General features: G+C 39.8%; 1 protein-coding gene and 1 long non-coding RNA gene across 2 annotated transcripts; one reads left to right on the forward strand and one right to left on the reverse strand.

Annotated features, from left to right (window-relative positions):
* Positions 1-4,654: 4,654 nt before the first annotated feature.
* Rorb (RAR-related orphan receptor B) lies at positions 4,655-185,412 on the reverse strand. Its single transcript, NM_001270958.1, has 10 exons — positions 184,781-185,412; positions 61,276-61,361; positions 51,054-51,195; positions 44,658-45,059; positions 29,060-29,181; positions 27,341-27,473; positions 24,020-24,127; positions 21,884-21,994; positions 18,990-19,102; positions 4,655-5,171 (listed from the first exon to the last, which is right to left on the reverse strand). The coding sequence occupies exons 1-10, from the start codon at positions 184,785-184,787 to the stop codon at positions 5,016-5,018; spliced, it is 1,380 nt and encodes a 459-aa protein (NP_001257887.1). The 5' UTR covers positions 184,788-185,412; the 3' UTR covers positions 4,655-5,015.
* Positions 161,898-166,038, forward strand: LOC102554959 (uncharacterized). Its single transcript, XR_350953.4, has 2 exons — positions 161,898-162,317; positions 165,715-166,038. It is a non-coding gene; the product is annotated as an uncharacterized LOC102554959 (long non-coding RNA).
* Positions 185,413-242,040: the final 56,628 nt, after the last annotated feature.

Below are 242,040 nucleotides of genomic sequence, written 5' to 3' on the forward strand. Positions count from 1 at the left end.
CCTCGGAGAAATTTCAGCAGCTTAGGAAAAAAGTGCACAGACAGACAGTCCCACCTGCTGTGTAGGAACCAGTGACCTGTGACCTGCGCTTCAAAACAAGGGGGCGAGGCTATCTTGATGACAGAATAAATTGCTCAGAAAGGTACAGCTAAGAGAATGGGAGAGAGTGTCACAGATTTGAAGCCATACATTTCAGGACACATATACAGGCTCGAAAACATGAAAGTTATATATCTGACTTTCAGGAAAAAAATGGACAAGAAATCTAGTTCCCTTTGGGTCTTTCACAGTACAGCTCGGTGGGATACACGCAAGCGTCTTTTGTACGCCATCATTCAATGGACTTGCCTTTATCTTTCGATTGCTACTTTGTTCAAGCCATCTGTCATTATAGCTTTGAGTACTGAGAGGAAAATATGGGAAATAGATTGAGAGGGAGAACGGCACTATCTCGTCTCTTACCCACCGTACCAGCATCTATCAAACCTGGCCTGACTGACTCTAACCCAATAGCCTTACTTCTAGGTGTGGTTTTTGAGACCATCAAGAGGAGGCAAGATGGCTGTCTATGGCCCTCTACTGCCCAGAGATGTGTTTGGTGTGTATTATACTCACATTTTTATCATTTACAACTAAGACAGCTTCCGTAATTCAGAAGCACTGTCAGTGAGTGGTAGGTAGGCCTTGGTAGAATGCTGGTCGCCCTATTGTAGGCCGGGTATTTACTTGCAAACTTAATACAGCTCTGCAGCACTAACTGTATTCATCCTTGACAGTTTTTGGGTTTCGAGTTTTTATCTGTTGATTCAAATAGGCAGGCACCTCTGGTTGTGGTTCCCCTCAAAAAGACAAAAGAGAAGGGTAACTAGCTTATTTCCAAAAGACTCCAAGGCTTCCCACACCAAGCCTTTCTTCTGGCTACACATGCACTAGCAGTTGCAAAGAGAACAGCAAATATAAGTTCATCTGGATGGTACTGTTTCCTTCCTTCCTCTTTACTCTGCAGAATTTTCCCTTCAGATGCATGCTTAGGAGCTCCTCCTAGCTACTGAAGGGTGTTTGTCAGAGTAGAGACATCCTTGCCTGAATCTACTGCCCTTTGTGGTAATTTTATTAGAAACAAAAGTAAATACGGGCAACAAAGAAAAAACAAAAACAAAAACCAAAAAACCCCCAAATCCAAAACCAACCAACCAAACAAAAGCCAGGAAAACCAATTTGCCAGCACTCAAAAAATTTCCTATTTGTGGAATAAACAGGATGTGGACTGACACATCATTATGCATTTCCAGTGTTTATGGGGTGGGAGTGAAGTTGTAGGTTGCTCTTTGAGACCCCTTACGCATAGCATTATGGGGAGCCAGTAGGGATTGGCCATCCATCTGCAAGTCTGCTCAGTTAGATGGCTGGGAAGTAACCTGCATTGATGTCTCCTGATGCTTCCATTAATATTCAATGGGGTACAATGCAGAGCTCCCAGCTACTGCCAGGGGAATCTAATCACTTCAGGCCATAGTGTTCTCTGCTTTTTAATACAGTCTTGAAGAAAGTATTAAGACAAAAAAAAAAGGCAGAGAGTGTGTTTGGAAAGTATATCCTGACACTCAATGTCCAATCTGCGAATAAAAGAGCCCCAGAAAAAGGTGGCATAAAGATAAAACAAGTCACAGACAACGTGGACATTTGTAACTGTCAACCAAGATTTGAAACCACTCATTTTCCCTCAAGATTTGCCTTTCTTTCTACAGAGTACAGAGGCACCATAGTTGTCATGTGCATCAGCCTGTCAGCTCTGACCTCTGACCCTTAGGTCCCTGCATTTCCTTTGATAAGGATTTACACAGGAAGCGTGGATTAGTTGGGAGGTAAGCGGGGCAGTCTGGTTGTCTTGTTCTTTGCTCACTTTAGAGAAGAGAACCAACGTCTTGAGTAGAACTTTTCGGCAGGTCCAAAGAAGAAAAAGAATCTCATTCATTTTTCTGACCTTAAGCCACTGTCTGAAGCCTGTCAGGGAAGGCCTCTCACTGGTGTGTTCAATTTATGTCATTTACGTTTTGTTCTCGGCTTCCTGTTTTGCCCCTCCCCCTTCTCGATGCATTTTTTTTTTTTAAATGAAGCATCCCTGAGCAGATTCAGTGCAACATCTGCATCAAGCAGTGATTGTCATCCTTGAGGTCATCCTACAGAGCACAGTTCCTTCTTCCGGTGTGTACCTCATCCTAGCACATTCTGAACATCGGCCCGATCTCAAGAAAAGAAACAGCTTGCTGAGACTGTGTGTGGTAAAGAGAGTTTTTTTTACTGAAACCTCATGTAGTCAACTGAGATGTTCAAAGGGCAGTGTTCAAAGGCTTTCTTACCATTAACAACATGACTCGGTTCTCTTTAAAGGGAAAACTTGGCAATTGAGCCCAAACTACCACTCTCTCCTCTGGATGGAAAGTAGGATGAGCCAGTTACTGGTTACCACTGTTTGGTTCTGGTTCAGTTCCTAAGTCTGCTTCCTGTCCCTCTGCTTCAAAAGGTTCACGCTGTCCCAGTGAAATGCTAGGGCTAGTGGAAATGACACGATTTCAAAACCAGTATCTCCTGAGGCAAATGTGGGGAACAATCTTTTTCCTATACCACCCCTGGGACACGGGAGGAAAAAAATTCTCAGCTACTTCATCAGTTGAGCCCATGTGAATCCTCCAAGGTGAACTGAAGGCAACAAATGATCCCCTTTACGGCCCAGTGGGATCTTCAGGCTGACAATGGGAAACACTGAGTCAACAGAACAATGAAAACAAAGTTTGACATGAGTTCAAAGCTCAAAGGGGAACATCAAGTAGACACAGTAAGCATTGCCTATCACGAGCCAATCATAAAACATATATCACATTTGGAAGTGGCTTGGTTTAATTGAGTGTTTTCCATTACCCTGTTTTCCTAGCAATCAGTAAAGTAATCTCTCCATTAGAAGGAAATATGACTCTTGGAATTAATTCTTTATACAAAGAGCTAGCAGGAGTGACATTTACACCAAAAAGAACCGAGTCCCTGTAGCAGCATAATAAGCAGTCTACAGCTGTCTTCTCAGAACCAAAGGTAATTTGGTTCGATGTAGTTAAATTAATTGAATATAACAGTGGTTGAAAAAGAGATTCATTATTTTAAAGCCTTTTTTGTTTTCCCCCAATGGCTCGGAATTCATCAATCATGAGGTGAGAAAAGGCCCTGTTTTCTGAAAGGAAAGACTAACACTACTTGTTCTGATCAGCCATCAGAGTTCTGAGACATCCTCAGGATGACTCTCAATCAAGAACATTGGGAGAGCATAAGGGACAAAACAAAACAAAATGCACACACACACAAAAACAAAAAAAAAAACCCACCAAAACAAAACAAAAAACAAAACAAAACAACCCCCCCAACCCAAAACCTTAAGTTTCTACTGATGGAGATCTACAAAGCAAGTGTGTGTGTGTGTGTGTGTGTGTGTGTGTGTGTTTCTGTGTGTATCTGTGTGCATGTTCCCATATGTTCATGCATGTTCATGCATGTTTCTGCATGTGTGTGGTTTGCACTAGTTCACACTAAAGGCCTAGGCTTTCCAGGACCTGGGGGAACAAATTGCCTTTAGCTCCTGTTTTTCTGGTGCTTAATTCCATAGGAGAGTAGGTGAAGACCCCGTATAGGTTACCGTCCCACTGAATACTTTCAGTGGCTAAAAAATAACCAGTTTCAATAGAGGATGTCATTTAAAACTGTGTAGGAAAGAATTTTGACACTGGGATATATCACCCCCATAGACAAAAGATTTCTTTTTTCTAATCTGAACTTTTTTGCTGTATTTTTAAAATACAGTATTTTGAAGTTAAAAAAATGGAGACCCCAAGGCTCTCACCTGTTTTCTACTTTCTATTAACAGTTTCTAACAAATTGTCACTGGTATGAATTTAGTGAATTACTTCTTTACTTTGTATGGTCCATTTCTTTGGGAAAAATGGTTAGAAAATGTCTACACAAATTAGTTCAGGGACCTTGTCTTATACTCTTGGTCAAATATTTATAAAAACATTGATGGTGGTCACAATCTATAGACTGAATTTTTTTGTTGTTTTGAAGAAATTATAAGCACCAAAGTCAAGTTTCATTAAGAATTTGAAATCCAAATTCAAAGTAGGTGAACCCAATATTTTGTATTCTGGTCAGTAAATCAGGAAAAAGGCTTCAATCCCCTCCCCAAGTATGTGCCATCTTGATGGGGTTTTGAAGGCATTGATAGAAACTGAGCTTTTTAAAGAAGAGTTATGTGTTACTCCGATTCCTTTGCAGACTTTCTTCTGAATAGGCCCTATCATGTTGTTGTGTATGGATGAAAACTCTGGCTGGAAACGAACACCCTGATTGTCTAACATAAAGGTAACATTTAACAGAAAACAAATCACATGAGAGAGCCTGACTGAACTGCCACTGCTAGTAGGAATGGTATTTTTAAGCCACAGTGCATGGATACGTAATAGTCATATATAATACTCTTACATATTATATATTCATTACATACATGCACAGTACTTTCCAAGACAGTTACGAATTTCCACATGCATCAACTATCTAAAAACATAGAAATAGGTAAGCCTAGTAAGTGGAATTTTCTTAAATTATAGTTGAACAATCAACGGGAAAAGTAATCGTGTAAAGTACGGCTCTGTTCTTGTATATATCTACAATAAAATTCTATAAACAGTTGTCTCCAAAACATACCCGAATAAAATTAAAAAAGATAACACCCAGTGTCCTATATTTGTATATTTATGATCATTTCAAAAACAAACAAACAACAAACGAACAAACAGAAGAGCCCCACTCAGGTGCATATTTACATTCTTCAAACTGTAGCGGTGAAAAATATTTCTATTAAGTGCAGGACATTCCTAATGTTGCAGTAGTGACATTTTCCTTAAGTCCCCATGAACACATTGCTTTTGTCTTAACGGCGATGCATTCCATGACTCTGAGAGTTCTCGTCCCCTTCATTTGCAGACCGCAGCACAGTCAGGATTAAAGAGCTCCTTGTACAATGGAGGAAACAGTGTATTCACTATGTCTGGATGAGACTGCTTAAATACCTGTAGCTTCTCCCCATGCAAGTTGCAGACTGCCGTGATAGTTGGTATCTTGGCTATTAACTGCAGAACACAGAGACAGAGGGAGACAAAGAGGGAAGCTCGTTAGTGGACTGTCTTGTGAATTAGTGTCTTTTGGGGACCCACATAAAGGTAAATGGCTTTGGAAAAAGGTGTTCAGAGAGAAAGAAGGCTCACTTTCAGCTTCCCTTGAAAAGAAAACAAAAATATATTCCTCATCCTATGGTCTAAAGGAAAAAAAAAAGGAAGAGAAAGCAAGCCAGGGAGGGTTAAGGCTCTGGGTTCATTGTTCTGAAATAAAATATGCACAGGAGGCATTCTTGTTCCGGGGCGGTGAGTGGGTGCTAAGCAGGGAAGTTCTCTGACTGGAATCCTGTTTCCTAAGAGTCAAGGACAGTGTGACACTGTGACTCAAGGCTGTCTGTCTCTGCCTTTTCACTTGTACAATGGACTTGTTAATCCTAGCTCTCTCTCTGAGTTATGTGGACTGAGGAAAGTAATTGATATGAACGTGTTCAGAAATCTGCAGCTACGAAACATAATTGTTAGCTAATAGCATTATTATCCTTCATTTCCTGCAGATTTCCAGGACATGAATATTAGTCTTTTTTTTTTAAGCTTTGGAGGATGATAATAATAGGAAAGTACAAACAAGTTCTATGATCTCGTGACACAAAGGCAAAGAGACTGCTTATGGGATGGGTGGGGTGTGGGAGGCATGGGAGCCATGAGGAGTGGGGGGGGGGGAGAGAGGGAGGAGTAGGCATGAATATGCATGACGTACATACTACATATGCATGAAGGTGTCATGATGAGGTCTATTATTTTGTTCACTAATTAAAAACTCTGAGGAGTAACCCATGATGATCACAATACTTGGAAGACGAACTCACTAAATCTACCTGCACCTCCCTAACTTTTTTTTACTCTGATGCAGAAAATGAGGCTCTGTATACTCAAGAAAGTCAGAGAGGCCACTGGCTTTGAACTTCTTTAGCGACGGATTTCACAACAAGGGATCACTAGGCTTTCATTAGGACTTCTCCATTTTCCTCCTCCTTCATCTTTTTCTGCTAAGGAGGGAACTAGACCCTTGTGCATGCCAGGCAGGTGCTCTACCAGAGCTATATCTACGTCCAACATATATGTATATGTGTATGTGCATATGTATACCTATAGGCTATGGTATTATTCTTCGAGTTAAAAAACAACAATGTTTGACAATAGTTTAAATGATCCCCATTTTGCTGCATGCTCTAAAGGCCTTACGAGATGAACGTTTCTGATGTTAAACCCATTTACAACCATCCTTTAGTATCGAATAAGCTTAAGCAAATGTTCATAGGACAGTATTGCTGGCAGGATTGAGATAAATTCTCCTATAGAGAACACTCTGGCTAAAGGTAAATGTAGTAGTTCACACAGTTGATTAAGATGGACTGTAAAGTGTCGATGGTAAAACCCAGTTAAGCAGACTCATTTGATGACTCGGCTGGTGCCTCCTCATGTTCCCCTCTCACTGGTAAGAATATATCTCGGGCTTTGAAGAGAAACAGCAAATAGATAATTACCTTGTGGTTTTTTTCAAAATCCTCTTAATCCCTAATTATTCTGTAGCCATGACATAAGAAATGTAAAACCTGCATTAGAAGTCAAGCTGCTGACACACTCAAGGGATCTAGATACAGCTTTATGATGTGGGGGCTTCAGAGACATTTGAGGTGACTGGCTCTGTGACCTAGCCTACTCTGCAGCTGAGGAAAGTCTAGGAATGAAAACAGGTAGAGGGTTTTCTGTAGTGTGTGTCAGACTTTGGACGGAGAATTAAGACTTTATCTTCAACATCGCGACCCACATTCCCTTCATTCAAGATACTTTGCAACAATTAGCTGCAAGTTTACTTTATATCGAGGCTCCACTGGACACTGGAGTGCACGGAACTATTATGGCTCATGGCTGTAGTGTATTTACTAAGACGATTGGGGATTAAGTCACCACACTGACTAATGCAGAGAGAAAAGCTGTGGTGAGAGTGATAGGTGGTAGCTGAGAAGGCGTAGCTGCTCACATGTCCTAATGTCTTGTGACAAGCCTTCCCTAAGCATGTGACATCAAATCTGAGGAGGGAAGGGACATTGAGAACTGGGCAGGCACACATGGGCAGGGCAAATTAACATGCCCAGGATCTGTGGCAAAGATACTGTGTCGTGTAGAGTTCTGAAGGCATAGTAGACTTATTGGGGCAGTAGAGGAGCAAGGGTTTGGGGTTGACGATGAGGAGGATTGTGCACAGTCAGAGCCTGGCAGCTCTTACAGTGCATGTCACAACCTTCAGCTTTAAAGAGAAACCAAGATGATCAGACTAGAGGTCTGAGAGACTCACTTTGAGTCTGGGGTAGAAAAGTGTGTTTTGTATATTTTTATACGTAAACAGTTTATAAGTGTCCACTTAACTGGAGCCCCTTGGGAAATTATTGAAGCTTTCTTAACCAGCTGCCTCACGCAGAAGGAAAGGACAACAATTTAGAAACACTTCTTGCACATTACGGTGCTCCCTGAAATAGCTATTGAAAGCGGAGGAGCTCTGAAAGCCTTCTCTAATCATCTGCCGTTGAATTGATGATCTGCGAGGTGCTGCTGGAACTTCCAGATGTAACCGCGAAATGACTGCCAATCTTTAGCTTGATAAGAATCACTGGAGTGCTCCTTCTAAGTGCGGATTACCAGGCACCTCTCCCAGGGACGTCATATTCCATGCTTGAAGTAAACGTCCCCCGTGAACACTCATATCATGAGCCAGTCGAATAGGCTGTGAGAAACAGTGCCTCGGAGGCTCAGACTTTGTGAAAAAAAGAAAAAAAAAAAACTAAAAACTTTACAAATTGACAAGTAAATCCTGCATTCTGTCTGAATCAGTTCTGTTTCCTGAGTGTCAATTCGGTTCTTTAAGGTGGCAAAGACATTTTCATGTGTACAGAGCGAAGGCTGCATATGCTTGGTCTATTATATGATGAAGAATAAGTTAGGAGTTCTTGGTCATATGCAGGCATAGCACAGTGAGAATTATGGACATGGCGCTTGGGAATCAGACTGCCTCTATTTGGATCCTAGTTCTGCGAATCATTCTAACACAGTCTTGGACTTACCTCAGCTTCCATATCGGTCATCCTGTGTGAGGATTTCTATTGCTATGATAAAACACCATGACCAAAAGCAACTTGGGGAGGAAAGGGTTTACTTCAGTTTATAGTTTATTAGTCCACAGCTGAGGGAAGTCAGATTAGTAGCTCAGGACAAAAACCTGGAGGCAGGAACCGAAGCAGAAGCCAAGGAGTGCAGCTTCCTGGTTTGATTCTCATGGCTTGCTCAGCCTGCTTTCATACGCCGGCCAGGACCACCCACTCCTTGTCAGATGGGCCCACCCACATCAGTCATCAATCGAGAAAATGTTCCACAGGCTGGCCCACAGGCCAATATGGTGGGGACATTTTCTCAATTGAGGTCCCCTCTTCCAAAATGACTCTAGTCTGTGTCAAGTTGACATAAAAACTAGCCAGCACAGATGGTGACTATAACATTTCCTGCTTCAGAGGGAGGCTGGGAGGATTTAATGAGTCAATACACATGGTTTTATAGTGTGGCCTGCCGTCTGCTGACGACACACATGATAGCTATTGTATTAGTTACTTTCTAGTCATTGCAACCAAAATACCAAAGAACAACGTCATGTGCAGGATTTGTATTTTGGGTCACAGTTTCAGAAGCATCAGATCATTATGGCCAGGAGGAAGTGGTAGGACAGAGGAAATTTTTACCAAGGCAGGCAGGAAGCAGAGGTGGGGTGTGTGGGCAAATATTAGAATGCGGCTGACTTTGATTTATTTTGACGAGACCCTTAGCTCCTGTGACCCTTAATATTTGCGGGCCCCCTGTGATGGCTTGAATGAGAATGGCTCCCAAAGGCTCAGATATTTGAATATTTGGTTTCTACTTGATATAAAACTGTTTTGGTAAGGATTAGGAGGTGTGGCCTTTGGAGGGGGGGTGTGGGCTTTGTGATTTCAAAAGCCCATGCCACGAACAGATCCTACCTGTCTCTGACTCCAACTTTTGGATATAAATATAAGCTCTTGGCTATTGCTCCAGAGCCATGACTGTCTATCTGTAGCCAAACTCACTCACTGGCATGACGGTCATGGACTCATGCTCCCAAATGAATGCTTTCTTTTATAAATCGCCTAGGTTCTGGTGTCTGATAATAGCAATAGAAAAAGAACCAAGACATCACCAGCACATTCAGGATGGCTATTTCTTGCACAGCTAGATAACCCTGGAAGGGCCCTCAAAGAGAGTCAAATAGACAATGAAAGTCATCTGTGATGCTTCCAGTTCCACATATTGCTTCTTTCAAGGAGTGAAAGGGGTAAAGGCCATGCTCTGCAAAAGCAGAGATCCAGTATAGTCTTTAGCCAAGCCCTGAAATCTGAGCCTGGCTACACTTATGATATTTCATGGGAGAATTAGCCATTTGCATTTATTGGAACAGGAATGTAAAATCATGTTGAATTTTTGTTTTCTTGTGACAATAAAGTTGCTCATAAATAAAGAGACTAGACTCCCATGCTATGGTTCTTCAGGCCTTTGTTACTTCTGCTATGAACAGAGTAGAGTATATGGGAAATTAAAAGCACAAACCCTTGGCGGTTACTCATTTGACTAGAGGCAGGAACTCTATGTTTGGTTTTGGAAAGTAAATGTCGACACCTTGACTTTTTCTGCTAAAAGCTCAGATCTTGGTAGAGCCTGACTCTATCTGGTTTTGCCTCTTCTACAGGATTTAAGGTGACTTTATATTATTTGCCTGTAGAATTGGCTGAATAGCTAACAGACACTGTCAGCAACAACACTGAGAAAGACAGAGAGCTTCATTAAACCGTGTTGTCTCAGAGGAGGCTGGCTGAGACATCGCAGCAGCTGTGGGAATGGAAGGGCTAGTAAGGCTCCATGACTCTGTAGTCAGGCAAGGCCGGGAGGCCATGCGGAGACAGTGCAAGCACTTGGCAGAGCCAAGAAGGGCCCAGTGGAGAAAGCAGCACGCTGTCACTTATTGCTCATTAATATCATGTACTACAGTTGGGGGACCCACATTTCAAAGGGAGCTCAGAGCAGCCTCCGTGTCAGTTAATGGTTCAACAACTTTTTAAACAGCTGGGGATGTTTAAAAGAAGCACTTGGAGATGAAGGGGGTAGTCAATTTGAAACTATCATGAATTTCCTTCACATCCAAATAATCTCTACCACAGAACTAGACAGATCTATAAAAGGGCACCTCATATTCTTTTATTTTTCTTAATGGCGAGTGTTTCTTATAGGCAGGAAGCTTCAGCTTATGTCTACAGGGGTCTAGAAGAAGAAGAAACTGCTATTTGAGCAGAGATAACAACCCTATGATTCTTTTTAGAGAGTGGTTTTATGACAGAATTCACGTTTTTCAAACCGGTACAACGGATGTTAGGGAAATGGGAAAAGCAGAAGGTAAAACAAGCCATCAGAATGTTTTCCATCCCCACAAAGAAAGTCAGCAATCGTTTGATCCAAGTGGAAGATGGGCGAGGCTGAGTACACCCGCCTCATCTGTCCAGGCCCACACACGTGTGTATAACCAAACAGGTTTTGGATTAAAATACTACTGAACTTGAGACTCTTTTCCAGATAATAAACTCTTCCCATCTTCCCCTCTGCCTACTCTTTTTTTTTTTTTTTTGGTTCTTTTTTCTCGGAGCTGGGGACCGAACCCAGGGCCTTGCGCTTCCTAGGTAAGCACTCTACCACTGAGCTAAATCCCCAGCCCCCCCTCTGCCTACTCTTGACATCCATTTTGTGGCACATGTTGTTTCTACATGGCCATTGATGGTGACAGTAGAAGTGGGCATTTGTTTCAGCTGGGCCTGGGATTTGGAATCAGACTGAGAGCCTCAAGGTACTGTCTAAATGTAGCCAAGACTCCAGGAAACGTAAAGAGCTACGTGGTGGTTATATATCCCCATGAGGACCAGGAAGCAGAGAACATTGATATTCAGAGAGAGGGAGAGGTGGAGAGATGAAAGGGGGAGAGAGAGAGAGAGAGAGAGAGAGAGAGAGAGAGAGAGAGAGAGGCAGAGACACAGAGATATATACAGAGAGACAGAGAGACACAGAGAGAAAGAGAGACATAGAGACAGAGGGGCTTAGAAGGATATATATATATATATATATATATATATATATATATATATATATATATGGAGAGAGAGAGAGAGAGAGAGAGAGAGAGAGAGAGAGAGGGAGAGAGAGAAAGAGAGAACCACAGAGAGAAATTAACTAGATACCACAAGATGGATAAATGTAAGGTGAAAAATCTTAAGACTTCCCAATTCCAGTATGTTTCCTTTAAACCTTAGACTTGATCATACTTTTATACTGTCTAATCTCATTTATTTATTTAATTTTTTTAGCTCAGTTAAATTTGACTCATGTTATTAACTAAAGAACCCCATTGAAGACATCATCTTGCAAGTTGAGGTGTGAAGGGTAATATACTAACTCTCTCCTGTTTTAAATATGCTTAACCTGATGGGCAGTGCTTGAAATTTTGTGATATTGGTCTTACAGTGCGTGCTGGGCCATTGTAAGCAGCTAAACAGACGAACACAATCTGGTCTCTTGGAGTTCCTGGAAGAAACTGTCATGCACTGTTTCCCCATGTTCTTCTGGTTCCTGTATTCATAACTAATGCAGGTGGAAATGGCAAACCATCCCAGGAGAGAGTTGTCTTCAGTGAATTTAGATTTGAAATTTAAAATTTGGAGACTCTGTTAAGGCATTTTATATAATCCTGCCTGTTCTTGCATTATTCTACTAGGTATTTACAGGTGTGTAGATGCCTAAGGGGAGCTTTGGGGATGCCCCAGATGAGGTTACAAAGGCATGTTATATTGTGATACTCACTAGGCAATATAAGGAATTTGTAAAACACAATACAAACATTTAAAATTACAGGACAAATTCCTACTCAAATAGAGCAGAGAATAGTGAGATTGAGGACCCAACCCACACCATCTGAGCAGGACAATCTTATATTTTTGATAGGCCTGACTGCTTATTTCAGATGAAATTGACCCCTATCCTCTAGTTACCCAAGAAGGAATTCTCAGAGCACCCTCAGACCACACTAAAATCATACACGTGTGAAGGGATATGCACATGTGGCCCCAACCTTCCATTACTAACCAGAGTAGTGACTATTTCTGACCCCATGGAGGACACAAGACAAAACAGCGTGGATGGCTTTCTAGTTTCCCTGGTTCCTTCCGTGTTTACTGAATGGACACCATGGGCTGAACAGTTGTTTCTTCTAGTTTCATTTCACAGTGGGGCTGCTGATGCCTGGTCCTCATGGGAAATTACATCAGCACTTAGGTGAGAGTAGCCAGGGATGATGCAAGTAACCTTTCAAATGCTAGCATGTAAAATAGGGTTGAATCTTCCATTTTTAAAGCTTCTCCTCAGGAACTTTGGTTCTTATGTTCAAGAGACAGTTTTCTTACTCATGCTAGAAATAGACAAAAGGGATTAAGAAGTTAGTGAGCCTATTGTTTTCCTAAGCTCAGTCTAGTGAAGGATTCTTGGGAAGGTAGAAGCCTACGGGGGAGTGGGGTGCCTCTGAGTTTATTAATCACTTAGGAATGGGTACCCACAAATTAATTGTTTAGGTGCTGATAGTGGCTTAGGTTTAAATTCTAACTCTCTCGCTCACACACTGCTTCATTTTGGGTGAGGTTTTGATTGAGTTTTCTAGTTATGCTTTTGTAAAGTAAGATAATGAGATAATAACTTTAAAACCTCAGTCAGCCTATCTGGGTCTATCAGTACAGTGTTGCACCCAGTAGGTTCTCAGCTACTCTGAATTGTTCATTGTGTTGACAGCTCATGTAATTTCTATCTTCGTTGCTTCTCATTATAATCTGAGCAATACTTTTTCTGTGCTGCATTTCACGTGACGTTACACCTCATTTACACATACATTCCACATTTGATCTATAGTAAAGATTTGTGATGTAAGTTAAGCCACAATGACTTAGGAACACTCTTTCTATGTGAGAATTGTTTTCTGCAGTGGAAGGCTGTGGCTATGATGTCGTGTGAATAGGGGAGGCATCGCTTCCTGCAAAAGTTAGGGCTTCATACTCTAGTGTTTCACCTGGGAGGGGAAAGTCATGCTCATCTCTCTCACTTAGGTAAGAGGTTATGCTCAGACAAAGAGAAGGAAATGACAGGTTGTGTCTTGCCTGGACAGAAGACATGAACTTCACAGTCTAAATCAGCAATGTCCAATAGAAACAGAGCATTCGATAATTCTTGTACTTCTCATTACAACTTAGGATGAGAACAAAGGCATTTCTACTTGGAGAATTGCTTGGAAAAAATAAATGTGTAACAAAGGATATCAGGTGACTTTAATGACCCAGGAGGCACAGAGGAGAGACTGAATTGGTGAAGACCTATGTCAGACGTGCCTCCAGCTGTGGGCCAGACCCAGAGACTTCATGAGGGGAAAAGTGAGAAATGGACTTGAGGACAAGACTGAGTAAGACATCCAGTTCTGAGCTTTGTCCTTGACTGTGAGTATAGTGTCACAGCATGATCTACCTTGGACTGGCCCCCCTTTCTTCTCTGCCTCTGCTCTGTGGTCAGAGCAATAAGAAGGGAAGACATTTAGTGACTTATAGAGAAGGGTGACATGTCAGAGGCCTGAAAGGACAGCCGTCTTCACAGTTCAGATATTTACTACTGATCTCCTTCCTTCTGCTCTGTGTCAGCCATAGTCTTCCCCTGGACCCTGAATCTCATAGATCTTCTCCTAGGGAGCAAGCTCTAATGAGTCGGGTCAGGTCTTGCTACATCAGGACCAGAACCTGGCCTGGAAAGCTGATAGAGAGGCTGACTCTTGGACACACACAGCATCAACACTGTGTGCTGTATGCTTTGGTTTAAAAGATCACTTCAAACAATCTAGTTATGGTACACAGTATAAGTTCGAGTCTGCGAGTTGTGGCAAAAATCAACCTTTTCTCTTCATCTTGACAATGAAAAACATCTAACGTGTCCTTAAAATAACCACAGAGGACTGAGCAGTGGAGGGCAAAGAGGATGTCTGGAAGAACCTTTGTTTTTTTCTTTGGGACATCAAAGGATGTTATACTGAAGGGATCTTAAAGACCAGGCAGTCCAGCCTACTCGTTTCCCAGACAAGAGAAGTGAAGCCAAGAAACAGATGGGCTGCCTCCTCTAGTCATATGGGGCTTAAATATATATATCTCTATTTATTTTTTCATGAGTTTTCATGAAAGTGACCAGTGTTATCTCATTTCCTGTCTTCTCAAATTCAGGATCCTGCCCAATCTAACTATTATTTATAGTTGAATAAGCCCTTTACTTTCCTACCTCTACAATGTCCATTCTCCACTTTCCCACCATCCACTTCCGTCTTGTGAAACGTTTCCACACTTCAGTGATGATCGCAGACATATTGTTTATTATACAGACATTACCCTACTGAAGTAAAATTCCTTCTGCCAACACCAATCCTATCCCAATAAAACAATAGTTTACATACTTCCTTTTATAAACTAGATGGAATACTTATAAATTATCTCACTCTAAGTGTCCAAGACATTGCTTACCCTTTCAGTCCTGTTATACTGGGAGTTTGAAGCCTGTTTGGGGTTCTCATCTAACATATCTTATGGCTGGGATAGTTTATCTAAAATATGGTATGTATTAATATGCTTATGAGGGGAGGAAAATCTACTCACTACCATTTTTTGCCTTTAATATCTTTCTAAATGGAAAAAAACGATTACTAGACACCGAAGATTCCTAATTAGTGGGTACAGACACCTAAATTTTCCAGCCTTTACTAAACTATTGCCACCTAAACTTTAATTTCAAGGTTGAAGGTGGGTTGAAGTCCATTCTTTGAGGAGGAAGCTCAACAACTGTATGGATCCTATGTCTTTATCTTGTTATTGTTTATACCTATTCAGGGTCAACCAGGCAACTGGTAGAAACATTTTTTTTTAAAAAAATTATTATAACAGAGGCTGACTGATTCCATATTTAACCTAAGTCTGTGCCCTAGAACACATCATTTTAGGTTTGTATGCTTGTTCTTAGAAATAGCTTTAGATCTTTTCCATGGGTTTCATAAAGAATAAATGTTGAGAATGGCTCTTGTTATTTAGAGGGGACCAGGACATAATAAGGAAACTTTTTATAAAGATAGGAAGAGTCTACAGTGGGTGGAGTGGTTTTAAACTTAGTGAAAAGTATTCCTTTGGAAGAGTTCTGTTGGTGGGTGCTGGTTTTCCTTGGATCGTCAATGATCTGCAAAGGTGCATATGCTAAATGCTTGTGCACAAGCTGCCAGTGATGCTGTTGGGAGGTAGTGAGATCTTCAGCAAATGGTGCATAAAATAAGGAAATTAGGTGACTGGGGACATGGCATTCTGAAGGACATTGAGAGTGTTCTCTCTTCTTGACTTGTTCTTTGCATCTGGCCCCCATGACATAACACGTTCATTCCACTGTATGCTCCTGGTACGGCATTCTGTCTCTCCAGAGGCCACAAATTTATAGTCAAGTGACCAGGGCCTGAAACCTCTACAACCAGGAGCTCTAACAAATTACTCCTTCGTAGAAGTTGTTAGTGTCAGAGCTTTTATCATAGTGACAGTAAGCTGACTCATACACTGTCCCAAAGACAGATAGTACCCATGTCTCCAAAAGGGACTAGGGGGATTCACTCCTGCCCCCTAGCGCTTGACAATGGATCTGAAACTCAGACAAATGAAGTTTTGTATCTAAATTTACTGGAGACAAATGGGAATCTATTCTCCACTGTGGTTTTGTCTTTCTATATTGGTACAATATCTCATTAATATGATGGCTATTATACAGAACAGTCTAAACAAGAACCTAGCATCAACATATGAACTCTGGTTATGCGTCATGATCTGGCTCCAGGGAATGGTTCCCAAGAAATAATTCTTTTTTTTTTTTTTTTCCGGAGCTGGGGACCGAACCCAGGGCCTTGCGCTTCCTAGGCAAGCGCTCTACCGCTGAGCTAAATCCCCAACCCCCCAAGAAATAATTCTTGACTAGAGTTTTCCCTGGATCCAATCTTCTAAAAATATTTTTTGTTGTTGTTAAAAAGAATAGAATTGTGCATTTTTTATCTTTCTAAACCAAAAAAAGCAAGGTTTAAGCTAATCCATAGAATCAATGTTGTAATTGTTTTCTTATAATCAAATACATTAAATTTGTCAATTTCTGTCTTTTTTTTAAATAAAATCTTAAGTAGTTTAAGTCATGACCTAGAGGACAGGATGTAGAAACAAGAATAAACATACAACCTCAAACATTTAACCTCCCAAGAGGAGTCGTAAGCTTAATCTTATACCACATCTGTTTGGAAACATGAAATTTCCACCATTGTTGTATAGGTGTTAGAAACATGGTTTTGGGGCAAACAGACAACTTCCTAAAGCAGAATAGCAAAATTTTTGTTTAATTCTGTTTTAAGACCATAGATTTGCAAGGTTAACGTGGAGACCAAAATTTTGAGAGATCCAAAAGACAAGCAAGAAAAAATTCTTGAGAGAAGAGAAAAGGGGTAGAGGGGACATGGTCAAAGTACATTATATATTTGTATGAAAATATATGAAACCTAGTATGATGTACCATGAATGATGTACCAAGAGCAAAAGGAAACACCCACTTTACTGATTTACTGGATATACTTATACCTAGGAGTTAATAAGGAATTATAGACTTATATGTAGATATTAATATTAGTAACTTTTCTGTCCAGAGAGGCTAACCATTGGTTCAAGCTTTACTCTTGAGTGGTTGAAAACTGAGGCACAGAGAGCAAGTGTCGTGCCCTTGGGGAAGTTCTATCAAAGGAAACTATCACTGTAAAATGGTGTGGAAATGTTCTTCCTGGTTATGTGTTAATTTTAACAAACTTTATCATAATGAAGCAGCATATTTAACTCATGGAGTTTTTTTTTATAGCAGTTCTCAGTATGTGCAAAGTAAAATCTGATGATGTCTCCAAATAGTCTTTACCTCCCCCATTTTTAAAATAAAGAACTCCAAGAGCAGAGTGGGAAGCCTTAATGATAAAAATATAAAGAGTAGGATTCCTATTATCTTTAACCAAGAATAAGTTGAATTTCCCAGTTTCTTACCTTCTAAAGATTTTGGCTCTTAAGAAACCAGAGATATGTTAAAATAATGTTTTTCCTCTAAAAATTTTAGTACTTGAGAAATCAGTTTAATATGTAAAATAATGTTGAATATCAATCACCGATAATTACATTTCTTCTTTCTATGATCACTTTACTTTGGTAAACAACTTTTCTCTATACTAATCTGCTGTGTAACAGTTTCTTCTCAAATTGAAACATTCCATCCTGAAGGGACATTCCTTAAACAGGGAGGTAAGCAACTCAATAACTTCAGGAAGTCCCTGAAACTAACCAGATTCCCTAGGTCTAGCCCTGCCAAAGTAAGCAATAATAGGAGTCATTTTGAGACTGGAAGAGCTATAAGCTGCAAAGAAAACTCTGATACCAGATCAGCAGCCTGGGAAAAGCAGAAACCTGTAGAGCTGCCTGGAGGAGGTTTAGAACAGAGTTGCTTAGAAAGACCACCCTCCACCCTGTGAGCAGGATGCACAGTGTGTTCCAGCTTCACAGCTTTTGTGATCTATCACCCAAGCTGGAGTGAGCCTTGGTGATGAAGATGTCTTTGAATCCTTTCTTTCTTCTGTAAGTAACCTCTTTCCCATATTCCTGTAAATAATCTCAATAAAACTCTGTGTTCAACAAGTTGGACTCTGGTAGTATGGATGGTCTGGTGTGGGTTTTCGTTCTAAATTGAGTGTTGCATTTCCCCAGGAAAAGTTGTCACACAACATTACCTTAAAATTCATCATTCTTAATTAAGCTAAACCAAGAAAACGAGTGTCATGTTGCAAGCATTCACCTCTGGTATGTTCACATGTTGAAATAACCCCAGGGAAAGACCTATACAAAGAGATCAGAGTGGAAGGGAAATTATGAGGTCATCCGGCTAACCTTTCATTGTGAGTATGACTGTTAAGACACATCTGAGAGGTAACCAGCCTCTAGCAGAACCTGACAATGGCAAGCTACTTCACCTGGCAGTCCACTCCTGTATTCAGAGAGTCAAACCCAGCATTCGATGCTCCTTTCTAATTTTGAGTTCTTAAATTTGGCCCAAACCTAACTTTACAGTGCTGCAGCCTTCTTGCTTGCAGATGAATTTGAAGTTGAAGACATGTCACCCTACTTCAGGTGACTGTTCCTCTGAGGACATTGATATACCCATGGGTCTTTTGCTTTGTTTCTCTGTGCCTTGCTCACTTATCTGTCAGTATGGTCCTTCTTCAGGAAAGTAATCCTTCCAAGTCAGGCATGATGGCACACACCTGTAATCTCGTTATTAAGGTAAGCTGAAGTGAGACGTGTGGAGCATCATGAGTTTAAGGTCAGCCTGTGGGACATGACCAGGCCCTGTCTACCAACCAACCAACCAACCAACCAACCAACCAACCAACCAACCAACTAAACTCAAAACAACTCCTCAAACAAAGCAATTCTTTTCTCAATGTCTCAAAATTTACCAATCTTCCTTTGAAAAAGCATGTGTTTACATTTACACAGCCTATGCTGCTGAGAAATTCCCCTTGTTCATGTAGGGCTCCTTTGGGTCTGTGACCTGAAGACTTACCTTTGCCAGGGTCTCATCATCCAGGTGATTCTTCTGAATCACATGTTGAAGTGCAAAATAAATTTTTTCCTGAAGCTTCTGGACTTTTCTTGGTTCTAACAGCCAGGCTCGGTCTGACAAGGGAAAAAGCCAAAGAATAAGGAGAGGGCGCATAAACTTTGCCTCATTTACCTACATATATGAACAGTGAGTTTTGGAGCCAGCTCAAATCACATATGCAATTATTTATATGAAATATGAATATCTTATAAATATTGAGGTGAAGCAAGATACACATGATGTAATGACACAGGAAAGCCATTTGTTTCAAAGAAACTCCTTTGCCTAGTGTTGGTGACTGTTTCAATGTCTCCTCCTACCTCCAGACAGATGTTTAGATTTTCTTGCAAAGAAGAAATAGTTTTGAAACCATATTGGACTACTGTTAGTAATTACGGTCCCCTTCCTTAGCTTGAGTTATTCTTTCATCAGGTATAAAGAGATGTCATGCTATAATTTGTGGAGCACACACATCAATTTCAGAAACGTCTGAGTCCAATTTTTCTGTATTGAATTAAGTGATAGGCTATCCCCTCTCCTTTCCTTACTCCTGTATACTTCCCTCTTCCTAATGCGTGCTCTCTCTCTCTCTCTCTCTCTCTCTCTCTCTCTCTCTCTCTCTCTCTCTCCATTCCTTTCCTTTTTTCTGATTAGAAAATTCTTACACCATGGTGACAAAATGTGGTCTAGTATCGTTTCCCCAGTTTGGTTAAGAGACCGTGGAGTCTCCAAAGGCTGAACAAATACTCATGGAAAAGCACTTGGCCATGATCCTCCTGAACATAGTTCAGGTCAGGTGAGAAACTTGACTCCGTAATCCTAGACAAGGCAAGGACAAGTCAAGCCAAGAGTTAAGCAAATCCTTACGTAAGTGAGCACAAAGGACTTCAGTGACAATTGTCAATCAGAATAAATTAAGCTTCCTTTCCTTTCCCTATGCTATTTGGAAGTAAAGAGACAGTAGCTCTTAAGTCAAAAGTCTGGGGAAAAGTGGGGTCTGACTTGAGAGGACACAGATCTATCTTCCGTCTCTTCTAAGCATCACACAATGCCAGGATGACACAAACAGGGTACTTGATACTGTGAAGCTTTGAGGTATGGATGGCCTACCAGGGTTGAGAGCCTTCCCACTAGGTGGAGAGTAAGACAAGAGAATGCTCCCAAACTCTTCAGAGAATGAGGGCAGCATCAGGATTTTTTTTAAAGAACCCAAACAGTTCAGTTGAATTTTAACTTAGGGAGAACAGCCTCGCTTTATGAGATGGCCATTTCTATAACTTTTTCAAGCTGAAAATGGCATGACTTCAGCATTCGCTGCTAGGATTTTACTGATTTTCACAAACATGCTCCAAGAGGAAAGGGAGCCTTTGTAAGGCTTTTCCATCTGTCTTCTGCTTCCACTGAACCCTTCTTCCATGAAGCAGAGGTCAGGGGAGAGAATTAAATGCCATGAGCACACAGGAGGGCATTATTTGGTCTGTAACTGCTGTTAAAAAAGGGCTTTGGACACCTTTCCTATCTGTGTCTGTGCTTCTGGGCCTTTCTGTTTTGATGAAAAGGGTCAAATAAAAACCACAAACAAAAAGACTTGATTGGACTATCAGTGATCAGATTGTGCTTAGGACAGCCTTCTCATTAAGAAGGTACAGAGGGGGGTTGGGGATTTAGCTCAGTGGTAGAGCACTTGCCTAGGAAGCACAAGGCCCTGGGTTCGGTCCCCAGCTCCGAAAAAAAAAAAAAGAAGGTACAGAGGTACCTATTTGTGACATTAGCTATGGTGACATGTCAAAGATACAACAGAATTAAAACTATGTCAAAACCATTTCTTCCAACATTACTGAGAAACGTGAGGGTAGTAAAGAGATGGATCTTGGAAAGAAATGGATTACAGAAGGAATTAATCTTAAAAGTGGAAAGGGGTGCATTCTTCATTCAAGAGAGCTGACAATGAGCAGTTATGCTACATCTGTAACAGGCAGCTGCTTGAGTGACTGGTCAAAGAGGAAACACATATTTATGCTCACATTATTTTTGTTATATTGTTATAATAATATATTATTAAGCTATTTATTGTTACACTTCAAGCTGGCCATACACTTTATAAAGTGTGCCCTTTGCTACACTTTTAGTTCATTCATAAATGTCACATTTTAGCTTTGGAAAACAGTTTAGTAATTTGCCGCGTTTTAGAGCTAGAGGTGTGCTAGCCCTGCCCCGCTCCAGGGTCTATTGTCTTATTTTATCAGTGAGGGAATTGCACAGCCTTGGAGTCACACAGATCCATGATGGCATAAAGTCATGTCTGAGATTCTTCCTCCTCATTAGGCTAGCCCCCCTCCACAGCTAGCCTTCCTCTTGGAAGCACAATACTGCTAAGGATAGAGGCAATTCATCTGTCTCAACAGACGATTGAAATGCATCATGGGTAGAAAAGCTTTTTTTTAAAGGTAATTAAAGTTCCTATACTTGGTCTTTCTTTTAGGCATTTTCTGCAAGTTTCACTCTATTAGACTCTACATTAAAAATTATTTTCTTTATTCTTAAACCCAAAATAGAACTCAGTTGCTCAGTTAAGCTATTATTCATTTTTTTATTATTTGTCAAGGAATAATTTTGCTTACCTGGACCTTGTTGATCCCTGCCACATGTGACATTCTTGTGTTAGGAGGAAAATTGGCCATTAATAAATGTGAAGCTACTTGCCTTTGCATTGTCCAAAAATATCAAACAATTGCTAGTGAAAATACAGTCCCTTTAAAGTTATTTCTTGAACGCTTTGGCTTGGGAAGGTGCAATTGATGTTAAAGATAGTGAAGCAGGTTTGAAAAGAAGACAGGGGACCGGCGCCTTCCTACCTGGGGATATCAGAACAGCAGAGGAGAACAGAGCAATCTCTTCCTCGGTCAGCTGCAAGGAACACAGATTCTTCGCAAAGTCAAATGCTTCATTCACTAGGTCATCAGAACCTAAAAGGAAGAAGAAATCTTAAACAGAAGTACTTGAATTTGGAGTGGCGCACAGCTCGAAATGCCTCATTATCAAGTAAGTACTCAGGGGTTTGCATATTAGAAACCTAGACTGGACATTTTACCTACCCTGTCCCATGAAGTGATTTGATATTTAGTGTAGAATGAAGAAAATGGGCCATGTCTTTGTCAGGTAACTGAGGATAATCTTAGCGATGATGGGGTAAAATGCTGGCTAGCATGGATTCTGCGTAACCTCAGCTGGGAACACATAACCTGAGTCCTACAAATCTGAAAATATTTCTACCTAAAAATTGCAAGTAAGCTGGATTTGGGGGTCACATGTGTAGGATGCCAGCACTCAGGAGGATGAGACAGGAGGATTGCAAGTTTGAAGTCAGTCTGGGGACACGGTAAGACTTTATCTCACATTTATAAAGTCTCACCAACATGACTGTCTAGACACGAGCTGAATAAAGACAATAATAGATATGTCGAAGTGGATGAGGGAAAAACCAAGACACTTCAACCCTACACAAAGAGCTATAGACAATTAAGGGATTCTGAGAGTGGGAAAAATAGTCTTCCGAAGGAACTGGTACACCAAACGGTCAGCCCTGAAAACAGACATACAAGTGACATTATACTGATGGAGCAGGTTATATTTAGAAACATTTATATATGCAGTTATACAGATATACTTGTAATAACAATTAATGAAAAACGCTATAAATATGAAAGAGAACAAGGAGGGGCATATGGAAGTGTTTTGATGGAAGAAAGGGAAGAGGAAAAAAATGAAATAATTATAAGCTCGATAAGAAAAGGAAGAAAAAAAAATTTAAGCGATTTGGGAATCCTTTAGACTTTCACTGCTTTCACAGAAAACCTAGAGCATTCTACGTTGGGGCTCAGGGAATGTCGTAGAAGTGGCACCGGGACCTGGCAGCATGAGGTATCCAGGGGTTTCAAACTGAGACTTCTTACACAGTGCTAATGAGCTTCTTTAAATTTGTGCTCCACCCTCCCCATCCCCCCTAAATTAAACCGATTTTTCATTGTCTAATTAAATGGCTCACAGGTCAGCTTCTTAGTCATTGTGAATTTTGGCAAAATAGCATTGTATCTCTGCACTGATCTCTGTAAATGTTTATTTGATGAAGTTGGAAATATCCTGTAGCTGCTTGCCAAGAAGGCTTTTCCTCCTTTCTTGAAAATCTAGCCTGGAGAAGGCCATGGATACATATCAGCTGCAGAAGGGGAATCTTGCCAGCCCATTGGGCTTCTTGTTGGCTGCCATATCAGCTAACAGCACAGGGGGTGAAAGGGCAGTGGCTTCTTTGGTGTCCATGGGCAGCTATGGAACAAGTGGCCCTATCGTTTGTTCAGACCTTTCCTGGCACCAGCCCATCTTTGCTAACGTTCTCATCCGTGGCTCATCCTGACAGTTGGATGTGAGGATACTCAGAACCTCCAAAGACTGATCCTTCTTTTGTGTCTCCCAAGAACGGTCTAGGGGCCACTCCGACCAGGTCAGTACCAACTCTTCTGTGCTCCCAGAAACTCACAAGTTCACAGGCAGATACATAGTGATTTGCTCTTTATCTTGACCAATGATTATGAATTTACTTAAGAAACTGACAGGTCACTTCTATAGACCACCAGTGGTCTACCCAGTGTGCTCTGCAGAGCAGTAAAGCAGCAGCTAGAAACATGGTGGCCATACAAAGAGTGATCTAGACTGAACCTAGTTCATATAGCATCAGACTCTGTTTATTTCCACAAGGCCATAGTTGTTTCAGTTTTAATAGCGTTCATGATTTTCTCCTTCTTTCCTCATTAGGAACTGTCATTACAGGAACTGGAGAGTTAAATGGAAGATTGGACACTCGCCTGGTCAATTGCCAATTAAATAATGAGATTCTAGCTTCTTCCAAAGAATCAAGGCATGTCATTTGCTGTTTCGATCTAAATATATAGAACCTAATGACAGTACAATCGCGTTGTCATCCAAGGGAAACTTACCTAAGGCTTTGAACATTTGCATTCCTCCATATTTTCCTTCAAACAGAACAGTGTTGTTTAATGGGTTGAAGGCACGGCACATTCTCACTAAAACCACTTCCAAGCAACCTATGAGATAAAAGAACTAAGTGTGTAAGTGTATGTCATACATCCAACAATAAAGGTTGTTAGTGCATATTATACAGAGTTAAATGAATTAAGATGCATATATCATATTCAACAGTAAAGTGGTATTTAGTGCATATTATACAAAGATATAAATTTAAAATGTATATATATATGCCATTTATCCAACAATAAAGTGGTCTTTAGTACTTATTATATAGTTAAAAGAGTTAAAATGTATATGTATATAACAATAAACATATATATATATATGTATATATATATATATATAAAACAATAAAGTGGTCTTAGTGCATATGAGACAGGAAACATTTTACGATTTTACTGCTTTGATACAGGATCTCCCTATGTAATCCATGTCAGCTTTAAACTCAACATTCTCCTGCCTCAATCCCTAAGTTCTGGGATGCACCATCAACCTAGGCTATTTCAAGAGATTCCTTCTTTAAAAGTAGTCATTTTAGGGGCCCAGAGAGATGGTGGTGGTGTTGAGAGCATGTGCTGCTGTTGGGTTCCCAGCACCATGTCAGGAAACTCAAACTCCAGGAGATCCTATACTCTCTCCTGAAGGCACCTCTACACATGTGGAAAATTATTACAGAGTAATAATTTTAGAAATCAAGATCTTTTCATACTTCGATAAAGAAATAAAGACAATATATTTCAAAACTGGCTAAAATGGAAGACAGATAATATTTCTTTCCTTTTTGTTTGTTTTTTTTATTTGACTAATTTTAAACTTCACTCCAGCCTTTGACTTTTGTAATTGGTACCTGGTTGAGGAAAGACTTGTGTCAGCCATATTTAGTCTATGAGCCTTGGTGTAAAAGGAAAGATTCGCCTTTGAATTTTTGCCATATGATACAGCAGCAATAGGGGTTTGGAATAATTTCATTCAGTCTTGCATTGTGTAAGACCAAGGGAAGTTCCCAGCACGTAGTAGGTGCTTAATGACACCACTGCCTTCGTTTGTCTTCTCAACACGAATTTATATCCCGAGGCAATACTGTTGCCCAGTTTCTCCATGTTTTTAAGATGTGAGCTTTGTCTCCTTTGAAGACGTGGGACTCCAGGGTACCTAATTCTTGTGTGAAGATTTTACAGCTGATTTAACTACGTCTATGGTACCTTCCTTGCGCCCTGACTTTATAATGTTTGTGCTTTATGTCCTATGCTTTGCTGAATTTTAGTTATTTTTAGCCTATGGGTATAGGGATAGGAGAAGATGTACCAAAATTAACCCAGTGTGGTCATTTTGACATTAATGGAAACGAAAACATTTATTGCATATCTGCACTACGGAAGACACTCATTATCATCGCTGCTGCTTGCAATGATCATTTCAAGTGAATTTCACATAGATTCTGTAAACAGAAATTACAGGAGGCTTTAAGGTACTAAGTACCTTTACACTGAAGACAACATTGATATAGGAGGCAGGATGTGAATGATCATGTAATTCAGTGGCCCCAACTACCATCCACGAATTGGTAATATATGAATCTCAGAAATGCATTGAGCTGGGATCCTTTCTAAAGGGACTGAATTCCGCACTCTGCGATGGTGAGTGCATCTCTGAACTGTTAAAAAGCTCCTTTGCTGTGTTTGACACAACTCCTAGTTTGGAGTTCTAGTCCTATTCTTTATTTAAAAGGTTAGGGCACTGACATCTTAAGGTGTTTGTTCAAGGCCATACTTCAGATGGGTCAGGTGTTATTTTTTGATGAGATTCACAAAAATGTCACCTGTTCCATATGCTTCCAAAACCTTATTGTAGAAGCCATGCTTACTACACTTGACCCTGATTACAATTTTATGAAACTATTAAAGGATAGTATATATAACCTAATGTGACTTCTTAAGGTGTGTCAGAAGATTATAAGAACGCCTGCTGTGTGGTTTTGGAATTCTGGCTTCTGGAATTCTATATTGTCTGGATGTCCAGGCCATCTGGGGAGATATTTTTCTTACAGGGACAGCAGCTGAAGCCCCAACACAGAGACTTTGCTGATGCCAGCTTGTCACCAGCAGATTGACCTCCATGTGAGCAATAAAATCAATTCTCCTGTCCTGATGGGAATTGTCTCAGTGCATAGTAGGGGCAAACCATTCTTTTGAGCTCTATCAACTGTATCCTTGAGAACAAAATAAATAAATGATTATTGAACCGAATCTTAGGGTGGTTTGATAACCAATAACCTTGGAATCAGTGCTTGAGTCAGAATTTTTGTCACTGATTAAAGAATCAAATCAACTAGACTGTTGGGGGGAGGGCGGCAATGGGGGGAGGGTTGGGAGGGGAACACCCATAAGGAAGGGGAGGGGGGAGGGGGATGTTTGCCCGGAAACCAAAGAATTATTATTAAGTATTAAATAAATAAAAAAAAACTGAAAAAAAAGAATCAAATCAACATCATGCTACCATACCAACTCTAGATATGTTCAAATACCAGCTTTATCATGGTTTATGATATTGAACACGTGATCTTTACCATCTTTGTTTCGGTATGAAACGATACCAATCTCATATGAATAAATGAAACATCACATGTAAATGTGGAGATATATATGTACGTGGGGAAAGGATGCTATTTTCATTGTGAATGAGTCCAGGAAGACGAACCCAAACGCTACTGCGTTACAATTTTCTCTTCCGAAGGTTCCAAGAAAGACACAGCGCATTCTTGTTGTTGGTGCCAGGTGGCACCATCTTCAGTATTAACCCAGTGGTTAAGGAGAGCATCAGAGAAGAAGGCAGTTATCCGGACACAGAGGAGTTTCTTCCAGGAGATCCAGGCTGCAGGCTATTCTCATTAAAATGATTGGAAGTGACCACAGAGGCTGAGCTCAGCCAGCTTGGATGTTTTTGTTCTCTTGCAGGAAGCAAGGAGCTGGTTTTAGCGCCAGCTCAGCAATTCAGCCACCTTGACATGCTAATTACTTTCACTGCCTGTCAAGCTGGGCATCTCAGCCCCCGCAATTAATAGCTCTACTTTTCAATAAGCAAAATTGTATTTGACTTCAAAGGGGGAAATGAATGGATATCAGGGCATTTTTATTACCGAGTTTCCTTCGACAGTTAGGTTACTGTGTGGGTGGCAAAACGACCTACCTGTGGAAGCAGGATTTTCTAGGACCTGCTGAGGGCCAAACAATCCCGGTCTGAAACAGGCCCCCACAAGTCACAGGGCTCACCTGACTTCAGAAGTAAGATCTGATCGTTCTGACACAGCTCCATGAAGCCTGTTATCCGCTTTGCGAACTCCACCACATATTGGATGGCGTGGGTGATCTGGATGGCACACTGCTGCCACAGAGCCTCCCTGGACTGAAGCAGAGAGGACACAGCCTTTGAACTGACCACCTTCCAAGGAGATGATGAAACGCGCATGCCCCGCCCACTTGTCACTGCCACCCAAGGTGGGAAGGGTTTTTTTTTTCCTTTCTTTCTCTTTGAATTCCATGAATTCCATTGTTCTCAACCATCAAAGCAAAAAGTTAAACTAGAAAAAATGATGTTTATAGAATGCAAAATAAATAGTTTTCTTTACTATATTCTTCATTTCTTACTGCAGCAAACTCAGTCTTAGTTTGCTAGCAAAACACAAAACCCATGTTTAGGAGCAGTGATTCTATCCTGGTATCCACCATAATACTGTCTTTGTGGGAACCTGGCAGACACTGAAGATAATATTTTTTTTTAAGATTTATTTTATTTATTCCATGTATGTATGTTGCTTTCTTCAGACACACCTGAAGGGGACATTGGATCCCATTATGGATGGTTGTGAGCCACCATGTGGTTGCTGGGATTTGAACTCAGGACCTCTGGAAGAGCAGTCAGTGCTCTTAACCACTGAGCCATCTCTCCAGCCCTGAAGATAATATTTTTGTGTTGTGTTCTTTCCCCAGAACTTAATAAAAAGAATCCTGATATTTTGGTTGCTGATTATTTTATGGGGGAGGGCAGAGTTTCACCGTGTTGCCCTGCCCTCCCAAGTGCCAGAATAATAAGCAGAGGCTACCAAACTTGAGTTATAAATCATTTTGTTTGTTTTGTTTTTGTATAAAAGAAATTCCATAGGAAAGATGAATTCAAATCAAGTCATTCTAATAAGTACTAGAGAACCTCAAATACATTTTAATACTTGAGTTATTTTCTTTGGACTAAGAAACTAAATCTTTATGACTGTGAAGTGTGCTTTTTGTGGATCTTCTTATGTCTGTTTTCATAATTATGTAAAAGTAGCAAGAATTAGATCAACATGTTGTCTGAATCACATGTTTTGATAAACACATTTATTTTACTAGATTTCCACCAACTGGTAGATCTTGTGGTTGCCAACCTCAGTCCTGAAGTCAAGTAACACGAATCCTGAGCCTCCAGAAGCTGCTCCATCCCTTAAACATGTCTAGTGTGCTCAGAGAAACAGGATTATTACTGATGGTACCGGCTGAGCTACTCTTTTATGGTGTTATTTTCCAGAATGTTGCATAAGAATACAAATGTAGGATGCATTGTCCCCTATTTTTGTTTAACCACCTTTGGGCTCCATTTTTGCAATGATCATCTAATATCATCTGCTCCCTGGCTTAATCCACAGCTACCATGAGAAGTCCCAAAACACTCGATAAAGGTACCATCTCCCTGGCCATTCAAATGGGGGCATAACTTTCAATCAGGACAGCTTTTGGCAACTTTTGGCAACAAGCAGACAATTTTGGTTTCCACAACCACATGAAGGTTGGTCTGTGGTAGATTCTCTCTCCCAGGAGAAACCGGATTGCTTATATAACACACATAGTAACTCAACAGCTAAGAACGCTCAGGTGAAAATGTCAGTAGTGCTGAGATGAAGAAACCAGAAACGGGCAATCATCAAGGTGCTCTGCTCCCCATGGTTCTTGGAGTACCTTGCTTTGATATGCCTTTATTTCCTCATAGGTGTGGGTCTGCCATGCCAGCTGATGGAGCTCTTCCATTGTGTACTGGCACGTCTCCAAATGGGACTTAATGATGTTCTGTGCAATTCGATCTGTGAGAAAAAGAACCATCAATTTGAGGTTGTTGTGATTTAAATATTTTTCTAGAAGACGGTCTGTAAGAACGCAGCTGGTGACGAGCTAAGCGTAGTCATAGGAGAGCATCTGAACTCCGCCTCCGATCTTAAAACATCCCAACTCTTTATTGTCTTTCAGTCAAAAGCTTCTTACCTCCCTCTTTGATGATAGCTTTGGTGTCTTGCAAGTTGTGAAGCCTGCAAATAGCTGTTTGCCTTTAAAACACATATTAAATTACCCTATTGTTCAATCTTTTGGCTGACAATCTCTAAACACTTCGACATATCTCAAACACTCAAAGATGTTTTGAAAAATCACTGCAATCATATTTTATCCCGGAAGGAGGGGATTGAGTATACATGTTTGTGCTCATCTTTTTAAAAGAATAGATGGAATAATACAATGAAAAAGAGAGGCTGTGTATGTAGAAGAGAGAAAGCAAACCCCTAATTTGTTTACTTTGTACATTATTAGGAAAATATGGTTACTCTGTACGTTATTTGAAAAACGAACACCCAACGACATCCATTTCTATCTGTGTTTGGTGCTATGTGTGTATTTCTCATGCTTAACAGCCAGAGTCAGGTAGAGAAGAAATATCATTGCCCTGTGAGTGCTAACGAATGACCTTTGTTCATACAGACAGCAAATTCAACCTTATAATTTTTTTCATGTGATGAAACCCGTGTCAAAGAATTATAAACTTTTGTCGATCATATCAACAAAAGGGAAGTGACAGATCGTGTTTTGGGCTGTTTGCCTCCAGTAAGTTGTAGTTTATATTCTGTCTTAAGTCACGGTCATTTTGGCTTTGGTTGGGTGATGGAACGGGACACGAATGCTCCCCTGAAAACCAGCTAGGAATCACCTGTGTCAGACAGAGCTCGCTGGAGGTCCTTCACAGACCCACACATGGTTGGAATACATGTGAAAGTAGAAAGCCAGAAGAGCCCTACTTCTCAAGAATCCTGTAAGGGGGGGTGTACACGGAATAAAGAGGGACCACATCTGCCTCGTAACTACTGTCCTTGCAGAAGTGCTCTTGTGTTTCAGATGCTTTTGGACATACAAGCTTGCTTTGATCCTAAATGGTTTCACTTTAGTTCTCTAGGATAGGTCTCCAAGTAACTTGTCAGTGTCCCGTTTGTCTCTTGCTGTGTTTCTGGTATATACAGTGTGAAGTTAGCTGAGTTTCAGTGACATAGGGGATGAAAAATGTAAGCCATGTTGCTAACAAACTTTCTAAAATGAAATTCTCCTTAGCTAATCAGCACACTGGGAACTCTGAGTAAATGGTAGCTATGGCTATGGCTGGGAGAACATTCTTTGTGATTTCTCACCATGGGAGCAGTTTAAAGAGTTGGATGGAGACAAAAAGAGAGTTATTTGATATTTCAGTCAGTACCGCTGATGGAAGACATTTTAATACATGTTTGAGATTTTCAAACCAGAACTATAAATGAACAGAGATAAAGACACTACAAGACGTTAATTTATGATCAAATTCTGTTGGCTGCAACCTTGACAGTTTTAGCCTTTTAGCATGCTATACTATGAAATCCTTTCCTTATAAAATCTTATATTCAAAGTTTATTGAATACCCTCCTATGTTATAAAGAAGGGTGGGAATTACTCTCTACATTATATTAAAATAGATTGGTAAGTCATGGTTCATTATTTTTCAATTTCATTTGGGAAGTCTAATTATTTATAATATAAAAAATAGATATCTGCTCTCTAGTAGTTATGCGATGAAAACCCAACACGAAAGCTTTATAGTTTTTAGACCTAGAGTGGCTTATTTTCATCTTCAAAGGTATGCTGATTCGGTGGTGACTCACAGGCTTCAGGGTTTATACACAAAACTAGAACTACCACTTAGAATTGCATTGTGAATGACGATCTGCTCCTCCACATTACCTTCTTGGAACTGTGGAGCAAAGTTTAATAATCCCCTGGTCTTCTGCCACTTCCACTTGTAGTTTTAAGGAATATTGGAGAGGAGTACAGGGACAGTCAGTATGTGGAGGGTTAAGAAGATTGGAGGTTAAGTTCATGCTCACGTCAGGACTTGGTTGCTTGTGCACTTGTTGTGAAGGCTTTCCTGCCTCTCTGCAGCCTCCTCCGGTAGGGCTGGTGGTTATACTGTGAGTCTTTCGCCTGGTGTTGAGTCCTGATTCTAGCCAGGCTCATGGTGTGGTTATTGCTGTGAACCTGTTTCAGACCCATCAAGGCTCTAAAATTTTCAAGAACTGGAAAACAATACTACTCTATGTTCACTCAACAAACACTTAAAAAAAAACCCGCTCGTTACTTCAAGGAGAAAGTACTCAGTTCTATCTTGGGAAGATTTGGGAGAAAGAAGGGAATATTCTCTCAGAGGGATGAACAGTGGTTTGGGACATGGCAGAGAGTAAGACACATGTAGGTAGGGGGACAATATTAAGAAGACAGTGCTAGGCATGCGCACTAAGCTGGGTCATTCCATATGTTATCTGTTTCACTTGTACAACCTTAAGTCTTCACCATAAACTACACTTTTCAGTTATTATGTTGTAACTGCAGAGACAAGGGTTAGAAAGAGAGAGGAACTCTGGACTCTGGACAGTTTACAGAGAGTTTGCAAAAGCCATTCTGGAGTCCGTTCCCGTCTTTTCTGTCAATAGGTTCAATGTTCGCAACGCTGAGTATGTGGAGGAGATAGGGAGAAATGAGCTATATGAATGTATGGAGTGGAGCACAAATAGCTGAGTAAAAAGGTCCAGACATTATTTGTCCTGGGATTTTAGATTTCGTTATCAAGGAGCCAGAGGATGCTGTGAAGTAGGAGGGTGGCGAGATTAGAGTTTTGGTCCAGAAAGGTTATCTTCTGTGCCAAAGAGAAGGAGGTATGTTAGGGAGTGTGTACCAGAATCAGGTTGTGAAAACGTAGGTCAGATACAGATGTTTTGGACTAGGTCATGACAGAGAAGGCTAATGGGTTAGGGCGCCAGACAATTCCAAAAGAAAATACACAGGACCAGAAGACAAGGCAATAAAACAAGAAACATTAACAATAGCAGAGGCTTAGTTGTTCTTGACTTACTATACATAGATTTAAAACTGTCCACACATTCTTACATAAATACATCCATCATCTTCCATCAACTGACCACCCAAACAACCTTTTATCCCTTCCTTGATTCCCAAAAGCTTGAGAAAGCTAAGCTTGATCTTTCTGTTTGAGAACCTTAAAGCCTATACACTTAGAATTGAGAGACGTGAACATTGTAAATAGATGGTTTTCCGCATCCCTGTGATGAGAAATAAGTCAAATGTCTATTGACCATCAGGCTTATACATGGCAGTGGAGGCTCCCACAGAAGTGCATGGGAACGCTGTGTGCAGAAACTAACTTGGTCCTTTCAGGGCTCAGGTCAGTAAAGCACAGGGCAAAGCCATTCTCTGTCTTAAAAGAGTATGGCCAGAGGGCTCACTCTGTCCCTTAGAAAGATGCTTGAACATCAGAGCAAGATGGCTTTCTTGGACTGAGAGTCTGCAGTTGTGAAAAGGACTCAAAAAAGAAAGGACAAAGGAGAGACAGTGAGTGCAGTATGCTAAGTTCCTGCTGGGAGCCAAAGGAGCTTCAAGAGTCCCTGCCTGTAAAAAGAGAAAAGGTAATAGCAGATGCAGTCCCCTCTGGGGACCAGCCACATGAGAAAGTCCAGACAAAGGAGGCAGAGGAGAAAGAACAGAGGCGATGGAATCTTACTGGGCAATCACAAACCCTTCATCTGGTAGCCTGACTTGGATTGCGGCTACTTCTCAGCAGGTGGTTTTTATTGCTTTCTCTAACTAGCTTGGGCCGAAGATGGTACGCGTTGAAAGCTCATGTTGGCATGAGCTGTGCTGGAACAATGAGTTCAACAGGAAAATGGCAACCTCTGCCATGTCTAGAGGTGGGGCCCACGGAGCCTGCGCTTTCTGAGATCAGGAGGAGGAAGGCGATTCATCAGTGCTGGGACAGGGACTTCTAAGGACAGCTGCACATCCTCTGTAAGGATCCCGTACGCACGCTCAGTAAAGCAGAGGTTGCCCGGTTCACGGAGAGTCTGAACGCTGCTTTACTTGCTAGTAAAATGATACTGAGGAATGAGAAACACAATATCATATGTTCAGTCCTGTCTTCTACTCTCAGCTATAAGGAGAAACAGTGCTGAGTCTGGCTCAGGCCAAGGAAACTGGGCAGTTACTGGGTAATTACAGGTTAATATTAAGCACATGTTTGCTATTTTGCATTTATTAACTTCGTGGAATACCCCCTCTGCCTTTTGTGTCAATGAACATACTATCAGTGAAAATTACACATAGATTTAGATAGTAGTCTGGATTCTTTTCTTAGTGGAAGCTTATTTGAATCCATGTTTTAAAACTAGTCAATAGAACCTGTAAGTTCATAAATGAATTTAACTATGTGAGACAAAACATTACAATGGGTAATTCACAGGAGATAGTAATCCAAGAAAATTCTCCGTCATTTTTGGTGAAATGATATAAAACAATATCACTAAATTGTCCCACTTCCCCCCCCCATACATTTTAAGGGTAATATTAACTCTACTTATGATGTGGGCAGTAATAAAAGAGAAACTAAGATTTTGAAGGGGAAAATGGAATAAAATTGATGGTAATTCTCTGTAGTGTTTACAATAATTAAGGTGGCCTGGGGCTGACCTCCTTCCTCCATTTCCAAATGGTTTGTGACTAAATAACCCTATAAGTCTCTCTCCCTGTCCCCATCTTTGTCTCTGTCTCTCTGTCTCCTAGTTTCTGTCTTCTGTATGTCTTTGTCTCTCTGCCTTCCTGTGTGTGTCTCTTTCCCTTCCTTTCCAACTTCCACACTTCTTGTCCATTCTGAGTACTTCTCTTTGTAATGTATTCAATGAGTCAAAGGGAAAAAGGAATCCTCTTTAAGGCACTTTCAGCATGGTGTGGTTGGGATGTAGGGAGAGTTTGCACAGCTAGATGGAGTTTTCAAGGTCAGTTAGATTGGATGCCATAAAAAGATGTATGAAAAATATTCCGAAGCAAGATCACAGAAACGTATGGGAAATAACTTTTCTTGCATACCGATTCAACAATACAGCAAAGTTTAGAAACTAGCCACCCATTGCCAGGTTCAATGTGAGGCAGGCCACCTCTGCTTCAGCAGGGAAGGAAACTGACAGGCAAGGTGACAATTTCATGTTTGTAGCTGTGATGTTATAAAACGGGGACCAGCTTGCAGCTCCTAAAATAGCAAATGACCTTCTGCAGCTCTGATTCCAACCACTCAGCAGGGTTTTTTTCCCCCCCTCTCCACCAAAGTGGCTTATTTTAGCTCTCACTAGACATTTCAGCAAATGGTGCCCTCCAAAGGCTACCCTGTCTCAGTCGTGGGCGCCACATCCCATATCCCACAGGTGGTTTCATTAGGATCCGAGGGTCGAGCTTATCTTTAAAAACTGCTACTGTTAGTGTTATTGCCAGGAGCCTCCAGGTCTAACTTCACGGAGTAGAGAAGGCTGCCAGTGGGGGCTCTACATGGTTCTGGAGGGCTAGCATCTGAAATTCCCAACCCCCTCCATTTACCCCCTCAAGAGAAGGGATGGTTTCTTCTCGGTGAACTTTTATAAGAGATTTGAAAAAAAAGTTTGGACATATTTTCCTAAAATACTCTATTTCAGCTTCACTCAAAATGATTAGTGGATTTTTAAATTGCCATTCGCCTTAAGGATCTAGAGAAGGGCTGAGAATTCTGTTTAGTTTACATTCCTAGTGCGAATGTGGACTGCTTAGGGGATTCACTTTGAATTAATGTCAGGCTATCTCCGAGGACTCTCTGACAGCAAGTTTAAGCCCTGTGTTAGGTCTCATTGTACCAAGGTTTGCCAGGCTCCATACTTTGAGGCAGCAATGGTACTATAACACACTATGATATATTAAGTCAGCTGACTGAAAGGCAAAGCACTTAACCAGACGCACATTTTGCTTTCTGCCAGTGAATCACACGTCATACCTTTCTGTAGTTTAATAGGACTTTATACCTTTCTGGAGTTTAATAGTGCAGTGGTTTCTTGTTGAACGATAGCGTCAGAAGAGACCATGTCAGTTAAGACCTTTCTGATTCTTTGGATTTTAGGTGGAGTGCATGATCTTTAGTATGAATAGAATCAAGCCATCAGTAACCCCAGAGCCTAAATGGTCAATGAATTAGTGATCCATTTGCCTTTAATGAAGCAGCAGCTTCCGCATTTATGGTCTGTATTCTTGTCAGTGGGAATTGCTGGCAACAATAACCAACGTGTTGTTCATTGGCTCAGGCCATTGTCCGGCCTTCATTGCTCTCCCAGTGAGTGAGTCAGAAGAGCCTTGGATTTGCTTTTCATGGGAGTTCTATTGTCAGCTCGTATCAGAGAGGAGCGAAATTGATTTTTGTTTTTACTCTATGTAGACCAGTACCAAAAGATGTTTATAGAGTTTTTAGAAAACAATACGTTAACAAAATATGAAGTTATATCATTTTATAGTTTGTAGCTTATAGTCTAGCTATGGAGCACTGAAAGTATGACAGAACACAAACACGAAAGAGTGAAAACAGAATAAATCAGATTAATGTAGGCAGTGATAACATGTGGCAAAGGGTGAGTGAGGAGATAATTAAAATTGTTAATATTTTCTTCATATTCAGCAAGACCATACCGTATATAATAGCATTTTGGCAGAAAGGGAGAAATTTTAGAAGAATCTAAAGAGAACACACATAAGCATCTGTATTTAAGCTGCGTGATTCAAAAAAAAAAACGCACAGCAAAAACAAATTAACTACCTAAAAGGATGCTTTCTCGTTGCTGTCTGGTTGAAAGCTGTTTTGGATCATGCATCCTTTGTTTTATTTCAACAGTGCATGTGTAATTTTTGGGAAATTAGAGTTTTCTTTCTTGAAACCGGTTGGCAACATTGAGAAAGAATCTATTATGAAAACATTCCATCTCAAAATTAACTTTCAAAGCAAAAGACCTCCTCCACAGAACAATGGGGAGAGATGGGCGTGCTTAAGTGTTCCACAGTATCCAGCTTTGAGGCAGCTGTATTCGAGTCCGGGGAAGTCGGGTACAAGCCCCTTGCAACTTCTGGTTTATGCTTTTGAGAAAGTCAATTAATCTCTTACTGTCCTGGTTCCAGCCATAGGAAAGTTTAGCCACAGTGACACTGTCTTTGGCACTGGGAGACAGAGTAACTCGAATCTGAGAGGCTTCCTGGCACATTTTGTTCTGTTTGATTCATGCAAGACGCATCCTACCGAGCTAAAGACATTACAGATCCTAGCTTTAAAGGCACACAGAACTCTGACATGACAGACAGACAATGGAGTACAAAGCCCGACAGAATCCTCCCTCACTCCCCTTTAAGAACTGCACCTCCCCATCCTGCCCAGAGGACGGTTAGAGGATCACAGATGATGGAATCTAATTATAAAAATTGCTTAGGGCCACCACCAGGATTGATGTTTATTATCTGAATTTTGTTGACACATGGATTGATTGTTAATTTCGATGGAAGCAACCCCCCTCCCTTTCTCACTGCAGTTTTGGAAGTTTAGTCAATACATTTCTGACCTTTGGAAAAAAATAATTTAGAGGTAACCTTTAGAGATCACATTTATATTCCCAAATACTTAACATAAATCTTAATAAAGTATCTTGATTGTTTAAATAATTTATTTAATTAGTTAGTTTAAAATAGTGCTTCTTAAGGAGTCCAGAACAAGACTATCCAAAATGTTTGAACAGCCTGTTTACAAAAGAGTCTAACAGTTTCTTATGTTCAGAATAGGTCTTTCTAGGCCTTGTAGCCAGGGTTCAAGATTGAAAAGTAAATTTTTTCCTCCTTAGTATTAAGGACATGTTGTCAAAAGAAAGCTTACACCCCAAATTAAAGAAACAGAATTAACAATTTTCTAATTCTACATGTTCTTTGTATGTTAACCATCACAGAAATAAAACCTCTTCTAGTTGGTAGATAGCCATGTGCTAGGCTAGTGGTCCCAAAGTGTACTGATCTTAATCAATCTGATGATCAACAGACATTTTTGGTTTCTACATCCACTATGGCATTTTTACCCTAGCCAGCTCTTTCAAAAAATGAATACTTGAAAAACAGATCAAAATTTGTGCCATCACAACAAGTGATTGAGCCAAGGTCAAGGCTTGGAATAAGGTGAAAGTGTGGTTTCCTGAAGCTTAATGCTTGGAAACACAGTTCTGGGTGGTATTGCCAGCAAAAGTCACGTCGAATGTCACCTTGTAGTTCCTAGCATATCTTTCTATAAACCAAAGAAGACCTTCTTGAAATCCCTCCCTTTCTTTACTGTGGAACATTTCATATCTACGATGTCTTTTGAAATTGAGTGGATAAAATGGAATTGCCTTTCCAATGGCTTCGATGCTTTCTTTCCCCCTTGCTGGCAGATTTTAGAATCTTCTTATGAAGGTTTGAATCCCGAGTCAAGAATTAATCCTAAAATAATATCTCTAGGGGAATTCCACCAAAGATCAATTTTTCACAATTTCAACTCAAAATTGAAAAGGTATGTTAAAAGATTTCCTTACTGTAGTGAATGTTAGCATGTTAGGAAAGCTGTATTAAGAGTGGTATGAACATATCCTAGTAAGATCACCAGTGTAAGGGGAAGCCCTGGGTCCTGCTAAGACTGAATCCCCAGTGAACGTGATTGTTGGGGGGAGGGCGGCAATGGGGGGAGGATGGGGAGGGGAATACCCATAAAGAAGGGGAGAGGGAGGGGTTAGGGGGATGTTGGCCTGGAAACCTGGAAAGGGAATAACACTTGAAATGTAAATAAGAAATACTCAAGTTAATAAAAAAAAGAGTGGTATGAACATTTAGGTACTGTAAATAGATGTATATGTTCATAAGCACTTGAACTGAACATGCATGTTTGCATTGACTGTAGTATAGAGAAATAGCTTAGCGTCTTCCTACTGTCCAAGTGCTTTGTGTACTTTCTGGATTATGGGGAATCGTGTGACGGCAACCTCAGCATCACCACTCGATGATCTTAGTAGTCTTCAGGGGAGGATTTAGTAAAGGATATCTATAAAGGCAGATTTGACTGACCATTAAAAAGAGCTATAGAGTCCTCTCTCCTAAGTACCATCTAAAATAATTCATAGCCACACACCAGTTAGAATCAATTCTGATCATAGTCAGCTCAAAAGTATGTGGCAAATCAGGTTGATTAGCTCAGTTCACACACTCAGAGAATTCTGTCTTCGAATAGAAGATAGACTGCTTGGACCAAGCAGATGTTGGGAGATAATCTGGGAGTGACAAGAGAACAGGGCGATATTAAAGCATCCTAGGGGCTAGGTATGTCTCTTTCCAGTGACCTGGGTGACTTTCCTCAGTAGTCAAGAGCAGACTCTCTTTGTTCAAGAGAGGCTTGGAAGCGGCCCTCCGGGAGAGGGCCAGTGAGGACAGGTAGGTTTTTCTTATAGCTGTCGCTCAGCTGCACACCAGATGCCTCCACTGTGTAAGCCGTGAAGGCTTTGGGACTGGCCACACCACCTAGTCCCTCCGATGTCTCTCTTAGCTGCTGACTTTCATTTTGTTATTATTTACTCAGTTATATGTTTTCAGGGGAGAGCAGATGAAGAGAAGCAAGTGGCGCTTGGCTGCGTTTTGGTAATGGTCATGCCACCAAGTGGAAGCCCTGGGCTCTGAGGAGGGCCTCACTGGCTACTGCCAGAGCCGTGCTATTCAGCACTGCTGTGGAGCGCACAGTGGCTCAGAAGTCCCTCTTTACCACTTTCCTGTGCTTTTCCTGTTGCAATGGTTGAAACAAGGATTGTCTGTGAGCATTGACCAAACGCTCTGGAAAGTGAAAAAAAAAACGACCTTTTGAGGTCATTTCATCCAGTTCTCTTACTTTTCAGATGAGGAGACTGAGCCACAGGAAGTAGAACACTTGGAAAAAGCCTACGTGGTTGTTCTGTGATTGCAAATCTTAGTACTTTCTCTAAATGCCTGCAGAGTCTGTGGCCAGCCAGTGAGTGTTGGGGAGGGGGTTTTGGGACATTACCAAATGTCTTCCCTCAGGCTAAGAAAGGCTTACTGATAGCTAACTGTGTGTTTTCCTTTCTGCAAACCAATTGGATGCTTTCTCTGATAGATTCAGTTCCTATTTGTGTTAATGACCTACTAGACTGTTACTCTAAACTGAAGGCGACTTATATTTGTGAAGATGCTACTAGAGGACATAGATACTCCAGAAGCTGCCCCTCGTGGTCTATGTACCACACACCCACAGGAAGTTAAATAACAGCAGGTATAAAATACGTAGAAAAGTCTATACCATTAAAAAGAGCTGCTGTGGGTCCACAGTGTCGACTTCATTCTTAAAGTCAACATTTGAAACTTACAGAAAAAATTGCAAAATAAAGCACCCGAGGGAATCCTTTGGATGACTCTGTAGCCTGGGCAGTATAAAGTCCTACATTCCTGAGACTAGATCACTTCTATGCCACTGTCCTTGTGCAGTCTCTAACTATTCATACCATACTGTTATGCAACAGACACATCTAAAATGAGGGTTATTTCTGTGTTTGTTACTTTAAACTCCAGATTCCGTGAATAGAACACAAAAGGAATATGAGAATATATCCATGTTAACACTATGTGGAAACAATGAGACCAGTGAGTTCACATTCCCTTGTCTATATCGGGAAGGAAGACCCAGGCAGGCGATGGTGTGGGAAGCACATGATTCCGCTTAGCATTACAGCTAATTTAAGGATGTATATACATACACATTCAGATATATGCGTGTGTATATATTAATTTCCCCTCTCCTTTAAAAAGTATTATCTGGCTCCTTGAACCGTCTTGTCTGGAACCTTCTAGATACCTTGTCACTCATCTTTCAGCGTAAGTGAGCTTTATTGAGAGTACGATCTTGCAGCATCCCCAGAGTATCAGAGAGCTCTGGTGGGAAGCAAAAGCCAACGGCTCCATTTTCTTTTCTGCTCACTTGCTGAGAATCCTTTGCCTAGCTTCCCTTCTCTCTCACCAACCACGCAAAAATTTATTCCCAGAGACATAGCACATCCATCATGCTAGCTCGAAGTAAATTTCCAGCCAAGCCCTGTCAATACTGAGGCCTAAATATTAATTTGTGCTTGACTTCCAGGTTCTTCTTATTTCATGACTTCTTTTTCTCTTGGGACTTTGAAAAGCCCAGGGATATATTTCTGAAATATTCTTTGTTGTTTCTGTTCTCTTAACTGTGTTTTGCTTTCTTGCCTCAAGATTCTGGGAATAAAAAAGTTTCCTGATAAGAAGAGGTCTGAGTAACTGATACATGCCAGCCCCCAGGCCTTCACATCCAGAATCCCCTAGGACTAAGGCTTTATGACAGTTTTAAAAATTAATTTACTTAGTTTAGCATGATGGGAATCCATCTAAGGGTCTTCTGCATGCTATGTTGGTGTGTCATTGCTGATGGCCAGTCTAGTCTACTCTGACTTTTAATTATTTCTTTTGACACCTGTCAGTTAGATGGCAAGAGTAGAAACCACATCTTGCTGATTTCTAGTGACTGCAATATTGCTAAAAGAAATCCTTCAAAGCATGCATGGAAGTCTATGGTAGCAAAACGGGTGGCTGAAGTCAGAGTAAGCTTTGCTGGTTAACTAACTGTGTCTTAGGGAACGAGCTCCCATTTCTCACCCTTAACCTCGTCTAGAGGCCTCCTCACTGTTGACCTGAAGCAGGAGGTGAGCTTCTTGATGCCTGAAACATGGGAAAGATTTGTACATTTTCCTCTAAACCAGAACTATTAGCATCAGCATCCGCATCCCAGGAAGTGGGTTCTCTTGGCCCCTTGGGGGAAGGACAGATTGGTCTAGTTTTATTCTTGACTTAGGTAACACTTAAATATAATTAACTTGGTGATTGGTACACAGTTTTCCAGAGTGTTAGGCTGCAGTTCACAAATGCATTTTTATTAAACATCTCAAAGCTGCAAGGACTTGTTGAACAGAGGCTAATCCAAAACTTGCTTTAAAAGAAAGATGTACTCCTACCAGTTGATCTCGGCATGGTGGCGGGACTGTATGTCCTTTACCCTTTCAGAAAGCAGAGGCAACAGTCAGAATCAGTAGCCAAATGTGGTGCTCACAGATTTCTTAGTGAGCCGGAGTCTTGGACTCATTATTAAATATGTTGCCAAGCCCAGATTCTCTCTCTTGTCTGTACAGGAATGTTTTTAATGACAGCACACCAGCAAACAAGTGCTTCAGATGCCTAATGATCAAGTCAAGACAAAATGTTCATAGAAAACTCTGTGAAGTTTATTTACGGTCACCTAACACCTAGGCACTGTCACATCTAGTGCTAGAACAATTTCAGGCACCAAGGGTCACACATGCTTTTCTGTAGCAGTGGCAATGAGCTTTTGAGTGATTACCACTGTTTGACAGAAGAGAATACACTGCCATGTCTAAATGAATGGCTTCTGATGACTTAGACCTGGGCTTAAGTTTGTTCTTTGGTTTAACCGAGACTGTGACCTCTAAGCCTCAATTTTTTTTTTCTGTAAAATGAGCATACAGTTATTCACAAGACTGCTATGAAAATTAAAGGGGAGAGTATTATTTAGTACATACGGGAACCTAGTAAAAGGTGATTATACTGCCCGTCATAGCTAGGGATCTTATTATGTAATAATCACAACGCCAATCATACAGTTACAGTGGCTTCTCAGGCAGGGCAAGTAATGGCTACTGAGAAGTTACAGGTATCCACTGAGTTATCCCCTTACACAGTAAACACAATGACTGTTGCTGGTCTGGATTGAGAGCTGAGACTCATAGTTGTCAGGTAACTTGCCCAAGAGAAAAGCCTTGACTGTGAACCAGCGTCCATAAGCACTCTCCGCCCCCTTCTCCCACAGTGATGCTGCTATGGATTTAGTGTTTTAGTGACATGGATGGCACGTTTTAGATAGCTCGTTAGATGAGGTATCCATCACTCTACTGTGGCCTTGCAATCATACACACTTAGATCCACACAGATGGAATGGGTTTGTGTCCACTAGGTGGCATTGCTGTTTTAGCAAAGTCTGAACAGAGCCACTGTTTAGGTTTAAGAGTCTGTTACTTCGGTCCCCAGCTCCGAAAAAAAGAACCAAAAAAAAAAAAAAAAAAAAAAAAAAAAGAGTCTGTTACATTGGAGAGCACTCACAGGACAATTCTAATTTCACCCTTAAAGTCTGATGAAAATTTAGAGCACATGGAGAGAGCTGTAAAGACTACTGATGTCTTGAAATAATTATGAAAAGTCTTCGCCGGGTGTCAGTGCCTCCGCAGGAAGCCATGATAAAACATGAGATTCTCTAGTTCTCTTCTCCCAGCTCACAGGGTGATAGGCTGAGGGCCAGAGAGGGAAAATGGCGGTGCATAGGAACTCAGAGCCAAAGGCTTTGGCTGTATTTTGACTTATCACGATTTCTACTGATGATAAATCATAAATAACCTGTGAGAGCTTTTTTTATGTCTGAGGCCAAAGATTGCTTAGTGATTTCAAGCTTTCATTTTGCTGGGATTTAAATATGGTCCAAACCAATATTATACTCGAGAACTTGGGTATCAGATAGTGTGTTGTTATGTTTTGACATACCTTTTAAAAAGGATTAGAGGCCCCTGTGTGCAAATGTTATCTCTAGGAGTTGTGAATGAATGAGTAGCAGGTGAGCCACACCCTGGAAATAGACTTCCTGAAATGGATCCCGAGTTCTGTCATGAAGTTACTACAGGTTTCTTGAGAAGCAATGAATTACCTTTGGGGTTCTATTTTTGGAGTCAAATAGGATTTTCTTTTTCTTTTAAGACTTTTGTGAAAATGAAATGTTTACAAAGTATCTTTGATACAATAAGGACATGGGTAAGGACAGCAATAGAGTGCCCTAGTCCGAGTCCAGCTCAGGTTTATCATTGTGTGACATTACTTCTTCCTCAAATGCATGTTATAAGCACCCAGAACAGCCAACGTTTCATCTTATGTTCGCCACAAGAAGAATGAAGACACCTGTGGGCTCCTGGCCCTTATTTGATGGTAACTAAGCCCAGGGCTTATAAAAATAACTGTGGCAGAGACTTAGTGGGCTCTTGTCTGGTGGTGTTTTGTTTCTGAGATCCCTTTCAAAGATTAGAGATCTGGGGCCAAAGAACTTGCTTTACTTAGCACTGTAAACTATAGAGGCAGGATTGGAACTCAGGTTGCCTGCCCCTTAGCCCGGAGGTAGTCACTTCCGGTTTGAATCTAGCTTCCCCACGGTGAGGTGGACATGGAACTCTGCTGTCAGGGAGGGAAAAACATTAAGAGACTGTGGCTATTTTTTGGAGGTTCATTAGATCAACCCAGTAAGCATTCCCTAGACTGTTGATGAGTTAAAAAGACAAAACAAAATTACAATGTCAGAAGAGGGCTAGCCTGAGATGGGGCACCCCTGACACCATATCCTAAGAAGTCAAAAGTCCTCATAACAGAAAATGTTCATGACTAACTTGTTTCTCTGTATCAGGAAGACCATAGCCTTTGTTGCTGTGATTTGGAATCCCATATAGAATTTGTGTGTGTACATGCACATACGTGTATGCCCACTTTTGTAAGTACATACATGTATGTGAGATAACCTTGGCTGGTGTTTCTCAGGACCTGTCAACTTTGTTACTTTGGCATAGGCTCTCTCTCTGTTCTGGAGCTCAAGTAGTCTAGGTTGGTCGGCCAACAAGTCCAAGGGTTTGCCTGTGTCTACCTCCTTAGGATTGAGATTATATGTGGGGTACCATGCTTTTAAAAACATGGATTCTGAGGATTAAACCCAGGTCCTTGTGTGTGAGCATGCTCCCAGAGAATGTTCCTCATGTCAGATTCTTCAGTTTAGATTCCTCAAATCCATAGCTATGTTCTGGCCTGGCTGCTGCATCTTTACAAGAAGGAAGCTGGGGTACAGGCACTTACGGTGTTGCCTGGCAATCTTTGAGAACCATTCATTGTATTATTCCACAGTGTGTCCACTTCCCTTTCAATTGGACAGCTAGGACATTTTCTTGCTTCCATCAACAACATTTTCCTTCAGTAAGAAACCACATTTATCCAAGAGCACCCATTCATCCCTTATGGATAGCATCTTTCAATTCTTTCCATCTTCCCTCACTCATAATAACTTTTATGGGGCAAGGGCATAGTGATAATTGTTAGAGTGTATTTTAAACCAATTTTATCTTCGCAGTAGAAACCAGGTATGCGTGCAATTTAATTTAGGGCTGTGGAAATGATTTCCCTAACTAGGACTAAGGCACTGACAATGGAGAAATTTCAGAAATAAAACTTGGAAAAGACTCGGACTTACCGATCTCAGACATTGTTATCCCGGGAGCTAACTGCCCGTTGTTGAAAGAGCTATAGGTAAACAAGTTGGGTACGGATGTGAGGTCATAGATAGGTTCTTGCTTTATCTGTTTGATTCCAGTCATGTCCAGTCCTGACTGATCGGGAGACGGTTGACCGGAATCTATGTTGTAGTAACCCTCGGACTTGGGCAGGTCAATGACGTGCCCGTTGGCGTATGTGCCGCCGGTCTCGGTGTTCAGGTTGCTGAGGCCATTGCTAATGCTGCTGCTGTACACCCTGGCAAGGGCCTCTGCCTCCCCACTCTGCTGCTGCCGCTGCTCCTGCAGCCTCTGCTGATGCTTCTGCACCTCAGCATACAGGCTGTCCCGCTGCTTCTTGGACATCCTCCCAAACTTCACAGCTAGGACGGAGAGAAGAGCAAAAGACAGCAGTGTGGTTACCATTCTCTTTAGCCACTTCCGCCTGAGACATGCACGGCTGTCTCTTCAGTATCCCTGTTGTTGCCAGACAGACGTCCACTCATTTACATTTCACATTAAGGGGAAAGATTATGTTTGAAAGAGTGTGTTGGTTTGTATCCCAGTGATAAAACCTGTGTGCTGTTCAGTTTTCTACCACTGTAACTGATACCTGAGACGATCAACAAGTAGAGAAGTTTATTTTTGGCTCATAGTATTCATGGCTTTTGTGACAGCGGCAGAGCAGGATACTGTGCTGGGAATGTGTGACAGAGGAATTCAACCCCACCCCAAGGAGGTGAAAAAGAAGAAGAGGAAGGGCATAGGTCGCAGTATTTCCTTCAGAGTCATGCTCACCAATGACCTAAGGCCTCTCTGTAGTCCCCACCCTCGAAAGGCTCCACTACCACTCATCAGTGTCAAACTGGAAACCACATCCTTAATATATGTTAATATGCGGACTTCTCGGGGACACTCAATATCTAATTGGTGACAGTAAGCTAGGAAGAAATGTTAAAATGAGTATTACTTGTTACAGGCATGAATTGGAAGATGTATATACCCCTGCCCGCTTCCTTTGTGACTAGCACATGCAAGAGACAACACAACAAGTCTCCCAACACTGGCGCAGGGTTCCTGCTATTAAGATGACCTCCTTATCAATACTGACACGAGCACTGGGATTGCAAGGACCTTGGGAGGAACCTGTTGTTTCAATTTGGGACATGATTTATTGGGTAAGAACAAGGATGCAGGGAGTGTGACAATGCTGTCAGCTGCTGGTGTCTAGATGTTGGTGAAAGAACCTTTAGACTATGGCATTCGCATGCACTCAAGCCGAGTGAGCAAACAGGAGCTACTGTCCTCCTCTTCCCCATTCTTGAAGCTCAACCATAGGTTCATTTTCTCTGTCTCTTGCGGCTAAACCCTCTGGCATTTTGTAGGGAATCGAGGAAGAGGCTTCACAGGGAAGAAACCCCCATGTACTGCTTCCTTTTGTGTGCAGAGTAAACCTCCTGAACTGTTTTGGACAGTGACTTCTTTTGCATGAGCAGTCAACCTCCCTCCTTTAGCATGTGGGCATCTCAAGTGCTGGGCTGCCAGGTTCAAATCACATTACCAGTGGTGGGACTGTGGTCATCTTGGAGACGCTCATCTGAGTTTGAGATTTTCCTTTGGTGGCAGTTTCCCCAAGGTTTGTTGAAGTCAGGACCTCAGAGAGTTTAGGAAGGGGGGCAGATGAATGTAGAAATAGATGGGGATTCAGTCATTGTGGTTCGAGTTCTTCCTAAAAACTGCCACACAGGAAGTGCTTCCAGGCTCTCTAGCTCAGAGGGCTCACAGAGGAGGCCTGCCTGCATTAGGAGGATGCTGGCATTCACACTCCACAGCATACATGTTCCCCCTGGCATTGAGAATGATGCTATCAAATCTTATCTGAGCATGGGCTGTTCAAAATGGAGGCCACAGTTCCTACGGAGATGTGTGACTGTGTAACAGGTTGTGCACAGGATATTTAGATACTCTTATGTATAGTGGCATGTTTTCTCCCTTCTTGCTCAGTCAGTCAGACTGAGGCTATGACTGACTGGACTTTAATACTCCCAGTAGTTCCCTCTCTCTTTGTCCTCCTTAATCTTTCTAAAAGAAAATCCTTCACCCTGGCTTTCCAATGCTGCCTAAGTAGGAAGATGAAATAGTAATTATCTAGTAGTTTTTTTCTTCATGAAGAGAAACAATCTAATTAACTACTAACAAACTCTCCTTTCCCCTCTCAGTTGCTGCTTTTCCTCAGTCTTGATTTGGTTTAGGTTGTCCTGTTTAACTTGTTATGTAGACGCTGCTCTTGTTAGAATTCATTCATGGAGTGTAGTGGTATTTGCACTTGGCCATGGGCAGAATTCTACAGAATGGTTGCGGTAACTTTTCCTTGTACTTTCATATTATGTCATTCTAAATAGTTTATGTATTGTTTTCTAGAGGGAAAGACCTTTTTTTTTTTTTTAAAATCATGAAAATAAAAGAATGTTATCCATTGGCTCAGGAGAACGGCATCCCAAGAAAGCCATGATGCTCCTCTTCTCTATTTGTGACCTTTGCCCTTTTGATTCTGTATTAGCTCAGATGGTCCTTGTGAGCATGGTCTCATGACTCAAGAACTGAGTCTACTGCATGAGATTAAAATGTAGTAATTTATAGACCAGTGTGCATTTACTGGTTTAAATCACAGGAATTAAAAAATCCAGAGTTTTTCATGGGATCAGACTGCCTTTAAGCTATCCTTGCTATTCAACCCTCAATTTAGAGTTGTACGTATTTCGAGGCAGAGGGATTGTATTAATGACCCCAATTCCTTTCACCTGCATCCTTTCATGTCCTTCTTCATGTCTACTCCCAATTTCTCTTCATTCTGTGCAGCCGTGATGCCCAACCCCAGACTCCCAGTCATATGACCTGTCTAGGTCAGTGGGTTATTGACAAATGTTTTACAGGCAGAGACTTGAAAAGGGCCTGTTTGACTGGGTACCTTACCGTGGCAAGGGCACGCCTGTACTAGATCGCTCAACAATAGGCTGTATGAAGCCGATTCAAGCCTCTTCCAGCACCACAGCGAGGCCATCAACTATCAGCAGGGTCATAGACTGACCTGCTGCCACAGCATGCCGACGACATGTGCTGTTAACCATAGGCCTTGTAATTAGAGCTAATGATGTTGGAAAAGCATGTCGCCAAGGGCTCTGCTGTAATCATCTGAAGACACAACAGGAAAAAAACGGTATATCTTCAGTACAAGGCTGACTTGTCAGGTGACTGAGCAATTGGAATATCTAGACTAAAGCAACTTAAAGTGACTACAGTTTGGAATTCTCAGGTTTTGGTTTAAATCAAAGGCTTTATAGACAATGACTACAGAACTACTCTAGGATGAGTTTTCCATCTATTTCTGAAAGGTGCTTCTGTTTTAGGTCCTTTCCTGCAATAAAGCTGGCAATATACCTGGAGGGGGAAATGTACAGTAGACCAAGAAAATGTACCTACTGCACTTCCCAACATAGAAATATTTCCTGGCTACTGTGCAGACACAATGATGTATTCCAAGCTCCACTTTAACGGAGGCCATGTCCCGTTGTATCTCCAGGTATTTCTGTGCGTCTTATCTCTCCATGGGTGAGCACAGCACATCTTTTAACTGTTTGCTTTCTAACCTGATTTGTTCAGCTAATTGCATTCACTTGAGTAGAGACAGTTTCTTAAACTACCACCTCTTAAGGAAACAAGTACAATTCTGTGTACGTTGCAAGAGATTTGCAAGTGCTTGGGCTGACGGCGTCAGCACACAATACACACTTAACCTTTATCTCAATCCCACACAAGCAAAGAGCGCTTCTATGTGAGAGGGGCAGAAATCACTCCACTTTTGTCGAGAGTGTGGGATTTGAAGTCGAACAGAAGTTTTCAGGGTAACTGGAAATTAGAAGTCATCTCTCCGTCCAACATCTGTACGCCCCGCTGCATGAGAACGGAGCAGGTGTTTTTGAGACTCTAGGTGCACAGCCATCATCCGTGACTCAGGGGTCATTTTGGAAATTGTTGTATCTCACTGTCTCTCGGTCTCTGAGTCTTCAGGTTTCCACCTGCTGTTTTCTGATTAAACTGATCTTAGCTTAAATCTTTCAGCATTGGAGATAAGCCAAAACCTTTAGGGATCTAATCTTCATACCGGAAGTCCGAGCCAGTCTACTAATTTCAGCATCTCTCTCATGTCATCCAATCCTCATGCAAACTTTAGATGCACAGGGCAGCTTCTGCTATAGTAGTCACAAGGCAGTGGTGCGACTGACTATTGAGCACATTCAAGGAAGAAGTATGACTAAAGGCCTGATTATGGAATTTTAGTTGAAATGTAACTCAGTTAGTGATATAGGTCACATGATCCGGTCCTGACATTTTTCTGTGAAGCTTGTCTGTGCACAGGGCATCTAGTGTTTTCCCAGGGATGTGTCAGCTACGAGAACATACTTTAGATATTTAAATATTATAAATTAAGTTAATTCTTCACCTTCTATTTTTGCATGGTAAATATTAGACTTTGTATTTTTGAGGGTGTATATAATATCTTCCTATTGATATCAAACATTTCTCTACAAATGGCTCTGCTGAGGATTAATTTGTGAAGAGTTCAACTGACAGAAAAGCATAAGTCAGGTATGGAGGCACACGCCTATACTGCAAGCATTTGGGAGGGTGAGGCAAGAAGACCATCTTTGGTTACACAGTGAGTCTGAAGCCAGCCTGGACCATAGACTGGAATTCTATTTCAATACGCAAACAAGCAAACAAAACCAACAAACAAAATATACATCACAGAGGAGAAGTTTCAAGATAGGTGGTACCTGTTCACCTACACTTTTGCCACTTTACAGCACAAGCACACATATGTATTATTTCAGATACATTCAATTTTTTTTCTTTAATTCTTTGCGTAGGTAGATTAGAACAAATTTGTAATCCCCGAGTTGGATGTCTGCTCATATATGCAGGAGAGGATACAAAGTCTATTGTTTGAATAGTAAAGCAGTTCTGTCTACCAGAAGCCGAGTTGTTTCAGTGGCCAGATGTGGTGAAGACAGAGCCAGACATGAGTGGCAGACAAAAACTGAACGAACCAAAGTGAACATACTACTGTAGCATTGAGGGAGATGTGAGGACATCTTATCCTGTTCTACTTAAAGCACTGGGCCAGGATTTTCTGAGTCAGTGGATGGGAAGGATAATTAAAAAGCAGTGGGAGATATTGCACTGCTCATCCTTAAGTCCTGATTAGACAAACTTTAGGATTCTCCAGTTCCATATGCTACCATACTTATTGGGACAGAGAAACCTCCATCACTCCTGGCCCCAGTGGGATTTGTCTAGGATGCATGGCAATTCACAGTGCACTTTAGGGCTACAAGAAATCTGTGGTCAGTGTTCATATCCCAGCACTAAGGAGGCAGAGGCAGGAGGATCTCTGTGAGTTTGAGGCCAGCCTGGTCTACAGAGAGAGTCCTAGGACAGCTGGGGCTACACTGAGAAATCCTGTCTCGAAAAACAAAACAACAAACAAAAGAATGGGTGTTAATGACTAAAAATAAAGTGAAAAAAGAAGCAAAATTCTTTGCTTATGTGCTTGAATTTTTCATCTTGTTTCTTTCTTTCTTTAAATTTATTTACCAGAAGAGGGCATTGAATTCTATTACAGATGATTGTGACCCACCATGCACTTGCTGGGAACTTAGGACCTCTGGAAGAGCAGTCATTGCTTTTAACTGCTGGGCCATCTCTCCAGCCCCGAATTTTTCATCTTGTATCATAAGTCTAAGCAGTTGGTTGGATATGAAGGAGGGACACATACTCCATTATCTGGGTGGAAACACAGGACCCCTGAATACATTTGCGCTCTTCATAATGGCTCAGAATAGTGCAAATTCCTGGCTATGTGTTTAGAACAGCCAGTGAGCTGCCTCACTTCCCACGGAAGTGTCTTCTGCTCCTAGTGTCTGCATGTATTAGTAACTTATGGACCAGTCAGATGGCTCTGGTGGATGAATGGCTTTCTGTCTTTAGCACTGAAGACCTCCCATTCCAGGAAACCCATCTTTACTAGAACATACGCCCAGGTAGTCACTTACTACCTAATGCCTTACTTGGCCCATACTTATCCTAAATAGTGTAGGCTGTCTGCAAGCGTCTACCACCTTCCTTTTCTTCCTTACTTCTCAGGCAATACTGCATTTGATATGTTTCTGCTTTACTTCTTAATTCACGACCAGCACTCTGGTTCTCTTTTCTTTATATCCCCAATTCCCACAGTTAAAACTCTTTCAGTGGCTTGAACAGCCTCTAGCAAATCATCCATTTGAAAACTCTTAAGGACTAGGAAGGCAGAGACTTACCATCTCTTGACATTCCTAGGGCAAGACACTTCTGCAGGCGGCAGTGTTGGCAACGGTTCCTGTTGGTTCTGTCAATTAAACAGTTTCTCTGCCTTGGGCAGGAGTAAGAGGCATTGTTCTGCTGGCTCCTCCTGAAGAATCCCTAGAGAGGAAAAGAGAAAGCAAGAGCAGGAGATTCAGAGGAAGGGCGGCATTAGCATACACACTGCTGTACTTTCTACACCAAGTATAGCTGACTTTAATCTTTCAAAAGTTTTCTAATGCTTCTTGGAGAGCTTCTAGATGGTTCTGAGCAGAATATATGTGCTTATACATGGGCAGTTGGCGGGATCTTTCCTTCAATTGTCCTCTCGCTCACTCATTCAATATTTACTAAAGGAATTTCTTTGAAGAGAACAGGGAAAGAATGTTGAAGAAGCATGTCACTGCTAAACCAAGTAGGCCAATGGCCATCTGGGCTTGGGTTTGAATTAAGGACTGTGGGTAAGCACAACATCAAGGAGTGTGGACTCAACATCTTCTCCACCCCCACCACATTCTAGAAGCTTTTTCCCCCAAATATTAAAAAATATATATTCAATTATCCAGAGTATGTATGTATGTTATGTATGTATGTATGTATGAATGTATGTATGTATGTATGTATGTATGTATGTATGTATGTATGTATTTATTTATTGAGGCTGAGTCTTATCAGGCAACTCTGGTATCTCTGGCCTCTGGCTACCCTGGAGCTGTCTTTATCTACTAGGTTGGCCTTGAACTCACAGAGATCTGCCTGCCTCTTCCTTCCAAGTGCTAGGATTATGTGTCATCCACATTGGGCAGAAAGTTGATCTTGAAATCCATGATGTATTTTATCAAAAGTAACATTATGAGTCAAAGAAATACTAACCACAACTCCATCAATGCAATGGAGGCAGTAAACAAATGCCTGCTCTTAGGTTATAGGATATAAGAGGTTTCATTTCAAGTAGGTTTGGATTCTTCAGGGTAGAAGAACTAAGACTACTCCCTGAAAGCTGTCACTGGGTTTATTGTTCTGTTTTGTTTTTTAATTCTTTAAGTACCAACCTCCCTTAGTTTCCTTATGAAGAAACCACAGTAAGGAAAATAAGCATTTCCCCCATTCCCTCAGGTAATCAGTTCCCTTATCATTGTTTGCTCTCAAAATGCCTACAGTGTAACAGTGAAAGTGAAAAGGACCATTGGCTAAATGATGTTAGGAGTATTAGGAAGAAACACAGAAAAACAAACAAACAAGCAAAACAGGAAAATAAAAACAGTGAAAGATAGCCCCTGCCCTCAGTGAGTCCTGAAATTGAACCCCTAACTTCTTTCAAACACCCATGTTTCCTCAGAAGAATGGAACAGGGCTGGATTAAATCAAACACATGAGAGAGCAATTTGGATATAAAACTCACGGTTCACTATAAATAAAGGCTATTAGAAAAAAAGAATGTTTCAATAGAGCATTAAAATCAATACCAATATGAAAGTTCTTATTAACTGTCTAAAGAAAGACAGGATTGATATTATTGATTTCATTTGCCTTGGACTTCAGTGGGGCTTAGCTGGGCACTATGGATGGGGCTTTGCTGACCTATAAGGAACCTTAGAATGGCTGTGTGCCTAAGGACCCCATGGAGAGAGATTCACAGTTGGTTTTGTGGTTTCAGCCCAGAGCCATTCGAGTAGGACTACTTTTACCTCTACCTCTTCACGTGTGGTGTTTGTTCACTACACCAGCGATTACACAACAGGGCTCCATGAATTCAGTTTGATTTGACCCTGAAACAGGAACATACCTAAGTCCCCAGGGACTGAAATGCCTGTTTCATACACCAGCAAAGCTGTCCTGAAACAGGACTGCAGTGGCTTGGAGCTGATTAGAGATGCCTTGGAATTTATATCTTAAGGAAGAATTGCTCCCTTCCCCTGCTTTGGATATTGGAGTGCCACTTAGTGACAAAGTTGGCAGGGAGGATGTTCTGAAGTCACAGCCACAAGTCCCCATTTACAGCCAATTTGACATTAATTATGAGTCATTTCTTGCTTATCTGTTGCTCATTATTGCAAATGAGATTTTTGGCATGAAAAATAGATTCTGTTTCATTTTCCTGAATGACTAGGAGCTGAATAAGTTTGTGGGCTGAAGTGATGTAGAATGGTTGCATATGTCGGCTGCGGAACACTATTACCAGACCCCAGAGGTTGGTAGCTGAATATGCTGACACTGACGTCTGATTCTGAATGGGCTTCCTACTCAAGAAAATGGTGGCATATTCACATGTGGGCTTTCCCACGAAGTAGGTAAAAGTACTATAGCCAGTTCGGTGAAAAACCTCAGAATACGCTTCCTAGTGGCCACGAAATTCCTTTGGTGTTGGGTTGAAAAGATGACAGGGTTACTTGTTCCTGCTGTTGTCATATTGGGTTATGTTTATGCAATATTTAAGAGCTTGTGTTTTAAAACTACATCGGAAAGTGAATATCTCTGCACAGTTTGAAGTCCCATATTTTAGAAATGTCTCGTATCATGAAATAATGAACTTGCAGAATTCGTATACAGATGACGTCAGTGGAAGTGATGTAAACTAGGCCGGGGCTCTTAAACCCACAGAACAAGCCTGTGGAAATGCCTTCACTGGAAAGAGTTCTCATTACAAACTTACTACTGCTTATGACAAACATCATTTGTCTGAGAAAAGGACTTACTATGGAGAGTCAATGAAACAGCTGACCTCTTATTTTGCTACATTGTTCCTATTGATGGAATTAAAAAAAAAGCATGATAGCAGATGATACCTAATTCTTCCTTCTAACTGTGAAGGAGGAATAAAGGGCCGTTTTGTAAGCTTTGACTAAGGATGCCACAGACCATCCCACTATGTTGACTCTTCTTTCTTCATTGCTACTTTTCTTTCTTCTTTTTCTTTTACCACCCACATTTTCAGCCCCGAGTACTCCTTTTCTAAGACTTGTGAAGGCATCGTCAATTTTCGAAGAGCAGTGCTGTCTTGGTAGCTATAGTGTTTTATATTTTTTTTACATTTGAAAACTCTCCTAAGATTATGATTGAATCCTAGACGATATGACTGTGCTCCATCTTCTTCAGTTTACTGAATGCAAATAAAGGATTCACCTTGCCTACATATTACCAAGACTTTGCCAGCGTCTTCCGTGCCCCTTGAAGATGGCACTTTAGTTTTGTTCTGGTGATGCCCGTCTCTCTAAAGCGCGTATGTTTTGAGCGCACCTGGCTTCACTCACTCTTTCCGTCCTAGCAAATTACTTTATTTTTTTTATTTTTTTTTATTTTTTATTTTTTTTATTAACTTGAGTATTTCTTATATACATTTCGAGTGTTATTCCCTTTCCCGGTTTCCGGGCAAACATCCCCCTCCCCCCTCCCCTTCCTTATGGGTGTTCCCCTCCCAACCCTCCCCCCATTGCCGCCCTCCCCCCATAGACTAGTTCACTGGGGGTTCAGTCTTAGCAGGACCCAGGGCTTCCCCTTCCACTGGTGCTCTTACTAGGATATTCATTGCTACCTATGGGGTCAGAGTCCAGGGTCAGTCCATGTATAGTCTTTAGGTAGTGGCTTAGTCCCTGGAAGCTCTGGTTGCTTGGCATTGTTGTACTTTTGGGGTCTCGAGCCCCTTCAAGCTCTTCCAGTTCTTTCTCTGATTCCTTCAATAGGGGACCTATTCTCAGTTCAGTGGTTTGCTGCTGGCATTCGCCTCTATATTTGCTGTATTCTGGCTGTGTCTCTCAGGAGCGATCTACATCCGGCTCCTGTCGGTCTGCACTTCTTTGCTTCATCCATCTTGTCTAATTGGGTGGCTGTATATGTATGGGCCACATGTGGGGCAGGCTCTGAATGGGTGTTCCTTCAGTCTCTGTTTTAATCTTTGCCTCTCCCTTCCCTGCCAAGGGTATTCTTATTCCTCATTTAAAGAAGGAGTGAAGCATTCACATTTTGATCATCCGTCTTGAGTTTCGTTTGTTCTAGGGATCTAGGGTAATTCAAGCATTTGGGCTAATAGCCACTTATCAATGAGTGCATACCATGTATGTCTTTCTGTGATTGGGTTAGCTCACTCAGGATGATACTTTCCAGTTCCAACCATTTGCCTACGAATTTCATAAAGTCGTTGTTTTTGATAGCTGAGTAATATTCCATTGTGTAGATGTACCACATTTTCTGTATCCATTCCTCTGTTGAAGGGCATCTGGGTTCTTTCCATTTTCTGGCTATTATAAATAAGGCTGCGATGAACATAGTGGAGCACGTGTCTCTTTTATATGTTGAGGCATCTTTTGGGTATATGCCCAAGAGAGGTATAGCTGGATCCTCAGGCAGTTCAATGTCCAATTTTCTGAGGAACCTCCACACTGATTTCCAGAATGGTTTTACCAGTCTGCAATCCCACCAACAATGGAGGAGTGTTCCTCTTTCTCCACATCCTCGCCAGCATCTGCTGTCACCTGAGTTTTTGATCTTAGCCAATCGCACTGGTGTGAGGTGAAATCTCAGGGTTGTTTTGATTTGCAATTCCCTTATGACTAAAGATGTTGAACATTTCTTTAGGTGTTTCTCAGCCATTCGGCATTCCTCAGCTGTGAATTCTTTGTTTAGCTCTGAACCCCATTTTTTAATAGGGTTATTTGTTTCCCTGCGGTCTAACTTCTTGAGTTCTTTGTATATTTTGGAAATAAGGCCTCTATCTGTTGTAGGATTGGTAAAGATCTTTTCCCAATCTGTTGGTTGCCGTTTTGTCCTAACCACAGTGTCCTTTGCCTTACAGAAGCTTTGCAGTTTTATGAGATCCCATTTGTCGATTCTTGATCTTAGAGCATAAGCCATTGGTGTTTTGTTCAGGAAATTTTTTCCAGTGCCCATGTGTTCCAGATGCTTCCCTAGTTTTTCTTCTATTAGTTTGAGTGTGTCTGGTTTGATGTGGAGGTCCTTGATCCACTTGGACTTAAGCTTTGTACAGGGTGATAAGGATGGATCGATCTGCATTCTTCTACATGTTGCCCTCCAGTTGAACCAGCACCATTAGCTGAAAATGCTATCTTTTTTCCATTGGATGGTTTTGGCTCCTTTGTCAAAAATCAAGTGACCATAGGTGTGTGGGTTCATTTCTGGGTCTTCAATTCTATTCCATTGGTCTATCTGTCTGTCTCTGTACCAATACCATGCAGATTTTATCACTATTGCTCTGTAATACTGCTTGAGTTCAGGGACAGTGATTCCCCCTGAAGTCCTTTTATTGTTGAGGATAGCTTTAGCTATCCTGGGTTTTTTGTTATTCCAGATGAATTTGCAAATTGTTCTGTCTAACTCTTTGAAGAATTGGATTGGTATTTTGATGGGGATTGCATTGAATCTGTAGATTGCTTTTGGTAAAATGGCCATTTTTACCATATTAATCCTGCCAATCCATGAGCATGGGAGATCTTTCCATCTTCTGAGGTCTTCTTCAATTTCTTTCCTCAGTGTCTTGAAGTTCTTATTGTACAGATCTTTTACTTGCTTGGTTAAAGTCACACCGAGGTACTTTATATTATTTGGGTCTATTATGAAGGGTGTCGTTTCCCTAATTTCTTTCTCGGCTTGTTTCTCTTTTGTATAGAGGAAGGCAACTGATTTATTTGAGTTAATTTTATACCCAGCCACTTTGCTGAAGTTGTTTATCAGCTTTAGTAGTTCTCTGGTGGAACTTTTGGGATCACTTAAATATACTATCATGTCATCTGCAAATAGTGATATTTTGACCTCTTCTTTTCCGATCTGTATCCCTTTGATCTCCTTTTGTTGTCTGATTGCTCTGGCTAGAACTTCAAGAACTATATTGAATAAGTAGGGAGAGAGTGGGCAGCCTTGTCTAGTCCCTGATTTTAGTGGGATTGCTTCAAGTTTCTCTCCATTTAGTTTAATGTTAGCAACTGGTTTGCTGTATATGGCTTTTACTATGTTTAGGTATGGGCCTTGAATTCCTATTCTTTCCAGGACTTTTATCATGAAGGGGTGTTGAATTTTGTCAAATGCTTTCTCAGCATCTAATGAAATGATCATGTGGTTCTGTTCTTTCAGTTTGTTTATATAATGGATCACGTTGATGGTTTTCCGTATATTAAACCATCCCTGCATGCCTGGGATGAAGCCTACTTGATCATGGTGGATGATTGTTTTGATGTGTTCTTGAATTTGGTTTGCCAGAATTTTATTGAGTATTTTTGCGTCGATATTCATAAGGGAAATTGGTCTGAAGTTCTCTTTCTTTGTTGTGTCTTTGTGTGGTTTAGGTATAAGAGTAATTGTGGCTTCGTAGAAGGAATTCGGTAGGGCTCCATCTGTTTCAATTTTGTGGAATAGTTTGGATAATATTGGTATGAGGTCTTCTATGAAGGTTTGATAGAATTCTGCACTAAACCCGTCTGGACCTGGGCTCTTTTTGGTTGGGAGACCTTTAATGACTGCTTCTATTTCCTTAGGAGTTATGGGGTTGTTTAACTGGTTTATCTGTTCCTGATTTAACTTCGATACCTGGTATCTGTCTAGGAAATTGTCCATTTCCTGAAGATTTTCAAATTTTGTTGAATATAGGTTTTTATAGTAAGATCTGATGATTTTTTGAATTTCCTCCGAATCTGTAGTTATGTCTCCCTTTTCATTTCTGATTTTGTTAATTTGGACACACTCTCTGTGTCCTCTCGTTAGTCTGGCTAAGGGTTTATCTATCTTGTTGATTTTCTCAAAGAACCAACTTTTGGTTCTGTTGATTCTTTCTATGGTCCTTTTTGTTTCTACTTGGTTGATTTCAGCTCTGAGTTTGATTATTTCCTGCCTTCTACTCCTCCTGGGTGTATTTGCTTCTTTTTGTTCTAGAGCTTTTAGGTGTGCTGTCAAGCTGCTGACATATGCTCTTTCCTGTTTCTTTCTGCAGGCACTCAGCGCTATGAGTTTTCCTCTTAGCACAGCTTTCATTGTGTCCCATAAGTTTGAGTATGTTGTATCTTCATTTTCATTAAATTCTAAAAAGTTTTTAATTTCTTTCTTTATTTCTTCCTTGACCAGGTTATCATTGAGTAGAGCATTGTTCAATTTCCACGTATATGTGGGCATTCTTCCCTTATTGTTATTGAAGACCAGTTTTAGGCCGTGGTGGTCCGATAGCACGCATGGGATTATTTCTATCTTTCTGTACCTGTTGAGGCCCGTTTTTTGACCAATTATATGGTCAATTTTGGAGAAAGTACCATGAGGAGCTGAGAAGAAGGTATATCCTTTTGCTTTAGGATAGAATGTTCTATAAATATCCGTTAAGTCCATTTGGCTCATGACTTCTCTTAGTCTGTCGACATCACTGTTTAATTTCTGTTTCCATGATCTGTCCATTGATGAGAGTGGGGTGTTGAAATCTCCCACTATTATTGTGTGAGGTGCAATGTGTGTTTTGAGCTTTAGTAAGGTTTCTTTTACGTATGTAGGTGCCCTTGTATTTGGGGCATAGATATTTAGGATTGAGAGTTCATCTTGGTTGATTTTTCCTTTGATGAATATGAAGTGTCCTTCCTTATCTTTTTTGATGACTTTTAGTTGGAAATTGATTTTATTTGATATTAGAATGGCTACTCCAGCTTGCTTCTTCTGATCATTTGCTTGGAAAGTTGTTTTCCAGCCTTTCACTCTGAGGTAGTGTCTGTCTTTGTCTCTGAGGTGTGTTTCCTGTAGGCAGCAGAATGCAGGGTCCTCGTTGTGTATCCAGTTTGTTAATCTATGTCTTTTTATTGGGGAGTTGAGGCCATTGATATTGAGAGATATTAAGGAATAGTGATTATTGCTTCCCGTTATATTCATATTTGATGTGAGGTTATGTTTGTGTGCTTTCATTCTCTTTGTTTTGTTGCCAAGACGATTAGTTTCTTGCTTCCTCTAGGGTATAGCTTGCCTCCTTATGTTGGGCTTTACCATTTATTATCCTTTGTAGTGCTGGATTTGTAGAAAGATATTGTGTAAATTTGGTTTTGTCATGGAATATCTTGGTTTCTCCATCAATGTTAATTGAGAGTTTTGCTGGATACAGTAATCTGGGCTGGCATTTGTGTTCTCTTAGGGTCTGTATAACATCAGTCCAGAATCTTCTGGCCTTCATAGTTTCTGGCGAGAAGTCTGGTGTGATTCTGATAGGTCTCCCTTTATATGTTACTTGACCTTTTTCCCTTACTGCTTTTAATATTCTTTCTTTATTTTGTGCGTTTGGTGTTTTGACAATTATGTGACGGGAGGTGTTTCTTTTCTGGTCCAATCTATTTGGAGTTCTGTAGGCTTCCTGTATGTCTATGGGTATCTCTTTTTTTAGGTTAGGGAAGTTTTCTTCTATGATTTTGTTGAAGATATTTACTGGTCCTTTGAGCTGGGAGTCTTCACTCTCTTCTATACCTATTATCCTTAGGTTTGATCTTCTCATTGAGTCCTGGATTTCCTGTATGTTTTGGACCAGTAGCTTTTTCCGCTTTACATTATCTTTGACAGTTGAGTCAATGATTTCTATGGAATCTTCTGCTCCTGAGATTCTCTCTTCCATCTCTTGTATTCTGTTGGTGAAGCTTGTATCTACAGCTCCTTGTCTCTTCTTTTGGTTTTCTATATCCAGGGTTGTTTCCATGTGTTCTTTCTTGATTGCTTCTATTTCCATTTTTAATTCCTTCAACTGTTTGATTGTGTTTTCCTGGAATTCTTTCAGGGATTTTTGCGATTCCTCTCTGAAGGCTTTTACTTGTTTATTAATGTTTTCCTGTGCTTCCCTAAGTGTGTTCAGGTCTTTCCTGAAGTCCTCCAGCATCATGATCAAATATGATTTTGAAACTAGATCTTGCTTTTCTGGTGTGTTTGGATATTCCATGTTTGTTTTGGTGGGAGAATTGGGCTCCGATGATGGCATGTAGTCTTGGTTTCTGTTGCTTGGGTTCCTGCGCTTGCCTCTCGCCATCAGATTATCTCTAGTGTTACTTTGTTCTGCTATTTCTGACAGTGGCTAGACTGTCCTATAAGCCTGTGTGTCAGGAGTGCTGTAGACCTGTTTTCCTCTCTTTCAGTCAGTTATGGGGACAGAGTGTTCTGCTTTCGGGCGTGTAGTTTTTCCTCTCTACAGGTCTTCAGCTGTTCCTGTGGGCCTGTGTCTTGAGTTCACCAGGCAGCTTTCTTGCAGCAGAAAATTTGGTCTTACCTGTGGTCCCGAGGCTCAAGTTCGCTCGTGGGGTGCTGCCCAGGGGCTCTCTAGCAAATTACTTTAAAAGCTTACTCTCAATTTTCAGATTCTGCTTACTCCAGGTTAGGTCTGTGGTAACTGCTATTCCTTTCCGTCCATTCCCTGCCCATCTTACTCACAGGAACACACTTCCTATTGGGTTGGTAGAATCTCTCTGAGGGAACATTGGACAGAATGTGAAAGAATTTTGTGCTCTTGGCCAGTTTTCCTTTTTAAACCAGTGGCTCATGTCAAATTAGATCTTGGTCTTCCTTTAGGAACTCGTGGAAAAATTAAAATTTGATGGAAGATGACGTTTGATCGCTCTAGATGCTGCTTCTAACATATCCAATGCTTTGAGGGTTTTATGATTTTTATTACTATTTTTATACTTTACGTGTATGGGTGTTTTGTCTGCCTGTATGCTCTGCTCACCATGTGTTCAGTGCCCAAAATAGTCAGAAGGGGGCATCAGATACCCTCAGACTGGAGTTACAGATGGCTCTGAACCACTATGTGGGTGCTCAGTGGTGAACCTGGTTCATCTGTGAGAGCAAGGAGGAGTATCCTTAACCTGTAAGACTTTCCATTTGGAAATGTGAGAATAAAGGAGTGCCACATGTATATTACAGTTCTCACCTAGCAAACAACAAACACGTCTATTAGCTTCTAGTCTTTATTTTAATCTTCAGTTTTATCAAGTGCAAGTGGAATGGAGTCAATGTTGCTAAAACAGGGAGCATTGGCATTTATATCTTCGTAAATATGAGAGGTTCACGTCTTTAAGTAGCCATCCATATTTCAAGAGCTGCGGACCAGTTAGACTAAAACAGGTAAAAGGCAAAGGCAGAGAAGCAGTCAGCCCAGTCACGCATCGAGCTAAAACTTCCGGCAGGCACAACCGTCCCTCAGTGCGTCTGCTCTAAAGCTTCCGCACACCATCACAATGTAGAAGTCCTTACCTTGCAGCCTTCACACGTGATGACTCCGTAGTGGATCCCGGAGGATTTATCGCCACAAATTTTGCATGGTATCACTTCAATTTGTGCTGAAAGGGGAAAAACAAAAAGCTATTTTGAATGTCTATAATTGGCTTTAAAAAATTGTTACTATTTTCACACCTACCTGTTCTCACCAAAGAATCTTGTGTTAGATTCTAACAGTTAGAGGATGAAGAATGCTAGCGATGGCCTGGGGGTCATGATTACTATTTGAAAGGCCTTTCTAGGCTTCTTCTAAAGCACTGGATTTTCAACCTTCTGAATGCTCTAACCCTTCAATACATTCCTTATGTTATGGTAATTCCCAACCATAAATTGCTTTCATTGCTACTCCATAACTATAATTTTGCTACTGTTATGATGTGAATATATGAGTTTTCAGATGGCCTTAGGGAAGACTTCCTTGTGAAGGGACCATTAATCCATAAGGGGTCGAGAACAACCATTGTTCTAAGGCCTGGCTATCACTCTGGTTTGCTTTTTCTGCATTCAAATTCTCTCCTTTCTCCCTCTCCCTCTCCCTCTCCCTCTCTCCTCCTTCTCTGTCCGTCTGTCACACACACACACACACACACACACACACACACACACACACACACACACACTCACTCATGAACTCATGTGCCCTACATGCGCATATTTAGAAACTGGATGCTTTCTCTTCCTTTCACTGTTTTCTCCTTTTAAAACCTGTTTTTCCTAAAATAGCATGGCAGAAAAACCGTGGGAACTCGCACCTTTATATTTCTTAGTTTTCCTTTGAAATAGGAAGTCACTAAGTGTTTTTCCATGGCCTTATCTCGATAATAATTAAAATAACTACATAAAGCAAGTCTGGGGTGTTGGTATTTGGTGGATTTACATGTGTGGCTGGATAGACTGGTTATCCTTGTGAAAATGCCATTAATAAATCAACTGAACGTTAACTGAACATGCTCTAAATATCTGGAAAGATACAGACAGAGGATGATGCCGACGCAGGAGAAGATATGGTGGTGACTTTGATAGTCTCATTAATAAGAAACATAATAATTGATAAATCAGAAAAATAAATTATATAGGAAGTTGGTATGCTTTTAGTTTTACTGGAGATGAAGAGGATTCATTTTTTTAAAAAAGTGTGAAAGATAGCTTATTCTAGGGCATATTTGAGTGACCATGGCCCAGATCATAGATTTAGGTTATCCCAAATTCTATGTTGAAATGTGGAAAGAGGTTCGTAAAGTTTTTTAGTTTTAGAGAACAAAGAAAATCATGAATCAGGGCAAGTTTGAAATACGTTGATGAATACATCAGAGAGGTGGTTGCTATAGGTCTCAGATGCTGTCTGTGACATTCTGAGCTTCTGGGTTAATGAAAACTAGTGGTTTACTAAATTAATAGATTCCAAAAGAGCTTTATCCATCAGTCACAGGATGTCGGTTCTGACACAGTAGAGGGAACACAATGGCTAGCCAGGAGGTTAAAGCTAGCATAAGATGAGGTGTTTAGCCCTGGACCTGAACTATTCCAACCTCTTCTATCACTGCAGTTCCAATCGGAAAGACAGTTCATTTTATAGAATGTGTGGGATTTGGTTTGGCTGAAGAGAAAGGCAAGGGTCATTGAATGAAAATAAGTCAGAGGTCTAGTATGACTGTTGCTGGTATTCATACAGAGTAAATGGCTTTATGGGAAATTTGGGTCACACGGACACACCAAAGCATGACAAGACTTGGAAGCCACTAGAGTTAGGCAGGGAAGTTTTTGCAGTTTTTTTGCCACGAGGAATGGATAAAACAAAGCCAATAAACGGTTACGACAAGGCTGGGATGTAGTCCCATGTTGGAGTGCTCGCACAGTGTGAGAAAAGCCCCAAACCGAATCCCTAAAACCACCCCCCCCACCCCCACTACAGAAGGGAGAGCCTTATTGCTTGGCAGGCTAACCAGAAAAAAAGCAGATCAAAGAAAGGTTACTCTTGACTCAGGAGTCAGGCAATGGCAGAAAGAAGGTATCTGCTCCGGGACAAAGGTTGGCACAGAGACACGAACAAATGCTTCAGAGGCAGATGTGAGAGTAGACGCTGAGAGGTAAGGAAGACCGAAGCTGATGGAGAATTGGAAGAGTTCTATCTGCCTCGCCTCAGAAGCAAGACAGAGAGATGAACTGATGAAACAAAGTGATAAGATGGTGAATGTTGTCGACGATGTTGTGGGGTAGAGCGGGATGGGATGAGAGCGCTTCTCTAGCAGGCATGAGAGCTAGGTTTGAGCCTTGGCCTTGGAGCAGAAAAGAAGATATTTGTGGAGTTTGATGCAGTGTGGAACCCGGACACACGTACTTTTGTGGGGCCATCTTATAGGCACCTGAATGTAGAATGTCTTGGCAGGACAGTTTTGTCGTCCTGGGGAGCTATTTGGAACGCAGGAATTCCTGTGTTTGATAGTCCTCTAAAGAGTTGTTAAAATTATTCACACTAAGAAGATCTGCTATTTCCTTTCCCAATTTAAAATAATTATGCAAAATATCCTTCAAAATGCTTCATACATAAAGTTGACACTTGCATACACTTCTATAGTTTCCCTCTCATTGACACACAAAACAAATAAGTGGGAAGTGTAGCCATCTTTTCTTACCACTTTGCACAATGAATACAATAAGTGGCTTCAGGGTAACACAGTAACTTTTTCAAAATTAAATAAGCTACAGACACTTAAATTTTTTTGTAAGACAAAGAATTCAAGGAAAGGAACTTGGGGTACAAATCTATCTGAAGTGCTTTCAGGATTTTGTGGTGGGGAAATGGGATGGTTAAAATTATTCCCATTTGTCCCCCATTAATCTATTAATGCTTAGGGACACAAGATGGCCTCTGAACTTACATTTTGTGGCTTTTAAATACAGTATTCATCAACAAACTTCATAGAACTGTCAGGCTAAGATGGCTATTTCCTGAAGGAAGGACATCCTCATCACCTCATCATAATTGCCACCACTGTCCCTGTTAACTGATTTTTGTCTAATGATTTAGGGGAAAAAGCATATGTCAAAAAAAACTGATATATTATTGTATCTTTATTAAAGATATTTTTAAAAATAATTCAATGAATCGTACTGCAACTTATTTGTACTATGGATTTCAGTTTAGCAATAAGATTTCAAACAGTGGGTGTTTATAGGTACTATACACTGACTAAAATAATCCCAGGTAGCCATTGAATAGATGTTGGCTGATATGATATTAAGTCAGAGGCTCTCTTTGCATAAATTACACCCCAGGGAGTAGCTTACACGTGGGAGAATCTGCTTCAATACATTCTTAATTATAAAATGATCTAACTTTAAAGGAAATGAAAATAGAGGTAATTTGCTCCCTGAGGTGTAGGAAGATGTTTTTGAAAGACACAAAGGTTATCTTATACATCTTCAGAAATACAAATGAGATAAGGAACATTCAATAGGGCATCTGCATAATTATACATATTCATAACCTTGGCTCTACATGGAATCTTGAAGAGCTACAAACACTTTTAACATCAGTTTTAAAGAGAAAGAAGTCACCTATAATGTATATATGGTTTATTATGAGGGAGAAAGCGTCCTCGGTTTAGAAATCTTGTGGCTGCTTCTATTCTGGCTGAATAAGTCACCTGATGTTTATTAGAAGTGAAGATAAATCCGAATCACTTAAAGTAGTAGCTACTTGCCTTTTCCCTCATTAAAAATTAAAAATCCCCTTTCTGAACTACAGCGTTACAGTTTATACTATGTGTTTCCTACAGCACCTCTCCAGGACTGATTTTCAGAGCCCACTGAAGGATACTTGACCACAGCATTGCTCCTTCCTTGCTGTTTCTAAGGGTCTGGCTAAGGGCAACCGAATGGCCTTCCCAAGAACTACAATGGGCAGAGCCAGTACCACGCTCTTTATCATTGCTTCAGGCTGAGCATTTAGAGGTCTGCCTGGCTCTCACCAACTATGGCAGGAAGGTAGTAGGAGGGAATTGGGGAGGGGGCCGGGCTGGTATTTGGCATTTCTGTTTGACTCCTGGAGATCTATTTATTTGTTTATTTTCCAGTGTCACTGTCATTGAGAAACACATTTAGAGGATCTAGGATAGCCTGAGAGATTGATAAAGTTTACTCAGTCTTCATTTTGTTCGTTTTATTAAGTCCCTCTTGCCCTTCCTTGCCCAGAGTCTCCTGTTCAATGTTGCGCAAAAATCTTTGTCTCAGTTTTCTCTGTTTATTGAAATATATACCTCTTTAGTTCTGCCCCATTCAAGCCCCTGCTGGTTACAGCAGGTGTTGAGGTCAGAAAACTAATTCAGGCTAATGAGTTAACCAGAAAATGGCTCAGGAAAATACTTTGACTCTTAAAAAGCATCCCTCAGGAAGGCAGTGAGGTTGAGCCTGCCAGGTACTTGATGCTGGTGGGGGGGTGTGTTTTGCTGCACATAATCTTGAAGCTTTCCATTCTCACTAATCCGACTGAGTCTTCCAACTCAGACTGGCCATTCTGTAGTCTGGACATTCTAAGCTGAAGCAAAGATAAGACTGTACTTCTTTATGTCTTATTGTGTATGTGTATAGGTGTATATGTGTGCATGCAAGCATATGTGTGTATGTGCATGTGTGTGCATGTGTGTGTGTGTGTATGTGTATGCATGGGTGTGTGTGTGTGTGTGTGTGTGTGTGTGTGTGTGTGTGTGATGCCTGTGGGGGTGACCACACCAATGCATTTGTATCTGAAAACCTGAAGTCAGCACTTTGTGTCTTCTTCTGTACTCTATCTTATTGTTTGAACCAGGGTTTCTCAAAGAACCTGGAGCTCACCTATTGAGTAGACTGGCTGGCCAGGGAGCTCCTACATCTGCCAGCTTTTGTTCCTCTTCGCTGGGAATGTGTGCCACAGCAGCGCTCAGCTAATGGAAGTGCGGGGAATCTGAACTGAGGAGCGCATGCTCCTACAGCAATTGCTTTATAACCGAGTCCTCTCCTCAAGCCTTGTTTTTTGTTTTCAGTGTTGTCTAAAGGAGCTCAAAGTGGTGGACCTAAACTTCCTTTTCTCCTTCAGTATACATGAGAGCTGTGACATACTTCTTTTTCTGAAGGAAATTTTAAGAATTAATGATGTGATATGTTTGGTATGAAAAGAAGAAACAACTTGCAAAGTGATGAGAGTAATATATTTTGAATCTCTGGTGATATTGATAATGGTACAGCCTTTAGGAATGAAACGATTACATCTACCATGCAAGTTACCTCAAAGGCACTGAGATCTGGGAAGGCCAGTTGGGAAGGAACAGCCAATAACTAAAGTTTTCTGGCTTTGGGAACACGCTTTTTTTTTTTTTTTTGCAGTATCTTTTGTTTTCTGAATCATCTTCCAGGCTGAGTTCTGGGTGCTGGACACTGTTCCCTCCACAGTACAGGCTGTACCCCTGGGGGCTGGGCTTGTCTGCTAGTTTCTATTTCTTGTAACTTTGCAGTTGGGCTAAAAGTGGACAGAGCAATTAACTCTCTTAATGTCTGTGTGAAACACAATTTACACATGTAAAAATTTCCAATAAAGATGACTATTTTGGTTAAAAATCCTTTTGCAGATGGTCGCAGTAGCCCATGTCTTATGTCATCTACCCAAATTGTATCTCATCTACCATCTGTGACAGATCCAACTTAAAAACCCTTGTACTCATCCCCTTTCTCCCTGGGAGACCTGAAAGTATCCACCTCTTTAGTATGATATTTTTAAAGGCCACAATTAGAGTCAACCTAAAGGACTAGAGTGAAGGATGTTTAAGACCCAGTCCACTCTAACTGAGGCTAATCAGACAGTAGCCTTCAGGATGGGTGGGATACAGACAGGGTCCTGAACCTGTATTCTGTATCATGCTGGAGAGTGATTCTGACAGTCCTGAGCTAGATGAATTAAAATATGACAGTATGGCAATGGCAGAATGATTTTCTTTCAAAGACAATTGTAAGGGGAATCACACAGGACTGGTTGACCTTTGATCTTGGAATCGCCCACAGAGTGGTGCATGTTACACTCACCCTTGAGAACAGAAACAGTAGAAAATGGAACCCACAAATAGCAACCAGCACAGAACAGTAAAAACAACTGCAGAAATTGCCTCTTACCCACAACGCACTTATCATTGCTTCAGTTACCCAAGGACAACCATAGTATAAAAATATTAAGCAGAAAATTCTAGAAATAAACAGCTGAAAGTTTTCAATTACACAGTGCCTGAGTAGAAAGATAAAATCTGGCACTGTCCCTTGCTATCCTGAAAAAACAAATCTCTTTGGCCAGTGTATCCACACTATATATGCTACCTACCAGTTAGTCATACGGCAACTCTCTTGATTATTAGGTCAATTGTCAGAATATCTGTATATTATAAACATTCCATCTTTACTCTTAGTTGTAGTAAATATCTTATGACATCTAACTGATTGATTAAGCTCCACCATAGATGATGTTATTTGAAATGTCCTCAGGAACTTACATGCTGGAATACTTGGTCCTCATCGGAGGTAGGGCCTATCTGGAGGAAGTGGATAGCAGAGCTAGACTTTAGGACTTATAGATTGGTCCTGACTCCAGCTCGAGCTCTCTGTGTCCTGGTCAGTACCACAAAGCAAGCAATGCCCTTCACATATGCTGGGACGGGTTCACCTGCTACAACTTGTCTCCCTGCACTGGTATTCTGTGAAAATATGAACCCAAGTAAATATTTCCTTCCTTGAACTGTTCATGTTATGTATTTGGTCTTAATGATGAGTAAAAGAATTAACATTTGGGACATTTGTAGGAAATTACAATAATTTGTAGGAAAATACAATAAATATAGCGTTTGGTGGTAGCCACTGTTTAAGTGTTCACTGAAAGCTTGGGGTTATTTGCATAAATGTGGAGGATTGTACTAAATACAAGCTCAGTGCTGTACTTTTAAACACTTCTATGTGCTCTAGTAATTACAAGGTCCTAACTTATGAATTAATTCCTAGTTAACACTTCTTGTCTTGCCAATGTCTCCACATTAGTGAGGTCTGTGTGTAGGTCTTGATGTCATTCAAGAGGACTTGATGCCATCACTCAGCGAGACCCATGAATCAGAGGATTCGCTATAATCTGGATCAAGTTTAACTGTGAATGCTCACCCAAGCTCAGGTGATGTGAAATCTGCTTTGTAACAAGCTCCTGGGACAGCATTAAAGCTCAAAAAGCATTGTCTGGTGATGCCAGGTGAACACAGTTGTAGCTACTCTGAGAATGGATGGATCTCTGATTTTCCTGGTGCTAAGGTAAAAAAGTTTGCAAGATTCTGGAAAATCACTCCCTGCTTTTGCTTTTTATACACCTTCTTTTGTGTATAGGGAAGTAGGCAGCCAGAGCTATAGAATCCCCCTCTCCTGTAAGAGACCTCACAATGCTGGTCACCAACCGATGATGTGGGGGAAAAAGAGAATCCAGCACATTCCAAGAACATCTACATTGTTGCATTTAACACAGGTAATGTTCCCTTTGCAGACAGATCTGCCCCTGCTTTTTCTCTATGGCCTAGCACTGCTTGGGGAGTGGCTCCTCCCCTTCTCTGACTTGTTCTCCAGGTTGTGGCATAGACGTCAGTTTTTGGATACTGAGTACCAATCCGTTTTCTTAAAGTCTATTTTTGAGGCTATTTTAAAATACAAGTTTTAATCTCTCCCCTGTTTTTTCATTCTTAAAAGTTTCTTTTGAGTGTAAGGACTGGTGTATGTACATGTGCATGTTTGTATATGTATGTGGCAGTCAGAGTTCGATCTCAAGTATTGTCAGGAACTGACTACATTTGGTCATGAGACAGGGTCTCTTATGTGATTGCCTGGAGCTTTTCCTTTGACCAGAGAGTTGGCCAGTGAGCCCCAGGGATGCTCAGCCACTGTCTCCTGCCCCCAACACTGGACTACAAGTGCACACCACCATGCCTAGCTTTCTACATGGATTCCAAGGCTTGAACCCAGTTCTTCATCCTTGTGCAAGAAGCACTTTACAAATTCACCCATCTTCATTTTCATCTAAGTTCTTGTTTTATTGGATTATCAATATGTCTGTCTGTCTAACTATCTATGGTAACACTATATGGTCCAGATTGTTTCCCTTCTGTGTCTGGGAATATAGACAATGCAACACTATGCCTATTTGTCTTTAAATAGAGTTTTCCTATTATTTTTGGAAATAGTATTCCTATTTCCAAAAATAGAATTGAAAAAAATTTAAAAATGTTGGTGGAAATTGGAAAGTCAAGCAATGTGGTGGGCTTTTTTTTTCACCTACTGTGCTGGCTGGTTTTTGTCAACTTAACAAAAGCTAGAGTTATCCAGGAAGAGGGATCACAACTGAGTAAATATCTCTACGAGAGCACAGGTAGGTAAATCAGTGGAACATTTCCTCAATTACTGATATGGGAGGGCCCAGCTCTTTGTGGACAGTGTCCTCCTTGGGCAAGTGGTCCTGAGCACTCTAAGAAAGGAGGCTGGGTGAGGCACAAAGAACAAAAGGCAGTAGGAGCTCTCCTCCACTCTTCTGCTTCGGTTCTTGGCTTCAGAAGCCACTTAAGTCAAATGAATCCTTTACTACCAAAATTGCATTTGGCTGTGATCTTTAAAGATGTATCCTAGGGGCTGGAGACATGGCCTCGTCAGTAAATCCACTGCTTGGTGTGAACCAGGAACTGGGTTTTCTCCATAAAACCTATGCAACAATGTTGCATGCCACAGGGCACACTCACAGCCTTAGTGCTGGGGAGGCAGATTCTGGAGGGTGGTTAGCCAGATAGCTTCAGCTCATCAGTGAGGCCCAAAAGAAAATAAACACTGAAGGGAGTTTGTTGACTGACAACAGAAGTTTTCTTTTCTGTGGCAGGAAAAAAACACCTGTCTCTTTAGTTCCTCCTATTTTTGGAATTTTTCGTTCTAGTGTCCAGTTAGTTGAACCTTGAAGTAGAAACTCATGTTTATGTGGCATTTCCCTCACAGAAGGGGAAGAGGATACAAGGAATTGCGACTGGGGTCCATAGGTGACTAAAATGACCAGGCAGAATTTATCCCCTGTATAGGAATCAAGAGAAAGGAAAATCCACCGCTTCAGAAAATGAGAAGAAAAATCCCTGCTTTTCTGTGTGGAAAAAACCACAGTGGATTGAGAGAATGGAGACATAAAAGTTACAGAATATTATAAAATGCATGCCAAATAATGGATGTATGCTTACAATGTACAAAGGGCTCCTAAAATGGAAAGCTAGTTGGCCAAAGATCTGAAGCTCTGCTTTCAAGAGGACAAGACAAGTAAGTACATTAAAAGATGCCATGCTTCTCATGCATCGCTGAGCTGCAAACCACCTATCAAGAAGGCTGCACTTGAACAACCAAGAGCTATGCCAGATGCTGGAGAGGAGGCTGAGCAAATGAATGCCCCGTTCTTGTTGGGAAAAGGGACTTTGGAAGGCAGTGGGGCGAGTTGTACAACATCAAAGGGAGCCTTAGCAGCAACTGTGCTTCTTGCTATTTGGTAGCTGAATTCTAATTCATGTCTACACAGAGCATGTGCATGGGGCGTTCTTTACATTTTCCCCACATGGGAAACAATCAAGATTCATTTTAATAGTGAATAGATGGGCGTGTGATACTGGTATAGTGGAATATCATTTGGCATCGTGAAACAGCTCCCAAGCCATGAGGGGGATTGGCACAGGAGACCTCAATGCATAACGCTAAGTGAAAGAAGCCAGCATGCTTCTAGCTACACATCTGGAAAACTCAAAAGTACACATTAAAAATAGATAAATAAATAAAAATCAGTAGCCGACACAAGCTTGGAGCGGAGTGTGCACACACATGAGCATCTACTCATGCTCACGCTATACCCCCATGCAATTAGGCCACTTAAGGTTTGTTTGATGCCACGGATACACAGGAAATTATGTTTTATTCTTCCAAAGGAGCATCCTGACTGCACAGCCACACATGCCTAAAAACCTGAGCAAAGAGCAGACAGATGAGCCTGGAGGAGGAAAATTGAAGACTTCAACTTAGTGAAGCTGAGAAGTCGAGCTGCTTTTGAGCCAGACCTTGGGAAGGGAGGGGAATCTTCAGAAATAAATGTATAGGGGGAGGGGAAAGTTTAGCTGGTAACCAGAGATTGAAAGAGGAAGACCCAATTACAAAAGTAAGTTTCCAGATTAAGTAAATTTATGTTGGGGAACCTTTTAATGGGGTCATAAGTGCAAAGCAAATAGTAGTAAGATGTTTCTAGAATTATTTGTCTGCATTCCTTGACCTGCAGTGGACTAGCACACACACTGAGTTGATTCACATAAAATTGCTACTTTCTGTGAAAAGATGAATTGATACTGGGAATTTCATGGGATTCAACATTGTATTTTATTATTTTCTGTGTCTTAGGATGTAGCTCCTATACTACGTGGTTTTCAGGGATATTTGAGGGCCAGGACATGCTATACACATGCCATACCAGTGCTCAGGATGTAGTTGAAGATTCGTGGGTTAAAAACCAAGCTGGTCTACCTATTAAGATGCTTACGAAAAGTAAAAATGAAAACCAAAGTCAAAGGAGGGGAATACGTCAAAAAATGTAAAGATCTAGGAACATGATTAATATAAAACTGTGAGGCCATAACTATGGGATTTGCATTGTTGATCATTAATTAAATGGCAGGGGGAGACAGGACAAGAGAAGAAGAGGGCGAAGGATCGAAGAATTTAATATCAATAATCTTTACACGAAACTCATATTTTAAGGTTTTATATTTTGTATTATCTACAAGAGCATCATTTCCAACATGAATAATACTACATTAGCAAAGCAATTGCAAACTCTTCCATCGAGAATTATGCCGTCATGTTATCTATGTTGCAGGAAACTTGTCAAGCAGCCACTAACTTCTTAACAATGACTCTAAGTGGAAAGGAATCGCAGAGTTGAAGTGAACCCTGATTCTTGTCATCTCTAATGACAAAAATAGTTCCGAGGCTAGAAGTCAGCATACTTGGATTCGGTCGACTGTTACACAAGTGGCCTTCAACAAAGGGAAAGGGAAACCAGTGGGAAGTTTTCCTATGTGCACACAGCATCAGAAACTATTTCAGGGGTCAAAGGATCACATAAGACGTAACTCCAAAGTTGTGTCTTACGGTTCCACTCTGTGCTAAATGTCACAAAGGCCTGTTGCCCAACACAGTTGGAGTCAATGCGATTCCCTTCAAAGACGAAGGGGCTGTTCTGCTGATACTGCATACTTTCTCTAAGGCGATTACCAGCATAATCCTAAATATGATAGGGCCGAGCTATCTTATTTTTGAGCTCATCAGATCCAGCATGCTCACATAATCCTCAACAGCTTTACTCCATGTTTATGTAAGCTGGCTGGAGCCTGAACAAGATGACCATACCTTCTTTCCCTGCAGTAACATCACTCCATGCTCTTGTCACAAAAATAGTGAGAGCGGACGTTATTTTCAAATTCTGCTTTTTCCGGATTTCCTTCCTTTGAACTCTTCCTCCTTTTTCCTACAAGGGGGGATATTCCTAGCCACGCTGGCCAGTGTACAAATCACATCGGAACAGAGAATGTGCCCCACCCCCACCACTGCTGCTTGTGTTTCTTACTCTATTCATTTGTACTAAGGCATTTGTATGCTACAGTGTAGATTGAATTGCTAGGAAGACGTTTGGCCTTTTATTTTATTTTTTCACTTGCTTAGAGATTTTTAAATTGCTTTTAAAGCAGGATAGGTATTTATGTCTCTGGGGGAGGGGGATATTAGAAAAGAAATTGGCAAAATCTAGAAACTGCCAAGCCTAACACCAAGTGCTGTAGAGAAAGACTGATCTTCTAAAGTTTCACCTTTAATTTAGAATATATCCTGTAGGTCCACAAAAATAAAAAAAGAGGAAAAAGTATAGTTCTTTTCTCAAAATGTAAATATGTTAGTTCATACACTTCATTACACAAGGTGTGTGTGTGTGTGTGTGTGTGTGTGTGTATGCACGCGCACACATAGGCAGATCCCTCTAAAAGATAGTTATTTTTTTAAATACATAATTAGAAAGAAAGCTACATGTTTACCTGTGAGTGGCTGTTAATTGATTCAGAACTAAAGAGGATTAAGTACATAGACGTTAATATGTCCACTGTTATTAATTTCCAAACAACAATAGCAACATTATCCTGAATAAATCTGTTACTAGTACGGATAAATAGTTGTTTAAGACTCCACTGATGTCAGAACTGAAATCCATAGGTCAGGACTTACTTCACCAATCCAGTCCTTAGGAACACAAGTTTTGAATGTGGTAAGTCATTGCATAGAAACACTGTGTATGCTGCTTTAAAATATAAGTACTCAGAGACCCTGAGGACTGTGTAAATATGAAGTTCTGAGTTTGAGATATACTGAGGTTTAGTTTAATTCGTAGGTGTTTAGGAAAACTATAAATGTTTTTTAAAGTTTGAACAAATGTATCTTTTTATTATATTTGAAACTGTTGTTTGTGGTTATTTAATGCTAGTAAAAATGTCACTATGTCATGTTTACCTTGAAATATTTTCAGAACAGACACCCAGACCTGTACATTTGTGAAATAACATATGGTTAGAGAAACATGTCCCTACTTACTAAAGAAATTAGAAGTAAAAAAAAAATCCCCCAACCCATAATTCATTACTTTTAGACAAAGTCACTAAACAAAAATAGATTTCTTATACGTGATACATTTCTACATAGTCTACAAACTAAATTGACTTAAAAACAGACAAAACAAGTAACTACAGTAATAACCGTAACAATGTTAACAGGTATACTTAAAGCTAAAAGAAATTACACAAGGATGTTTATATTGTTGACCTATTGTCAACATGATATGACACATGAAAATACTTCAATTTAAGGTCAGAACAGTATTTGTAGCAATTCACCTCAGCATATGATAATACTGTGTATCAGCATCTCTTCTAGTGTAAAGTTAGGCTTGGGAGATTGGTTTATTAAATACACTCCCAAATCAGAAACAATGTATTGTCCCCACACCGCTATTCCTTTATTTTGCTTTGATCCTTTAACTGCCTGCTTTTTCGTCCAAGAATGGTTTACACTGCTAAATGTCAGCAGACAGAAGAAAAAGCGCAACTCACCAGTGCCGTCAGCTTTAGTTTTGAGCTGGTTCTCACACATTCTGACGGAGCAGTAAAAAGCCTGACTGAAAAATCTCTCCCGTTTCACTTGAGGTCCGAGGACTGCCCCTATGTTATCCCACAACCAGAATCCCAACAGAAGGCATTAATGAGATTAGAAGAAAGAAGAGTTAGAGGCATCAACGGCTCGGCTCCGTTTCATTAAGTAAGGGTGAGAGAGAGGCTTCCTCACACCGGGAAGGCACAGAAGAGAAAACCCCTTTCTTCTTTTCGATATTTACTCAAGAGTACATTCGCTAAATGGTAAAATAGTAGTTTAAAACATCCTTCCACCCTCTCCATGAATCACATTGCTGTTTATTCTTTCTGTACTTTAAGACCCCTTTGTTTTCATCCTGCTGGAACGGGACCCCATAGGCACCTGACAAATATCTCAAGACAAGCTGTGACCCTGAAAGTCTAGCGCCGACTTCATTCAGCAGTGGTTTGTACTATTTTGTCCTTTTTACTGAGGCTTCACATAGAAGGATTACCTTTGCCCTGTCCCCTCAGTATTACATTATGGCTGTCTGCAGGTAATTAATGGGACACAGAGACATTTTACAGTTGAAAATGTGTGCATGTTACAGCATAGCTGCAGCACAGCCTGGTATCAGGACACGGACTTCACACTAATAAACGACTCTATTCTATCAGAGAGCTTCAGAGAGCCTCAGTACTTCGTCTTGCAAAATAAGAGCGATGAAAATACCCAGAAAGTTTGGCTTCTTAGCCCTTGTTTGTGGGCAAGTGGTGAGGCCTGCACGCTATCCATCCGATTTTTGTGGGAATTTTGGCCGGCTTGATATGGTGTAGATCTTGCATAGGTAACTACCACTGTTGTGGGTTCATGAGTGTTCTAGCCATGCACGTCTAAAAGTCGGCATTTCTCAACACTCATCCTCATCCTCTAACTCTTAATGTGCTCTCTGTCTCTTCCTCTAAGATGCTCCCTGGGTCTTGCTGGGGAATGGGGGTTTGATAAAGATTGGGTTTGAGAGCTGAAGGAGCAAATGAAGGAGAGGATACAGGATGAGCTCATGTAAACTAAAGATATAAGAGAAAGTGCTGTGGAAATCCTACTAGTTAGTAAACTAGTTTCAGAATACAACTTTTAAAAGTGCGTTCAAAGGGAGGTACCTTGCATGGATGACAGAACCATTCCCAGAAGACATGGCCTATTAAACAAAAATTGCAGCACAAGGCAGGAGCTATTGGCCAGGGAGGCCACAGAGGTCTCCAAAGCGGCTGCCACTGGTCATGACTACCTACTGTAATTGTAATCCTATTGTTAAAGATATCACAAAGTTTGGATGCAGAACCCAGTCCTACTGAGTAGGAACATTCTTCCTGGTGCTGTACCTTTCATGATGCTGGGAGATGCTATGCAAGCTGCCAAGGGAGAAAAGGTATCAATGGTCTTAGCCAGATCTGAACCCTGCATAGTGTCATGTCTACCAACCTGGAAGACAAGATTCGTGTATTGGTGAAACAGTGGCATTGTTATTGCAGGGAATCTGACTTCTGTTTTCATTTGAGTCTTGCTCTGCAGAGGAAGATTTCATATTGATACTGTAATCCCAGTCAAAATCCCATGGTAGTGGTCAAAGAGCCTGCAGTAGAACTTGCTACTGTTATTTTGCTAAATGGTCATTTCTTTTTCAAACAGCCTTTTAAACATTTAAGTTGGCACCCACAGATCTAGTTACAAACCAGTGTTTCAAAGTCAGAGAAGCTTGTTCTTGTGGTAGGCTTTGGTCAGTGCAAAGATTCCTAACTCCAAAATGCTGGGAAGAAAAGACTAAGGCTGTATATTTCTGAAATGCTAAGAGCACCTACTCACATGTGGGATGAGTGAGAAGGCACCTAACATTGTCTGAAATGTTGCTGCGACTCCGTGATTAGCATTGGATATAATCTTCCTCCCTATCTTTGCTTATCTCAGGGGTAAACATTTAGGCTACTGTTTTCATTTATGAGTCCATGCATTCAACACTGGTTAGTTAATTACTAAGTAATTAATGCTATTTGTGGAAGTCACTGGGAAATGCATAAGATGAAGTTCATAGGGCAGTGTATTCTTAAAGACTATAGATTTAATCCATAAATTCCTTCTACAGTCATTGTTAGGTTTCCATGGAAAACTAAAACTTCTACTCTTGGAAGACATGTAACCAATGCTGATGTGGCTAAGTAAGTAATAGATATGAAAAAAGTCAGTATCAGTCAAGTCGGTATTCTGTATTTTATGGGTTAATTGTGGAGACAGAACAAGTTTTCTAGTCTCCCCTCTCCCCTCCCCTCCCCTCCCCTCCCCTCCCCTCCTCTCCTCTCCTCTCCTCTCCTCTCCTCTCCTCTCCTCTCCTCTCCTCTCCTCTCCTCTCCTCTCCTCTCCCCTCCTGTCCTCTCCTCTCCCCTCCCCTTCCCTCCCCTTCCCTCCTCTCCTCTCCTCTCCCCTCCCCTTCCCTCCCTCCCCCCTCTCTCTCCTCTCTGTCTCTCTCTCCCCCGCCCCCGCCCCTTCTCATGTATGTGTGTCCACTTTCATGGAAAGGTTACAGGTTGACATCAAGTACCTTCCACCTTTCCCAATTTCTCTCCACCTTATCTTTTGAGACAAAGTCTGTCACTGAAACTGGAATTCACTGATTTGGCTACACTAGGAGGCCAGCAACTTCAGGCACACAGTTGTTTCCTCTTATCTCTTGGTGCTGCTGTGGATGTTGGGTATACAGACTCAGGGTTTCATGCTTACAAGACAAGCATGTTATTAAACACGCCATCTCCTCCTCCTTGCCACAGTAGACTATTTATGACTTATCAAATCTTAATTTGTTTGCAATGAAATTTATAGGCACCAGCCAGGAGGACTGAAAGTCAGATGTTAGGAGTAAAATCTTATGCATCTCCATGTCTCCAGAATCTTAAAAGAAACCCAACTCCTACTCTGGCCACCCAAGCAATGGATATGAGAGACCTAGAGCTGAATTGAATGCATCTCATAACACAGGAATTGTCCCCTTGAAGCAAAAAGCAGGCTGGGAGATGCGAGCTGGCATATGATAAAAGAACCTAGCTTGAAGAATGAAGGGGACATGGGTGTTCTCTAGAATCATGGTTTTGCCACATAGTTTTTCTTACTAAAGTCTGTCTGACTCTCTGGTCTCGGTGAGATAAATTCATAAATTTGGTCTTCCCCTTGACTGGGGCTCTCCTCACACGAACAGACTGTCTTCAAATCCTTTTCCGAGAACCTAAGGCAATGCCATTCTTTCTTGAACAGCCCCAAATGCATCACATGCTATCTTCTTCCTGCCTCTCCTCCCTCGTTGCCACCCTCTCTAAGTAAGGATAGGCCTCTTTCAGCCATTCTCTAACTGCACAAATTTATAAGTCAACTCAATTCCCACTCCTTTTGCTTAGTGTCTCCTGACCATCTGTCTCCAGTGGGCTCCTATGTCTCTACCACTCATTCCGCCCTGGAGTGTTTCATTAATCTTGTTTACGTGCTTGTGCTTACTTTTCGCCCTCTGTGTAAGCTCCTTAGTCATGACCCCCCTCTTCCTGTACCATGGAGCATAGTGCCCAGCCTGTGAATGGGTGAGTCTATTAGAGTTCATTCACACATTGAAGAGTTACATACAGGTCTCACTCCTTATCTTTTTAACTTCCCCACCTGTGTTTTCATGGACAGTTAATTGTGGTAAGTTTGCTTTCTTGCTACTGTTAAGTAGAAAGGAGGGGAGGGTTAAGAATGAAGGTAAGCCTTTACTTAAGCTCTTGCCTCTTTTTCTTTCTTATTAGATTGGTTCTAGTATATAAACAAGAGCTTGAAACAAACCTCTTCCAAATCATTGCTTTTCTTGATATTCCAACTTTCCTTTCTTTTGTCTTATATTTAATCATAACTTTTAGATTATCTAATAACTATTGGATTAGTTGTCCCATTGATCTAGGTCTTTTCTCCTCCCTTTTTTTTCTCACCAGTAGTGTTCGCTGGAAAGGACAGGAAGTTGGTTCCCCCACCTCCATTTCCAAGACAGTTCTTCCCACCGAGATGGGCCACCTCTGGTCTAAAAGGAGAATAATCTAGACAATTCCACAAAACATTTCTAAGTGTCAAGGATGGGACAGGAGAACAAATCTTCCTACAGTGAAAGAAAGAGCTTTATTTGACAGAAACAGTTCCAGTTTAGAACATAGTTCACAAAGTAAGGCCCCTAGGCCAGAGGTGGCTGCAGCAGCATCCATGGCAGCAGTGGCCACTGCAGGTTTACTGGGAAGCTATTAGAAATGCAGATTGGTGGGCTCTGAGGAATCGGACGCTCTGGGGGTGGGGCTCAGCCGTCTGTGTTTTCATAAGCTGTCCAGATGGTTGGATGCACGCTTATGTTTCAGAGTTAGTGGCGTACAGCACTGGATTCCAGTCAGAACGAGCTACATTTAATTCACAGCTCTGTCACACACTAGCTGTGGGGACTGGATAAGTTCTTTAATCTTCAGATGTTTTCGTGTCACCATCTGTAAAATGGAGATGTCTGGATATTCTTGTCTCCGGACTGCACGGGCTGAAATTCTGTCTTTTCAGCTGATGGCTCTGATGCTAGTTCTCCTGTGAGGTCATTAGGTAATAAAGGCGTATAGTGATTTTCCTTGCTATTTCTACTATATGAGGACACAGCAAGAAGGCATCATCTGTGAACTGGAGAGTGGGCTCCAGACATTGAATCTGCTGGCACTCTGGATTTACCAGCTTCTAGAACCATAAGAAGTAAATCGCCGTGTTTTATAAGCCGCCCAGTCTGTACTTTATCAAAGCGGCTCAAATTGACTAATTGTAAGAACACCCACCTTTCTGACAGAGGTGCTGGAGGATTGAAGTACATTAACTCTTTAATTTAGAGCCATCCTGATCATATTATAAGCCAGCCAGTAACTTTATGCCATCTACTAAACTGTTATTTCACCGGAGAACAGAAAGTGTTCCATAAGTTTAAAATATCTGCTATTTTCCTCTACACATTTCCTAAAACCTGGCTGCACATTAAAAATGGTTGGGAAACTTGAAAGATCTAACTCCTGAAAGCCTTATGCCAGACTAATTCAGTAAGAATTTGGGGAGGTGACAATAGTATTTTTATTTTATAGGATATACTAAGATGATCTTCATGTCAGGATAGCACACTGTTGTAATCATTGCAATATTGAGAAAGATTTGCAAGACTACATTAGGATTAGAATTACTCATCAGTGGCATGAGATGCTGGGTTGATGAGCATCCCGAGTTCTCCTAGATTCCAAGGTGAAAAGTGCAGAGAAATGGTAAAGGTCTAGGGGAGATGACATCTCCCATGACTGACACGTTGGCTTGGACAAGTCTTTGTCTTTTGAGGAGTGATTCTGTAGATTTTAAATACCCTAAGCTACCATGTAGGCACCCTTGCCCCTAGTTGTAAAACCCAAAAGATTTTTAACCATTATTTTCAATTGATAATCTGTTCTAGCATTTCAGTGTCTGGGTTCACATCAGAACTTAACAATATGATTTCGAGTGAGTTAACTAATCCACTCCTCTGTGTGTTAGTTTCCTCCTCCATGGAGGTGCTTCCAGTTGTAAAGTTAAATTTTACTGTTTGAGAAATAAAAATGCATATAAAATCCTGTATACATCGGAAATACTCATCACCACCATTACTATGTATGTATTTACTGACAGTCTTTCCCTAAGGCACTAGAAAAATTGTTAATTTCCGAGCCTGAATGTAGAAACTGTGCTTCCATTTATTCTTGGAGTAGGGAATCAGAATAATTAAATGCTCATAAAACTTTCTCACTGTCTACACAGAGGTAAAGGGTAATCTATTTACGGTTTTACAAATGGATCATTTGTGCCAGGGCGCACTCAAATTGGATAATCCACTAAGGAATGTTAGCAGTTTAATTTTGGTGGAGCGTAGTGGACTATTGTATTAATCTAAGGCTGTTATTCTGGTTGCAGAATTTTCAGATATTTTAACTTTGAACCAGACCCATATTATAAAACTGAACCTTTTCACATCGCCAAGAACTTTCTCGAATCTTCTTATTTATTATTTTATCTAAGAGAAACTTATATGAGTAGCAGAATAGGTAACAAAGGACCTAGAAAAATTTTAAAATAGGAATAAGTAACAGCCAACCCTTTGCTTATATATTATGGTTTCCAATTCTGTTCTTAGGGGTTTTCTGGGTGTGCAAAGGTGGGCGTCTCGTCTTCACTTGACTCTTGTGCTTTGTCTGTGGTTCCATTTTTTTCCTGTTTGTTTTGTGTTATTCTGGCTTGTTTGCTTTCAGTTTTTATCTTATCTTATTACTATTATTATTATTATTATCATTATTATTATTGGTGCCTGTTTGCATTCTAAAGAGAGAGATAGAAGGAAGGGATGTGGATGCGGGTCAGTGGATCATTGGGATGGATATAGGAGAAGCTGGGGAAAGGGAAACTATAATCACAATATATTCTATGAAAAAATCTATTTCCAATGGAAAGAACCCAATTCTGGAGTAAAAATAATTTTAGAGCAGTCATTAATGATGGAAACAAGTTTTCAGACAAAAATCAAACCAAACCAAAACCAACCAACCAACCAATGAACCAACAATAACAAAAGAAAGAGGGAGTCATATCTAAACTTTAATCAGAAAATTTAAGCCCTGGTTGTTCATTTACTAGCACATTCCTTGACTTTCTTTGAACACCCCTGGCTTTAAACCTTTAGACAACTCATAAGTGGGACACCATAGAATCATATAATATTAGATTGCCCTTATTTTGGGAGTTATATAGGATCTATAAGGCTGATATTTGAGAACAATTACTGTTTAGTTACATAAAAGTTCAACTTTTAAATATTAACTGCAACCTTCCCAGTGCAGGAGCAATCGAGACTTTGTAGGAATGATATCTGGAACCTTGGGAAAGAAGGTTAAATTTTGTTACGAGTTCATTTTTCAGATGTTTGCTTGTTGGCTGCATATCCTATGACTGAGTTAAGTGCCTTGTTTCCAGTTCATCAGCTCGGTGTGCCGGAAGAGCTACAGACTTCCCCAGTTCTTGTTCGACATCAACCTGGGAGTATTCCTTGACTAAGTCGTTCAGCTCTTGGCAGAACAATCAGATTCCCTATTGTACCCCGAAGCTGGTCAATCACAGCTGCACTCTTACACCACCCGCCTACAGCCTTTGTGTCTGTAACACATCCACAAACGCTCTGGAATAAACACAAAATTTCTACGTTGCTCTGTTGATCTCAGCAATGCAGTGAAACAGGTAAGAAATGCTATATGTACGGGGTAAGTTCATCACTCAGTTCTGTCAAGGAAGATCATCACAAATGAAACTACTTCATTTCCAGAATCTATGTCTTAGAGCCTTGTTGTTGGGTGTGTATAGGGTACATATGCCTACACATTTGGTTGTATGTACAGACATTTATGTATAGTGTACATGAACACTCTGGAGTATAAGCACAGATATGATTTTTTTCTTTCTGTTTGTCCTTGAATGTGAGATATTTCACTCCTAATTCTCTGGAAGTTTCTCAGTGTTCCAGGGGACCCAGAATGCCATCGAGGGGGAAAGACTTGTATCTGCAGTCACTGACCCTCAGTATATAGTTTAAGTGGAGACTAGAGCACTAGGCATCATATTATAACCTTTGTGATGAGTTTCAATTCCTCCCTAATGATACACAATCTACATGTACCCCATCTGCAGGTCGGTCTCCTGCATGGAGGAGGCATCATTTTCAAAAATATGCACAGGCATCAGAAACATATGCATCATTCCCAAGACTTGGGAAGCTGACTTGAGGTGAGCACCTTTGGAAGCTTGCATTCACAGAGACAATTGTCTGGTGTTGGGGCAGTAAGAGTGAGCTTGTGCATTATTCAATATGTAGCACGATGGACTTTGTCTAATGCAAGTGAATAACAACCAGCGGTTGCTCTATGGAATTAACTATAATATACATTTTTGTATCAACTTTGCTAGCTCAAAATTCCCTTGCAAAAGCATTCCTAACTCAAAAGTTTCATCTTCCATTGTGTCTGGTCATGAAAACAACAACAACAACAACAACAACAACAACAACAACAACAACAAAACCAAAAGCAAAAACAAAAACAAAACCACCAAACCAATAGCTTCTTTCTTTATGAACATTGGTGTTTTTTATATTAGCATTTTTGACAGTAGCTAGCTACATTAGAGTCACTTATTGCTATTGCTTAAATACTATTCTGTATTCCCCCTTCTGTACTAAGGGTACCAATGACATATCTTCATTTCCTGAAATCTAGGCAATCCTGTCAGAAAGAATTCAGGGGGAGTCATTAGTGCTAAGCTACCTCAGTTTTGTTCTAAACAAGCCAAGGAGTTGAGTTTCTCATCTCATACGTTCTAGGGAACATATTCACCAAGAGACAGCTTAACGACCAGACACAGTGAATTTACTTAAAAACGTAGAGGCATCCAGAAATAACAGCATTTTCTCTGTGGGCGGCCCATGTTTACATTAGCAGAAAGAAATTTGTCCCTGAAGCATTTTATAAAGTAGAACTGTGCACGGTCCTTGTCCCTCATCCATCCTGGGACACCTCACAGGAGCTTGCTAAAATTGTGAATATTTTACTGAATAGGGTGACAAACAAATCAAGAATATAAAAACCACATGTTGTCAAACTAAATGTAGAATGATTTTTTTTCAAACTCAAAGCTGTTCAGTCTGACCTAAAGTAGGAGAAAAATCTAGAGACACAATCAAAGGCAGATATATTAAGCCATTCTACTTTCATTTCCAGAATCCTCAAGGATCTAGAAAACGAAGGAACAATTGTGTCTCCTTAAATGTATTACCATCTCATTCTTTTCTTTCAGCTGCTCAACAGACATTTACAAAGGTGAGTGATTTTAGGGACATTTCAAGAAAGATATGCTTCTGTCTTAAGTGTTCATCGCTTATTTTCTCTATTTTAAGAATCTTGAGTAGTGTCTCTAAGTTCCATAATCTTAAAGCAAGATGGTCCTCACACACCAAAGACAGCCTGCAGGTTGCACAATCTCCTCCCCCTTTAATATAAAAAGCAAATATTGAATTATCTTTTCCCCTAGGGATAATTTAGGGACGGCCATGGTAGATGGGCTGGAGGCACCACAGAAAGTAGTGGTTGGGGTTTAAATTTCTCTATATATGGAAGACCTGCTCTCTGAGTTTTGGTCCTAAAGTCTGTTTAGGATCCTTTTTACCCTGATGAAGTTGGATTACCTGTCACAAATCTGAACTCCAAATGCAAACTGTTACTTGTGTTTACACTTTCAACATGCACATTCCATAGGTTTGGCCTTTTCTGTCCCTCCTTCCCCATCCCCACCCTTCCCTGTTCTGCTGGCTTTTCTTTTTTCTCTTCTCAGCACAGAGGACTGGACCCAGAATGATTAATATTCCTCCTCCTCCTCCTCCTCCTCCTCCTCCTCCTCCTCCTCCTCCTCCTCCTCCTCCTCCTCCTCCTCCTCCTCCTTCTCCTCCTCCTCCTCCTTCTCTTGCTCCTCTTCTTCAAGGTATGGTTTACTCTATGGTCCAGGTTGGTCTGGAACTCACGATGCAGTGCAGTGTGGCCTTGAAGTCATGATTATCTTGCTTCAGGATCTAAAGTGTTGAGATTATGAGCGTGTATATTTCTGGCAGCATTTTCTTCATCTATATTTTTACTTATTATCAGCAATATCTTTGCAGTGCCTCTTGCTGGATGTTATTTCATATCTGACGTCTGAAAAAGGCGCAAAGAAATGTATGTCCACGCTGCTCTCCCCTCCTTAGCTCTGAAGGATAGCAGGGCTTTGCACAATGCTTGAAGCTTTACTTCATTTTGCCACAATGAAAAGAAATGTCTTGCATGTGGACTGAATTTAGCAAGTGGGGTAGTGTCTCTGTGTATGCTGCACTCACTGTTTGTTTCTCATCCACGAAGCTTACTAGGTGTTCAGGCTGCTGTCCTTAGCACTATTAAGTGGGGAAGTTATTTTCAAACTGCTAGAAAAGCATTATTAAAATATAGCTGAATTGGGGGGTCAGCAGAGCCTGGGGTGTTTCCAGTGATGTATGTCATATCAACCACTCAGAAGATTTCTCCTCTTACCCTATTCAGACAATTTTTTTTCTTGTTTGCTGAGATAAAAATCGTTGAGTAGAAACAATTGGTATTTAACATCCCACATTTACTAATGGATAATGATGTTATGATCTGGAAGAATAATGAATTATTGTCTAATGGCTGAAAATTAAGAACTATACCCTAACAACTAAAGACTTGGGCATACATGCTGCAGGGGCATTTCAGTAAATAAAGGTCAGTATATATCTTCTATTCAGTGATGGAAACACTGATGGAAAAGACAATCCAATTTGCCTGTGACCTTGCAACTAATGGGTCCATGAATAGTTAGCACTAGGAATCTGAAAATTATCTTTTGGTTGCTGAAGGCAGTTGGTGGGGTGATGTGTCGACCAAGCACTTGCTTTAGGTAAGTTTGACAAAAGTGCTTATTCTGATTTTTTTTTTTTGGGAGAGTCTAAATGGCTGTGCTGAGAAGTTGATATTCCTTCGGGTATGAAAAGGGCAGGATCATTAGGATATTTTAAGCAGGCAAAATATTCAAACAATATTTACTCAAAAATGAACCCACTTGAGGTCGGAGACAGATTGCGATGCACACTACACGTGCCCTTTCTGACTTATTTGAGATTTCAGGTCATCAGTTTGAAAAATAGCCACTGAACCTTCTTAAGTAATCTTATATTACGAAGAACAACATGTAACACAACAATACTATGGCTGTTATTGCTAAATGAACGCCACCCTGCTTGGCTCCATTCACATACAAGTGGGCAAACTCTCATGTATAATGACTAGGAAAACGTTATTCAACTGTTAAAAAGTTTATTGCAATATATATTGTTATACACATCGCAAAACTTTATAGTTCCTCTCTCAGCCTCTCTACCATTTACCAGTGGATTGCCATCTCTTCATATTCACTAGAAAATAACAACTTTCCAGGATGAAACTCGGATGTTCCCAGTGGTTAGCATATGTGAAGCCCAATGTTCCCCCTTCCAGCACTCACGAGTACCTCCCCAGCCATGTTGTCAAAGGAAGCCAGATGTAGCACCTGGTTATCACTATTCCAAATATTTTTATTCCAAGCAGCATCAAGTACCTACTGGGTTGGTTCTTGTTCTTGGGCAACCATGAAGCACAGTAGAATTGTGTCTTGGATCTTCCAAGAGCCCAGGGAAGCCTTGTGATAGCAAAGAGGCTGACCTGGAAGAAAATGACTGAAGACCAGGCCTTTGGAATCACTGGTTTGCAGTGTGGACCTTGGACATGCACTGGTCGGCATGTCTTTATCAAGATCAACTTCTTTGTGTCTTTCTCCTTTAATCAACTATTCATAGGTACAATAATAAAGAATTCATTCATTCATACACCATTTTTGAAAGTCATTGAATACTTGTAGGTCAAGTCCAAAAATTCAAAATAGTTTTTCTAAAACTTTTTTTTTTCATTGTATGGTTTTCTTCTGAGGAAGGAATTCAAATTCTGAGCAAAACAAGACCTTGGTTAAAGAGTTCTTAAGGTTTCCAGGGAAATGATAGCAATAGATTGTTTCCTAGGATGTGAGACGTTTCTATAATGATAGTGAGGAGAGGGTCTTTGATGGGAAACTGGATGCCTCACCACAAAAAGGCACGGCCTCTTCTTAATATGATGAAGAAATTAAACATTTGTTCACACATTTTAGAACTTAGATGGGCATAAAATATATTTGATATGCTAAAATATATAGCTGCATACTGATTATATCTGAGGAACTGACTAGGGTAATGAAAGGACTACTTACTTGAGAAGCTTCTATTCCATTAAATACTGCCTATATGCAATCAGATATCTTATACAAAAATTAAAATCAAACTTTAAATAAATAAAACATTGTTAAATGTATGTTTTTAGTGTTTATGCCACATTACACTATCTGACGAGATTAAATTCATTCCACTTTTTTCTTAAATGTTTATTTAGTGGTTTCTAAGATTTTTTTCTCCTTCTCTAATAATTGCACATATCCATTTGCTTCTATTTTTCCTAGAAGAAGAGTCTAGGAAAGACTACAGCCCTGTTCGATAGTCTTTGAAACACTGAACATTATGTGAACATTTCCATCACAGTATCCCCACCCAGTCACTGAGCACTGTCAGTTTCCAAAAGCAGCCACTGCTGATGTTGTCACTGAACAGCTGCTTCAGGAAACTGTGAAGTAACTGTGACTCAGTTTACCAGAGAGTGATTTCTACCTGAATCTACAATGAAGTTTAGTTCTCATATGTTTTGCAGCTACATAATGCCAATTGCCAAATCATCAGTCCAACAAAATTAAAACATTATTGAGATGAGCATGTTGTGTGGGAATATGTGTGTGTGTATACACACACACACACACACACACACACATATATGTATATAACAACATATATATGAAGAAAGAGACCAAGGATTTGAAAGAAAACAAGGAAGGGGTACATGGGAGATGGATGGATGGAGGAGAGAAATGATATAATTTAATCTTGAAAAAAGTAAAAGACGTAGACAAATAGAAAAAACATAAGAAGCATGACTTCAATTTTTTCACTTTATATATATATATTTTAAAGACTTATTCATTTATTATATATAAGTACACTGTAGCTGTCCTCAGACACACCAGAAGAGGGCATCAGATCTCTTTACAGATGGTTGTGAGCCACCATGTGGTTGCTGGGAATTGAACTCAGGACCTCTGGAAGAGCAGTCGGGACTCTTAACCACTGAGCCATCTCTCCAGTCCAAGAAGCATGACTTTAAAGAAAGATTCACTCTATGCATCGAGGCCATGTGACTTCCCCTTTCCCCCTTAGCATGTCTGTTGGTGTAGTCCTTGTTTAGCTCATGTTTAGGTACTCATGTTGCTATGACTCTACGAATGTAACTTCTCACACTCATAGGAAACAATCTCATAGCAAACTCTCCGTTCCTCTTGTTTTTCCACTCTTCTACCCCATTTTGAAATTGATCATTTAAAAAAGGCATTGCAATCTGTAAGAGATTGGATTAAAGACTAGCCAGACATGCATTCATGCGTAATCCCTGTTTTTGGTGGAACTGAGGCAAAACTTGAGTTTGAGTTCAATCCGTGGTGTTGAAGCTCAATCTCACAGAATTCTCCAGTAAAGTCAAGTATACAATAAGAAGAGCCAGCCTCTTCTGAGAGTGAACTGGATGTCAGAGACGTGAGGCATACAAAGATCTGAATGAGAAGACAAGATGGGAAGGTTCTGGGGAGGAGGAGGAAGGACGTATTTGGGGCTCTTCTGAGTGCCACAACTGGACCCTTATGAACCACTGATAAACCTGTCATCTGAAGAGATGACCAAATTGCCAAGAGATGGTAGCATACGAAGTTAGACATTTGTTAAAGAACATTTTCAACTTCAGAGTTGTCTAGCTCTAGGGATTGCTGAGGGCTTTTGGTTGTTTAATAATAATACTAATAATTTCTAGTCTTGGAGATTTTCTAGGACAGTGAAAGAAAAGAGATGTTATGGTACACCCATGATGTTGGATAATCCTTGGGCTTGTTTTCACTTCTTTGTGTGTGTCAATTGTACTTGGTCGAAACAGAGTCCATAGTTTTGACCACATGCCCATCAGTGAGGCAGGTAAGCATAGAGAGAGTTCAGCAACCTGGAACTTCTTTTGAGTTGGGATATAGTTCTTTGCCCAGGCTTGAGGCCACAAGACTTCCCACTTCCCCCTTAGCATGTCTGTTGGTATATTCCTTATTCAGCTCATGTTTAGGTAGTTATGTTGGTATGACTCTATGCATGTAACTTCTGACATTCATAGGAAACAATCTCATAGCAAACTGTGTTCCTCTGGTTCCTAAACTCCCAAAAATGCACCCAGTAACCTAGAAGCCTCACCTGTATCAGGCTGTTTGTTGACCTCACACACTTCAGTCAAAGGAGTTAGATGCTCCCCACTTAGCAGTCACCTAACATCTCTTCTTTTGTGGTTACTTTTCATTCAGACAAGTCATGTATCCTGTCTAGACCTCAGTATCTGAGGTCTAGAGGCATGGGATCTCATCCAGCCTGAACCAGTTTTGGGTATAGCTACAAGAAGAAAAATTCTGTCCTCTAAGATAACTTTTCAAAAACTCCTCTATTTACCATCGAATTCCTATTCATGGATGGGCCTTACATAGGAGAGGATGGATGTCAAGAGAGCAAGAGTTTTCGTCACACACTGCCTCAGTGAACTTCCTGTGATGACAAACGTGTTCTGCTTCTGTAATATCCAGTATGGTAGCCACTGGTGACACGACTAGGGACTACTTGGAATTTGGCTAGTGCAAGTGAAGAGTGATGAATTACATTCAGAAATTTCATTCTTATTGTGTATTTAGGAAACCAAATTCATTGAAAGTGACTAGTGACCATCTCATGAAACTCTTTCAAATAGGCTGGGGAAGGAGTAGTTTGATTGGGCATTTTTTGACTCACACTTGCAGTAGGTTTCCATGTTAACACTGAGGCAGAGTGGTTAGTCAACAGCTCTATTTTCTAGAGGTAGACTTTCAGAAGGAAGTGATAGATTGCCTGGACCAGTATGTGTTCTAAACCTGGGATTAAGGTAATCAAAACAGCCCCTAGTCATTTGCTTGATAAACACTCATGCTTTACAAGACCAGCGGTAGAATCAGGAAGTCTGGCAAGGCGGACACAACAGACAACAATCATATTTTGTAATTAATAGTTGCATAACCCATTCTCTTCTTTGGGGCCGCAGAACAGCCAGCTTACTAGTTTATTAGTGGTCCCGAGTCATCTGGCTGTGCTTATGATGACCTTTTCTTCCTTGATAATTCTCTTTCTTAAAAAAGTACTCTCTGGAGTTGACAAATGTCCTTACCTTTGTCCTGGGCCCTTCCTCCCTCCACTGTTCTTGGGCAATTACTATGATTTCCTACACTTCCACAGTACAGGTGCTTTCCATAATGACACAGAGAAAGAGAAAATGGCTGGGTTTCCAGGGATGAGATAGAAAGCCCTCAGTGCCACAGCCCTTACTCCTTAAATAAGACTGAATCAGAAGAAAAACGACCTGTAATTTTTTTTTCTGGTTTAGTTCATCATACTTAAGCAGCTCGAACCCTTATTTTCCTCAGACATGAACCATATTTGGTCATGAAACTGATCAGGAGCCGTGGATTTGGTTTATGATGCCATTCTCATCTGGTAAAACACTGACTTTGTGGATTCAGGGTCTCAGGGCATCCTATTGTTTTAGCATCTATTCTTTAATTCAGGATCCCCCTAGACGGTAAATATGACTCCCCAACCACTCCAGCTCCTGACACTCACTGCCTCCTTGCCCCTTTAATCGTTCCTTAGAGAGGGCTTAGTTAATATTTAGTTGTAAAGCGTATTCTACAGAGAAACCATATTCTGTTTTTCAAGTAGAATCAATATGATGTATGGTGACCCGAGGGTGTCACAGAACTGGGTGAAATGGTGACATTATTGTGTCTTTGGCAAAGGGAAAGTGATATAAAGCCATTGCTTTCGGTATGCCCACCCGGATCTTCCTGAATGGTGCACTTGCTCTACCTCATCGATCTAATGCTCTAATTGGCAGACAGTAACGTCTGATGGGAAAATAATGGTCTCTTAAATACCTGCGAATGAAAAGCAAATTAAGTTAGTGCAGTGTAAAAGGCAACTAATTACATGATGTCAATCCCATTATTTAACCAGAATACAAAGACAGGGCATTTTAGGAGAGAGAACAGTAAGACAGCCTCCTCAGGTGACCTAGACGCAGAAAGCTCCAGGAAAGGCAAATCCAGCTCGGACTGAATCCATTCTTCATCTACGGCCTGTAGTTGTTTGCACTAGCCTATTATAAGGTGGCCACCATTGTGAGCCCAAGTTTTCTTCTTTTCTCTTATGACCACATTTGAGAACAGGAAGATAACCCGACTTAATATAGAATAGACCTAGAGAGTCACAGGGGGTGTTTGTTGCTAGGACAGTCCTGGGGTGAGGGAGACGAAGGGGTCTCCATCTTTGACCATGTCCAAGGATAGCTTTGTGGCTTCAGGAGGTTTTTGACCTTATGGTCTAGGTTTTATCAGCCACTATGGAGGGACATCCTTGGGGACCTGGTATATAGAATAACCACTGGGCAATATCAGGGAAGCTCCATAGGGTCAAGAGGGTAGAATATTTTGAGATGGAGAAAGATGAAGGCCACATTATAGGATGGCTAGCAATTGAGAGATCACTGAGCTAACCCACCTCACTCACCTAATCCTCTTTCCTCACTTCCCTCCATCCTTCTGTCTTTGCCCTTCTCCCTTTTCTTCTATTCTTTCCTATTTCTTTGTCTTTTAACTTCCTTTATTCTTCTTCCACTTTCTTTGTTTCTTCTCTTCTTTCTCCTCCCTTCCTTCATGTTTCTTCCTTCCCTTTTCACTGCCCTGTCTCTCATCTTTTTCATATTATATGGGATACTAAATATATGTACATGCATATGTATATGTATATGTATATGTATATGTATATGTATATGTATATGTATATGTATATGTATATGTGTGTTATTACGAAAACCATTAACAGAATGCAAATATATAAAGAAAACTTCAAGTAATTTTATTTCCTAAAGAATTTAAGAGTTTAGACATACTTTTATGAATTTTGTATGCACATTTCCAATCCCATGACTCCCTGTCTTTCCGTTTATTCATCTGTGATAGTTGTATTCAGCACACTGTATCAACATATACTATATGTAGATTAAGTAGAATGATTTTCATGATATTTTATACCCAGACAAACTCATTTAAACTATTCCTTAAGGAACAGGTAAATAAGCTCCTATTTGGAGCTCCCTAGAGGTTTGATGGAATTAATCACCAGGGGAATGGGAGCATGCTGAGTGTGTGGTGACAGCTCAGATGGCAAACGGTGCACAGTGTTCATAAGTGCACATCTGGCACTGATGGTGCACAAGGCTCCCACATGCAAGAGGTACATGGATAAATCAGGACCCAGGCACACGAGCCTTCCTTATCCCAGCCTGTTATGCCGAGTGTGTTTTTCCCTTTAAAACACATCCTGAAGCCTCAGCTGTTCAGATGTTTGTAGTATGAGGCATTACAAATCTCTCAGATGCATCCTGCCTGCTGTTTCCAGCACTGTGGTTTTTCTAACGGATCCTCTTTGAAGATCTTTATAAAATAAATTAAATAATTTTTATATTTTATTTTTTCTCAGATACAGTCTTCTGAGCATGTGCTAGTTTTCATAAATCCTTAGCTCACTTTTGAGTCCCACAGCATTGATGTGAAATGAAAAGACCCAGGTATTATGAGGTGTGAACAGATGTTGGTATTTATGTAAAAGTGAATCCAGAGGGCTACATGCTTCCTGAGCTCTGGTCTTCTGTTTATGTCTTCAATATACTACTTTATGACTGGATCAGTGTATTTTCCTGAAGGAACAGCATTGTTTGTGCTAGCTTTTCTTTTCTAATTACACTAATTCATTCTTCCTGTAGAGACTTCTCAGATACAAGGTAACCAAGACTGTTGTAATGGTGTGTAAAATGGGCTAAACACATACAAGTAGACAGAAGCATTCACTTTGCATGGTTCTACCGGGATTGCATTTATTCTAAAATTGGCTGCTTGTTTTGACTCTTTGTAGCTAGTTCTGTTTTCTCTCCTTTGATCATGATTATGGCATCTATCACACAGTCAGTAAATATTAATCCAATTAAACAAATATTTGGTGCACAGTTTTGCAACAAGAGAGTTGAATAATGAATGGACAAACAGCCACAGCCAAAGACACCAGAGGTACAAAGCCACTCTGACTCATTAACTCAAGCAAGAGTCTAGAGGAACTAGGAAGATTTTTGGATTTGAAAGTTCTCCTTGGGCCTGTCCCTGATAGCACTCCTTGGTTTCTGATCCCTTTCCATTCCTTGAGTTGGGTTTTGGGCTAGTCTTAGCTCACAGCGGTTCCTCATCTTCCATCGTTTCGACATGTCACTGACCTAGCCAACCTGGTCTGGCTCTTCAGACTCTGTTCAAGCACATGCACATCTATCTTCGAGAGGCACTATGGTCTGTAAGCACTTTAGTCATCTATCTCCAGAAACTGGTCTAGGCAGCCAATGAGCAGTGAAAGAGGAGACTATTCTCTAAGCTACTGGAGAGTTCTTCCTCCCCAGTCTTACAGTAGTATCACAGGGATATTCCAAAGAGGCTGTTGCCAGCATTTCTAAGACTCTCACAGGGAGAAGGTGGTTCTCCAAACATAATGCATGTTCAGACCACGTTTACAGAGAAAGATTTTGGTTCACCAGGTACATATAGGGTCTGAGAGTCAACACTTTGTCTGTGTATTTCTGCTCCAAGTACCACATTATGGTGGCCAGGAACCGAGGCGTAGGCTTGTCTTTCTTGAAAATTTTCAAGACATGTGAATGTTGAGAAGAGAAAACAAAGGACTCCCAGGAAAGTAAATATGGATGACAATGTTCTTTCTGGGTTATCAAAATATGGGTTACTGTAGATAGTAAGTCACTTTCTATTTCTCAAAGACCAAAGCTAAGTAACAGTATACCACCAAAATGAATAATCAATTACCACTGCCTCCTCTGTCCCCGTTTCTCTCTGTGTCTCTCTGTCTCTCTGTCTCACTGTCTCTGTCTGTCTGTCTGTCTCTCTCTCTTTCTCTCTCTCTCTCTCTCTCTCTCTCTGTCACACACACACGTGTAACATTCTAAGCACTGGAAATTATTTTAAAAATTGGTTAAAATGGGAAAATAAACTCAAGAAAATAAAATATTACTGTTTTGCTAAAAGAACATGATAGAATGACTTCCACTGAGATTCTGCTGTACCCATAGACCAGTGTCTTTCTCAGCCAGCATCAGAGAAGCTTCCTCCTGCAGTAGATGGGAACAGACATAGAGACTTGTGACTGGAAAGTGTGCAAGAGAGTAAGACCTTGCTTGGAACACTAGTTATAAATGGGATGTCTTCACTGAACCTCTCCTCTCAGGGCTCAGAGATTTCTGTGAAAGAGCAGGTGAGGTAATTGTTAGAGCCAGAGATGATGGATGATTCCAAGGAAACAGGGTCTTTCAGAAACAACAGGACTGATGCACAATGTACTCACAAAGACTACAGAAGCACACACGGGTTCAAGCCACTGTTGAGGTGCCACTGTTGAGACAGGGGAGTGGACAAGAAAGTATGTGCAATTGATGTCTACTGGCAAAAGAAAAATTAATTTTTGAAGGTGTATTCCTGGTATATTAATCAAACCTAATGGTAGGCCCAATGTCTAGGAGCAGATGGCCAACACAAAATAAACTCAATGATATGTTTGTAGACTTTGTGTCTTACATTTTATACGGGTGGTGATTTTTTTTAATCTCTTTGGTCTTTTGTTTATATATTGCAGTTTCCATGTTTTTTTGTGTGTTTCTTTTTTCGTTTTTGTTTATTTTATAAATAGAGAGAATGGGAGTAGAATCGTGTTGAAGGAAAAGCAGAGACTGGGTGGAGCTGGGGTTAAGGGAAGCATGATCAGGATATAGTGTATAATTTCTTTTTTATTTAAAAATATAAAAATGGCAAAAAAACAAGAACTCAGGCCACTTCCAGCTGTGCTTTCATGAATGAAATGTGTACTTAATATGCCTACTGGAATCCTCTTTATTCAACATGGGCACATTTGGCTTGTAGCTGTCAGGAAATTCATGTAAATTTCACTTTGAATAAAACATGTTTTATATAAAAGTAATGTCATGTTTCATGAAGAGTTGATTATTTTTTCAATAATTCCCCCATTAAAGCAGTAAAATGAATAATTAGTTTAGTCACTGGAGCTTCATGGTTTATGGTCATTCATATCAGCTGTCTATAGCAGCAGAAGAGTCTTTCTTTGTTTTATTCACACTATCTGGCATAAATCTGCAGCTTTTATTTATTTGCAATGAGTCCATAACACCTGTATTCTAAAGTATCTTTTAAAGGTTAGGGATTTCATGTTAGGGAATAATCAGTGATAACCATGACCATGATGCTTTGCATGCTAAAGAGAAGTCAACTCTGTGAGGGACACTAGCCTATTGCATGGAATAGTATGGCTCCTTTTCAAGAGTAGAGCTTTTATTTTTTAGAACATTAATATTTGCTTTTACTCTGGGTCTCTGGTTGTCTAGTCTCTGGCTCTTGGTCACCCAAGAAGTGTCAGGTATGGGTGCCATCTCATGGAATGGGTCTTCTGTCCAATTAGATGCTGGTTGGTTACTCCCACAACCTTTGTGCCACTACTGCTCTCGTGTATTTCGCAAGCAGGACAGCATTGTAGAACTAAGACTTTGTGGTTGGGTTGGTGTTTTGGTTTCTTTTTTAGTAGCCTGCAGTGTACCTTCCCACACCCAGACATTAGAATATGGTGACACAGGCTCTAGGCAGGTGCCAGCTCCACCTTTCTATGTTTAGTGAGTTACGTGGTTATCTTTACCAATGGGGCTTTATTGTTAGTTTGTGGACAGCACCCCATTGTCTTGGCAACAGTCCGGATAGTTTCAGGATTTCCATGGGACCTGTTTAACTAACAACTCAATTGCACGTAAACTGGTCCAGGTACTGAAAGCATTGTTTGGTGACAAGAGATGAATAATTGGGACTCTGTCTCCCCTATTATTTAGAGACTTCAGGATCACCTTAATATATTTTAGGAAGTTTCCACTGCACTAGGTTTCAGTACCAGCTCTCAAATGCCCCTCTAGTCTAGCTGTCTCTCCTTTTATTCCCTCCTTCATCCCATCTACCCCCACTCCCATCTGATCCTTCCATTTCAGTTCCCCCCACTCCTGGACTGGGAACATTTTAAAAAGCATTATGGAGGTGGTGAAAGTTTAGATATTCAGTTTGCGACAGGATCCATTGTCTAAGAATTCAATCAGCTGGGGACTTAAGTGCTTTCTAGCTAATGCTTGATAGAGAGTATCTTCATTCTTTCTCCTTTTCAGTACCATTTAGCTAGATCTGAACTTCTCATTCAAACAATCAAATTACTATGATTATGAAGCTTTATAGGGTGAAAATGGAAATAATCCTCACAGGGTGAGAGCACACATCTGTACAATACCTCCTTGTGTCTCCCGAGGGACAGAACACCCAGCTGGGTGGGCTAGACATCTAGATGTGACATGACAGGCCATCACAAGAAGACTTGAGTTCAAGCAAGTACAAATGCTTTTTACTTTATACACCCTCTTTTATTTAATCCTCATGATGATTCCTTCTTATAGGTGAAGAAAGAGAATGATGAAGGTTAAGGCAATTTTCCAAAACACAATATGGTGGTAGGATCAAATCTTGAGCTTAAGACTGACTGAGGTCAATGTTAGACTACAGAGTTTTAATCATAAATACAGCACACAGACACAGACACAGACACACAGACACACACACATACACACACACACTCATTATAAAATATATACTATATTATATACACATATTAAAATATATAGTTGATTTTAATCTAGTGGAATTGGTCTTTAACAATTGTGTTTGGTTGCCTATAGTTTGTTAGGCACAAATAAAAGTAAAGGGTTTTAGAAATGTGCATTCTAGCCTAGTGGTGGATACTGCTATTTTCTTGCTACTTCTATGCACTGCACTCCTGCTTTGTGATCATTTGCTGCTGCTATTTGCATCACTCTACTATTATTACTACTATTATTGACTGGCAAGATTTCAAATGCCATCTCACTGTTGTCTTTGTATGACAGTTCAGTAAAGCACTAGAGTGTTAAATAGCTTGCAAGGTCATGTAGATATTGTGTAAAGATGGTAAAATTTAAATCTAAATGATCTGATACCAGAGTCCATACTCCTATTTACCACACAAGGCTAATAAATGTAATGAATTGATTAATAAGGAATGGTAAACTGAAACAAAGAATGCTAGGAAGTGTGTAATGGGGCATTCACACTGGTGCCTGTGGTATGAGAATACTTTTCTGGGGGAAGATGGGGTTATTGTGGCTTGGGTGGAGTGCACAGTACACCAGATAAGCAAGTATCTAGAGAAGGAGATGACAGGACATACAAAACACATGTACTTCAGCAACAAGAATTCTGTGGGTTTTCCTTTCCTTTCAAACTTAGTATTCACAGATGTGGGGACGAGGAAGCAGAATGTGAAAGGGAGAACTAAGTCCGCTATACCAGTTATTTCACCAGATTTATTCTTTTCAAGAAATGAGTTGGTTGGCATACATTTTAGAATGAGAAAACCATGGAGGGTTACAGAGTAACTTGACCAAAGTCCCACTACAAGTAGTTAAAATCAGAATTGGAATTCAAAACTTGTTAGACTCTGCTTTTTCTTGTAGATTTAATCCCCCTGCCCAAGCCTCACTACATCTGTGTATATGGGTGTGTGTGTGTGTGTGTGTGTGTGTGTGTGTGTGTGTGTGTATGCGCATGTGTGTCCATGTGTATGTGTGTTCCTGTGTGTGTGGGGGAGGGGGACAGTTACTTGGAGAAGTTTAGTAGTCACATTTCAGTATTGAAAGAGAGGAAATAGCCACAGTAGTCCATTTCTTTTACACCACTAAAATTCTTGGCTTCTTTAGCTGTAGTTCCTGGTTTTCCTATCTGTTTGCAAAATATAAATGTGGACAAGTAGAATCAAGAAGTATTCCTGCCCTGAATACAGAAGGTGAATTGAGAATAATATCTCCCTGGTACTCTCTGTCCAGACGCTGAGTGCTACCGAAAATGATGGCCAGAGTCATTCCTTTGCCAATTCTCCACATAAAGCTTTTGATTCTTTCTGAGTCCCTTGACAAAAAACAAATCTCATCTAACAGAGTCAAATCCACAGGAAAACAAAAAGGAAATAAGAAACGCTAATAGCGTAAGCAGTCCAGAAAAACATAGAACTGCTTTGCTCAGAGGATTAAACGATATCTTGCTTTGAATCACTTTGTACCCATACGACAAGGCAATACATGCGCTTTAGCTGTCTAAACAAGATTCCGTCGATAGCTTAAAAGCTCCAGTCCTTATGTAATGAATATACTATTTCATGAACTAATGGCCCCAAAAGAATGAGAAATGCTTTCTATCTTCCCTTCAGAAGAAAAGGTAACTGGATGATGAATTAGGAGTATCATACCCTTGTTTTAAATCAGAGAATACCCAGCCATAATGAATGATGACCTGTAACAATATTACACCATATATAATGGCGTCTATTAGGACAAGAGGCAGACTCATTTCCATCACTAGATTGAATCTTAGAAGCATTACTTCATGTGTCAATAAAAAAGTAGACATTAATTTCAGTTGACACACATATAATGTATTGACCTGAATTTGCCAAAGTCAGTATTTTTTTTATTGAAATGTAAAGCATCCATATGTTTACTGGATCACAGAGTCAGTTTTACTTCATTCTGTGCATGCCAGATGTCTTTCAGTTACAGAACACAAGAGCTAGGTGAAGGTTGAGCATCAGTTCCTCAATTTTTGGGCGAGGAAACATTCTCATGGGGCAGAGCTCCTAGTTGTCCCATTGGCTCTCTGTCATGGCTCAAACACATGCCTATGTAGACTTCACCTGTTGCCTTTGTTCCATATCTCGCTGGCTTCACCAGCTATTTTGAAAGTTCCCTATTAAGTTTAAAGGGATGTCCCTTTTTAATTTTTAAGAGTGACAAAAAACCTTGCAACCTAAAGGCCAAGCACAGAAGGAAGAAATGATGAAAAATCGAGTGACAAAATACACACTTACACTGAATGATTCTTTAGTGAAGTATGCTCCCCAAAGGAACCCCACTTGTCTGAATAAACTGTCTCATTGCATTAAAGGCCCTCAGGGTTGTGTAAGCACCTCTGGATCCATGTTTATACCACAGCCTCCTACACTGAGTCTGCACTGAAGGCATAACTTGCCAATGAATGACAGCAAGTCTGAGGGTAAAAAGTCTGACAAGTCTGGGGTCGCTGGAGTTTGACATTGTTTATTACTTTTTGGAATCCAAAAGTCCCATGTGAAGAAGCCCAGGCTAGCTCATGCAGGAAAGGTCATGCCAACCGAGGCCCCTGTAGGACAATCTTATAATCACTAGAAATGTGCATAAGATCATCTTGGACCATTCATCTCCAGTCAAGACTTTAAGTGACCTCAGAGGTCAGCTCTACTGACCTGGTTGGCCTACAGAATCACAGCTAATAACACACCTTAATTTCTATAGGCCCCTGAGTTTTGGGGTGATAGGCCAAAAGACAGACTGGCACATGTGTCCTTATTCTATGATGGAGATCCTATACATGACTGAAAAGCCCAAAGATGTAATGAGGAGGATATGATTCTAGGTGTAAGCATTAAAAGCCACTCAAATACTCTCATCTTTAGAGGTGCTAGACGCTTTCATAGAACAGCAACTTTTAATATAGAATCTTATTCCCCTGGGGGATGTCCAGGGAAGAGCTGATGTGAGCAGCATGCCATAGGAATGCATAGTCTTTGCTCAGGACCAACCCAGAGCCTCAAGTCATCAATTCACATTGAATGAAGGCACAAGGCAGATCGCTATCCCCATCTGATTTCCACTGATTCGAATGTTCTATCACTTATCTCTTAAAATTTACATTTTGCTGCTGGGAAAAATTGCAATACAAAATGAAACAATCTGCTTAAGCCAGTTAGATGAGTGTCTATACCAAGGGAATGGACAGACAGGTTAGGTCCTCACTGGAGATCAACTGAGGCTTTTAAAGTGGACAGGAGATAGAGGTTGAAATGTATTATCTATAGGGACACAGTCTAGGGTTTAATTACTTTTAATTCTAATTAAACCCGTTACTTACTTTATTCAGTGTAACTCACTTTAGTGATACTAGCACATATTACTCAAGTCAAGTCCTTCCGACTCATGAACAGCAAATAAACTTTACCAGATTTGTAGAAAATACTCCAGTTTTGTCCGTGTGTCATGGAAAAAGTGTGCCAGAAGAAGGAGTGAAGGCTTAAAAAAATAAAATATCCTGGAACTATATACACACATAGATACTCACATATACACATCCAGACACAATTTCATTTTTCCTAAAGCATTAATCCTAATACGAATAAGTTTCTCTTTAACGTAAGTTACCAGTTCACTCCAGGACCTCATGCCTCTTTGGTGTCTATGGACAATTAGTGTGTTATTGAAATTTTAGGTCATTTATGCTTTATTGTCCTCTGTGAAGAAGAGTATTAAATAGGCTATTTTAAAGCACCTAGTACCTATGGACTTACATACTGTGAGAGTTGAATGATACTATGCAGAAGCTATGAATATGTACAGGGGAGTGAAAGAGGTCTTGTCCACAATATAGAACCCATCTTATAGGAAAAAGTTACCCTATGTCAATCAGCTGCATTCTAACCTGAACACAAGAGGAGTGGCTTCCCAAACTTGGAATAAAATGACCTGCTTTACCATAGACAAAAATTCAGCCTCATCCTTTAAGCTGTACTTTCGAATCTGTTGACATGGCAGATTTCCATTTACAAAGTAGTGCCAGTGTCCCCAGTAAAGAGCCTTCACTTGACACATGGCCACAGTATCTATTTGAGACAATATTTATTCAGCCTGCAGGCCATCCTTCGCAGCTGCGGAGGTTGGATTGCCTCTACTGCTCCCCTGCTGTTTTCTGGTTGGCTAGAGCTTTAGGAGAGAGATAGAAAGTAGAGATGAAGACACAGCTTACCAGAGCCTTACGTTTGCTCACTTTTAGCATGCCTCATGATATTACATCATGCCTAGTTGCTTTCTTTCCAACAGTCCAACTTCCTATCCCTGATACACACTTCTGCTGCCAGGTACTTTTGTTCCCATAGCTGTCGATCTCCTCTGCCGGCAGCCCCGTTCAGATCCTTCTACTTCCCTTTTGTTGAGAGCTCCAACAATTTGTGGATCTGTGACAGCAGATCCTGAAGACAGAGCTGAGAGACAATTGCAGACTCTGTGTCTCCATTACCAATGGCCAGTGACAAGAAGTAGGCTAAACTTATGTCTAGCCAAGTGTATTCTTAATGGCTTTCTACCCTCTCTGCTATTGCGTTGATATGAAGGACAGTGGACCCCTCTCCTATAAATAGAAATCCCCTCTGAGGCAATAAATAGCCTAGTAACAGTCCCTGCTGGCTCATCTCAGACAAGCACACCATACTTCTTGGAAGATACTAAGAAATTAATAGTTAGATGAGTACACTGAACGTGCTAATCACTGTGGAATAACTTTCCTATGTTATCTCATTTAATCATCACAGTATCCCGGCAAATGGCTGTTTTTCTCTAATATCCATTTTGCATTAGGAAATTGAGACATAGAATGCTAATGTAGTTCAAAGTCAGGCAGCTCATGCAGCTTCAGACTTATTGGCTCCAAATCCCTCCACTAGGTCCCCATTTTACCTACATGTGCTGCAGAAGAGTGAAGCCGTTATTTTTTTTATATATTGCTGTCTTCACAGAGTACAGAAAAAAAAAAACTTTTTGTGTGATTTGCCACAGAGATCCCACCAGTAGTGAGGCATTTAAAGTTACGGATATTTGCTCAGCCAAACACTCAAGGTTGCAAAGACTATTTCTGGACATCAAGCCTGGCGCCTAGGAGAACAGCATGTGAGGTCTTCCAAATGTTACCTCACAGAGAATCTCATTTCAGTATCGGTGCTATACAAAGACAGCATTTGCATAATCTTGAACGACACCATCAAAATTCTGAGGCTATTTTCTGGCCAGCTTATCTTCTGGCTTGGCAAATATTAAATTCTGCTTTACAGAAAATGTGATGTTAAGCTCGGAGAAGGCTCCCAACTCACATTGACCATGTTTGTATCTGGCTGTTCAAGTTTCACAAGTGGGAAGGGTCAGCATTAACTCTTTGGCTGCTGTGTTTCAGCCACCTGAATGCCTTCATACCAGCCCACGTTTTGAAGAAAACCTAGTGTTCTTTATGGTCTCCATTGTTCATAATCTGCAACTGGCTGAGCTTCCTCCTGCAACTTTTGAGACTCGATTGAAAATGCTTACTTGGTGAAACAGTTATCCAGTCAATGTGTAATTACTTATAGAATTGGTTACTTAAACAAAACACATTACATATATTTGAAAAGAAGTGGTCCCAAAAGTGAGGCAAAGAGGAAGCCTGCTGTAGGATCCCCATGCTGTGGGAAGGGAGCAGACTCAATGTTTCTGCAGGGACTGATTGGGGATTAAGGAAGAAGCTTGGCCATGAATGGTTGTTGGAGTTGTCTATGAAAATTACAGAAGTTTGGCATTAGCCCATTAGCTTCTTTTATAGGTATCTATGGAACTGAGGGGCACATGAGGGGTGGTATGGGAACCTGGTGCAGTGAAAACTTCTTAAAGTATTTGAAGGTAATTCTAATGAAGTCTCCAACTAAAGGGGGAGACAGAGTTCCAAATGGCAATCTCTTGTCCGCAAATGAAGCTTCCATTATTGGAACTGGGTAACATCCAATTGAATTCTTGACCAAAGGTGTCCCATGGGACTCCCCAAACAACCCAGGCTGCTGCCAAAATAAGTTGCCGTCTACAAACTGACAGCAAGGCCCCATTGCTGAAGGTAACACACACACACACACACACACACACACACACACACAGAGCTCACTGAAGATGGCGAGGTCAAGCTAGTGCCTATGTGGAACCTTCACACCTATGTTCCAAAGTCTTGTGTTTGTTAAGGTACTGTGCAGGCTGCCATGCCCTTTGACCTACGATGCTGGTCTGCCTACAAAATATGCTAAGGCAATTGTGGCCCAAAACTTGTGGGAGTAACCAACTAATGTCTGCTTTGATTTACAGACAGTCCATGAGGTGGGACCCATACCAGTGACCATGATCTAGAGACTAGACAGCTCAGAGAACTAGGATAAAACAAAATACTACTGGTCTTAAAAAGCTAGTAATAAAAAGATTCCTAATGATAGTCTGCTGTTCTCATACACTAGTGCCTTATCCAGTAGTCATCAGAGAGACTTCCTCCTGCCTGCAGATGGGGACAAATGCCGAGACTCAGAGTTAATGATAAATGTATACAAGAAACACAATATACTTTTGACTGGAAAGTGCAATTATGTCTTTCTTTGACACAGTAAGCTTAGAATACTTTGGGGGGAGAGAATATGGATTAAAGAAATAATACATACATCTTCCTTTTTGTATAAAACAAGGTCTAGGTCATCCACGCAATAGGTTACCTTGTAGTTGAAGAGAGCAGATAGCATACATTATGTAATCTACCACTGAGACTTGAGTTGGAAAACAACAACGGTCCAAGCTTTTGAATTTAGTCTTAAACATGGATCAGCTCTCCCTTTTTTCTTCATTCCTCAGTGCTGTTTTGACACCACCCAAATGAGTAAATGGATCATGTCAATCACTCGGGCCCACAACTGATTGCCATTTGCAGATAGGAGCTTTAGGAGGCTACAGATGCATGTGGTTTCTGGGACTCAAGCTGGTAATGTATGTGACTGAATGGAGACCAGCAGAAGACATTAGGTGTGGGAGAGGCAGAGATAAACCCGATCTATTCAGAAATCCCACAGTGGTGCAGAAACAGCTGATCTGTAAAAGAAGAACACAAACTGGAGGCAACCAGATGTATGTGTGAAATGGCCCAATCTTTTAAAGAATTTATTATTATTGTGTGCTTGTAGCTTGTGTGTGTGTGTGTGTGTGTGTGTGTGTGTGTGTGTGTGTGTGTGTGTGTGTAGGTCAGAGGACAACTTTTGTGAGTCAGTTTGCTCCCTCTACCATGGTTTCTGGTGATGGAACTCAGGCTGTTGTAACAAGTACTTTACTGGCTGAACAAAAGGGTCTCTCATTAAACCCACTAACCTGGCTGGTGAGAGTCCTCTGAGGATCTGCCTATTTCTTCCTTTAACCATAGCAAGGACTGTAATTGTATCTGGCTATGGCGAGTCTTATGTCGGTACTGGGAATTGAACTTAGGTCTTCATGATTGCATGGGAAGTACTTCATCCATCGAGTTATATCCACAACCTTTATATGTGGTTGTGTTTGATTGTAATAGTGTAGACCACAAGGTAAGTGATATGGTGAGAGTTATTTCAATAGGCACCCTGGAAGTTTGAAACCTTTGTAATATTTTTAATCTAATGATTTGCTCAGATATTTGAGTGACAATGGCATTCTTATCATTCCTGAGACATGAACCCAGACCACTTTTTCTGATGTGGGTAGAGACTCGCATTGGTCCAGTCACTTTTCTGGCTGGTTTCTTTTGGTACGTATATTGAAATTGATGTAAAAATTGATGTTAGAGATGAATGGGAAATAAATTATCCTAAAATAGCTAGCTATCCTAAAATAGCTTTTGATTTGAAATCAAATCAAAGCTTTTGTTTTATTAATGAAATCACCTAAATAATTTAGTATGGTTGTAAACCTGCCTTGCCTCATGCTTCTCCCAATTCCATGAACATTGTACTGGGAGCTGTTTCTTCTGATGGGATAAAACATCTTGTTAAGGTTCCTAAATCAAGAAGAAATGTAAGTAAACACTGGTTACATTATAGAAAATGTATATTTTTTTCACAAATACCAAGGAATCTGTCAATTTTTTTTGAACTGACTGATACAGATGAGAATATTTTATTTCAATTCAAAAGTATTAACTTTACAAACAAAATAAGCATATCATTTTTTAAAATATAAAATAATATACACAAGGTATATCAGTCATCTTTGAGTTTTTTTAAGCTCTGGAGAAATAGTGCTATAAATTATATGATTGGAAAATCCATAGAAGAATGTCGTTGTATCTTGATACCTACTGGTGTTCATGAGTTCACTGTCAGATGATGGTTATCTTGGGAGGAATCACTTTATGATGAGAGTCTTTTACTGCATGGATATTTGGATTGTGGAAGCAGATGCTTGACGCGTGGGAAGACAGGTTTGAAGGATATAATTGGTCTCATGCTTTATGGTTGATGAGGGTGGGACCTGCACAATAGGACTGAAGTCATAAACTTCCCTTTCTCCATAGTTTTCATGAAGCTATGAAGGAGGCTGACTTATTTCTGGCAAACCTCACTTGTTCACAGAAATTTTCTGTTGGTCTTAGATTTATGGCAGAAGAGCTGAATTCCAAAATAAGCCTGATTCTGTTTGCAAATCATCTCTTCCTCATATCTCTTGAAACTGGCCTTAATTTATTAACCCAGTGATGTGGGGGTGAAGCTCATGTAGACTGTGGGTTTGTCACTTAGCAAAGAGTAGACTTGGCAGGTCCTATTTCTGGTTCCTTTTTATAACCATCCTTTTTATGTCACAGACATGTCCTTGGTGCCTGTAGCTGCATGGAACCCTTTTCTTTCATGCTTCAGATCATTAAGAGTATATGAAAGAACAGCTGGCCATGGTGGCAAATGTCTTTAATCCCAGCACTCAGGTGGCAGAGGCCAGCCTGGTCTACACAGAGAGAGTTTCAGGACAGCCAGGGCTATAAGAGAAATCCTGTCTTGAAAAGCAAAAACAAAACGAAAGAAAGAAAGAAAGGAAGAAAGAAAGAAAGAAAGAAAGAAAGAAAGAAAGAAAGAAAAAAGAAAGAAAGAAAAAAGAAAGAAAGAAAAGATTCTCAAGGCACTGGGAGGTTTCATGGAGGAAGAGAGAGACTGTGAATATATCGTTATATTTGATATCTATATATGTATATATGTATATATGTATATACATTTATATCTATATATCATATAACTTAGGGCTATAGAGATGCCATTTAAATTCTCTGTGGTCCTGAGCTACCAAGTATGAAACAACACAAGAATAAGCCCTAGTGTCAGAGTACTTCCTACCTCCCCACCTGAGCCTCTGGCTCCTTTCATACTGACAGGGAAAAATCTTCCCTTCTTCAGATTCTGTCAGGCATTTGAGATGATTCTACACGAGCCACATTCTTCTATTTGTGGACTTGTGCATAAAATTTCCTTTCTTCCACTCTTGTCTTTATATATGTGTTCCTTCTATAGTCAAAGAAATGAAGGCACTATTTAGATTGAGTGCCACAGAGTCTTCTCCCTAGTAAGGTTATGCCATTACAAAGCATTGGCAAATCCAGTGTTGGGTCCCTCACTAGGCTTCGTTTGGCAAGTTGTCTGGTTTACAGACTGAAGGATTTGTTTAGCTGCTGGAGCTGCTGTCCCTGATAAATCCATGTTGGTGTTCTTTATTCCCATTGCACAAGTAGCATGTTCCTTACCTCACGATTATAGAACAAAGGGGAGAAAAAGTGATGGATGAGAGCTGACAGCTCTCTGGCATTTCTTCAGCCTGCTGTTTAGAATATTTGTTGGGTTGCAATTCTCAGGAAGATGATTCCAGACCTAACTTACATGGAAAGCCCGTCAGAGGAGCTTCACCTTCTAGAATATTCATGCTAGTCTTGGCATGTAACACTGGTATAGCTGATTGCTGTAGAAAAGCATGTAGGTGTGACTTATGTCTACATTGGACGCTTTGTTGTCACAGGGAGTTTATCTTAGCTAACTGATGTCATCCCTGTCCCTCTAGTCCTCTCATGCTAAGGCATACAACATCTGTGCCATTTCCAAATCTCACTCTTTCTAAATAAATGCTTTCTGCAGTAGTTTGGATCTTGAATGTATCCCAAAGGCCCCCAAGTTAGCAGCATTCTCTTCTGTGTGATGCTACCTAGAGGGTGTGAATCCTTTGAGATGTGGGTCATGTGGAAAGACCTTAGAGTATTGCATGTTTCCTGGAGAGGGGTGGTGAAGTTCTCACTTGCCCTCTTCTTTCTTCTTTTTCTTTCTATCCACAAGGGGAGCAGTTTGCTCCACCATATGTTTCCTTTGCTACATATGTCTTTGCTACTGGGATCCCGAGCAGAAGCTCAAAGCAATAAATCTGCCCCACAATGGGCTTCAATCTCTAAATCCATAAAGCCAGTCCTTTTCTCTCCATAAGTTAACTATCTCAGGCATTTTATTTATAGCTTTGGAAAGACTATTGCCACACTTCTTAAGTCTTTTTTGAACACTTTACTACATCAAATGGCCTCTGGTCACTAAGATAATCTCAAAAGAAAACTGCATTGTCAAAAACAGAGCCAAGGATGATGGGAAGGTATTTTGCTGAGCTGCACGGTGTAGCAGTTGGTCCCCAAGAATACGTTAACCTTAATGACTCTCTAAACAATCCCTGCTTTCTTTGAGCCATGGTGTCCAATTCTAATCTGAACTTGTCTTGTTCCCTGTTTCTGCTTGGGGTTCTTGTGGTGACTAGAAGCAAGATTATTTGGACCAAGGACTACTCTTGGCTGACATCTCCTGGCTTAAAACTTCCAGTCTAAAGAAAAGCATACAGTAGAATGAAAGTATAGTGAACAAGGTTCCTGAAGGAAGCAAAGAGATTATTTCTTGTCTTATCACCATCACTTGGTAGATGTCTGGGAGCATTGAACTTACTACCTACTTTCAGTTCTAAGTTTTCTTATCTGCACAATAGGTTGATGTACTAGTTGTGGCTAGTTTTATTACCCAAGCTAGCATCATTTGGGAAGAGGGAAGCTCAGTTGAGAAAATTCTCCCACCAGGCTGGCCTGGGGGGCAAGTCTGGGATGTAGGGCATTGTTTTGGGGGGGAGGGGTTGATAGCCAATGTGGGAGGGTTGAGCTCACTGTGGGTAGCACCATCTCTGGGCAAGTGGCCCTGGTTTCTATAAGAAAACCCATGGGGTAAACCTTGAGAAACAAGTCACTAAGTAGTGGCCCCATGCTTCAGTTTCTGTCTCCAGCTTCCTACCTTAAGTTCCTGTACTGACTTCCGTGAGTGATGAATTGTGGCCTGAGCATTCTAAGATGAAATAAACCTGCCCCTTCTCAAGTTGCTTTTGGTCATGGTGTCTCATCACAGCAATAGGTACCCCAACCAAGACAGTTGCACAGGGATTAACACCTTGTCTAGCTGGGGCAGTTAGTTTCTTGGATTCCTATCATTCTTCTAGTTAATTTTTTTTTCTGAGTTGGAGTCTAGAAGTGGTTATACTATCTTTAAGGGTGATCCTAATATCTCCTTGTACTTTGGGACAAAAATGAAAGACATAATGATTAATTAAATAAATAACTAGGCGGCTAGCTTCTGTCCAGAATTTTTTAGGAGTTGTCATTATTCAGTTGTCACAACAGACTTACATTGTCATGCCTTTATTTTACACCATTGATCAATGAAAATCATCCAAGGTAACTGGTGAGAAACCTGGAGAACTGGGAAAATCTGCTCTGTTAGGTTCCTGTGTATCTTCCCGATTTTGCTTTATGCATTGAGCATGTGTTCCCCTTCTGCCAGCTTTCTCTAAGCAGTGATTTACTTTTGGATTTGAAGTTCATATAGCATTCCCTTTAGTACACAATTTCTTTCTTTTTAAGAGAAAACACATACACTGTGGTTTCCACTGACTACATCTACTATGTGAAGGATCATGTCCTTTAACACTGTTGACTTGAGAAAATTTAGGGTGAGGCAAAGCAAACAGAAAATCGCAGGCACTCAATCCTTAATCCTTTACTATAATGCAAGTCAGGGATAATTTGGAAGACAAAGGGGAGATGATATTTTCATTGTCAAAAGTTACCTATATACAGAATCATTCTGATACTGGTGAAGAAGGTAAATCCAGGTTATAGACACAATGGTTTAGAAATAAACTAGAGAACAGGAAGAAACAAAAAACACTGAAATTTACTTTGGTTCTAGAGAACAGGAAGAAACAACAACAACAACAACAAAAAAAAACCACTGAAATCTACTTTGGTTCACAAGAAGATACACAATCCACTCTTTCTGTAACCAAGGTTTAAACAGAATATGTAAATATTCACACATGCACTCTTTCTCCTGTAGACTCACATATATGAAAAGTTTAGAGGCAGTCAGTATGCAAGGAAAGATCAAGAATTCCATATGTAGGCTGTCCAGACAATGAACCTCACATCTCCTATTGCAAGTCCTATGAACACAGACAAGCTATTAACCCTATAGCGCCTCAATTTCCCCATGATTTCATGGTGGACATGAACTGAGCCCTCACATGAAGCACTTCCTGGTTTCAGGAGGCGCCCACTACGTAAGTGTTCAGCTATTTCTGTCTCATACGGACGATCTTAATAAAAGGCTTGTGGAACCCACACATCAGGAGACAGAAGTAACTTTCAAAATAACATTTCCTTAGGTCACCAATTACTTCCACTCAGAGGTTTAAAAGCCAGACACTGATTCTAGAAAATCAGTTTAAAGCGAAGCTATACAAGTAGATAGGCAGTTTTCTAAAAGGAAACCCAAAGGTTGCCTTGCTGGACTTAAGAAATAAACAACAATGTTTGCATTCTAATCGTCATGACACTGACAAGGACAATTCCACACCCTCCTCCCTAGAGCTTTCCTTTGCCCTCTATGAGATCCTAAATTCTCTTCAAGGTCTTTCCCTCCTAAGCTTGCTGTGGCCTGCCACTGTCACTTCTCTCCTCACTTCTGTGATGTTTCCACTCTTCAAGTCAGGTCACAGAATGGCTGCCATACAACCTCGATTTTCTGCAAGGCTCGCCAAGCTAATCGTGATTAGCTGCTACAGACAGAAGATAGGGCCGGTGAAGAAAGTCCAAACAATGGAGTCTAATGTGAGACCACAAAGGCTTTCATGTTGAGAATGTAACCTCTTGTGAGATAGATTCAGCAGCCTCAAGGTAATTGCATTGTGCTGGAACCAAACCTAACAGGTATTTTATAATTAAAGATCACTCTGGCTTCCTTTACCGTCACCCGCAACTTAATCGCATACTTGAAACGTCCCCCAAATAGAGAGGCTGTTTAATATTTATTGAACATCCACCATCAACTTTACATTTTGTTTCTCTGGAAACATAACTCCTTTGGTTTTGCTTCTAGGGACCTTGAAGAAACCACTGTCTTATTAAGAAAAGGGGCAGAGAATCCCATGTGATAATGTGGGCTGTAACATTGCTAACATTTTACAGGGCTTTCCCATTTACAAAGGTCTTGTGCACTTTTAATTTCATTTGATCCGTACACAATTCTGTGTTCTATTTGTCTTTTTTTCACTCTGTGGAGCAGAATATTCCCAGCACCACTCAATAGGTGGGCCTTTCTTTATTCTCTCCTTCTGTACAAGATTTTGAGGTAAATCTTGTAAGGGAAACTACAGATGTATTTGTTTGTTTGTCATCTGTCTCATGAGCTGCCAGTCAGTTCTTCAACAGCAGATTGTCATGGGCTGCTCCTGAGTGGACGCCCTCACACGCGTAAGGGTTCTTGGGTCATTGAAAGAGGAAATGGATGTCTCTGCAGGTTCAGCATTCCTTTTCTGAAGATGCTCGTGATCAGAAGCATTCTGGATTTCATTTTTGCTTTCCAATCTTCGAATGTTCTCATAGGTATGCTGAGTTGTTCCAAGGATAGGACTCAAATCTATACACAAAATTAATTTATACTTTATACACACCATATACATACCAACTGAAAGCAAGCCTGTGCCATATTTATACCTGTGTTTCCAGACTGATTTCATCATAGGAGGGGATTTCCAGGTGCGGAAATAATCATTTCTCGCATCAAGATGGTGCTCAAAAAACTTTTAGATTTTAGAGCCTTTCAGTTTCTAGAGTTTTAGGTGAGGATGCTGAGGCCGTGTAGATAGAAAGTCTTGTATGCTGTCCGTAAGAGCAGAGCCTAAGAAGTTAGTTGGACATGTCTAGTTTTTCTAAGCTTTGCCATTTATTGCACAGCTTAGAAAACTCCAGGAAAGTTCTTCAGTTTCTCTGAGGAAGAGATTGGCTGAGTGAAACCATGTCAAATAGGTGGAGCGAGTGACATCTAAGTAAACACAGATCCCCAGATGGCTACCCACCGGCCTCCTGTCCCTGAAGCTCTCCTCCGAGTAGACATTGCTTCAGAACAACTCTGGAGCCAACACTGACGGTGAGACCCAGTTTTCTCATTTGCAAAGTGAGAGGAATAATTTCTCTCTCTACAGGTTTCTTTTCAGTAATAGTTTAAAGATTTATTTGTTTTGTTTTGTTTTGTTTTGTTTTGTTTTGTTTTTGCCATTAGTCAAACAAGAGTACATGTGGAATGACCCATAGCTCCAGCTGCATATATAGCAGAGGATGGCATTGTCTGGCATCAATAGAAGGAGAAGCCCTTGGTCCTGTGAAGACTGGATGCTCCAGTGTAGGGGACTGCTAGGGCGTTGAGGGGGGAATGGGTGGTGGGAATGGGAGCATCTTCATAGAAGCAGGGGGAGAGGGAAGGGGGAAGGGACATTTGAAATGTAAATACATAAAATATCCAATTGAAAAATTAAAAAAAGCCCAGGTGTTTCAAGTGTTTCTAAGAGTTTGGGTGTAGCATTAATTCCTAATACTTATTTGCCTCTATATTCCTCCACAGGAAATACATCTTTGCCTTTGAACAATACGAGGCCTAAGTGTCATGTGACTTAGCATCCTGGCTGCATGTGTCATGCATAATTTCCTTCACTTTAATAGTACTGTGTTTATTTTTAAAAGAAAAAGAACTAGAAAATATTATCCTTATAAAAGAGACACATGGTATGTACTCACTGATAAATGGATATTAGCCCAAAAGCTCGTAATATCCAAGAAACAATTCACAGACCATACGAAGCTCAAGAAGAAGGAAGACCAAAATGTGGATGCTTCAGTCCCTCTTAGAAGGGGGAACAAAATAGCCATGGGAGGAAATAAAGGGGCCATCCAGAGACTGCCCCACCTGGGGATCCATCCCATATGCAGCCACCAAACCCAGTCACTATTGCTGATGCCAAAAAGTGCTTGCTGACAGGAGCCTGATATGGATGTCTCCTAAGAGGCTCTGCCAGAGCCCTACTAATACAGATGAGGATGCTTGCAGCTAACTATTGGACTGAGCATAAGGACCCCAATGGAGGAGTTAGAGAAAAGACTGAAGGAGATGAAGGGGTTTGAAACTCCATAGGAAGAACAACAACATCAACCAACCAGACCCCTCAGAGCTCTCAGGGACTAAAGCACCAACCAAAGAGTACACATGGGGGAACCCATGGCTCCAACCACATATGTAGCAGAGGATGGCATTGTCTGGCATTAATAGGAGGAGAAGCCCTTGACCAGCAAAGGCTTATTTCCTCATGCCGGGGTGTTGAGGTGGGAGTGGGTGAGTGGAAGTGAAAGCATCTTCATAGAAGCAGGGGGAGATGGGTGGGGATATGGGAGAGAGGGAAAAGGGGATAACATTTGAAATGTAAATACATAAAATATCCAAGAAAATAATAAGAAAAAAAAGAAAACTGCAATCTAAAAAACAAATAAAGAAAAAGAGCCAAGGATGCTTGATAGGGAGAGATATGGTCAGGTGGGATGGGGTGCCTGTGTAGGGCTAAGGCATCCTTTTCCCCTGAGGTACAAGCCACAGGAAAGATATATATAGAATAGAGTTTATTTAGGGCATAGGAAGAGGAGTTGAGAAAGGAGTAGAGATAAAGACAGACAGAGAGAGAGAGAGAGAGAGAGAGAGAGAGAGAGAGAGAGAGAGAGAGAGAGAAACAGAGAGAAACAGAGAGAGACAGAGAGACAGATAGAGACAGAGAGAGGGGGGGCGGGGAGAAGGAAGGCCAGCCAGGAACACATGGAGAAAGGGGGCAAGGGGAAGGGGAAAGTGGGAGAAGGGGCCCAGAGTAAGAGGGAAAGAGGGTACGAGGGTAAGAGAGTCAGAAAGTAAGAGAGTAAGAGAGAGAGTGAGCGAGGAGGGGGCAAACAGCCCCTTTTATAGTAAGTCAGGCATACCTGGTTATTGCCAGGTAACTGCGGGGCAGAGCCTAGAAGGAACGGTCACAAATAGTCCCTGTTCCTTGTGCACGTCCCTTGTTGCTTACTTTATGTTCTGTGCTTAAGAGTGCAGAGGTCGGTAGCACTTTAGGATTTCTTCTTAGTCATCAATATCCAGATTCTATCATTATTGACTTGGAGTCCATGCTGATATAGCCAGGTCAGGGCTTTCTCATGGTGTTCTTAACTTCTGGGTTCAGGAGGTAAAAGATTTGAGAGGCTGAAGTGTGTTGACCCTGACCTGGGAAGGCTTTGAGGCTTTACAATGACCTCACAACAGTGTGTGTTGTGTGCAGGTGATGGCAAATGCCCAGACCTAGAAATAGGAACGTTTACATCAGGTGCCCGAATTTCCTTTTTGGAGCTCTGAAATGCTCACCTTACACAACTGCCTTTAACAGCACATTTGATAAAGAGCGTGAGAGTAAAGAAAAATATCTATAAGATACAAGAGAGAAAAAAAAGTTTGAGAATGTGTCTGGAAGACACATGAAGAATTAACATGAGCCACAAACATTTCAAACATCACTCATTATTATCTACTGCTGTGTTTACTAAGGATTCTAGATAGCGACGCAGCACAAAGATTATTTGCTGCTGGGGACAGAGGAGGACAGGTGAATTAGAACTCCTTTTGTTCTTTGCTGGGAGACAAAGGGTGGTAGGATGCGCCTGCCTGGCAATCGGGAAGAAACAACAGGGAGGCAGTCAATCAAAGCTGTGGAAATCTAGAATGGACATCGTCTTCATCTTCCTGGCATGGCGGGCATCATAAAGGCTCCTCTGTTTCTTTAAAGTGCAGCTCGGATAGTGGGCTGGCCTCCTGCACATTCTCTGAGGGTGTCTCTAGCTTTACTGAAACACAATCCTGACCACAGACCTTATTTCCCCTAGCTGCTGATACCCTGTCCAGCCAATGAATCCTCCAGAGACTCAGTGTATGCTCCATAGTGGCTTCAGAAACCACTTCAGGAGCACCTGAGGACAGAACTCCCCCACCCCCTCCCTCTCACCACTCGCAAGCGTGGTTGGTCAAGTGTTTCATTAGTGAAGTGCTTTAGGGTGCATCTATGGAGACAATCTGGCAGTTGGCTATTGCTCTAATAAAAACAAAAACAGAACAAAACAAAACAAAACAAAAAAAAAGAAAGAAAGAAAAACCAAAGGGAGTTGGGAACTCTGGTAAATGGTAGCTTTTGGGCCAAGTGTTTTGTCCTTGTGTGTTTTTGAAGCAGTGCAGGTCATTAGCAAGTCTATGCTAATTGAATTTGATTTCACGTCAACACTGTTACAGTCACACAGTGCAGACCAATAACATCCTCACACTGTGCTCTGATCATTAGACCCAGGTTTTCTTAGCAGCCCTAGTTCAGCCTTTGGATTATGATGGTGTTCAGACAGCACACAGAGAATGCAATGGCTCCCTGCATCGTATAGGAAAAAAAAATCCAAGCACAGAAGTCATCCTTGAGGTGGGACAAATAGAATGGGAAAAACCACTTGGACAAGTGACAGTCCCAAGTGACTGGTGGTTAACATCTGATGAGACCAATGGGCTCAGGTTCTCCACAAGATGTACCAGTGGATTAATTGCCCGAAGTGGCCTTGTCATATTGTGCTTTAGAAAAGGAAGAGCTGTAAAGTCTTTTCAGCAAGAGAAATGTGTACGAAGCTTGCGTTGCAGTCACATTCTGACATATTTTATAGATGGGGAAAATGGGGCACTTGACCAAATTACTGAAATAATTTAATAGAAGATCTGAGATCTTTGTGATCTACAATTAAAAGGCTCTGGAGGGTGAAAATTAACCTCTTGAATTCAGCTGGTTTGCTGAATTTTGAACAGTCCTTCAAGAGGCAATTTCCTCGCATTCTCCTTTGTGCCTCACATGAGGGGAAATGGAGAATATATTCCACAAGATGCATTGGGACCCGTTCTAACATACATTGTCATGTCCCACCTGCATGAGGAAACATGAAGTAATTAAGTAAAACCTATGGAGGAAAAGGGAATTTCAGCTGAATTAGCTAATTGGTCCCGGGACTGGCCTACAATGTAGAAGAAAAAAAAATCCCAAGTTTTTTTTTCTTTTCTTTTTTCCTTACTGGGTTTAATTAAGATGAGGGCAAAGGCAGTCTGCTCTGCTGTGTTTGTATCTCATTACCCTCAGGAGCACCCTTTTTCCTCCCGTGACCTGAACTTTAAGGGCGATACCATCACCTCATCAATTGCCAATGCCCCCAGTTCAATAACCGGCTATCACACTGGTACATCTTTCTCCACGAGAGGCAATTGCAGGTCTTGGCTCCTTCCAAAAATAGCCCGTTCTGTGTTCTGCAGTGCCAGGCTCACTCCCAGACTCCCTCAGGCATCTGTGAGCAGGAAAAGAGTTCATTCCTGGGCATTCTGTGGGATATGTGTGCAAAGTCGATTAAAAAATGTATTTCCAGTGACTTTTGAATCATGACATGCTGACCATATTTTCTCTAAGTCTCCCAGTACTTTGCTATTTTCCTTTAAGAGCAGTGACAATTTCTTTTGTAAATAAATGCTGTGTGTGGTTTCCCATCCCACTGAGTTTAGCAGCCTGAATTTTAAAGAAGAAAAAGTGAAGGCTTTTCATCTAGTACCTCAGGGTATAATAGGGGAGCCCCTGGGGAGCTTGCTTTGACTAAACCCTAGCAAAAGTTGCAAAATGATATCTCATTTAGTGGTGTGTTAGAGTGAAGAAGTCCTTCTCCAGGTAAGAAAAGGAAGTTCCCCAGAGGGCTCTGTGCTCCGCAGTATAATGTAACTTGGAGACCAGGTAAGATTTATGAGCGGGGATGGGGGGAAAGTGCGGAGTTGGACACGGACCCAGACTGTCCACCATGGACTCATTGCCTTGGTTCTGTGTAGAACGTGGCTCAGTAATCATGCCTTTCCGTGTGTCATCATGGGACTATATTAATGACGGCAATGTCTCATTTTACCAAATGACAAGAACATGACACTACAGAGGTGGGAGCTACCATATTAGGCACCAAATAGGGTATAAGTTAAAAATACAAGTTGCCTGCATTTTTTTCTATTATGAATTGAAAAGGAGGTTATAACAAAACATGTTTTAATTGTAAGAAATAGTGTGTTTTCTCCAGCAAGAAAAATATTTGACTAAAATATCACAGGTGAATAAAATAAAAACTGTTAATTTAGCATTTAAAAGTGGAATCATTTTTTTGATTAATTACAGAAGGCAGTGAATAGAAAATTTTACACTCTATTAAGCAGAACAAATATCCCCCAATTTCGGCATTTAAGACTATTGTTTTTATCTGGAAAGTAACAAGTAAAAAATTCCTATCCCGTGTATTGACTGCCCACAAAACTATAACTTAGTCATACACCAAGATGATCTTAGAAATTCTAAAGTTTAAGGGATAAATGATTACTTGTGGAATAGGAAAAATATTTGTTTCAAATTTAACGGAAGCAATATAGCTTTAAAAATCTGTTATTTTGCTGACAGCAGTTCAATCAGCTTTAGGAAATGCTCTAACTTTGCTGACGATACCAGCATCAACCACATGATGTCACCAATAACTACGACAGCAAACCAAGAGTCTTGGGGATGAAACTAAGGAATGTATACATTTCTCTTTACTATAGGTCAAACTGATAGACATTTTGTTAAAGACTTATTGCTGTATTTATTAAACTAATAAGAAATTGGTACTGGCTTGCTGCCATTTTTTTAATGAATTGACAATTATAGTGTGACTCTAGACCTTCAGAATCTGAAGTGTATGCAAACTTAATAACAAAAATAAAAAGTAAAAGTAAGAAAACTTAAAAGGGGATCTTTCAGAAGAGCCACCTGCTTGTTGACCCTTACATGTGTCGTGTGATATAATCTGGAGGTAAAATGAATATTCATGTAAAATGAATATTGAAAAGTATTTTCCAAGCCCTGTGATGAATTGGAGACACAGAAACATTTATAACATGCACACACATGCTCATACACATATGTGGACTATAGAAGCTTTGATCTCAGTGAATGCCAAGGCATTAGAAAGAACTCTTCTCTTTTAAAAACATTTTTTGATGTATTATACCGGCATAGATGAGTGTTCTGCGTGCATGCATGTCTGTGTACCCCATGTATGCCTGGTATGTCGAGGCTTCACATGGGTGATGGGGTTCCCACTCAGGTCCTTTGCAATAACAAGTTCTCTTACCACGGAGCCAACTCTCCAGCTGTTAGAGTTATTTTTTTTTTATGCGAAGTTAGAAGAAGATATTCTTGCCCTATAGAGTACGCCAGTCGTATGTACTATTTTGGTTTTCATTTGGTACAATACATGATTAATTTAAATAAACTTTTCACCCTTATTCAGGAAGACAAAGCCAATCTTTTCTTCCTCCATTTCTCTTCACAGACGCATTCTGAACACACAAGGTTAACAATTGTAACCGCGTTGTGATTGAAAGACCAACTTTTTTTTTCTTGAAATGGTTTATCATAATATTATGCTTAATTATGCAAATATGCTGCAGGCTTTTTTATGGGTGCATCAGCCAAATTAAATACATCAAAGATGACAAATGCATATTCATTTATATATTCAGCACATATACCCTGCATGCAATATTCTATTAATTTAACAAATAACGGCACGTAGTGACACAAATAACACAGAGTGAAAGCAGGAAACCCAGCCGGCAAACGTCAATGGAGAAACCCCAGAGAGGTCAAAGCAGGTGACACTGGAGTTCAAGGTCATCTTTGACTGTCTAGTGAATGTAAGGCCAGTCTTGATGAGAGTTTGCCTCAAAACCAAAGTTAAGAACTGAAAACCCAAAAGCAAACCGCAAACCTACTTTACAAGGATTATTTTTGTTGTGTTGATTTTTCGTTGTCATTCCTCCAAAGATTTTAGAGAGATAAGGTATTACTTATTAAGTTTATAAACTTATATACTCATAAACTTACAAGATTTGTAGTTTTATTATTAATAAGATAGCAAATAGCAAACGATATGTGTGCATATAGATAATACACACATATATATCTTGCTTACAGTTGGCATTGTTCTTAGACGTAGTCTGCTGCCTCTCACTATGCATTAAATATAATTTTTTTCTCTGTGTTGAAAAAAAGCACATGGTATGGTGTGGTAAAATTAAAAAATATGTAATCTAGTACTTTAATTAGATTTTAAAAAAACATGGAATAAGAAGATTCACATTTCCAAATATTTGGTGGAGAGAGCATACAGTTGAATCCCCAACCGAGCATGCCTGATGTCTGACTTCTTCATGCAGCCAAAGAAAAGATATTCACATCTAAGTCGAAATTTACAGAGTCATTTTTGCGAAAAGCACGGCACACAGTTTTCTGTTTACATTTTTCCTGAGTATTTTAAAGGATTTACAAACAGATGTTAACATTTCTTAACGTTTCAGATTGTTGTGATGTCACCAGTTTTTTGTTTTTTTTTTTGAGGGACGAGAGGGGTTTGTGAGCCTGTGACAGTAACACATCGAGGTCTTTTGAGGCCAGAACCTTCAGCTGGGCCTTTCATTCGCTGTTTCACTGTAAACCATCACAGTTGTGTATTAATCTTGTCTCTCGGCATCATAGAACCAGCTGGACACACTCACCTGCTTACCTGCTTCTTGTAAGTAATTTATGGAATAGGCTTCGCTTTGTAAACTGTCACTATAATGAGCCTTAGCAAATCCTAGAACTGTTTGTTTTTGTTTTTCTAAACACATTTCTTTATGGATGCTGAACTGGTTACATATCAGTGTTAGCCTGTTGGATTTAGAATTGCCCAGGGGACAGCCCTCTGGGCACACTTATGGGGGGCTTTTTCCAGAAAAGTTCAACTGAGGATAAAAGACCCATCCTGAACGGCACTTACACCATCTCATGAGCTAGAGTCCTGGGCTGAATTTAAAGGGAGCAAGGAAAAAAGCAGCTGCTTCTCCTTTGCTTATTAATCTTTCCATGAGTGACCAAGCTCCCACTTCCACAGCTTTGAGCTATTCCTATCCACACACTTTCCTTGACGTCATAACCAATAGGAGCAAACTGTGAGCCAAAATAAATCACTCCTTCCTGACGTCACCTTTTGCCAGGTTTCTGAGCATAACAATAAAAAATACAGCAATAAAGTATTCCATATTCTTTATACATGTATGCATGCATCCAGACCTTTAAATGATATACTTTTTTTGTAAAATGGGCCCTCAAATATTCACAAAAACTGAGAATTCTCATAGAATAAAGCTTGAAAAAATATTCTGTTATATTAATTTTTGATAAAAACTGGTTTTACATAACATAGTTTCTTTTATTATTGTTAATTAATTTATTTCATTTGTGCATTGTGGCAGAGTAGAGCGATCCAGGCTTTGTTTATGTAATATACTGTTGGTACAATCTTTGGTGTTTTAGCCTTCATGGAGGCTTTTCCTTGTGACTGGCAACATAGTTTCTGAGTGAGTGGATTTTTTATATGTGTCACTGCTGTGGAGGAAAAGATAGCATCCATAACTATGGCTTCCCCACATTATCTTGTTTCTGTTCTGAGAGCCCTAACATTGGGAAGCCTTATTTTTCTACCCTGGCTATTTACCTCATGTTCTGAAGTTCTCTGGTTTTCCTGCCTCAATTACAAATGCTCAAGGACAGAGAAGAAGTGGGAAGGACTGAGTCAGCCTTTTCTTGGGTCCATCTCTACTGATTCGGAATCCATTTGGCTTTTCTCAGGCTAAAGGATCTCCTTGTGTGGAAGGCGATCCTTGCCCAAATGATCTGGGAAAGCAATAGCTTCTGGAGATTCAAAACAACCAACAGATCAAGCTCCTTTAAACAAAATGTCTCAGGCATCTCAGACTTCTGCTTGGACTACCTGGCTAGCAAAGGACGCCTCAGTAGGGCAGGTTGTGGCAATAATTGTGTCTTTACTACTATTATTTGGTTGTTAGTTTTGCATCTTATTCAATCCCCAAGCTAGTTTACCAAGGGGTGCTTTAGGGAAGGGATGTAGAGAACCTTTGCACAAACATAAAACTACGGATAGCAGGAGTTTAGATTGACTAAACCAACACCACTAAAAATAGAAAGCAGTGGACATAAAAGGTCATCAAAACGCAAGAGGAAATTTACATGCACTGTGCTCTTTCAATGACTATATGAAACAGAATCATTCTGTGATTCGAATAGTAAGAGGTTAGGTATCAGAAAGCTGGAAGAGTTGAGTGCTGAGAAAGATTTTAATGAAAGGTGTTAATAAAAGGGCATATTCTATCTAACTGATTTCCCTGCTCTTGGATTTTATCACCCCCCACTTACCCTTTCATCATTAGAGAGGCTCAAAGATGGCGACCGATGGAGGAGGAGGAGGGGAGTGGGTTTGTCATCTATTCTACAGCTGCCAAGTGCATAAATGACTCTTGTCTTTTCACTAAACCTTTGTCCGTCTGTGAGAGCAAGCATCTACATATGATGCTTTTTACGTATCTTTTTTTTAATGTGGAATTTTAGAATTGGAGATCATCAGAGCATCTTGTTTAAAGAACACTTATCTCTAATCAGGACAGTTACATTAGAATTAGGCAGTTCTGAAGTTCATGTGGCAGGCAGGAAAAAGACTGTGACTAAGGCTCGGGTACAGGAAGAAACTAGGACAAACTAGAAAACTCTTACTTGGACAAACATCCTCAGAATGACCCAGGATTCTAAAGGACTCAGGAGCCAGCACGCAAGCAGACAGAGACAGGTAAGAACTCAGGAGCATGAAGCTGATTTTTTTTTAATTTAGAGAATACTTTATTAGTTTTTGTAATCAAACCCACGTATATAAGACCTTACATATTTAATACAGTGTGTTACCCCTGTACAAATGGAAAAAACTTAAGTTCAACATTTCTAGACCAATATGGCTGTTAATTTCTGTACAGTGCCAACTCAACACAGTAAACGGGGATACTTTTTTCGAAAGTTGACAGCACAGGTAAAGTTTCAAAAAATTCAAATTATATATCTGTATATATATATTTATATTTATATAAAAAGACCAATAATAGCAGTGTGTTATGCATCAACAGCAGCAACAGCTTTTCCAGGTTCTGCAGTCATCTGAACAAAACTGTAGAGACATCCAGCACACTCCATTAAAAAAAAAAAGTAAAAAAACAAAACCCGAGAAAACAGCACAGTTCTGTTACTCTTGTGGTACCTGGCACCATTTTTTTTTAAATTAGCTTCTCAATCATCATCTGGAAAGAAAACATTCTGAGCAACATCATTAAAAACAGCTCTGATAAAGCACGGTCACTACTACGTATCATAAAGCAGGTACAAGCTATTTTACATCCACAGAGGTATGATACAGTACTGTCCTACATCTATAATACTAGAGGATACAATTTAAAAGGCATTATTTGAGACTTGATTCTACTTTTCCAGCAGAGGGCCCAAAGGATGGTGTGACACAGCTTTGTAAAGAAACATACTCTAGACAGGATTTCCTTTCACTAGTGGCACTTCTAAGGATTCATTCTCTCCATGAATGTCAGCTAAAACCGTTATTAAAAAAATGAAATATCCCTAGAACAAAACCGTATAACCACCGGATTCACATGAAGATGACCTAGTGGAGACAAGCTGGACCTCACCTTACCAACAAGCTATCAAATCTGTTATGTTTAAACAGTGAGACCTCCAAGGAAGGAGATGCCAAGTAGTGCTTCAAAGCTTCGGACCACAATCAAACACAGCATCCTTTTCAACAGAAGCAGAATGAAGCTGATTTTTTAAAAGGTCATTTTAAAACAGACACCTGTCTATATCTTACTTTTTGAATACATATGAAGTTAATATTCCTCTTAATTCTATATTTAATTGCTCAGAGGCCATATGTCTCACTGTCAAATAGAGGGTCTTTAGAAATGAGTAAACTCATGTCGGTCTGTAAGGTAAGAATACTGATGGAAAAGTCTAATAATGGTATCAGCCAGCAATGTCTGGCAGAGACCAGTGACCAAAGCCATCATTTTATGTGATTTTGTTAAACATACCATTCGATGGGAATACATCTCTGACATCTGTCATCCATGAGATGTAACTGGAAGTTAGACCAAAGAAAGAACAGGGGAAAGCAGCCCATAGATTTGAGGAATTATCACACAGCAAACTTATTTATACATATTTGGAAAGAAATGCATTGTGCATAGGCAATTAGTTACTCTCAGATATTGTGTGATCAATCTGTTCAGCTAAGTGTTCTCTCGGTATTTGCTATTCAAGTCATTAGGTCCCAAGTATTAGATCCAAGTTACACTAGATAGAAACCACTACAGTGAGACATTTAAATAAAGAGATATGTGCTTTCCTTTCTCATGTAGACTAGTGTTAGACATCTCTTGTAACCACCAACACTCAAAGGTGCTTCTCTACCTACATGTTGCTAACCCACAGTGTGTGTATTGAGGAGAAAAGTGTTCTTGATGTTTGCTATGTGTCATGAAGTCCCTCCTCACCTGCTCCACAGGGTCTCTTCATATAGCTCAAGCTGGTCTCGAACCCATAATCCTTCTTCCTTAGCCTCCTGAGCACTAGGGTTATAAATATGAGCTATTGTGTTGAACTCAGAAGGTTTTTCATAGCTTTTTTTGGGGGGGGGATTGAATCAGGGTCTTGAACCTTCAAAGAAAGGACTCTAGCACTGAGCTTCTATCATATTAAAGCAAAGCAAAATAAAACAAACAAACAAACAAACAAACAAACAAACCCAAACACATTTTCTCAATGCTAACCAATGTAAAGCAAGTCTCCTGGATAAGTGATCCTTAATCTGTGGGTCATGATCCCTTTGGGGATTGAATGACCCATTAACAGGCGTTGTGTAAGACTATAAGAAAACATAGATATTTACGTTATGACTCATAACAGATAACAGTAGCAAAATTACCGTTATGAAATAACAATGAAAATTTTCACTGGGGGATAGGTTACCATAACATGAGAAACTATATTAAAGGGTTGCACTTTACATGGTTTTGTTTTTTGTTTTTGTTTTTTGTTTTTTTTGTTTTTTGTTTTTGATTCTAGAACTGAGATCCCGTTAAAGTTCATGATATTGCTCTGTCTCATCCTATTAAATTAAAACAGCAATCCCAGTTCTTTGGGATCCTAGTAGAGGATGTATTTTTAAAAATGAGACCTATAAGAACCATATTTACATATATTCTATATACCTTCTACCAGTGTGTTTTTAATAACTGCTAAAAGAGCCATGATTGGTCAAAGTTAATCAAATGATCCCATATGCAGTCACCAAACCCAGCCACTATTGCTGATGACAAGAAGTGATTGCTGACATGAGCCTGATATGGGTGTCTCCTGAGAGGCTGCGGAAGAGCCCTACCGATGCAGATGACTATGGTTGCAGATAACCATCAGCTTGAGCATGAGGACCCCAACGGAGGAGTTAGAGAAACGACTGAAGGAACTGAAGGGGTTTGCAACCCCATAGGAAGTACAACAATATCAACCAACCAGAACCCACCAGAGCTCCCAGGAACTAAAACACCAACCAAAAAGTACACATGGAGGGACCCATGGCTCTAGCTGCATATGTAGCAGAGGATGGCATTGTCCAGCATCAGTAGGAGGGAAAGGCCTTGGTTTTGTGAAGGCTCGTTTTCCCAATGTAGGGGAATGCCAGGGCGTTGACTTGGGAGTGGGTGGGTGGGAGTGGGAGCATCTTCATAAAAGCAGGGGTAAGGGGGGGAAGGAAGGATAAAATTTGAAATGCAAATACATAAAATATCCAAGGAAAATGAAATGAAAAAAAGAAAAGAAGAAAAAATAAAAGAGGACAACAACTTCAATAACAACAAAAAAACCAAAACACCCTCCCAGAAAACAAACATACAACAAAACCAAAATAAACCACTAGTGGAGATACAGCAGTTTAAACAGTTACAATTCTTTTCAAAAATATTCTCAAATGGTAGAAAATTGTGGACTTCCATGTAACCGTTACAACTTCTGCTCCTCATCAGAAGCAGAACTGGAGGAGACACCACAGAGAAACACTGTCGAAGAAAATGGTTTCCTTGAACAACAATTCTAATAAAGAGACATTCTGACTTTGTACACAAGTTATAAACATTTACTTCTTCATTGACCTTTACTCTCAGCTCACGAACTGAGTGACTACATGGCTCTATACCCATTCCAAAACAGCATAGTTGTCTTTGGAACTGTGTCACAAAGGAAATGGGCATGCTAGGATGCCGTCATCGCAGAGACTCAGAGAGCCTAAGTGTGTGTCCCACAGTGATATGGCTGAAGCAGTAGACACTAATAATTAAGCCCATGTCTTCAGCTTCATCCTGTAGAGATTTTATTTTTTATCTTTGGGTAAAGTTATATATTATAGCTGGATGGTATGCAGTTATAGGGTAAGAGGGATGAGACACAGCTGTAATAACTTTTGCAGAAGCTATTCTCCATTGGCCTACCAGGTTCACTGTTGATTTTAAATTTGGTCCTCTGGGGACTGGCATTTATGAGCTGTAGGGATGGTGTTCCATGACTTCTGGCTCCTTGTAGGCTGCCACTGGAAAGCACCTACACCTACTCCTGTGGCATATCACCCCAGCACCGACAGTGCCCATCCCCTGCGTTGTCTCCCTCAGTTCTCCTCACATCATCCTCTAAGTTTCTAGTTTACAATGGACAGGTCCGAGGTCACATCCTCCTCTACTGCTGGTTCTCAGTGACTCCTGGTTCCCTATTTATGTGTTACTTTGCCCTGCTCACTCCTGGGTACAAAGTTCTCTCCCAAGACCCATCGCTGTAAAAAAAATCATGACTTTAACTACTGGGAAGATTAGAGAAATCCAAACGGAGGGACCTTGTATGAAATAACTGAACCTTCTACTTCAAAATGTCGATGTAGTTAAAAACACCTAAGAAAACATTTTAAATATAAGGAAATGGAATGAAGGAAATATAAGGAGTTGGCAATGAAGTGCAAGGCATGATCTGGAACTGATTCCATTCAAGACTTACTTTTTCTGTGAAGATCATTTAGGACAAAAGTAGGTGAAATTCAAGTAAAGGGTGTATACTGGAGTAATGGATATTAATTTCTTGTATTTTTATGACTGTATTGTGATTCTAAGAAATGATACCCTATTGTTACGAAGTTCTGGTTGAATTATTTAAAGAAATAAATTAATAGCATGTCTTCACCTCACTTTTAATAGAACAAAAAAATTTGAATACACACAGATAAGAGGAGGAGGAAAGGAGGTCTCAGACTGAGAAAGTCATAACAGTGCTAAAATGTTAACAATTGAGAAATCTGGGGAAAGCAGACACTGCAATATCTTTGTACAGTCCTTAACAAACTTTTCTAGTTTTGGTTCCTGGTACTGGGAGCAAAAAAGAAATAACAAGCCTATTTATTATTTAACCCTTTTATTGCTTCAGAGCTACCTGGGCATCAGTGGGTCAGGATTCAAGTCACATAGTTCTGAGAGGGAGGATGTGAGCAACAGATGCTTCCTAGAATCTTCAGAGTCCCAGCCCTGCTCCCAGATGGGATTCTCAAGTGTAAATTTATACATTTCTTGATATTCTTGACATGAAATGAATCACAGTAATCTTGAGTATTATTGCAGTAACTTATTAAAACTCACACACGCACACTGAGAAGATTGCAGGGATCAGAGTACATTGTAGTCTTTTATTTAAATTTCTGCCTCACCAAATTCAATTTTGTGAAGCGAATAGTCATATTTTGGCATATCCATCCAGGTAAGATGTGAAAACAAACCTCTCATAGAAAATTATGGTGAAAAGGTAGACTCAAATATGTGGAAACTTAAAAAAGTGTTGACTAATTCATTGATAACAGATGCAAGATTATTAGTGATATGGAGGTTTGCACGGTGAGCACTATGCAGGCCAGCTGCATCAGCAGTGCAGCATATTATTAATATCCAGCATCCCTGATATAACGTGTCAGAAAAGCACATGGCATGGCTCTTCTGTTATTTTGACTCATAATGCATATTGGCAATCTGTTCATGAGAAAACACAAACTAAAACCAATCCATGTTGTGTGGCATCCTCTATGAAGTCTGATCAATATTCATCAATAAGACTGCAGTCATGAAAGTCAAGGATATCTAATTTCATGGATTATAGAAACATTTCATCAGTTAAGTACAATGTGGGATTCTATATCAGGCCCTGGAAGGGCAAGCAAGCATTAAGGAAGAGCTAATGAAGTAAGGTAGGTAGACGGGGAATACTTTACCAATGCCAACTTACTGGCTTTCTCCCAATCATTCTATTTCTTTACATTGTGAAGGGAAGCTGGACAGTGTCTATCTGTGAAACCTCTGTATTGTTTTCTCATAAGTCTGCCAGTCTTAACTTTTTCATAATAAAAAAATATTGCTCAGGATCAATTCTCTAATGAAGCTGTGATAATTTTAACATAAATGTTTCTGATTTGAAGAAGACTATGTCACATTAAGTAAAAATGCTGTTTTTGAAGTAAAACACAGGGGCTGAAAATTTAAGCACATATTCAGTTATAAGGACAGACGTCAACTGATAATTTCATAGGCATATGCCACTTATAAAAGACTTTTAAAATATCTTTTAAAGGAATGCAATACGGTATTGAACATTTTTTTTTCTGGTACTTCAGTCCTCCTTTTGATTGACATTTAGCACATGAGCTGAAGGTTCAGGTAGGTGAGCTCAGGGCATTCATTTCTCACCTCTGGAGAAGCCTCAGTGCTGACTTTAGTGAGCCGAGGTCTCTGTTGCTACACTTTTCCTCTAATATTTCTTCTGCTTTTTCTATTCATTGGCAATATGTAGAAAAATGTGGTTCTTTTTCTCTGTTGTACAGGAATGGAAGGGTAGTTGAACTTGTTGGAAGGAACACTATCTTTTTGTGACCCAGGAGCTTGGAAGAATACTTGTTTCTGCCCCCTTAAGGTTGAAAGGTGACTCCTGACCTGCCTTAAGCTGGAGCTGAAGGCCTGACCCTGATACAAATGTACTTGCCAAAAACATCTGGCCAACCATATATTTCCACTGTTCTGACAGCCCAATGAGAGACAGAAGTCCACATGGTTGTAGGAAAGAGCCATTTATATGTTTTACTTTTGATATTTACTTGGACAAATAATTCTAACACAATAACAAGTTGTAATAATTTATATTTTATTAACACTGAAAACTATTAGATTTGCCACTATTATTTTCTTATTAGATAAATTCTGTAGACAGTTTTAGATTCTCTCTTTCCCTCTTCCCACATTTCTCTCTTTCATTCTCTCATGTGTGCATGCTTGTGTGTGTGTGTGTGTGTGTGTGTGTGTGTGTGTGTGTGTGTACCTATGCATGTAAATACATGTGCTTGTGTGTATGTGCATGTTCATGTTGGTTCCTGTGATGTGGGTATTAGTATGTGCATGTTGGTTCCTGTGATCATGTGGAGGTCAGACTTGTACAGAAAATTTCTTTCTTAGTCACTCTCTACCTAGGAGTTTGAGATGGGGTCCTTGACCCCAAGTATGCTAGAGTGACTGACTGCCTATAAGCTTCAGGAATCCTGTTGCAACCAAGTCTTTCAGTGCCACATCCCCCCAGCCTCTACTTTAAGATTTAATCTAGAGTTTACAGTATTTTTTGGAATAACCACCAAGGCTAAAATCTTGAAGGAAACTTCTGTATTTCCTTAACTCTATAGGTAAGCAACCTTAACTACAACATACTTCTTTGCTCTGGTGTTTTCCAATCAGTAACTTTGTACAGGGTATATGTGATTGGCACTAGCAATTGTTAGCACACAGAGCCACTGTGATCTCTATGCTCTATGCTCTATGTGGGTAATACACTCATTAAAAGAAAATTACAGTGGATGGTGTCACAGTAAGTTCTCCATCCTTCCGTAAGTTCTAAGAATGTACATTAAATCACTCTCAGGAGCGCTAAAAAAAATAAAAAAAAATAACACCTCAGACTTGAAGATATGACCTGCAATTTGAACTTGTAGACTAGACTCCAAGGAAAATAGCCAGAGGGATGTTTCTATACATAGAGTCTCACTCACAAATGGCATACTTCGAGGAGAACCTTGATGTCCCCACAGGCAACTGAAGAATAGGGACTAGACATGGAGAACTGTAGATCAACACATGCTCCAATTCTCTTTATATCTCCTGAACAACTCAGTTAGTTTAGAGATGTGACTCTCAAGCAGGGTATGTTTTAATTGACTGTTCATTATTCATACATTCAAATAGGATTTTGAAGATGGTTTATAAGGTGGTTGTATGACATTTGGATGAAACTTTTACATTTCTCCTTACATATTTACAATACGTTGACCCAACTCACTCATATTTTTCTATGACTCTTTACACTTTTCAAAGAAGCAGGCTTCGGTTCTTCATAAACAGGGAAGGATAACAGTATTATATGTCCTGGATGGAAGCATTATGAATATTTCAATGTTGCTATCAAGGTGCATTCATCTCATTGGTAGGAAGATGTCATAGAAAGTCAGAATATTACTATTATTATCCCATCTAACCTCAGTGAACTTTAGTACCCAAAGGTCTTATCTTTGTGAGTTTTATAATCCAGTCTGAAATATCTGGATTTGCTTTTAAATTTCATCAAATGTCTAGCTCCGTCAATAATGTGTGAAGTCAAAGGTGAAACTGAAGCTATATTAAAAAAAAAGTAACCCACAGAGATGTAAAAAGTGGCAAAGAAATATACTAGATGAGGACACTGGGAGTGGGTTTCTTGGGCCAGGTCAGGTTGTCACCTAGCAACTACACACTATGCAAGTTCGAATTTTCTGGAAGGGGCAGCCAACTCTGAACTGTCTTTGTTCCAGTAATTTCTTTATCCTGGAGCTTTGGAGAGCCTTTTGGAAGACTCTACCCCCCAGGGTATTTATATCCTGAAAGGTATTTTGGTATAGAAGATAAATGAAAGTATTAGCCAGGAGGACAAAAATAAGGACTGGGGATATTGCTAAGAACACTTTCTTAGCATTTATGAATCCTGGACTTTTATGTTAGATTGTTTTTGTTGTTGTCCTTTTAGAGACAGGGTCTCACCATGCAGCTCTGGGTTGTCCTGGAGTTCACTATGTAGAGCAGGGTGGTCTCAAACTCACAGAGATCTTCCTGCCTATGCCTCCCGAGTGCCACCATGCCCAGCTGGTCTCTGGGTTTGATCCCCAATGCCACAGAGAAAGGGCACAGATATACAAAGAAATATACTTTAAAGAAATCCTTTGCCTCAGCGCTGCTCCAGAAATTCATGGTAGCTATCAGATTGAGCAAGTTATTGCTATCAATTATGACATTTAAAGTGGACAATGGAGCTTCAATTAAAGCCATTCAAGTGTTAATTAAGTGGGTCAGCCATGCTCTCTCTAGAATTTCGATTTTATAATTGTTGCTAACAATGCCCATGTACATGTGTCTGCTTTTAATGAACGCTCTCGGAAGGGGATTTTTATTTTAGTAGACAAGAGCTAAGATCTTTCTGAAGCTAAAATCCCAGGATAGCTGGCAAATAACCAGTCCTGAGGCTTATGTAAAACAATATTATGTAAGTTGAAAAAGCTCCCAAGGAGAAGTGAGGTTCATCGCTTTGCCCTCCACTTCTCAGCATCTCGCTCTTTGTCTCCTCCTACTGTATCTATCTCCTCCAATACTGAGGAGACCCAGAAAATCTGCTAGAGTCACTTACTATCAGACTTTTCTGCACTGGAGTGACTGGTGAGCGGGTAATGCAGTATTTGATGAAATAGTATCTTTGGTTTGTGGAGTTACAAAGTCAGCACGTGTGGGAATTTTTAATTTTTTACCTATTGCAAACCTTGGAAATAAATAAAAACATCGCCCACCCAGATTAACCATGTATAATTAATAGTACATGATTACTTATATGTAACTCTGCATGAGTTCCACAAGCTGTATGGGCTTTTGGATTTGGTTAGTGTCTGCTGATTTCAAGTTGGTCTTAAAGGGCTTGTGAGAGTTAGGACAAAAGGTAGAGAAGGAGGAAGACTGGCAGACGTGGTCAGCAGGGTTCGTAGGGGTACCAGTGTGAAGACCCCAGATCCTCAATGAGCAATAGTACCGTCTTCCAGCTCCCACTCACCCCGCCTACTACGATCTATAGACTCACAAGCTGGAGGTCGCACCCTGAAGAACAGACACAGAAGGAAGGATTGCTCCGGGGCCAACTGTAACTAGTGTACTACTACAGACAAGATGTTTGTGTTATATCAAATCACAATTGTTTAAAAAATATACCGTGTATGTGAATACTCATGAAAGTGTGCCCTCCTGAATAGATAAGTAGATGGAATCATCTGGCCTGGATCATTTATTCTCTAAGGTGGAAACGTGGAGAGCTATAATGACATCATACTCATTTCCTTCTTTAAATATCATCTAAATTTCATGTAGTAATTAGTTGTCACATCTTAACACTTTAAAAAAAACTTTAAATTTTATAGAAAAACACAACATGAACCAATAACTGTGCCTGCCTAATATGAGCTACTGGGGGGGGGGGAAATCAAATATGATGCTTTCTCTTTAATAATGAAGCCAAAATATTTGGATATAGTAGCACACACCAGCAATTCTAGGACTGAGGTGGAGGGAACGGGAAGATCAGGAGGTTAAGTTTAGTGCAGATTACATAAAGAAACCCTCACTTAAGAAATAAGACAGCTATCGAGCAAACAATGAACAACAACCAAACGAACCCCAAAAGGAATAAGGCAGAATCTTCGCCTCTGTGGTTTGGTTTGTACCTTTGTATGCTAAGACCCTGAACAATTTCATTCTGATGGCTTGAGTCGTAAAGCAGGCCACAAATAGCTCCTGGCCATGCCACAAAGCCAAAATGGTGCAGAGTTTACAACTTGTGGTGTGTTTATTGTGCATAGTTTGCAACTACAGTGGTACTTTCTGTCAGAATAAAATCCTGCCTTCGTTCAGATCATAGATACGCAATTGTCGTATATTTGAATACTTTAGATGCATAGAGTGGGGTGTTTTCAACTTGAACAACAAAATCCATGACTCAAACTAGACAAATCATTCAGCTGTGTTAACCCCTTAAAAACACCCAGAAGCAGGAAAGAGTTCCAGGCAAGAGGACCAGTCACATTCAGGCCATCCTCTGGCACTCTCTAATGTACAGGGGCTAGTTCCTTAAGTTTGGTTTCTGTACTGCTTCAAGGCATATGCTGGGGTAACAAGTGAGGCCAACACCTTCTCTATTCAGGCTGTGGAAGGGCAAGAGAACCTTCCTTCTAAGTGTGGACCACATTATTTTGGTCAGGGAAGGCTGTTTGATGGTTAGGCTAAACCTTCTCTTCAGACCAACAGCAGCAGAGCGAGTCTAACAGACTAAAATTCAGTCTAATAGCAGGGGTGGGAATAGATGAACTTTGAGTTGTCTGAGTTACACCAGGAGTGGGTTTAATCTTGAAAAATAATTAAAGAGTGGGGATGTTCTAGCAGATAGAAGAAAATGGGGGATAAGTAAGGGCAGTATCTCCTATGTGGCAGTGTGTTCATAGCAAAAAGGGGGAAAATCAGCAAAACAAGAGTCGATAGATCCAGAATAGGTTCCAGGAGCTGCCCTGTGAGTGCCAGGTCACAAAGTTTGTGGGTTTCTGTTATCGAATCAACAAAGAACCCAGGATAGTGGGAAATGTCTTTCTCGTTCTGTTGAGCTTCCCCCTCAGAGTCTTCCTTTCTCCCCCTTTCCTACCCTGCAACCCACTCCCCAACACACAAAGTACCCACTCTAGTATATAGTTAAATACCTCTGAAGGACCGACTTTATCAGTTAAAAATTTTTTTTTGATATGCGTACACTATTGATCTCCCGGCAGATCAGCCAGTTGTTATGACCTAGCAAAGCAAGGCAGTGTGTGGTGCAATTATCTGAGAAATATAAGACAGCCTGTGCCATCAGATAATGCAGGTAAAGGTGGGCTTTGTTTCCCGAATGATCTGCGGGGTCACCGTGGATGGTGCCCAACCCTCAGATAAAGGGACATGGCTCCACTTTTCTTTGGTTGCTTAACTCCAGCTCATTGTGAGTGAGGATCAAACTCTTTGGTTTCGAGATAAGATCATTTATGCTACATTCTAAAAGCAAAGGTTTCTATTGAAAGGCTCAGTCTGTTCTTTCAGCGTCATCTGAGACTGCGCTTGCCCAGGGGGTCCCTCGACCTACAGCAGAGGTTCTTGTGCTTCTACAATAACGTATCAATAAGTATGTGAAATAATGAATGAAAATCATGTAATGCTCCCATCTTCCTACACACGATCAGGGACATACAGAAATTATTCCAAGCACAGGCTTTTGCACTGGTGGTCGGTTACGCACGTTGAAATTACTGACAGGAACTATTCTAAATGCTCAAAGACTACAATGGCAGAAAGCAACAGGACTACAAGTTTCCAGTGGAAAAAATAAACAAAAAATAAAACCCACTTGCTCTTATTGAAAATGAACCAAAACCTTATGAATACCCAGATAGACATCATTACTTTGCCACGGAACTGGTAAAAATGCCACCAAAATTTGAAAATGGAAATACAGCCCGAATTATGGAGTCAGCTTGTGGAGGTTTGCTCTGAGAAATTCTGGCTGGTCTTACAGATGCTAATACCTTCTTATTTTCCCACGCTGACATCATATGCAAACTGCCACGTCCAGAAGGCATTTGCAGAATACGCAAGTAGCAGAATGAACATCATTCCTTCTTATTTGCAACCGCTGCAGACCCTAATTGGAGCAGCAGTGAATTTAAAGCAGCGGCCACTGCAGGAGTGCGATGCTGTCTAGGACTTGCACTTTTTCCAAAATGAATACTTCTGAAAACTCAGTTAAACAGACCCCCGCTTTAGGACACGCTAAATTCAGAGTGTTTGGAAATACTTAAACAGGTGCAGCGTCCAGTTCTTATCCGATCATACGTGGCTGCATTTGAACTATCATTAATTTAATATAGGCCCATACTACATATTTATATTCATTAAGATATTATTTCTCTCCTACCAACCGTGATTTCTTAAGGTGCTCGTGGCTTTTGGACTCACTGAAATGGGCAAGCTCTCACTTTAAATGCCTCCTGATCACCGGCTGCTTCTCAGGCTAATAAAAGCCGCTAAATCACAGCCAGGACAAAGGTCTCCACTGTGGTGCATGAAAAAGATTTACAGTCATATGCTATGCTGAACAGCCTTGTGGAGGGCAATGCAGTAACCAATGTCTGTGACAGGCTAAAACAAACTGCATGCCAGGTCTGATTTCAGACTTACATAAGAGGCCAGCTAGGCTGCTGCCTCAGTGCCTAGGAGAATAAACTGGATGTGGGGAGAGGGGTCACAGGAGGAGATGAGAGAGGACGAGACCAGGAAATTAGTGCGTGCCTCATTTTAAAGACCGATTTCCCAGGGTTGATTTTTCTCATAAGCCTACTTTCCCCTACAAGTCTTCCTTGGAATCCTGTCCTGGATACAGACATACTTTCAATCACACCAGAAGCAGCATACAAACGTTGGCGGTAACTATCGTATTTGGCCGCACTCACCACCACAGAAAGGAAAGGCCAGGCAAAGTTCTAGGTGGCGAGATCTCCAGTCGGTGGAGACTGAATCTGTAATGCCCTCTCCAAGCAAAGACAGCAGAGAGTGCATTGCTGTGGCCTGGAGATACCAAAACCTAACCGGGCGTCTGAATTTTCAAGCTAGTCTTTCAACTGTCTTCCGTTTGTGCTGAATGCATATCTCTGTATTGACTGATTCTTAAACAAGCGAACAAACACACAAACAACAGAAGGCTGGCGTCGAAGATATAATCAGGTAAATGTTTGCGAAAATAGATGGTGGGATCCCATTCTTTTTTTGTTTGCTTTTAAAAATGTTATTCAGGTTGCATCTGTCAGAAGTCACATTTTTCCCTAGTTCTAACCCCCTTCTAAGCCTTAGCTGTGACTAAGCAGGGCTGCTTGTACCACTCATCACCTATGCAACTCCAGCCACTGTCCAAAGAGAAAGGGAAACAGTCCAGGTTCGGACAGGAGGCACAGACAAATAGTCATGGTGATAGGACCCAACTTGGCTTTGCAGAGAGAAGAAATCCAGTTTGGGATGCAAATGCAGGAAGCTAGCAGGCCTGACTCTGGAGTTGGTTTGGCCCTGGCCTGAGCTGGGTTATCCTCAGCAAATCATATTATTTCTTGGATTCTCACCTGCCTGACATGTGCAGTGAATTACGAGCAAATGCTCCTTAAATGTGAGTGTGGGGAAATTTCTTCTAGAAGGTTTACTAACGTGTAGTTCGCTGGGTTCCATCTCTCATTCTGATTCAGCAGATGTGGGTGGGGTTCAGATATCTGCATTTTTGGACAATTTCCTGGGTTATGATAATACTTCAAATCAGGAGATTACTGACTAGTATGACTGTCTAGAGATCTTGGAATACATGGGTTGCTGGGGAAGGACCCCAGGGACCATGTTCATGCTAGTCTAAGCCTTGGGCTCTGAGCTCTAATCTACATCCCCACCCCTTTCAAGGCTCTTCACCTTCTCTGAGGTACACAGCTTGATATGCTGTACTCAGGTGCTACATATTGCTCATGCTGGCTCAAGGGGAAGAAGGAATGGTCATAATACATAGGAGTTCATTGGATCTGACACCATTCGCTTATTGTATAGAGCAGAGGACAGAAACAAATGTCTGCTTGAGAGCCCCAAAGCATTGTTTTTTCAGCAAGCAAACACAGTGTCACAAATCTTATCTCCTGGGAAATTCATTTGCCAATTTCATGTCAGTGAAACACCCAGCTTTCTTTTGATTCCGTTCATTTAAAATGACACCTGTGACACACGTTTTCTCTGCCTTCCTTGGACTACGTTGTAAGCATTTAGCATGTAAGTGTGTTTGGGGGAGGTCAGTTTATTTGCTAACGATTGTATGTTGCTAATTCTGGTTATCGTTCTGTTATTGTAGCTTTTGGGAAGTAATTTCACTAGCTGTGTCTCAAAATTCTACTCTGCAAAAAGAACATTCTCCAGAATTAACAGTATTTATTTAGAATTCTGCTTTTCTAAATATGTAAGTAAATGAAATTTTTGGTTCCTGAATCAGAACCAAAATATAAACGAGACTGAAGCAAAGTATATGAGTCTCATCTGGAGGCTCTAGACTCAGAACAAAATTGTCCCAGCCCATCTGCTCTTGCAGGACCACCCAAAATCACTCTTTCCCCTTCAACTTCCACTCCCCACATCTCCAACAGTTTCCTGGGGCCTCAAACTCAGCAACATGACTGTTGCAGCCAGTGTCATGTGCCCAGGTAATTTTCCACTGGCTTCCTACACCCTATGTGACTTTCCCTCCTGACCTTTGAACCTTCTGCCTATTAACGCAGTTTTGGATTCTGGCTTTCCAAATCATATTCTGCTTCTTCATGCTATGCTAACCTCACAGTATTTGTTAAACTGTTTCCTACCCAGTGAGCGTGTGTTCATTGTTCGTCCTGAGCATTGCCTATGGAGAATGTCAGTCCTGTGATGGTTGCACTCTTCTCTGTATTGGCTGTCCTGTCCTTGGAGCCTAGTAGTATACATGACTGTGGTATTTTCATTTTGTTTGTTTGCTAAATAAATAAAAGACTATTATAAATATGATATGGGGAAATCATTTTTGCTCCAAACACACGTGTCTCCCTTACACTAGCTGAACATATTCTGCACATTGCAAATATATAAATATGTATACCAGCTTACAGTATTTATATAAATATGTATACTGGCTTACATAAGACCATTTTTGTTAATTAGATAATGTACTTTGAGCATGCTCTCCTCACAGCCCACTGCCCTATTCTTTTTCTCCTTTCCTCCCATGAGTTCCTTTTACCCTAACCATCTTTGAAACTGTCTGACTTATTAATGTTAGCAGTCAGGACTCATGACATAGGAAAATAGAAAACCAGATTTGCAAAGTCTATTCTCTTAAGCACTACGCTATAAATGGTGAGAGCTAACTCTTAACATCTTTCCAAGAACTTCATGCTAAATGAACTCTGCATTTAGGCTTGATCACTTCCACATATAAAACTCTCGCTGTTCCTGGATCAGCCCATTTCTTATAGTGAAAACTGTGGTAAATTCCCCCTTATTCTGTCTCCAAATTTCCCTCATTGTTGACTCTTTTTCTATCTGGACTCTACTTTTGGGAGTCTACAGACCTAATCCCAACAGTGAGAAAGCAGACACAAATGGATCTCTGTAACACGGAGGCCAGCCATTTACAGGGTGCCTACTGGGCCAGCCAAGGCTGCCTACAGTGAGACCCTGTCTTAAAAGAAAAGGAAGCCTACAGAGATGTATAGCTCCTCTTCCATAATGCCCTCCCTCCGACAGCTGGAAGCTATTTAGTATTGCCTCTCGGAATCTTTTCTTTCCAGTGTGCCTTTCCCTGTTCTTTCTGAGGACTTTTTGTAGAAACTCCTCAAGTCTTTGTCCTATCAACTTTTGTCCCCACAATCACAGGTCTGGTGTGATCCCATCATTAAGCAGACAGCACTCCTTAAGACTTTTCTGACAGGCAAACTCATGGTGACAATTGTGTCAGTGAAGGCCTGTGTGTGTATTGTGATGAAACTGAACCATCCTAAGTCTCTAATGGTGTTATATAATTTTACATAAATTAATTTTCCAATAATGTGAAAATAATGGACTTAACTTTCTTCAGAGGGAATGCTTTGTCTCTAGATAGTAGCATTCCAGACAATCTAGTACATGTTTCATACACAATTTAAAATTCAGTGGTTGTTAAAAAAGTAGAGAAACAGGTGAAATTTTTAAGTGAGTTTAGTGAACTCATAGTTCCAAATTGTCATTTCATTTCAATGTGTAATAAATATAAAGTTATTAATGGAATATCTTTACTTTTGTAGCTGGAGTTTCAGCTTTTAATTGCTCAATAGGCAAATGTGGCTGGTGGTGCCATATTGGGCTCCATGTAGCTCTCAGTGCTCATAGAGAGAAAGTCTCCTGCACATACTCATTCTCCGGACTGCCTTTTAGATCTTGTTTATGACTACCAGCAAATGGGGCTGACCTGACAATTGCTTTCTACTGAGTAGCTATAGAAGAGAAATGCTTTGAAGTGACATCCTCTTCTGTCAAATACACTGTCAAGTGGTAATTGAAAGGTGGAAGGATCCAAAGTTGTCATTGGCCAATTAAGAGGAAGTTGCAGAGAGCTAGGAGTCAAAACGACTGACTTCTCTTCCATTGGAAGCTAATAGAAAATTACTTTTCAGACCGAGCTAGGCTGTAAGACCACTTGTGGAACCTCTCAAAGCTTACAGCTGCCCAAGTCCTACTTCTGATCTGTCTGTCAGTAGAGACTTTCTGGAGTCAGACAGGTGGTCCAAGTCTGCATTCCAGGTTATGAACGACTTATTAGAGTCATCTAGGGCTGGAAAAAGCAAGGTATCCTTCGTGAGTGCATCCTGTTCTCTGATGAATAATTGTAAGAGAGTTTCCTTTAATCTCATTTGAAACCCAAAGGCTGGTGGTTCCTTTTTCTTCTTAACTTAAAATGTGCCAGACATAAAAAAAGTTATTTTTAAAATAAACTCATGGAGGGTACATAGCAAACATTTCACAATATTTGGTGAAATATCAACAAATAGTTTTGAATTTGTATCCATAATAGAAGTAGAAACAATTGCTCAGTGTGGTCAGGAGAAAAGGGGAATTAGAAATAATACGTGAACCTAGTAGGAGATGAGACAAGATCTAAGGGTGTGGGTGAGACAGCGAATGGTTCACCTGTCATGGAAGCCAGGTGGACAGCAGAAGATGTTGACCCCATTTGATTTATAGCTCTCGTTTTTACATGGTTAAAATTTAAATAAAGTGTTATAAAGTGAGGTAAAAAGATTAGAATAACTATCGGCAGCATATTTCACTTGAAAGAATTATATATATCCATTGGTGATACAAGATCATTGAACAAATGATGGATTCATTATCTACATTCTGCATCACCATGCAAGTGTATGCAAAGGGATAGGATTATGGGAAAATACTCAGAATATTTTAGCTGAAAAAAAAATAGAAGCCTATATTTGTTCATACTATAATCTCAAATTTGAAAAACAAAGTATCTTTATACATATGTATATATCCAGGGAGGGAAGGAGAGAATTCGTCAATACATTTGCAAGTGTTTATGCATTTTTGTTAATGTTTTTGTTATTCTGCAGTTTTCATGGCCACTGCAAGGGCCACTTGTCCTTTGGATGCTCACAGTCGTTTAGAGGTGACTGTATCATGCCTCAAGGGGACAAGAGGACAGGCTGTGGTTGGAGTTACTCAGTACACTGTACATGCACGGCCGAGACTAAGCAGAAAACCCATTGAAAAAGCCAAGTGCGAAATAAGAAACATGAAAAAGACCTACCCTGGACAAAATGGTGATTTCTATGGGATAAATACCTTCTCACCAGGTGGCTAATTTCCAGGGTAGTCTTTTTCTGTGTGACCTTGGAGGTACATTTTTCTGTAAATTTTTCAACCCAAAGAAACCACTCTTTTGGAATAGCCAGAGTTGTAAATATTCTTTGTTAAAACATAAGCAGAAACTTACCTTGTTAGTTCCGTAAAGTTATGCCTGCCATTTAATGCAACACTGGAATGCCCAGACTAGATAAAACAGCTAGCAGAGTAGTTCAGTACCAACAATGCACTCCCCCAGAGCTCTTTTCTGGCCTCCTTCTCTGTATGCTAATCTGTTGCTTTGGCTGCACAGACAAAAAGAGGGGGCAATCATTCTTAACTAATTTTCTATTTCCTATTCAAACTGGCAACTGTCCTTCTTCCCCTTACAGAGAGAATTGTGTTGAAAACTTATCAGTAAAATGAACACCGAATTTCTTACAAAAGACACAGGAAACCTACAGCCAAGGACCATGGGACTTCTTCCTCTTCTCTGATAATTCTCTGAGCCATCCCTTTGCTGTCAGCTTTTATTCTGATACCCAAGGCTCTAAGCATCGTAGGGCCTTTGCACCTGTTATCCCTTCTGCCTGGGAGACTGCTGCAGACATCCTCCATCTACTCCTTCACCAGCTTCAAGTCTGGGCAAAACAACAAGTCTGGAGTTCTCCTCAAACTTCATTTAAAACTGTAGTTTGTTTGTTCCACTATAGTTCTACTGTTAGAATTTCCCAAGTCAGCTATGGTAAATCTTGATTCCTCTAAGCCCATTTCCTTTAATATCAGTGGTAGATGTTTCATCCTTCTTCAACGATTGGCCTTTAGTTAGTGAAGCTTCGGTCATTATCTCTAAATCACAACGCATGTGATCTGTTCTCCTTTTTGCCTCCAAGGTTGACCAAACTTCTTCCTTATTTAAAACTGGGTTCTCTACACTGCAGATCTCACACCCATCTTTTCCCCTCGTGCCACATTTCACCAGTGGGAAGTTGTCTGTTCTGGATGTCATTCTGTAGTTTTCATTGTCCATCCAACCTGCCCATGTACTTAGACCTCACTTCTAAAGGAAAGAACTCAAGACAATCCAATGCATTTTAATCCTCAGGTGTCTTCACCTTCATCCACAAAATTAGTCAGGGCTTTTTTACAGTCTTAATTACCAGCAATCTCACTTAGAAGAGATTTAGATTCCATGTTAAACCGATCACATCAGGGTCTCTGGGTGTGGGTTTATCCAATGTCACCTCCAACAACATTTCAGGAGGTTCTAACACCTAGCAGAACCAAGAACCACATAGAGCCAGCACCTCAGTGTCTTATCGCTTTCTATCACCACTCTCATGCTTTCTCCTTTCCTTTCTGTTGAGTCCTTCACCAGCTCAGGATGCTGTGGAACACAACCGTCTCATACCACCTTCGATGGCTACACCTATTCTCTTCTACGTGCCTTCCATGCTCGACCCTTGCCTGCCAGCTTACGGCAAGTAGTCCTCCGAAATTTTCCATCAATCCCGGTCTCTTATTGCATTACACATTGAAAAAATCAGTAGCTACAATAATGTTTCCTCTTTCCACAGGTACTTCAGAATGATGGGATCTAAACCAAAGTGGTTCGTTTTCCCCATCACCACCACACTTTGAACTCCAAAAGTCAACTTATATAGCTTGTCTACATCACGCCCAATATTTTGCTGCTGGACACATCTTTAGAGCAGCCCTGTCCTCTGTAATGAGTACACTCTGGATTAATAGATACAACCATTCTATCTGTCCATCTTCTACTGTATGTGTTATATCTCATTTTCTTTATCTAACCCTCTGTTACTGGGCACCTAAGTCAGTTCCATAACTTAGCCTTTGTGAACAATATTTCAGTAACATTAGTGTGATATCTCTGTGATGTGTTCTTAAGTAATTGTGAATGCAATTGTTTTCCTGACTTCTTTTTCAATGTGTTTGCTATGGGTATATAGGAAACCTACAGATTGTTTAATTTTGTATTCTATCATTTTATTGAAAGTACTCCCTGGTTATAAAAGTATTTCAGGGAAGTTTTTCGAGTTTTGTAGGAACTGAAGGGAAAGACGTTGGTTTCTTTCCTTTTTATTTTTATCCCTTTTACTTATCATATTGTTCTAGCTAAGATTTCAAACATTACAGTGAACGAGAATGGAGGGAGTGTATACCCTTGTCTTGTTACCGATAGTAATGGAAATGTGATTTTCTTCTCATTTATTATAATATTGTCCATCAATTTGTTGTTTATAGCCTTTTTCATTTGAAGTTATGTTCCTTTCACTCCTGAACTCTTTGGAGCTTTTACTGTGAATTGATGATAGATGTTGTCGAAAGCATTCTCTGCAGCTGTTGACTGTGACATGTGACTAATGGACATGTGACATAATGGACATGTGACTTCTGACCTTGAGTCCATTAATATTTTATATTACACTTACTGATTTAAACATACTGAACCGGTCAAGAATCTCTGGAATAAAGCTAAGCTGGTCAGGTAGAATCATCTTCTTAATGTTTTGTTTGCAGACGCTTTATTGAAAATTACATCTGCAACTTCAGGGAAATTGATCACTCTTTCTTTCTTTCTTTCTTTCTTTCTTTCTTTCTTTCTTTCTTTCCTCCCTCCCTCCTTCCCTCTCTCCCTCCTTCCTTCCTACCTTCCTTCCTCCCTCCCTCTCTTCTTCCTTCCTTTCTCCCTCCCTCCTTCCTTCCTTCTTTCTTCCTTCCTTCCTTTCTTCCTTCCTTCTCCTCTCTCTCTCTCTCTCTCTCTCTCTCTCTCTCTCTCTCTCTCTCTGTCCCTTTTCCAATTTTGACAGGGTAATATTGGCTTTATAAAGAGAGTTGGTAACATACCTTCTCTGTCTAGTGTTTTTTTTAAAAAGCTAGAAGGCTTGCTGTTAATTCTTTAAATGTGTGGTAGAACTTACCAGTGACTCCATCTGGGCCTGCACTTTAAGTCGGGAGACTTTTTAATTAGTGTTTCAATCTCGTTGCTTGTTATAGATCTGCTTAAGCTTATTTTTCCTTCTAGTTTAATTTTGGTAGGTTTTATGCATCTAGAAGTTAATCCATTTCTTTTAGATTTTCCAAGATGTTGGAATGAAAGTTTTTAAGGTGTGTCACAATAATTTTTCTAAACTTACTTGGCATTTGCTGACATGGCAACACTTTTTTATCTCTAATTCTTTCTCTTGATTACCTTGACTAAACATTCAGTGATCTTAACATTTATTGCTTCAGAAGAGCCAACTCTGCACCATCATCTTCATCATTCAATAGCGTGCCTTTAGGTCTCTGTGTGCCTTTAGGTCTCTGTGTGCCTTTAGGTCTCTATGTTTCTCAGTGTCTTTATCTTTTCTGACTCTTGATTTCCAGACTTTTCCTTTGTGCATGGTAGAATCTGAGACATTTTATTTTGATTTCCCTGTCTTTGTTAGGATTTGCTTTGTGTCCTATATCTGACCTGTTTCAGAGATAGTTACATGGACTGATGAGAGGAATGTGTCAGAAGAATTCTAAACCATCTCTGAGATGCTGTTGTCCCTCAACTCTTGACTCTTGCCCTTTTTTGTTCCCTTGGTGGCTTCCAATTTCTCATTTCTACTTTCAAATTCCCTTTTCAAGTGCTGCTTATTCCATAAGTGCCTTGGCCATCACACAACCAGGAGAATTGGATTTGCATTCCCACAAAACACAATGATAATATTAGCTATTTCCCATAAAAACAATCCTGGGTTACCACAAGAAAGTCAACTTGGTTAGTTATTTGTGCAAAAATAATAGAAATATTTGATAGATTAAAAATTACTCCAACTTGAACTACCAAAATATCCGAAATTCTCCCAATGTTTAGATCTCTTTGATACCAACAGTTTATGAGAGGATCTTTTTGTAAGGTAAGTTTTGAGCTTCTCTCAACCTGACGTTATGCTGATTATCACTCTGGGAATAGAGCATGCCCTATGGTATAGAAAGAATTTTGAGGATGATGGAAACAGAGGGAAGAACCTTGTCATATCCACCTACCTCATAACAACCCACAGAAGTCTTCCCATCCATCCTCACACCTAAGCACTGTGGTATCCACATTATGAATCTGTAATTTAAGATGAAGTAGGGGAGCTTTGGCGAGGTTAAATGTCTCTGTTGATTGCACTCTGACCCTGAGTTCTAAACATCTGCTTCTAAAGTTCATCTTCATTCTTTTGGATGTGACAGGGGACCTGACTGGCATTTATTGTCTGTCATTCTGCAGGTAGTTCGGGCTCAGCTGATCTAGCTGTCTGGTGAGATTTCTGCCAGGATTGGGAAAGCCCAGGGCAGAGTGGGCTTTGACTGGGCTGTGGAGTAGTTGGCTTCTCTGAGCGTCACACAACAACCTTGAGGCAGGAGTTAGGAGGAAGAGAAGAAGTATAAAGTGACAAGCGGGGAGATCTCTGGGCTCTGCAGATTTGCCTGTCAACTTCACAAGAACTGGACCTCTATGCTGAGATGGCTTTTCCTGTTGTGCTCTTGCTTATTTATCTAAATGCACTGTCTGCAAATGAGCAAATGATCCAGGCATCAGTGGGGCACAGCCCTTTCCCAGACCTTTGGTTCTAACCATTTTCAGAGCCAAATTGTAAGTCTAGGACCCCAGGATGCTGGGGAGTCACTGGACACTACAGCACTACCTTTATGAAGGATGCGGGAGTGAAGAAAAGAGGTCTGGTTGGACTGGCAACGACCACTTCAACCTCCTTCATGTGACCAGATAGCAATCAATGTCAATAGCTGAGTCCTCCAATCAGTAGGATAATGATAAAGAATGGAGCGAACAGAGACAAAGGAAAGCCTGACAGTGTTTGGATGAGGCAGGATCTGCGGCTCAGTGGCAAAGACAAAATAAGGAGGAGAAAGGGCACTGCGTATACTGGCAGCAACCTTTGCTGCTCTCTTCTACCAATAAGAGTCCCTGTTACAATCTCCTGAAAGATTCCGTTCAATTTCAGCCCTGGGGGACTGGAGAAAAGACCCATAAGAAGCAGGAGTCTAGCTTCAAGATGTTATTTTTAACACAAGCCCAATCACTTCTGACTTTGTACCCAAAGATGAAGCCGGCTTTCATATTGCATGCATTTAGCTGAGACTGTGTTTCCAGCAATTTCCTCCCCACCCTGATGAAGTGATATTAATTTCCTCTGCATTACGGCAGAGGAAAATATCTCCCATCTCTTTTCTCAAGATCGTTGATAGAGGAGTATATTAGTTTTTGATAGAATTGATTATGGACACATTATTTACCTACTCAGTTTGTTTCCATTTCAGACATCTGTTATTTCAAGACAGTTTCAAGCCCCTTACTTCTTTGTCTTTGAAGGTAAGGTTTTTACTTAGAAGCTACAATTGATTGAACTCCCGAGTTTACCTGGAGTGTTCTTTTGGAAACAGCTTGTGCCTTCCTGGACCTGATGTGGTCCTGATGTCATGGCCTCACACAGGGAAAAGAATGACTCAATAACCCTGCTACTGAGCTACTGAATAACCGATAAAAAGGATTCTCAGAAATGAGCAAACAGCCTGTTTTTCCACAAGATGTGAATAGAGGCATGACGTATGATGAACACGGGGGCAGGGAGGGGCTCCTCTAATGGGAGAGCTATATCATGTGGAGCTCCTACCTGCCCTACAGCTCAGTCTAGAGACATTCTTTTAGAAGTCCATAGGTGGGCTGGTATTGTAAACTCACTGGATTGGCTAAGGTGTTATTTCCACACCATAGATCTTATGGCTATGATTAGCATCAAACCTCAATGGCTGAATGATCAGTATGTTGTACCTGACAGAAGGCTTTTGTGTTGAAGACTCTATGGTCATTAGGAGTGCATGGAAATGGAGTGAACACATGCTCAGCACCCAAACTACACAGGCAGTATGGTAGGCTTTTCATACACACTTCGGTGTTTCATTTTTATGGGCCACCTTCACAAGAAAGAGTTCGTTACACCCACTTTAAGAGTGAGAGTGCGGAAGTCAGGAAGCTTTAGACTGCTGACCCCACACAGGTAGGATGTGTAAATGCCGGACTCAGTCCAGGTCCCCCGACTTCCTCCCACTAGTGTCCAGATGGGCATTGAGAAGTGTGGGAACTGTGTTCTAGGAAACTCTAGGGCCATTGGACAATTGGTCTTGGGATTATAAGCATTATGAATAGTGTCAGTACAGAATTTTTTTTTTGAAAAATATTGGATAAAGCAGGGAAGTGACACCTTTGTTGAATCATAGTAATAATGTTTTTTAAACTAGTTGTAAAATCTGCTCACAGCAGAATCTTGCAGATTGACTCCCATTTTCTCTGTCTTTTACCAGGACTTCAGTGACTTGTGGTAGATTTTTTTAACCTCCCGTTTCTTTCCCTTGTCTTACATACTTCCCACCACTTTGTTGTAAGGCACAGTGGGTAAGGTTTTTCAGTCTGTCTTATTTCTCAGTGGTGATTTTTCAGATTTATATAAGGGCTGAGATTTAATTTAATCTACAAATGCATTTTGAAGATTTCTTCATTTTATTTTACTTTATTTTATGGCTTTGGATATTTTCATGTATGTATGTATGTATGTATGTATGTATGTATGTATGTATGTGTATATGCATGCATGTAAATAAATACAAGGTGTTCATGGAGATCAGAAGGGGGATTCAGATTCTCTGCAACTGGAGTTAGATGGCAATGTGCTGGGTCCTCTGTGTGAGCAACTCCTCTGCTCTTAAGGGAGTTTTAATTTCTAAAAGTTTTTGCTTTCTTCAAAAAAAAAGCATTTTTTCTTCTGTTTATCATTCACAGATGCTGCGCCTTGTATTTCCAGAGCAACAATAGTAATAATGCTGTTTTTATACTTTGCTTTTCTAATCCTGATGCTTGAAATCTTGATGTGTCTGGCTATCCTGTCTAGTGTATCAGTCAGTAATATCTCATTTCTGTCAATATTTTGTTATTTTTCACAGTTTATCTGTGTGAATTGAGGTGGGATCATTTTTATTTTTGTAAGAGAATTACATTTGTACTTAGTAACTGCAGGGGATACCTGTTGTCTCCAATCAGTATGTGGATTGAATTGGGGCTCCTCCATGCACACAGTGTAAATTTGAGTGCCGGGCAACAGGACAACTTTGTAGTTATTTTTTCTCAAGAAGGCCTTTTCTTTCTCTGCCCTTCCTGTTTCATGTAGGCTCCTCAGTATCATCCCTGTTTAAGAAAGGTCCTAAGATCCCTGTCCTGTCTCCTTGGCCCACCTTCCCCAGCCTTTAAAACAGAAGCTCCTCAGGATGACAGCTCAGGATGAAAACAGTAAATGCTTGTTCTCGCATCCTATCTATGACCTGGTCATAGCTTATTAATTTTGAAGATAAATGTTGAAAAACTCCTCACAAACTAAACATGTATCAAAGCCTGAATAACTTACTAACTAGCGCTCTGAAATGCTCTACACTACAACTTGTCTAGGAGAGGAATCAGCCAGATAAAATAGATACTATGTAAGAAGGTGAGGCCAGGTTGGAAGAACGGATCATTGTTTGCAGATGAATATAATTTTCTTAATAATGTCACTGTTGATTTTAATTATGAGGCTAATTTTAGTTTTACAACTGTTTTTTAAAATGTATAATAGCATTGTCTGCCAAACAATGCTATTATTCTTTTTTTTTTTTTTTCTCGGAGCTGGGGACCGAACCCAGGGCCTTGCGCTTGCTAGGCAAGCGCTCTACCACTGAGCTAAATCCCCAACCCCGATATGCTATTATTCTTAATTCTAGATTTCATGTGGTTTTTTTTCTCTTAGAAATATTGGATCTTTACTCAGTAAATACATCTTTACAAAATGTTTCTTCAGGTGCTTCTCCAAACTTGTGGTGATCTCTGACCTGGCACAACCACAAGAGTTTAGCCTAAGTAGTTAATGCTTTTGCCCTTTTAACCAACAATCTCACTGCTGGAAATCTGTCCTGAAGACTTTTTTGCATATCATAAAAATGGGATATTTATGAATTTCTTTGTTGAGGCATTCTTAATTAGATTAAAAGTCTATTAATCTCAAATGATCCTCAATAGTCATTATTGTAGATTTATGCAATAGAATAATACACAGCTATGAAAATAAAAAGATATATGAATCAGTAGTGATTTTTTAAATTTTTTTTATTTATATGAGTCCACTGTTGCTGTCTTCACACACACCAGAAAAGGGTATCGGATCTCATTACCGATGGTTGTGAGTCACTATGTGGTTGCTGGGAATTGAACTCAGGACCTCTGGAAGAACGATCAGTGATCTTAACCACTGAGCCACCTCTCCAGTCCAATAGTAAATTATTTTAAGCAACAACAGACAAATAATAAAATAATATATTATGTTCTAATTTTTCCATATAAAAGAAAAGTTTCCAGTATGTTTTCTTTTCTTAAGGTCTGTCTTTGTTGATTGAACAAACACATTTGTTAGAAACTCACATGAATTACTATGGCTATTATTCCATTAAATAATCATTCAAACCTTTGATATGGACACAGTTATCTTCATTTCTGCTTATGAACAAACTCAGTCACAGAGATGGCGCCATGCCTGAGGTCGCACAGGTAGGAAGTAGAAGGAAACAAACAAAACATTTAAAGTAGAGTTCTTAGCATAGCCACAGAGAGAACACGGGTGTGGGTGTGGACAAGAAGCTTTAATATAGGAGCCTGAGCAATGGCTCAGCCGTTCAGAGCACCAACTACTCTTCTAGAGGACAGGGATTCAATTTCTAGCACCTACATGGCAGCCCCAACAGCCATCCGTGACTCCCTTGACCTCCTCAGGCATATATGTAGGGAAAACACCCTTGCATATAAAATGAAAGGGAAAGTAAACAGTGGAAAAAGCCTCAATCATATATCCTGTTGTAACATGTGAGAATTAAATACATAAACAAAGTTATTTTGTTTGTTCGTTTGTTAATATAGACTTCTGAGATTTCTTGTTTTCGGAAGCAGATACCCGGTTTGCCGTACTTCTGCAAGAAGATGTGGAGTTGATTATAACTTCCCTTTATCGCAGGATCCCTCTTTGACCACACGACTCAAAGAAGCTGGGAATCAAACCAAACTGTGTTCCTTTAAGATAGCGTTTTTTATTTGTAATACGAAAGGGCTGAAGCAAGAAGAAAACGGTTTGCCTTTGGAAAAGTTATTTGGGGTGGAATAGGCTGAGGCAGCGGCAGCGGCAGCAGCACCGAGTTAGCTACAAACCTTAAGGTGTCTTGAGATTGTGTGTTTGAAGTCTCCTTTGCCTCATCCTACTGCACCTCTGACACACTGACCCTTCCAGGACTTCCCTCATGGTACGCGGTCTTGTTGATTTATTCCTAGGCTGAACTAAGAAAGAAAATGCTTGGTGCGAGCCATTCTCAGGGAGTTCTAACGCGAGTTACTCATAGGAAAAAAAAAACCCAACCCAATCCAAAACAACAAACAACAAACCCACACGCATTTCTGTTTCTTTGATTTGTTTTCCCAACTCCAGTCCATCTGCTACAAAACAAACATAAATAAAAACCCCCAAATAAATGCCTGTTATGGTGAATGTTTGGTTCCATTCTGCCCTGGATCCTAATGGATGACTCTCTTATTAGCTAGAGATAAACATGGAAGGCAATGTCTCAGCATTCTCGAGGATTTGTTTTAAATGTAAGTTGGTTTTTCTAGCCTCATAGATCTCGAGCTTCAATTCAGCTTCCGTGTTTATAGTTCGACACAATTGCCAGTGGGAAGGAGTGTTGTTGTGCAGGGTTTTGTTTCTATGTCTGTGTAGCGTGCACTGACAGAGTCGTTGCAGACACCATCTTCTTCGAGGTAGCCTCTTTAATTGTGCTTTTTTCATTTATGGTGGAAGGATCCGGGAGCTTGGAAAAAATGTTCAAGGTCACCCAGCTAGACAAGCTTGGATTCCTACCTAGTTTTATCTGACTCTGAGGACCAAGCTATTAATTATGGGTAAAACACTTCCCCTTTACTATTTAACTCTTTCCTGGAATCCTGTTTATTTGTGTGTGCATGTTTTTCATTGTTGCCTTTTGCCACGAGCCAGTCAGAAGTAGTTTATGAAGCATATCAGACGTAATGCTTATATTCAGTCCCATGGCTATATGTGCACACTAATTTTAATGATTCAGTAACAATATTGGAACCTAATAATTATTATCTGTAACCAATGTACGCCATATTTAACATTAAATCGGCACACTTAGCCACATAGGGAAACTCTTGCAAGTTTCTTCCCTGCTTTTAAAGTTCTAAAGTAGTATTTTATTCACCTTCAATTTTTAGATCAAGTTGGTAAACCGCGAGCAATATAGCAGGAACTCTATGGTAACGCTTCCTTCAGTTCTTTCAGGATTATTGAAGGAGCTTCCTGCAAACAAGGATGCTGTGTATTCATTCATCAGCTAACAATGATCTTTGTTATTTTTATATCTGCACTTCTCAACTTCATCAAATGACATTTAAAACTTCAAATGGCTCAAAGCTAGTCAGCAACCGAAGCCCTTTGAAAATGTTTCATTTTGAACTAATGAATAAAATGCTTACTTCTGAAGCAGAATGACTAAAGTTAAATGTCATTCTTGTTTTAAAGAAAACAAACACCTGCTTGAAGATTCTTTTATAGTTCACTAGAACTGAGGGTTACATGTGAAGAGGAAAAATGAGATTTTGTTTTTCAAGTTTCAGGAAATACAGGATGACTTTTTCCTTTTCTTTTCTTTTTTTAGTTGAGTGGGCAAACATGAAAAGGAGAAACTACAGCACTTAGAAACAAGATGGCCCAGCGGAGAAAAAAATGTCTTTTCCTTCTTTTTAGGTGCTACCTAAATTGATGTCTCATTGACTTTCTAGCTCCATAGGTGAGAGAATCTAGACTTTATTCCTCAAACTGCCGAACAGAAATACTTTTCTGGGGGAGGGGGTTGGTGGCAGAAAGCGTGGGGGGAAAAGGCAATAATGAGAAGAAGACAGCCTGATACTCTGGAAACGGCATCACATTTGGGGGTAGGAGCTCAGTTCTCAAGGATCCGAGAACCGGAAGTCAGTTATGTACATACTTGGAACTCACTTTCTCTGTCTGTTAACTCAGCACCAATTCCATCTATTGCATTTTTACTAAGTGGTTGCTAGGAGTCGGTGTAGTGGTGAGCGGCGTGCAAGGCGGCAAAACTCAAGATTGGTTAGGAGAATGGTTCCTGGTGGATGCTGGGAATGCTCGACACATCTTGGGAATTTCAAACATCCCTCTCTTTTAGTAAGTTGAAAGCCTTTTGAATGGTAAGTGTTAAACTGCGTCCTTGTTGCTATTCACTGGATGACCTTGGGCTCATCCGCTAATGTCTCTGCTTTGTAGTTCCTCTTTTCAAGCTGCAGAAACAACACAATAAGTGATTCTGGCTATACAGTCCTGCCTAGGGAACCTTAGACTTACTGACTTGGTCATATCATCACAGAACAGGCAGACTGAGCAGCTGGCTTGGAATTATAGTCAGTTGAGTGTCTTCCAGAAAACTGAGAGAAAGGGACATTTTAAACTCCTTCTCTCAATTATCCAAATATTTGAACAGCTGGTGTTTTAATGTCTCAAAAAAAAGGGTAAAGAAAGTCAGATGATGTATTTCTGAAGTCTTACATGAATTCACACAGCTAGTCTGTTAAAACCAGAGCACCTGCTTCTGCTGTCTTACAGGAAAATGTCATTTAATAGTCTTTCTCTGAGCTTTCTTTTTTTCTCCTGAATACTTCCTCTTCTTTGTAAACCCCTCCCATTAAATTGTTTATTTATTTTATGTGTATTGAATGAGTGGCCTGCATGTATGTATGTATGTATGTATGTATGTATGTATGTATGTATGTATCTATGTATGAATGTATGTATGTATGTGTACCACATGCATGCCTGGTACCTGTAGAACACAGAAGACTGCCCTAGAACTCTAGATACTGGTGGCATGGTTGTGAGCCATGGGTTCTAGGGCTAATACAAGTCCTCTCTGCAAGAGCATCTTGTGCTCTTAACTGCTGAGTCATTTCTCTAGCCCTGCTTCCCTGCTTTAAAGCTAAAAAATAAAATGCTATTTCAAGTATCTAAACTAGGATAGACCATCATTTGAGAAGGTGTTTTGTTTTGTATTATTATTATTATTATTTTGCTTTTTTTGGTTTTGTTTTGGGGTATGTAACTGATCTGAAGATTTTAATGGCTTGTGTAAGTGGAAAAGTTTATTATATAAGTTAGTTATATATTTGATTTTATTTCTATGCATGAAGTCAGTGACCCATAATTATCTTAAAATCACCTGGGGTTGGGGATTTAGCTCAGTGCTGGAGCGCTTGCCTAGGAAGCGCAAGGCCCTGGGTTCGGGCCCCAGCTCCGAAAAAAAAGAACCAAAAAAAAATCACCTGTCACAGCTTGTTGTAATTTTTCATAAGTAAAAATAAAAGATACTCCTGAAAAGCCCTCTGTAGTGTTGCTGTCAAGAAATTTGTTTTCACACTTAACTTCTTATGGACGAGCAAAGATAAAACACCTCTAATCTTATACCACTAACCTACTCATCCAACAAGCATTTTTGCTCTCTCTCTTTATGATGGGCTCTTCCCATGTTATAAATTTTGACTGCACATGGGGAGCTTCTCAGATAGCCTTGAAACATTCTAAAGCAGCCATGCTTTCTTACTGTTGGTGACACAGGAAGTTCCTCTAAAATCCTTGCAGGTGCCCAAGGCATCTCTCAAACTTGGAAAGTTAACAGATGCAAATGAGTACAAATGTCCTGGGAGTGTGTTTTCCCGGGAGGAGAAGACTGGAAAAGGCTATGTAGATTTTTTTTTTCCTTTTGGGCATTGTAGATGGAGCCCTGTGATCCAAGCGGAGATTGTTTGAATGATCTCATTGGCCAGACCCTCTTTTGTCTTATTCCTTTTGAGTAACCTAGAAGCTGGTGGAAACAGATCTTGCAAAGCCTTTATCCAAAGAGCAATGCACACCCCTCCTCTACAGCGCGAAGATTTGCTCTTTTATCTCCTCTTTCCCTGTATTTTAATAAAGTGAATAGAACCTCTTCTTTTTGTAAGATGATGTGCCCCCACATCTGTGGCGATGTCCCCCCACCCCTCTCCTGCCCTGTGTTGTTCTGGGAAAGGCACAGTTTTCATGTGAGCAAACTGCATGTTTCACCTTGTTCTCCTGGGCTCTGAATTGCCAGTCTTGTGATACACTGTCACAACTTATGCCTGACTGACTGGTTACAGAGCCTGCCGATCTATATGGAGAGGTGAGAATTTGTCACTGTGCATAAGCAGAAAGATCAGTCAGATACAGTGATAGATCTGCTCTTTGCCTGGATTCATCTGCTGCTATATTAGGGTAGCTCTACAGCTGCCAAATCCAATTGTCAGCCTGGCTTTGTGGTTGAGGAAACAGAAAAGGAAGGAACGATGTCCTGACATAGCCACTTTGGGATACAGTATCTGCAGAGTGAAAATATTATTGTAACCAGTGTGTCAAAGTATTTTCTGACTGTGCCAACTGCAGGGCTGCTTCAGTAGCTTCAGTTTCCTTTCTCAAGCTCTGGAGGAGAGTTTCTATATGGCGATTTTTTGCGGGGGAGGTGCAAGTTAGCATCCCGGATATAAGTACTTGGGCAGAATCATACTCTTGTTTTTTTTTGTTTTGTTTTTTATTAAAGGCTTGCTAATTAGAATTAGCCTCTAACATTAAGAATGAGGCAGTCTGATACCAAGGGTAACATAAGGTCAAATGACCCCTGAACAGGCAGCCATCGTCATTATATGAAAATACTACAGATTTTTCAAAGCTCATTAACATTAAGAGCATAAAAGACAAAGTGCCTTTTAGGTTGGAGGGTACACAACAGGCATGGTGGCTTCTTGCTTTTGTTTTTGTTTTTTCTCTTTCTCAGCCATGTTCATGACTAATCATATAGATTGAACAGGGATTAGGAAAGATCAAAGAAACCATATCAGGCAATCATCAACCATATTTCACTAGTGCACTTTAAGAGGCAGCTGCCGCTCAGAATTCTATATCTGAGTGACACACGTTTCTTGGCTCCCCCTGGGAGTGATGAAGGATGTTCTGTGCGTTCCTTATCCCCACATGAACCTGGCAACTCTTACCATGTGAAGGGAAGAAAAAACACAGGAAAGGGACACTTGTGCAAGAGAAGGAACATCCTGAGGGAAGCGACATCTGGATTCAGTCTGCTTCGGAACACCCAGTGTAGACAAGGGTAATTCTGTCATTGAAAATTGCCCCTGAGACTTCGGTGGCTAGCTACTATTTAAGTAAGTTATTTTTCTCTCTACCTGATTAAATAAAAGAGTCAAAGGTACAATGTCCTTTGCTAATAGACTCTTTATTACTCCCCAACAGGTGGTTGTCTTCTTTAAAAAGTCACCAAATTCCATGCCTTCCTGTAAGAGGAGGATGAGTCATTATTCTTAAAGGTCGGGATCTCAGCAGTCATACATACTTTAAAGAGTCAGAGCACCTCCCTGCTTTCTGCATGGTTAAAGCACCGAATGGTCTGTGGCCCACAGGTCTGGGGAGACAAAGGCTCACGGGTAATAAGGGGCACCATTGTCTTTCTGGACTGATGTTCAGCCCTGAAGTCATTTTAAATAAACGTGACAGGTCCATCCATATTAAATTGATTTTTAAAACAGGAAAGGGAGTGAATTTAAAAAAAAAAAAAACAGCAACATAATAAGCATTGTGTTAGCCCTCTGAGACTCGCACTGTGATTAAAAATACACACGTCAAAGGGACTCCACTCTCCAGCTTCCTGTCATTAGCCCTATCCAGGTCAGGGACGGGGCTGTCACTGCCACGATTAGTAATTTTTCAGGACATTTTACAGAACATTTCAGAAATGCAGATCTCATCATGTTCGCAGAGCGGAAGCAACCGAATGAGGGCTCCTGAGGAACGAGATCGAAAAGCCGGCGAAATTTTGCATACACATGAGGAAAGCCACAGGAAAAACATTTTGACAGTGGATGGATCCTATCAGAGGCAAGCATCTATTATTTTTCCCTCACGGGGAAGTGGCATTTGTGAGATAGTTCTAAAAAATGAATTGGAAAGTCTTTCAGAAAATGTTTGTCTGGAGCAGAGGCAGCAAACTCAAGTACCCTGAGAGCCCAGGCAGGAAGCCCCAAGTGGAGTGAAGCAAGGATGAGGGGTGGGGGTGCCCTGGGGGTGGGACGAGGACAACAGCAAATACAATGGGCGTGGCTTTCAGAAGATGGAAGCCAGTTCTCAGCTTCAGTTCTACAGATGTGGACTCACCCACTTTCAAAGTTTTCTTAACAAAAGAAGTGGGGATTTTTTCCCCTCTTTTTAATGTCATGCAAAGTTTCAAAACGAAGGGCAACTTATTCAAAATGAGTTCAAGAAAACCAGACAGACACTTTGCACAAATGATTCTCTCTCTTCCTTCAAGAAGGATAGTGAAGCCTGTATTCTAATTCTTGGCAAATACTAGTCGCTTAAGAAAAGTTTGTAAAATGACTAAGAAACACACACACACACACACGCACGCACGCACGCACGCACGCACACGGCCCATCATACCAGCTGTGATGTTTAACCAAAACAGAACATTATCACATCATTCGTAAAGTAAGCGTCCTCTTAGTGCTACGCTCCCGAATGACTTTCTGAAGGATAATGGTGTGAGAAGGGTGTGCTGATGACGCCCGCATTACCAAGAACAAGATGCATCCACGAGTCTAGGAGGGAACAGCTCTCTACCAGTACCATAAAGGCGCAGTATGAATTCAACTGCATCATTTTTTTCTTCTTTTTTTCGGAGCTGGGGACCGAACCCAGGGCCTGGTGCTTGCTAGGCAAGCGCTCTACCACTGAGCTAAATCCCCAGCCCCGAACTGCATCATTTTTTAAAGGAATAAAGATTCTTTATGGCATTAAGACCTCATAAGAAATAAGGTCTGTGAAGAGTCAATGAAACTGCAAAGAAAATAAAAAAAAAAAAACCAAAACAACAAAACAAAAAAAGAAGCTTGGAGTGGTTCTTAGGGGCTGGGTATCAGACCTGCTCTTTGAAAAAAATAAGAGGTGAGATGAAGAGTCTGTTAGATTTAAATCATCTTCAACTATAATGGACCAGGTAATGTGATTTTTCTTGAAATAGGATTGCATTTACAACTTGGTCGTTTTTCTGCACGTAGAACACCACAGGAAAGAATAGTAGAAGAACTCCTGATGGTTTAAAGGAGACAAGTCTCTGATAGTACTGGGAATTATTTAAGGTCTCCAGTTGGTGGCACTGTTTGGACAGCTTAGGGGTGTGGCCTTGCTGAAGGAAGCATTGTGACTTGGGGCAGGGTTTGAGGTTCCAAAGCCTTGTGCTGTTTCTACCTAGCTCTCCCTGCTTCTTGCTTACAGTTTAAGATGTGAGCTCTCAGTGAGGTGCTTTAGCCAATGCGCTGCCTGCCCTGCTTCTCTGTCATAAATGGATGATGGACCCTTTTCCCACTGGTTGTTATGGTTGAGGTGTTTTTATCACAGCAATAGAAAAGTACCTGACATAGAAGTTGGTACTGGAACATGGACTATTATTTTGAGGAACCCGACTATGCAATTTTATGGAGGAATGTTGAAGACTTTGGGACTTTGAACTAGAAGAAAAGGTTGAAAGGCTATTTTAGAAGAATCTAGAAGAAAGTACAATGGAAACCATGGAGGGCCAGCTGAAGAAGAGGTTTTAAAGAGGAAGAAGAGGTTTTTAAAGAGGAACAATATTTACAACCTGGCTAGAGACTGTTCTTGTGTTATTCTGGTGAAGAATGTGGTTGCTTTCTAACTATGTCTTAAGAATTCGCTCAAGGCTAAACTTTAAAGTAATGGATTAATTTCTGTAATAGAGTATTACTCAGGATTTTGGACCTAGAAACTCATACATACTAAGGTAAAAATTCCAAGGTAGATAAGCTTGGAGCAACCATTTGTATTGCAGACAGTTTCACAAAGTTATGTTTCTTTATATGTATTCACAGTGACAGTGTGTCGACTCAGATGAGAAAAACCCTGAAGGTTTTCATAGGCTTCTGACACCTCACAGCACTAATTCGTGTGAAAAATTCTCACGATACGAATTTACATGGCACTCATTTTGACAATAAATTTCAGGGCTAGAAATTCATCGTTCCTCATCATGTGCCCCATGAGCAAGAAGGCTTAGCAATTGTTAGGAAAGTTCTCATGCAAGGTTTAGCAAGAGTTTACTTGAAATTTGCTGGGTTGGGGGAAGTGTGGAGAGAGAAAAGCTACTGTGATTATCAGTGCTAATTTTCCTTTTAAATTGAAGGTTCAATGTGGAGGGTTTATTTTTCTTTTGTATATTAAAAGGCAATTATGAAGTGAACATATGTGTGCATGCATGGGCCTATGGACTCATGTTTGAATTTAAGGTATCTGAGTCATTTAAATCACTCTTATACAGTAGGAATAAAATTGCATGGGAGCACAAATTTGTCATTTCTGAAGTAGGAATATTATGCACTTGAAAAGGCAGTTCAGCTTCCAGATTGCCCCTTAATAAAGGAGATTGTGAACCACTTTCCCACAACCTGAAGATCCTCTTACATTTTCTATACTGGGCACTTTGGGGTTTCTTAGCAGCAGAAGCTTGACTTGGGGTTTTTAATCTTTTTTTATTCTTTATTTTTTTTATCTTTTGTATTGGATATTTTTAATTGCATTTCAAATGTTATTCCCTTTCCGAGTTTCCCATCCATAAACCCCCTATCCCATCCCCCCCTCTTCTTCCATAAGGGTGTTCCCCCACCCAACCCCCCACCTCTTCCCATCTCCCAGCCCTGACATTCCCTTACAGTTGGGGGAGGGGGGTCCAACCTTGGCAGGACCAAGGGTTTCTCCTCCCATTGGTGCCCAACAAGGCTATCCTCTGGGTTTTTATTTTGATCAGTCCTTGTGATCTAATCAGGCATTTCTAGTGTTCACAGTTTGTGTCTTTTAGATGAAGTGATCTCACTGATGCTGACTGAAAACATTTTGAAGTGAGCCCTACTTACGTATCAATGTGTCTCCCAAAACTCATGATGTCAGTTGACATCTACTCATTCTCTAACAGCAGGAGGACTTTTTCTTAATTATGAAAAAAATGCTGGTTACAACAAATAATTTATTCCCTACCTATTCCTATGAATAGAAAATATAGTATCCCTCGGTTAAAAGGGTTAAACAGAAAGGTCCACCAATGTTACATTGAAAGTAGGTTCATGGATTGGAACTCCGAGACTCTGGAATCGCAGTCTGGTATTAAATATATAGTTCAGTGGTGGTGGTGGGGTCATTACTTTAGCCTCATTGCCACATCTAAAATGTGACATTAACAGAAGTGACCACCTCACAAGAGTGCTGTTATAAGACTAAATGAAATAAATCTAAAACGTGGGGTGAGTAGGTAAGTACACAACAAATGCTAGTGACTCTTTCCGCTTGTGAGAAAGTCCAATAGCAAAGGCACGGAACTCACCAGTCTATGGCGCAGTGCTATAAACAAAGAAAGGATGATTCCATAAAATAATAATTAAAGAAAAAGATATTACATTTAAAAGAGTCAATTTTCAGGTTGCCGCCAAATGTTATTGAAAACCTACTCATACTCAGAGTGAGAGCGTGAAAACAATTGTGGGTACCCATACAGCCTGTATCCATCTTTGTCTAGTGTGCTCACAGTTTACAAATAGAAAGGGTCATGAGACTTTAGCCCTGCACACCAAATCCCGCATCCAAACGTACAGAGCTGCCTGTTCTTCTGCCGCCAGACGGATGGCTATTCGAGGACAGATTAGGAGACACTTGAGACGCGGACGCCCAAGGCTTGCAGTCCTAACCATAATAAACATTTTCTTTTTCAGTAAACCAAATGCGATGGGAGCAGCTGCACCAGCGAAGTACCATTTTCACAGTTACTTCTAGCAATGACCACACTTTAATGTGTTTCCAACACATGGGGCTCTCTCCAGTTATGTGGATCACAGTTTGACTCAAGTTGGGGAGCCTCTAGTTCCTCTCCCATCAGAGCCCTTTGGTCTTTGCTTCAGCAGAAGAATGATCTCTGGTTTTCTGTCACTTAAATTTAGGGGGAAACATGTGACAGGTTCCGAGTTTATTTTTAAAAATGCATGAAAGTTTCTAAATAAATTTTAGTAAACTCTATGCCGATAGTCTGCATAGATCTCTGTGGTAGGGTCTCTAAGACCTCGCTTGGAGACCACGTTTTGACTATGCCATCAGTTACGTTATGGTGATAACAGCCATCTGTCCTTAAATGTGTGAAGTCAATGTGTTAATCTATAATCACGATGCTGGTGAGATGTATAGACATGCTTTGGAAGAATGAAACATTTTTAGTTATTATGAACTTGTTTGCAGTAACACAATGGATCTGAGGGGGCAACTATCCTCCTGAGTGATGTGGGTGACACAATGCACAACATTGGCCCCCTGTGGGTGAGCACGAACTCTCGGTGTCACATCTTAGACAGAATGTGAACTGCTGGAGCTCTGTCCTTTCTTTTGGAAAACCAAAAGGTCGAGGTAAATGACACGAAGCACGTGCTTTTGAATATTATTCTTAGCAATAGAAAAATGCAGTTCTATTTTCATTGTATAGGCTGAGTACTTCCCACGAGTTAGCATGCTGCCATTCTCTCGCCTTTACTTAAACTTTTCTCTTGAGAATTGATGAGGTTTACAAATACCTTATGATACTTATCAAGAACAGTTTCTGCCTCCCCTTCTGGAATGCCAGTTTTATTGGCGTAAGCATTCTTGATCTTTTCGGTCCCTGCTATATTTTGAAAGTTCTACTATACATCCCCCCACTTTCCTTTATTTACTAGGCTATTCCACTGTTTGACTTCCTACTGAGGTTGTAAAAAGACCTTCCCAATGTCACGTTAGAATTTCTTTTATTCGGAATGCAAGCCTTTAGCTGGCAATGAAAAGCCAATAGAACCTTCAACCCTTATAAGTTCTTTGTTTTACTTACAGAAGAACTAATAAGTCACAGGGCACACAAACACACTGTTTTTTCTTCATATGCCATTCAGTTGACAAAATGAAATATTGCTTATATTCTGAAAATCGGGAGGATAGCCTTGTTAGTCTTGATTTAAAGAGTATATGGCCTATCCTAATCTTTTGTATTTGCTTACTAGATTATGAATGTAGGATGCTAAGTAGACTTAGTATTATATAAAATTAATTATAATTTCACGAGTGATTTTGACTAATATCTCTGTCTTTCTATCTCCTTAGATTTATGCTATAGCAAATCCAAGCAGAAAATATCAATTTCTCTTTCTAAAGTTTATTTCATATTAGATCATGAGAATATTAGGCTGTGAAGCACTTTGTCATTGGAATTGAAGACATATTTTCCAAGAAACATTTTAGAATCTTAAAGACAAATTATTGTCTTCCCAGACGTGGCCTTTTCCCACAATATAACGCAATATTCCACAGTATTTTTTATAATTCAATTCAAAAGATGGCATCATATTTAGATTTGATTTTTATGCGAATTATAATGATTGACCTAAGCTTTGATTAATAGACAAGAAAACAAAAGCCAATATTGACTAAGTGTTTATATCATACAAGTAAAGAGGAGGCAGACTACAGAGATAGCTTAAGCAAACTACAGGATAAATATTTAAACATTATCTTCTCCTATAAAGTAGTTGAACCTTTTCACGAATGTAGTTAAAGCAACAGCTCATCTTATAGGAAGAGAATGAAAAGGTCACCAGAAATAAAGTTAATTAGCTTTTCAGCAGAAGTCAAGACCTTCTGATTTCCTTCAGGATCTCTCAAGACTCAATATTGAGAACATGAAAATGACAAGGCTGTAGCATCAATCTTTTATAACAAACTTTGAGTTCATTTCATTATCCATCACATCACATCTCTCTGAAGGAATACCACCTTTACTCAGACCCACTCTTCCTTACCACCTGCTGTCCAAGACAGACTGAAAGCCCCTTGCCTAGGGTCTCACACTGTATTGACATTATTGTTTGGTTTATCTGTGACTTTTATATACGGAAGGACCTTTACTCGTCCTTAGAACTAGCAAAGGTCTTGGAACAACGCAGCTTCTAAAAGTGCATGTCTAAAATTATAAATGAAATAACTGAGAAAATATTTTAGAAAAAGGTAAGGATAATATTAAAAGACCAGTGAAATAAACTAAGTGAAAAAAAAACCCACAAAGACAGAAGAGATAAGAGAAGTTAAATGAAAGAAGAAAATTAGTCCTTAGGTTTTAGAGCTATATAAAATGAGAGAGAAATTCAGAAAGAAAATAAAATATTTCCCAAAACTCCACAGTGAGCAATCAGAGTCAAATCTCAGGAAATACGCTTGCGAAACAGCTAAACTCAAATGGAATCACTCTGAGTCTGGAAGCCAGTGGTGTGTGTTTGGTTGGAAGTGATCAGAGCTAAAAGCTAGAACTCACACATGTTTTACATTTTGCTTCTGTTTTCAGTTTTCTCAGTAAATTTTACTGATGCCTCTTCTTTCCATTCTTTTGTTTATTGTCTTTGTCTACTGGAAGACTGAAGAATGACTTCAGTGTCTAGGCTATTAGACATGTGTAGTAATGTAGACAAGCCTACACGTGCTGTAATATTTGGTGCTCATTTGGGAAGTGTTTGAGAAGTGAACAAGGTAGCCATAATGTTTTGGTGTGCTGTGTAAAGTTTGCCCTTGTATTATTCAAATGCCCTTATATTTTGATTTAATATGGACATGGCATTGTAGTGCTTATACCAAGAATCTCCTGTCTAAAGTTTATGTAAACAATTCTTAGCATTTATTCTCTGCCTTGTCAATATATGCTGATCACCCAATGGCTGGACAGAATACAGAACAGGGCGGGATTTCTGCCAACAAAAGAAAAGAGACAGGGAGAGAGGGAGATTCAGATCAGCCAAGAGGATGGAGGATTTGGGGCCATTAGGAAGGGGTCTGGAGAGAGACCACAGAAAGGCACCTGAAGCCCTAAGAGCCAGATCAATAATAATATGTGAGTATCCTGGGAAGGGGCTGGGACTTAGCCAGATTACCATAGAAAGCTAAGGTGGGTAATTTGAATGCTCAGCTAGTGGGGGTACAGTTTTAAATCAGTGTTGTTTCTCTGTGTGGTTATTGGAGACTAACACAGATGAATAAATACAGCTATAGGATTAATTTATGGCTACATTTATATTAAAGATAATTCATTTAAGAACACCAATACAATCCACTAGGGAGGCAAGAGACAGACAGCACTGTAAGTCATTTATTTTAGTAAAGGACTTTGCCTTTGTTGAGGCAAATGCACGGTTTACTGCTAGTTTGTTCTCACTGCTTTGGTTAGTAATACAAACGTTGTTGCTTGGCCTTTATTTGACCTATACAGATGTAACTTGGAAAATAATATAGTAACATCACAATATTGAATTACTTTAGTTAATACTTCCTGGCAAAAGATAAATTTTATCTTCTGTTTTTCTAATGCTTGTGAAGTTTTGATGGCAGCTACTTTGAAGATAAAAATCTTCATACCAATTATGAGGTTAAGACAATGTGGAAATTTTCAACATATCCATAGAAATCAACAACTTTAAGGCATTGCAATTCTCCAGATATGGACAAATTTGAGATGATTAGAATGTAAGTTAAAATTTTCTAAAATCCATTAATGTTACTAAATGTACTGCTCAGATTGAGAAATTACAAATACTTTCTAAAGAAATCTGCCTATCATTTATCTGTTTGTCTGTCTACTATCTATCATCTATGTATTATCTATCTATCTATCTATCTATCTATCTATCTATCTATCTATCTATCTATCTACTCTCTATCTACTACCTACCTATCTATATACTATCTATCTATCTATCTATCTATCTATCTATCTATCTATCTATCTATCTATCTACCTACTATCTATCTACTACCTACCTATCTATATACTATCTATCTATCTATCTATCTATCTATCTATCTATCTATCTATCATCTATCTATCTAATCTATTCACCCCATCTATATATCAATTATACACCTACAATTTTATAGTAAACTGTCCAAAGACAGTTAGCTGTGCATCTGCGACAGTATGGATTGACAAAAGAGATAGGGGCTCACTTCCTTGATGCATTCAGTAGGTCTGTGTGTTAACTGATTTTCAGTTGCTGCAATAAAATACAATGGCCAACAGAAAATTACAGAAGGAAGAATGTAACTTATAGTTCAGGAGGAGTCCACAGATCTACAATGGTGGGCAAGGCATGACATCAGGAGTAGTAAGCTGAGCAACATCTTTCCACCACACCCAAGAATCAGATAAAGAGCAGGAAGTGGGGCTAAGCTATAAACCTCCAAACTTGCACCCAGCAACATACTTCTTCCAGTGCAACATACTTCTTCCGGTGCAGTTTGAATTTCCGAAAGTTATCATGACCTTCCCAAACAGCTCCAACAACTGGAGACCAAGTCTTCAAATATAGGAGCCTCTTCAGGATGTTTCTAATTCAAATCATGACCGCACACATGGTATTGGGATCTACCTTAGGTAGTAGTGGAAGATGGGTGAACACATAGCTTGTGACAAGCTGAGAGGAGGACCAAACTGCACAAGTCTGGTTCTCTTGGTTCGTCTGTCTCATCAGCTCAGCAGTTTTCCCAGATGATAGGCTGAGCAAATTTTGGAAGATCCCCATAAGAAAGTTCTCGGATATATTTTGAAAGCTGCAGCATCTCTATAGGGATTTGTGCATTGTTGATTGTCCTCTCTCCTCAGGTTAGCAGTGGAAACTTGGATTTTTTGTTGTAAGAAGTTGGAGCTGGGAACTGGAAAGGAGGTACTCACATTTGCTTCATTTTCTGTTTTTTTCTTAGTGAAGTTCAGTGAAGCTTCTATTCTCAAAATGCTTCTTTCCTTCTTTAGTTTATTACAGTTTTGAATGTGTGTCTGTATTTTCTGAGTTGCATTTTAAAATCTGAATTTAATTTTGTACCACAGAGTAAACCATGGCTCTGTGATTTACCCAGTAAAAGGTCATGGGCTAATCCATCTGGATTTTGATGAAGGAAAGGGAACACTTAGGTTAATTATAGAATGAGTTTGCATGATCTATCACCCCTAGATCTGTTGTGGAAAATTCTCAAAAGATTCAATATTCATGTGGTTCTTTTTCTGGAGGGTACCATTGTTGTTACAGCTGGACTTCACAATGCGAATCATCCTGGGCTTATGATTAGACCCTTAGGAGAAACATTATTCTGAATAAATCATTCTCTCAGAAACGGAACAAGAGCTTTGGCTTGGGTTTGATAAGTAATGCACAGGTACCCTTAAGTTGTAGTTCTGGCAAAATTTTCAGGGTTGGAAAGTGCTCTGTGAGTCTTTCTAGCAGCTAGAGAATGTCAGCATCCCGTTGTCTAGTAAACTAAATATAGGTTTGCTCCATGAAGATTATTGGCTCAGATTAACACCTCAACCTGATTAATTATTCGAACCACAAAACTTTACCAATTGTTCTTTGTGTCTTACAGACCTGTAGCTATAGATAGTAAGTAGGCTAGGGTTTGAAATGCTTTAAGGTAAGAGAATATGTTTCAGCTTCCTATCAGGCAAGATACACAATCAACAGACCTGCATGTGGATTCTCAGTATGTAGGAGGCAGCCGGCCAGCGATGTAAATGGCAAATTAGATGCCAGGTAGCTGCTTCAGGCCAGCTTGTAAAGCACAAACATACATGATTGCTGCCTTTCACGTGATATCACAACCCATGAAATATCTGCTAAGTCTGACACGTATTGCTCCATTTAACTCCCGCATCTATCCAACGAAGTAGGTCTCCTTCTCCTATTGGACAAGCAAGAAAATTGAGATTCATTAGGCTAGGGACCCCAGCACAGTGAACCCAGAATGTATTTAGGGACACAGAAGCATTTGACTTCAAAATTCCATATTTTTAGCTTCTCTTTCTTCTCCCTTTTATTTGTTTTAAATGTCATCTTCTAATGCAGTCCTAACACTCACTTACAAAAGTAATTTAGGCTCTTTGCACTAACAACTTTGTATTTGTGTGGTAAAGACTGCTTTGGACAACAGTTTATTAGACTGCAAGCAACACATGAGAATGAATAAGAATGTCTGGGTTCTGGTCTTGGCTCTCCCATTCTCTGCTGGGCTATGCCACCTTTTTTTTGGATGTAATATTGAGGAAAAATGTCTTTCTTTATTGTCTGTGTAATTCTTAAATGGAAGGATTTTTTCTGCTTTCCTAAGTCTCAGTGTCTTCTTTCCAATAGCTGTTAGCAAAAAAAATGGCCTTTCACTCTTCGAGAACAATACATAGCGAAGATTGTTCCTGCTTTTCAGAGATATTTTAATTGACCTGCAGCAAACAAAGGATGCACTGGAGTTCTTGAGAATTGCTGTGAAATGTAAAACACATACACACACAGACACACATACATACACACACACAATACACATATGTGTGTATGTATGTCTGTGTGTATTTATGTATGTATGTATTTATGTATGTGAGTATGTATGTATGTATGTATGTATGTATCCATTCATCTCTAGAAGGTGCAGACATTAGTGTGTTTTTGATTTGCATTTTTCAAACTTTCCTATTTCTAAGATTCTTGGGGTGGGGGGCACATTTAAGACATTAAAAACGAAATTTTATTTTTTCAGAAATGTTTTCTGACCTTCACAGCATCAAAATCAATGAAGCCAAGCCTCAGGGAGCACAGGCTGTTGGTACTGAACCAGTCAGGTCCTGCGTGGCCGAACAGGTAGAGCTAGGCTTTCCCTACCAGAAAAGTCCAAGTCAGCATTTGCTTAGACAGTTTCTTTCAAAGGAGTTACAGAAGCAGTCCACAAGTATCAATATTCTCCGTACAAACTCATATCTTTGTTCTGTTCGCTTGCTCTTGTGCCGTCTCTCCTTTTGATTTTCCTATAAAAGCTAAATTAGATCTCAAGGGTTCTGCACCACCGAGCAAGGATCTCCTCTAGTCCATTGTGATGGAAGTCAATGCACTCAGGAGGGAGATGTACTTGAAGGAGCGGCTAAAGTGTCTCCCTTCATTGAGTTCCCCTGTCTCCTGCACGGGCTACCCACCCTGACTTCTGTCTCTAAATCCCTCCAATAGGCGCATGCGCACACCACACTCCAGACAGCTTTCGGCCAAATCGTCCAGGGCTTAGACATTTATCTTTAATCAGCACAACCTTTCTATGCCTGTCTTAGCTCTGTCAGGAGGGGAGAAATGGATCATTCAAGTGCTCTGGTCTTCCTAGACAAAATGTGTTCTTGGGAAATAACTCTAGGATCCTTTATGAGGCTGTAAAGGATGCTAAACTCAATGAGGTGGGCACGTCAAGACTAAGATGTGGTCCTAACCTCTGTAGTTTTAACAAACACGGCTACATTGTAAGGTCCGATACCTTGAGAACCCATTGTGAATCTAACAAGGCACAAAAGGGGTTTACTTTACATACATTCAAGAATTGGGACTAATACCCTCTTTCAGAATTTAGGAATCCTACAGTGTTAGGGCTGTAGAAGCTTGTTGGAATTTGGACAGTTTTTAAAAAGCGTCTGTCTTAAAGAAGAAAACAACCCAAAACAAACCCCTGTAACAATACAATTGACGTATTTTCTCTAGACCTGAACAGGTGGCTCGGTGGTTGAGAGCATGGACTGGTTGATCTTCCCGAGGACTTGGGTTCAAATCCCACACACAGCTCACAACTCTAACTCCCTTTTCAGGAGATCTGATACTCTTCTTTGGCCTCTGCAGGCACCAGGCAGACGAATGGGAGCAAATACACATGCAGGGAGCAAACATACCATTCATATGAAATTATATATCTCTAAGAGGGGGTGTGATTCTATTGATGAGATCTGAAAGAGAGCTTGGGGATAATTTCACCGCACATTTTCTTTGAAATGAGAAGTTGGGATCCAGGATCCGCAGCTGGCAAAAATGCTGATTGATTTAAATCTTAGAGTTTTTTCCACTGAGTCTCCAGAACACTGTCTGTGTGTTGAACTCTGCCTACGCTTGAGTATGAGCCAATATGGGATAATATATCCCAAGACAACTTGTCGGGGCTAGGTTTACTGAAGAGTTATTTGTTGATATTTGTTCGAATGTAAAATAGATAAAAGGTAGGCTTTTTGGTGATGTTAAATGCTAACTCTCTCAAACTCCACGTGTCTCTTTGCAGGTGCTGAGGAGGTAACCCATAGTAGCACACACAGCTCATGGAGGAAAATAAACCAGAGCATTAGCTGCAGCCCGGGTTGAATCCTTGGAAGGGCGGCTAAAACAAGAAGACCCATGGCGGGGTGGTTAGCTGGAAACACCTTGAGGCCAGGGCTGAGTGATGTGGAGAGCCCAGCTGTGAAGAGATTCAACCCTACCTTCCCATGTACTGCTCGGTATGATCTCAAACAGATTACTGTAGGTTTTCCTCAGTTGTAAATGGATTAAAATGTTACTACTGTAGGTTTTCCTCAGTTGTAAATGGATTAAAATGTTACTTAATTCAGAGGCGTTTTCTCATAATTAACTGAGAACACACATCCCAAACACCACAGCATGTTTCCTACAGTAATTCTTCATCTATAGTTAGCTATGGAGAGGAGAACAAAAAATCAAAATAAAACAAAAATTTTGAAACATTTCCAGAGGAACTTGGACCTTACAATTTATTTTTATTTTATATTACATATTACCCACTTATAAGATTTTGTTTAAGTTCTTTAACTTGGAGACACAGTTTGAATAAAAAATCTGCCCTGCTCCCTCCCTGTTTCTTTTTTTTTTTTTTTAGAAATTGAACATTTTAAAATAAAATAATGCTTCACTGCTTTTAAGGGAAATGGGCTAGTACGTTTTTATATTAAAAATGTCCATTAACTATTTCTTCTTCTGGTGACAAACGTAAGCTTATCAAAGGCCATTCAAACATTTTGACTTTTATTTATATCAAATCTTGTGTTCCAAAATAGGATCAACTTGAGAAGGAAGGTTTGTAGCTCTTCCCAAGGTGCTAACATCTGAACCAGTCAGGATACCCTCAGCCTAGCTGGTTCCATTTGATCATAATTATGCAATAAGGTTTGGCTGAAGGCAACATGTATGTAGGTAATGTAAGTTATACAACTTAGATCTGGGTATTGGTCTCCTTCTTTGTTCAACAGCAGAAACAAAACAAAACAAAACAAAAACAAAGTAATGTTGGCTGGAGCTGTGAGAGAGTGTGCATAAGCTTGGGTAGACCTTGGGCTTAACCCCCAGCTCTACATTACAAAAAAGAGAGAAAAAGGAAAAAAGAAAGGAAGGAAGAAAGAAAGGACAAAAAGAAAAATATCTTGCTTATTTTAGGAATAAATGATGTGAAAATTTGAAGTTGTTAAGAACAATTGTCTGAGCATTTGCAAGTGTACATTTGAGAGTAGACCTAGATGAAAATTTGAGTTTTTCAAATCAGAGGCATGCTTTTCGGTAGGAGCAAGAGAAAAGAGTTAGCTGTTTTAAATTCTTGGAGGATTTTCCAAAGGCTATGTGGGAATTATTTGAAAATAATATCCCTCCACGTGAAAATGGAAAATGCTTCCCAGAAAGATCCAACAACTCTTCCACAATCCATGATGCGCACGCGCGCGCGCACGGAGACACACACACACACACACACACACACACACACACACACACACACCAGGCCTAGCATTCACTAGATTGAATATGGGCAAGCTGCAATTTACCTGGTAATGTTGCATCTACTTTTTTTTCCTGGCAGAATGTTAAAAACTGTGAGTAAGCTTGAGACTAAACCTTCAGTTGTGTGTTCAGACCTGCTATGTGTGAATAAGATGCTCTGTAAGACACGGGTTTGGAGGAGCTAATGGCTGTACAGCTCAGCCTGCAGACACTGTGCAGACGAAGGCCCCAAGTCTTTCTATTTGATTCTTCCCCAAATGCATGAGGTTTAAAGACTTAAGAGTTTGTCTTTTACATAGGCACATAAATTTCCTTTCCAATGAAAAGTTCGCACATTAACCTCCAGCAACAATCTAAGTGTGTCCCAGCATACACAAAAACACCTTCCTGTTTTGCCATTTTGGTACCTTTAAGCTAGACTCTTTGTGCAGCCCTCTACTTCCTCCTGAGACCGCCCTAGGAAAACTCCTACAAGTTGAAAACACTCCCCAATTGGGAAACATCAGTTTGCGATTTGAGTTTTCCCATAAGTGCCTGGAGGTTACGGCAGTTCACATGTCATGTTTAACTGAAAAAAGCAACAAGAAACTCTAATAAGGTACGAAGTCTCTGTCCTCCCTCTGTATTGAATAATATACAATTATTTGCAATTAATTTAGCCCTAACAATGACACTAGAATCGAGTTATTATTTATATATACTTGAAACACACACACACACACACACACACACACACACACACACCCTTGAAGGTCAGAAAATTGATACACCAGTGAAAGATTAGAACCCCACTTCAATGCTTGCGATTATTGTTGGTACCCTAGGAGAGGTCAATATGATATTTTACTGAAAATGAATACACACACACACTATAAATTATATATATATGCTTCCGATGACCTCCTTAACTATAGGGGTTTCTACCTACTTCCTATACTCCTCTAGATGGTAAAGTTCTTATGTATCATTTGCAGTGCCATCTTGTGTTTTACTGAGAGCTATCCATCCAGACCTTTTATTTTAGAAGCTCGGGGATTTATTATCAAGAAAAGCATTTGGTGAAGGGTAAAAATAAAGGCATGAGATGTAGGAGAGAGACTTGCACTTACTTGGTGTGTGACTTGCACCCTGACTTTTCCTTATCTCAGCTTCTTCATCCGTCAGATAGACCAGGAACAGATACCTATTTAAAAATCATCCACTTGCTACAATGATTAACCCAGTAACTAATTGTTACTGGAATTATATCAAAATTACATCAGGAATTCCATCCGAACCCTGAAGGTAAGAAGTGCTGTATAGAATTTGCTTGCAAACAAATGCCCTTCAGTGGATCGCCTACAATGATCTAAAGTACTCTAGACCTGCCAAATATTTGGTATTTGTTTTGTTAATTGCCCGATATTTTGTTTACCTTTTGTCAACCATAATTAATGCTTCGGTTAACTATGATAGATATGTACAGATTTAGTCTTGGTGCTGGTCCAAATGATGCAAAATATAATCAAGGAAAATTAGTGAAACATTATTCTTGAGGTATGATTGAGTGTTTCCTATGGAGGGACCACATAGGTAATGCACGTCAAGCTTATCCCACTGTCAGTGGCCAATGAAGCACTTTTGAATGTCTAAGTTATATTGTTTGTGACTCTTTTATTTATTGATTCAGGAGATAAGAACACCAAATTTAGACATATATCCTATCTTTAGGGCTTTAACAGTTAATTGCTGGGGCAAGCAAATAATTGTCCACCTAAATCTAGCCCACCTTATTTCTGCAAATAATACTTTACTGGGACATAGCCACAGTAAATGTTGAGCTTGGTCTATGGCCACTTTGCAAAGTTCTAACATTGTAAGCTGTGGTGAGAGCCACGGAGGCTGCATGTATCCCTGAGTCTAAAGCATTTACTAATGGAACTTACAGGATATTCAGAATAGTCTAGAAGAATACACTGGCTCCTACTCTTTGAGTCTAGTGGTTCTTCTTGATCATTGATGATTGTTCTGTGGTTGGAGATTATTCATAATAATAAGGGTTTAAATACATGAGTAAAAATAAGCAGTTGCTTATCGTCCAAAGACTGATATGTTTGTGCCTGGTTAAGAAAATCTAGCCCCTTAAAAATGGGCAATCATTCTGAGGGTGAAATAGTTGCCCAGGTATTGCACTGATCAGTTAGGATGCTTGGTTCATACGAACCAGGGAAAATATGGCAGGTGACTTTGTGATAGATGTTCTGGGCCTTAGGGCAGGGCATTCTCTTCCACCATGGTATGACCATAGAAGCAAACTTTATGGACTTCATAATACAAGTTCAAAGAATGCAATTTCCGAGGAATTTTAGGTTTATATTCTGAAGTAAAATTGATGAATTATTCTTTAAATATGCCAGTGAAATTGAGTTTCACAATATTTTGATATTCATATCATAGATTTGAGGATAAAACACATATCTACTTTTCTCTTGGAAGTCATACTTTCAAACCATATATGTTTTGTCAAAACTTCCATGTTCAGCCCTCTTATTTAACCACTAGGCTGTAACTTTATTATAATAAAAACATGCATTAATTTAACATACTTTCACTGTGAATACTGATTTTGGGATATAGTTTCTTCTTATTAAAACATAATTATCATTAGCATTAGATACAACTGATAAAAAGGCAGGGCATGTAATTTTACATTATTAAATACAAAAAAATAATTTTAAAGAAAATCAGTCTTTTAGGTTGCAAAGGACTTTTGCCATCTATTTATTTCTGGTACTTATATTTGACTATTACTACCAAAATAATAGTGGGGCTTATCATCATCCCCACTACTAAAAGTCCAATTTATATAACTATAGAGAAGAAAGTAGAGTAATTGAACTCATACACTTGTATCTTTAAGCCCCTTCTAAAGTTGATGTTTCAACTTATAATATAGTATTCTGTCACCAAAAGCTATTTTGAATGATCGGAGTGACAGTCTTAACAGTTTCTTTTCAATTTTGTGGGAAGCAAAGAAATAAAAGCCATCGGACTTGCAAAAGAATATCTCGTTCATTTGTTAAAACATTCATTATCTCAGCACCAGAATCGATGTTTGCATGACCCTTCTTGTTAATGCAGTAGAAGGCTTCACATTTTGAAATTCCTAGAATGAGCGAAGCTCAGTTTTTCTTAGGGGTGGCAATAGAGTTATTATGTAGGGACGGGGGGTGGTGGTGGTGGAAAAGTTGCAGCCTTTCCAAGAAATACGGTGTGGGAAGATACACTGTTCAAAGACCTTTTCCATACTTCTGCGGCTGGCTGTCTTCATACGACTGGTCATTTGTATGGAAAGGTAATCATTTACTCTATGAGCTTTCCTGTATGCTGTGATAGTCATTGTTATTCTTGGCCTCTACCTATAAGATGTGCAGAACTCCACCTTAACTCTCATAGTCAAATTCATCTAGACATTACCCCTGTTTCCTGGGAGTGGGGCAAAGTCTGCATCCTTCTTCCAACATATTTCCCTGGTCCCAAATTTCCCTGCTCCCTACTTGAAACCACTGTCCTAGAGCTGTTATTACTCATATACGATGACTACCTTGGAGGTAAAGATCATTGCGTTTGGCCTTAAATACTAAATACCACTGAGCTTCCAGCCATCTAAAGGGTGAATTGGGATTCCTCACCATCTCAGAGCACATGAATATTTAAAGTGTTTTCCAAGTGCTATGTGTAGGAATCACTTACTTTTCTCACTTCTTATTCTATGACACCCAAGCCTATCAATGTTGGTTGGTATTTTAACATTCCTAGCATTGCAAAGTTGACCTACGTTGTTGGGATATCATGGGACGTTCAAACAGACAGAAGTGGAGGAAAGCTGATATATGAAGATCCTGGTCTTTGCACCTGCATTTGATGTAATGTGTTTTTCCAATTAATACAAACCTTCAGAGGTATAAAGAGGCATGAGTGTTAGTTCACCCAACAAGAGCTTAATAGGGCTTTGTTTATGGATTGAGAAAGTTCTAGGATGTCCTCTTCTCTTCCTCTTCTTCATCTCCCTCCCCTCCCTATCCTCCTAGTTTCTTTATTTCCAGCGCTTATTTCTTCATTGTAGCATATGTGTTTCAAGAAGACAAGAATAAATGTCTTAGAGCATGGGATGATTCTGTTCTGCGTATACATCAGCATTTAGTATAGTGCCTAGCGTGTAATATTCCACTAAGCTATGGTTATTTGATAAATGTTAGAAAAAGAATGACAGAGTTAATTTCCTGAAGGACCCATTAGGATTTCATTTTTAACCAACTTGCTAGGTACTGCAGGCTAACAGTTAAGCTAAAACACAGTGACCCTGAAAGAATACTATTTACTACTATCAGAGAGTGCTTACGTTCTTACTTTAAAACGATCCACATTGACTATGTGTCTAAAAATGTGAAGGTATAGAAAAGAACAGAAAGAAGAAAACAAAAATAAATAAATAAAATCTTAGTATCCAGATGAGTTTTTCTATTTTGGTTTTAGGCATTTTATGCAAGCGGGATACTATATCTCAAATGGTTGCATTACAACTTTTCTTACTGGTGTTCAGGTTTAGTCTGGTCAAAGAGATTTTTTCTTTTCATTTTAACCCAAGTTCTAAAGCATGTTACTAGTTACACACACACAGTTAATGCTAGTGAGGTACGTGGAATGTTTGACAAACGCGAACACATGCAGAGCAAATGTACAGAAATGAAGGCTTTGTCCTAACGGGAGTGCAGAAAAGTCTTCCCCAAATCACCGCAAGGCCCACGAGAAGGCTGTGACCATCATTAGTGAAGCAACTTGCCCTTTAGTTTGTTTTCCCTTGGGAAGATTCCAAAAAGGTGAGTTGCTGGAACAAAGACGATGCTTTTTAAAATATTAATAACTTTTATACATGTGAGTGTTCGTTACACACAAATACCCAGATAGGTATAAATGTTCCACATTTCCACATCCATAGGTGAATTATCGAAATTCACACTTCCGGGCTTTGAAAAGAAAGTCCAGCTCTGCTCAGTTATCAGGATGCTTCAGAGCAGTGTCTGTGAATGCCCAGCTCTCCAGTTTGTCACTTTGTAAGAGGAACCCAGGAGAAGTCACCGAGCCAGTGGAACAGTGGATGAAAATCACGGGCAGAAAGCACGGGGAAGGGACACAGTGGAACAAAACGAAGGAAAAGGACTAGACTATCAGGAGCGTGGGTGTCCTAGGTCGTGCTAATGTAATTAAACCACCGCCATGGCACACATGGACACCGATTCTCAACCCATCACTGCTGTCACATGACAGGCAGAAAGGAAGCTTCTACTGCTTAACCTCTCTAATACTTGAATCTGCGTGTCTCTCCCAAGTGTTCATTAGCCATTTTTTTTTCTTTAAAGAACCAGATGCTTACTGTTTTAAATTTAGGGCTGGTTTGAGATGTAGTAGTTGGCGACTTAAGTTGTTTTGTAGAGCATTCTATTTACTTTGGAGAGTTTGCCTAGGCTCCCCTCCCCAACACCTATTATTCTGCTTACCTGTCTTACACATCTCACAATATTGCTGAGTGGGCTGTCAAGATAGCATCTACATAAGCTGGTTGGGAGCTACAGAGCAAGAAACAAGCAAGATATTATTATACTATTTTTTTTCCTGCTGTTACATCTATACGGGGATGAGACTGCATCTGTCAGCTTCTCTCAGCTTTACATAGTTAGTTCTTTTTAAAAACGTTTCCAGAATTTTCCTTAATAGCAGCCCCAGTCTGGTGACAGAATTAATGATTTGGAGGAAGAGCGCCATTGTCTTTGAAAGAGTGCTATTTCAGAAGGTATTTTACATAAAGCAAAACAAAGAGGGTCCCCTGAGACGAGGGTACAGTCTCTTCTAACCTGTTACTATTAAACAAAGTAGAAAGCAAACAGGAGATGAGAATGACCCAGCGTGTGCAGGTTTCCTTTGAATAGTATCTCCGGGCAAATTAGGATGACTAGAGGAGTCAGCATCATTATATAATGTGATCAATTACTGTCCCGAAGAATAAATAACAGGGCAGTGCTAACATTTCACACCACCCTTTGTACAGTACAGTTTACACCGAGGAAGCCTGAAAAAAAATCAATAACAGCGGGGCTCACAATCATGCCTTTAAAGGAACGGAAATGGACTTAATTTGAAAGCGTAAAAATTAATCACATAAATGATAGCTTCACGTGAGATGCATTCTGTCTCAGCCAAAATGCAAAACAAATTAAATTGCAATGTTGTTAGGAAGGGGTGGAGTTTTGCATTTCTGTAGAATTAATATCGAATGTAATTGGCTTTCCCTTTTATATTGGTGGGAACGATTAGATATGGCACCTTAGTAATGGCACAGAGAAGAACAGGAAGGGGACACTGGTGCCAATATTAGTGAGCAGACAAGGTGAATGCAGGTCAGGAGGGTTAAGTGGAGGTACACCAGGCTTTTCAGCCCATCGCTTTGTTTGAAATATTTCTGCCTAAGGAGAAACTTCCCTCTTGCTTACAGGCATTAAAGATGGATAATTGATGAGTTTGGGAACGAATAGACACATTTATCTCAGACTGAAAGAGACATTGGAAACTGAGCAGAGGAGAATGATATAACCAGTCACCAAAAGCTTCAGAGATATTTTCCACAAGTTTGTCTCTTTAGAGTCATTATAGATTCTCAATGGGAAAACAAAATATACAATATACTAAAGTCATATATTTTTAATTCATATTTTGAGTTTATGAAATTATATATATTTGAAAACTCCAATGGAATAATTATGGAAAGAAAATACTGTTGTCACTTTGGATTCATTATTATCTTGGCTATTCAGTGTCCAGTCAGAACTTGAAGTGGTATTTTTTTTTAATACTTAGTTTAATCCTTCCTCATATTGGTAAATAACATCATGATTATTCAGGGAGTAAAAACTGTGAGAACTATGTTTTCCCAAGGGTACACTGTAATTGAACGAATAGTTTCATTATGTGATTCTTCATCATGTGATACTCACATTGGCCAGGGTTTTAATGAAAACATCTTAATGGATATAGTAATCGAATGGCAGCAAAGTTTATATTCATATCTAGCAAGTGATTAATTATCATGTGTAATTTATTAGTAAAATGTACTAAACATGTAGAGGTGGCAAAAACAGAATGGCCTATAAGATCAGAGTGAAGATTATTAAAAACAGAACTATTTTTTGAAAAAGAGACCTTCATTTCAAGGAAATTTTAAGTAACTTTTAAAACATTCTTGTGAATATTATCTGATGATTCTTAGAGAATCTTTCTTTCTTCTTCCTTTTCTGCCTTTTTCTTTCTCTCCTTCCTTTGGCTTGAGGGAGTTACCTGGAGGCTGCTGAGAGGCTTATGCATATTAAGTGCTCTGTAATCTGATTTATAATGTGAAAGTGTGCACAACTTTGTTTTTTAGCTATTGTGTCATGAGAAAAAGGTTTGTCTCTGACTTTAAACCAACACTCAAGTGAACTGTGCTAGACAACTGCAAAAATCACTGAAGAGAAAGTGGATACAACATCATTTTGGCAGAAATAACTCAGGATAAATTTATTTATGAAACAACATGTTGTAAAATAACAACATAAATGCTCATTTATTCTGATTTGAGCATCAGCCAGAATTCATCTTCAGTAACATTAGTAAACAAATTGAAACAAAACCACAATGGAGAAGGAGATTCACACAAACTCATTCGTATTTTTAACATTTGCATTTTGAATTGTCCCTGGCGTGGTTAATTCCAAAAGTCCCATTTCTTTGGTCTCTAACACTTTTTTAATAGTGAAAATATATATGCAAGGACTAATGTGGTAAGAATTAATCTCATTTTAAAATATAGTCAGTTTTGAAAGGAAGGGATTCCAATATATTATACTGTTTGGTTTCAATTTAATTTTCGAGTAAACTAATAAATTAACATATTGAGGCCCTAAATCCTCCAGGTAATATATCTAAAATGCTTTGTTTTGTAGAAAGAAAATTATGTCCAGGAATTAAAATTATTTCCATACCTTAAAGATATGACATGTTTTTCCAGCAAATGTTCCTCTGTGCTACCAGACTGTGCGGCATTTGCTCATATTTAACGACTGTGGGAATTTGGACGGAGGCTTCTTCTCTTCTTTAAAAGTGTTTAATTCCTCTGCACGTGCCAGGCACAACGTATGTACAAGTTAACAGAAAACGTTCTGTGTAATAATTTTGTTATTTTATTCAACAACGATAATAATAGCAAGTAATTCATTAGGAAGTCAACATGTCTAAGTGTTTTCAACTTGTGTTATTGTTTGGTTCTGAAATCTAGAAACCAACAGCTGCTGGGTGAAAAAATATGATCCGGGTGTTTGTTTTGTCATAAACTATAGAGTAAAAAATGGAAATTTTCCAATACTGAATTCCATGCTAATGAAGTACTATTAAACTGTACTCTGTAAGTTCATTCCTTAGACATGTTCCTTTTAACATTCTAAACGGAGCTTTTCAAGTAACCAGTTTCACTACACCATTTAGGCAAATAAAAATAACACAGCGACCCGATGTTATGAGCATTGATTACAAAGAACGACACACTCTGATCCTAGTTAATAAGGTTGCCTTTTAAGCAGTCTTTTTAATGAACAGATCAGAATATTAGTTTGGTCCTATTAATTATTTCAAAGTACTAGGCATATTTTCTTACAAGTTAAATACACAAACGAACAAAAGACATTTCTGTTACAAGCAATTGCATTGTTTTCTGGGGACTCACTTTGCATTTATGACCCAGAAGAGAGCACATGTCCACTGTCACTAGACATTAGTGGACTGGAGAGCAATTGCACGAAATATCCAGAAAATCAGTTGTCTTCTGAAATGACTGTTCAAATATATTACAAAATAGAGTGGCTTTCTAATTTTCTACCTTTTAGAGAAGCCCCAAGAAAGCAGTCCGGTTGTTAAACTAGTTTTTGAATTCTTCTAGTATCAAGAAATAATCAGACCAAGGGCCAACCATAGTCACCATGCCACTGGATGGTGTTAAAACAGAAGACATTTACTTAGTCTAATAAATTCTAGCTAGCGAACGGTATCAAACTACATACTGTTTCTCAGGACTGCAGAGAATTCCAAAATTCTAGGCAGAAATTTGGAAACAACACTTTTGGTAATTCAGGGGGTTCTGGCCAACAGTGGGGACAATTTGGCTGCTTGGCAGCTTTGAAATGGTGACATTTACTGTGGCAAATTCTCCCCAGCCTGACCGACCTGCTTTTCAGCTTCATGCAGAAACTCGATCTGACCAGTGTTTCAGAGTGGACTAAACATTGGGATGAGGACTCACAATTACTTAACTAAAGCTCGCAGAGCTAATGTGTAAGATAAGAACTAGCAAACTGTCATTTCAAAATGAGGAGCCCTGACTGTGAAGACTACCTGGGGGGGGGGTTCAGTCACTGCCTACAAAACTCTCTTAGGGAGGTGGATTTTGTCTTGGTATCTGGTAATCTAAGACACTCCCTAGAGTGGTATCACTACTTTCACATAATAGCTTAAACATTAAAGAAAATGAAATTCAATATATTCAGCTATTTCCTTATTTGGAAAAAAGAATTTCATTTATAAAAACAAGTGTATGTGCACTGTATTACAGTATTTTCACTTTTCTTCTTTCTCTGTGGTACTTTTAAAAAACAAGTATCACATTACGCACATATGTGTGTAACAATAATAATAAGAGGAAAAGAGCTTCAGTTTGAGAGGGGGCGGGGAGTGAGTGGTGGGGAGATGGGTGGGGCTAGAAAGAGGAATGGGAGGGATGGGAGAGTTGTGATTCTATTTAATTGAAATATATAAAATTTAAAACAAAGAACAACAGCAAAAATATTATAATCTTGTCCATACTGAAAAACTTCTGCAGTATTTTTTTTTATTACTAAGAAATACTCCAGGGTTTCTGTTTTTACTCATTGCTTGAGGTAGTCAAGACAATGCTGATGCTTGTTCTACAGGAGATTGTGTTATTTTCTCAATAGTTCTTTCCTAATGGCAACTGGGGAATATGCCACACGGCATTTTTATAGGCCTCATTCAGATCAGCAGATCAATCCCAGGCAGGACTTGGTCTCATTTTTCCAACCCATGGCAAGGACCAATCACTTCACCTGCGAGACCTGAGCACCAGGCAGACTCCTCACTCTTTCTAATTTTGTCTCTGTTCTCCCTAGAGCAAGGCCTGGGCCATGCAAACAGCCCACTGTATCGACACGAGCATTCTCAGGATCCAGCCCTGTAGTTTCACTTGAGTAGATGATCAATACATAAATCATGTGTGTGGAAAGCGTACTCATTTCTATTGGTATGGACATGGATATGTAAGATGACGGGTTTGAACTTTTCCCCTTAAAATTAAAGTTGCAGTGACATGACCTTGAGAAAGCAATCTCCTTCTCATAGATGAGAAGTTTATCTTGAGTTTCTAGAAGTAGGATAATCAGCATTTTGACAGTTTTCAGAACAGGAGAGAATCAGGTTTATGAGGTATGAAGCAGAAGGGTAAATTTCCATTTGAAAATGTATTTAAAAATTCGGTTTGGAAAACAATGAGTCTATTTTGCCCCTAATTCTGGGGTCACTGTTTATTATACTTTTCTCAGTACTAAATCACTGTGTCTGTACAGTTATGATATGCTCACAGCATAGTAACAACATGGTCGCAGGTAATGGGGTAACAGCATTCGAAAGAAAGACGATTGATTATACACTTTACAGAATTTAAAATAATTGAATTTAATATAATTGAAATTTTTCCTTTTTTGAAATGTGTAGTGCAAAAGGCTTTGACATTAGGTAAAGTCTGTATAACTGTTTTCTGGAGGCATCCCAGATCATCTGCATGCTCTGTGTAACAGGATAGTTGGCTTGCTTACATGAATGTTCGACAATAAGCAGGCTCATTACCGAAAACATCATTTAATAAACAACCAGGCTAAACTGCTCGTTCTTTGTAAAGTCAATAGTTTCTCTAAATTACAGAAGCACAACCCAAGACCACATAATATGACAAGCAACCACGCAAAAATGACATTTGCCAATACCCATTTTAATAAAGTAACTGACACAGTCAGCATGCTTAACTGACTGGTGTCATAGTCACGATGCAAAGACACACGTGTCTAAGTCAAAGCAAAATGATTTACTCCTTAGTTCAGAGCACAGTTCTGAATAAGTTTTTAGCCTAATTTTGGCAGAAGTTGGTGTCTTCATTTTGGCTTTTGAAAGAACGTGCCTATACCAAAATATCATAATTTAGTTTTAAATAAAATCTATTATGCAATTATTATTACGGAATGATTTTTCACTTTCAATATTTCTGAAACAGCCACTAACCAAGAAGAAAGTATGCCATGTTTATAAAATACTACACTTTCCAAGAGTCATTTTCAAAGGTTTACTCTGCATAGTATACAGCACATGGGTAAATACAGATCGAATAATAGTTTTACCTCCTCAGATAAGCATTAATAAAATTGCAAGGATCATAGCGCCACTTGAAATATTGATGATCATGTAGTAACTATATCTTAAAGGTTACCCAAGCAAGCAGAAATTCTATGTAGTTTGCAGTACACTATAATTTTTGTGATGCTATGAACACAGTATTTCCTTTTATAGGAATGCACACATCATGCCATTTCTTAACCACATGTCGTTATATTTAGCTAGATTCACGATAAATACCGTTATAACACCTGTGGTTTCCCTCATTAAGAACTGAATGGAAGAGGTCAGGGGTTGAAAGGGCAGCATATGTGCCATGAAAGAACTAGTTAACATAGTCTATTATATTGGTGCACTGGTAAATCTCATTTCTATTCATCAGATGATTAGTTCAATCAATATTTATTCCTCTGTGCTCCCTTTGTCTTATGCTACAAAGGAGACATCCTTCAAATGCATGGCAGAAGCCTTGTTATCTATGAGTTTGTTGCTTAATTTGGGAGGGAATATTTTATTTATTTGGCAATCCTCAGTTCTTTGATCCCCTTTCCCTCTAATTACCATTAGGTAGCATAATGGAGTTTCGTGAGATTATTTGTAAATAGATTAATATTATTATTATTATTAGCAGCCGTTCCTTTTTATGCGACTCAGATGCTGCATACATTCACATCTCCTTTCCGAATGCCTTGGGAAGTTGTTCTGTTTCTGTCAATATGTTTGAGTTTGAAGCCTAGATTGTGACAGCAGAGATAAAAATGATTTCGCTCTCAAATATTCCTTCTTTTTGTCTGAGTGGGTGGTTATAGGCACATGCATATACATATTGCGTATCAGTGTGCATCAGCAGACGTCTCCGAAGACTGCTATTATCTGCTAGGGATTCTGTTGAGTCAGAGATTCTATTCAAAGTCAGATTAAATATTTGCAAGAAGCTGTAATTGGAAGATGATTGCAAAATTACAGGAATAATACATTTTATGTAGAGTGCTCATTTTATCAAAGGCCATAATTCATTACATCATTAACGACTTATTTCATTAGTCGGCCTAATTTTTACTCATTAGACAAGAATGGGTGGAGAGTAGAACTATATTCAGGAAAAAAAAAGACATATTTAATTTTAAGCACAATTTCTTCTCTAGTATCTACTTTTCTATAAATTTTATCACAGGATAGTGTTTCATTAACATCAACCAACTTAACGCCAATATAATTAAAAACAATTACTTTTGTATTTGTAGACTAAGCAGAGGTGGGGCAACATTAAGGATCTACCTTTATATTCCTGGAATGAAATATTATTTCATTCAATTTCAGTTACTTTTCTACTCAGTGTTCATACACATGCACCATTAATCTGTCTTCAATTGGATGATATTATTTTATTTTTTGATACACTCAACTGTAAGTCACAGACTGTTGCCAATGCACAGTGACACTGATGCCACCACCCATAATTTAAACTTATACTTTATAAAATTTCAGAATCCCAGCAGCTTCATGTGCAGTTTCGAAACTGGATTGCTTACTAGAGTAATTTAAAACTATTTATCTATCAAAAGCTGCAATGCTCGCCTTAAATTAGAGCTACTTTATTAGTGTAAGTAAATTAATTAGTGTGCTGTGAGTCACACTTGCATTTCTTAGAACTACTGTAGTAAGATGCACAAAAGCTCTATAGTCTGTCTTCTCATCCTAAATGGTGAACACAGGCTTATCAAATGAGAAGTCAAGTCTTAAAACACTTACTTGTCATTTTATGTTGAACAATTACCTGTATTAAATAGTGTCCTGGTACTTTTAGAGAAACAAGTGGTTTTTTTTTTTTTACAAGCTTTTGATACACCGAAGATCAATTCTATTTTCCTATAATTTCTTTGTGCTTTGATACCCTTTTACTCTAAAATTATGTTGTGTCAGTTGGAAACACATATTTAAAGTAAATCTGTGTAAATACAGTTATGGATAGCTTTTGAGGCTTTTAATTTGGTCTTTGACACAATACCAAATATTATTAGCATTAATATTTATATTTGGTTAAGAATATAACATGATGAATTATTTATATTATACAATAACATAAACCACTCTGACAGCAACAGAATAGACCACCTTAAAAGATTCTCTAAGGATCAGAAGTTATTGTCATTGGTGGAAAATTTAAGGATTTATAAGTTTAGGTGAACACACACAAAGGAGTTATAATTTTTTGACTCTTGTTTATGAAGCTTGATATTCAAATTCCCATCATTACATTTACTGATTTTTTTTTAAATATACAAGCTACAGTGGACCATGCCTAACCTCCAGCTCCAAGATGTCGAACCCTTCTGTTTCCTAATAGTTAACAGTTCACGACGGCTGTTGAGGGAGGAGCAAGGTGGGTGGAGGTACTAAGACATTTAGGGTAATACTTTGGGTTTCTTTGGCTATATATTTTTCCACAGTACTTGAGACACAGCTTTAAGAATTTTCTTTAAGCTGTTGAATGAATTTTCTTGTTAGAAAGACAGTTCACTCGTGATTTCTGAGTGGGCAGAAATTAACGGAATGCTGGCAGAGAAGTCCTTTCAGCAACCTTTCATTTTGTATGTGTGTGTGTGTGTGTGTGTGTGTGTGTGTGTGTGTTAGGTGGACTATTGGTTAGAAATATTTGACGTAAGTAATTTAATTGGAACTTGCAGAGAAAATTTAGAGCAACAACTTTATTTACGAAAACAAATGCAAGGATATTCAGATCTCTTTACTACAGCTAAGGGTGGCTACATCTTAGCAAGCTGATTTTTTTTTTAATTTAGTAGGCAATAGAAATTTACTACTTGTAAAAGATAGAAGCCACAGTTTTTAAAAAGTCAAGATTCCTCCTTGTTTACAGCAAGAATTAACCAGAGTTAAATCCTCCCAAGCGGCTGTCACCTATTGACTACAAAGGCAATGGGGCTCCTGTTTGGGAAAGTGGGATTTTATGCAGACACCAGGGAGAAAAGCCACCATTTACGTTTCCTTTGTGATAAACAAGACAGACCACTCAACAGGGAGCCTTGAGAAACCAGACCATGCTGCCTCACTCTTTTCCTACCTACCTCTTCCCTTTCTAGCAGTTTCCTTTTAGGAAGTAAGAGGAGAAGCATCCTTAAAACTCATAGGAACTCCTTCCCCCCTCTGTAAGACACACACACTCGAATACCAGACAAAGGAAGCAAAGTTTTGTGGACCACCAAGCTGCAGTCTCCTCCACTTTATGGGAGAGGGGTCTGTGGCTGAAACTTGGGTCCTCTTCAGGAAAGAGCAATGAACTGAAGTATCAGAGCCTCTTAACACCCCTGTTCCCCTAGAGCTTCCCCACAAGTAGCCTCTTAAATACCCTCAGCAAAGGCATAGTCTGACCTGGGGGTGGGTTGTTGAATTGGCCCACAGGGAGACTGCTCAGTTCTAGACACAGTTTGTGTCTGGCAAATTGACCTGACTCAGGACAGTTGCCATTGCCAGAAGCAAACCTTGGAGCCAAAGTTTTGACAGGACCACTTGGAAATGGAGACCGTGCATGGCAGGGCAGGGTACGGTACATGGAGTAGATAACATGTTTACAGGCAAAGGGCAAAGCCAAGTTTGATGGCGGTTCCTCCCCCGGCAGAGTCTGCTCCAATATGCTCAGCTTAGCAGCCCCGCTGCACAAAGGGAAAGATGATTTGATGCTCCCTCCCCCCACCTCTTAACTGAAGTTCAAGTTCAACTATTAGACTTGTGGATAGCCCGAATCTTCTCCCACTCTATACTCCTTCCCAGTGGGAATCCTGGCCACTGATCTCGAAAGGACTTATTTCATCCTTAAAGAACAGCCTCTGAGGTTGGGATGGGACAATTCTTTGATTGTAGAGAATGCGAATGGGATGGTAAGAGGTCAGGAGAAGAGAGAGGCAAATGGCTAGAGACTAATGACTTTTTCTCTACCAGTAAATAGTTCCCTCCAGACTGCCTCAGGACAGTCATCTTGGGTTAGAGCTGGTGACCTGTCCTGGGCAGTCTGGTGAGACAAAGGTGTGAGTTCACACTGAGTATCTAACTTCTAAATAGGGTATTAGCCCTTGTGTTAAATCCTTCCAACTGGCAGCAGCCAGGTGCCTCAGAAGGGAGCCTGGCAGTGCAGCCACAAGAGCAGCGCGAGCAAGGTGAAGCACAGGGAAGCTGCGCCCTGCTTGACACTCTGGAGCTTGACAGCAGATGCAGTTCTGCTCCAGCATTTAGTGCAGGCGGCCAACTGCTGTGGCACGTGGCTTCTGACCCTCAGACGGCTTGAACCTGGTTCATGGGAGGGGTCTTGCTGGGGTTGGGGGAGAAGCAAAAGTCAAACTGCTAACTGGGAGCTTCAGATGGGAGTGAAGGAAACCGAAAGGAGGGTGTGTGAGATCCTGCTGTGAGTCAGGAAAGAGAGAAACAAAAATCCAACTTCTCAGGAAGTAAAGGCGTTCTGCCCACTAGTTTCTGCACTACAGTTTCTGGAAAGAATCTGGATAGCGGAGCATGTGACTCTCCCATGACTGGGACAATCAGCTGTTGTCACTGTGCACAAGCACACAAAGATCCTAACTTCCAGTGCACGGGTCAGTCAAGACACTCACCAAGACACCTTTGTCCTTTACTCCTATTCCCCTGTCCCCACGGGTAATGAACTTCTCTCCATCCCTTTTTGTCCTGCTTTGTCTTACACAGACCAGGGCTCAAGCTGATGGCCCAAGTATCTGTATGTCTTTAAGGTCAAGACAGGACTAGGGCTCCTCGAGAATGGCCAGGGTGAGCGTCATGCCCAATCCTCCCTAAAAGGAGAAAGGATAGTGCACCAGAGCAGGCAGCCGGATGGATGGAGATTGGTATTTTGGGGCTCTATTCTAAACGTGTCCTGCTCAAAAGCACTTCCGTCCAAGATGCAAGAAGGTCCAGAGTTGACTGTCGCCTATTTTTGTTCTGGAGGGACTTGTGAATCAGAGAGAAAAGCCACCATAGGAACACCATACATCAAAGAAGAGAAGCTTGGATATAGGCGCTGGGTGTCCAGACCTATGCAGATGTCCAAGTCAGGAGGGCACCCGGTGGCCTCTTTAAGAAAAGAGGGAAATTGTGTCCTACTGTGAAGTGGGAAAGGTCTGCAGCACAGAGCAAGAAACTTGTATCACAGAGATCTACAAATTGACTCCGTAAGCCCTCTGGCCAGCTGCTCGGGTAGCTCCCAGTCTTGGAGTAAGAGCAGGGTACTCAGCTCTGCCTTCTCCGAGGGCCACTTGACGCTGAGGTCGCACCGGACACTGCCGATAGTGGTCCTGTCCAGAAGGTTCACTTAGCATTAGCTCCCATTTCGGTCCTTTATCTCACAGAAGAGCTTGAGCCCCTGGTTTCTCCCATGTGAGTAGTAAGGCCTTCACTCTCCAGAACTTTCTCCTACCAACTTTTTATTGGGGGTGTGGGTGGGTGGGGTTGGCCCAGCCAGAGTGAAGCGGAACAGAGAGCAAGGGACCTAAGGAAGGTCCAGGATAAGCATCTGCTTCCAGCGCGCGGGAGTATACGATGTTTACTATTTCTGGAAAAGGACGCGCCTATAGACTGGGATGCTCCTGCATCTGGCAGCTTGGCCCACTGTGATCTCCACATACGCCAGGGAGTTCACCTCTAGCTAGCGACCGCGGCGGGGCACGAGCTTTCAGTTGCCTCTACCCAAAGTCACCCCGCTTCCAGCTCTCTCTCCGGTGTTGTCCTGTGGCGCACCGGAGAGCGACGCGCAGGAAAGATTCAGAGCAAATCCAGAACTGGGAGACGCGATTAGCACTGTCCCCATCTCCAAAAAGCGCCCTCCCGCGTCCTGCCGAAATCCCCGAGCCTTCCACACCTTCCCACAACTTTCCAAGCCCATTCCATTTGCAGTCCCACCTGCGAACCGAACTCGGGGAGCTGCGCGTAGCCAAGCTCTCTTCCCTTGGGCCGAGAGCTCTCCCCTCCCCCAAAGCTCCGGGTCTAGCTAGAGTTGTCCTGCTCTGGGCGCCCGCGTGCTTGCTTACCTCGCATGATGTGGCCGCTGTCCTGCTCCGTGTAGTCATGAAGCTCCCAGCCCGAACCCCAGAGAACCCAAAAATCCCGCTCAGCACGAGGGAAGAAGGCGGTCGGCGTAGAACTGCTCCGCTGAGAGAAGCATCCCTTTAGGCAGATGTCGTGGCCACAGGGTGACGGTGGCCGCCGCCGCTAAGCTAACAGTTTTGATGCTGTTGCTGATGACTGTTTCTGATGGCTGTTTGTTTGTTTTCAGGCAGTGTGGAAAAAAAAATGTCCTAGCTGGCTGGTGCCTGGGTTTTGTTTTGCTTTTGTTTGTTTGTTTGTTTCTTTTTTCTTTCTCTCCAATGTGCTTGCTTTAAAAAAAAAAAAATGCCACCGCCTCGGGCTCGGAGATTTCTTTTGTGATCACTTAGACTGAGGAGGAGGAGAAGGGCAGCGGCAGGAGGAGGAGTTGGTGGTGGTTTTGTTAGTTACAAAGAAGAGGGAGAATTATCAAGGGGTGAAAAAAAGGAAACAGGAAAGAAAGAAAGGCGGCATGGATGGCAGAGCATGTGCGCTTTCACATGACATCTGTGCCTGTTAGCGGATCCACAATGTGAAATTTCACTGTTCAGTTGCAGAGAGGAAGGGAGCAAGAGAGAAAAGAGGAGAGAGGTGGAGAGAGCGAGCGCAGAAGAGGCTTATACGTGAGGGCGGGTTTGGCCGGACTTCCTGGCCCCGCCTCCTGTCAGCACCACGGCCAATCAGCTTCCCGCAGTGCGTGGAGAGGCTGGGAAGGCGGGGGAGGGGACGCTCTTGGGGACAGGGGGCGGGGCTAGGGACTCGGGTGTCCCAGGATGTGCGGACCCAGACTGGGAATTAGAGAAGGTCCTATCTGAGGTCCGATCTGGGCCAAGCCTAGAGCGCCCGGGAGAGTGAGGCAGATCTGAGAGTGACGTTCACTTCTGACTCTAGCAGTTAGAAAGGGACATTGGCCAGTCAGTTCTTTGGAGAAAAGTGTCTAGGGGAACTGCTGGGCTGCACCGTCCTTCCCTCTCTCACTTCAAGAGTCCTGAAAGAGTTTTGTATTTACAGCAGCGTTTTGAAGAGTTCCTTTTCCATTAAGTCCGCTCCTCTGGCAGGGTGTTTAGCTTGTCGGGACGCTTCTGCCTTAGAGGTAAACTACAAAACCACACTCCTCTAGCTCCGCGCAGACTCTTCTTTTAATAGTTTACATATTTTCATTGGGTATTTTACTTATTTACATTTCAAATGTCACCCCCTTCCTGGTTTCCTCTCCGTTTCCCCCTATCCTCCTGCTTCTGTGAGGGTACTCTCCTACCCACCCACTTACTCCTGTCTGCCTACCCTGGCATTCCCCTACTCTGATATATCTAGCCTTCACAGGACTGAGGACCTCTCCTCCTATTGATGCCTGACAAGGCCATCCTTTGCTACTTATGCAGCTGGAGCCATATGTCGCTCCATGTGTGCTCTTTGGTTGGTGGTCTAGCCCCTGGGAGCTCTGGCAGCTTCTTTTAAAGACTGTTCAAATGTTCCCCACTCCTCACTCTAACTTTAATAACTAATGCTGAGCCTGAGATCCTCTCTTCCTCTCTCTGCCTCTTCTCCTACTTCGTTCTCCTTCCTTTCTCAGTAGTCCCAGGTTCCTTTGTCAAGGTCATGGGTTTCTTTAGCTGTTGGAAACCCTCTGACCCTGGTTGCAGGACTTAAAGACAGGCTCATTTGACTTTTTTTGGTCACCTTAGTGACAGGATACTTGGCAAAGAGCCTAGAGTAGAAGGCAAGACTGTGGTTCTGTTTGGTTGGTGAAGGTTTAAAGAGCAAGGCGCTTGGCTAGTAGCTCCCTAGAGATACCTATGTAGGAGAGCTTGGTATTAAAACAACAGTCATGTTACTGCATTCTTTATACAAAATTTGTCACCTGTGACAATTTACTTGTGTTCTGAAAAACAAAACAAAACAAAATGAAACACAAGGATCAAAACTGTTTTGTTTTGTTTTTTTTGTTTGTTTTTGGCACAGTTTCATTCTTTGTAGATGAACAAACACATAATATAGATGCACGACATCGATTTCCTTCCGTGTAGTTAGGGACTGCTTGAAAATTTTGGTTAATTGATCATCATAAGACAAGAATTGCAAAACTTTGCTTGATAATTTTGAAAGCACAGAGACAGGACTCAATGTTGCAGCCGTTGGAGAAATGGATCTCCTCAACATTCTCCAGATCCAAATAACTTGATTATTTTTGGCCAGTATTTATTCACGTTGCTTTGGGTAACATAATATGTTGTAGAATTTGGGGTCCCTCAGTCCTCTGTACATTGAACACAGTCAACTAGTTACCTCTCCAATAAGAAATGTATTACTTCCTGAATCTTCTGTCAGTGTTTAACTAAAAACAGTTCTGCTGTGGGCCGTTCCATTTGCAAACCATTGTGTAATTTAGGAACATTTTGAGGAAAGAGTAAAAGTTGATTGAGTCATTAATTAAATGAAATGAACAAAGGAAGTTACTATTCAGGAAAGCTATTCCTCATAAATACCTTTCTCCTAGATTTTTAATTGACACAGTAGTTAATCTTTTAAGATAATATTTAAGGCTCCCTGGTTTTTATCATTTTTAATCAAGTAAAATATATTCATCATAACTACATTAAAGCTGCAGTAAGTTATGCCTAATTTAGTTGCTTCATTAAAAATTACTGCATATAAAATAGTCAAGAAACAAATTGTGACTATATCATTTTAATTTTATGAGCTTCAAGCAGAGTCATAGGAATATTGAAATTTAAAACCCTTTGTAAACATTGTAATTGCTATTGTTATTATTTCCTATTTCGATTGCTTGTTAAAGAGGAATTTCGAAACTCCAAAAATTTTAACTTTTTAAATGTATTCTCAAGTTTTGAATAGATTATTGAATCCCCAAATACATTTTATTTAATTAATTTAATTAATATATTTAATTTAATTAGCCTTAGAAAAAGACAGTATACACATGTATGGAATGAAGTCCCCAGTGCACATTTTTTTTTGTGATTTTTGTTTCATTAATCCAATAGTACACACTTTCTGTGTAAAATATATTTCTTAATTTTCTCCAAGCATTTAAAAAACATGTTAATTATAAATAAAGACATCTCAAATTGTAAACTCTGTATAAATGGTGAGACAATGTATATCATTTTCATCTTCTTATCAGTATTTAGTAATTAGTATTTTTGTTTAGTATTCCTTTTCTATTTAGCATTTATTTTCTTTTTATGGTAACATAAGCTTTGATCTTTGGTTATAATATGGTGATCTGGGACCTGGTGATTTAGGGCCCTGCTGAAATTTTTAAATGGAGTTTTCAATGTGTCTATAAATTTTACATTTAACTCAACTGAGTGGAATCCATTTGGAAAAAAAACCAAAATATTCAAACTTCTAATTAAGGAAGCCAGCACTTTCTAAGAATGTATACAATACTTATGTATTATATGATGGTTTTATAACATATCTGGTAACAAATATTTATATTAGTAATGGCATAGCAATAATTTAACCATAAAATATTCTTGTTCACATAAAATAGACTGTGAGTAATTTTATTAGAATGATTATGGAACTGAGTAATTGCTGGTTTTATGCTCTGCTTTGGCTCTGGGCCTTGAGGACATTTTGTTGGTGTACCAATTTTGATTAATTTCAATGATAATTAGTCACAGGGCACTGTCCTCAATCTCAAGCATAGATATGATTTTACTTAGGGTTGTATGTGAATCTGTTGTCTGTAATGTTGGCACTCCTCAGGTAAGGCCTCGGAGTGTTAATGACAGGTCATATCCTAAAGGAAACAGAGCTGCAATAGAAGTCAGCCATGTAGGGTGAAGAGAGCATTTAGGATGATGACGACCCTAAAATGCTTGAAGAAAAAAAGAAGTAGTGGTTCTTGATACTTGGTACTTGGTTAATGAACATGCAGAGATTGTTTATACAGTTCTAAATCCTGGATGGATGTTGGCAATGCTGGCTTCTGTACTAGGAATGACTGAAAGATTGTCTCTAGTTCAGGAAGCTGTGTCACTAGGAAATTTATAGAAGCGATATATAGATACTTTTGAATATTATAAAGACCAGAGAACGAAAAGAAAATTTCAATCTGGAGTCTATTTTGAGTATGGAAAAATAAAGGACTGATGTTCATGCTTTTGAATGCATTGAAGAGAGGGATGACCAGGTTCTGATGAAGATGCTTGGGCATTGATTTCTGTTCTACATTTGACGTTCTCTGGAACACCCCCAAAGAGCCTCTGGGGTTCCAGGCCTGCACTGCTTTAGTAGTGATGGGATTTCTACCTGAAAAGGCAAGCCCTCAGGGTGCAGGAGCAAGGCTTTTCCTGTAGTCAAGGCGTGCTTCTGAGGTGCCATAGGTCCTGGGCAATTACAGCATCCCCTTTTCTAGTGAATCCTGAGAGCAAAGGGAGAGAAGAATTCCTTGTATTTTTTAAACTTCTTTAAATCTGGGGAAAGAAAATATAAACCTTGAGATTGCTTACATGACTATTAAGTAAACTACATACTTTTATATTCATTATATATTTATTTTATTCACAGAATCTTATATAATCTGTCAGTATTTTCAATTCTACTTTCTTACTTTTTTTTAAAGTAAGGATAAAGATTTGACAAGTATGCAAATTGAAGAAAGGAAAGCAATATATATTATACATATTAGATATTATACATTTTATATATATGTAAAATGTGTAGTTTGTGCTTTATAATAAATTAGGGAAGGTAGCATGGGCTAAATAAAACACAAAATAATCTCAACATCAAGAGTAAAAAATGAGGAAGATAGAGCTGAGGGAAAGAAAAAAGTGTACAGATTTAAAAATAAGAGAGAAAGGGAGCTAATATTTGACTTACAGGGTGAATCCTCTAAGGTCTGTCCCTCTCTAGAGCTTGCCCGTTATGTGTTATATCACCCCCACCTCAGACACAACAAAGCCACAAAGGCTTAGAAAGCTACATGGACTCTCAAAGAGCACACATCTCAAAATGCTGGATCCACGGTTCAAAATAAGGCATAACAACTAAAATGTAAATTCCAAGAGTACGAGGAGTGCTTTGACATTGTTTTAGTGCTAAATAGACAGTGTTTAGAGTTTTGCTTGGCAAAAGTCGGTGGCTGAAATACAGAGACTTTTTTTTCATCTTTAATTACTTGAGTATTTCTTATTTACATTTCGATTGTTATTCCCCTTCCCAGTTTCAGGGCCAACATTCCCCTAGCTCCTCCCCATCCCCTTCTATATGGGTGTTCCCCTCCCCATCCTCCCCCCCTCCGTTACCGCCCTCCCCCCATAGTCTAGTTCACTGGGGGTTCAGTCTTAGCAGGACCCAGGGCTTCCCCTTCCACTGGTTATCTTACTAGGCTATTCATTGCTACCTATGAGATTGGAGCCCAGGGTCAGTCCATGTATAGTCTTTAGGTAGTGGCTTAGTCCCTGGAAGCTCTGGTTGGTTGCCATTGTTGTTCATATGGAGTCTCGAGCCCCTTCAAGTTCTTCCAGTCCTTTCTCTGATTCCTTCAACAGGGGTCCCGTTCTCAGTTCAGTGGTTTGCTGCTGGCCTTTGCCTATGTATTTGCTGTATTCTGGCTGTGTCTCTCAGGAGAGATCTACATCCGGTTCCTGTTGGCCTGCACTTCTTTGCTTCATCCATCTTATCTAGTTTGGTGGCTGTATATGTATGGGCCACATGTGGAGCAGGCTCATACAGAGACATTTGAACCTAACCCCGCACAGTACAGCTTCTAGTTACTCAACGATAGTGAATGCAGAACATCGAATCTTGATTTGAGAAATAAAAGGATAGGGTGAAAATTTTATCAAACAATAATAGCCGTATTGGGTTCATCACACAAGTTAGAAATAAATTTGTAATAAATATTTCATATCAGAGATAGTGTCAGCCGGGATTAAGCTTATAGCAGTAATAATGAGGGGGAAATAGCAAGTCTGATTCAGGACACATTTTGCGGATGGAAACCAGTGTCTCTTGATGATTACAAGGGACAAGGTGGTGGTGGTGGCAGGGGGAGTGAAACCACAGCTTTATGGGTCAGAAGAGTAAGGAGCCTGGGAAAGAATGAGCATTCCCCAGGAATAAGCAAGGTGGAGGGTTCTTTAAATAGGGAACGCTGAGATAAATTTGAGACTTCTGTCCATCACCCATAATATCAGGAGAGTGTTGTGTATACAGAGCTAGGGAGAGAAACTAGGTAAAGCAAGAGGGACATTCAAAACCAAGGCGAACATAACCACTGTGCACTTGATGTGGATCTAAGTACAAAAAGCACCAGAATTACATTTATATATACTTATATAATGCTGTGGACAGAGTCAAGGTTTTTTAAAAGTTAGTTCTTTATGTTACATAAAGAAAAATGTATATTCTTTTGTATATAGGTCAAAAAGGAAACACTGTGAATGGCAGAAGATTCCCGAACAAATCAACAGTCTAGGGGAAATATCTGTAACACAGCTGACAGGAGAAAGATTAACAGCCTTCATAAACAAATCAATACAAAAGTACAATGTAATAAAAACTATCCAAACTGGTGTTGGTAAAGGAGAAAGGGGTAATAACTGAGGCGGCCTTTTTTCTTAAAACTTTATCCTTCATTTATAGTCCCACTAGTGTTGTGCATGGGGGATTTTTCTTTTCAGATTGCTTGGCAAAACTTTAAGGAAACTTTAGCATGTTTGTGGAAAGTATGAATTAAAATATAAATGTAATATTTCGTATAACTTCATTGTGGCTAATATCCTCCAGGATCTATCTTGAATTATTTATTCTTCTTTTCGTTCTCATTCAGCCAAGCTAGTAACCCTTTCCTGACTGCGTGGGGCACATAGTTGCAGGTTTTATCTGGCCACCACTTGCTCCTACTTCATCAATTTTCCAGCTACTTGAAAAGAACTTTCAAAAACAAGTCGGGTATAGTTTTCCCATTAAAAGAATAATCCATACCCCTTATCTTGGCTTATAATACACACTAGGGATTGCCTTGAAATCCTGTTTAATTATTTAAAGTGCCCCTATCCTTTTCAGGTGTATTTCTGTCTAGGTAACATATAAGTGGGTTATCCTAATTCTGAATTTCCGCTGACATAAATGTCACATTACTCAGGAAAAGTCCTCCCTTCAAAGTCTCTATTCAAAGTGCATTGTTTGTGACTTTTTGTTAGAGCACATGTTTGCCTCCTCTATAGTACAGAGTTTGTGATTATTTCCCTTCATTAATTATTATTAAATCAAAGGTATAAATAAATAACCAAAATTAATTTTACAATACATGGAGAACAGCATTATTTTACCATTGACTATATGATGCCTGATACTTAGTACTCTATCTAAAATTCTGTTCAATGAGTTGCTAACTTAAACTAGGATTAAGGGACACAAGCCATGCTATTTTGAAAGATTGTTTCACACATTGGCTCAGATGTTTCCCTACATCATGGTTACCTTAAAAGTGGGGAGAAACAAAAGTTGTGCTTTTCAAAGCAACTGATATATATAGTAACACTTAAAGTGCATTTTTCTATAGCAAAATGAAACAGTAAAAAAACAAAAAGCAAACACCTTTTAAAATCTCACATCTAATTAGAAGTGTAACTGCTATCTGAGTAAGTAGGATATTATGAATCCTATACTGATATTCGTGTTAGAGTCTTACATTGATTTTTTTAACCCTCAGTGGGTACCCAGAGATTAAGACCAGAGTGCTTTAGGTGGTCATTTAAAGCTCCTGTATCTATTCTCTATCTAGTAGGTGGAAACACAGCAAGAAGGTAGCTGTCTGTAATCTTGGAAGAAGGCCTCCATCAGAGTCTGAGCATGGCTAGTGTCTTGAACTTCAGCTTCAGAGCTTCCTAAACTGTGAGAAAAGCTATCTACACATTGAACCATTACATCTGTTTTCTGAGTACAATGGGCTGAGCTGACTGGGACACTATCTGGAGTGCCATGTATATATACACAAATGTGTGTGTATATACAAGTGTGTGTCGGGAGGGGGATGGGAAGTGTGCAAGCTAAGGCTATTAAATCCAAAAGGATAAAAGGAGATATAATTACATAGTGCTCAAACCTTTAGAATTCAACTATTTACTTTGTTTCATGAATTGGTAGCAGTCAACCTTTTACTTTAGGTCATTTAGAAAACTTGGCTTGCCTGTCCTATTCCTCAACACATCCATGAGGTTAATGAAAACAACTCATGCTACTCATTTTAATGTTGACTACATTATTTTCTTTCAATTTGAATTTCCCCAATTACTGTAGTTTTCTTCCTACCACCTTCAGTAGTTTTGAAATATTCTTATTCTTCTGTTAATATACTGATTTGTTAAAATCCTCACTGTTTTTTAGTAATACCCTGTGGTGGCAATCTTGCATGCCAATTTAATGAATTGGGAAGCACCAAAGAGATTAGTAGTGTACATCTCTTAGTGTGTCTGTGAGAACATGTTCAGGGATGATTAAGGCACTGGGGAAGAACTGTCCTGAGTGTGGACAGCATCATTCCATAGACTGGGGGCTTAGATGATGGAAAAGAAAATGAAGAGAGAACCTATTACAACAGCAGTCCACTGCCAGTGCAAAAGGGATGCTCACGGCATGGGCTGCTTCTGTTTTCTACACTCTCCTGTCCCGGTATACAGAACCCCTGAGCCAAGATAAATTTCTCCTTCCTTAGGCTGTTTTTCTCACAGGATTAGGACACCTCCCTAGAGAAGAAAATCGTATGTCTTTGGTTTATTAAGACTGATATCAGCTAGTAAGTTTTTATAGTTTATATCCCAGCTATGACTTGGATCAAAAGCATTCAACTCCAGTAAGTAGTCAATCCTGACCTGTGGAATTCCACTAGGGCCATCGTCATTCATTGGAACTCTGTGCATATTTGAACCTCTTGAAAATAGTATTGTTATATCATAAACATTCCTTTGGATTGTCCCCAACTTTAGATTTTTTTACTTTTCCTGCATTTTCATGTTTCCTCTTGGGATGTTTTCAAGCTGCTGTTTCTTGGTCCTTTTGAGTAGATTGCTGCTGTTACACGTTCTCAGGCACTGAGGCCCTAGGCACACTTGCATTGCTCTGCTGTTTGAGGAGGGTGTATTTTTATTTACATTTCAAATGTCATCCCCTTTCCCAGTTTCCTGTCCATAACTCCTTATCCCATCCCTATTGCCCCTACTTCTATGAGGGTGTTCCCTCACTACTTCCCGCCTCCCTGCCCTAACATTCCCCTAAACTGGTGGGCCCAGCCATGGCAGGACCAAGGGCTTCTCTTCCCATTGGTGCCCAACAAGGCCATCCTGTGCTACATATGCAGCTGAAGCCATGGGTTTGTCCATGTGTAGTCTTTGGATGGTGGTTTAGCCCCTAGGAGCTCTGGTTGGTTGGTATTGTTGTTCTTATGGGGTTGCAAACTCTTTTGTTTTCTCTTCCTGGTAACTTTGTTTTTAATATGTTATTCATACTCTTCTACTGTCTTCTGTTTTATATGACTCTGAGTAAGAGTCAGCTGTCAGGTGTAAGACTGTATCATCCAGTGTGGTTCCACTTGTGACTTTTTCCTTTGTTGTTTCTCAGTTATTTCACTGTGATGGGCTTAGGAATAACTATTCTTTCCTCTCTTTTCTTCATTATTTTAATAAGAGAATATTCCTTTGCAATATTTTATTTTTGTATTTTAAGCATATGCATGTGTGTGTGTGTGTGTGTGTGTGTATGTGTGTATTTGCACACACAAGTGCAGGCGCTTCTGGAGGCAAGAGAGAATCATTTTCTCGGGAATTGGAATTACAAGTTGTTGTGAGCTGTCTGCTATGGGTGCTGGGAACCAAACTCAGTTCATGTGGAAGAGCAGTATGGGTGTGATTTATGATTTCAATCTTTCATCAGCTGGAATGTTCTTGATATTTCACTCCTTCACACAACCCTTGTCCCACGCATTGGCTTTCCCTTCAGGGTGGATATGGCATTCCATGCATGCTAAAGCTTTTCTTCCAGTCTCACATACCTTTCTCATTTCTGTGCCATTTATATCTGTTTGGCTTCCCAGACTACACCAGGCCATTCTTTTAGTAACATAACTATTATCCAACTAATATTTCTCAGCTACTTCCTGTTCTATACTTTGTTGATAGATTTATCTGTTAAGTTTTTCAGTTATGTTATTTTTTTCTCAGAATTTTCATTTGGTTCTTCTACACATATTCCAGTTATCTGGTGAAATTTCTCATCTCATCATCTGAATTCTTTAACATATGAGCATTGAATTAATTTAAAGTCCATGACTGATAATCCATAATTGGGTCATTGGTTCAGTTTGTGCATCATTTGTTTATTAGACAAAGTCTTTTATTGAAAACATAGCCATAACGTATAAAATTCAAAATATCCTGGAGTGATATAAATTCTAATTTTTATTATAGTTGTCTGATTAGATTTTATGTTGGTATGTCTGAATATGCTGTGCTAATTGATTGATCTTCAAAAAGGTGATTTATTAGGTTCTTAATTTTTATGTGTATAAATTTCAAACTTTGTGCATAGTGCTACCATCTAGCTGTACTGTGACTGAAGGGAGAGAGAAGAGAGTGATGGGTGGGTGGAGGAGAAACATGGATGTAAGAGTAAGGCCTTTCTCTTTTACACCTCATTCCTCCAGGAAAGAATTGACCAGCCAAGAACAACGCCAATCCAATCTGAAGGCGAGGTCCTCGTGATTTATTATTTTCTTAAAGGCCTTACCATTGCCTCTCAAAGCTCGTGCATCTCTTAGCATCAGTACAGCTGCAAACAAACTTCCAACATACAAACCGTTGGACAAAGCCTACGAAGGTGAGGATTGCCTCAGTTCTGGGGGAAAACTGGAATGACCAATGAGAGGACAAGTGAAGACTAATTTGAAGACTTGAAGTTGAAAAAAAAAAGAATATTGAAATACTGGTGCATGTATACAATTTGACTCAGCATTTTCAACTAAGATTTGAGAATAATTTTTTGGTGTGTGTGTTTACATCTTTCAAACATCAAAACTGACACTGACATGGAATTCCATTTATAAAATCACAAGTATTCATTCTTCTTTTTTATAACATGATTGCCCAAATCAGACCAATTCTTAACAAAATATATTTCATCTTTGCTATTTGCTCAGTGTGGCAATGGGAATCCATTTCCTTTGAGATTTTATAATGTTGTTATAATCATTCAGCCATATTACTTTCTTCGGGGTAGAGAATGGAAGGCTAAATGAGGCCACCCGAAGAACCAAATTATGACCACCAGGTCTCCTGTAGGAAAAGTGTACGCATATGAGGAGACTTTCCTGTTTGAATGCTTGGCAGCCTTTCAATAGGTGATGAGTGCACATATATAAATTTGAAAATTTCAAACTCATTGGCAGAGATCAAGAGATGTTTGTGTGAATGAAAGCATGGCGTCCTGGATTGTAACACACAAGGGAGACCTAATTCCTGTAGATATGGAAGCTTGTATAATCTGTCTATCGAATGCAAAGATACAAATGCAAGGTGTACCATGGCAAGGTACTTAATCAATCTGAATCAATTTGGAAGGGGTTTATCTTCCGGGAGGATGCTGGCATAAAGAGAAATGATCAGCATGCCGTTTTACAGACTCGGAACATGCATCTATGAACTCCTTACTGGAGGACTGAGAATCTTAGTTTATGTACATGTGTGGAGGGGGGAAAGTTGTAATGTCTGTTAAATTAACAAGCAGGACTCAGAAGAAGTGCACAGAAAAGAATTAACCACAGAAACCAAACAAAACCTGAAAACCAAGCAAGAAGCACAGGAGGCAGAGATTAGGAGTAACAGAAAAACAAGAGAATGAGAATGAGAACAAGGGCTTTAAAAGGACGGAGAGAGCACAGACACACTCGTCTCGAAAGAACATAGTTAATGTGAATTGTATATTTAACTGGCTATGTTTCAGCCTAGTCGTTCTATGGAGAGTAAAAAGTAGCAGGGCTGGGGTTGGAGAAGAAGAGGAACAAAGGAAGAAGAGAAGGGGAAAACAGAAAGAGGTAGAACAGGGGGAAGCTTGCAGTGCTAAGGGACAACATATCACTTAAGGCTAGAATCAAATGCCTGGTACCTAGAGGAGTGGTACCTACATTTTTGTTTGTTTCTTTGTCCTTTTGGCAATCAAGTCCCTACAGTGTTCTCACAATGGCATGTTTAAACTACTAAGTCTTTGTCTTTTAACCACTGTGGTCTATCTGGGGAGGAGAGCAATGGCTACTCCTGCTTGGAATAGGTTAGTGTACGAAATGTAAATAGGAAACCAAGAATACAGAGCGGTTGCCCCAGCTCTGCAGCGAAAGATGCAGGCCAGGCTTTGCTTTTCTCCCTGCAAAATAACATAACAAAGGACTAAACCACTTTTGAGATTATTTTAAAATTTATTTTAGTAAACTCATGCTGTTTGTTTAGGATTTCCTTAGAATTTAAACTTAGTAAAAATGGTGCAATTCACAGTGTTATGTTAAAAAGGAAAACAAACAAACAAACAAAAACCCCAGAATACCTAATTCCCATACAAGTGAACTGGTAGACACAAGGGAGCCTTTCCCACTCTCACTGAAGGCCAGATGTACCAGTGATGAGAAGTTTGCCACACTCAGTGTACCGAGCACGGGGATGAGATTATTTCTTAAAAGGCCTACCTTCGGTGTGCCATGATTTTCAAAGGGTGATAAATTAATCCTGAAAGAGAAAAGTACAGCTTGGAAAACTGATCGTGTCACCCTTTTAACATGTATACAGGCTCGTCTACAGGGAAGGGTTCTGTGGATGTTTCATGCTTTTACACTTGAGGGTAAGTTGACAGATTTTCTTAAAGAGCCTGTGTCCTCCATCTTCGCTTACGAAGATACTGGTAGGATATCAGGAAATGGGGGCGGAGAGTCCTGCTGCCAACAAACCTGTTTGGGTTGGGTTCCACTCCGAGGGGGACATTTTATTAACAGTCTATATTACGAGTTTCCAGTAGAGGGCGCAGTGCTGGTGGCAGAAACTGGCACAGTAGCAGGCACCAGGAGTCTGTCTTAGGTCTAGAGAAGCTAATCAGACAGACATGAAGTCACATAGCAACGTTTGTTTCCTGTGAGGAGCTAATGGCAGACCGTCAAGTCAATATTTCAACTCCAAGGCCACAGAGCTTGAAATTAAACATAACAAACTATATTAATTAGCCATTAGAACGATTATCTTATTCTATTTTTATTACAGTAGACCATGAATGAATAGGAGATACTAGAAAGTGAAATATGTTTCAGAAACCAAGAGTAGTAATATTTTTTAACAGATAATCTGTCTATATACCCATTCCTCCCTTGGCAAGTCCCTGTTTCATTTAATTTTTGAAATCTACTACTTTTGTACCCTGACTGCATGAAACTTTGTCTTTTTACCTTGGAAGTTTGTCTCTCTTGTGGAATAGCACATTTCTCCACTAGCTCTTAGAATGCTCAAAAAAAAAAGAACCATATTTATCCCCCTAAAGGTGTAGAGAACTTGCAATAACAAAAGGACAGTAAATGGAAACATTAGAATGCCCGAGGAAAAGGCAAGCAGGTTTTGATTCCGTGGATGGTGATGAGCAGGCTAATTCACTATCTGGGCAACGATCCTGGAGAGAAAAAATGCGAGGGTTGCAGTTACTAGTGACTGAGAAACGGCTGAGAAAGAATGGGACTGCCTATGAAAACCTAATTTTAAAGGCAAAATTATTGGACATTTACAGACGGACTTTTTATTCCAAAGGCTGGCCACCCATTGAAATAATTAATGTATTTTAACAGAGGTCAAAGCAAGAGCGATATCAAAGAGGATGAAAATTGTAAAAGTTCAGAAGAATAGACACACTTTCAGAACATATTTCAAGCTATACACAACCTTGAAACGTTGTCTTCTTATATAAATACAATATTCAAGCAAAAAGGAAGAACCCTACACTCAACGCAAAATCACATGAAACAAAATATAAAACTAGTATTTACTGATAAGATGTCCTTAAGGACTGTGTTTGAATGAGTGTTTTAATGAATATTTCAGAGCACTGTTAAGTTTACACACACACACACACACACACACACACACACACACACACACACACACAGGTCCTACCCCTACCTCCCTGTGTCTGTTATTACTATCATCGTGCAGATTCTCCTACAAGATTTATGATTTCCCTAGCCCCGGATTGTTGGGTAGATTCCCAGTACTAGGTATCTAGGTATGATGGCTTTCTTGTTGAGGAGGTCTTAAGATCAATTTCAGAGCTGTTTTTACCACCAAGGCATGTGTGTCAGTACGACACCCTTAGGATTATGCTGTCCATGCTGGCCATTGTGGTGGAGCACAGACATCATAGCTGAGTAAGGCTGTTAGTTGCTTCGCTCCTTTGTACACTGAATTCTAGTCATTAGGGAGGAAATACTCAGGCCACTTTCAGTTCAGGGCCCTTCGGATCTGTATCTAAAGTGCATGGTGTCTTCAGCTATAGAAACCTACTTTTTGTTTCTGGGACCAACCAACAGTTAAAGGAAAGGGAAGGAGGAAATGATGGAATTATATTAGAACCTCAAAAAATGATTAAAAACTCAAAGGTGATATATATATATGCATATATATATAATTTTTTCTCAAGGTTTATCTAGCTATCTGTCCATATATTCTTCCATCCTTCCATTTATCCATCCATCCATCCATCCATATATTTATAATAACATCTTGTAATGTGACAATTTTTTGACAGTTGCTGAATTAGTATTGAGACATCATTTTACTAGCTGTTCTCTCTTCATGTGGTACAGTGTGTTGATTTCCATAGTCCAACATGTTTCATCATGGCAGTATCACACAGAGTACCGTCACGGTCTTAGAGATGCCCGCTCAAGTCCCCCGTGCTCTTTCTGTGCTGCTTCACCTCAGACTCTAGAAAACACTCATCTTTTTACTGTACTCATGTTTTTCTCTCCTCAGAGTGCTGCCTGTGTCCTGGACTGCCCACTGCCCAACCCTACTTGCTCCTGGGGGTTGGAGGTGAGGTGGTAGGAATCGAGGGCACACAGTATGGAAACAGGTGAGAACGCCATAGCAAGCTCTCCTGAACAACTTCTGCAAGCTCCCCCTCCACCACTGGACCAAGAAAGCATCTCTTCCAAACAGCTGTGCTCAATCTGCTGGCATTATCTGTGTCATCAGTCCTTGGTCTCTCAGGCAGTCCTCAATTAGGTCCTCTTGCAGGAGTTGCCTTTGTGACTGCATGGCCCAAGTGTTTTTGTGGAGGCAACCACCGCTATTCCTCCTACACCAGAGGATACCACAACTACTCTCATGCCTTCTGGGTTCTTCTCAGAATGTCTCTGTTCACTTTGTAATACACATTGAAGTTCCATTCATGTTTTTCGTATCTTGGGGCTTCATCTCTTTTATGACTGAATGATAGTCTATGGTCTGGATATGCCAATTTGTTTTTCTGTTTGCTTATGGAGGGGCATTTTGGTGACTCTTGAGTTCTGGCAGTTAGAGATAGGGCTGCTGTATACAACCTCATGCAGTGTTTTACGTGGACACACATTTCCAGTTCACTTGGGAAAATACTAAGGAGTCTGAGATTTCTGGATCAGCTTTGGAAGAAACCAACAAACTCTTCTTCAAAGTGGCTGTGTCATTTTGAATTTTCATCAACTTTGAATGACATTCCGATCCCTATCCCTCCAAATCTCCAAGAGATTGTTAAGGATTGCTCCTGCTTTACCCTGTGTCTATGACATCTTGTTGTTTACTGTTTAATTCTAGGGTGACTTATGACATTTAACGTATTTTCAAATGCTTCTTTGCCATCTGTATATTGCATTGTCTATTGAGATCTTCAGCCTGAAGGCGAACATTTAAAATTTATTTAATGCAAATAATAATAAATATAGGAAATATAGAGGAAAACAAAACATATTTGTAATTGTTTTGAACACAGGACATTATTCATGTATTTTTTCTTGCATTTTTATTTTTAAGTGCATAACAGTCATTACTCACATACCACTTGATTTTATTATTTAAAAAATTATTGAGCATTTCATACATTGATATGTGTTCTGATCAAAGCCACCTTCCACCCCTCTCCTTCAACTATATCCTTTATACAGTCCCTATGCAGGTCCCCGCCCAATTCCATGTACTCTTTGTAAAACCCTCAGAGTCTACTTACAGCTACAGTATGTGCCTGGTGTTGGTCTATATACTGCAACATGGGGATCCTGCTGGAGCCTCCTCTGAGGAAAACTCACTCTTCCCAGAACCATCTCCAATACCTTCTCAGCTAGGAGTAGGACTTTTTGAGCCCTTTCTCATCCATGCTAAAATCTTGGTTGGCTTCATTTTGTACAGGTCTTCTGCATGCAGTCCCAGGTGCTGTGAATGCCTGTGTGCAAACTGTTGTCTCACAGCAGTCCTCTACACCTTCTTTGTAACTCCTTTCTCCATGATTTTTGAGTCTTGGGGGTAAGGAGCATGATGTACATGTCTAATTTAGAGCTGAGAATCCCATGGTCTCTTATTGTCTCCATTTGTTTAGTTATGAGTCTTTCTATTAATCTGTGATGAGAGTTGAGAGGAACTGACTTATGATTATAAATGTAAGTATTTAGCAGACAGTTTATATCTCCATTTAGCAAAGAGTAGTAGGTCCTGTACCAGATCTATGACCTACTTAGCCATGGATTCTTGTTCTATGTTAAGAGTAACAGACACAAATTCTCTCTTATGGAGTGGGCTTTAGATTCAACCAGAAAGCAATTGGTTACTGTCAGAATGTTTCTGCACAAGTGGGAATATCTTGTCGTGCTGGTCGTTGTTACAGCAGGAAAGGTTCAAACCCGGGTAAAGTTGTTGATTACTTAATCCCTGCGTTGCTTACACAGTACTTTCTGGTGCCTCGAAACACTGGCCAACAGGGGCGAAGCCTCCAAGACAGTACCAGCTTACTTTCTTCATGCCAGATGAATCAAGTGTACGATATCTCTAGTTCTTGGGTTTAGTATCATGTTCAGGAAGTAACGAGCAATGGCAGTAGCCTCTATTGGTTTTGGGGGAGGGAGTTTATAAGATATACTGCCTAACTACTCAAAGGGAAATAAGCCATACTGGGCACTAGGATTTTTGTTTAATATACTGTATCTTCTGGGGGAAGCCTTTTCTTCTTGTATGGTGGGAGGAACTACATTCAAACTCCTTTTGTATATGTATGTGTTATTTTTTGTGCTGATTGATGATGATGATGATGATTGTTGTTATTATTATTTAATCTTTTTTTATAGTCCAATTGTTATCCCCCTCCTGGTCCATCCTTTGACAGTTCCTCATCCCATTCTTCCTCCTCTGTCTCCAAGAGGATGTCCCCAGCCCTTACCCCATACCCCCAAGACCTCACCACTCCCTGGGGTCTCAAGTTTCTCCAAGTTTAGGGGCATCTTCTCTCTCTCAGGCTGCGTACTGGGCAGTCCTTTGATGTATATGTGTTGGGGGCCTCATATCAGGTAGTGTATGCTGCCTGGTTGGTGGCTCAGTATCTGAGAGATCCCTGGGGTCCAGATTAGAGACTGCTGGTCTTCCTATGGGGTTGCTCTCCTCCTCAGCATCTTCCAGATTTTTCCTAATTCAACCAGAGGGGTACTCAGCTTCTATTTATTGGTTGGGTGTAAGTATTGGCATCTGACTGAGCTGCTTGTTGGGCATCTCAGAGGGTGGTCATTCTGGTCTTCTATTGGTAAACACACCATAGCATCAGTAGTAGTGTCTGGCCTTGGAGCCTCCCATTGATTTGGATACCAATTTGGACCAGTTACTGGACCTCCTTCCCCTTGGACTTTTCTCCATTTTTATCCCTGCAGTTCTTTTGGACAGGGGCAATTCTGGGTCAGAGGTTTTGACTGTGGCATAGCAAATCCATCCCTCAACTTGATGCCCTGTCTTTCTACTGGAGGCAGACTCTAGAAGTTCCCTTTTTTCCTACTGTTGGACATTTCATCTAAGGTTCTTCCTTTCCTCTGAATCCTGAGTGTCTCTCACCTCCCAAGTCTCTGCTATAGTCTAGAGGGTTCCCCTACCTTCTAACTCCCAAGGTTGCCTGTTTCCATTCTTTCACCTGAAGATCCAGCTATACCACTCTTGTACATATGCCCAAAAGATGTCCCACCATGCCACAGGGACATATGTTCCACTATGTTCATAGTGGCCTTATTTATGATAGCTAGAAGCTGGAAACAACCCAGATATCCCACAATGAATGAATGGATACAGAAAATGTGGTTCATTTACACAATGGAATAACATTCAGCTATTATGAACGAGGACATCATGAGTTTTGTAGGCAAATGGCTGGAACTTGAAAATATCATCCTGAATGAGATAACTCAGACCCAAAAGGGCAGGCATGGTTTGTACTCACTAACAAGTGGATAATTACCAAAAAGGGTACAGAATTCCCAGGATACAATCTACAGAACTCAAGAAGGTTAACAAGCTAAAGGCCCAAGTGAGGATGCCTCAGTCTCACTTGGGAGGAAGAAGAAAACAATCATGGAGGGAAGAGGGAGGAAGGGTCCTGGATGGGGAGAGGGGACAGGGAGGGGAAAAGGGGCACATGATCAGGTATTGGGGGCGGGGACAACATGAATGTATGCATTCTTTTTTTTTTTTTAAATCATTCCAGTCATTTACATCTCAAATGATATCTCACTTCCTGGTTACCCCTCCACAAGCTCTCCCCCTCCACCCCCAATTCCACAACCTCCCTCTTCTCCCTCTCCTTTATATCTAGGAGGGTGCTCCTCCCACCACCCTCTCCCACCCCACCCCTCCAACATCCCCCTATGCTGGGGCATCAAACCTCCACAGGACCAAGGGCCTCCCCTCCCACTGATGTCAGACAAGGTCATACTCTGCTACATATGCATCTGAAACCATGGATCTCCCCATGGATACCTCTTGAAATTTGCAGGCAAGTGGCTGGAACTAGAAAATATCATTCTGAGTGAGGTAGCCCAGAAACAAAAGAACACACATGGTATGTACTCACTTGATAAGTGCATATTAGCCTAAAACCTCACAATGTCCCTGATACAATCCACAGACCGTATGGAGCTTAGAAGAAGGAAGATCAGGGTGTGGATGCTTCAGTCCTGCATTGAGGAGGGAATAGTATGATTGGGGAGGTGGAGGGAGGGAGGACCTATGAGGGAGAGAGAAGGGGGAGGAAATAAGTGGCCAGTATCAGGTACTGGAGAGGATAAGAGAGAGGCACAAAGGATCAGGAAATCCAATAAAAATATGTAGGGGGCAGTGAGGAACTGTGGATAGCCATTCGAGGATTCCAGATGCCAGGAAAACGAGAGGCTCCCAGGACCCAATGGGAATGATTTATCAGAGAAGGGGAGACAGAACCTGTAAAGACCACCTCGAGTAGATGGCCCCAGTAGTAGAGTGGGGCCACACATCCATCTCAAGGATTTGAGCCCAGAAATATTCTTGTACAAAAAAAAAAAAAAAGAACAAGGACAAAAAATGGAGCAGACACTGAAGGAAGGGCCATTGAGGACTGCCCCACCTGGGGATCCATCCTGTCTGCAGACACCAAACCCCGACACTGTTGCTGTTGCCAAGAGGCACTTGTTAACAGGAACCTAGTAGTGTGGCTGCTCCTTGGGAAGTTCAGCCAGCAGCTGACCAATGCAGATGTGGATGCTTGGAGCCAACCATCAAACTGAGTTCAGGGACCCTGGTGCGGGAGCTGACAGAGGAACTGGAGGAGCTGAGGCGGGTTGCAGTCCCGCAGGAAGAAGATCAGCTGGCCGGACCACCCGGTGCTCCCAGGAACCAACCACCGATCAAGGAGTATGTATTCTTAAGTTTCCCTATTTTTAAAAGTTCTTTCGTGTTTTTCTTTCCCTGTACCCAACCGCTACCCTGATTTCATTCCTCATTTCACTTAACCCTTTCTTCCAACTTCTTCCTCCTTCACACTTCAAACCATCTGTTTTGCTATTTGCTTCCATTGAAACCTATGCTCCAGTACCTGTCTACTTTTCTGAGTTCTCCTGATGCCCATTTAAACACACACACATGTAAAGATTCAAAGCTACGATCCTATGATGAGATATGAGAGAGAACATATGCCTTTTGTCTGACCTACCCCACTCAGAATTATTATTTCTAGCATCATCCATTTACCTGAACATTTTAATTTTTTTTACAAATAACTGCAATTCAAATTTGTATTTATACCATATTTTCATTTATTCATGTCATTTGAAGGTCATTTCTAGTTCCTATTATTAAAAAATAGCAATAAACAAGTATGACTAAGGATCTAAGTAGTAGGATCCAGAGTTCTTTGAGTAGATGCCCAGGATTTACTTTTACTTTTTTTTTTTTACAACATCCACATCTATTTCTGTAGTATCTTTACAAGTTTTCAATTCCACCAGTCATGAATAAATGTTTATATTCATGGGGTACAATGCTATAAGCTGAAAACTGCATATAATGTATATGTATGTATGAATGTTTGAAAACTTTTAACTCCTCTTAGTTCTTTACAAAACACACAGCAAGTTGTTGTGACCTGTCACCACTCAGCAAGAACTCTTTTCTCCTCTTCAACTGCATTTTAGCATCCATCATTTACCTTTCTATTTCTCTTCTTCCCCCTTCAGGTTTTGACTTAGTGATAATTACACAACTGACTACATCTTTGCTATTAACCATTTTGGCTTCGGTATGTGACTGAAAATATGCAGTATTTGTCTTTCCGTATCTTGCTTATTTTATCATCACAATTTCTTACATTCCATACATGTTGCTACAATATGTCATTCTTTTTAAGGGCGAATTCATGCCATATTTTAATTATCCATTCATCATTTTAAAGACATTTTAGTTGCCTTTGTATCATGTATAGTTTACTGCACGAAGTAGTATGTTACTATTCATTCATGTAATATTTCTTTCAGAGCCTCTTTAAAGGTCATTATAAAAGAAAAGAAAGAGAAATTTTCCCTGTATGTGATCTTTTTTGAAGGAAATATGAACTTTCCAATCGGTACACTGGTTTCGGATTACAACAGAGCGGTGCTGTGGTTGTCGTTCAGGTAGAGCTGTGGCAGCTTTTCCTTCGCACATTTCTCTCAGTGTGTCTTCCAGTCTATCCCTCTTAATTTCCATCTACAGGCAGTGAGGGTGCTTATGAATTACAGGCAGACAAGTTTATCCATGGATGAATTAAATGGCGAGTTCAAGCTGGTCTTTACAGTTCTCTCAGACATAAGAGTAGCTTCCCCAGAAATCTCAGGATATTTCCTTTACCTAGCATATCTGGAGAAAGTGGGAGGCAGAGGACTGAGGCATGTGCTAGCTAGCTGTACTTTAAGAGGAAGAAGGAGGAAAGAGGGGAACAGTGGGAGGCAGAAGGGAGAGGGAGAGAGAGAGAGAGAGAGAGAGAGAGAGAGAGAGAGAGAGAGAGAGAGAGAGAGAGACTAGTCTTGGCAAACAGGAACTGGCCTTGTTTTTTCACAGACCTTGTTGCTAGGAGCTAGCTTGGCACACATAGCCTCATCTTGGCAACTTAAGGGGCCACATTAGAGATCTTAAAAATTATAGAGAAGGTTGCAAATAAAATGTTGAAAACTGTTTGATCATTCTCAAGTTGAACTAGGTCTGACATACCATATATTGCCTTACCAAATAAGTGTAAACATAGTAAAAACAAAACAAAACAAAAAAACAAAAAAGCTAGATTAACTCCCTGACTTGATTATGTGAATAATCCGAGAGCAAGCAAACTGAGGGAGCAAATGGTAAAACTGTGGAGTCTCTCAGAAATCAAAAAATAAATTAGGAAAAGGATACACACAATAAAGACATATTAAGAAAATTCAAATTATATGAGAGGACATGAATTGAAAATTATGATTCCATTTTTTCCTTTACAATATTCTCTCACTGATCAATTTTTTTTGAATTTCCTCCAATACTGTCATTTTGTCTCCCTTTTCATTTTTGATTTTGTGAATTTGGATACTGCCTCTGGGCCCTTTAGTTAGTTTGGCTAGGGGTTTATCTATCTTGTTGATTCTCTTAAAGAACCAGCTTTTGGTTTTGTTGATCCTTTGTATTGTTCTTTTTGTTTCTATTTGGTTGATTTCAGCCCTTAGCTTGATACTACCTTACACCAATCAGAATGGCTAAGATCAAAACCTCAGTGACAGCACATGTTATTGAGGATACAGAGAAAGAGGAACACTCCTCCATTGCTGGTGGGACGGCAAACTGGTACAACCACTTTGGAAATCAATCTGCAGATTCCTCAGAACATTGGAAATTGATCTACCTGAAGACCCAGTTATACCACTCTTTGACATATACCCAAAGGATGCCCTACCATGCCACAGGGGCACATGTTCTACTATGTTCATAGCAGCCTTGTTTATGCCCACACCAGAAGAATGGATACAGAAAATGTGGTTCATTTACACAATGGAATACTATTCAGCTATTAAGAATGAGGATATCCTGAGTTTTGCAGGCAAATGGATAGAACTAGAAAATATCCTGAGTGAGGTAATTCAGACCCAAAAGGACATGCATGGTGTACTCTCACTAACAAGTGTATATTAGCCAAAAAATAGGTACAGAATACAGTCCATAGAATTAAAAAATGTTAACAAGCTGTAGAGCCCAAGTGAGGATGCCTCAATCCCACTTGGGAGGGAGAAGAAAAGAATCATAGGAGGGGGGAGGGGGAACAGGGAGGGGAAGAAGGGAGCATGATCAGGTATTATGTGGGTGAAAAGGATTGAAGCCCTGAGGGCCAGCAGAAAGAATGGAAACAGGCAGCCTTGGGAGGTAGGAGATGGTGGTGGGGTACCATCCAGAATGTACCATAGATCTGGGAGGTAAGAGACTCAAAAGGAGGGACCTTAGATGAAATGCCCTACAGTGGGCAGAGAGAACTTGTAGAGCCCACCTCCAGCAGAAAGACAGGGTATCAAGTGAGAGATGGGGTTGCTATACCACAGTCAAAAACTTTGACCCATAATTGTTCCTGTCTGAAAGGGACAAAATAGAGGGACAAAAATAGAGAAGAGCCTGAGGAAAAGGAGGTCCAGTGATAGGCCCAAAGCAGGATACAGCTCGAGGGGAGGCCCCAAGGCCTGACACTCTTATTGAGGCTATGGAGTGTTCACAAAAAGGGACCTATCATGACTGCTCTCCAAAAGACCCAACAAGCAGCTGAAAGAGTCAGATGCACATATTTGCACACAACCAATGGACAGAAGCTGCTGACCCCTGACCCCTGTGGTTGAATTAGGGAAAAGCTGGAGGAAGCTGAGGAGGAGGGCAACCCTGTAGGAGGACCAGCAGTCTCAATTAACCTGGACTTCTGAGATCTCTCAGATACTGGATCACCAACCAGGCACCATACACCAGCTGAGATGAGGCCTCCAACTCATACATAGCAGAGGACTGCTGGGTCTAGACTCAGTCTGAGAGATGCACCTAACCCTCAAGAGACTGGAGGTCCCAGGGAGTAGAGAGGTCTGGTGGGGTGTGTGGTGGGGGTGGGGGACATCCTCCTGGACACTGGGGGTTGGCGGAGTTATGGGATGTAGAACAGTGAGAGGGTGAACCAGGAAGGGGATGAAACCTAGAGTGTAAAAATAATAGATTAAATAAAATTAAAAAAACAAACAATATTCTCTCACTGGTTGTACTACTGCTAAAATATTAGAAAATCTACCCTCCAAAAAACTTTAATGTTGCATTCATATTTATAACTTTAGTATGTGTATGTGTATTTGTTTGTGCATGTGAGTGTGTTAACTTATTCTCTTTCAGGATAGTCAAGTTGCTTTCCTACAATTAGAAGTAAATTGTGGAGTCTATTACAACTTAACATTTTGTTGAACATAGGCAAAGTCTAAATTTTTTTCTTCAATTTCGGTTGTCACAAAACCCCAGTAAGCGTAGTCTTCCTTTGATTTTTTTAGGGAACTGGTGCCAGCATCTTCATGAATATAGAAATTCAAAATGATCAATCATTTATACAAAATCATGTACAACTTTTTAATAATTTTTATTTATTAATTAATTTATGTTTTGAGATAGATTCCCACTTTGTAGCTATGACTTACCTTGGACTGCCTTTATAGACCAGATTGACTTGGACCTCCAAGAGATCTGCCTACCATTGAATTAAAGGAATGGACCATCATGCCTTGTATTAAGTTGCTGTATTTTTGGTATGTACACATTTTTCCATAAAAGGAAAAACTATCATGGCATGATTATTTATGAACAGGTATGTACACACATGTAGTTTTAGTGAAAATAAACAATAACTTACTTTTTCCATGGACACACACACACACACACACACACACACACACACATATATATATACACACACATACATACATACATACAGGTAGATGTTCACACATATCTCACATGTATCAGTATATAATCAGCAATATTTCAGAAAATATCTTATTGAAAGCTATTTAAATTCAGCTTTCTTATTTCTTCATATCTAATATTTTTTGTCAGATAATTGTCACCTGTCATATTTATTCTGTTTCTGAGATTATTAGGCATGTTTTATTACACAAATTACTATTTAAACAAATTACTCCTTAAGAGTAAATAGGATTTGTGTTTACTAACATCAAGCAGACTTTCAATGGCCTACCGGGTGTTTATTGTCAAAAAGGACAATGGCATTCAAATAGGTTTTTGTAAGGAATGATTCTATTTATTTTGTCACACTTATTTTTATTAATTTAAAAACCCAGTGAAAGCCTGAAAACACTGGGGAGTGTGAAAATAAGCCCCAATTTTGAGTTTTCAAAATGCTCCGGGGAAGGACATTTTGTTGATAATTGCTATTCCTTTGTGAGAAGCTTTGGAACTGTGTTCATGTCTGGATTAAGTGTGTATTCATTTGGAGGATAGCAAATCTTTCTAATTTTCCCTCGTACTCTTTGCTTGACCACTCTCATCAATCTATATGAGTGTAAAACTGATGGGCTCAGTAGAATAGCTTTATAATTCTTTTCATTTGATAGATCCTAAAATCATAAAAATGGCTAACCCTTAACCCTGGAAACTCATACTTGGAAGTCTGAAAATTAGTTCACAGAACAACAGGAAAAATGAGCCATACCTTATGGAAACAGGGGTTTTGTTACATTTGCACACTTACAAAGAGACAATTGTACTGTCAGTTGGCAAAGGACAATGACAAGGATAATGCATAGTATTTGTTGTATAACATTTCATATCTGAACCTCCAAATACTTATTATTTTAATGATAATTTAGTTTTTTAATACGACTTCATTTTTGTTTTATTCTTAATTGTACACACACACACACACACACACACACACACACACACACACACACGATTACATGCATCTGAGCACAGGTACTCAAAGAAGACAGAAAAAGGCATCTGAAACCATGGACCTCAAGTTACCGTCAAATGTGAGCCTCTAGATATGGGTGTTGCAAACTGAACCCAGTCTTAACTGTTGAGCTGTATCTCTAGAGCCCGATATGCTAATTCATAATTGATGCTCATTCCGTATTTTCTAGTTTTCCTCAATGAAAACTATAAAGTTCTGAATTCTTCATAGGATTTCCTGCTAATAGTTCTCCTCAGCTAACACTCCGAGTTACATCTGTTTTTATGTGTCTGCTTTTAGGTGTAAGTGTTTATCACTAAAATATGTGATATGTACTTTATGTGTATCAGCTCTCAGTCTTTGTGTGAATTCTGTTGGATACATATTCTAATAATCGCTTAGACATGAGGTTGGGCATAGAGCGACTAGGTGACTGAGTACTTTGAGGTCAACGTTATATTATGTCACTTGTTGACTCACTATAACTGTGGCCCAAAGTACAAAGCTTTTATTTCTAAGTTCTCAGTTTTTAATTAAACACACACACACACACACACACACACACACACACACACACACACACACACACACACACACCATATATATCTTCACCAGGATTTGCTGCTAATTCTCACCATAAACCTTCTTCCAGACATGTATTAAAGACCAGCTGTGTTTGTTACCCATAGTTTGAATAACATTTAAAGAAATTGATAGTCACAGAAATTCTTCCAAAATGTCTTTGTGCATGACTCCTTTTTCCAAGGTTACAGAATAGAACCATGTTCCTCTCAGTGTTCTCAGGTGCTGAAGCTCCATCACTCACAGCAAATACTCTTTGTCTTTTGACAACTTAGTGTCATGGGACAACTTCTTGTGAGTAAATCCTCTGATAAGAGAGACCCTGATGGTGCCATTGTAGATAGTGGAGTGATTCATGCAGAGGTAAGAATAAAAACTTGGTTCAGGTCAACCTAGTCTCCTAGCCTGGATCAAACTTCTAGAATGTCTAATGCCACATGGTTTATTGCTAGCATATTTAAACACAATGTAATTTGGAAAAAAAGTTTCCTGGTATAACACAATCTCAAGTGTACATGAAGACCATTAAAATTCAACTCAGGGTCTATGCCATTTCTTCCAAGAAGATGAGTTCTAGAGCTAGGCAACCTGTAAGACCTTAAGGGCCTGGGAAAGTATCTGGAATGGTCTTGATCATATAGATGGCATAGAGGTCTTTGTGCATATTAGCCACCTCTGGTCCTGGTGTGGAAGCTTAGGGGAGCCACTGATCATACAGATAGTGCAAGGACCATTAGCCACCTCTGGTATGGTTCAAGATGCTTGATGTGGCCTGGTCCGACAGATCTCACAGATAGCCAGCCTATTAATTACCTTCAAGTCCCATGGTTCTGGATGGATGAACAGGTTTTACTTATTTTCTATTGAAAAGACAATCATTTGTGCTTAACATTCCTGGGTTCCCTAGTGATCTGTTGGCACAAGGACCTTCATACTCCCAACACACTCTTTCCATGAAAAATCCTCTCATTTGCATGATCCTTCACTTGCCCCAATATGCTCTCAGGGCTATCTCATACCCCATTTCTTGGGTCTTTTGTATTTCCTTGACACCACTTTCGTTAAAGCTCAAAAAAGCATCAATATCACAAATTATGAGCAAGGATGAGATCAGAGAGAAGCTCTCCAGCATGAAAGTTAAAGAAGTGTAAGCAAAAACAATGATACCGTTGTCAAGAGTTTCCAAAACAATGCATAGTCTTTATAGGAATAATATAATTTAATCTTCACAATGGTTTATTTATCTCTCATATTCACCAAATTTTGGTATTATTAACATTGTCAAATTCCTTCGCTATGTAGCAGTCAAGTGAATATTCTATAATTTGCATGACAGTTCTGCTGGTTTTCATTAGTGTTGTTTCGTATTTGGGGCTCGTGCAGATTATATAACTACAAGAATCATATATATATATATATACATATACATGTCATAGATATATATTTTTTAGTGATTTTACATAGATAAAATTATTATTTACGTGTGTATGTCTCTGACTCCCCTTCCAATGTCCTTGTATGTGTTTGTGCCATGTGTGGAGGTCAGTAGGCATGTTGTAGGAGTTGGTTCTCTTTTTCCATCATGTGAGTCTCAGGGATCAAACTCAGGTCATCTACCCTGGTGGAAAAAGCCTTTACTTCCTGAGGCACCTCACTGCCCTTACAATAAAGACCTTAGATAAAATACTCTTACCTGAGTTCATTTGGTCAAGGAATGATACACAATTGGACAGATTCTGGCCAGAAGAGGTTCAGAGAACTCTGACCTGTTGCATAAGCAGCAAGCTTTTGTAGAGTAGCAGAGACACAACATAGAAAAATCACCAACTTCCAAAGCTGCTCTCTGTCTCAGTTAATCTGGAATGCTGAGATTCCTTGTTTGGACAGGGTCTTATTGATGGCTGGCTGTGAGTAGCTGAAGCTTAGATGTTTGTATCTGCTGACATTTTAATCTTTATTTTTCTCTGTGTTGATATGCTGGGTGGATACCATATGTGGGTATATGTTCTGCATATGCACGTATGTTTAGGAGGCCAGAGGTTGACTTTAGGTATCTTCTTGAATTGCTCTCCACTTCAAAAAATAAAAAAAATACACTTTATACTTTCACATCCATTTTGTGCATGTATCCAATGCATTTTGCTTATACCTGCATGCTGTGAGGCTCCATTCCCAGGGAGATGTGACAAAATATCTGCTCAAATTATCTAGGGAAGTGAGGATAGACAGATGTAGGGATACCAGAAATTTGTTAAGCTAGTGAGTTTAATTGGGAATACTTATAGGACTATGGGTGAGGGGTTATATCTAGGAGTAAAGACGACTTAAAGATAGCTGCATTGTTAAAAAGCACGCTCCAGAGTGTGTCAGATCCATGGAAGTTGGGTACCTGAGCACATGTCTCCCAGATGTCCTCACTGCTCATATAAACTAGGGGACAGGGTGACTTAGTATACCTGGACAGTTTCAGGGACTTCCTGGGATTAACAAGCTTCCCTGGGGGATGGAATGGTTTTTTTTTTTTAATCTCCTCATAGAACATCTCTGTTTTAAGGAGCTTCTCTCCAACATGGAGATTTTATTTCAGAGAAAGAAATCTATACAAAACCTCGCCTCACCTCTACTGTCCCCCTCTAACTCTTCCTAGATACCCCACAATGTGTATGTCCCCCATAGCTTCATGTCCTTTTTTTTTTTTTTCCTTTTTTCTGTCATTGAGTCTGGATCTTTCTGTCTCTGCCTCCCAGGGAATAGGATTACACTTATTTCTATACCTGGCTTTTCTTTTTCTTCCTTCCTTTCTTTCTTCTTTCTTTCTTTCTTTCTTTCTTTCTTTCTTTCTTTCTTTCTTTCTTTCTTTCTCTCTCTCTCTCTTTCTTTCTTTCTTTCCTTCTTCTTTTTTCTTTTTTTTTCTTTTTGTAATAAGGGTACTGGGAATTCATACAGGCCATCTTGTTTGTGTAGTGAACATTTGCCTGAGCCATCTTTCCAATGTTGATATTTTGTTTGAAAAACATACTAAGAGATTTATTATTTTGACAGATTAGGTAGGTTGTGCTTTATTATGCAGTAACTCCAAGTGTAGCTATAAACTCAGTTATATCCCCTTGATTTCTTTGGTTTAACATTAGTATATTCTAGTAATGGAGTCGCTAGTCTTCAGGAGCGCTAAGTCTTAGCATGTACTGCTGAACAACTTTCCAAGATGAAAACTTAACGATCAGCCTTTCATGGTGGTTCAGAGTGCTTGTTCCTAACAACACTGAGCATTGTCAGTCCTCTTAACGTCCATCTTTAAATGCCTATGGTCTGTTATTCCTTTGTAGCTTTCATTTGCATTTCTTTAGCTTGTTACGATAAGCATTCTTACAATGTTCAAAGGCCATTTTTTTATCTTATGAGAAGTGCCTCTCCAAGCATAACTCAAGGATTTATAGTTCTCTACGTGCGTGCTGTGGTTTCAAACTCTTTCATGGTTCCATATGTTGCAAATACTTTCTGCCGTCTATTACTTGTCCTGTTTTGAGGTCTTTGATAAGCAAAAGTTCACAGTGTGAATTGGGTATAGTTTTTTTTTTCAATCTTAGACCTACTTGTTATTATAAAGTTTTAAAGAACCTTTCTTCTCTCAAGAACATGAAGGCGTTGAAATGTGATTTTTTCTAGAAGCTTATTTTGTACTGCTTGCTTTTACTTCTAGTCATTGAAATTGAGGTTTCGTGTATGAAGCAGGGAACACGTCTCTCCTTTCTCCATGTATATCTCATTGATCTTGAACCATAAGATCAAAGATTGTCCTTCACAATGGCTCTCCATCGGTGCATTTAGCAAGGGTCAAGTAAACTCGCAAATGAGTGTGCTTGTTTCTAGCCTATTTTCTCTATCAGGTATGGGTGGAGCTCTCCTTGCACATGGTTGTTATTATTTCAGTTCATTTAAAACCCAATATCTACATAATAATATTTCATTCTTCGATGAAAAATGTTGATGTTCCTATTCTTGAATTCTTATAGTATGAAGTTTTATGATATATTTGCGCGTGTACATACACACACACACACACACACACACACACACACACACACACACACTGAGAGAGTCACAAACTCTTCTGTGATTTTTCTGTAACTGATTTGAATTTATACATCAATTTTTGTAAGAACTAAGTATAATATTGTTTTTAATCATGATATACATGTCAACTCTTTAAAGTTTTTTTAATGATATTTTTATTTGTAGATCAGATATATTTTGGGTGCATTTATTACCTATAAGTATGTATACACATGTAAAAAACAGTTTCAAAAATTTTTGGCTATTGTTTCAAATAAATTTGACATTTAGATTGCATGTGTATTCTAAATCTGTGCCAAATGTATGCGCTGATTCTAATTGTTTTCCCATGGATGTTCTGTCCATGCCATTATATCATTTGCAAACATTGAGAATCTTCATTCCAAATTCCTTACCATTCATTAATTTAGGCATGGTCCATTGGCTAGGCACTGTAGCATAATGTGAAGAAGAGGAGGTGACAGTGCCAAGCTTTGTGTTCTACTCAGGCTCTGAGAGGAACTCTTAAAATTCCCTCCTAGTGCTTGCTGTGCAACGAAACAACCCCCCTAAAACCCCCAAAACCCCCTTGCAATCGAATCCAGCATTTGTGGGAGTTATGCAAGACTCTACCCTAAACCACACCCAGCCCCAGTGCCTTCATATTTAAGAGCTCTATCTTGGCTTCTTCTCTAATTTGGATACTGCTAATTTATAATATATTTTGCTTGGGTTTTTTTTGAAAAGCGTTTTCCTAAACACATAAATTTTATATTCTTTTCATTGAAGCTATTTTCACTTTATTGACATTAATGTTTTATATTTATTTTCTGTTTTTAAACCTGACCACTATTTTCCTTTATTTCTATTAGCTTCCACTATAACTACACATTTAAAAACAACTTTGTGCAGTCAAGACTTAAGGGTCATTGATGTGGTTTATACTTTTTTCTTGAGCTAATCCATAATGAAAATGCTCTAAAATATTAATTATATTTACTTCCTCTTGGATTCTTGGATGTGGCTAATGTTTATTTTGCAGTATTTAAGAGCACAATTAAAATAGCAATGATGGTAGCTTGTTTGTTCTGCATCCTTCTCTGTCTAGGCTGTTATTGTTGCTTTGGTTACAGATGGCGACATAACAATGCTGTGCAGCATGCAAAGTTGGACCTAGTTTTGGAAGCGCTACCACACTGAGTCAAGGATGCCACGGAGGCTTGGTGGATGAAGACTATGGCACTTCAGGCACTTCAGGCACCAACGCTGGTCAGTGACTCAGTGTACCTTTATGTATCAGTCCCACTGGCTCATCTTGTACATCCTAGCCCAGTTGGCCACATGACTTCAGTTTCAACTGATTTTTTCAATAACTGAAAAGTTGACTAGGTTAATTCAGATCTTATTTCATAATTGTAGAAGGTAATAAAAAGCATTTTATTTCTTTAAGGTAGTTCTTTTTTTTTCTTGGTATTCTTGTATTTTACAGATTTTTTAAAATGATACTAGCATTCAAGGAGTGAGTGACTTATCAATATATGCCTTAAAGCAGAGATGAGCTATAACACGATTGGCACATACATCTTTGGTAAGAAGAACAAAAGAGGCAGATATAGGTTAATGAAAGAAACAGGAGATGGAAGTTAGGTAGATTGCTGCAAAAAAGTAGAAACTTGGAAATGCTTTGAGATCTCCAAGACGATTATATTACTTTTCTCTCATGAGTTAATATGGAAACATAGAGTTGTACAAATGCATCTGTGCCGTCTTCTCACAAGCAAGTCATAGTGGGTATGGAGTAGCCGGTTTCGCACAGATGTAGTTTCAAGTCCCTATTTTAAAAGTAAAATTCTCAAAAACAAAGAACTACCTCTAAGAAACCTGGCAGTATCTTGATACTTATAAACTATCATTGGTTTGAGTATTTCCTAAGAGAAGTAGGAAATTAGTTATACTCTTTTCTTTCCTGCTGTTTACAAATACATGTCAACTATAAGGACCGAAGTCCTTCCAGTTTTAAGAGGTGTCAGAAATGAGACTTGAAATGTTCAATCATTTTCATAGTTTGTTCTCCTTTAAATAAACTATTTTTTCCATCAATTCAAGCCTTTTCAACCTTGATTCCTTTCTTATAAAAATTAATAAAATTTAATTAATTATTACTTAAAATTGGCATCAGAAACCACGGTTTTAACTTAAGTAGGAAATGAAAGAATTGAAAAGACAATGACCACAAGTATGCCAGGTCTTTAGCATCTTTGGCATGTTTGCATGGTATGCCCAATACTCCCTCTGATCCGACCACTGTTACTTAATGGATGAAGAATTAACTTTTTCCATGTTCGGTTTTTCATTGTGAAAGCTATAGACATTTAACAACTACAGACTTTTTCTACCTACCACTCCTACTAAACAAAATAAAATAAAACTCATGTAACTCTCTGATACCAAGAGTTGCTCAACACCAGGAAAGTTTGAACATTTCAGGAGTGTATAAACATCAATGCCTTTATTATTTGTCATGGAAAGGCTTTTATTTTGCTTCATAGAAGAAACTTGTAGGAAGACACATGAGGATTTTAGCACTCAAATACACTGAGAAGTTTTAGCACTCACTGCATAACAGCAATGCATTTTCCCTGGGAATATTATACATTAGTATAATACTAATAAACTATCATACTCCGTGAACAGTTATTGACAATTATGTCTCATTTACAATGTGTTTTACTGACTATTTTGCAATTTATTTGGTTCAGCATTTAACTAAGAAACATGACACATTAAATTTGTCATGTTTGTATGCTTGCCTTGTTCTAGAGTGGTTTCTTTTCCTTTTACATCTTTCATGGTTTTGACATCTTTGTAAACATCTGTTTAGCCAGACTGAAGTGTGTCTCATTATGAATGAATTTTATCATTGTCCAATCTGAGAAGCAAATAGGCTGCAGACATTGTAACTATTTTCATGTTGAACATATTGCTATATTTGATCATTTTGGTTAAAGTCATCATCTGCCAGACTTTTTCCCATTATAATTAATTTAGTTTATAAAACAACAAATAAGCACATGGAATAATTTATTTCCTAACATTTTTACACCCACTGTTTTCCTTGCCTGGGTTAATAATTAGTAAAATGAACACAGGATAATGTTTTCTATTTCTTTGGCTTGAAGGATTTTTCCAGGGTTTCTGGTGACTTAATTTAATGTACACGGTTTGTTTAGTACTGTCTTACTGGATCCTAAGGGTTTTGAGGTTTGTTTAGTCAAGTTGCCATTACTTTTTCTGCAAATGACCCCTAGTTCCTCCTCACTTGTAAGGATGGAGAACGATGACGATCTAATTCTATTCACCTTTTTCAGTAATGGACAGATGACTTCTAAAGTACTGACAAGATAGAGACAAGATGGCAGGGACTTCTGTAAGGAGAAGTGTCAGGAATACCCTTTTCCAGGAAGTTCCTGCTGTTTCAACCCATAAAACTGGGGTTTGACCTATGTGCAGGTTAAGTTTATGTTAACTTGCTACAAGGTAGAGTCATCTTAAAGGAGGGAACCTCAACCCAGAAAATCCTGCCTCAAGATCAGGCTGTAGGGAATTTTCTCTCTCACTTCCTTCCTTCCTTCCTTCCTTCCTTCCTTCCTTCCTTCCTTCCTTCCTTCCTTCCTTCCTTCTTTCCTTCCTCTTTCCTTTCTTTCTTTCTTTCTTTCTTTCTTTCTTTCTTTCTTTCTTTCTTTCTTTCTTTCTTGTTGTTGTTGTTGTTGTTGTTGTTCTTCTTCTTCTTCTTCTTCTTCTTCTTCTTCTTCTTCTCTTCTCTTTCTTCTTGTTTTTGTTCTTCTTGTTCTTCTTGTTCTTCTTGTTCTTGTTCTTGTTGTTCTTGTTGTTGCCTTCTTCTCTTCTTCTTTCTTCTTGTTCTTGTTCTTGTTCTTCTTGTTGTTGTTGTTCTTCTTCTCTTCTTCTTTCTTCTTGTTCTTCTTCTTCTTGTTCTTGTTTTTGTTCTTCTTGTTCTTGTTCTTGTTCTTCTTGTTCTTGTTCTTCTTGTTCTTGTTCTTCTTGTTCTTGTTCTTCTTGTTCTTGTTCTTCTTGTTCTTGTTGCTCCTCCTCCTCCTCCTCCTCCTCCTCCTCCTCCTCCTCCTCCTCCTCCTCCTCCTCTTCTTCTTCTTCTTCTTCTTCTTCTTCTTCTTCTTCTTCTTCTTCTTCTTCTTCCTCTTCTTCCTCTTCTTCTTCTTTTTCATTTTCATGAGAATCACTTTATTTTAAATTGGATACTTTTTATTTACATTTCATATGTTATCCCCTTTCCTGGTTTTCTGTCCCTAAACCCTCTATCCCCTCCCCCTCCCCCTTCTTCTATGAGGGTGCTCCCCATCTACCCACACCTTCCTGAATCCCCACCCTGACATTCCCCTACACTGGGGGTCCAGTCTTCGCAGGACCAAGGTTTTCTCCTCCCTTTGGTGCTCAACAAGGCCATTCTCTGCTTATGCTGCTGGAGCCATGGATCTGTCCATGTGTACTCTTTGGATGGTGGTTTAGTCCCTGGGAGCTTTCTTTGGTTGGTATTAACATTCTTATGGTGTTGCAAACCCCATTCAGCTCCTTCAATCTTTTCTTTAACTCCTCCAAGGGGGACCCTGCTCTCAGTTCAATTGTTGGCTGTCATGCTCTGGCAGAGCCTCCCAGGAGGCAAATATATCAGGCTCCTGTCAGCATGCACTTCTTGGTGTCAGCAATATTTTCTGGGTTTGGTGGCTGTATGTATATGGGCTGGGTCCCCAGGTGGGGCAGTATATGGATGGACTTTCCTTCAGTCTCTGCTCCAAACTTTGTCTCCGTATTTCCTCCTATGAATATTTTTGTTCCCCCTTCTAAGAGGGACTGAAGAATCTGCACTTTGATTGTCCTTCTTCTTGAGCTTCATGTGGTCTGTGGATTGTATCTTGGATAATTTGAGCTTTTGGGCTAATATTCACTTATTAGTGAGTGCATACCATGTGTGTTTTTCTGTGATTGGGTTACCTCACTCAGGATGATATTTTCTAGTTCCATCCATTTGCCTATGAATTTCTTAAAATCATTGTTTTTAATAGCTGAGTAGTATTCTATTGTGTAACTGTACATTTTCTGTATCCATTCCTCTGTTGAGGGACATCTGGTTCTTTCCAGCTTCTGGCTATTATAAATAAGGCTGCTATGAACATGGTGGAACATGTGTCCTTGTTACATGTTGGAGCATCTTTCGAGTATATGCCCAGGAGTGGTATAGCTGGGTCCTTATTTTCTTAATTAATGATTGATGGGGGAGTGCCCAGCCAATTGTAAGTGGTGCTACCCTTGGCCTGTGGATCCCGGGTTCAATATGAATACTGACTGAGCAAGACATGATTGACAAGGAAGCAACCCTCCTCCATGGACTTCAGCTCCTGCCTCCAGGTTCTTTCCTTATTTTAGTTCCTGTTCTTACTTCCTTCAATGATCAATAGTGATATGACAGTGTAAACCAAAATCACCAAGTTGCTTTAGTCATGGTTTTTCATTACAGCAATAATAGTTAAGTCAGAAATTAGTACCAGGATCATCGTGTATTGCTGTGAGAGATCCGACCATACTATTTATGGGAAGATTGTGGAAGCACTCAGAAACTTTGTGTCAGACAAGCCATTGAGTGGCCAAAGATTGGTGAGCTTTTCTATGGAGTTTGAGAGATAAGAATGTTGAGAGCAATGCAGATGACAGATGATGGAGGCCTGGCCTTTAAATTTTGAGAAGGAAGTTTGAAATCCCTTAACAATTCTATCAGGTATTTGCTATTTGAAATTTTATGATTTTACAATTTTATGGTTCTGGTTTGCTGGGGTTGAAGAATCAGCCATGAATGAAAAGTCCAGAACCACTGAAGTAAAACCTTTGCTTCAATTGATGTTGGTGAGCTGGAGCCAAAGAAATTAGTGGTGATTAAGAAGAGACCAGCATCATTGTGGTAAAATTTTCTGAGAAGTGTCCTCAGAGTCAGCACCCAGAAACTGTGCTCCAGAGGTAGCCATGGTTGGGGTTTCAGCACAGCCATAGTAACTGTAATTAGTACAACTTACATCCTCGAAAAATTAATACATTAAAAGCCAAGCCATTAGTACTTCATTCAGCTTTGAGCTGTAGTTAAAAAAATTCCTTAAAAAGCTAGCTTTATAGAAGTCTATTAAGATAGATTTTAATTCAGTATGACTTATACCTTTATTAAAAATTAAAAAAAATAATGGTATAACATAGAAACATGGGAGAAAAGATCATGAGAAGATGATAAAACAAGAAACCAAGGAAAGAGGCCTCAGGATCAAACTGACCCTTGACTTTGGACTTTCGGACATTTTTGTTGCAGGATATTTAAACCTGTTTCTAGTTAAGGTATGGCTCTGCATTTACCACACACTTTCAAACCCTCTGACTCAAATACGGACACTTCCTTAGTTCTTACTCAATCCCAAAGAAGGTAAAGTTAGTTTGAAGAAGGAAGCACCCATGTTGAAAAGTGATGTCTAATTGAGTGGCAGAAAAGTGTTGAATCAGATAAAGATTTGACAGACTAGGATATGTCCACCTCTCACTATAAAAGAGGGGAAAGGAAGCTACTTAAAGGAGAGACAGACAGTACAGGAAGAAGAGAGTACAGCACAGGAATACAGGAGAGTTCATGGAGAGCAGTGCAGTAGAGCTGAGAGGGAGAGTACAGCAGCCCAGAGAAGAAGGAGGCAGTTTTGCCAGGAGAGTTTTACATAGCATATTGAAGAGCTAAAGACAGAATGAGCAAGAGAATGAGAAGAAACTAGAAGTTTAGAAAAGATTGAGAGAGTTAGCTTGAGACCAAGCAGAGCAGAGCAATTCAGAGGCTTAGAGAAAAGTCAGATTGAATAAGTCAGCTGCGAGAGGACTATGAACCAGAAGAGCTAAGTTGAATCGATAGCCACAGCCCAGAAAGAGCTAGGAAGGGTGAGCTTATTCAACCACAAATCTCAGAAGCTGAAAACATTCTAGGCTTAGATAAGATTGTATGGAGGCTGGAAGATGCTAGGACTAGGACTAGGTTAGTAGATGGAGGCAGTAAACCTCCCAACAACAATTACAACAGGATAATAAATGTTACTATTATACCTCTTGGTCGCCAGAATATAAGGAATCGAGTACTTTGACATTCTTTCAGTGTGTGGTAATTTGTTATGGTAGCCCTTATGTCTTGATTACTTCTCTTCTCTTCTCTTCTCTTCTCTTCTCTTCTCTTCTCTTCTCTTCTCTTCTCTTCTCTTCTCTTCTCCTCTCCTCTCCTCTCCTCTCCTCCTCCACCTTCTCCTCTTCCTCCTCTTCTTCTTTTCTCTCTCTTGCTTTCATCCTCTTTCTTTCTTTCTTCCTTTCTTCCTTCCTTCCTTCCTTCCTTCCTTCCTTCCTTTCTTTCTTTCTTTCTTTCTTTCTTTCTTTCTTTCTTTCTTTCTTATTTTTGTAGATTTAACACAGGCTAAAATTAGGTAGATGAGGGATCTTCAATTGGAAAAAAACCATCCCAACCAGATTGGCCTCTGGGTAAGGCTCTCTGGTATTTTCTTGATTAATGTTTAAACTGGGAGGGCCCAGCTCACTATGACCACTCACTTGACCAGCCCTGGTCAAGCTGCCCTGTGCTGTATAGAAAAGAAGGTTGCTAGCCACTAGTAGCAGGCCTGTTACCAATGGTTCTCCATGGTATCTGACTCAGTTCCTGCCTCCAGGTTCTTCTGTTTGATTCATGTCCTGTCTTCCTTTAGTGATGAAAAGTGACCTGAGAGTTGTAAGCTGAATTAAAATTCTTTCCTCTGCCAATTATTTTTGCTCATGCTTTTATATGTGTAATATATACTTCTACATTATATGATTTATGTGTAATATATAATTTATGATGTATGCATAATATAATTTATGTATAATTATATATCTAATATATATCTATAAATCTGTATATATTTATATCTATATACATATAAACTAAAGCTTCAGAAAGGAAGGTAGCATTAAGTGTGGGTTTTGGTCTGAGGATGTATTTTTAGAGTAAAGGAAGTACCAAATGGAAACTGCTTCAGAAACTCTTGAGAGGGAGGAGGAATAGCTCCGCTACCCCTTTAATTTTAGGCAACCTTTCTAAGACGCATTCAGTTGAGTGAATCACTAAACTTTAAGTGCTAAAACCTCTCTTTCTTTTCAAAAGGAAGATCCTCTTGGATGTTTAAAAGTGAATCATCTGCACTGAGTCTTAATCCCAGACTACGCTGATCAATGTCAGGTGACCTTTACTGCACACAGCACTGCTAATTTCTCCAGCTGAAGCGAGTATCCTAAAGGATTATGTTGGAGTTCTCTTGGACTGGATGGGGTAGCCTGTGATATGGCAGTTTTAGTAGCTTAAATCATCATGGAGTGTTTTTTTTTTTTTTTTTTGACAAGGGCAGAGATTCTAGTAATTCATGTGGGAGAGGCTAAAGTTCCATACTCAAAAATTGTACAGGAGAATGAGACCTGGGCTTCAGCCTCCATTCAGACACTGGCCATTCTCCTGCCATGTCTCCAATTTCACTGTGGCTTTGTGATTTCTGCCTTTTAAATTAGAAGTTATCATACTTAGTTTATCTCAAAGTCAAGACATGAGGATGAACTGAACACTTTTCAGGCCATTGACATTCTTAGAGGAAAATCCTTGGCCTCTAGTAACATATTTTTGACCTGCACTTTTTTATTTAATGCATCTATAATGGCATTTTAGAGGTGAGAAATGAGAAAATTAAGCATAATCATAATTATGGCTGATAATTTATGTGCTTGTTTCACATAAATTTGTGATAACGGAAAATAAGTGTATGAGTCTTACGGATGTACGTACAGAGTTGATTTTATCCCAATTACACTCGCATTTCATACTTTTCATGAGAAAAAAATAAAGAATTTTAGTTAAACTCTTGGATTCAACCTTCCGAGGACATAGGGAATTTCTAATAATCTTTGTCTTGACCCTCTTTGGTGTGATGAACCAACATGGCAAAGCGGCATTAGTAAAGAACTGATTTTAGCTATATGTAAATAAAAATCTTTTCACTGTCTGAATAAGAATCAGTCAAGCATATATGTAGTGTTTTTTTGAGTTTTATTTAGAGCCAATAGTGGTAGAGTACATAACAAAATAGACAGGATGCAGAGTTATCTGAATTCTTAGCAGTTCCAGGCTACTATCCTCACTTGGAGTCCTCTGTGCCTGTAGAAGAAAGGGATGTATGGATCAGGTAGGTTCAAGGAGGCTCCATGGTTAAGAGCACAGCTATGTACATTGTTCAGGCTATTAATTTTGCCACTATGGTGGTGACACCCTCATTAGAAAAAATTGTGCATTGCTAACCTTGTTGGAAGTTTTCATTGTATTTATTTTTAATTTAAATTTTGTAAAGAATAATGAGAATTTCATGCATGAGTCCTGTAATTACATTATTTTCACTCTTTTCCCCAACTTTTCCCTTCTCCTCCTCTTCCCTCTCACATTCAGGACCTCATCCTCTTCACTGTTGCTGTGCTAACGCCTGGCATGTGCACAGATGTGAACACAGCCTTCCGAGTTCATTCAATGTGGCTCATAAGTTTATGAGGGGCACTTGGGATTAGATATCAGGAGCTCATCCTCAGAGAAGAGTGATTCTCCTTTAGATAGAAGTCATTAATTGCACACAGCTGTTCATCGAGTGTTGGGCCCTTGTGAAATTCACGTGTCACACTGGCATGTCAACTGGTGTTTGCTCTGTGTAGACCAGACCTTTGAAGTTCATGGTCGCAGCTTTCCTATCATAGAGAAGACACAATCTCAGCAGATGTCCTGGTCCTCTCACTCTTACATTCTTTCAGGTTGCCCCTACATCCTTCACGGTCCCTGACTTTTAGGCGTTGGGTTTTTATTGTAGTTTTATTAACTTGTACTGGGCACTGAATGATTAGTATTCTCTGTAGTTTGACCAGTTAGTTGGATTTCTGTGTGATTTCCATCTGACACAAAGATAAGCTTCTTCGGTGACATTGTTGCAGGATCTTAAATTTTAAAAGATGATGGATAATTCATAAATGCATCTTAGTTTTGCACAATTTAAAAACATTCTAACAGATTTTCTTCCAAACTCTTTACATGACTAATACTTACTAAGGACTTCACAATGGAGTATAGCCAGCTCTGCAAGGAAATGACAGATAGCTATGGACAGTTATTATGATGGTTAATTTTTTTGTTGCCAATTTGACTGGATTAATGGATTTCTAGGAAATCAGTAAAGCTTGTTTCAAAGTGTTTCTGTGAAGGTATTTGCAGAGAAGACTGTCATTTTGATCAAAGAGCCAAGTGGGAGGACCCACCCTAAATGTGGGCAGCATGGTTCAATTGACTGGATGTCTGGATGGAATGACCAGCAGGGCTGGAAATCTCCTGACCAGTCTTCTGGGGCTACCCAGCTGTGGTTGAGCCCACACGCCTTAGCCCCAGAATCTAGGCTTTCCCCAGGAACTCTCCAGGGTGCTTGTCAGCTTTTACCCTCAGACTTGGGAAAGCATTGTTTTGTTCTCGAGCTTCTGGCTTCTAAGACTGAGCAGAGTGGCTCTCCAGCTTGGAGTCATTTCTTACTATATTCATCCTAGATTAATGAACTAGGACTAGAATTGAGTTGGATTCTGAGAAGAGGGAAGAGTTGGTGTGTCCTCAGCATTCAGAATCTCAAACTTAATTTTCTTTCTGAAAGATAAAATTGCATGCTTCAAAGACTTTTTCGTGTGCATGCATGTGGATGTGTGCGTGTGGTTAGGCCAAAGGACAACTTGTAGAAGTCAGTTCTTTCCTTCCACCAATTAAGGTCCTAGGAACATAATAATTCACATTTTGTTGCTAAGTGATCTTGCTCTCTATCCCCACCACTTTACATTTTTTAGCCACATTAGAATAGTTGTGTGGGGGGAGGGCGGCAATGGGGGGAGGGTTGGGAGGGGAACACCCATAAGGAAGGGGAGGGGGAGGGGGATGTTTGCCCGGAAACCGGGAAAGGGAATAACACTCAAAATGTATATAAGAAATACTCAAGTTAATAAAAAAAAATGTAAAAAAAAAAGAATAGTTGTTCTGATAACCAATAAAAATAAATTAATTAATTAAAAAAGAGATTGCTAAATAAATAAAGTCCCAGGTCAAACCAAAAGACAAAAAAAACAAAACAAAACAAAAACCAAAAGTTTTTCTGCATCTTTCCTCTGCCTTGAATTGCAGCATCCTATTCATCATACCCTTCTCAAACTTGCCAGGACTTATGACTGGATGTATGGAATCCTTGGTCTCCTTCTACAATTCTTTCAGCCCATTGCCCCTGCCACTTCTGTGCTGTAACTGTGTTGGGTTTTCTTGGTTTAGGTTCAGCTACCTAAAGCTTTTGCTGACGATGCTTTTCCTTACCTCACACTTTCCCCATCTCTTATACCTTTTGTGCACCATCATGTGTGCTAATTTCTGTGGCAAGGCCCCTTTAGAGCAGGTTATAACCCCATGCACTCCATCTGGCATGGCATAGCCTCTTACTTATTCGCACAATACCTTGAGAAAGCTTTTATAATACAATAGTCATTAATTGTTTGATAGTTTGATGTAATATATTTTATTTTCACCTAAATCCTTCATGTCCTCTGGGATCCACCTTCACCTCCCTATGCCTCAACTTCATTTATTCTTTTAAAAAAATAATAACTCATCACATTGGAACAACGTGGAATATTTTATTATGAATGCATAATTTTAAATATACAGCTAAGCTGTAAATGTGCTAAATCGTACATCTTGTATTTATGCATACCTATTGTTCATATTTCACCGTGTCAGTTCCATCATTCATATTCTCTTCTTACAGTAAATGTAAACATCATTTTATATTACATATAACACTTTATATGACATATAGCTCTATATAATGTAAAACTATATTATATATAATAATCTGTACTATATAATAAAACATAAAAACATATAGTTATATCTAATAATTTTAAGATTATTTTTCTGAACTGTTTGACTGCAGATGGTATGTAGGCACTCTCCATGTTTTCTAACTATGATAATATACATTTTCTAGGATCAGGGAGTTATTGGGTTCAGTTAACACTATTGAACGTCATTTCTATCTAACTGGCATTATGTTTCATTAATTTGTTCCCTAGTGACCTCGTGGATTTCTATTACAGTAGAGCTTATGGTCTAACCTCATTTAGTTCCTTTTCCTGGTTAGTAAGCTTGAATGTAGAAAAATCATAACAACTTTCCTTTTTGCTTTCTGTCTGTCTGTCTGTCTGTCTGTCTTTCAAACAAATTCATATTCTTGAAAAACAAAATATAGTCCCTTCAGTACCATTTTAATTATTTCTTGATTGGCCATTTCCAAGGCAGGGAAGGACCAATTTGTTCTTTTTGTTTTAGCTTAAAAGAAAATTTGTTTAGCTTAAAAGTTTGTTTAGCTTCAGAACTGGCCACAGGCCTGGAACACTATTAGATGCTAAGTGAACATTTGACACCCGACCAAAGTGACAGGAGGCCATTTGAATAGCTGTGACACCTACCTGGAATTGAGATTCATGTGCACCTCACTCTGCAGGGTAATCTTGCAGCTTCTAAGTAAAAATGGGTCAGAATGGAGACCACAGGCCCTCCCTCCCTCCCTCAGCTTCCAGCTGCAAACCTGAGTTAGGGTTTCCTCCTCCTGCAGTCCCTTCGTTTTGCTCAGGGTTAGTAAACATGTGCCAGTCTAGTGGCCTTGTGGGGCAGAGGTTCACATGTCTCTTCATTTTCCAAAAAGTAGAAACAAAACAAAACAAACCTAAAGGCATTTTTTTCCTAGACAGCGATAAAAGCATATTAAATGAACTGTAATTGTCTGCTAAATGTATTTTATAAACAAGCAAACAGGAGCAGAGTGTTTTCAAGCCTTTAAAATACTGGGGAGACTAAAAATAGCCTGCCAACCTTGAGCACAAAGCTGTCAAGCCAAAGACATTAAGTATTTCTGAAAAAGAATTCGGAGGAGGTTGGTAGAGAAACATTGAAATTCATTGTGAATCTGTTTTTCCCCCTTTTTTTCTTTTTTAAGAATAAGGGTGCAGCTATAGCATTGGTGCATATTTACCCCAAATGAAAAGAATGAATGAACAAATTCCAGTTACATTGTAAGGTTCGCAACTGAGTGAGATTTTGTACATTCTGCAATATTTGCTTTTAGTGTTCAGGATTGTGATGTGTGTCTGCCTTGTCAAACAGGTGTGTCTTATGAGATTAATGTGGTTAATGCTAAATTAATTAGAAATGAAGATATACGTACAAGTCGATAGACATCGGAGAAAAGCTGCTAAATATGTCTCGAAATGTTTCTCAGAGTGTGAGGAGTTTTAAAACACTCCTATTTGAAAAGTATCGGCAGTAATGAACCGTTAGTCAGAGCTAAAACTGAGAAAGAAAAAAAAAAAAAGAAAACCAAATAAGGCAGTGGCAGAAAGCTCCTCACTGAGGAATATTTTCTGCTAGGGAGTCCATTGGCATTCAGTTGTCTCATTTAATTATCCCTTATGTGATTCAACCATTATTTATGAGCTTCGTGTTCTTAAAGAGCTCTGGGCTCCGCTTGCCAATGTTATGGCATATGATGAGGCCCAGCTATGCGGTAGGGGGATGTGTGCGCTAATGCGCTGGTCCACACTCCTGGCGTGTTTTCTATCTGAACTCATCAGCTGCCAAAGGATGCAGAGCTCTCCCTTTAAAGATGAAACAGTAAATAGGGTTTTAACATTGTGTGGGGTTTGGCAGGCATCACACACTCCTGCATTATTTAGGTAGAATACCGTCCCTAAAATGTGAGCAGTACACATTCCGTGTTCAATAAAAATCATTTGCATGGGCCTTACACCAGCTTCTGATTTCATCTGTGCCACTTGCAGCGAGAAGATGAATTCACAGAAATAGTCTGTTTTAATTAATGTAGCTGTTAAACATATGGCCGATAGAAGAATTTCACAGTTGTACTTTGAATCCAAACCCATTCCCACCTCCAACCCCAGTTTGAATGAAATACTCCATTGTGGGTCTGTCTGGCTTTCTGCTGAGTTAGGGTGTTTGTAGGAAATATCAAAGAACCATCATGGTTGTTTGGAGGATGGAACAAAAAAGTCTGAGAGAGAATCAATCAATCACGAAACAGGTCGGCATTGAAAAAGTTGTTTAACAGGAAGTGAACGAGCGGCATTGATTTGCAATGGGCTATGAAGGTGAACGGTCATCAGTGAAGTCAGCTCTGGTTGTGTCAGCAGTGGCTTAACTTAGCTTCCTCTAAAAATAAAAACTCAATGCTTAATAAACATCCTAAAATGAAAACCGGTGTTTCTGTTAAAAGGAAATCGAGTTCAATATTTTCTGATTAAAATCCAATGTCTAATAAAACTTTTTTTCAAGGGAAGAGTAGATCCCCAATTAGAGAAGTCTATATGACCAGCTGTCTGGATACTAGTAAGTGTAGTTCATGCATGTGACCAAGCGAATGGGGGAAACCATTGACTCTGGCAGCTTAAGACAATTTCCTGTCTTATTTGAAACTCCAAATTAGATTGAGATGACAAAGATAATATAGTCATAGTGGAGAAAATTAATGTTCTCATTCACATTTTAAAAGGACTATGAATAACAGATACCCATGCCACAACAGCGAATCACAGCCATTACTGAATCGAGCTAAACAAGCATCCTAAGTCTATACAGACAGAAGTTTCCACGTCTCGCTACTTTCAAAGAAACTTTTTTTTGAAGGACTGACATTTTTATCCCAACCACCAAACCTGAGATCAAATAAGCTTGAAAAATAGCAAAATTCAAGTTTCTAGTCTCATATGCAGCATAGAATCTCTGATCTAACACATAACCAATGAAATAAGGACACATGTCCAGTCCACATTTAAAAGAACTAGACAATATGAAACATCAAGATAGTATATTCCCTAGTAATACCAATAATATAAAAATGTTTTCCAATAGGAATTACCTAAAGACTCATGGACACATTATTATTATTTTTTTTCGGAGCTGGGGACCAAACCCAGGGCCTTGCGCTTGCTAGGCAAGCGCTCTACCACTGAGCTAAATCCCCAACCCCTATTATTAAAAATCTTAAACATGATAAAATTCAAGGGGTTCTAAGAGTACATGAGTAAAAACCTGAATGAATATGAAAGGGAAAGAATAAATTCCTAAATGGAGTCCAGGAAAAGACGAGTATAAGGAGGAAGGATGTGACAGATATAAATCAGGATTCAAAAAGCAAATTCAATAAAGGGATAGAGATGTGGAAAATACTCAAGCATAAATGATCATGGAATTGAATGTTGTAAATATGTGATTAGAAAACCCAGAGGAAACCATTACTAGTAAAATAGGTAGAATATAATATAGAATGGAGGACTTGAAGATACAATAGAGAACACAAGCAAAAAATATGAAATATTAAACATAAAACACAGCAAAGGAACGTAGAAGAACTTTAGAACACAACGAAAAGTCCAAATCTGAATTGTAGGCATAGAAGAAAAACAATTCCAGAGTAATTCTTAGATTAGATTTTCCAATAATTAGAGATCTCCATGGGTTATCTCTCTTTGGACATTGGGGAACCCTGCAGAAGAGGAGGAAGGAAAATAGGTGTCAGAGGGAATGGAAAATATCAGGAGAACGTGGCCCACTGAATTACATGGGGATCACATGGTTCATAGACCACGAAACCAAAATGGCCCTTACAAGGGTCGGTACCAGGTCCTCTGCATATATGTTATGACTTTTATCAAAGAAACTTTTAAAGCTTCAGTAGTATAAACAAAATTCACAACTTTACCTATATTTTTTAGAGGTTTGCTTTTCTCTTCACTTATGCAGAACACCTTAAAACACACATTTGTATTTGCCCTGACACACACGCCTTTCTCTGACTCACAGGTCTTCTGGCAGCCATTGAGTAAATACATTATTTTCAAGTCCAGCTATGTAGGGATACAGTCTGAGATTTATTGATTATGTGAGTCTTTCACTGTAGTCTCACAAACTGAATAGCAATGACATAACTAGATGACACAACTTTATGATTATGCAACCGCCACCAGAAATGGCCCTATGAGGTGTGTTGTTACTTAAGGAGTTCTTATGCAGCATGCAAGCATAAATGTTAGTGTCTTCAAGTGTGAGTCTTCTGCTTTGGTATTTTCTGTACATTGGGTCGGTCTTAGGGTTTTACAGCTGTGAACAGACACCATGAACAAGGCAACTCTTATAAGGATTTAACCGAGGCTGGCTTACAGGTTCAGAGGTTCAGTCCATTGTCATCAAGGCAGAAACATGGCAGCATCCAAGCAGGCATGGTGCTGGAGGAGCCGAGTTTGAAATCTTCCTCTGAAGACTGCTAGGAGAATACTGACTCCCACGCAGCTAGGACAAGGGTATTACAGTCCACTCCCACAGGGCCACACCTCCCAACAGTGACACCCCCTGGGCCAAGCACATATAAACCATCACAGGGTCATTAAGGTGAATGAATAACTTGGGGAACCCGCAAATAATTCTTTTTTTCAAAAAACCCTTTAAGCAGATCTCTGTATTAATAATAATCTGAAAGAGACACCCTATGCATTCTTCCAGAGGTGCTTGCTGCCTTACCTACCCATTTTCAGGAGTTCCTTCAAAACAGTAACTCATGAGAATACATGCCATTTCCATTAGTGATAGCTGCTAGCATTTTCAATGACCTTACTGTGTGGGAAACACTACTGAACCAAGAAATTGCTAATTAAATGCTTTTTGTTGATTTTATTTTTGAAATGGTTAAGATGTTACTATATATATGTATATATAAATTTTCAATGTTAATATATCAAAAGGATGCTTTATTATGTAACTACTCCCTTGAATTGTTTTTTGAAAAAAATGTATAATTTAAAATATCATTACTTAAATTTCAAAACAAGTTTTTCTTTGCTTTTTATTAAGGTATTTCTTTAATATCATTATTGGACATAAATATGTACTGATATAAATCAATAATTCAGAAGCAATTGAGAAGAAATTTCCATATCGTACATTTATTCGAGTAGTACACTTAAAATTATTCCCCTTTTATTAAAAAAGATTCTTTTTTCATATCATAAGTCCTGATCACAGTTTTCCTTGCCTTTGTTCTTCCCAGTTTCTCCACACCCTCTGCCGTGAAGAATACAGGTACCTGGCAGCTCTGATCTAGAGTGTCTCCCTGTTCTGCACAGAGCAGGATGTAATGCTACGTTTCTCCCAGGTATTTAGCTCCTTGCAGGTGTCGAAGCTGTTTTTCCCAATGGAGCCTCCATTTCTTCTCAGAGCCCTCTATTTGCCAAGGTGCTTCCAGACATGACCATTATCAGCGTCTGTCATCACTCAATTTTCCTCTGTCCTTCCCTCCCTCCCTTCCTCCATCCCTCCCTCCCTCCGTCCCTCCATCCCTCTCTCTCTTTCATTCCAAGAATGTGACAAACACTGGAGACTTTGCCTGTCCACTCCTTTGCCCTTGCCTGATTATCCCCCACTAATAGAATATTTTTGAGTATACTTCTTATTTTACTAACACAGTCCCCGTTTTGTTTTGGCTTGGTTTTCTGAATTTTTAAAAGATGATTTAAACTTTTCAGACTTTTCTTTTTTTTCCAAGACAGGATTTCTCTGTGTAGCTTTGGCTGTCCTGGAACTCACTCTGTTGACCAGGCTGATCTTGAATTCAGAGATCCGCCTGCCTGTAAAAGTAGAATATTATTATGAAATTTTGATTTTAAATAAACAGTTTTATAGTATAGGTACATGTAATGTATATGCACATATAATGAAATGTACATTTATATGTATATATACTGATAGAATAAATAGATAATACAAAGAGTAATTAAATTGGCTTACAGCACATGGATTGGGCAGCCCGACAGTGTCTTTCTGCACATTGCAGATGCTGAGAACTTAATATCTGCTTAATTTAACAGTTCCAATATCATTCTGAAGACCAGGAGAACAGGTGCTCTTCAATCCATGTTACATGGCCAAGAGGTTGGGTTCTGATGTCAGTGAAGATGCGAGCAGCATCAGCAACAAGGGACAGATGAACCCACCAGCAAGGGCCAAAGGTGAGCAGCCACAATAACTCAGTCTCTTCTGGGCTATGTTTATGTCTAGGCTGGAAGCTGGAAGATACTGTTTTGGGCAGTTAGTTAATCTTTCTAGGAAATACCCCTCCAGATCCCTAAGTTTGTATGTCTCTGAATTGGTGACAGATTCAATCAAGCTGAAAAGCAAGATTAGCCATCACATCCTCACTCAAATACGCATGAAACACACTCATACTAAAAATTGTCTATTTGAAATAAAAGTGTTACTAAATATCTAATATTTTAATGTAAGCTTCATTTTAATCGTGAACTGATGTATACTGATCTGCATACTGATCTTTTTCTAGTTTGTTAAGATCTACTTATGAATATGCATTTGATTTACCTTGAATACAATTTTAAATTTATTTCTATTCCTAAATATCACCCTTTCAGGATGTTTTTTTTTATCAGAAAAGTAAAATAAATAACACCAGGTAGTTTACATAGAAAATCAACTTATTTGGCTGATGAATGGAAAGTCCCATGATTCTGAAGGCAATGTCTGGTGAGGGTCCAAAGAAAGAAGAGAGTGAAAGAGAGCAAGGTTAAGAGACAGAAGACACAGATGTGGAGGAAGATTACCCCTGCTTTTTAGTAGTTGGTTTCTTTGAGAATTATTTTACCACTAGGAGAAACATGTTCACAGGTAGACCCATGATCTAATCATGTCTAAGAAGTCCCATCATCCCAAAATGATTATGACTAGAATAAGCTTCTAGTACATAGAACATAGTACATAGTGTAGGAAAGTACTTAAATCATGACATTCATATTTACAAAGTGGTTTAAAGAGAATTAACTGAATAATTTTCACAAAATTTGCATAGGGCGTCCATGGTGTGACACACTTGGGAATCTAAACTAGACTGAACCGTAATTAATATGTTTTCAAAGTTAAGAAAGTTGAGGTTAAAAATAGAAATCAAAATATATTGGTATTTTCTTTAATTTGATTGTAGGTATGATTAAGAGTTGTCCAGCATCAGTAGAAGGAGAAGCCCTTGGTCCTGTGAAGGCTCGTTTTCCCAGTGCAGGGTAATGCCAGGCATTGAGGTTGGAGTGGGTGGGTGGGTGGGAGCATCCTTATAGAAACAGGTGGAGGGGGAGACGGTATGGGAGAGGGGGGTAAAGGGGATAACATTTGAAATGTAAAAACATTAAATATCTAAGAAAAATAAATTTAAAAAAGAAAAGGACCACTTTTTCTTCTTTGAAGTCCTCTATAATCCATCCATAAAATATTTCCATGAAGATGATAAAAATAAATGAAATGCAGTTGTTAACTAGAAAAATGAATTATATCTTGCAATTTCATTAACTACACGTCTAAAATTCTATGGAACAATCTTGTTCTTATTCTGTTACAAATCACAGCTCTTTGAACATGAGTTTTTTTCAGAGCTTTCTTTTAGTGCTAGATTTTTCTTTTGGCATTTTCCAAGGAGAAGTTTTTAAAAAAATCAGATATCACTTCCTCTTGGAACAGGACATCATTACTCAGTGGCATTTTATTTAAATGTACAACTGGTTCTCAGAAGAGTTTGCTCTGTTAGATTGGTAATATTCAGATCTTTTAGAAGATAAAAGAAATTTAAAGGACATGTTATGTCATGATTAACTGGATTGAGTAACACCTACTTATGACTTTTAGTAATATGCATGCACACATGCACACATACACACAGAGAAAGAGAGAGAGAGAGAGAGAGAGAGAGAGAGAGAGAGAGAGAGAGAGAGAGAGAGGACAGACAGACACAGACGCAGACACAGAAAGACACACAGAGACAGAGACAGATAGAGGGAGACACAGAGAGAGAGACAGAGAGACAGAGAGAAGGGAAGAGGACTGGACCTTGTCAACATTTTTGCAAAGTTTTGAATTATATAAAGGGGAGTTGGAGTTCTCCCTATATTGAATATTTTTATTACTGAATATTTCTCTTTTGTGTGATATTTCACTATACAACAAAACAAAACTTACCATCATAATAAAACCTTACTGTAATAAAAATGCTCCCTGTAAATTTCTTTTAAAGCAATTTTCTTTAAAATAATCTTTTATAAAGATCATGCTATTTTTATGAAAAACTTCATAAAGTTTACCATCTTTATATTTGTTAAACATTCAATCATAGTTTGTGAGATGTACCATTAAAATTGTTCCTTGAGCTCATATTGTCATAACAATTGATTTTCTTTTTGGTAATAAATTGACACTGAAATATATAATATCATCAGAAAAGTATAGAAACAGTTTGAAGTTATAGGCTACTCCTATACTGCATGTCATTTCTTCAGGTCATTTGATCTAGTTTCAGAGAAATAAAACAATAAATCATCAAGAGTAGCCCAAATAGACTACAGGCACAGCTTATTCTCGGGGTTACATGAAAATACTGTCATTATGATTTAATACTGTAGTGGATCTTCATACTGAGGGTGGGTGGTTCATAAACACTCTGAATTTAGTAATTTTCAAAAGGGCATGTATGTTTTGGAATTGTCAAAAAGTAGAATTTGAAATCAAATATTGTTTCAACTCAAGCTGCCTAAAATGGTTTTAGAGTATATGCTATACGGAAATGGAGGAGACTTGCAAGTATTGATAATAACGATAAAGATCAAAGGGTCTGCTTTCTGCTCATGTTGGCCATATCAGGTATTGTTATCAAATGTCCAGGAGGTATACTAGCTGTCCAGAATGAGTCAAGAAGCTAAGTACTTCTGCTTGTTGCCTCTCAATAATCTTTTGAGCATTACAAAAGAGAAGCATCCCTCCATTCCTACACCCATCCACCCAACAGCTAATGTAGCAAGAATTCCCAGAGCAGCACAGGATACTTTTTTGTAGCATGCACTGTTCTCTCAGATTTTTGGTGCTTACCTCAGTGTTTGGTGTGCATTAAGTGGTCCAGAAAGTACTCAGTAAATAAATGAAAGTTAGTGTAGATTAAAGGTGATCATAAACACTTCAGATTATTGCCTTTTAAATGGTGGAGTCCAGCATTATCTTCTTGAATTCGTTGGCTATAATAGATTGGCTGAACAATACGGGACTGTAGTGATTGGAACTTTGAGGCTGGGTCACAAGAAGTTTTACAGCTCTTTGTTGTATCTATTTGAAAAAATTATTCAGACCCCTGATATGTTCTCATAAAAGTTATTTTACTAGCCTGAAACTTTTTCACAGAGACATTTTTTCCACAGTTAGTCCAGACAATGATGAAGCTGAGCCAGTCTTACAGCCATTACCTCCAAGATACCAAACCAATCAAAAGTAAACCAGAACTCTCCAGAGAGCCCATCCATAGCTGATGCTTGCAATGTATTAACTAATGACGTACAGACTAAGAATGTTCCCTGGACAAATCTTGTCCAACTTTCTAACACAGAGATTGTGAGACAATGATGTGGTTGGTATTCAAAACGGATAACTTTTGGAATGTTTTCTCACATTCCAAGTGGCTTGTCAGAGCACTTCACAAAGGCTTATGATTTAGAATGGATACAAGGAAGTGTAAAATATAAAAAGCGTCAGTGACAGAGACAAATAAGTATTTATTAGCGTCACATTTTGCATAAGGGACTCTGCGAGCAACAAGAAAGAATAGTAAAACTTATTTGGAAGATAGAATACTTATTGCTTGAAAGAAATAAAAGGGGGAAAAGCCAATGTGCTTCTTCTCATAAAGAAATGGGTGATTATGAAATCTGCTGCTTACACTTTCTGTTAATGAATATAGTTAATGATAACAATCTTGGGTAAGTAGTAGCAATGATGATGATGACGACGACGACGATGATGAAGAAGAAGATGGTGATGATGGTGATGATGATGATGATGATGGTGATGATGATGATTTATTTATTAGAGTTTTTCTGGGGAACGTTAGACATTAGTTTTATACCACAAGGAAACAAGGTGTAGAACAGTGGAAGACTGACAAGATTTGTCCAGGGAACATTCTAAATCTGTACGTCATAAGCTAATACATAGCAAGCATCAGCTATGGATGGGCTCTCTGGAGAGTTCTGGTTTACTTTTGATTGGTTTGGTGACTTGGAGGTAATGGCTGTAAGACTGGCTCAGCTTCATCATTGTCTGGACTAACTGTGGGAAAAGAGTGTCTGTGAAAAAGTTTCAGGCTACTATTGATGTAGGTGCTGGGAGTAAGGCACTGAATGGTGTATCTTCAGTGCTTCACGTCACGGACCCTCCATAAAGAAGAATAGTGATTTTTTTTTTAGACTCTCTGAGCAGCATTTTGGGTCTCTATCTGGTACTAATCAGGCACTTCATAAGGAATTTCATGGGAAGAGAGATATAATTTAGTGTTATAGAAGATTAAAAGAAACTAATAGGATGGGTGAAATAGGGTAAAATGGGAGGGTAAGATAGGAAAAGAAATATGCAAAAAGATAATATTAAAGATCTTTTTAAAAGTCATATGGAAACTTACTATTGTAGAAACGTCCTAAAGTACATACATAAGTACATATAAAATGTTTAAATGAAGTTTTCCTATAATTGGGCAACAATGCTTCTACAACACACTACAAGCTAACAAATAGAAAGTTAACCATTCCCAGTGCCAGGAATAGTTGACTTCTTTTGAAGTTTTTGACCAATTAGGTCCTTTAGACCTCAAATGTTATAGTTTACTGTCAATGTTGATGGTTATTTTCCAGAACTTAGTTATAAACTCTTAGTGCTGAAGATTCCACAAATTCAAATCATAGAACCTGGAGAAATGAAAACTGGTACTGACCTGAAAGCTCCATTCCGGTATTGAGCATTTATAGTGCTTTAAGGTACTCCTTATGTTTTCAGAGTACAGAATTAATCAAAGTTATCCTACTTTCAACCCTGTGAGCTATACCAATTACCGGCCTGGCCAGTCATGCTCAGTGATGTAATAGTGACATAAATGTCTTGGGAACAAATGACTAATTTTTGGTTATTTGAGATCAATCACTCCACAAGATAAACTCACATCTTTTATTGATCTCAAGGGTCAAGAACTTGTGGCTAAACAAGTCTTTGGACCTACAGGAGAACATACTACTATTACTTTGCTAAACAGTCATTATATCGAACCATCTCTTTTCCTAATAGCTTATTGTCATATACATAGAGATTTTTCATTCTGTATCAGAGAAGAAATTTTTGGTAGATGATGATGATTAACATGAAGAGATCTACAATATTTTTAAGAGCATAGGATACTGTAGACTGCTCAGTTTTAAACCGGAGATCATAGTCTATTCCTTCTTCAAGCTTAAGAGCAATTGTGAAAGAGGAGGCAGAACTAACAATCGGTGGCATTGGATGATTACAAGGAACCAGTATTTTCCGTGCCAAACAGGAAAGTTGCACATATGAATTCACAGTGGCTGTGATAGTACATACAAGACCTGTACAAGCTCAAGGCAGACAAAACAAAAACAAAACAAAACAAAAAACAAAAAAACAAAAAACAAAAAAACAGCATGAAGAGAGTAAGGGGGCATGCAGTTCTATTCCTAGTTGAGAAGCTATTAGTAAATAATAGCTTCTGGAAGAATGTTAGTTTTCTGGTTTTTTTAAATTAATTTATTCTCTCATAAATTACATCCAGATTGCTGTTTCCCCTCCCTTCCTCCAGCTCCCACCTCCTCTACCCTCCCCACATCCTTCCTCCCCATCCACCCTCCTTTGAGTTTGCTTTACATTCTACATTCTAGTGGATTGACTACCATTCAGTGGAGGTCTATATACCCAAGAGTAAATGGGCAGCACCAACTGTGTTTGATGGCTTACAAAATGTGAACTTAAAGTTAGGTTGATAGGGGAAGTTTGGTGGATCTAGGAGGAGTGGGGTCAGGAATTGAGTATTATTTAAGGAAATTATCAATTAACTGATAAAATAAAGAAAAGCTCTGGCAGCCAAACATAAAGAACAGTTCATAGGTCACTTTCATATTAGAAATTTAGATTGGTAGGAATATGCAGGCAGAGTTTAGGCAGAACTGGAAAGGTTTGAACAAACATTCCTCAAAGGCTGCAGGGATATTATGAATTTAGAGAATCCAGCTATATTTTTCCTCTTGGTGCATTCCAATATTTTATACAAATGCTCAAGTATATCTCACTTGTAAATTTATGAAGGTCTACCTGGCTGTAATTTTTACTCGGCCTACTATGACTATGAGGAGTTCTCTAGCCATAGTTTTATATATTTAAAATGCCTGCTATAGAGAAATAGTGATACCACCTCTAAATAAACTGAAATTTTCCCTCATCTCCAATAGAGTCTTAGAACCAGAACAGTTAGATTTGCCTATAACAGTGTTCTGAGTTTATGTGCCATCCCTTCCCAGACTTGCGATGGGGGCAATAGTGCTCTTAGACAGTGTATCACCAAGTACTTGTCACACTGTCCTCAAAGTTTGGTCATAGGAGAGGGGCTTTCTCTCCTATGTTACTTGAAGTTCTAAATTTTCCCAGATTGAACTAGAGGAAGGATAGGATGATTTTTCAGTAGATAAACAAAAGAAATTATTTTGTCTGACCATAGAATAGATAGCAATTTAATTACTTGAGAAAGAAAGACTATCCCAGAGACTAAAATTACTATGTGAGGTTTTTTATTTTTAAATCTGTAAATAGTTTTAAAATGTAACCTATATGGGAACTAGAAGAAAAAAATTAATCTATAATCTTCTATGATTTTTTAAAAAAATACCTTCTATAAATTAAGACTGTTAAATATAGGCATGACAAAAACTCCCTTGTGAATATACATAGCTGAAATAGGAAAATAGAAAAACTTCATTTTAGCTGGATGTGAAGGTCAGCAATAATTTATGCAGGGCATAGGATGCTAGGAAGGAAATTGGGATGCTAAACTCCTTAGGAGTAGTGAGATTCCCTTCAGTAGACATGTCTATTTGGCAAGGTGTGCATCCTATGTTGAATACTGACTAAAATAAGTTGTATATTATACAATTTAACAAGATTAATCAGAAATATTAGTGACATTTTATAAATGAAGAAATCTACCTTTTGATTGATGAACAACATTGTCCAATATCATGCACCTAGTAGGTCAATAGGTCAGTATGCGATAACCAGACTAAAACATTGGGAAGACAGGTAAAGGACTTAGCCACAACTCATGATGAGAAGATGTATCTCGGGATACATTGAACCGTTGCATCACTTACCCATCAACTTGCCTTCTCATTGCTGGGCTCGGTAACCAGGGTGCTGTTATTAACACAGTCCTCTACTCCATAATTCCATCTGGTCATGCACTTCCTTAAAGAGGGCCAAGCTGTAACACCACTCAACATCTATGTACTAAGAGTAAGATGATCTCGCCATTATACTAAGAATAAATTGCTTTGGTCATTATTATTAACTTCACGTTCTTGGAGAATCTGAACCTTACTTGAAGTAATGAATGATCTCTCTAACCTATAGCTCTCAGTTCATTGAGGTAAGCACATCTCATGTAATAGGAATTTTATGCCCTGTGGTGCCTCTGAGTAGTGTGTAGCTGGGTCTCACCCCATTTTGCTCTCAATACAGTTTAATTTAGCCAAAAGTTGGTTTTGTGAACTATCACAATGAATCTAAAATCATAATGTGCATGATTTCAGAGTTACTTTCTAAAATTGCTTTACAATCTTTAGCCACTTACCCCAAATACTGAAACTTATTCATAAGTAAAAAAGGAGAGAAACTTGAGGTAAGATCCTAGAGGGGATTTCTAAGGAGAATATAGAAGGTTTATTTTTATAGCCCTTGGGCAAACAGCTTGCTTAGAAACTGTAAAGAATCTTTGGGCTGCAAAAGCAAGACAAAAAGGAAAAGATGTGCAATCAACAGCAGCTCTGAAAACTGCAGAGGGAGTCGAATTTCTTATGTTCCCTGCTCTGCCATTTTCTTTCTGGTTAGCACAGCTCTGCCAAGTACTGCCATGAATGTGGCATACCTATGGTACATGGACCTATGGGACTGCGTCTTGTCACAGTATGGTAACAACTGGTTAGAATTTGGAATATATATGTATATATAATTATATGTGTATATCTTTATATGCAATTTATTAAATTATTTATGTATTACTTTTATATATAACTGGAATGAATTATTTTTGGAAAGGCTCCTATTTTTATGGCATATTTAAAATGGATTTTCACTGTACCTCCCTTGCAACTGGGACTCTGAGACAACCAGCTCCCCACTGTACCTTAAAAGGCGTTCATTATTGAAAGGAAGTTGAGTTGCATTACTTATTTATCGTTTTCATCAGACCTTTTATAACCATGAACATGTTCGCATTTGTCTCTACTTGGTTACTTCTTGGTCTCTTACAGAAAAAGAGAGTTCAAACATCCTCCTCTCCCCAATTTTATGAACAGCATTTTACTGAAACTGATTTTGATGAGGATCATTGCTTCTGGTTTGAATGACTTGGGGACTTATTATACCCAAGTAACCACATGAATTTAACCCTGAAGCTTCCTAAGAACTTTCCATTAGAAAACATACATCCAGAAGATTGGAAATGGAAACCCTCTTCCAGTTTATTAGGCTTTAAATAGACAAACTGTGCATGAACAGAAAATGAGAGGTGAGTCATGTTGTGTGCTGCGAGTCCTGCATGTGTGGGCAACTTCTTAAGATAAATATTTTTTCCTACGACATATTCTTTCTGTAATGGAATATATTCCAAAGACAAACTAATTTAGAGTATGAATTCATACCAAAAAGGGGTAGTTTTTTTTTTCCGAATCATACACC

The sequence above is a fragment of the Rattus norvegicus genome, chromosome 1 (assembly GCF_036323735.1).
Source record: "Rattus norvegicus strain BN/NHsdMcwi chromosome 1, GRCr8, whole genome shotgun sequence".
NCBI lineage: Eukaryota > Metazoa > Chordata > Mammalia > Rodentia > Muridae > Rattus > Rattus norvegicus.

Excerpts from the sequence above, each read along its gene's own strand:
- Rorb (NM_001270958.1), bottom strand. Across the intron at positions 29,182-44,657 it reads GATAACAATGTCTGAGATCG|ATCGAATTGCACAGAACATC; the intron begins GTAAGTCCGAGT and ends TTTTTCTCACAG. Across the intron at positions 27,474-29,059 it reads TAAAGGCATATCAAAGCAAG|TCCAGGGAGGCTCTGTGGCA; the intron begins GTACTCCAAGAA and ends TCTCTGCTTCAG.